This window comes from Mustela erminea, chromosome 1, assembly GCF_009829155.1.
Source record: "Mustela erminea isolate mMusErm1 chromosome 1, mMusErm1.Pri, whole genome shotgun sequence".
In the NCBI taxonomy this organism is placed as follows: Eukaryota; Metazoa; Chordata; class Mammalia; order Carnivora; family Mustelidae; genus Mustela; species Mustela erminea.
In genome coordinates, this window is record NC_045614.1 from 111,381,092 (window position 1) to 111,669,449 (window position 288,358).

The 288,358-nt window shown below is 44.0% G+C and overlaps 2 protein-coding genes and 3 long non-coding RNA genes across 12 annotated transcripts; 2 read left to right on the top strand and 3 right to left on the bottom strand.

Annotated features, from left to right (window-relative positions):
* Positions 1-8,806: 8,806 nt before the first annotated feature.
* Positions 8,807-54,981, bottom strand: LOC116587505. Its single transcript, XR_004284479.1, has 3 exons — positions 54,683-54,981; positions 11,206-11,350; positions 8,807-8,901 (listed from the first exon to the last, which is right to left on the bottom strand). It is a non-coding gene; the product is annotated as an uncharacterized LOC116587505 (long non-coding RNA).
* Positions 31,520-72,052, top strand: LOC116587496. Of its 6 annotated transcripts, none has more exons than XR_004284478.1 (5): positions 31,780-32,104; positions 33,029-33,107; positions 38,851-38,908; positions 39,716-40,077; positions 71,406-72,052. It is a non-coding gene; the product is annotated as an uncharacterized LOC116587496 (long non-coding RNA). The 6 variants fall into 6 exon arrangements; XR_004284474.1 differs by lacking the exon at positions 71,406-72,052 and adding an exon at positions 48,582-50,609; XR_004284470.1 differs by lacking the exon at positions 71,406-72,052 and adding an exon at positions 43,368-48,181.
* An 823-nt stretch (positions 72,053-72,875) lies between these two features.
* On the bottom strand, positions 72,876-191,712 carry ST6GAL1 (ST6 beta-galactoside alpha-2,6-sialyltransferase 1). Of its 2 annotated transcripts, XM_032338086.1 has the most exons (8): positions 191,610-191,712; positions 164,553-164,696; positions 131,919-131,983; positions 101,314-101,932; positions 94,425-94,522; positions 79,717-79,815; positions 78,251-78,425; positions 72,876-75,791 (listed from the first exon to the last, which is right to left on the bottom strand). In XM_032338086.1, exons 4-8 carry the CDS (start codon positions 101,897-101,899, stop codon positions 75,550-75,552), a joined length of 1,200 nt encoding a protein of 399 aa, XP_032193977.1. In that variant the 5' UTR covers positions 101,900-101,932; positions 131,919-131,983; positions 164,553-164,696; positions 191,610-191,712; the 3' UTR covers positions 72,876-75,549. The 2 variants fall into 2 exon arrangements, with proteins under 2 accessions (XP_032193977.1, XP_032193987.1); XM_032338096.1 differs by lacking the exons at positions 131,919-131,983; positions 164,553-164,696; positions 191,610-191,712 and adding an exon at positions 114,497-114,547.
* On the top strand, positions 101,869-107,307 carry LOC116587526. The gene is made up of 3 exons (XR_004284480.1): positions 101,869-101,958; positions 103,705-103,907; positions 106,410-107,307. It is a non-coding gene; the product is annotated as an uncharacterized LOC116587526 (long non-coding RNA).
* Positions 191,713-257,189: 65,477 nt separating the features above from the next.
* Positions 257,190-267,093, bottom strand: ADIPOQ (adiponectin, C1Q and collagen domain containing). Of its 2 annotated transcripts, none has more exons than XM_032338110.1 (3): positions 266,986-267,093; positions 260,627-260,848; positions 257,190-259,491 (listed from the first exon to the last, which is right to left on the bottom strand). In XM_032338110.1, the coding sequence occupies exons 2-3, from the start codon at positions 260,838-260,840 to the stop codon at positions 258,971-258,973; spliced, it is 735 nt and encodes a 244-aa protein (XP_032194001.1). In that variant the 5' UTR covers positions 260,841-260,848; positions 266,986-267,093; the 3' UTR covers positions 257,190-258,970. The 2 variants fall into 2 exon arrangements, with proteins under 2 accessions (XP_032194001.1, XP_032194010.1); XM_032338119.1 differs by lacking the exon at positions 266,986-267,093 and adding an exon at positions 266,089-266,179.
* Between the last annotated feature and the right edge of the window lie 21,265 nt (positions 267,094-288,358).

Sequence of the window (288,358 nt, forward strand, 5' to 3'; positions counted from 1 at the left end):
ATTTTATTAAAACATTTTCTCTAGTTTATTATAAGAAATAGTATATAATACTTACATCATACAATATATGTGTTAATTGACTATGTTATCAGTAATGCTTTTGGTCAACAGTAGTTTATTAGTAGTTAACTTTTGGGAGAGTCAAAGTTATACATGAATTTTGACTGGGCAAGGGGATCAGCAACCTTAACCCCCATGTTGTTCAAGGGCGAACTGTACTTCAAAATTACTCCCTCTGTCTACCTTCTTGCTATCCTATACCTCACATTTACCTATCAAATCTGGTGTCTCTTCCAGACTCAATTCTAAGCTATACCCCCTGCCTCCGCCCCCAGAGAGACTTCCCAAATCTTCCTCTGAGGATGTTTGCCTTCTCAATCTTTTTCTTGATCCTTCATTATTTTGGTCATTATTACTTTGTACCTTGTGTGAAGAACAAATTCATGTCTGATAGTCTGTCTCATTCATCACTGTGGCTAGAGAATGGAGTGTATTGGGTAAATGGTTCTAAAACACCCATTTTTTTTTTTTTTTAAGTAGGCGCCACCCTAAGTGTAGAGCCCGGTGTGGGGTTTGAACTCAAAAGACTAAGATCTGAGCTGAGATCAAGAGTCAGACACTTAACTGACTGAGCCACCCTGGTGCCCCTAAAACACCCATATTATGTCCATCCCCCGATATGATTCCAAATTCCCACCTCAGATTCTCGGCTTTCTATAGATGCTCCCATCGCTCAGCTTGGAATATTAAAAATGTTGATGGTTCACTGGGAATTGCCCTTCACAGTTGACTCCCCAAGGCGAATGACTGGCTGATTCAAGGATCCAAAGTCCTGCCCCCTTGCCTGATTTGGGACAACTATGAAAGGTTATCTCAGTTCCTGAGCTCCCTTTAGGATCAGCTGAACCTCATTTGCAATCATATGGTGGGACAGTATCTTGTCTATCCAATCTTGCCTTCCTCACCTCCCTATAGACCTAGTCCCAAGAGCACTTGCCAGTACACTCTGCATGCAAATCTCTCTCTCTGAGCCTGTTTCCAGGAAACTCAATCTGAGGCACCTTTCGACTCTATGCAGGGTCACTGCTGCCCCACACCTGGTGCATCTCGCCTTCTTTAACAAGCCTCAATAAGTAAACACGGATCCAAGGGAATCTGATGTAAGACCTGAAGTCAAATGCTGCAAGGAAAGGAGTTGCAGGAAGAGCTTCCCCCCACCCCAAAAGGCCCCAAGACTAATAGGATCTGGAACTTCAGACCCCAACAGTCCCTCCCTGACACGGGATAGAGAGCAAGAGGAAGATTTAAAGATGTCCATCATGTCACCCTCAGCAGGAGCTACCTAAACGGAAAAGGATAAGGGGAAATAGGGAGAGTAAGATGTAAAGTGAGGGGGGGCAATCGGAGGGGAAGAAAGAGGACAAAGAGTGTGTAGAATAGTGAAGGACTGAGGAGAGAGGCAAGGGAGCCACAGGAAGAAAGAGTTGGAGAGAAAAGGAAAGAAGCAGATTCTTCTAAAACGGGCTTTTGATTGCTATTGTAACTTCTTCTAAATTTGTACTCATTTTACATCTTTAGAATATTATATAGAATATGGAATATTATAGAATGTCATTTTTTGTGCCTTGTTTTTATAGACCCATTAGGACTGGGCTTATATTTTCCTTTGCCTTAATTTGATTTATTTTCCTGTTTGCTCAAATTTGACAGAAATCCATGAAGGTTCAATGTTTTCCAGCAGACAGGTGGCCTGGATTTCCCTCATTCAGCTCACACCCTGAATAGAGGATATTATCCTGCAGGCATGCATCAGGAGTGACTCATCCAGACTAAGAAGGAATCCTTCACTTCTTCCACGGCTTCCTTGTGAAGACAAGATGAATTTGGACTACCTTACAATCATTCATTAAACAGAGCCACAGTAAAAAGAAGCACAGTTGAAAAAGGCACTGAAACTTACTTTACATTTTTATTGACATCTTTCTAAGAGGAGCCAGATGGAGAATTACATTTTGTAACATGAAACAGAGTATCCTAAACTTCTTTGCTACCATCCCTTCCCACTTAATAACAGCTATTCCTCGAAAAGCTTTTTCTTTCTTTTTCTTTCTCCCAAACCACACAGAACCCCATCCCTTGCTGGCTTTCCTAAGTACCCTCTACCCCCCAAACCTGTTGACTTACTAATTCTCCCCACCCTTTATTTCTGTTGCACAACTAAGGCAAAGGGTAGGAGAGAGGAGCAGGGCAGAGCTGTCTCAGGAAACCGAGCCCTCGAGAGCACTGCCTCCAGCCTCTGATTTTTCTGTCTGGCTGATTTTATATCTTGTACCAGAAGAAATTAGCACAGACTCTTCTTTTATTTTCCTCCCACCTAGGGAACTGCCAAGGCAGTGGATGTGGTGACTTAGAGATGGGAAGTTTGCATGGCCTGGAGAGAGGAATTGGGTAGAGAAGTGTCAAATCCGCTCTCTCGCATTATGACTCACTTTGAGGTAGTTTCACTGGTTGAAGTGAAAAGTTTGTCATTTTAAGCCCCTCCACATCTCACGTAATGATAAATTTCCCAGACATTGGCAAATGGTGTGCTTCACCTCCCTTAATTCCCAGTGCTGTGACAGTTCATGTGTTTTGGCACATTTTGGTAGGCAGTAGGGAGGTGGGACATCAGGGCTGGGTAGACTGATGCTATCATAGACAGCCATATTTGACACGGGGCCTTTGTCTGGCAGCATGCAGGGTAGATTGAAATGAGAAACAGTAGAGTGGCCATCAGAAGGTCAGGGCCACAGTCATTCTAGGTAGGACGCACAGGGATCACAGTGGTTAAGAGCATGCCCTTTGGAATCTAAGACAAGGCTGAAATCAAGGCCGTACCACTTAAGAGGAGTGTAACTTCGGAGCAGTTTGTATCCTCCAAAGCCTTGTTTCCTCATTTGACTGATTTGGGGCTGGGACGAGAGGAATAATGGCTGCTATCTTCCAGGCTACTGATGAGGGTGAATGAGATTAACACAGTAGACCCTTGAACGGTGCAGGGGTTACAAGGATCGATGCCTGCGTAGTCAAAAATCAATATATAACTTTGTGTGCGTGTGTGGTTTTAAATTTTTTTAATTTAATTTTAGTTTTTCAGTGTTCCAGGACACATATAACTCATATAACTTTTGACTCCACTAAAACTTAACTACTAACAGCCTACTATTGATTGGAAGGCTTACCGATAACATTAACAGTCAATTAACACATATTGGGTATGTGACACGTATCCAGTATCCTGACAACAAAGTAAGTAGGAAAAAAGAAGATGTTATAAAGAAAACCATAACAAAGAGAAAATACATTTACAGGACTGTAGTGTATTTATTAGAAAAAAAAAAATCTGTGCTTAAGTGGACCCACACAGTTCAAACCTGTGATGCTCACAGGTCCACTGCATATGGAAGCTTTATATTTGCTTTTAAAACCTTGAACTGAAACCAGTGGTACGTAGAAAAAGGGAGAGCTGTCTTCAGGGTAAATGCCAATATCAGCACAATAATCTGAATCTCAGCTTTGGGCAGAGAGAAAGCAGACTTGACCCAGGTTCCCAGAGGAAGGCAGACAAGCTGCAACAGGTCTGCAACGTCCCCCAGACTGCTGCAGATGAAAGTCTACATCCTCTCTGGGAGAAAGAATCCCAAATTCAGAGGGAAGCAGACTAAGGAGAAGATTGCAAAGCACTGCCTCGGGGAATGGGTTTTCAGTTGGCCCTCAAGGCCATCACGGACCAAGCCCAGAAGGCTGCAACCCTCTGAAAGAGTCCTGGGCGTGGCAGATGTAGTGGCTCCCTGGGCTCCGATCTTGGGTAGCTGACCTCAGTTTCTCCTCTAAGGCAGCCCCAGCCACCAATGCTTTGACAACCCAGCCTCTGCCATACAGCTAATGCATTTGCAGTGTGAAGGGTCAGGCTTTATCTTCTGTTGCTGTTTTCTCTTCTTTTTTGGAAATGGTGCCAGTGATTCATATAGTTTCATTCTAGAAGACCTGGTTTCAAGCATTAGGATGTAAGTGGACATCTGAATAACTCAGCCTTGTCTTTAGCTCTGCTTTAATCAGGAAAAGATATCCCTACATGGTGGGTATGTGGATGGGCTTCCATTTCTACAGAAGTTGGTACACATATATTAATTCATGTAACAGATTTCATACTGACAGCCAACTTGAATCTCAACCCAGTATTATCTGAAAATGCCTTAAGTATTTGTATCACAAAGACTCAATTTCATGGTCCACATGGGACCATCTCTACAGGGCATTATGTTCAAGATGCATACTACAAGAGTCAAATAAGTAATTGAGAAGAATTTTATTCACTTGGTTTTCCCAAAGAAGACAAAAGTGACCAAAGCCACAAGCTACAGCACATTCCTCACATTTCTGTTCCTTCCTCCTACTTCCCTTCAGTGTCCTCTAGCACTTGCCACCCCTCACCTGCTGCCTCTACTTCCCACCGCATTGCCCACCTCCAGACACTGTGGCCTCATTTTGCTCACCTCCCATCCCTCTCATTTTCTCCCTAGGAGGCTCGTCTCTGCTCTAAAATCCTTCTTGACCCATTCTTACAAAAGACTAGAAACTGATCTGGGAGTGACAAGTTTAGGGTGTAAAGGGTGGGAAAAGCATGGGGGAGAGGCAAGGATGACTTTCTCTTTCATGGGACAAGAGAGAAATATATGGATAATCCCAGATTAATATTGACTTTCATGGAGTTCCTGGGTGAATCAATTGGTTAAGTGTCTGTTTTTGGCTCAGGTCACGATCCCAGGGTCTGCTCAGTGGAGAGTCTCTTTCTCCCTCTTCCTCTACTTCTCTCCCTGCTCATGCACTCTCTCTCTCTCTCTCAAATAAATAAATAAAATCTTTTTAAAAATATTAATTTTCACAACAGGGTCATATGTCTATAAATTATATATATATACATATATATTTATTAAAAAATTTATTTTTCAGTGCTCTATAAAGCATTATTAAAATAATGAAAATAAAAATTAATTTATGCCCTGTCTAGAAAAAGAGTTTAAAGTAGCTTTCAGAGATGCACAAAATATAACAATATGTTCTATATTTTTAAATAGCCAAAAATATGTGACAAAAGAATACCTGCATTTCTCTTTGACCCAACAGATCCATGTTTAGAAATCTATGTCTTAAATATAATGGCAAAAATTGAAAATGAAGTGCACAAAAACTATGTATTGCAATGTCATTTGTAGCTACCAAAGATTGAAAACAACATAAATCTCTATTTGTAAGATACTAGATGAATAAAAAATGGAGCATTGCCCAATGGTGGATGTTGAAAAGGGAAGGATTATCTCCATAAACTGAAGCACAGTAATCTCCAGGAAATACTCTTAACTTTAAAAACAGGAAAGAAAAAGAAAAAAACCAAGGGCAGACTGCATATAGAGATTGCTGCCTTTGATCTAAGGATGAGAGATAAATATTTGCATGTAGTGAAAATTGCAACGATAAATAAAAAAAGACCAAAGAAAGTTCTTGCCTATGGAAGAAGGAAGGAACAGAATGGATGAATCATGAAAAGAAAGGCAATAAGAGATTATGGGCATCCAGGTGTCATGCTATAGGAATTGTACAACATTAACTGTGAAATATTTATATCAAAAAAATTAAACCTGAATCTGATCAGGCTTCCAGATAGTTTAGAGGAAGAAATGCAGGTAAGAGGGCATATCTCAAACAGCACCACAAGGATGCTACCAGCAAAATCCAAAATGTGGAAAATTTGAAAATATGAAAAACGAGACACACTTTTCTTTTCCAAACAAATAAATGGCAAAGGAAAAATAAGAGGAGTGGGGACTATTGTAAATTAAAAGAGAATTAAGATCTGCAACCAAATGTGATATGTGGATCTTCTTTGGATACTGGATGACTCAAATAAACTATAAAAAGTCTTATTTATTTATTTTTTTATTTTTATTTTTATTTTTTTGAGAGAGTGAGCATGTGAGCGGGGTCAGGGGAAGAGGGTAGGGGGAGAGAGACAATCTTAAGCAAGTTCCACAACCAGTGCAGAGCTTGACACAGGACTCGATCCCGGGACGCTGAGATCACGACCTGAGCCAAAATCAAGAGTCGGATGCTTAACTGACTGAGCCACCCAGGTGCCCCTAAAAACACATGTTTAATATAACATGGAAATTTTGATTACAGACTGACTTAGCTAATTCTGAGGAATGATCAATAATTTTTTTAGGTGTGGTAATATCATTGTGGATTTTTAAGAGCTTGCCCAGCCAGAGGGGGAGGTAGGTGGGGGATGGGTGAAACAGGTGATGGGGATTAAAGAGTACACCTCTCATGATGAGCACTGAGCAATGTGTAGAACTATTGAAATACTAGATTGTTGAATCACTAGATACCTCATATTAACATAACACTGTATGTTAACTATACTGTAATTAAAATTAAAAAGTCAATAAATAAAAAAGGAGAACTTGTCCAATTTTTTAGAGACACACTCTGAAGTATATAAGGGTGAAACAGCATGATATTTAGGACTTGCTTCAAAATCCCCCAGCCATGAACAACAACAAGAAATAAATAAAATAAAAGGAATCAACGAGCAAATGTAGCAATATCTTGATAACTTTAGTCTGGGGTATAGATACATGGAAGCTTATTGTACTGTTCTCTCCACTTTTATTTTTTTTTTTTAAGTTTATTTATTTATTTATTTGACGGACAGAGATCACAAGTAGGCAGAGAGGCAGGCAGGAAGAGAGAGGAAGGGAAGCAGGCTCCCCGCTGAGCAGAGAGCCCGATGCGGGGTTCGATCCCAGGACCCTGAGACCATGACCTGAGCCGAAGGCAGAGGCTTAACCCACTGAGCCACCCAGGCGCCCCTGTTCTCTCCACTTTTAAGTACATTACCCATTTCATAGTAAACATAATAAATCAGTGAAAACAGAAGGAGAGAGTAAATAAGAGAAAGACTAAGTAGATAGATCTAGAACTAGAGTTTGTGCACAGATGAATCCCATGTGCTCTTACACACATGTTCCCGGAGTAGCCACAGGGTTGGTAGCCACCAGCGTGGAAAAGGAAAGAGGAGTAGCGAAAGGGTTCTCAGCATCTATAGAGCAAAAACAAACAAGACTTTCAGGTACTGCACCATTCCCCATGCCGAGTCCTAAGCAAAACCTCTCCTATGGGTCTTCATTAGAGAGCCACTGAGAGGTGCCCTGAAAAGCATCGTCCTCAACAACACGTTCAAAACAAATCCAGGAAGGCTTCCCTGGGGCCGTGACTGACCTCCCGGGTCTGAACCTCACCATCGAGCTCTCTTAGTTCTGTGAGACTCTGCCCCTCAGAAACACATACAGATCGGCGAGGGAAGCAGTATAGACATATCCCCTGCTCCTTTCCCTCCGTTTGCTCAGAAATGCTCTGGACCCGGAGGTGCTTCCCCGCCAGGAAGTCTTTGCAGAGCCTGTCCTGGTCCTCTGCATGTCCTCTGAATGAATATGCGAGGACTGCCTGATCAGGGACCGCCCCCCTCCCCACAAGGGCTCAGCTGCTCGGTGTGATGTTACAGTGATTTCCAAACTCAGCTCCGTTTGAAGCAGGTTGGACATGCTCCTTACCTCAAGTAACTTGTCCAGCCAGATTGTCTCTCTTTAAAAATAAAATTAAGATCCTCCCTGTCACTACAAAATTCAAATCAAAATGGACACATTTTCACAGAACTTGGGTGGTAAGTTTGGAATCGCCTGATCTGAATTAGAAGCTGAGTGGCACAGCTAAAAGTTACAAAGGACCCTGAGTGACAGGGGGAAGAAATAGTCATCCTTCAGGGTGGCCATAGCAGAAGTATAATAAAAGTCCACGGTGAACAAATCTGGAAAAGCATGCTGTGCCTAAAAAGACTGCAGCAGAGAAAGCAGTGGTTTTCACTCAAAATTACAGCACAATGTGAGAACAATATTTATGTCAGGATGATGCTGGAGAAGGCAGCCAGATCCAAACACGTCACTTCTTGAACATGACCTCCATGCCCACACCATGCCTTTGACTCTTTCAATGTTTCCTTAGATGAGGAAACTGGCGTCCCAACACGTAAAGGGACCAGCCAATGTCACAAAGCCACTCCAAGGCAGAATTGGGAGTCAGACCCTGTTCCCCCAACTGTAAACACAACACCCTGCCTGAAACCAAAACGGTTCTGGAAAGAGAGGGCACGAGAAGCAGTAACATTTTCGTCAGGAGGGGGAGAAAGGCTGTACAAGGCAGAAGAAGAGGCTGAAAGACATCCTATATTCTGCCAACTCCCAAGCTATGAAAAAGCCTCACCAGTATTCCCCATGGATCGGAATCAGGGATGCTCCCAGAGGGAGTAGGAAAAAGGCCAGGGAGAAGAGTAGCACAACGCTACTCCAACCCCCTAAGTTGGACCCAGTGATGTCATCTACCTTGTCCACTTTTTCCCATATCAGTTCTGAATCCACCTGTCATGAACATTCTGCTGGGATGGATAGGCTGCGGCCCCTGAGGGCTTAGTACTTTGCTATATCTTCCACCATAGAATCCATCCAGAACATTCCCATCCTCTAGAGTTGCCTGAAGGCTCTGGCCAGTGTATACCGGGAGACAGACTCCCAGGGGATAATCAGCAGTCTCTGCCACAGTACCTGCGTGAGATCCCAGATCATCCTCTCTCTGATCAGATTTTAGACACAGCTACACATGTATAATTGAGCTACACACTTAGAAATCCCTAGTCTGTTGTATTCATTCAGGGAATTGGGCAAAAAGTCTTCATTATTTCCAGATGCCACTTGTCTGTTACAACCTTGCATGAACTAAATGCAGTTTGGTCATCCTCAATTTCAACACCTAAAAAGAAAATGGCATCTATTTAATGTGACAGTTAACTTTTTGTTAATTATTTAAGTGACAGTTAACTTCCTCTGGTGGTTAACTAACTATCTAAATATTTGGTCAAACGTTACTGAGGAGGTTTCTGTAACACATAACTGACTGAACCAGGCGCCCCTCTGAATGCCATTTGGATGAAAATCTTTAAACATTTCAATAACTACACTGGTCAGCTAAGCCTTATTCCAAAACATATTAAAGCAGATTCTAGGAATAATAATTCAACAATTAAACAAAAAAAAAGTTATATCAAATAGGCAAGACAATGCAGTCAAAGAGAAATTAACAGTGAAAAGATGAAACAAATTTGTAAGGTTATTAAACTTGTATTTTAAAAAGGAGATCGTGCTCAAAATCGCAACCATTGGTATACTCTTCTTTTTTTTGTTTGTTTTTTGTTTGTTTGTTTTTAATTTTTTCAATTTATTTATTTTCAGAAAAACAGTATTCATTATTTTTTCACCACAACCCAGTGCTCCATGCAGTCTGTGCCCTCTATAATACCCACCACCTGGTACCCCACCCTCCCACACCCCTGCCACTTCAAACCCCTCAGATTGTTTTTCAGAGTCCATAGTCTCTTATGATTCACCTCCCCTTCCAATTTACCCCAACTCCTTTCTCCTCTCTAACACCCCTTGTCCTCCATGATATTTGTTATGCTCCACAAATAAGTGAAACCATATGATAATTGACTCTCTCTGAGCCAACCCAGCATTCTGGTTGATACTGGTTAGTACTTCATCTTCTAATGGTGCATGATCTCAGGGGCTTTGTGTTTGTACTTAACTTTTACCCATTTAGATGCAAAACAGATTCCTTTAAAACTTTTCAGTGATTTCCTCTCAGCAAGCCACAGAAGCATTTTTAAAACATTTGGTGGGGGGACCTACCCTTAGCACTTGGCAGATATAAATTCAAAAGCACAGAAGCCCCCTGAAATATTAATCAATCTTTAGTAAGCTCAAATTCCCATAAGCATGGATTGCATTTCTTGAAAACCTTTTAATTGTTTTTACTCACAATTTCTACATCTCCCCTCTCTGTTCTTAATGCTATCTTTCCCAACCAAGTTTCCATTGCATCACCCCTAAGATCCTTCTTGCCGAGGTCATCTGGAGAAGCCCGTGGTCAATTCTCGATTCTCACTTTACTTGGCTTCTCAATAGCATTTTTTGGTAGTTTATTCACTTTCCTTCTTTAACTTCTTTTTTTTTTTTTTTTTTTTGGATTTCTTTATTTGAGAAAGAGAGCCAGCCATGCGTAAGCGAGCACTAGTGAGAGGAGCAGAGGAAGAAGGAGAGAATCTCAGGAGACTCCACACTGAGCTTGGAGCTCTACACGGGGTTCAGTCTCACAATCCTGAGATGACAACCTGAGCCGGAAACCAAGAGTCGGATACTTAACTGACTGTGCCACCCAGCCGCCCCTTTAACTAGTTTTAAAAATAGTTTTCTGAGATGCTAAACCCACTTCCCTTCCACCACACTGGCCATTCCTGCTGTTTCCATTGCTGGCCCCACCTCCTCTTCCAGTCTAAACGATGCGTGTCCCAGAGCCTGGGCCTCAGCCTTCTCTTCTACTCTCACTCCTTGTGCAATCTCTCGTTCAGTTCCATTTCTTCCAGGTTGATTCTCACATAGATACCTCTGGCCCCAATCTCACTTCAAGACTTAGGTACCACTATCCACTGGACACCCCCACTTGGATGTAGGATAAACATCTCAAAGTTCATGCGCCCAGCAGACCCGGAGATGGGCCCCTCCCCTGACAATTCTGACCCCACCCTCCGCTACCTGCTAAGCCCAAACCAGGAGTCCTCCTGGACTCCTATTTCCTTCATTCCACATCCACATCCCCTGGGGGTTCTGTCACCAGAATACAGCCTGAATATGACCACTTCTCACAATCTTCTCCATTTCACCCAATCCAAAGCTATTCCATTTCTGACAGGAATTTTTGCAATAGTTTTCTGTTTTACCACCTTGCTTCTATTTTTGTCCCCTTAGCATCAGTTTTTCTGCCCAGCAGCCAGAGTGATCACTTCAAAATATAAGTTAGATCGTATCACTCAAACTCTCCATTGGATTTCCATCCATCTCAGAGGAGAGTCCGATTTTCTCCTCACACCTACCCTGTCCTACCTATCTCTCCACCTCCCATCTTTCTCCTCTGCTCTCATCATACCGACCTCCTCACTGTGCTTCAAACGCATTAAACTCTTCCACACCTCAACACTACCGCCCTTGCTCTTTCCTTTACCTGTGCTCTTCCCCTGGACCTTCTCAGAGCTTGCTCTAGTACTTCATGCCCATCTTTGCCTGTCACTGGCTTCGAGTGGCTTTCCATGGGCCCGCTCGGCCAATGGCCATTTCCCATTCACTCATCTTCTTTTTAGTACTTCTCCCTAAATGGCAGCATATTACAATAGTTATTTCATCATTTGTTTATGGGATTTGTTTCTTTTTTATAATCTAGTGCCTAGAATAATCTGGGACTCAGCAAACATCAAATAAATAAAAGAACAAAATACCCATTGAAATGAACTTCCCCAGCCTGTTTTCCCAGGAGGACTTGATGTCTGAATAATAATACTGTAGAAGATATTCTTTCAAAAAAACATTCTTTGGGGCCTTCTGAACCTCCCAACCCTATCTTAACAAACCTATCCATACCAAATTCCTTTCTGTCCTCATAACCCAAAACTTAAGTCAGAGCTCACATTGGTGCAGGTAAAAAAAAGAGGATGACTCAGTGGTTTAAGCCGCTGCCTTCAGTTCGGGTCATGATCTCAGGGTCCTGGGATCAGGCCCCCCATCAGGCTCTGTGCTCAGCAGGGAGTCTGCTTCCTCCACTCTTCTCTGCCTGCTTCTGCCTGCTTGTAATCTCTCTCGGTCAAATAAATAAATAAAATATTTAAAACAAGCAAACAAACATAACAAAACAATAACAACAACAACAAAAAACTTCTTCCTCGTTAGAGCTCTTGGCAGCTGAGACGTGTGATCTCCCCACCCCCCAGGTGTAATTTGAGCAGCTGGTCTGATGAAACCCTAGCCGCTTTTTGGAGCCCTTTGTTTCAATTACAAAGAGTAAGAAAAGATACCACGGAAGATGTTGTTATGGTGACAATAAGACACTAGGGGGCAACAAATCCAGCTCTTAATTTTAAAGGCGAAACAGGTGTTCTGACAACTACAATTTGTTGTTCAACAGATAGGATTAATGTCAGCACAGGCATAAGTTGGGTGCTAGGAAGCAGTGAAAACTAATGAACTTGGGCACCTGAGTGGCTCAGTTGGTTAAGCATCTGTCTTCGGCTCAGGTCATGATCCCAGGGTCCTGGGATGGAGCCCCACATTAGGCTCCCTGCTCAGTGGGGAGCCTGCTTCTCCTTCTACTCTCCTCTCCCCCCCAACCCCTTCCCCCCCGCCCCCCGCTCATGCTCTCTTTCACTCTCTCTCACTTTCTCTCTCTCACATGAATAAATTAAAAAAAAAAAAAAACTTTAAAAAAAGAAAATGAATGAAATACAACAGGACACGGATGAATCTTATAAACAGATAGTGAAAGATATAAGACACGGAAGAATATGTATGGTTTGATTCCACGTACTTAACATTCAAAACTAGGCAAAACTAAACTATACTGTTTACAAAGCATACATGGGCGATCCAGTTGTAAAGAAAATCAAGGCAATGATAGTCACAAAAGTAAGACTCCGAGGACAGGAGCCCATGGTCAGAGAGGCCACACTGGTGGCTACTGGTCCAGGTGATAATCTGTTTGGTTTTGGTTTTGCCTTCGTAAGAGTTACACTGGTGCCCAATTCATGACTATTTACTACGGCTTCTTTGAACATATGTTTATATTTCATAGTAAAGGTGTTTTTAAGAAAAGGTAAGAGAAAGAAAGTTAGGAAAGTGAAGGAAAAGAGAGAGATACATAGAGACGGGACAGAAACGTAGAGTCTAAGAGATAAAGTAGCAAAGAGAAGATTGGTTAGCTAGGAAGAGAAGAGATATTCTGAGAAGGAGGATGAAAAAGAAAAAGAGGGAGAAATGAGAAGAAAGAGGAAGAACAGGGAAAGTCCAGAAAGAAATGTTGAAGAAAGACATGTGAGGGAGAAAAGGAAGTAACGAAGGTCAGGAGGAGAGGGAAGAATAGAGAGAGATCAAAGACAAAGGGAAAAACAGAGAGTCAGTGAAGAGGGTTACGGACAGAAAAGGGAAAAGATATAGAGAGTTATGGGGAGGACCACTCCAACAGGAAATCCAGGAGGACAGGAGATATGCAGTCTGGCCTGGTTAGGGCCTGGTGGTGTCCCCGGGGACTTCAGGGAGGTTCCGTCTTGCCCTGGACAGGAACTAGAATACTGTGACGCTCCAGAAAGATGCCAGGAGACCTCGCTGTCAGGAAGAGTTCTTCATCTGTCTCTTAAGGAGCTGCGAAAGGCAGGGCCAGAGCCCAAGAAGGAGTGATGATCTTCCATATCCATCAGAAGTACAGACTCTAGACTTCAAAGTGCCCATCTTACTGGGGACTTTGATGTAAACTCTACCAGGACTTTCTCTTTGCCTATTCTCAGGTTTTGTCTGTAACTTCCCTCCTTCCCTCCCTCAACCCTGCTTATAAGAGTCCTGGGCCTCAGTGAACACATTGGACATACTGCTGATCCTGGAGAGACACCCATGGTCTCCAAGTTGGGATAAGAGGTGAGACAGGCCAGGGCAAATCCCATCCTATTGCTCAGAGAAAAATACTCAAAATTATAGCATGAGTAGGTAAATTGATCAGTTAAGAAGGACCTTCAGTTACCCTCCTCAGCACCTTATCACTACTTGGTTTCTCAGCAACAAAGACTTCTATGGTTTGGAAAAATGCAAGTGTTATCAGGACTTGGAGTCTAAAAATGCCATTTTTACTTATGATCTTATCCTGTCTCCTCTTCTCAGCCAAACCATGTCTTCCCCACACAGGAAATTTAACTAAAGGCACAACTCTGGGGACCCAAATCCCAACTCTGATTTGTTTCAAGAGGCCTTTCTCTTAGAGGAATCTAATTATAATTGTAGTTAAAATTCAAAGCTTGGCTTCAGTCATGAAAGAACAGATTGGCCAAGGAGTGAAAGCATAGGTGCTCCCAGAGGGAGACAGCCCATGTGTTCTCTAGGGCCATCTGGAGCTTTGGGACGAGCCAGAGGAGGACGTGATGTCCTGAGTAGGAACTGGGGCTTCTGGGGGAGCCAGAATTTGGAGCAACTTGAACCCAACTACCATCCGCTGATGCCTGCACATAGGACCTGGGTCTGCCAATGTATCCTGGCCAAGATGCCTTTTGGGGTCCACATAGCACTCCTTCTACTCAAACTTCATAGAAATACAGAAAGGTATGTAAAGATTGAGTCATCATCTGTAACAGCCTGAGCCACAAGAAATGGCATCATTGTCAATGGAGAAGTAGCTTGAAGACTTTTTTTTTTTTCCAGGGGATGGCATGGCTAGGGTGAGATTGAGAAACACCTTGACCAACGACTCAGTTGGGAGAAGGCTGGTCCATAAAGGCTAGAGAAAAGTGAGTTAGGAGCTCTGCCAACATCTGCAAAGCCACCAACTGGAGTGGGGTGGCTGGGCATTAACAATCCCAGGTGAGCTTTACTGAATAACTACATACAGACTGCACTAGGGGCTTTCTGTGCATTATCTCATTCGATCTTATTTTTACACAATAGAGCAGATCCCAGACTTCTATCCATTTCAAGGATAAAGAAGCCAAAGCTTAAAGAGAACTTGACCAGAATTCCATGGCACCAACATGTGACCTGGTCTGACCCTGAAACCCAGGCTTTAAATAACTATAAGATGTTTCCTCTCATGTAATTCCAGTAAAAGCTAAAGAGTTCATGACATGGGCAGAGTTCTGTGCCAGGAGATCTGTGTTTTATGAACTCCCTGACTCAAAAGTACCATGTGACACTGTTCTTGGTTTTCCTATGTGAAACATGGTGTGATGAGAAAACATGTTCTTTAAAATCCCTTCTAGCTCGATTTGTGAAGCTGACCCCTGGAGATTCTTTCAAGGATGATATTACAGGTTTTTGTTTTGCTGTGTTTCTTTTTTAAAGGTTCGCAGTCGATAGCTGATGGTGAACGAGAGAGTGCTGTGAGATCCTGATCACAGATAATTCTCACTTGGGTATTTTCCATTCGGGGCCTGTCAGGGCCAGGATGCAAGGACAGTTAGGAAAGTGTCCTTGGGAAGTTTACCCTCACATCCAACAGTCCCAGATAAAAGCTCCACTCCCTCTGGTGGCATCTCCCTGGTGTCTCAGTCAAAGGGGAAAATGCAGGGACACGATGCACGTCAGGTGATAGAGCCCTTGGAAGCTCTCCAAGCTGGGACTGGCCAAGTCCTCTGAGTGCCCCAAGCCAGCCCCACCTCTCACACATCAGCCCCAGGGCTGTGCACTCCAGGCTAGGAGGCAGCTGGGGGCTCAGGGGGCTTATGGACAAGGCATAGCCTCACCAGGGAACAGCAAGCACTGTGGACTGCTCAAGCCAAGTCATAAGCCCAGAGAACCCCCTTGTACTTCATCCCCCTCTCATTCTGTACATCTGTTTCATTTCAGGGATCTGGACTCTTCCATCCACTAAGACATTCGATTCCAAAGTCTAAAGTCTACTGAGCAGCTTTAAAGTTATCTCCAAAAGAACTTCAGTGCTCCTCTCTCTATCTTTCCCTATCAAAGTAAATCCATCCTGCAAGGCGTACCTCAGATGCCACCTTTTCCAGAAGTTTTCCTTGATTCTCCCAGTCACAATTTCTCTCTCCTCTGACCCCAAGGGTCACTGTACGGTTTTCTCCTGTAGCCTTCATGAAGGGAGGTGTAGCATCCCATGATGCCAGCAGCATGCACAGAGCCTTTGGGGGAAAGCTGGATGAAGGTGCAGACCCAGCCCTTGTGTCATTTATCTGGCCCAGACCTCACCACTGTACCCATCCTAATGGGTTCACAGTAATAATCATAAAACATATTCCCTGGATTAACATGCACCTAACTCAAGAAGCAGATACTCCAGGGAGAGCCCTCAGCTGAGACACGGTCAAATGGAGCACAGGAAAGAGGACACACCCAGCACAGAGCCTCAGCCCAGCCTCAGCAGAGGATGCATTCTGCATGCGGGACACCCACTGGTCATGGGCATAGTCCATTCTCCAGGAGAAGGTGCAGATAAGTGTACTCAGGACCACTGCAGAAGGTGCATACAGGCAGGTTCAAATCTTATTGCCTTCATAAACTCAGACTGAAGAGTTCTTAGAGGCTGCCCTATCAGTGACAGGACCAGGTAAACCAAAGTTCCAGAGCCCCAAGAAGGCATGACTGGGGCAGCTGCCCCTCACAGAATTCATCAATACCATGATACTCATGGGGGTGTCCTGAGCACACGAACAGGACAAGAAGAGAGTGGTCAAGGAAAAGCAGTTTGCTACTGCATATTGACACTGTGGCCTCACCCAGCATGGAGTCCCCACTCTGGACACTCTAGAAAATGACCTTTCTCCCTGGGGATGGGATTCTGACTTCTTTGGCTTCTCTCAGCATTGTGAATATGGTAGCCAAGGTCATGTCTCTGCTAGCCTGGGACCTGTCCACACTGCCCAGAGGGAGCAGTAGGAGGAGAGCCTCCAGGGCAGGTAGAAGCCCCAGCTTCACCAAGCCACAGCCAAAGAGAGGGAAAGATCAATCATAGGGCTTCTCCTCCCAGGTTATGATGACTGGAGGAGAAACAGGGCCACAGCAGGGGAAGGAGTAAGAAAAGAAAATGGGAAGCTTAGAGTGGATGGAGAGGAAGAAAAAATGTAATAGTGACAAATGGGCAGCAGGGAAGAAGGGGAAAGGAAGGGGGAGGGGGAGAGGAGGGAAGAAGGACATAGAAAAGAGGGAGTAAAAAGGAATTTTTAGAAAGAGTTAAGCAGAGACTCAGAGGGAGATGTACAGTGTGAGATAGCAATAAACACAGAGGAAGAGGAAGAGAAGCAAAGGAACAGAGTCAGAGACAAGAACAGCAGGAGAAAACAGAGGAAGGACAACAAAGAGAACAAAGACTGGGCAAGAAAGTCCAAAGGGCAGAACAGCAAAGAGATAGAAACTAGGGAAGCAGAGGTGAGAAGGGCACACAGAGAATGAGAGACAGAGAAACAGAAATAGGAGGAAGGGGAAGGAGAGCCCTGAGATGCAGAGATAGGATGAAGGAGGCAGAGAATAAGGGAAGACAGCATCAAAATGGCCAGAAAGCATGCAGAAGGAAAGGGGAGAAGAGTGGGCGGTGAGAGAGAGCAAACTAGAAAGAGGGGAAAGGGACCAGGAAGAGAAGAGGCTGGGGAAGAGTAACAGCACAGAGAGAAAGAATTAGGGAGGGAGGCAAAATATAGTGAAGAGGACGAGAAACAGAAGAAGGATAAGAAGGGGTAACATAAATTGAAGAAACACAGGACCAAAGAGAAAAGGTTGCGTTAGAAACAGGACACAGGTGCCTAACTGTAATCCTGCCTGTCTCCGTTTTCTCAGTTTTACAAGGGAAAACTCACTTGACTATTTTTTATGACAATTAAATACAATGATGTGTGTAAAGCGCCTGAAGTACTGTAGTCACTTAATGATTTTTGTTGTTGTTGTTTTGCAGATTACAGTTCTGATGCCAACAAAGAGCCAAGTTTCAGAAAAAACTCACCTGGTTTTATAGACGTTTATATCCTTCCCACCGAACATACACCCTGGCACATAGCATGCTTGCTGTGTGTGTTCAAATGAACTGAACAAAGACTATCAGAGAAAGGAAGATGTGAAATTCTTGGAAGCAAAAAAGACATAAGAAAAGAGAAGTGGAGAAAAGAAAGAAACAAAAGCAAGGAAATAAAACTAAGAAGAAGAAAATGGAGGAAGGGATCAATGTAGAGGGAGGAGAAAGAGAAAGCAAAGAATTTTCCTTGGTGACAATTGAGCAACTCAGGCCAGCAGCTGCTACTCAACAGGGAGACTAGCAGCTCCACGGAACTCTCAGGGCATAAGCTGCCAGGTTGAGGCAGGAGGCAACTTTGAGAAGGATCAAAGGGGTGTGTTGTGGACTGAAGAGCTCATAACCATCTATCATCTTTGGGAACTTAATAAAAACCCTCCTGAGCCAAGCCTACCTTCTTCAAGCTTCATCTAATTTCAGCACCTTATTCCTAGGCAATCAACTCTGCTTGTCATAGTCACACCATCATACTACTGGGGCATCAGAGATCTCAGCCCTAACTCCCTTGAGCAGATTGTGAAATACAAGGTTAGTGAATGCTCAGTAACCATCCCATTGGATAGAGAAGTTTCCTTCAAGGTACAGTGCAAGTAGGTTGGATTGATTAATGAATGCGTCAACCAACCAGTCCCTTTCTCACCCTTCCTGCTGTATACCTGTATATCTCTCCTCCCAAGGGAACCCTTGGGAGCCCACTGCCTTGATAAACTAAACGTGGGGTTTGATGTCGGAACCTAGACTTTGAATTCGTAGATATGTGGACAAATGGTGAATGGGCTATACTAGCTCATTAAAAGCAATCAGCATGGAAAATGGGGGGAAGCCTGGACAAAACAACTTGATGACCCAGTGATATCAGTTGGGGAAGGACCATTCCAAATACAACTACTTGTCATGTGTCTTGGGAAATGGGGGTGGAGTGGGAGGTGGAATGAAAATAAAAACATTATTTGCTGAGGCACAGCATCATAGTCACGGTACCCAATGAGCAAATGTAACACACAAAGGAGAGGGGCTCTCTCCCCCATGAAATGTCATAGAGCTTTGGCACCTGAGAGCTTCACTGTGCCATAATTACCAGTCCCAGTGGTAGCTCGGTACCGAGGAGAACAACAGCAATACTCAGTCGGTCAAAGTCGGTCAAACCCCGGAAATGGGGTTCCTGAGAAAAGGCAGTAGTATCCAGAAGACAGCAAGTTTCAAAGGCATCCAGCATGAGGATGGTGTGAGCTGAAGAGTGGCCATGCAGATTCATGAATGTAATGAAATGAACACAACTAGGATGAGTGTCAGCAGAGCTCATGGTTGAAAGATAGAGTAACGCCTCACAGTAAAGAACCAGGACAGAAGCAAGGAAAACACAGCTGCCCTGACAACTCCCAGAGATGACTGTCAGGAAGTGGTTCTCTTATTAAAATGATACCGGAATCCCCAAAATGGCCATGGGGAGGACAACCTACTCTTCGAGAGACACAGTTAGTTGGCCCGTCTATGGTTATCATTCCATGAGATTCACCCTCTGTGTTGATCAGAAGTTAGCAGCCAACTCACAACCGTGAGGAAAAAGCCAAAAACGTCAGGTAGCTGCTTACCCTGATGTGACTGAGCTATGGCTTCCTTTTAGACTTCTGTGAGAAAATTAACTCTGGTTTTTTTATACCAGTGGCGGACTAGTTTATGTTACAATTAAAAACATGATGTATCCACCCTTGAAAATAACTGAAAGGAATTATACCTTAGAACACATAACTGCTACATATACCCTCTCTCAGAGCCCACCAACCCCAACCCATCTCCATGCTTCTTTTTGTTGGGTTCTCTGTTGGCTACTGACCTTATTGGTGTTAGTAGCATCTATTACCCTTCACCCCAAAATACCTCAAGCATAAGACTCCCTATAGTTCAGACCTAAAAGACAGAGAGCTAAAATAAAAGAGAAGTAGACCTACATTCCAGGGATAATTCATTGGGGGAGGGTGGGAATTTGGGGTCTTTTATTCTATAAAAAGGAGAGAGACATACACAACTTCTACCACCCATAGAGAGAGAGCAGTTGAAAACACAGAATTCCAAAGCAGTGAATAAATGATGGTATCAGATAAAGGGATTTTTTTTTTTCCTTGAACAGGAGAATAAGTTCTTTGTCCTGGGGGGGGGAAAAAAAAAAGAACAAAGTTTCAGATATGCAGGCAGGGCATTAAAAAAGTTAGGTTGAAGAGAAAGTTCTAGGAAAAGGGAGGATGGAGGTTTGGGGAGAAGTAATGATGTCTAGAAAGATCTTTGTTGGGGCACCGGGGTGGCTCAGTGGGTTAAAGCCTCTGCCTTCGGCTCCGGTGGTGATCCCAGGGTCCTGGGATCGAGCCCCACGTCGGGCTCTCTGTTCAGCAGGGAGTCTGCTTCCTCTCTCTCTCTCTGCCTGACTCTCAGCATACTTGTGATCTCTATCTGTCAAGTAAATAAATAAAATCTTTAAAAGAAAGAAAGAAAGAAAGAAAGAAAGAAAGAAAGAAAGAAAGAAAGAAAGAAAGAAAGAAAGAAAGATCTTTGTTGGTAATGGAGGAGTAGCTGTTTGGCAAAGGGTGAGGAGGCCACCAGCAGGACTTGCCCCAAGCTTCCATATAATCAAATTAGACTTCTGGTGTGCCATGGCAGCAGTCTGAATACTTGCTTTTATTTCTACTCCCTTCCCACACCAAAGGAAGACAAGACAAAATAACTTTTTAAATATGTAAATCTGTAAGGACAGACAGAATGGGAAGTGAGACTACAGACTTCAGGAGAATTCACTTATTTATTTATTTTTAGATTTTATTTATTTGAGAGGGAGAGAGAGAGCATGCAAGAGCAGGAGGAGAGAGAAGCAGACTTCCCGCTGAGCAGGGAGCCCCACATGAGGCTGGAGATCCCAGGAATCTGGGATCATGACCTGATCCGAAGGCAGACACTTAACTGACTGTGGGAAAGCCCAGAGTTTGAGGAATTGTGAGCATCTGCTGTGTCTGTGGACAGGGCTTCAGAGGCTAGATCTCAAAAGAAATAGCTGAAAGTCTGTTTGAAGAGGGGTTAGAACCCCAGGTTTTTTCTTTCCATTCAAGCAGCCAGATGACCATACAGACAAGAGGTTTGCTTTCAGAAGATGGTATAGTAGGTGGACTTGAATCAGATGGACCAGAAATGGCAAGGAGTAAGAATGAGTCCCTACAGTCCAAACAGGGAGATGACAGAAGAGCCTACTTATTAAAGCGGCTTCAGCCTCTTGGCTTCCAAAACATTGGAAATCAAGATTCTCATTTCCTCCCCACCCAAGCAGGAGATGGGAGAATTTGTCTGTAGGTAAACGGAGTAGCCTACGGACACTGACATGATGGGGTAACCATCCCCCAACCTTAAAAAACGGCTGGGTCTTCTGCGGCCCTTCCGCCCTGCAGTGAAGCCCATCATCCTAGGAGCCCCACCAAGGCATTTCCGATCAGCATGGTAGCGCTCTTTTAAATGTGAAGAGACAGCCAGAGATCACAAGGTATTTCAAGAGAGAATATAATGATAATGTAATACTGGGTGTCAATGGTACTTCAATTTTAAAAAAGAATATAATGCCAAAGACACAAAAGCAGACCAAAGGAAGAAAGAAAAGGAACTCTAAGGAAAGAGAGATAGGGCAGGAGGCAGAAAAAAAAAAAAAAAATGGCCTCAAAACTGTAATTATTGTAGAGGCTGCCTTTAAGCAACAGGCTTGAATCATGGAAACCTATATAGGGTCAAAGAGCCCACAGCGACCACTGAGCTGAATGTACACAGGCCCGGTAAGCTACCCACCACAAAATAGCCATAGACCTCGACTGACCAGTTATGCTACTTACAACTGGGCACAGGTACCAAAAAAGGAAATGTCCTATGTTCTCATACCACCTCACTCCCACTTAACTATAGCCCCCCTCCACTGCCTCCTGGCAGAGGGTCTCTCCTTTGCTGTCCTGCTGGCTGATGCCTTGCAGTGTATTCAAGAAACTTCTACCTCCTTTGCTCTGCCTTGGGTGAATCCTTTCAAAAAAGAGTTCTCAGAAATTTTTAAGCGTCATTAAGAGAAATGAAGATTGAAAGAAAAGAACTGAATGGTGAAGTTGAGATTTCTAAGAAATCAGAACAGTAACAACAAAAAAGCAAAGAGAACATAGAAAAGATAAAGGAATCAGAGGATCAATCCAAAAGATTCAATTTCTTGAGGAACCTCTGTACTGCTTTTCATACCAGCAATAGCTATTTGGTATTTTCACCAACAGTCTGCAAGGTCTCTAATTTCTCACCAATACTTGTCTTTGTTTTCTGGTTTTTTATAACAGCTATCCTGAAAGACTTAAGATAGTACCACATTGCATTTTTTAAAAGATTTCACTTATTTATTTACTTGAGAGACAGAGAGAGAGAGTTTGGAGGGGCAGGGGGAGAGGGAGAAGTAGACTCCCTGCTAAATGTGGAGTCCAGTGCGGGGCTAGATCCCAGGACCCTGAGATCATGACCTGAGCAGAAGGCAGACACTTAACTGACTGAGCCACTCAGGGGCCTCAGTATCACGCTGCATTTTTAATTTGCACTTCCCTGATGATTAATGATGTTAAACTTTTAAAAAAATATATATTTGTTGGCCATCTTATGTTTTCTTTGGCAAAATATCAATTCAAACCCTCGGGCTATTTTTAATCAGAGTATTAAGGGCGTTTTGCTAACTGAACTGTAGTAGTTCCTCATTTATTTTGAAGAGTAACCCCTTAACTCCCATATGGCCCACCCGTCCCACGTCTGAGTCTTTATGCAAAAGAATTGAAATCAGGACCTCAAAGACATATTCGTTCTCCTACGTTCAGTGCCACACTATTCCCAACAGCCAAGAAATGGAAAAGACCTTGAAGTCCACTGGTGGATGAACGAATAAAGGAACGTGGTGTATACACACAATGAAATGCAACTCAGTCTAAAAAGAAGATGGGAAATCTACAATATGTGACAATATGGGTGAACCTTGGGAACATTACGCTAAGTGAAATAAGCCAGTTACGGAAAAATAAATATTACATGATTCCACTTATCCGAAGTATCTAAAATAGTCGAATTCATAGAATCGAAGAGTGAAATGGTGGTTGCCAGGAGCTGCAGAGGGGGAAATGGGGAGTTCCCCATCGGAAGGCATAAAATTTCAGTTAAGCAAGATGAATGAGCTCAAGTGTTTTAATGTTAAGTGTTCTTCCCACAGTAAAATAAATTTAATCCAAGAGAGTCAATATCCGATTAACAAAAGTTCCCGAAAGAGAAAGTTATAAAAAGAAATAATTTCCCAGAACTGAAAAACATGAATTTCTTAATTTAGGTGACCCATCAAATTGTGGTTCATTAACTATAAAAGGAACCACAACAAGACATTATTGTGAAATTTCAGAACAGCTGTAATAAAGAAAAGATAATAAAATTTCCCAGAGATGGGGAAAGGGAGGTTACATACACAACAAGTTCAAGAACCAGATAGGCATCAAATTTCTCCACAATAGCTCCAGAAGCTAGCAGATGGAGTAAGGCCTTCAACATTCTGAGATAAAATTATTTCCAACCTATTCGTCTCTACTAAGCCAATATTCTAATTAAAACGAGGGAAGAATTAGAGATATTTTCAGACATAGAATGCCTCAAAATACCGTTTTCCTCTTCTGCCCTCATTCTTAGCAAGCTGCAGGTGGAGGTGTTTGTTACACCCAAATAAGAGCATAAATCAAGAATAAACAAGAATGTATCAAAGAGGAAGGCCTGAGCACATAGTAAGCAAAGGATCTGACACAGAAGAAAGAGGAAGAGAATTCTTAGTTTGATGACACAGAGAAATCTGTTGCCCTTAGAAGCAGCTGGGGAAGGAATCTGAAGAGGAGAAATCTCTTTGGGACAAGCAGATTGTGGGGCTTTGCTTCATCTGTGGGAATCTAAAGGGTCTTTGTATGGTTTCATTTCAGGTATTTTCAGGAGGTAGGAAATGTTGAAGTCCATTACTGGAAGAGGATTTGGGGTATATCAATTTCCTTTCCAAGGACACAGGATTGGGGGGTGACTCACAAAGGAGATGGGAACTAGGGAGACAACAAAGTTTGAGAGAATATGTATCATGCAGGGAAGAGGAGACCTGGGGAAAAATCATCCTTTATCTCTTTAGCCTACGGCTAGGACTATTTATCTATTAATCTAGGACTATTTATCAGCCAAGAGATAAGTGAAAAAACAACAGGCTTAGCACTGAGATTGATTAAGTTAGAAGGCTCATTGTTAGGACAAAGGTCAAAGAAGAGTCACCATATTAGATATTCAAAAGGCAAAATCCAGTTAAGTTAATTATGGACCCTCCACATTTCTCCCACATTCTGCTATCTCTGTATGCATCAAAACAAGTCTCCAGCAAGTTCTCAGGGCTGGAAGCTGGAAACTGCAATTGACAAAACTCTAGCAAAGTAAGACTTTAGTTAAAAGACCTCCAGCTTGACGATGGAGCTTGGGGTTATCATGTCTTCCTTTTCTTGGAAATCATCCTAAAGCAGCAGCAGAACGAGAAGCAAAAATCAAACTCTTCCTTCAAAGAAACAGAGAGATTGCTGAAACCACTAGTCACAAAACTGGAAAAAGCAGGAAGGATTAGGAAAAGCACTGGAAATGCATGAAGAGTACAGCAGAAAGTGGAAAGGGGGCTACAGAGCTGAGAAAGAGATAATCAAGTTTGTTTTCAAAGGATAAGAGCACACTCTGCAAAACCAAAATCTTTTGTCTGTAACGGGAATACAGTGTGCACACAATGGCAGCTTCCCTGGCCCCAGTTTCGATGTGAAAGGTAGAGGAGGCAAGGTTGAATTACACAGGCAAAAGGTCATTTTACATAAGAGTCTACCCTTGTGGTTGGGGGAGAAGAGAGACTTGTAAAGTGACAAGCCTATAGCAGCCATTTTCCATTACTGGGGAGAATGAAAGCCTGTCAAAACTCACACCTACACACACACACACACACACACACACATGCACACCTCACACCTAAAGCTCAGATTCAAAAGCAAATTTCTGCTCCCTTAAAACACAGGTGTGGCCCCAGCTCCATGTAAGTTTCCTGCAAATATCTGCTTAGGAAAAACTCACCACTGACTCAAAAATGAGGTTACCCATAGGAACTGCAAAAGATCTGTGCAAAGAGCCTATAAAAACAAATGAGGAAAAGAAAAACAGATTCTGGAAAACATTTATCAGGAAAAAAAAATAGTTGCTTTGAACAACTTGAAAATTACTTAATTTTTTAAAATCCTATAAAAGAAGATTTGATTTGCAAAATTGAAAGGACACACCATGATCCAGGACAAAGGAATAGAGACACATACTGTCACAAAGCTACTAAACTTCAAAGACAAAGAATCTTTGGGGAGCTATGCAAAAATGCTAATTTATTTACAAGGGGGAAAAAAAATAAGGCTGACCTCAGATTTCCCCAAGGCAAATTCTCATACCAACAAATAGTGGAGCAATGTTTATAATATCCTCAAGAAGGTAAGCTGTAACCAAGGAATATTTTACTCACTCAAAATGCCGCTCAAGCATAAAGGCAAGAAATGAACATTTTGAATATCTGATGAGCCCTTCTTGTACAAAACACTGGAAGATAAAGTTCTCTCAGCCAAGAGATAAACAAAAAAACAACAGGCTTACCACTGAGATTGAAGTTACTTTGCTGTGGGATAAAGATTAGAGCAAATGGGGGGATTATGGCAACAATGCAGGAAGAAAATGCAGTCATGTCGAAAACCGACCTCTGCGCTTCTGAGCTGAAATTCGTAATGTGAAGACAAAGCTCGGGTATAAAAAAGGAAGATAGCGTGTTACTTCACCAGGCAAAGGAGGCTGCAGCAGCCTAATGCCTCCAGGGCCGCAAGCCCACCTGGGGTAAAAGGCTGAGGGGTTTTCCAGGAAAATGCAGGATCTGAGTGGTTTCAGTAGGAATCTGGTAGCGCTGCCAGCTGAGTCCGCTGTGTCTTCAAAGAGGGTCTTAGGACCAGCACCCACACCCACCATCTAAGTCTCCTAAGTATGTATTGAAGTCAGCGGGATGTCGATATCAATGCCAAGTTCCTGGAACAGAGGATTCTACAGAAAAACAGGTGAAGGGGAAGGAGAAGCTTCAAGAATGAGGAAGAGAAAAATGTGTTCAAAGTCAAGCCTTGATGAAGTAGGAGTGCGTCCATGTTAATTTCCATTCATCTGTATGTTTCTATAGCGGTTTCAGTAATTCTTCCCGTATGGGAAGGACTTATCTTAACAGATTTGAGACAAGAATTTGGAGAATAAGTAGATACTAATGAACATTGACTTCACTCATCCTTTATAGTAAGAGGTCAAAAGGGATCATATCTCTTGATATCGTTAGAAGCTGAGAAATCAAGTAAAAACAATGGAAATTTATTTAGCAATACAAAGGTAAATGCTAAGAAAGATAGCAATTAAAATTGAACAGAGGAGTGAGGGGAAAGAAAATGGAAATGTACTAATTTGTGAGTGCTCACAGTGGGGACTTAATAGATTGTCTAAACAGATAGTTTGATCCTAAGTTATGTTTATAACTGTAATTTTTAGATCAATGATAAATACTTTCCAAAGTATTGGACCACACTTGCACACTCAAAAAATAAGTACAAAACATATTGCATAGTAGGTATTAAAAGATGAAAACGTAAGACAAAATAGTATGACAGAATTAAGCTGCACATATCACTGATAGCCAGTGATGTGCTAACTGATACTGAACAACTGTCCTTGGGAAAACAAATCAAAACACCTTAACTTGTAGCTTTTTTGATTTCCACAATGTGCATGCATACTCCTACTATCACAGATGGGAAAGTCTACATTGTGTGAATGGAGGTCTGGGTCCTTGGATTCCCTAGAAGAAAATTTTCATGGGGATCCACACTGTAATAAAGACAGCCAGAAGGAAAGTAGCAATCACAAAGCAGCTTATTAAAGAGAAAGTATACTCTCAAGGCTGGAAAGCCAGAGATGGGACTGGCCCTAGTCCCAGTCTAGGAACTCTGAGTGAATTGGGCTAAGAGGAGCTCTGGCTAAGGGGAGCTGGGACATACAGTGGGGAAGTCTCTAATGGAAGTTGCTTCCAATCATTTGGGGGATTCTTCCCACTGGTTGGGAGGGGAGTTTTTGACCCTATAAGCTTTGTACCTGAACCATTTTCATGGCAGCTTTTCTCCATGGGGATGGGGCTGTAACCACAACGCAAAGACCTTATAATGAGTCTAGGGGTGACCCTGGGGCAAGAGTGAAAGAGGACGTGCTTTGCACCTGTGACTCTTGACCTGTCAGTGCCAGCGTCTTGGAGCCCCAAGGTCTGGATGTTGTGCACCTGGACTTCTATTGTGTAAGCTATTCCCCACTGTCCTCGCCTCCAGCACAAGCACCTTTCATTCTCGTTGAAGGACTTAAGACTCTGCTTCAGAACATTCCTTCCACTACTCTTATCTAGCCTCTATCTAACCCTCCCACAGCCAGTTTCAAGCTACAGAGCTGCTACCACTTAATGTGGAGTTAGAAACTCATGAGCTGGTGTGAGAGGCTCCAGCACACTGTGGCTGATAGCGATAGATTTCAGTCAACTAAGAAGACTTTCATATGGCATTACAAAGCAGAATCAGCTTAACACCTGTATACAGGAGATCTTAAAAACAAAGGGGTTTGAAACTGAAAGTGAAATGGTGGGAAATGTATACTAGGCAAAGACAAAACAAAACAAAAAAACCAACAGGGAGAGAGATCACTAACATATCATATAAGACGAATTTAAGGAAAACAGTATCAAAGGAGATGTCTCGAAGAGTGCTTTATAATGACAAGGCATACAAATAACAATGAAAAAATAATAATTACAAATATCTGTGCACCGTAACATCACATCAATATCCACAAATAAAAATTGCATGAGTTATATGGAGAAATAGATTAAAAATGCATGAATAAAGGGGTGACTGGGTGGCTCAGTCAGTTAAGCATCCAACTCTTGATTTCAGCTCAGGTCATGATCTCAGAGTTGTGAGATCAAGCCTGGCAGTGGCCTCCTTGCTCAGTGCAGAGTCTGCTTGGGATTCTCTCTTTCCCTCTCCCTCTGCCCCTCCCCTGCTCTCTCTCTTTTTCTCTTAAATAAATAAATCTTTTTTTTTTTTTTTAATGCTATAAAGAACATTCCCCTTTTGGATTATTTCTTCTCCTCCTGTCATTCTTTTTTTTTTTTTTAAGATTTTATTTATTTATTTGACAGACATCACAAGTAGGCAGAGAGGCAGGCACAGAGAGAGGTAGAAGCAGGTTCCCTGCTGAGCAGAGAGCCCAGTGCAGGACCCGATGCGGGGCTCTATCCCAGGACCCTGAGATCCTGACCTGAGCCAAAGGCAGAGGCTTTAACCCACTGAGCCACCCAGGTGCCCCTCTCTTGTTGTTATTCTTAATGCAAAGGGTACTGTATTACTTTTTTCATAGCTAACATACTACTCTCTTAGTAGAATTTAATTTCTAAATCCTCAACTAATTTTGTAGTTTCATCAAGTTTATAATTTTTCCTCTTAAACAAAGCTTTTTAAAAAAAGAAGATAGAAGTTTAGCTGCTGCTGGAGCAATTGCACAGCCATAAACAAAACAAAAATGAATCCTAAGTCTCACACCTTAAGCAAAAATTAGCTCAAACAGGTCGAAAATGTAAAGGAAACCATAAAACTTTTAGAAAAATAAAAGGTAGGAAATCTCCAAGATCTAGGCTGAGCAAAGAGCTTAAGACTTAAAACACCACTCATAAAAGAAAAAATTGGTATTGAACATTAATGAAGTTAAAAACTTTTGCTCTCTGAAAGACTATTAAGAAGATGAAAAGACAGGCTACAGAATGGGAGAAAATATTTATAAAACATGTACTTGACAAAGAACTAGTATTTAGGATATATAAACAAATCTCAACAGAATTAAAATAGGGAGAGTTTGGTAAAAAGACACAAACTTTTAGTTATGAGATGTATAAGGTCTGAGAATCTAAAGTGTAACATGTGTCTCTAGTGTGTTGTATCACTGGCATTTGCTAAGACTGGCACTGAAATGTTCACACACACACAAAAGGTAACTATGTAACAGATGCCTTTATTGCAAGTGGGGAAACTTTCACAATGTATACATATATTAAATCATCACATTGTACACTTTATCTTACAACTTTATTTGTCAATTCTACAATAGTAAAGCTGGCGGGGGGAGGGTGTCCAAGCAGTAAACACACACACACACAAACACACACGCACTACCCCAGAGTCCTATGAAGAGACAATTCACTGAGGAGCATACATGGATTACAAATGAGCACATGAAAAGATGTCCAATGTCATTACGCAACTGGGAAATATTAGCAACTTAAAAACACAATATCACTAAATACCTATGAGAAAACTAAAATAAAAAATAGTGACAATACCAAATGCTGGAGAGAACTTGGAGTAATTGGTTCATTCATAACTTGCTGGTGAGCATACACAATGGTGCAGCCCCTAGAGATCAGTTTGACAGTTTCTGAAAAACTGAACACACAACTGCCATTCAACCCAGCAAATTGCATTTCTGGGCATTTATTCCAGTGAAATGAAGATGCCCAGTCACACAGAAACCTATACACAAAAAAATTTACAGCAATTTTATTCATAAAAGCCCAATACCGGAATCTGCCCAGATGTCCTTCAATAGGTGAATGGTGTAACTGTGGTATACTGTGGTATAGTTTAACTGTGGGATATCCACCATGAAATAATATTCTGCAACACAAAGGCACCAACTACTGATGTAGGAAACAATTAGGCTGAATCTCCAGAGAAGTATGATGAGTAAAAAATGCCAATCTCAAAAGGTTACATACTGAGTGCTTCCATTTATATGCCAATCCTGAAGTGAGAATTTCAAGATTATAGAAATAGAGAACAGTTTAATAGTTATCAGGGATTACAAGGATGGGATAGGGACAGGTGGAAAGTGAGTATACTATTAAGGGCAATGTGGGGGGATTCTTCTGGTCATGGAATGTTCTGTATCTTGGCTATATCAATCTCATTATCCTAGTTATATTATAGTATAGTTTTATAAAATGTGACCTTTGGAGAAAACTGGGTAAATGGCACAGATATCTGCATTATTTCTTATAACTACTCATGAATGTACAATTATCACAAAATCCAAAATTTAATTTTTAAAAATCTGATGAAATTACCCTCAATAATTACCAACAACAGATATGGCAGAGTTGTTCATGTTTGACACACACATTAATTCAAGAAAAACATTTTTTAAAAATCATATTCCAATGTCATTACTTGAATGTCAGGGGCAGTTGGGTAGTAATGTGTAGCACCAATTGTTTGCATTATTCTTCAAGTCACCAAGACTAAAAAAATCACAACCAATGAGCCTTATAGAATCCAGTAATATGAATTTCCTTAAATAATATTTTAAAATCTCACATTAATGAAAAATAAGAGTTTGGATATTATAGTTTAAACACAAAAATCAGATAGTTCTATAAAGAAAAATGTTTTTAAAATATTCACTATTTGAGAGGCACCTGGGTGGCTCAGTCAACTAAGCCCTGAGTCTTGATTTCAGCTCAGGTCATGATCTCAGAGTTCTGGGGTCCAGTGCCACAAAGGGCTCAGTGCTCAGCAGGGAGTCTGCTTGGGATTCGCTCTCCCTCTGCTCCTCCCCTGGCTCACACACTCTCTCTCTCTCTTTAAATTAAATAATTTAAAAATTTTTTTAAGTAAAAAAAAAAGTCACTATTTGAATATGTTTGCTATTTGAAATGACTGGGGAATGCATATTTCCATCAAAGAAGTAAAAGAAAAAAGTAAATACTTTGTAACTGATATATATTTCAAATGCATTTCAAAGTTAAAGTTCTTAAACTGACAACTAACAATGGATATAACAGAGTTAATAATTACTGACAATGGATATATGGAAGAAAATAAAATCAATCTCCCTAACATGAAAGAAATTAAAGTGATCTTTATCAACAAAATTGTACTATGTTAACCCCATTTATGGACATCTTTCAAAATTTACATCTTTGCATGAGTTAAATAACATAGGCTTAAAGATAGATTTGAAAACACACTGACACTGAGTATGATGGTTCTATTTAAAGATCTCTGAGATTAATCCATTTCTGATTAAGTAAAACAGGTAGGTAGGTAAGATAACCTTTTTCCTGTGTCATGATTTAATCAGTGTGAATAGGAAACGTTTCAGATATAATTCAAACTTTTATATCCACTTACTGGGAAAGAAGGTACACTTTTATAGTAGTATCTCCAGCTACATATTTGTTTTGAAACAGATTTCAGTTGCAGCTACTTCAAGGGTGAACTGCTAAGTAACAGATTTGAACTTCCTTTCAATTTAGAACTAAACGTAGATGTTGCATTAATAGGGATCTTATTAATTTATCAATACTGTTTTCAAATAAAGTGAGTCATTTAAAAGTTCAGTTGCGTAAGAAATCTGTGATATTAAATTGACATCTTGACTCCGGGTTGTAAGTAAATTGATAGCGAGGAAGAAACGGAGCAGCTGCGCAGAGCCTAGTGTAGAGCCTCGTGGAGAGGGCGCCCCCTGGAGACCATGGCCGTTCCTCGCTCGTTGGCCCACTGGAGTCTAAGCTAGTCGTCTCCAGCCGGCACCCGCCAAGGAGAGCGAATCTTTTTCTCGTTATCCAACATCCAGCATGACGCCACCCTGCGTGCCAACCGTCACTAGCGTAACGCCACCAGCCAGACTACTAGGAAGAGTAGGGACACGAAAGCCGGCGCAGGTACAAGCCATCCCAGAATCCGACCAAACCCACAGTCCAACCTTGACTCCGCGAGGAGCTTGGCAGCGTACGCGGCCGGAGGCGGGGCTTGTCGTCAGGAGGCGGGGCCTGTCGCCCGGGGCGGGGCCTGTCGCCCGGGGAACCACCCGCCGGCTGCGCACGCTTCCCGGCCGGCGTTTCCGTTGAGCGGCTGTTGGCAGACGCCCTGACCCGTTTCCTCTCTCGGACGTCAGTGGCGAGAAAGGGGTCTTTGAAGCTCCGGGCACCGAGGGCCCTTGAGATAGTGTGGCCGCGGCTAGGCCAGACCAGGTGCAGGGGCGAGCCCCCTGTCGTCCTTTGCGACGCCGCCGCGGGCTTCAGCAACAGTGACTCTGGTTCGAGTTGGTTGCACCGGCCCGGGCGGGCCTCGGGGCCCGGGCCCGACCGGCCGTTGCCCGCCCCAGCCCCCTACAGCTGGAGGTGTGCGTTGCCCCCGTGGGGGAGAGGCGGAAGTGCGGGCGCGGGAGGGGGCGCTGCTGGGCGCGGGTACGCCGAGTCCCCTCCGCTGGCCTTGACCCGGTCCGCCCTCGCAGGGTCAGGGGCCGGAAGCCGGCCGCGGCTCCCACCGACTCCCACCGAGGGAGCTCCCGAATTCCCTCCCCGGCAGCGCCCGTTTGTGGCTTGAAAAGGGGCAAATTGACTCCGAAGCAGCCTCGAAGGGACTCCTGCCCAGGCGTGGAGTCACGTTGCAGGTGGCAATCTGTTGTTACCCCACTTGGGGTCACAGAAGCTTGACCTTAGGAATACCCAGGATACGCAGTGATTTAACCAGCAAAGCCAAGTCTTACCCACTTCCTTGATCCCCTCACTACATCTTTTCCGAAGGCCTCTCACTGGCCTAAAACCTCTTCCGCAGTGAATTCTAGTACACATAACTCTGGAGTCTCCATTAAGGGTCAGGTCCTCAGGGATAGTCTAGGTAATGTCACCATTTCCTTGCTTCCTCCAAGGACAGAAGCCTCAACTGGCACCAGCTTCACAGAGGTCCAACCTGTGCAGTCACACAAGTCTCCGTGCTCAGAAGGAGGGCCTTGCACTTGTTTTAATGCTTTGCGGTCACCGTTCGAAGTTCTTAATTTTTGAACCAAAGGCTCCCTATTCTCTCTTTTTCCACTGGGCCCAGCAAATTATGAACCTGGTACTGGCCCCAACTCTCATCTTTTCCTGAAGGCTGTCTTTGATAAAATTCAAAGATATAAAAATAGCGTTAAAAGGGATTCTCTGGACCACTCAGCTACTAAGACATCAAGAGACAGAGGAGCGATGATTCTATTAACTAAAGAGTTGTTGGAATCATGAGACCTTTCTGATCCAGTGTTCACCCCACCCCTCATTATATTTCAGGGCCTTTGAAGAAATATGCAGAATGTGAAAATGCCAAGCTTCTGAAGGCATTTGGTTCCTTGCCCAAGGATAGAGGCAGGTGAGCAATCAGCTGTATTAATCAGTGCTCTGGGCTAATTTTACAGATGCCCTGGAAGGGCTGGTGCAGGTGTGGTGGGGGGAGGGGAGGGAGGACAGATCAAGAAGGAAACTGAGAGGCTGTATAGCTATGCTGTCCAATACTGTAACCACAAAATACAAGTGGCTACTGTGCACTTAAAATGAGGCAAGTCTAAAATAAGATGTGCTTCACTCATCGTCAGGAAAATGCAGATCAGCACTACAGTAAGATACCACATTGCACCTGTCAGAATGGCTAAAATCAACAACACAAGAAACAGGTGTTGGTGAGGATATGCAGAAAGGTGAACCTTTTGCATTGTTGGTGGGAATGCAAACTGATGCAGTCACTCTAGAAAACAGTATGGAGGTGCCTAAAAAGTTAAAAGTAGAATTACCCTGTGACCCAGCAATTGCACTACTAGGTATCTACCCAAAGAGTATAAAAATCCTAATTCAAAGGGATACATGCACCTCAGTCCTTATAGCAGCATTATCTACAATAGCCAAATTATGTGAACAGCCCAGGTGTCTATCAACTGATGAAGGTATAAGGAAGATGTGAGATACACACACACACACACACACACAAAATATATATTGTATACCACATAATGTATATATGTGGGGTATGTGTGTGTATACACACACACACACACATATATATATGCCAAAAAAAGTATGAAATCTTCACCATTTGCATTGACATGGATGGAGTTAGAGAGTATTAGGCTAAGTGAAGTAAGTCAGAGAAAGATGAATATCGTATGATTTCACTCACATGTGGAATTTAAGAAAAATGAGCAAAGGGGGGCGGGGAAGAGGCAAACCAAGAAACAGACTCTTAACTATAGAGAACAAACCGCTGGTTACCAGAGGGGAGATGCAGAGGATTGGTTAAATAGGTGATGGGATTAAGGAGGACACTTGTGACAAGCACCAGGTAATGTATGGAAGTGTTAAGTCACTATATTATATACCAAAACTAATATTACACCATATATTAACTGAAATTTAAATAAAAACTTAAAAATATCGATGTTAACAAGAGTCTTTATAAAAATAAGAAAAATAAAATAAGATGTACTGTAAAACGTACACCAGATCACAAGATTTTAATGTCTTGTTTTTTAAAGTAAAATATTCTGCTTTTAAATTGATTACACACTGAAATGATATTTTGTATATATTGAGTTGAATAAAATATATTAAAATTAATTTCACTTGTTCATTTTTACTTTTTAATGTGACTACTAGAAATTTTATATATGTAGTTCGCATTATGCTTCTTTTGGAGAGCCCTGTTCTAAAGATTGCAGAGTATTGAAAACTACTTACAATGTTCAGAAAAACTGCTTTTCCCCCAAAAACTCACATTGCCCTTCTCTCCCAGAGAGTACTCCTGCATAGTCTAGAACTACAAAATTATAGTCACTCATACGGGAAAGTCTCAAACTTCTGTTCACTCTTGCCACTAGAACCAATTTGGCAGAACGGTTTCTTTGTCTAGTTTTGTAGACGTAAACTATAGAGAATGGAGAGAAGGGAAGGAAGAAGGAAGCAAGGGAAGGTCACTGCACCAACCTTAGCCCTCAATTATTGTTACAAATTAGGGGATTACAGCAGCCTTGGCCTGACTCTTTTTTGTCAGTCACGCTACCTTTGAAAGTAATAAGCTTTAGTGAAGAAATTGCCTGGTGCACTGGTGTGAAGTATAGATAGGAGCAGAAAATTATCTATATTTAAGCTCTCACTTAAGCAGCCTTCTTCAGTTACGGAAAATACAACATGCTGGGTAGACTCCAGTATCTTCAGTGTTTTGAATGTCTCTTAAAGGTAACGCACCTGGGTGGCTTAGTGGGTTGGGCCTCTGCCTTCAGCTCAGGTCGTGATCTCAGGGTCCTGGGATCAAGCCCTGAGTTGGGCTCTCTGCTCAGCCGGGAGCCTGCTTCCTGTCGCCACCCCCCCCCCCCCACTCCGGTCTGCCTCTCTGCCTGCTTGTGATCTCTGTCTATCTAATAAATAAATAAAATCTTAAAAAAAAAATTAATGTGTTAAGTGAAGAGGTCAGCTCTACATCAGTGTGTGTTGGAAGCTAGTCCTAACCTTAACTGTTCTAGAGCCTCTAGTTCCCTGGAAAGTGGCCCTAATGTGGGAATGTAAGTGGGGCAGGGGTAGGAGGTGAGGACTTGTGCCTTGGAGAGGGGTAACTTGGAATTCTGGACTTGCTGCAGTTTCCAGTAGGCTGAAACTCAAGCATTTCTCCTGGCACCTAATAAGACATTTATCAAAGCTAGGTACACTAAGAAGAGCTAGTCTGATCTTGTCATGATCTTGACCGTAGGTTATGAAGGTATCCTGACCTATAGTCTTTCTTGTTAGAAGTTTTTAAACTACAAATTCAATGTCTTTATTAGACACAGGACTGTTCAGGTTATGTATTTAAGTGAGTCTTAGTCGTTTGTGTCTTAAAAGGAGTTTGTGTATTTCATCTAAGTTTCGAATTTATGGGCATACCGTTGGTTGTAATATTGTCATATTCTTTTAATGGCCAAGATCTGTAGTGATTGCCCCTTTTTCATTTCATCGTTTTGGTATTTTATGTCTTTGTCTCTCTTTTTTTTTTTTATCAATCAAGCTACAATAGTCTGGTACTGTTGACATTTTGGGCTGAATAGTTATTTATTGTACAGTGTTCACCTTTCTAGGATGAGGATGTGTCCAGCACATGCCTGGCCTTTACACCCACTAGATGCCGGTAGCACTGCATCTCTATCCCTCTATCCCTATCTCTGCCCCCACCCCAACTATAACAATCAAGATGTTGCAACATTGTCATATGTCTCCTGAGAGGCAGAATTACCCCTGGTTGAGAACCACTGCTTTAGGCTACCTTTTGGAGCAGTTAAAAAAAAAAAAAAAAATACATCTTTTGTATTTTACTTTCGTTTTAACTATTTCTGGAAATCTTCATTTCCTTCTATAGAAGCAAGTTCTGTTTAGTATCATGTTCTTTGTGTTGAAGGAAGTTGTTTTGACCTTTATTTTTGTACAGATCTATTGATAATAAATTTTCTCGGTTTTGTTTGGGTTTTTTTTTGCTTTTTGTCTGTCTTTTGAAGTCTATTTTTCCATCATATCTGAAAGATATTTTCCCTGGGCACAGTATTCTGCATTAACAGTATTTTTCCTTTAGTGTTTTACAGTTATTACTCCAATGTACTCTGAGTTGCGTAGTTCCTAAGTCAACTGTAATTCTCTGTTTCTGTGTACTGTGTCTTTTTCTCTGTGGCTTCCTCCAAGATTTTCTCTTTAACTTTGACTTTTCAGAAGTTTGAATATATGTTGGGGTTGTATTTTTGGTATTTATTCTGCTTAGGAATCTGAGCTTTTGTTACCTGTGGTTTGGTATATTTTATCATTTTTGGAAGATTGGCCACTCTTCAAATGTTTCTTGTTATTGCTCTCTCTATTTCTTGAATTCCAAATATGCTTTTATTAGACTGTTCGATCTTGTCCTACGACACTTGAATACTTATTTGAGGTTTTTTTCACACTTTTTTCTCTTTGTATTTTAGTTGAGTAATTTTATTATACAGCTTCAGGTTCACGCTTTCCAAGGGCACACTGTATCAAGTGTACTGAGTGGCTTTTTCAAGGTATTCTTCATCTCTGTTACTGTGCTTTTTGTTAGCATTTCCATTTGACATAGTTTTTATCTCTACTGAAATTTTCTACCTGATCATTCCTATTATCCACCTTTAATATGTATGATTAATATATTAATAAATGGTATTTTAAATCCCTCTTATAATTCCAACACTTAGGTTTTCTCTGAACCTCATTCTGTTGATTGATCTCTCTCTCTCTCGACAATGGGTTTTTCTTTTCCTTTTATTTTTTATGTGTCTCATAATTTTCTATCCAATTCTAGGCATCTTGTATAAAACAGTAGACATTAAAATAATGTATGACTCAAATAAGCATGTTTCTTCTGCTGCTAAGTCAGTAATGCGGGGTGTTGAATCAGTCAGTAGTTGAGCTGGGTTTGGGTTTGATTTTTTCACCTTCAGTACACCTCTGGTTTCAGTTTCCTTTGGTGTTACCTTATACTTGTGGTGGGCTAGAATGCTGGAGGGATTTTTTTCAGTATTCCTTTTCTACTCTCAGCTTCGAGCCTTCTTTTTAACCTGCACAAAAAGGGCCTCTCTCCATGCCTTTGCCTTCTCCTCTGCTTGTAACCTGCTCCTTGATAGGTTGGTGGTAGTGGGAGCCAGAGGATCAGTCGTCTTGGTCCAGCCTCTCTTAAGCAGGCCTTATATGTTTAGGCCTTCTAAGTGGGGGCTTCCTCAGCCCTTCAGTCTCCCTGTGACAGACAGAATTCTACCTTGCATCTTTGATGAGTCTTGAGAAGATAAGAGTCTCCTGATTCCTGGAATTTTATTAACATAAGATCTTGGGCCCAAGACTGTTTCCTGTCCCTCTTTACCCAGGGACAGAGTTTCTTTGTCCTCTCTTACTCCTCTTCTTACCCAGTATCAAGGGCCCTTTACCTGAGCCTTGGAGATAACAAAGTCTGCTGCCCCTTTCCCAGGGGTTTGAAGCTATTGTTCATAGGAAGAAGATGGCAGGACTTTTGCACTTTCCACGATTGGGTGCTTTTTCTCCTCCTCCAAGAGAGGCTCTCTCTGACCTCCTGCCTTGTCCCGTTTTTCTCATCAGCACCCAGTGAGAACATGGAGAAGTGGCTATAAATGGAAGCAAGCTTCTTTTTTATCTGAGGCTTTCAGGGCATCCTTGTCCCCTGCTGGCCTTTAGCAGTTTGTTAACAATTCTAGCTGAATTCCTAGCACCTTGATGTCTCTTCTTGATGATGTCTTGAATTCCTAGTTCTTGATGTCTCTTCTTCAGTGCTCACATCCTATCTTCCTGGTAGGACTAGTCTTTTCCTTGGAGCTCAGGTTACTTGCTTGGTCTGTGACCCTTGTTAGGATGTCCAACCATCCCAATTTGTGTGGTACTGAGGAGTTTCCCAGGACTTACAGGACTAAAATGAGGGAAAGTCCAGTTGGTTACCCTAACCTCAGACCTCCAACAGGTTTAAGAAAAGGTTTTCTATAGTTTTCCTAGTTGTTTAGGTAAGAGTGATGTTCATTCTAGGTTTCTACACCCTAGATAGAAGCCAAATTAGTGAAATACACATGTTGGCTATGAACAAAAATGGTTCTTGAGATAGTAAAAAGCTATATTGGGTAAACATCTGTTTTCTTACTAAGGCAGACAGACTTTTGTGAAATCTTCCCTAAAATAGAGAAGAAACAAAATTTTCTGCCCTTCTTTTGTCTGTCAACAGCAGATTTATCTCATTACCTAAATAAACTTCAGCTGAAGAGGTAGATTCTCACCTATTCTTCTTTTAACTGTATTCAACATTCAGCTAGCACCAGATTTGGACTTTACTTCCAGCAAGTGAGCAACTCCTACAGATTTTTTAGTGAAACCAAAAAAAGAAAAAAAGAAAGAAAGAATCTTAATGTCCTTCTGTGGGGGAGAAAGAAGGCCTAATAGAGTAATAGGCTTTCAATAAGAATAGTGACCACCTCTGGGTAAATGTGCTGTAGGTATGTGTACACGTGTGTATATAATTTTGCTATCAACTGCTGGGAACATGCTTGATTTACACTGCCATTGTGCTACATCTGGTCTTGTGGTTTTTATTTCAGATATCAAGGGAGCCTGAGAGTGTTTGTGACCCTTCCAGCCAGCACTAGTGGTAGTAAGGTAGGCAGCCTCAAGGCAATACTTTATATTTTGTGTTCTTTTGAAGGCTCTATCATTTGCTCAGTTATGCCTTGGAGTATCCAAGAGAAATAGTTAAGATGTTCAATGAGCTTGTAGGCTGTATATATGGTATCTTCCTATTAAAATTTTCAATCGTTTGATTAGTGTAAGAAATACAGAACAGAAATCTTAAGACCAGGAGCGTGTATAATCTCAACAGCTGAGGGGTTTATATGGCAGTAGATAAAAGAGCTAAAATGTAGAGTGTTTATCATGTGTCAAGAATTGTCTGAAGAGTTTTACATCTATTAACATATTGAATCCTCATACATAGAAACTTCATAACAATCCAGGGATGCCCGGGTGGCTCAGTCGGTTAAGCGCCTGCCTTCAGCTCAGGTTGTGATCCTAGGGTCCCGGGATTGAGCCCCACATCGGGCTCCCTGATCTGCTTCTCCCTCTCCCTCTGCCAATCCCCCTGCTTGTGGTCTCTTGCTATCTCTTGCAAATAAATAAAATATTTAAAAAAAAAAAAAGAAACTTCATAACAATTCCAGAACATTAGGTGTTATTATCTACATATCACAGATTAGGAAAATGAGGACCAAGGAAGTTTGGTAATGTGCTCAGGTCACACTGAACAAAAGATGACTTAAGCTCATGTAGTCTGTTTCCAGAATTCTTTTAACCACTATGACAAAGGGAAAAAAAAAAAAAAAAGGTAAAGATTTCAACTTTCAGGAGGAAAGTGTGGGAGTTGTATATATGTGAACAAAAAAAGCCTTTCAAATAACATTTTGATTTTAGGTTATACACCAAACAGAGATGTATGGAAAGCGAAAAGAGGACATGCTAAGGAAGAGGACTCAAAAAATGATAAAGTGATGTTTTTGTACTCACTACAAGTCAACATAGTATGAATTACACCAACAAGTGTGGTCAGATATTTGATTTAAAGTTCCTGTACTACCAGATGACCCAGTAATGGTGGAAATGCTGCAAAACAACGTGCAGGACAAGCTCTACTTCTCTCCAGGGGATACTTGGATACTTTCAGTTTCAAAATCGAAGATGACTTAGATGCCACGTGCCCTACAGAGGAAATTGAAGATGAAAAGTTGTATCAGTTCCATTTATGATTCAGCGACTGAGAACAAAACCAGTGAACGGTATGTAAAAGAACTTTGGTTTAAGGGTGACGACATGGACATTAGTAACTCACATGAAGCACAGTGAGATTCACAAATGACTAGAAAATTCCATAGCCCTCCAAAGCAATCCTTGTAATCAGAGGACACCTAGGGAAGCAGGACAGTCAACAGGTACATCCACAACTTCAGAGAAGTCTGTTGGTGGGGACTCTGACTTTGCTGAAAAAGTAGGATGCTTTGGTTTTTTCAAGTCAAGTGATTATTATCAGAAAATATGGTTTATAACTATAGATGGGATGAAATCTTTAACCTTAGAGCAATCACCAAAATCCTCTCTATATATACTGGATGACGTAAATGACTTTAAACAGCTCTTAATAGGCACTCATTTACATGTGAATTTGATATTCTCACAGAGGCAAAAGTAATCCAAGAGTAAGAAGAAAGTACTCAGATTGTATTGAAAGGTATAATCATAAATTCTGTAGGATGTTTTCTTAAAGTTAATTTTGACCAGGGACTAAAATGTTTAGAGTATTGGTAATCTCATCTAACTGATAGCCCTTAGTAAAAGCATGATATATTTGCTTTACTGTAGTACTTATCCTCCAGACAAGTGAAAGAATTTAATATAACAAGCTCAGCTACATTATGATAATCTGGAGTTTTCTACTTAATTGAATGAGGATGTACTTTTGAAGGCATTACTTAAGGCATTGTCAGCAATGAGCAGAAAGGGGAGTACTTTTCTACTAGGATCAGCTCTGCTCCAAAATGGTGGTTATGCTTTTTTTTAATGAGTATTACTTTCTGTATTGAAATGATCCCACAGAAGACTTGGTTTGAGGCTTGGTTAGGGTTAGATAATGGACACAGAGGGCATTGGGTTGGAGTGTTACGTGAATGTGGCTTCTCAGGTCTCCCCAGCTCCTCCCAGGACAGGTGCTGAGGCTGGTGATACTCGGGTTCTGCCTGCCCAGGTTGGAGAATCTTTCCAAGCCTCTTATATCCCCACCTACATTGTCCCCAAATCCCAGTATATTACATGGTTACAAAAACTGCCTTTCACAAGCCAGTTCATCTGGACCTCTAACCTTCAGGATCCAGGAATGATCCTTGGTAAGCTACCAACATTATCTTGCTACATTGTCTACAGTTAACATAATAATGATTAGGCATCTTACATGGTCATATTTTGATGTTGTAAGAAAGAGGAAGCTGTGAGAGGTATATGAATTCAGGTCTGCAATGGTCAGAGTTACAGTGGGAGTTAAGCAAAGCATTTTGGTCAGTTCTTACCACATAAATGGGAAGGTATGTCCGGGTGTTGAAGGTACTTGTGAGGTACTTATGGGCATAACAAAACCCAGCTACATTTTTTTTTCCCCCATGGTCTCAGTAGTTTGCCACACCCGGTTGTGGGAACCATTTGGTTGTTCAGATACCTGTCTGGAATATCACAAGGCCTAGGCCCCTGCTAGTTACCAGAGTCAGAAACTCCACTGTTACCATTGTTTCCTCACAGAGTAATGGTGAGGGCTTGGGTAATAGAGGGTGTTGGTACTATGAATCAAAAATGGAAATTAGTAACTGTTTCTTGAAGTTCACAGAAGTATGTGACCGCTGGAAAAAGTATTTTGTATGAATATAAGAAACCAGTGTGAGAACTTCAAAGTACAGTCTGCACTGGTCAATTTAATTTGGTGCTTCTCAGCCTTTTTTATTTTCATTGTTCCCCTTCCCACAAAGAGATTTTCTATACTTTCTCTTAAAGTGTTCACAGATTTAAGGCCAGTTGATGAATATTACTTTTCCTTGTAGGTGAAGATTAATTAAAAGAGTAGGACGGATCTTACTTACCATTACTATAAGCAGTACTAGGTATTTTATTTTCAAGTTGTATTTGGAGAGAAGCAAGCATCTTTGCCTCTTCGGAGTAGGAAGTTCAGACTGGTAAAAGGTAGTATCTCCTCCCTTTCTTTTAACTTAGGGGAAAAGTTTAAGGTAGTTGTCTATTTTTGCAGGTGTTTTTGGTGACAACTAAGATTATAAGCAGTATCATATCTCTGTGTTTTAAACAACTTTTTAAACAGGGTTTTTAGAAACTTAGACTTAATTTTTCTTGTCTTGAGTTTTAAAGCTATTTAATTTCATGAGCTAATTACATTCGGAACTAAAGTGAAGGAAGTATGTCTTGGAACTTTGCAACCTTTTACACTTTCTACTTTGGGAGTTGATTATAAATGAGGGTCGTGAGATGGAGGTGGATAGGATTTAGTGACATAGCAGTGACATTGGACTTAGATGATTGAATGGAAAAGGACAACCGTTGATCTTGTCATGCGTTAAAATAAAACCTAAAACTTAATGATTACACTGTGTAACCACCACTGAGATCAAGAAAGAGAGGATTTTCAGCCTTCCACATATTGCTTCAAATTATGGCCCATCTCCCCACAGGTAACCACTATTCTGATCTGTAGAGTAATACCTTTGTAGCAGTGCTCCTCATCCGGCATAAGCATCATCTGGGAACTTGTTAGAAATGCAAATTCTTGGGCCCTTCCCAAGTCCTGACATACCCACACATTTTTGTGTGAGGGATGAATATCTATGTGATTAAAGTCTAAAGCAGGGATTCTCAAGCTTTAGTGTGTATGGGAATGACCTGGGTGGCCTACTAAAACAGAGGTTCTGGGGCCTACACCTGGAGTTTTTGATGAGCTCTTTCTGGTTGTCTGCTTTATTCACTGATTCTAATTTTCTTATGTGCCGGGCATGTTTGACTCTGTGCTAGTCATTGCATTTGAAACGTTATTTTGCAGGAATAACTGTGAGGTAACGCAAGCACTTTTCTCCAAAGAATATTTGCATTTACTTCTGCCAGGCGCCTGAGGGCGCTATCAGTTTGCGATTGCCTGGTCAAAGTTTCATTTTTCCTGGCCAACTCAAGGGATTCTTACTATAGTAATGTTTGAATTCTCTAGATCATCCCAGTTCTTGTCCCCTTCTCTCTGAGATCCTGGAATGCAGACCGTTGTAGGGGAAAGCCTCCTGTCAGACTCCCCAACTTGTTTGGACCCAGCATTTTTTCCTTTCTATACCTGGAAAGGCCATGAAAATGGAGGGTCTGGGTTTCTGGGATTAGCTAGTACTCTCAAGGAAAAAGTGGCTTCCAGCTTGTTCACCTCTCTAGATTCTTCTCTTTACTTTTGGCCTAATAATTCCTTACTATTTTGTTATCTCTTTGATGCTTTTGAAAAGATTATTTTAAATATATTTTATCCAGTTTTTTTCGTTGTTTTCAGGTACAGGACTGATGTGAACAACCTGAACCACTTTTACCAGAAGGGAAATCTGGGAAATAAATTATTGATGTGCAGTATTTTTTTTCCAAAATACTGTGGTTTTTCAAAACATTAAAAATGTATGGATATTTATATCCTTAAAAAACTTTTATTTTTAGCTTACAACTTCTCCCATACATGGAATACATAAGATGGTTTTGGTATAAAAACTCACCTTGTGTAAAGATTTCCAGGGTTGCATATTTATGACCTTTAACTACTCCAAAGGGCTCTGTTATTTCTGGGGGGTTCCAAGGAATGCTTCCCGCAACTTGAGAAAGCCTGACAAAATGCAGAGATGGGCCTAGTACAGGATCCATTTTGCAGTTTATGGCACTTTCTGTAAGGTTTATTTTTGTCTGTAGCTTTAACCAGGCTGGACACACCAAATTTAGGAAGTAGAGATGGCTACACTTTTATCCCTAAGGTGGTTTCTGTCTGGGATAGCATGTGGAATGCCCCAAACCTTGTTTACTGTCAAGTTCTAAGCACTTGATAGATGATATTTTAACCACCTCCCTCTCTTCCCCGAAAGTATGTCATATCATCTTTTTTTCCTGTTTGATTCCTATGTCATGTTACTCCCTCGAGTTAGGCAAGATTCTTGAAGAGAAAATACCTCTTCCCATTATTCCGTTGCTGCCAAATCAGAACATGTTCTTTCCAGATAGGAATGAGTCTGTTGTATTTATCTTCAGATGTCTTTTGAGGGGGGTTGGAGATGGACGTACACTAATGGTACACATGTGCATTTGGAAGGTAAACTGGTAGGCTTTCCAGATGTCAGAGGTTGTTAGTAATACGGTGAGACACTTCATGTTGAAAACTCTCACTAATACATAGCAATCCATGTAGGCTAGGCTTGGGGTAGAAATGAACAAACTCTGAGAGCTATTTGTAGAGTCCTTAGGATACTTGACAGTCATTTGATAAATGTCAGGATGGTGAGGGTTAGTTGTGGGGAGCACACAACCTCTCTAAGTTGTGTGTCAGGAGAAATGGCAGAATTTAATCCTGATGGTAGCAAGCATTAGCATATCTCAAATAAAGGCTATAATCTAACTAGTTAGAGCAGAGAATGTGTGAAGGCAGTAAGCACATGCTGCTCCCCAGTACCTTTCTCCACCTTTCTTTCCTCTCCCTGGGATGTGCCCAAAATCTATGCATAGGCTTATGTCACTAATGCAGGATGGGAGTCCCACCATATCAGAGGGACACTGAGTCCCCTCAGTTTGTGTTTTTCTTTTATCAGTTTAGAGGATGATGTCATTGATATATAAATCAGTAAACCTGTATTCTTGCTACTTTGTTGCTGGACCTAAAGTTCATGTTTTGAGTCTAGACTTTCAAACTATACCCCAGGATGTAGGAACTCTCCAGTTCAGAATTACAAATAGTGGGCGTGTGGGTGGGAGGAGGGTGCTTTCCGTATAACACGGGGGCTTTCCAACCATGGGATTTCTTAAGTTACAATACTTAAAAATGACCCAGCACAATCCACCCCTTAGTGGATAACTTTTATGTGGACCAACACATTGATCTCCAGACCAATATGATATCATCATTTATTATTTTCACATAACTCCCCCCTTAAAGATAGAATTAGTGCTGTCACAAATAATAAACTCCCTTATTATAATTCTGACTTTACTAAAAGCTGTGGAGGACTAGGACCACATGAAGCCCACTCAGTTTAACCATTTCCTTGTGGACATAGCTTGCTGAGTCCCATGTGTCCGGGGAGTTGTCTGGGATATATGTATTTTCCCTGTGCAATGGCACATTCTGCTCCTCCCTCCCCAGCCAGAATAGAACCTTAACGGCATGTGGTTGGAGACCACCATAGATCTTATGGCTACAGTTGCTTTAGCGTTACTGTTGGTGTAGCTGCTCATGTATAGCTATATCGCAGACGTTTGAAGTAACCCTGTTAATGTGAACTTTGGAGATTATATACTCAGTTCTGTTCCTGAGCCCAATAGGGATTTGGGAGAGCCATTTAATGGCTCCCAGTTCTGGTCTAGTTAGTTGCAAGTATCATCTCCCCCTGTATTCCTCAGGCCTCAGGCAGTCATTGGCGTACATGTGGTCCTCGTATCCAGTAAGTGGGAGAATTAGGAGTGGGACGTGCACTTTTTGCCAAAACCCAGAGTCTAATTTTTGGCACTTGATATGGATACTATAATATAGGACTGTTACGAACATCCTTGATGTTGTAAGTGCTGATATCTATTCTCTTTAGCTCAGACTCAGAGCAAACACATTTAGATGGGGTTGGGACTATCTATGCCTTAGGACAACTGGAGCCAGGAAGTCTCAGGGTTTGGGAATGGATCATCTCTCTCATGGGTCCAGTTAAATGGTCAGGTACAATCAACCCTGTTCCAACTGTTAGAGATTTGGTAAGTCTAATGTTCCCCATCCCAACATATACTTTCTCTCTTAACTATAGTAGAGCCTTCATTTTTTGTTACTTTTAAGCTTAGTCTTCGCCTAGGCTATCCAAGTTCTGGATTCTGCCTGGCTTTTTCCTCAGTACCATGATTTCCCATCCCTCGATTGTTCTAGAATAAAGTATCTCCAGCAGTTGGGATATGTATTATTCTGTATTTGTAGCCTCTAGACTAAATAGATAACTTGGCATAGAGCCAGATAAGCAAGTTAGTATTTTCCTGAGAAAAGTCAATTACCATGGGTGTTATGAGTCACCTGAGATGTCTAGGGCAATGACTGTGATCATTCCTTCGAGATAAAACTGTAGCCGATGTTTTTTTGTACTCAAATGAGGACTATTGGCTTATTGGCTGTAACGTTCTCTAACTTGGCATTATAGTTAGCCCTTCCATAACTAATATTCAGTGTCCTCGGTGCAGGTAGCAGAGACCTCTTTGAGTTTCTTTCAGAAAGTTTCCCTGCAGAGTTACTTCCAGCTGTAGCAATCTGTGACTGGCATTGAACTGTTGGGCAATGCCTGGTCAGTGCTCCAAGCCAGAGAGTCCCCAGAAGAGAGCACTCTACTCCTCTTCCTCACTGGGAACTAGTACCTGGAATAGTACAGTATGCATCTTTGTATTACTGAACTTCTTTGTCTTACTATGATAAAGTTTTCATTGAGAAGACTTTCAAATAAGGATGACTTCCAGAACGTGGCCAATACAACCACTGTCCTCAATGGGGGAGATGGTAGACTCATTGGTTTGGCAGCAACTCAGTCCAGTTCTTCCCCCTGGATCTTTCCAGGTTTGTTTCTGAAGTGGTTGGAGCCAAGTAGCCAATGGTAGAAATTGTTATAGAGGGAATGGCGGAGTCCTATACAGAGAGTAGAACAGGGTCAGCTAGATGCTTTCTATAGGTCATCAGTCAGTCAACCTAGGATGAACTGTGATAGGTAGTTTAAACTTCTTTTTTGTGTGGGGAGAAAAGGAGAGGATGGGGCAGAGGGATAGTAGTGTATCTTCCCTATTTTTATTATCTGTTCAGTATTTTCAGGCCTGTTATCTCTGTTAGCCTGTAGACTCTTGCAAGGTTCCTTGTGACTTGGTGTTCATGAAACACTTGTGCCTCAACCACACCCTACTCTGTACCCCACCCTCCATACCCACACATCTGCTACTTGCAGATAAAGCCTCCTGTTCCCAAGTGTTCCCAGTAGAGGAAGTGTCCTAATTTGGGGTCATGGGCCTCCCCTCTAAGGACATGTGTCTCAGAACTGTCTGAAGTTTGGATATAGGGTTGAAGGGCAGACAGTATGGTTGACTATTATTTCTCTTGGTATTTCCTTCCCATGACCATTAATAGTTTGCCCATCAATTTGGGCTGTTTTCAACCTGTCTTCATAGCTAGACCAATAAGTCTCTCTACTGGAATCTCTTTTTCCCCCTCTTTTTTACATCCCCTCCCGCATTTTCTTTTGGTTATTTTGGGAGCTGAAATACCAGAAGTCTTCCTAAGCCATCTTTTCCAAAATTGTGCATAGGAAAGACTGCTAGTTATCTACCCATCTATTCTTTCTTCTTTTCTTCTTTATTAACAGAACCCTGATTTGCATGGAGCACATTTGCAATGCGCTCAGCTAAAAAACAAAAATGATGTCCATCTGCTACCAATAAGGATGTGACACAGTTCTTGTCAATGAGGGGTAACTAAATGTGTTGAGAGGGGTTTCTAGTAAAGCTCCTTAAAAGGGGATAACTTCAGGGCATGTGCCTTTTGCTCTTCTTTCCCTCCCCTTCTTCCTCCCTGTATCTTGGAGGAGATGCTCTACACAAAACAGACACCTTGCAACAATATGACCATGTGAGAAGAGCCCAGCGAAGAGCCTGGGTTACATCTGAAAAGGCTGGGTTATTAACAGGGCAGATGGGCACTGTGTGTGAACTCACACTGCATAGTTTGTGCACACCATCGCCTCCGCTGCTGCCTTAGGTTGTGAAAGCATGCCTTTGTCATACAGATCCACATGCTGACATCTCTAACACTGTTTGCGGTAAGATTGTGCTGCTACTGGCTACTCTTACCATCTGAGACTTTTTTTTATACCTACGTCCTTTAAAATTAGCTGTTGGTACCTCTTTGCCCCAAGTTCAAAACTTGATACTTCTTATGAATGGAAGGCCTAAGATCCTCTAGGGGAGTCGTGGTATACAATTTGAAAACAATGGAGTTGACAGCAACTTGGTTAATTTTCACAGATTTTAAAAATTAATATCCACAGAAACTGGCTATTAAAATAGTAGTAATATAAGTGTACCATGAGATGGTTTTACAACACATTAGCCATTTTAAGTGTCTAGATCCATATTTTAAGTTTTGTGGAGGTGAACTACTCTCTTTTTAGATTCCTATTTATTTTCAGCCAGTCATTCCAGCTCTGTATTGTTTTTAAAAGTACAACACTGGAGCAGGTGTAAGACCTACAACTATGGAGGGTTATTGCAACAACTTTTAAGTTCCAAAAAGTTTTGTGTTACTTAATTGTGGTCACAAAATAGAATCTACAAATGTCCCAGTTTACAGAAAGATCATTTCTGTAGGCACATATATATAATATCAAGCTGTGACTGTTTTTTTCCTAGATCACAGGATAGATAATATAGTCTGAGTGTTCTATCTAATTTTTCTGTAATGAGCTGGTATCCACTTTTACATCAGAATAATTTTTTTCAAAATGAAAAGATGTCCTCTTGATGGACATTAAGAAGAGAAACAGCAGAATGTGGCTGAGAAATGCAGAGCATTTGGGAGCAGCAGGACCTGAGGGCTGCCCGCTTCTGCTGCAGAAACACCACAGCTGACAGCCCCAGCTGCTCCAGGCTCGTGAACTACTACGGAGCTGCTCATGGGACCTGAGTGGCCGTGAGCCCTGACTGTGACACCAGAGATGCTCGCTGTCATCTGCCTTTGCTTCTTCACGGTGCCTTGCCCCATCTCATGTCAACATGTCTCTCTGATGCTTAAAAAGTGTGCTTTTATTTATTCAGTAAACACTAGAATTTGGGTTATTCGCCAAACCCCTCAGTAATGCTGGAAACATAACAATGAAACCAAACAGACCTCCATGGAATTAGCGTGTAGTAGGGGGAGAGATGCAAATCAGACCATCCCGATGTATAGAATAGGGAAGTGAAAAGACTATGAAAGAACAGGCTGCTAGGAGGTCGAGTCATTGGACAAGTGGGGAGACCCTCGTTGCCTTGTGCGCTCAGAACTCCCACCCAAGCTGTGAACTGGAGGAGGGGAAAGAGCAGGTATGGGGCAGTTAGGGTGAGGGGAGTTAGTATTCTGGACAGAGGAAACAGCATGCATGAGGATCTCAAGATGCTGTGAACCTTACTGCTCTGGTGAAGAGAGTAAGAGGACAGTGGCTAGAGAAGAGAAAGCAGAGAGAATGGCTAGATGAGTTTGCAGAGGTAAGTAGAGGCCAAATCACACAATTATGTAAATTATGATAGGATTTTATCTTTTTTCCTAAGCAGTCTCACCATTGAAATGTTTTGAGCTGAAAAATCAGGTTAGTTTTCACCCTAGCTGTGGTACTGGAAATGGTTTGGAGGAAGAGACAAGAGAGGGATTGGAAAGAATAATAATCAGGGAAGGGCCGGTCATTTCTATAGCTATTCAAATGAGGCAGTTGCAGAATCTGATGGACAATTTGTAACCTCGACTGACTACTAGTTAGCATTCTCTGCTTTTGAAATGACTGTCCATCTTCTTCACCCTTCCATATGGGTTTCTATGTTTACCACAGATAAACTTTTGGACAGTGGTCATGTCTGAGTTATGAGGTAAAAATCTTTGCTCTTCCCAAAGTACTAAAAGCCACAGTTATGAAAGGACCAAGCAAATAATGGGTGCTTACTACGAGCCAGGCACTGTAGCAGGCCCTGGCATATGGGGAGAGTAAAAAGTCCCTACTGTAGTGGAACTTACTGTACTGAGAGTAAATATTAAGTCTTGCAAGTGTGATTACAAACTGAGATGATCATGTCAACTTGTCTTGTTAACCACTAACAAAAATCTTAAGGTAGCACTCTTCATGGCTCCCAGACCCAGGGCTACCTGGTATAATTGTGCAATTTGAGTGTTGCACAAAGATGCCTGGCTAAGGAAGCTAACAGGGTTGAAAACTGCCAGAATTTCCCTTGGCAACCCAAACAAGGGTTGTGCAAGGCTACAACTGCCTAGAGGAAAGAAAGGTACCTTTTTCTTTGGTACCAAAGTGTCCTAGAGGTCAGCATGCTCTTCCTCTCAGAAGGGAATTCCTTATTCTCAAGATGGAATGGCAGGCTCTTGCTCATAAACGTGTAGCTGCCTTGAGCACAGAAATGCATGTGAGGTGACTGTTATAGCATGAGTGGGTGCCATTCATTGGAAGCTAAGAAAAGAATGGAGTCTAAAGAAGGCTTAGGACATGGGTATTAAGGACGTAATTTTTTAAGAACAGAACCTATATCCGCAGGACTTAGAGCAGTGTTACACACAGCTAAGCCAAATGAGTAAAGACAACCTCGTGGTGGGACAGTGGAGGAAATAACCTGCCTGTGCATCAGGAAGGTGGTTGTGTTCTGTGGACTGTGTACGCATCACACTGGGGAAAGCTGTGGGAAAGGAAAAGGGGTCATCTATAAAATCATGGATTGTTTTCTGTTTGCTGCGCCTGGCTAATTAAACAAAGCTTCACTCCCTTAATATTAACATTTTTGGTCTCAGTTTTGAAATCATAGACTCTCAGCTCATGGGAGTGGTCCTGCTTCTGGGGAGAATCATGCTAGAAGAAACCTGGAAACATAAAGCAAAGGATGAGGAGCCAAGTGTCTTGGACTCCTGGCTCTTCCCAATGGTTGTATGATCTTGGACAGGTGGAGAAAACTTCTCTGAGTCTTCATTGTTTCATCTAAAATTAGGAGGTTGCCTTCATCACTGGGTTATAAGCCTCAAAGGATACTGAGATAAAAATTTGTGAACTGAAAGGTAGTAAAAGCCTCCTTTTTGTCTTGAAATGCCAAGTTTCTAAGTTTTAGATGCCTGCCCCTGAGCTGGGTTGACTGTGTGGATTGGCTGAACCTCTGTGTTGCAGGGGTCCATTTCTGAGGATGGGTCTGGGCTCATCTGGGCTCAAACACTAGAGTGTTTGACTACACTCTAGTATTGATGACTGGAAAAGATTTAGTTTGTCATACAGACCCAAGACAACAGGTAGCTTCCTGATTCAGACAGATTATGTTCTGACCATAGGACATCTGTCTCCTAATGGAATCGTGGTTAGTTGAGATCTTTTCTCCTTTCATGGGGACTATAAAGTCAAGGTCAGGCACCAACACCAATGCTCAGGCACCAACACCACCCTTAACAGATGCATGAGGGAGCCCCCCTCCCCTTGGTTGCTAGCTTGTTGGGCATCACAGCCCACACAGGACTGGTTCACTGCTCCTCAGGCTCAGTCCCTCACTTGTTCTCCCTCTGACAGCTATTTTGAGTTAGTGATGATCATAGAAAACAGTGGAGAAGGTAAGTAAAAGCATCTATATCAGCCCTTTTTTCCTCTCTGTTGGTCATTACTAAAACAATAGCAGCCACAATGAAGTTTAATCCCTCTAACTTCTGACTAGAGCAAGAACCTTAAAAGACTTTTCAGTGCAACTTCCCACATGCCTAGGAAGATTGCTTTCCCCTCTTTCCAAGTTGTTAAGATGGACGTACAATGTACAATCCATGCCCAGCCAAAAAGGATGTTGAGTTCAGTTTGCGTGAGGATATTGCAAAGGTCAACAGCTGGCTAGGTGGTCCAGGTGAGAGGAAACGTGTCCTTCACAATGAACAAGTACAGCAGAAGGCTAATGACGTCACTATGCATGTGGGCATTTATGTAGCAAGGTGGTTATCTCCAGGCCAGGACTGGACCAAAACTGGAAAAAAAAAAAAAAATGCTTGGAAGCAAAGCCAAACCTAAGGAAGATTTCTCAGTGTCTTTGTGAAGACCCACAGGGAGGTTTCTTTGTCTACACCAAATATGGCTTTGATTCTTATGAATGACAGCTTTCTCTATGTTGTGGAGACCTTTTTTTTTTTTTTTCAATTTTTATTTTCAGAAAAACAGTATTCATTATTTTTTCACCACACCCCGTGCTCCCTGCAATCCGTGCCCTCTATAATACCCACCACCTGGTACCCCAACCTCCCACCCCCCCGCCACTTCAAACTCCTCAGATTGTTTTTCAGAGACCTTGATCTAATAACAGATCAAGTTCCTTATTTTCATAGGCTGCTCTGATGCCCAGAGCACACATATGACCGAAAAATACGCAAAAGATGTGAACATATCACACACACACACACACACACACACAATGTAAAAATAGCCCATAAACATAGGAGAAAATACCCAATCTTAGAGAATTGGAGGTTAATATCACAAATACCATTTATCACCTTTCAGATTGGGAAAAATTGCATAGTATAATATTATGCAAAGTTATGAGAAGACTACTAACCCTCATATGTTGTGGATAAAAATGCAAATCAATAAAATCATTGTGGAGGAAATTTAACAGTATTTAACAAAACAACATAATCATTTACCTTTAGATTCAGCAGTTCCACTTCTGGGAATATACCCATTTGTGGGAATCTATACCTCTATCAATATGACCATATGTGTCAGGAAAACATTCACTATGGCATCATTTTGTAATTGCAATACCAAGAACAACCCATCAGCCCAGGAAACTGAAAACAACTGTGATGAATATGCTAAGGGCTCTAAGGGGTAAAATAACATGCAAGAAGAGATGGGCAATGTAAGCCAAGAGATGGAAATCCTAAAAAAGAACCAGAAAGAAATACTTGAAATCAAAAACATTAACAGAAATGAAAAAATGCCTTTGGTGGCCTTATTAGTAGATGGACACAGATGAGGAGGAATCCCTGAGCTTGAGAATATACCAGTAGAAATCTCCCAAAACTGCAGAGCAAAGAGAACAAAAATTGAAAAAAGCAGAATAGAATATCCAAAGACTACGTGATAGTACAAAAGTTGTAACATACTTATAATGGACATGTCAGAAGGGGAAAAGAGGAGAGAAAGAACATATGAAACAATATTGACAGAATTTCCCCCAAATGTCAGGCATTAAGCACAGATCCACAAAGTCTAGAGAACACCAAGTAGGATAATTTTTTAAAAAATACTCTACCCAGGTATATCATTTTAAAATTACAGAAAATCAAAGAAAGAAGCCAGAAGACAATCTATAAAATGTGCAACTTTTCTTGAACTCATTAGATAAGGTTACAGGAAAGCTGGTTATCCTGACTCTAATGAAATAAAGGAGTCTCTAAAAAGGGACCAGACACAAACACTCACTTGTAGAAAAGCCCAGGAAGACTATCGGGTCAAATCACAAGCAAGGAAGAAGAACTCAGCTAACATGTTTACCTAGTTGCTAAAGTCTCAATGTGAATGTGGGGTAATCTGAGAGAGCAGGATCCCAAGGAGCCACAAAAATAAGGGATTTCATACTTGCAGGCTTTTCTTGATGGACCCCCGACAAGGTATTCACAAAGAAGTCTGGTTGGCAGAGCGGAGACTAGAGGAGAAAGCACCCATGTAGTACAAGCCTGCAGGACAGGAGCAGTCTCTGCTGCAGGGAAGGCAGGAAGCCTTGTCTGGACCTGTAGCCACTGGGCCAAAGGCAGCATCCCTGTTACTCCCAGGGGATAGGTGAAGACTGATTATGGCTGGGAGGAGCAGAAAAGCCCTCATGGGCTCAGAGAGACGGAAATTATAATTTCCAAAAGTGTCACATAGAAATAACATAACAGGTAAAATATTACATTTATGGTAAAAATACAGCAACTAGGAATAGAAGAAAGCTATTTCTTCTGTGATAAAGATACAGAAAACCTATAGCATCATACTTAACTGGTGAAAGATGGACTGCTTTGCTGGTAAGTCAAAGTAAGGATGTTTACTCCCCAAACCCCACCCAACATCAAACTGAGTTCAATAAGAAAAAGTGATTTTAGACATATTGAAAAGGAAGAAAAAAACTGTTCCTATTCAGACTCTTAATCTCATAAAACAAACTGAGGGTTGCGGGAGGTGGTGGAAGGATAGGGTGGTGGGGTTATGGACATTGGGGAGGGTCTGTGCTATGGTGAGTGCCGTGAAGTGTGTAAATCTGGCGATTCACAGACCTGTACCCCTGGGGCTAATCATACATTGTATGTTAATTAAAAATTTAAAAAATACTGTTTATATTCATTGATGAACGATTTTCCATATAGAAAACCTCCAAACTCTACAAAACAGATACAGAGACTCATAAATGAAGTTATGAAGCCACAAGATAATATTTTTAAAAAATCTATTGAGCTCTGTATTGTAAAAACCAGTGGTTGGAAATTTAATTTTCTAAAATAGTACCATTTATAATACACTAAACATGAAATCCTTGAGTATAAATCTAACAATATATGTATAGGATTGTATGCGGAAATCTACAAAACAGATGAAAGAATGCAAAGCCCTAAGTAAATGGAGAGATACACTGTGTTCATAGACAGGAGAACTCAATGTTGCCAAAATGGCATTGCTCTCTGAATTGATTTAAAGGCTAAACACAACTGAAATCAGAAACATTATAGGCTTTGTTGCACAAATAGACAAATGGATTGTAAAATTTATATGGAAATGCACAGGACCTAGAATACACAGAACAATTCTGAAAAAGAACAACAATATTGAAGCACTTGTATTTCCTGATTTTGATACTTACTCGGAAGCCACAGTAATTAAGCCACTGTGGGCTCAGTGAAACGACAGACATAGAGAGGGCAGGAATGAGATAGTTTTATTAGTTTATTTTGGAGTTGACAATTTCAGCTTCATCTTTTCAGCTAACTGGTAGATCCTTTCAGTTTGTAGACTGGTGTTTATTTCTTCTGATAGCTAGCGCACATTTTATATTTCCTCGTAAAGACTTCTTTAAGTTTACCCGTGTTGCTTTGCTTATCTTCTGTGTCATCCATTTCCTTCCTGACCCTTTTTACTTTGCTGTCTCGTTGAGTGTCTTGGCTGTTGGCTTGTCTTTCTTTCATGCCACTTCCTAAGTTTACATTTGAGCCTCTTCTGCTTTGGGTGTTGTAGTGGGTCGCATGGTGCCCCCCCGCAACAAAAAAGATATGTCCACTCAAAGACTGTCACTGTGATTTTGCGGGGGAAAGGAGTTTTTGCGATTGTAATTATAGTGTAGATGTTGAGATGAAATCATCCCACATTACCTGGGTGGGCCCTAATTCTAATGGCAAGTGTCGTTAGAAAAGAAGGGGAGCAAACATAGGAAAGAAGAGAATGTGAAGCTGGAGGCAGAGATGACAGTGATGCATGTACAAACCAAAAAGCCCAGGGATGGCTGGCAGCCACTAGAAGCGAGGAGAGAGCCTCCAGAGGAGCCTACCCTACTGACACCAAAATGGCAGACTTCCAGCCTCCAGAACTGTCAGAGAATCAATTTCTGTTGTTTCCAGTCCCCCAGCCTGTGTTGATTCTTTCAGGCAGCCCTAGGAAACTAACACACTTAACTTCTTTTTTTTTTTTTTTTAGATTTTTATTTATTTATTTGATAGCCAGAGAGAGATCACAAGTAGGCAGAGAGGCAGGCAGAGGGAGAGGGGGAAGCAGGCTCCCCGCTGAGCAGAGAGCCCAATGTGGGGCTCGATCCCAGGACCCTGAGATCATGACCTGAGCTGAAGGCAGAGGCTTAAACCACTGAGCCACCCAGGCGCCCCAACACACTTAACTTCTTAAAATAGACTCTTCTTAACTTCTTAAAAAGGGCATCTGGGTGGCCCAGCCATTAAGCATCCGACTCTTGATTTTGGCTCAGGTTTTGACTCAGAGTTTGTGAGATCCAGTCCTGCATCCAGCCCCACATTGAGCTCTGCACTGGGCATGAAGCCTGCTGAAGACTCCCTCTCCCTTTGCCTCTCCCCACCCACTTGGTCTTTCTCAGGAAATAAATAAATAAATAAATAAATTTACTCTTCAATCCTGAGATATATTTCTTTTGTTCTATTTATTTCTTGAGTTCAGGCAACTCTCTTAATTTCTTCCTGTTCTTTGTCCAAATCCATTTTTGCTTTTAATTTCTGATTATAGGCAGTTTTTTAATATTTTGCAATACTTTTGGAGGTTATTTGTTTGTTTATTTATTTATTTTTAAGATTTTATTTATTTATCAGAGAGAGAGAGGGAGAGAGCGAGCACAGGCAGACAGAATGGCAGGCAAAGGCAGAGGCAGAGGGAGAAGCAGGCTCCCTGCCAAGCAAGGAGCCCGATGTGGGACTCGATCCCAGGACGTTGGGATCATGACCTGAGCCGAAGGCAGCTGCTCAACCAACTGAGCCACCCAGGCGTCCCGACTTCTTGAGGTTATTTAGTTCAGTCTAGAATGCTGTCATGCAGTTTTCTTCTACTTCATGGCTGTTTTATGTTGTTTAGATTTGTTTTCTATCTCCCTCAGAATGGTGGAGGATTTTATCCCTTGAGATGTGTTGATTTTCTTTACCTTTAAGTTTGCATAATTTTCTTCAGTTCTTTTTGTGGATTTGGGCTGGTTTACAAGATTCTGAGTTTAATGGTGCCCTCTTCTGTCAATATGTGGCAAAGTACACATTTTCTTAATGTTAGTTTTTGGTGGTTAGGGAGGGATTGTCTCTCTTCCATGTGAAATCCAAGCCTGTGATGTGCGCTGAAAAATATAAAGTTTTATCTTAACGCCCTCACTTTCCAATTCTGTGGTTGAAACGTACTGCCTTCTCAGGAAGAGCTCCCAAAAGCATACAGTGTTCTTACATTACCCTAAGTGTTCACCTCACATTTCCTTATATGGAACGCTTTCTTGGGGTCATCCTCACCTTCCCTCCCCGCTTCCCTCTCTCTTGAAACCACTGTTTTGGTATTTCCCACAAAAACAAGGAAATGTAAACCAAGAAGAAACAAGTTGGGGGGAGCAGAGAGGAACAGAATTCAAAGAGCAGAGAGGAGCACAGGGAGTTCCTAAGAGGAGAATGAAATGAAGTCCCAGGACCATATTATCTAGTGTAGGATTAGAGATTGCCTGGAGAGATTAGCTCTGGAGAGAGAGTTCCCCACAGCCCCCTCAAAACATGAAGGTAGTATCTCATAAGTAAATATATCAAGAAAAGTTTTATAATTCTGTCAGAATTGGGGGATAAACTAGGGTTATTGCAAAAAAAAAAAAAAAAAAAACACTAAGCAAGCAGCAGCAACATAAATGTAGGGTGCCTGGGTTGCTCAGTTGGTTAAGCATCCGACTCTTGATCTCAGCTCCAGTCTTAATCAAGCTTTGCACTGGGTTCCATACTGGGCACGGAGCCCAATTAAAACAAACAAAAAACATTAACTCTGGGATAGGAAGATTTTAAAAGAAAGAAAATGTAACCATGAAATATGGCTTACTTAATAACATTTGTATAGCAAAAAATGCAATTATTGAATATTGATTTAACCAAACATGGTACTAATAGGATTATATCAGGAGTGGGATATAGAAGTGTGTATGGGTGAAGGGTGAGTTGTAAGATAGCTAAGATTTCATCTTCCATTGTAGAAAATAATTTCTAAAACTGAAAAATAAAAACCAGGATCAAGCTTAGGAAGCACTAATGTCACATTCTCCTGCCTCTGTCCTCCATACTAAATATCTTCACTCACATACCCCCACACCTTCTCTACATCACACTGCGCTCTTAAGAGTCCAAAAAGGGCCCATGTTCTTCTGAAAGGCACCCCTGTTTGCTTAAACAAATTTGGGCCCTGAACTCTCCTATTTATAATTTATTACTTTGCTGGTATCTCATATTTTATTTTATTAGAGAGCAGTGATTTGGAACTTGCAGCAAATGCTGAGCCCTCAGAGGAGGAAGGGGAATAATAAACATTTAATAGCTACAAACATCCAAGAGAGGAAGCAGCATCTTACTTACTATACTTACTATACTCATTTGCCTACTTACTATAGGGTGAGGGATGGGAAAGAAAATGGGCTGGCAAGGGCTGGGGACTTGCCTAAGACCGTTCCATATAAGGAAATGTGAGGGACTTGACTAAGACCAAACTGTTTGGCATTCCCCCTTTCCTAGAGGACACCTTCAAACAGACATGGAGAGAAAAGTAAGCAAGAGTAGATGTTCGAGATATTTGTTTTTCTCCAGCTTAACAAGGGTTCTGGAGGAAATTACTAAAGCATTTTAATACAGCTACTGTGTTAATCCAATTCGTTCCTTCAGAGCCTTCTGTGTGCCAGTAACTACTGGCATCCCCACGGAATGCAATGATGATGCCCTTGTTAATACAATAATTGGAGTCACGGGTTTGCTTCCTCTCTGTAAATCTGCTCAAAGTCTGACCTCATCCAGCCACCCCATCTCACTCATGATCTCTTAATTTTCTGAACTCAGGATATTTCTTTCTGGATCACTTTGGAGTAGACAGAAGGAGGCTCTGCCCAGTTGCCCTGAGAGCCCTTCTATCACTGTGGGTCTCCATCCCCCAGCTTCTGCGTGCTTTGCTGTTAAGGGCCAGCACCTGTGACCTTCACAGGCTTTCTCTCCTAGGCAGTGGGGCTGCCCATCCTTACTAAGACCTGGAGGTGCCTGGGTGTCTTACATCTACTTTCAACCCCTTCCCCTCCCCCCTCCCACACACTTTGCTCCTTTGTTAGGAAACAAACAGGTGAAACAAACTGAGGAGTCAGTTACTCCCAGGAGTATCTACAAGTCCGGTTGAAACTGGCAATTCACCAGAAAATGCAACCTTGCTTAACCTCTTCTCCACTCCTCTCCTGCTTCTGCCACTTCCTTCCTAGTTGCTTCCTTAATAAATCACTAGCATCGGAATCCTTGACTCAGGATCTGGTTCTGGGAGAATCCAATTTAAGACAGTTCGTACCAGAAATGGTCCTAGGAAGCAGGCTCTAGGGATGAGATTCTGGAGCTGGTCAGACATTGGCTGGAAGGCAACGACTCCATTGTGGTGATAGGCCCTGACACCCTGCAGCATTGCAGTCACTAAAACTTTCAGCTGGGGTTAACTCAGACGATACACAGTTGGGAGGGAATGTATTGGCTTATTCACTATCGTTGGCATTTGCGAGATAAAAGGTAAATCATAATTACGACTACCACAAAATTTGCTAGCTGGCATCCTTGATATATCAGAAAAGGCTGCCGCCTGCGGCATAGAATTATATACCATTAAAACAAAGACAAAACCAAAACCAGCTCCTAGCATGGTCCTGAGTCCTGATAGACACAGAGGGTCTGATCTTGGGAAATCAAGTAACTCTTGGACCAGAGCTGCCCATCTTGAGCTGAGAGCTGTCAGAATTACCAAGTCGTAATATTGGGCAGGCCCAGCAACAAGTCATTGTGTAACTGGAGTGGTGTATTCTGGATGTTGCTGGAGCTGGTGAAGAGAACACAAATAATCTGTGAGGAAAGCCAGCTCAGTTTTCAATCATTACTTATCCCCAATGCACCAATAACTATCTCTGCTAACAACTACAGTCTCATGGGGGAGTTCCTTTGATCAACCAACAAAACAGAAAAATAACCAGGTCTGACTCACGGATGGATTGAGTATGTTGGTATAAGCCCCGAGTCAGCCGTGGACCATATGTATCCTCACTCATGGTGGCCCAGAAAGACAGTGGTGAGGGGAAATTCGCCAACTGGACCGTTCGGACATTGCATCTGGTCATCTACCTTGCATGGAGGGAGAAGTGGCCTGCAGTGACGATATGTACATGATTCATGGATAGCAATGAATGGCTTGGCTGACTGGTTAGGGACCTAGAAGGAGAAAGATGGGGAAATCAGGAATAAAGTAGCCTGGAGGGGAAGCATACAGATGAACCTATGAGAGTGGGCTCAAACTGCGAGCATCTTTGTACCACATGTTTGGCCCACCAGTAAGCATCCCTGCAGAAGAGGCATATGACAAGCTGGATGGAGACTCTTCCAATGGATGTCAGTTCGCCTCCTTCTTGGCCATATCCATGTTTGTACAATAGGCACATGAACAAAGCAGCCATGAAGGCAGAGATGAAGACACACTGTTTTGGGGCCCCTGGCTGCCTTTCACCCAGGTTGACCCAACTGCTGGCATTGCTGAATGTCTGACCTATCAGAAACAGAAACAACACCAAGTCCAAATACAGTGTTATCCCTCAAGAACAATGAGTCACTTAGTGAAAAGTTGATTACATTGGACCCTGTCCACTCTGAAAACGGAAGCATTTTTCCTGATTGGGTTTGATATATATTCCAGAACGGACTTGCCTTTCCTGCACACAGGCCTCAGTTCACTAGCCAAGGGCCCACAGAGTACCTGATTTACCAGCATGATGTACTGCATAACAGTGCTTTGAATGTGCGTCCATGGGTACAAAACTGTAGGACCCTTTGGTTCTACCACATACCGCATCATCCAGAGGCTGCGGGCCTTCTAGAGTGTTGAGTCAGCCTCTTAAAGGCACACCTAAAGTGGCAGGGGATACCCTGTGACGACTGGAGTCTGCATAATCAATGGGGAAAACATAGGAGTCTGGCAGTCAGCTGGTAGAAGTAGGAAATGACCCCCAGGACCAGCACTCCCACTTGAAGAATGTGTACTTCTTGTTCCAGCAAACTTCGGCTCCGTGGGCCTAAAGGTCCTGATTTCCAGGGAAGGTGTACTTCCACCAGGGGATATATTAAGAATCCCATTGAACTTAAAGCTATGGCTACCATCTGGTTATTGCCAGTAAACCAAAAGATACAGCAATGAGTTGCCATACTCTCAGGGGAATTGACTCCGAGGAGGCAGAACTATGCTTCATAATGAAGGTGCGGAAGAACGTGTTTGGTGTTCAGGTGGCTCACTGAGATATTCCTTGGTACTCCCATGGCCAGGATGAAGTGTGAATGGGGAGCTACAGAGCCATGGCCTGATAAAGGCATGGTAACCAAGAGCTCAGAACCCCCAGGTTGAAGGTCTGGGCCATCTCACCAGCCTAGCCACCTAGACTACAAGAAATGGTAGCCAAGGGCAAGAGGTGAATCAAGAACAGGTAATCCTGCAGAAAAGTGACAGATATTACCTGCAGTTTCAGGACCAACAGCAGCAGTGAGGGATGTGGGTTTTCTCATTAACATGGCTCTCATAAGCTTTCCCCCAGAAACTTTGACCAAGGGTTCCTTTTCCTCCACATCCTTGCCAACCCTTGTTCGTTCTTGTCTTTTTTTTTTTTTTTTAAAGATTTTATTTATTTGTCGGAGACGGAGAGAGAGCGAGCGAGCACAGGCAGACAGAGAGGCAGGCAGAGGCAGAGGGAGAAGCAGGCTCTCTGCCGAGCAAGGAGCCTGATGTGGGACTCGATCCCAGGACCCTGGGATCATGACCTGAGCCGAAGGCAGCTGCTTAACCAACTGAGCCACCCAGGTGTCCCAGTTCTTGTCTTTTTGAAGACAGCTTTTCTAACTTTCTGTGAGGTGATATCTTTTGTGACTTAGATTTGCATTTCCCTGATGATTAGTGATGCTGAGCACTTCTTTATGGGCTTTTTGGCCATTTGGATGTCTTCTTTGGAAAAAAATCTGTTTAGTTCTTTCTCCCTTTGACCCTGTTTTCATGGATTATTCATCTGCTATTGAGTTGGATGGGTTCTTGATATATTTTGGATTTTTAACTCCTTATCAGACACAGGATTTGCAAATATTTTCTCCATTCTGTAGGTTTCCTTTTCACTTTGTTGGTTGTTTCTTTGCTACACAGAAGCTTTTTGGGTCAGTGTAGTTCTACTTGTTTATTTTTAATTTGTTACTTGTGCTTTTAGTGCCATATCCAAAAAATCATTGCCAAGACCAATGTTAAAGAGTCCTATTCATGTGGATTTTTTTCCTATGAGTTTTGTGGTTTCAGTTCTTATGTTTAATTTGAATCTGTGGTCCATTTCAAGTTAACTTTTGTGAGTGGTGGGGCAGGAGTCCAATTTCATTCCTCTATCTATGGTTATCCAGTTTTCTCTGCTCCATTTGTAGGAAACTACCCTTTCCCCCATTGGATATCTTCTAGGCAGCATAATGTTGGTTCTTGCCTTTGCACCCATCCACCACTTGATTGTGATTGAAGAATTCAATCCATTTGTCTTTAGAGTGATTATTGATGGATAAGGACTTACTAATGGCATTGTATTCTTTTCTAGTTGTTTTATAGTTCCCTTGTCCCTTTCCTCACTTCTTGCTGTGTTAATTTGTGAATTAATGATTTTTCCATAGTGGTACACTCTGATTTTCTGCCTTTTATCTTCTGTGATTCCACTGTAGGTTTTTGTTTTGCAGTTCCTGTGAGGAACCACGCTGGCAAATCCGTGTTTGTTTGTTTTCATGTTTTTTCTTTGCCGAACTTACTTTGTTTTTTTTGTATTTTTTTTTTTTATATCATTAAATTGTTTATCTGTGCTCTCTTTCAGCTCTCTGAGCATTTTTAGGACAATTACTTTGAATTCTTGGCCAGACAATTCTCGAAGCTCCATGCTTTGGGACCAGTTACTGGTGGCTTACTGTATGTCTTTAGTGGAGTTGTGCTTTCTTTATTCTTAATGATTCCTGCAGCCCCATGTAGGTGCCTGTGCAGTAGAATAAGCACAGACTTTAGGGACGGCCTTTGGTCAGGGAAGACTTCCACTTGCAGATGGGGGCGTGCTGGAGTCTGCTGTGAGCCCCGGTCTAGTGGTGCAAGGCTCCGGCTGTGGAAGCGTGTGGCAATACCAGGTCCAGGAAAAGGCAGAATGTCCCTTCAGCTCAGGCCACCAGAGTCCCTGGCATTGACAGCTATGTGTCCTTGGTGAGGACTTGGTGGGGCGTGGGGTGGGGTGGGTGTTCATGATGGCTGCAGCAGCTGTTGTGATCTTCAGCAGTTCCCCACTCCGGGTCCAGCAGCTGGGGGCCAGGGCTGGTGGCGTGCACACACTCAGCTTAAGGTGCCTGTGTAACAGCAGGCGCCAGCTGCCTACATACAGATCTAGGGCCGGGGACAGCCACTGGCTCATTGGCGGCTCCCAAGGCCCTGGATGCCGACATGTTTCTGTTGTACAGTCTCCCGTACATGTGTGTATGTGTGCACTTCGGTGGAAGCTGGTAACAGGGGTCAGGCCAGGTTATGCAGATACGCAGATGAAGGCTAGCTACAGGTTAGTAGAGTTGTGCAGGCCAGTGACAGAACACGGGGCCTGATCTGGGCCCGCAAGCAGCCACGGGGTTCCTGGCCACCAGCATGCTCCCCCATGGCTGCACAGTCTCCTTGGGCATGGGCGTCGCGGTAAAGGCTGGTGCTGGCTGGCTGGTAAACGGCATGCAAGGGAACAGCTAGAGCATCTGCCCTGACTGCACACCTAGCAGTGGGGGGGCTCGTGGGGGGGTCAGCTGTGAAGATCTAGGCTGGTGCTCTGCCATGGGCAGGCACAGAGGCCTAGGCTGGCTGCCAGTGTGGTTCCTGGGCTCTGGCAGGGGCAGGGAGGGGGTGGTGATGGAGCATGAGGGACTCAGGCAGCTGGCATCTGTGAACACAAACACCCATATGGCCAAAGTGGGTGAAATGTGCCGGGGTCTGGCAGTGGTACTGGCCATTGGCTCTTTCGTCCGCGGTGAAAGCAGCTGGGGCTATCTGTGGAGCAGGTCACTGCAAGCCACCCTTGCTCCTGCCATGTGGCTGCTGTCCGTAGCCCCCGCTTTCCTTTTTGTCCCTAGCCATTGCTATACAGCTCAGTTTTGCTTTGTCCAGTGGGGTGAAACTGAAGCGGGTCTCATCTGTGGTGCCATGAAAGTCTAGAGAAGCTGGTTGTTCAGCCTGCTTTGCCTTTCCTGACTAGACGGCCGCTTTCTACTTGGGGAGTTCCCGCTTGGCACTGAGCACAGCAGCCGGTGAGGTGGGACAAGGCAGGCAGAACGAAGCTGCCCTCCTTCTCCTGCAGTTACGCTCGGATTGTCTCTGTTCCACTGTGTTGCTAACTTTTCTTCAGTGGACCCCAGAGCTGTTGTTTTTGTTTGTTTGTTTTTCTTTTTCTTTTTTTTCTTTTTCATAGCTAGCTGTCTATTGATCTTTATGTGGGGACAGGAGCTGGGGTCATCATTTTGGTGACATCACTCTCCTTGTCATCATTTTCATTATAACTGTTACTTCATCACATGACACCAGGACTGGGCATTATGTATATAGATCAGGATTTATCAGTTGGATGAATGGGTGGATGGATGGATGGATGGATAGATGGACAGACAGGCGGATGGATGGGGAAAAATTGAAACAAATATTTTTTAGAAGTTCTGAAAGAAGAGGGTGCAAAGAGATAGCTGACAGGATTATTGGGCACTAGATTTAAAGAGTTTGAAAGGACTTTAGGTCTGAACTAGAGGGTCTGTCCTAAGTGAAGATTACTGAGCTGGGCAAGCCTGGAAACGTCAATGCAAGAATAAACTTAGAAAGTGTTTCTACTCTCGAGTGGCCTGGCAGCGCCGGTGTCCTTCCAGCTGTTAAGCATGGAATACTGCTCTGTGGCTTCTGATGGAATTTACCATGGTCTGATAGGAAATAACTCACATGAGTGAAACTGAAGGGAAAAAAGCTGAGATTAGTAACTGCTGGCCAAGTAGAGCAGACAGTGAGATCAGCATGGTCACCCCAGGCCAAACCACTAACTCCCTTCTCTTGGTAAGTAAGCACTGCCTGGAGCATTCGAATCAACTACGGTTGGATTATTTTATTATAAAAGTGACTACTCAGGGTTTCTCTGTGTTTTTACTTTCATCTACAACTCTCAGTTGAATCCTACTTTATTACTCAGTTCCCAGGGCCACACACACTCCGTGTGCAGTATTTTCCAGGAACAGGAGGTTTCCTATTTGGAAAATAGGGATTCATGTAAAGACCTAGCAGACACTTCCCTCTTGATCTCCTTCCACAGAGGTTCGTAGGGGCTCACAGCTTTGTCTCAACATGAGCTGCAGAACTGAAGACTTCCAGCCATTTTCATGTCTGCACCCGAGACTGAGCCTTCCCATTCAACCAGTCACGTCTCCGATAGATGATAGACCTTTGGCAAGTGGGTTTCAGAGTGTCCCAATAAAGAAATTTATGTCACTTTTCCCCACCCGTTTTCAGGATCCTTCAGTCTTTCTTTGGAAAGAGGGAAAAACAGACATCTGACATAGCACAGGGAGAGCCTTGGGCGATGCCAGGGCCTGAGGCTACCATTCGGGCCCTGTTGGTTCAGCTGCGCAGGCCCACCTGTAGGCTGCCCCAGAGCAGAAGCTGAAACACACACACACACACACACACACACACACACCCCTTCTTAGCACAGGACAGACCGGATCTCCTATCTGGAAAGAGTGAGTCACTTCTGTAGCTAAAGCCTTGAAAAATGCAGTTTCTCCAAGCAACCACACTCCTGCTCAGCCTCCACCATCCTGCTGCCCCAGTCCCTTTCATGGCTGACCAGGTATGCACCTGCACACCCTCCACGAAGACCTCTCTGTCAGAGGCCATTCTTGTTTCTCCAAACCTTGCTTCAAGCCCTGACCCTGACCTTTTCACTGAAGCTCCAGCTCCCTCAAATCTCAACCCGAACAGAACAGCGAGGATTTGGTCTGAAGTGCATTTGTCTTCATGGCAGCCAGCACTTTCCTCTTCATGCTTTTCTGTCAACACCGGTGCCAGGCACTAGCCATTCTTGCTGCCTCTGCTTACCACCCTACTCCCTGACACATACCACACTGAGTATTCCATTTCCTGTAGGTATTGCAGGGAATCTGAATCTTCCTCATACTGACACCACAGTCCTCTTGTCCTAACTCCATAACAGAGCACTAGAACAGTCCATGTCCCTTTGCCCTCCTGTTGTGACCCCTTGAACCAGAGCCAGGCCTGATAAGCCTAGAAGGACAGACTGACTGCTCCCCTAGGCCTGGACCTTTGGGAGCAATCTGTATGACTATAAAACAATTCATGGTTTGCCTAGCAAGAGTCCACTTTCAAAATTATGTTTGGCTGGTAGATGTTGGGTCTTCGCTGCTTTAGGGAAAGGGGAACTTGAGTCAAAAGACAAGGACATAGAATGTAATCTTGGGCATTTGAGTTTTCCAGGTCCAGATCTGGGATAAGGGTACTTTAAGGAATTTTTAGGAGAAATTTTAATTATGTGTGCTTTTTGCCTTCTATACTAACTTTTGAACCTTACAACTAGATAGGAATAGGATTCCACTGTGCAGTTTTCGAAAGAAACTTTATTATTTATTAGTAAATAATCTTTATTAGTAAAATTTTATACCAAGGCAATTTGTTTTTCATGAAAACAAAGACATTTTTAGGTATATAAGGACTTTTGTATCCTTGAAACAAGTTTTTGAAGATGTATTGAAACAGAATAATAAAGGGAGCAAACTAAGAGCATCAAGATTGGAGATATTACAGTATAAAATAATTGTTGCTGAGTAATTAATCAATTTAAAATAGAAATGTTCCTCAAAATACATTGTAACTCTGGTTCTTAGACTGAATGATGTCATCAAAAATTGTTCTCTGAACAATAATATTCTGAATCTAAAATCCTAATTTTTAAATTTTTATTTAAATTTGATTAATTAGCATATAATGTATTATTTGTTTCTGAGGTAGAGGTCAATGACTCATCAGTCTTATATAAAACCCAGTGCTCTCTACATCGCATGTCCTCCTTAATACCCCATCCCTTTACCCCCCTACCCTCTAGCAACCCCCAGTTTGTTTCCTATAGTTAAGTCTTTTATGGTTTATCTCCCTCTCTGATTTCATCTTATTTTATTCTTCTCTTCCTTCCCCCATGATATTCTGTTTTGCTTCTTAAATTCTTTATATGAGTGAAATCATATGATAATTGTCTTCCTCTGATTGACTTATTTCACTTAGCATAATACCTTCTAGTTCCATCCAGATCACTGCAAATGGAAGGACTTCATTTTCTGATGGCTGAGCAATATTCCGTAATGTGTGTGTGTGTGTGTGTGTGTGTGTGTGTATACATGTATATATATATGTGTGTGTGTGTATATATATATATAGAGAGAGAGAGATATGTATATATATCTCTCTCTATATATATATATATATGTATATATATATCTCACATCTTCTTTATCTGTTCATCTGTCAGTGGACGTCTCGGCTCTTTCTATAGTTTGGCTATTGTGGACATTGCTGCTATAAACATATAAACATTGGGGAGTAGGTACCCCTTTAGAACACTACAGTTGTATCTTTGGGGTAAATACCTAGTAGTGCAATTGCTGGGCTAAAATTCTTATATTAACAAAGATTAAAGATAGGGAGTAGAGAATAAAAGTTTGTCAAACTTATTTTGTTTATATAGAAATATAAGATCATTCTATTTCTGATTCTGACAAGGAGTAAAATATGGGTTAAAGTGCTTTTGTAAAACTGAGTAGAATGAAACATGGGACATATACTACACAGTATCCAATGTATATTATACAAAGCTCAAAAAGATAAAAAGAGAAAACCAAATAATAAAAGGGGAAAAGAAAAGAAATAGTTGGAAGTATAAAAACAGAATGGAAGAAGGTGACAGTTAAAGATAATAATTATAGTACATTAGAATGAGTTTAAATTAAATTAAAATCTCCCTACTAAAAGGCTGACATTCTGGGGCACCTGGGTTGCTCAATTGACTTCAACTCAGGTCATGATCCCACAGTCATCAGATCAAGCACTGTGTCAGGCTCTGTGGCCAGCAGAGTCTGCCTCAGATTCTCTCTCCCTCTCCTTCCAGCTCATGCTCTTTCTCTTTTTCTCTCTCAAATAAATCTTTAAAAAACAATTAAAAAAAAAAAAGGCCTTACTCTTCACTGTAAACTCATTGCCCCTCCCCCAACTGGCACCATGCTACACTGAATGGGTCCCTCTGGACTTCTGACTTCTCCAGTGGGAAACCGGAGCCCAAGATGGACATCCAGCTCCCCCAGCATTATGGGATGTTTCCCAGAGGCCCACTTGGATTTCACCTCTAGGGCATCACTGGGGGAATCTGCAGGGCTCAACTACCAGGTATCAGAGAGAGAGGAAGAAGGGGACAGAGCCTACCACAGCCAGTGCTCTGGTCTTGATGGGTCTCATTTGTGCTTGCAGCTGCACTCAAGCCGAGATCCCAGCCAGTGGCTCTGCCCATATATCTTCAGACTAAGTTGGTGGCCCTGTTTGGCCAGGGAGCTCAGTTGGCAGTTCTGCCTGATTTGAGTCCCTAGTCAAGGCCACGCTGACTGTAGAACCTGTTCTGTTCTACTGGTGTGGGGAAACAGATGTGCAGTCCCACTCAAGCTCTGAGCACAGCCTCCAGTTCCATCTATCCAGGAAGCCTTGCCTAGGAACTAGGACGACTGTGGAGCTCATCCTCCAACCCTGATTGGGCAGGGAGCCAAGGCAGCCACCCTGTCCAGCTGTTAAGCATAGCCCCTGACCCTGCATATCCAGGGAGCCTGAACAGTGACCCTGAGCAAGCTCAGAGCCCCGCCTGTGGTCCTGCAAAGGCGCGCAGCCCAGCCTACAGCCCCGCCCAGCCTACAGCCCCACCCAGCAGCGGACTCCCGCTTCTGGCCCTGCCTGATTGCTGAACACAGCCCTGCAGCCTTCCACAGGCAGGAAGCCCAGATGGTGACTTGACTTGATCACAGAGTGATAGCGGGCAGCCTAGCCTCATGAAAGAAAACCCGGAGAGCAACTTTGCCTGATCGCAGAGCACATTATCTATCCCCACCCAGCTGCAGGATGTAGCTGGATGCCCCTCCCAACCACAGAATCCGCCCAGCAACCTTGCTTTCACTTGGTTGCTAAGTCCTTGTTGGCTGTTGACAAGAGGCCTCCATTCACAGGACTTTTCCAACTGCTGGACTGTCCTCCTGACATGGTGGCTGGCTTGTCCTAGAGCAAGTGATCCAAAGGAGGGCAAGGTGGGAGCTACCATGTCTTTGTGACCTAACACAGAAGTAATACGCTGTCATTTCCTCAGTACCCTATTGGTAACACAGATCGGCACTATTCCGTGTGGGAAGGGATTTCATAAGGACGCGAATACCAGGAGGCGAGGGCAGTTGGGGGTCATTTTGAAGCCTGGCAATGACCGTCTGCCTTACTGATCCTCCCCCTGCCACATGCAAAATATATTCACCGCTTCCAGATCCTTCTTGCTCCCCCCACCCCACACGTTCATCCCTTTACCGGATCAGTGGAGCGCAGCCAGCAGACTGCCAGATGACAGGGCCTAGTTTCCAGCCCTGACTGATCACAAAGCACAGTCTGAGGCCCTGTCCAGAGTCTTCCTGAACACAGAGTAAAGCCAGCAGAAGCGTCCTCAGGGAAACGGCCGAAGTGATCGCAGAGCCCAGCCAGTGGCACCGCCCCTGACATCAGAGCCCTGTAAGAGAACTGCCTTGGAGGGAAACCAGTCAGCCCCCAGTTAAGCACTCAGATGGCTGCAGCCCTCACACCGGCAGTGTGTGCAGAAAGATTTCCTGTCATTTTAAGCTGCTAACCTTCGAGCCATTTGTTAGATAGCAATATAACTAATAACACACTCTTCATTTTTTAGGTTTTTACTAATTTCTTTGGAGAAACAGAAAGGAATAACAACAATAAACCAGAGAAAGTCATGACATTTTTAGCAATCTTACAGTGCTGCCTTTGGTTATTCCCTGGGCTATCTTTTCTGACTTTCTTAGACTGCTCCAGAAGTTCCTCTAAGATGATTCTGAGAATCTTCCAGTGACAATTTCCTGAGAGAAGACTACCTATCCCACCTACCACCCACCTCAGAATGTAGTCAGAGATGATGTATGCTTGCATGTGCAGTTACTTGGGGGGAAACAATGTGAAGAAACCACATTTCCAAGTCTAAGGAAAATTGTATAAATTACAACATGTTTTTTTGATAGACTATCATGTACCTATTACAAAGCATAATTACAAAGAGACCTTCACTGTCCTGGAGACACTTTTATGATGGATTTTTAAGTTTAGAAAAAGCAGGACATGATCTTACGTGTCTGTGTAATATTTTGTGTGTGTGTGTGTATGTGTATGTTTTTATGGTATTTTAAAATAGAATGGGGAACTGCTAGCAGGGATTATTTTTGGGTGATAGGATGCAGATGACTTTTTCCCTTGTATGCTTTGGACAGTGAATATGTACTACTATTAGAATCAGAAAAAAACTTTAAAGAAAAAAGGGGCAGCCCTGCCCGTCCCTCAAGACTGTCACCCAGTATGACTACCCAAATCCCTGTCAAAATCAATCTTTTTTTCTATAACTTCATGATTGTTCCTTTTCTTGTACAATCCCATCTCTTCTTCTTTGCCGTTTGCGTGGTATCTTTCTCCTACGCTGTTATAAACGCATCCCTAACAACATAAGCGTACCACCTAGGTTTAGTGCTCCAGAAAATAGCCTCACTGGGGATGACACAGGTGGGGCAGGCCCGTTCCCCCAGGCTCTGTGGCTCTTTGTCACTGTCTCCCAGTACCACTCACTGGAGATGCTCCCTGTGGACTCAATGGACGGAAGAGAAGCTCCCCTCCCATTAGAAACTTGTTGTCTGGTCAATCCTGAAAAGGACTGGCTAGTGGCCCAAGTGCATCTGATGGTGGGATTCTGTGGGCACTGGTAAGGCCTTTTCCTCTTTCCTGCAACTGATGTCACGATCCCAGCCCACAGAGATGAATGTTCAGGGCTGGGACAGTGCAAAGTGACCCTGGGGCAATAACACAGCCCCTGTCACATCACCACACATCCTGGAAGGCTGCTCTGGAGGTCACAAGGGAAGAGGAAACCAAGGCCACACTAGAGACCGGGAGCTAGGAATAGATGGGGTGGCAGTTGGGGATACAAAGTGCACTCCTCTCCCCACCCACTCCTGCCTGTAAGACTGATACTGGTGTGGGTGTGGGTGTGGGTGTGGGCTCAGCATGCCATTGGGGTGCCAAGTCTTCTATAAGAAGAAAGGGCCTAAGAGTTGGGCTTTGGTCAGTGAGGAGAGCTACTGGTGAGGGAGATGTGGGGGTGACAGATGAATCTCTCACTTGATGGCCTTTCCCTCTGTGGCCTGGCTCTCTCAAGTGGCTAGTGAGGTAAGGAGGAGCCAGGACCCCATTCTTTCTCCTTCGTGCCCAACATAAACGAAAAAGGAGCAGAATACCTAGAGTCAGAAGCAGGGGAATGGCAGCACGAGGAGGCTGCAGAAGTTTCCCCCCAGCCGCAGAGAGAGGGGCTCAGCCCACCTAACTCACCAGCTGAGAGGACCTCACAGAGAGTTAGGGCCACTGTAAATGTGGCCAGTGCAAATCTCAGTTCCCATACTGACTGGAATCCATTTTTCTGTCACTTCTATTCCAAGTGCCCTTTCCACTGGGATCCAGAAAAAAACCCAGTCTTCGTTGGCAGGGCCTTGCAGCTGAGTTCCAGGGGGCTGACCGCACTCAAGCACTGTCAGAAGGAAACACGGGCATTCCTGTTCGGTTGTGCTTCGCGTTACTGCACTTTGTGGATATGCATTTTTTTAAGAATTGAAAGTTTGTGGCAACCCCGTGTCAAGTCTACTCGGACCTTTTCCAACAGCATTTGCTCGTTTCCTGTCTCTGTGTCACATTTTAGTAATTCTCGCCATATTTCAAAGATTTTCATGGTTATATTTGAATTGCTGCAGTTTCGTGATAAAACCTGAATGGATGAGGAGTTGCTTTTCGTGGAGGAGCAAGGAAAATGGTTGCTTGAGATGGAATCTACTCCTAGTGAAGATGCAGTGAAAATTGTTGAAACGGCAACAAAGCCTTTAGAATATTATGTCAACTTAGTTGTTAAAACAGTGGCAGAGTTTGGAAGGATTGACTCCAAATTGGAAAGAAGTTCTACTGTGGGCAAAATGTATCAAACAAGGCTGCATGCTACAGAGAAGTTGTTGGTGAAAGGAAGTCAATCAATGTGACAAACTTCATCATGGTCTTTTTTTCCCCTCTTGCTTTTTTGAGAGAGTGTGCAAGTGGGGACAGGGAAATCTGAAGCAGACTCTGTGCTGAGCATGAGTGCAGAGCCCAATGCGGGGCTCGATCCCAGGACCCTGAGACGGGAGCCGAAATCAAGAGTCAGATACTTAACCAACTGAGCCACCCAGATGCCCCACATCTGTTGTCTTATATTAAGAAATCGCTGAAGCCACCCCAGCCTTCAGCAACCACCACCCTGAGCAGTCAGCAGCCAGAAACATCCAGGCAAGACCCTTCACTTATGACTCACTGAAAGCTCAGATGATGGGTAGCATTTTTAGCAATAAAATATTTTTTGACTAAGGTATGTACATAGTTTTGTAGACACAATGCTAGCGCACACTGAAACAGACTACAGTGTAGCATAGTGTGGTTTCGGGGGACATGTTTAAGCCATAATGGGAGGTACGCAGTTGACAGAGAAGAGGAATTCTCCCGTCTCTCCTGTTCCTGCTTTTTGGGATTTTTTATCAACACACTTTGGCTGTTCCCTTAGGACATCATTCCCTTAAGGGTTTTAGGCTTTTGGAAACTAAGGTAAAGACCTTCCATCCATTCTGCTTTCTGCCCTACAGCACTCCTTCCCTGAGGTATTGGAAAAACAACTTAGTCATATGAATTTAAGCAAGACCAAAAGTAAGAATCCTCCATCGGTGGCTATCTCAGAGATGCTATCTGCCACATAAGTGACCATTCTTCTTCCTGAAGTATGGAAGAGAAGCTAGTAGGGGAAAATCCGTGGCTTTGGGATTCCTGTTGTGCCTCCTTGGAGATAAAAGTTGAGAAGCAGCAGTCATTCCCTTAGCAAGTAAGGAGAGAGGGAGAAGCTTTTTAAAAACACATTTATTTTAAAATTTTACATCATCTTTGGGTAATTCAGAATTTGATTAGGCATGTTTCAGACACTTCTGAGATCAAGGTCTCCAAACCAAGGTGAATAGCTTATGTGATTGAAGGATTGGGGGACCTCATGATATAGGATAAAGAGATGGCTACTGACAAAGACACGATCCCCTCAGGATGGGGACTTTCCCGCGGCACTCAGTCACCATTTTTAAATTATCTGTCACAAATATGAAACCTCTCACCAGACCAACAATAATAACCTCTGATTTGCATTTTACTAGTTTCCATATAAAGAGAACACAGAATTAAAAGTTCTATAGACCCCAAATCACACTGACATTAATCTGATCCCTTATATTAATAATAAGAATGAAAAGCTAGCATCTACCCAGTGTAGTCTCACACCAATGCCTCTCTCCTGCTGGTGGAACACTCCTTCTTCACACTGTGTATGATTCAAAGATTGCAATGTATGCATCAAATCAGGACCTAAAGCAAGCTGGGAATTCATGGGCTCAGAAAGCTGGAAAAGACTCGTCCACACAGCAGGAGGCAGCCCAAGTGCTCGGCCCATTCCTAAGCAGAAAGGCCAGAGCTGCAAAGAGGGGGAAGGTGGGATGAGGAGGAGAAGGGGGAGGAGGGACACTTCTATACCTCCACTCTCCATTGTGTGGATGGTTTCCTGGGTGCCAGGCAGGGTAGTTGTTGTCTCCCAGTAGGATAGTTAATTCCCTGTTGACAGGACCCCCTCCCTGACCTACCTCAAAGCAAGGTCAGGCCCAGGTGTGAGTTTGGAGCAGGTCCTTAGTAAAGGGAGGAATGGAGGGAAGGAGGGAGGGAGGAAGCCACCAGGTACTGAGCACCTGCTATGTGCCAAGTACAGTACTGGGACAGGTGTTTCATGTAACACAACAGTTGTGAGGTACGCTCACCACCCCTATTTTACAAATGTGGAAACAGAGTCTCAGGACAATTTGCTCATGGCGGCATGGTTAGTATATAGGGGAGTATCAGTTGGAAAACCCAGAGCTTCTCCCTCCAGGGCTCCTGCTACTGCCCCTATAAGCCAAGGGTCTGGCAGTACGTGAGCACTCCAGCTCCCAGACGACTGGTCCAGAGCTCAAGCTTAAGAGGCCCTGAACCCTGGTTCTACAGCATTATTTTGTGACCCTGAGCAAGTCCTTTACCTTCTCCTCCCCAGGGGCCAGACCAGTCCAGTGTGGTTCTCCACTGGAGAAGGAGGTTGCAGTAAAACTACCCAGGAAGCATGTTTGCACCCCACGGTGGGAGGGCCTCTGTCTGGAGACTGTGATATCGCCCCCTTGCTGGAGGGGTGGAGGGCATGGCTGTCTGATAAACCTTGTGAGAATCCGTTACGGTCTCTAAGGTGCTCATTTCTGAGAGCAAGTTTAAATTCTAGGGAACCACATCCCCACTCCCTGAGAGACATTCTGTGAAAGGCCCATGAAGGCGAAAGAAATCATCAGATCAGGATACTTTTAAAGTACAAAATGCTTAAAAGTATTTGAGAGAGGGAAAAAGTCTACTTTAAAGGGGAAAACAAGATGGCAGCCAGGGGTGGGGCATGGGGCGAGCATTAACAGGGAAGCAATGGACACGGTGTGTGACCCCAACTTCAGTGAAGGGTCAGGCCAGGCCGAGTACGGACAAATTGGGTTTTTGGCATCTGGTTTGCCAGGTGTCTCCGATGGGGCTGCCCTGCGACAGGGGAAGCAGCTTCCTCAGAAAATAACTTGAGCCTCAAAGGTGAGGCAGACCTTAGAGAATAAATACGGGCAATAAAGGCAAAAAGGAAAACACAACTCAAATGACTCAAAACATCTGCTGACATGTTCCTCCAGTCCCCTGAAATCTCCACAGCCAAGCTCAGCGAAGCCCCCTACGACCCACAGACACAGCAAATACGTGCCCCCTTGAGCATGTAAGCTCATAACTGGGCAAATCGGCATCGCTGCCACCACCCCCACCCCTTCCCCGTGCACTGAGCACACTGAACCTTCCGTCTCCCTCCCACTGAACTGTGAGCAAACGGAGGATGGAGACTGTGTCCTTCCGTGCCTCTCTTCTCCATACGGAGAGGATGTGGGTTTATCACGATCCTTTGTGCATGAGCACCCAGGCTAAGGACCCACCAAGCCAGCTAGAGTGATAGGAATGCCTCATCTTCCAAGGGCACGAACATCAAGAGCAGCTTTGTTCTGGAGGAATCGAGCATGTTTCCTATGCCTCAGACCAATTCCTGGCTCCCCAGAGCTACCCTGTACCCACACACAATCATAATTTGGGAGAATTTCTTTAACATGTGAAATCAGTGTCTAGGAGCAGATGTTGAGCAACAGAGCGCTGGTTTGTGAGGATAACGTCATTCTGGGGGGGGGAAACAGCTCAGCTTTGGCAGCCCTGGAGGGAAAGGCGGCGTGGAGAGAATGCTAGGTGTGCGGCAGGAGGCTTTGGGCTCGCACACCTCTGCAGCTTCCGGGCAGGCTGGACCTAGCTGCCTGCTGTCGGAACTCCTGTAGCCTGAGGCTCTTGGTGACAGAAGGCCCATCATGCAGGCTGTGATTGTTCGGGAACGTGACCTGCCCGGATGTGGTGGAGAAGGGCGAGGGGACCTGACCCGGGAGTCCAGGCTCAGCAGCGAATTTTCCGGAAGCCAGGCAGTGTAGCTTTTCCCAGCAGGTAAATGTCCTCGTCTGTGCCCTGATTGAGGTGTTTCACCAGATTCTTCTCAAAGAGGAGTGGGTGGTAGGCGCCCATCGTGCAGGCACTGTCGAAGAACTTCTGGTAGTAGTAGCACACATCGGTCTTGCGCTTGGATGGGAGGAACTCGTAAATATCCACCTGGTCACACAATGTCATCATGATGATGATTCCTGAAGAGGAGAGCAGAGGTAAGTTCGACCCAACAATACAACTCCACACCCTGGAGCTCTGCCCCATGAGTCCAGCTACTCAGGAACCCAAATCGGGGGAGAGGCCTATTTGGAGTTTCTATGTATTACTGTGATTCCCAGTCTGAGCTCGGCCAGTAAGCCGGTCCAGCAGGCTGTTCCTCAGGATGCAGGGCTGCTGAGCCCTATGCACCTCTGAATCCCCGGCAGATCAGGGGCTGGTGCATGGCAGCTTCTCCCTAAACACCAGGGGACGGACATGTTCCATCCATCAGTCACTGAGCTAATCAGTGTGAATAAGCTAGATGAAGAGAGAGGACAAGATGACTGGGGGGACAGTACCATCCATGTACATAGAACTTTCTAGCACTTTTATATCCTGTAGGAGCCTCGCAGATGGCGCTGACTGGGAGAGGTGATTCTTAACAGTGCTTAGGAGAAACAGTGTGGGCAGGGAGGCTGTCTTTCCCCAGCTGGGAGGATGGTGGTTGGAACAGGAGCCTGCCTGGTCCGTGTTGATGGGCTCTGCTCATTCTGGCGGGAGACGGGAGTGCAGGGGGTGAGGCCAGGTTGGCGCTCTCAGGGAGGAGGCACAGAACACTCTGCTGGAGACATGACCCCAACAAGAGGCAGGAGACTCTTGCGACACACACACCTGTCCCCACCTGGCTCAATCACTTCTGTAGGACACGTCCCTCTCTTGGCCTCAGTTTCTCCATCTGCCTCTTACCACATAGGCTGTTGCTAGGATACAATAAGATCATGGCTCTCACACCCCTTTCAACCACCATAAATATAGGGGAAGTTTATGATGAAATAGTCCTCACTAAGAGCAAAACTGTAAACTGCTAGCAGCAACTTTGTTCTAGAGGAATCGGATAGGGGAAGAGCCCTCTCTGGCTGCCCCTGGTCCAATGGGGGAGAAAAGACACTTCTGCAACTAAACTGTGAAGGCATGACAGAAGTGGCTTCTGGAAATTTCAGGAGGGAACACTTGCTATGAGGGAAGTCTCATGTAAGCCTCCTGGTGACACTGGGTGGGGCCCAGCAGGGGCCATGGCCATTGGGGATGGGCAAGGAGAGGGGACAGTGGGGTGATGGGAAAGTGTTCCCTGGAATGCTTTTCCCACTATTCCTGCTCCAAAGGGCTCCTGGAAGAGCCCCAAATGCACACATACCAAAGCTGAAGAGAATTGTACAAAGACACTCTACTGAGATGGTCCCCATCCCTTTCTCTAAGGAGTGCTTCTGACAGTAAACACGCAGTTGTTCACGAACTCAGAGGCCATTACCACAGGGCTAGCCTGTGCCACATTCAGAAGAAGGCATCAAACTAAGAGACTCTTAACAAAAGGGAACCCCGGTTGCAGGAGGGGAGGTGTGTGGGGGATGGGCTAGATGGGGGATGGGCATTAAGGAGGACACTTTTGATGAGCACTGGGTGTTGTATGTAAGTGTTGAATCACTAAAGTCTACTTCTGACACCAATATTAAATCATATATTAACGAACTAGAATTGCAATAAAAATTTAAACAAGAATGTAAAATTTAAAAAGGAGGAAGAATGTTTTAAACTCCCTCACCATCCTGAGGGAGTTTGCATCCCAGCAAGAGGGCAGGCTCATCATACAGTGGGGGGGTACGGGGGGCCCTAACCTGCGGGGGGCCCAGAGAAGGGAGCCTCCCTTCCATGTGTCCAAGAAGAAAGCCTGCAGCCAGCATTCAGTACCCTCTGGACTCAGATCCCAGTCCACCTACACCAGCTCCCTCAGCTCCGTTCATGACCCTCCAACCCAGGAAAACTCTGCCTCTCATTCTTCTCTCAGGGCCAGGACTAGGGTACTCACTGGGTTCGACAGATTTTGGAAATTTTGAATAAATTATTATTGACTATTGCTTTGTCTTCAGATGCCAATATGGCTCAGTGTAACATTATCACTGATCCTATCTTTATTTAAAATTTTGGTATTTCATTCAGGATAAAATCTTGCATTAATTACAGTTTTTAAAAAATATTATTTTAATATTATTTAGCTTGTTACTGAATTTTCTGGTGTCCCCTCAAATGGTATACCTGAGACAAGTGCCTCTCTTGCCTCATCTTCCAAATCCCAGCCCTGCTCTTCCCATTTTCCTGCCCCCTCCCCAAGCCAAATCTACCCCTCACCCAGGCCTGGCCCAATGCCGCTCCTCCACTGAGCTCTCTGACAGCACCCCCAGGAGGGGTGCTCTCTCCTGGCTGAACTCCCCCACCAAACACCCTAAAGGAGAAGGATTCTTACTGATCTCTGGAACTTAGCTAGAACTTGGCCCAGTGTAGAAATATAGCAAAAACCTGGCAACTGTTTGGTGAACAAAGGAATGAATGAATGAATGAGATCCCATTCTCTAATCTCTTCTAGAAACAAACATGAGAGGTCTTTCCCCAGATACAGACTCACCAAGCATCCCAGAGGATGGGGGGTTGGGCTGAATCTCCTCTGGGGAGATTTCCTGAATGATGTCCCACAGCTCCCAAGGCATCTGGGGCTTGAGGATGTAAAAAGGCTGGTCAGGATGCAGCTTGCGGTAGCTCTTATAGTTATCAAAGAAGCTGTAGTCAGGGCTCTGGTACCACTGAAAGAGAAGAAAATGGCTTCCTTAAGGAGAGGGAGGTGCCTCGGAGCCCCTTCCTCGGAGTGGATTCCAGACTTCACGTCACAGCTCTCACTTGCTAGCAGAGGGGACCCAGCACACAGCCTATGCTCCCAGGGAATTTTGAACTTGGCGACCCTGGAACAGCTTCAGACTTCGGGATCACAGACCCTGGGAATGCTCAAAGGGGTCCTTGGCACCATCTGATCCCACCTCTCATTTTTTTTTAAAGATTTTGTTTATTTGACAGATCACAAGTAGGCAGAGAGGTAGGCAGAGAGAGAGGAAGGGAAGCAGGCTCCCCGCCTAGCAGAGAGCCTGATGCGGGGCTCGATCCCAAGACTCTGGGATCATGGCCTGAGCCGAAGGCAGAGGCTTTAACTCACTGAGCCACCCAGGCTCTCCCTACCTCTCATTTTCAAAGGGCCGAAAACTGGGGCACAGCTTGCCACAACTGCAGGTTGGGAGGCCCAGTCCTGCCTCAGACACACTTCAGCTCTAAGTGAGATCTGAGCAAAACTGTGGAGGCTGGGGTGGCGAGGGTGCCAGTGATCACCAGAGCCTCTCAGCTCCTGGTGGGTCTGACTTCACGCTCTGTCCTTCCACCATAACGCCAGTCTCCTGCAACAGTGCAGCCATACCAGGGAGAGGCCAGCTGACACACATGACAAACAGCAAGGGTGCCATTTTGGAGAGGCTGGGGAGCCAAGAGGCCTGAGATTCCCATCCTCTTACCAAAAGAGAGCCCTCCGCTTAGAAAACCAAGTTCGGGGACAGGCGACTTCCCCTCTCCACATTCTAGTCTCCTCACCTGTAAAAGGGAAGCAGCCATGCTTCTATCTACTTTCCTTTGTTGTTATGAGTGAAATGGGAAGAATTCTGGAAACCAGAAGTAGGTCAAGCATGATGCTTCTGTCCTAGGAATGAGTAACTACTGTCTATTTCCTGCTGATTTGCTTCAGAAATAACTGTATTAGATGGACACAACCCCACCCTAGACAGTGAGAAATCCCGTCACTGTTACTCCTGAGCCAACGATCAAAGGAGAGAAAAACATGGCCCTGCGGAGCGGAGCACAGAGAGCACTGGTATCAGACAGGAATACTTGCACTGCGAGTCCAGATGAAGTGCTTTCCTCTCGTATGGAAAGAGACAGTCCTCGGCGGGTGGTGGGGGAGCAGGTCAGCCATGACTTTCAAAACCCAGGAACACTCAGGACCATCTATGGACAAACAGAAGACTCATTCCCTATTTCCTGAGGACACCCACTTACCTTTGGGATATCTGAATGGTAAACAGACGGGTCCCACACAATTAGGATTCCCTCATTGTACAGACTGTCTTTGAGGAAGCGCCCTTCAGTGGTGACCAGCTGCAGGAAGAAAGAGACAAATGGTCACCTGGATGTTCACATGTAAATGTCCTGTGGTGATGACTGACAGGTGGCAAGGGCCACCCTAGGCACTTCGGTGTTCCAGGATATGAGCTGTCAGACATTCACCTTAAAAAGCACATGTTGCCCAGGTGGAAACTGAGAGAAACAAATGGCAGAAACCAAATCAAGAACTGCCTGAAAATGAAAGCAAGCATCACAGTCATCGCTCCACACCTCGACCACTCACCATCACAACGTGGAGATGTAATCAGAGTCACTGTATTATCTCAAGAATGACTAGGTACAACCCAGAGAGCAGCAACTTGCCACGAGCTTCTGAGCTACCTTGTCCCCTCATACCTCTCCCAAAGGCACGGAAGCCTGAAGAATATAATCCCACTTCCTCAGTGTATCTTTGAGGCAAGAACTACTGGTGCTGGGCCCACCTTGGCTGGGGATCATGTGGCTGTACTGGGTGCTAAAGAGTCCCCAGGGAGTCACAGAATGCCAGCATGAGTATGGCCATGGGGTGAGTGAGCATTCAGGGACAAACAACAGCAGGCCAAGCCACGGGTGTGAGGTGTGAGGAGAGGGAAGATGTCCCAGACAAAAGAAACAATGTGTGCAAATCCCCAGATGTGAGAATAAGTGGCAGAGACTGCTAGGTGTCACCCAATATGCATTCATTCTTTCTTCCTTAGAAACAAACATTTCTGTTTACCTCAACACATAGCCATCTAAAATAAAGATTATCTGAAATAAAAATTTCCCAGCCTCTCTTACAGCTAAGCCTGGCCATGATAAAATTCTGGCCAAGGGTGTGTAAGCAAGTGTGACTTCCAGGAAGTGACCTTCCTTGTTTATTTCTCCTTCCTGTTGGCTGAAGGTGGACGTGATGACTGGAGCTAAAACAGTCATCTTGGACCATGAGGATGAAGTCATGTGACTGAACGATAAATGCACAAGGTAGGAGGAGCCCAGGTTCCTGACACACTGGAACACCACAGCAGCTCTGGGATGTCCACCCTTGGACTTCTTTCACATGGGATAGAAATACATTTTTCTCTTGTTAACCTTGTGTTGAGGGGTGGGCAGAGTGTTGCTATCACAAACAGCCAAACCTAATTCTACTTAGTACCATGAGGAGCTTGTCTGGGAACTGCAGGTTGTCCAGTGTTACCAATGCCCGGTGATGTGTGCGCACTCAAGAGAATTATAGATAACTGGGATTTTAAAAATGTCTCTTGCTCCTCTCCAGTCATCATCTTAGTATACAAGAAAGAGGCCAGTGGCAGCAAGTTCTGGCACCCTAAGACTTTGCCAACATCTGCGGCTTCACAGAAATCCTGAGAGCTACTTAAGTCTTCTCCTTTCCGTCAATGAAGAACAACAGTGAGAGTGACAGATGCCATCTGACCATGTATATTCCAAGCCAGCTACGTTCATACATGATCTCATCTCATCTTTGCAACCACCCCAGGAGGTGATTATTAATATGCCCATCTTATAAATAAGGAAACCAACTCAGAGATGCTAAGAAACTCACCCAAGCCATACAGCTAGTAAGCAGGGGGTCTGAACTGGAGGTCTCCAGGATCCACACTTTTGACCTACATACTGCACTGCCTCCCAAAAAGCAGGCAGGGTGGGTCAGCCGTGGTGTCAGGAGGACAGGCCAAAGAAAGCAGTTGATGAGGCACATAGACATGTCACGAGAATGTTGCTTCTTGTCTGAGTCATAGCAAGTCACAGCTGGAAGACCCTCGAGGGCTGGACCCAAGTCTGTCATTTTCAGGTAGGTAAACTGAGGTCCAGAGAGAAGAGAGACTTGTCCCAGGCTTCCAAGGGAGCTTGGGACAGAGCCAGAACCAGAGTCTAGAGACTGGCTCCTCCCCAGTGTTCTTTCTTTCCTCATAGGGCTGTATTCATAAACCACAAGGCATCTGAATAAGTGAGCACACAAGCAGGGCCTGAGCCACCCTCGATTCTCAACATACGGGGGTTTGGGGGGAGAAGAGAGGGAGGCGTTCACTCAAGCTACTTGATGAGGCAAATGGCAAAGCATGAAACCAACAAGGGGTGATGGTAAGGGCTAGTTTATCCCAAGGAGGAACAGGAAGTGACCACAGCCAGGACCTATGTGGGGACGGGGAGAAGCTAGCCAGCACCCCTCAAGCTTAAATGGACACAGCTCTGAACTTACCATACTCATTCTGGTGGCCCTTACATGACATGTACAAATTTTCCTCAAACACAAGAGAACCTCAAACTGCTTGGGGAAATGGGGCAGTGCTCTGTGTCTGACTCACTCTGTGGTCTTAGGAAGGCTGTTTCCCCTCTCCAGGCTCAGGTGCCTTATTTCTAGGAAAGGACTGCCCTGCAAGGCCATGTCCAGGCGGCCAGCCATGCCTGGATGGCATCTCTGTCATTTTCCCCAGCTGCAGCACAAGGCACTGGGGAGACATCAAGGTCTTCTCAAATGCCCCTGTGCTTGACCTCGTGCAGAGTCCGACCTGAATTCAGGGATCCCAGGAGCCTCATGATGAGGAAAGTAAGTCACTGCCACAGCAACGGAGCCCCAAGGAACACCTGCCAGGAAAAGGCTACACCAGGGAGATGGGTGGTGCTGTTATAGAAACCTGTTTAAAGTCCTCTCTCCAGTCACAAAGCAACACATGCTCCCTGCAGAAAGTTAGAGGAGACAAGAATACACACATCTATATACATACAAGAATAAGAAAACAACCATCAATCATTGCATTCTTCAGATATCACCTGTATGAATATGTTGGTCTTTTTTCTTCCCAAATCTTTTTTCCCTCAGTTATGGGCTGAACTGTTCCCCCCTTCCCCCACCAAAATTCCTATGTTGAATCTCTAACCCCCTATGTGACTCTTTTGGAGACAGGGCCTTCAGGGAGATCATTAAGGTTAAATGAGGTCACAAGGATGGGTCCCTAATCTGATAAGATTGATATCCTTATAAGAGACTGAAGGTCTCTCCCTCCACACGTCCACAGAGGAAAGACTGTGTGAAGATGCAGCTAGAAGCATCCACAAGCCAGGGAGAGAGCCCTTATCAGAATCCAACCTTGATGGCACCTGATCTTGTACCCCTGGCCTCCAGAATTGTGAGAAAATAAATCTCTGTTGTATAAGCCACCCCATTTGTGGCATTTTGTTACGGCAGGCGTCAGAAACTAATATGCCCTGTGTGTGTGTGTGTGTGTGTGTGTGTGTGTGTGTGTAGACACTGGTAACTATAGGGTCCAGACTTAGCTGCTTTGTTAAACTCACACAACAATCCAAGTCCAAATCTTCTCGTATATCCCTCACAATATTTCCCAGCCCCAAACAGGGCATTAAAGGAAGCTTGGAGAAGTTACATAACTGACCCAGGATCACACAATAGGAAAGGGATGGAGCTAGGCTACAAATCAAGGCCTGTCTGATATCTTCCCACTGTACCAGACAACCTTTGTTCAGAACAGTAAGGGATGAGGAAACAGTCTGTGTTCCAGCTGCCAGACTTGCAGCCTTGCCAGAGTGAAAAAGCTAGTTAGTGCCACAAGAAGACAAACAGAGGGGTGGTCGAGGTCCTGAGTAGATAGGAAAAATGAAGGCCTGACCACGGTAAACCAGACCGGGATAGGAAGCAGTTTCTCTGACAGAGAGAAGGGCACCTCAAGTGGAAAGCCACCACAAACCCCAAATGCCCAAATCAGAGGGGTCTCTGATTCTACCCAGCATCCCAGGAAGTCATCAAAAGAACCAAGAAGTATAAGAAGAAGTAATTTAGGGACACCTGGGTGGCTCAATCAGTTAAGCTTCTGCCTTTGGCTCAGGCCATGATCCCAGGGTCCTGGGATTGAGTCCCGCAACGGGCTCCTTGCTCTGAAGGGAACCTGCTTCTCTCTCTGCCTCTGCGTGCCACTCCACCTGCTTGTGCATGCAATCTCTCTCTCTCACACAAATAAATAAAATCTTTAAAAAGAAGAAGAAGAAAAGGTAGCAGTAGTAGTAATTTGGAAAGTACTTAAATGTCAGAATTAACAGAAGAGGTTATGAGAATAAGCTAGGAAACTGAGCCACCAAGGAGTATTACACAACTCTGACAAAGAAAGAGGAAGAGCTCTATGAGCTGACAGGGAGTGATTTCGAGAAGATACTGGGGGGAAACAGTGTGAAAGAGCTTATAGGCACCCACACCGCCCCCCCACACTATATTCTGTGTGAGAAAACAAGGGGAATTAAGAAAGCATATGTACATCTGTTTGTCTTGACAAACACAAACACAGAAGGACAAATCAGAACACAGTGCAGGTGGCTGCCCACCACGGGTGCTGATGGGACCAGGTGGCAGGAATCTAGGAGGGAGTTAACATTTCTCCGGTTATACGCTCCCAGAGAGTTTTGAATCTGGGGAGCATGTTAATATTCTGTGTGATTTAAAAAGAAGGAGGAAAAGAAAACCCCCAAACTGAAACAAAATGGATACAGCTGAGGTCCAAATGAATTCCCCAAGCTCAGTGAAGAGGAACAGAAGGACGCATCCAGGTAACTCAGGGCTCCATCACGTGGCTGCATCACCTCAGCCTCAGGAAAACAGCAAACCCAGCCTGAGCTCTCTCTGCTCCGTTTGCTGGAGGGAGAGATGTGCAAAGCAATTTTCAAACTCTCTGAGGGCTATCACCCACGTGAGCAAATAAAGAAATGGGTGAAGGTGTTAGAAGCAGGATTCCCACTATGGGAGGAGGGGGAGTGCAAATATAGAATGGGGAAAGGCAAGGGATACCTTATGTGGACAGACCGCACTTGGTCAGGGTCTGTCACTGCCAAAGCAGGCATGTCGGCAGGCACACGCAGGCGTCTATGCAGAGGAATCTATGCGCACACGCAGGTGCATGTATGTATATAGTAAGCATACGGATGCACATGTACCTGAACCGTGTGTGTACGCGTTTACATATGTGTACATGCGTGCTCTGTTTCCTAGCTCTCCCAGCTGTAAGGGCCAAGAAGTGAAGATACCTCAGTAGGAGGCATGAACCACCCAACACCCAGATGTTGGTTTCTAATACCAATTTTACTTAAAAGAGCCAAGACTCCTTGGAGAAAAATGACATATCCCAGAGCTAAGGTAAGTTAGTATGAGGAAATAAAACTTCCCTCCCTATCTCAGTGTTGCTCCAAAAAGCCCTAGACTCCTGAACTCTTCATGTAACGTCAGTATAAACTCTGGAGCTATTTGTCTAGTTAATTGCTCTGCTTGGGTTTAAAACCTAATAAAACTTCTCTTATCTCCCTGAGAAGCTAAATGGTGATAGCCCGAATAGCATCCCTATGTTAATACAGAGATATGCTAAGGGACCGGGAAGACCCGTGCAGGAGGAAAAAGGCCCAGGAATTTACAGACCTCTCTCATTTCACATCAGAGTGTGTTTATATTCTAAAGGGCTGGAGTAAGAAGGGGCCCTTTGAGGGGGGGTAGAGGACAGCCACCTCCTGCCTTTTATAAGCAGTGCATGTGTCGTGGGGGATCACTTACTTTTTGTCCCTTGCCTGTGGGGTATCTGGTTAGTCCTGTAGGATAATTGACCTGACTCTCATTGCATTGCCCTGGGAGTAGGAGCTTGGGAAAAGAGTGACTAGAGTACATTCATTATCTACTGTAAAGTATGAAATAAAAAATCTGTCTCTGATCCAGAACACTGTGTATACCTATATTCCGGATAAAACTAATAAAGAGGAAACATTTAAAACACGACAGATTAGGGCACGCCTGGGTGGCTCAGTTGGTTAAGCGGCTGCCTTCGGCTCAGGTCATGATCCCAGCATCCAGGGATCGAGTCCCACATCGGGCTCCTTGCTTGGCAGGGAGCCTGCTTCTCCCTCCGCCTCTGCCTACCACTCTGCCTGTGCTTGCTCGCTCGCTCTCTCTCTCTGATAAATAAATAAAATCTTAAAAAAAAAAAAAAACACGACAGATTAAAATGAATTGGAATATCTTGTTATGCCAGAAGATACCAGTGTTAACAGAAAAAAAACATGATGAGGGCATGCACGTGGCAGGGAAACAAGAGCCAGCTTCAAGGAGCTCCCACTGGCCAAATCCAAGACAATTTGAATGCCAAAGTAATTCAGAACAGTGATGAATTAGAAACCGTTGTTACCAATAATAAAGAGAGAAAGAAGGGAGGGGAAGGAAGGAGAATATAAGTAGAGGAGAAGGGAGGGCTCTCACTCACAGTAGGATTCTGAGCTCCAACCCAATGCCACAGAGCAGGGAAAGCTATAGTGAGAAGACTACCATTTTGCAACCATCAGAGTAAAGACTGGTTTGGGCAAAAGTGAGCCATGAGTGCTCAATTTAAGAGGGAATTTTGATGAGGAGCAGAATTGTGGTATTGTATTAAAGTGTTTACCCATAGACTATATGGGAAAAAAAATAATTATGAAAGTGGACAAATCAAACAATACCTTATCCAGGTGATCAAAATTAAAATCAGCTGAGGGGCAGACAGACACTGGATCCCTCCTGCTGTGATGATCTTAGAAGGACCTGACACCCCAGCCAGCAATGTATGAACTGAATTTCATATTGATCATTTCATTTTTTTTTTTTAAAGATTTTATTTATTTATTTGACAGAGAGAAATCACAAGTAGATGGAGAGGCTGGCAGAGAGAGAGAGAGGGAAGCAGCTTCCTGCTGAGCAGAGAGCCCGATGTGGGACTCGATCCCAGGACCCTGAGATCATGACCTGAGCCGAAGGCAGCGGCTTAACCCACTGAGCCACCCAGGCGCCCTGAATTTCATATTGAGAAAGCATAGGGCAGAACCCAAATAATGTATTTTTTCAAAAGAGGACTTCATTCTTCAAAAATGTCAGTTCCTTAAAGGATGAAGTAAGACTATGGAAGTATTCCAGATCAAAGGAGACACAACTAAGGGCACACTACTTGATCCTGGACTGGATCTTGGACCTAAAGAAAAAAAAAAAATATGCCATAAAAGATATTATTAGGTCAGTTAGCAAACAGATCTGTCTGGAATTCAGAAAGATTAAAATATGTTATCACCATTAAAAAAAAAAAAAAAAAAACTATGTTATCACCATAAATGTATGAAGTTGATAACTATACTTTGATTGTGTAAGACAACATTGTTGAAAATTCTTAGGATATACAGCTAAGGTGTGTATTAGTCTATTCGGGAGCTACTATAATAAAATGCCAGAAACTGACATTTTTTAAATAGCAGACATTTATTTCTCATAGTTTTGGAGTCTGGGAACTCCAAGATCAAGGCACCAGCATACGTGGCTCCCCAATGAGAGCCCCGCTCCTGGCTTACAGATGGCTGCCTTCTTCATGTCCTCATGAGAGAAAAGTGAGCTCTGGTCTCTTTCTCTTCCCATGAGGGCACTAATCCCATCATAGAGGCTCCACCCTGAGACCTCTTCTATATCTAGTCATTTCCCAAAGGCTCCATTGCCAAATACCACTGCACTGGAGGTTAGGGCTTCAACATGTGAATTCAGAGGAGACACAATGGATCCTCCAAAATCACCCCCTATTCACATGCAAAATAGGTTAATTCCACCCAACCTCCCCAATGTCTCCACTCATTCCAGTGTCAACTCTAAAATCTTAAGTCTTAAGTCTCATGTGAATATTATCTAAATCAGATAAGAGTGAGGCAGTTCATCCTGAGGCAAAACTCTTCTGCAACTGTGGACCTATGAAACCAGAAAATTACGTACTTCCAAAATACAGTGGTGGGATCACATAGGATAGACATTCCCATTACAAAAGGAAAAAATTGGAAGGAAGAAAGAGCTGACAGGTCCAAAGAAAGTCCAAAACCTAGCAAAGTAAATACCACTAGATGTTAAGGCTTGAGAAGATTCCTCTTTGGTTCAGTGCTGTGCCCTATGGACTCACAGGGGCGGCGATCCCACCTATGTGGCTCTGAGCAGCTACCATCAGGCCTATTAAAACCAAGCCCCTCCTCCCATCTTTGAAAATAAGGATGCAGCCTTGACGATTTCTGAATCTCCTTTGGGATCATGCTTTTCTTGTCATGAAGAACAATGCCATTCACAGTCCAAGAGCTCTATAGTCCTGTCCTATAGGACCTAAGAGGCCCACAGCCTTCCTCCACTTCATCCCATATCCATCCCCTTCAGCTCAAGCTGACAGTGTTGACAGTATTTCTGCTGGCGTGTTTGAGTAGGCCCTTGGTTCACACCCTTGCCAATCTCCTTATCAAATGTTTTTGGGGCCACCCCTTCTTTTCCTCTTCAGAACAAGCTTTCTCATTTTTTTTGCCATATAGATAAGCCGAGAATTTTCCAAATCTTTAAGCTCTGTTTCCTTTTTGCTAAACAATTCCTTTTTTATAATTCATTTCTCTCTACTCACACCTCACAAAAGAAGCCAAGCCAGTCCCCTTCAACTTAGGAATCACCTCAGGTAAATCATCCAGTTTCTTTACTCACAAGTTCTACCTCCCACAAAACACTAGAACTCAATTCAGACGAAGTCTTTGTCACTTTAGAACAAGGATCACTCTTTCTCCATTGCTCAAGAACATGTTCCTCATTTCCATCTGAGCCCTCAAAGAAGGGCCTTTATTATCCTTAGTTAGGCCAACATTTTGTTCACAATTATTTACATATTCTCTAAAAAGACAGAAGCTCTTGCTCCAGCTCACTCTACTCTTTTTGAGTCCTCATCAAAATTTCCCTTAGCACCTATATTTCTAGCATGTCCTTCAAGACTCCTCCAGCTTTTACCAATTACCCAGTTTCAAAGCCACTTCACATTGTTAGGTTTTTGTCATAGCAAAACTTCTCCTCTCAGAACCAAAAAGTCTTAGCTCAGGCTGCTACGACAAAATACCATAGACTGGGTGGCTTAAACAACAGACATTTACTTCTTATGGTTCTGGAGGCTGAGAAGTCCAAGGTCAAAGTGCCAGCACATTTGGTTCCTGGTGAGGGTGTTCGTCCTGGCTTGTAGACGGCCGCCTTCCTCACACGGCAGACACATCACAGGGGCCTCACACTCAAGACCTCATCTAAATGTGTTTATCTCCCAAAGACCCCATTTCCAAATACAATCACATTGAAGGTTAGCACTTCAACATACAAACTGGCAGGGGGCAGGGAACATAAACTTTTTACCCATAGTAAGTATTTAGGAATTAACATGCATAATATATACAACTTACTCTCAGATGAAAAAAAAAAAAATTACAAAGAATGAATAGAGCAGATAATACAGCAATGGGGTTAAAAATAGTAAGTACCTCTGGATAAAGAGTATTCAGGCATTCTTTGTAGTAGACATTATTGCAACTTGTTCAAAGTTTCGAAGTATTTCCAAATAAATTCAAAAAAAATTTTTTAAAGAATTTGGAGAAGTTTGGAGGCATCCACTGAGCAAGCAGAAGGTTCTCCAGACTCTACTTCGTTCAAAAAATATTGATTGCACATCTCCTACATAATGGGCACTGGTCCTGGCACTCGGGTTTACGAGTGAACAAAACAGACAAGTGCGCGTCCTCTCAGAGACCAAAGGTCCTGGTGGCAGAACTAGGCTACGAGTGAGATGGGCCATTAGGATGAGGGGAGTGAGAGACATGGATGGGGAAAGTGCCAGCAGAGAGCCAGGGAAGAGCCTGACCCAGCTATGAGGAGGCCTTCATCCTGCCCTGGGCCTGCCATTACCCTCTGCGCATAGTGCAGGCCACCTTCTGTTCCCAGGCCTGGGCCATCTCCTTTGGAAAATGAAATGCCCGACGAGACTCTGGGCTCCACAAGAGTGGGGAGCATGTCTCTGTTTTACTGCTGTTTGGACGGAATTCCAGCTCCCTTCACAGAGACTGGCACAGGGCAGGTGATCAAACAAGAACTTCTGGAATGAATTCATGACTTGTTGATCTTCAAGGTCCTTTTAAGCTCTGTGAATTCCAATACTGCTTGAATCACCACAAAGGATCTCCTATCACATCAGACATCACATCCGATTCTACAGACATTAAAAAGGATAATGAGGGAATATTATAAACAACTTTTTGCCAATAAATCCAATGACTTAGAAAAAGAAATGAATAAATTCCTTGAAAGACACAAACTTCCAAAGTTCAGTCAAGAAGGAATAGGTAACACGAACAGCCCTGAATCTACTAACATAACTGAATTTTTAGCTAAAAAAAACTTCCCACAAGGTAAATTATAGGTCCATGTGGCTTTACTGGCAAACTCTACTAAACATTAAAAAATAAGGGGGGGTTACCAATTCCATACAAACTCTTACAGAAAATTGGCAAACCAACATTGATCCAAATCCCACCTCTATCGTATCCTTTCTGCCGCTCTCTGAGCAACTCACTCTGACTCTTTGAACTTTGGTGTCATCACAGAAAAATGTGGGTTGGTGATCACATCTCACAGCATTGTCCCAAAGGTCAGATGAGATAAGATATCTATGCGCCTCAGACAGAAGAAGTAGGGAATAAGTGGCAGCCACTGCAGTCTCAGGATAAGCCCCGGAGAGTGATCTGAGAAGGTCCCTGCCAAAATCCAATTAGGACACCGTGTTGTCACGCATGGGATGTGAGCTTTCTCTCCTCAACCTGGAAGACAGCTTCTTGGGCAAACCTACCATAGCCTTAAATGAAATCTTTGCAGGATGGAGATTTCCCTCTTCACTTACCACCTGGAAGAGGAGCCTAGGAAGGGGGTACCCTCCCAAACCCAAGAGACACTTCAGGGCTCCTCCATGCGCTCTCTTCTTAATCGCTGCCACCTACCAATTTGGAGGTCATACCCATTCTTTACCCACACTCTCCAGCCCCAAAGTGGCCAGCATGGCCTGGAGTTCCTGCTCTGTTCCTCTGGCTGGTTCCTTCCTCTGCTCTCCTCATGTCAGGCCTTCTTTGCTCAAACCTCCTCTATAGACACGCTTCTCCCTCAGCCTCCTGACAAAAGGCCTCCCTTTCTCTGCACCCTACTTTGCAGCCCTTTCATGCTTCACTACGACCTCTGGCTACACCTTTCTTAGCCTTCTTCCCTTCTGACTCCCCCCCGTGGGGTTTGATTCTCAGCAGGGCTTTGGATCAATCCCTCTTCCCCATCACTCACTTATTGTCCCCTCTTTTCAATATGTTCAGTTTCTTCCTCTATCAGCTGGTTTCTCCCCATTGACTTAAAGAAAATTTTATGGTGGTAAAATATATGTAACAAAATGTACCATTTCCACCATTTTGAAGTGAACAGCTCAGGGACATGAAGTATATTCATGCTGTTATAAAACCATCACTGCCCTCCATCTCCAGAACTTCCTCCTCTACCCAAACTGGAACTCTCTAACCATTAAATAATGATTCCTCGCCTCACCCAGTGCCCAGAAACCACTGTTCTACTCTCTGTCTGTGAATCAGCATGTGACTCTGTCATGCCATACGGCGTGTGCCCTCTTTTGATGGTCTTCCCATTGTCTTCTAAATGTACTCAGTCTCTCCAAACTAAAAAAAAAGAAAGAAAGAAAGGAACAGAAACTGGCCATGGAACCCTCGACTCCCTACAGCACTAGCCCTACTTCTCTTCTGCCCTTCTTGAAAGAACTACCCACAGTGGCCTTCCCCCACACACTCCCGACCCTGTGCTCCAGTGTGGCTTCTGGCTTCACCGCTTTCCCAAATAGCTGCTGCCAAAGGTCACCGATGGCCTCCCTGTTGCCAAAGAGAGAACAGCACTTCTTAGTCCTCACCTCAGTGGGCCTCAGCAGCATCGGGCAGTGCTGACTAACCTCCTCTTTCTGTTACCCAAAGCCCTTGTGTAGAATTCTTGTCTACACCCTGTCTGTCCCTCATGCTCTCCTTCAGCCCGGCTGTTCCACGGCCTCACAGATAAAGATGACTGGCAACTTCTCCCCTCTAGCCCAGAGCTGTCCACTTAACTCCAGCTCTGTTTCATCAGCTGCCCACTTGACACCTCTTCACAGTATCTACGGGGCAGCTCAGATCATATCTGGAACCACAGTTCCTACCCCACCCTCCTCTCTGACCCTTGCCTACAAAACCCAAAATGTCTCCAAGCACTGGTAATCCCAGTGACTCTAGCCGGCCAGTCATGTGGGCCAGAAACCCCAGAATACTGGTGGCCCCTCTCCCTTCACCCCTCGCCACAGACCCACTAACGCCTCTGGACCACACATGCCAAATAGCTCACAAATCCACTCTGTTCTCACGTTCACCCGCACTTCTCCTGTGCAGCAATTGTGAGTATTTCCTTACGAGAGCCTCCTGACTGTGTCTCTCCACGCACACAGGATCACTGAGCAGATGGACACCAGGAACGTTTGCAGACTGCAAGTCTGGTCATGCCGCAGAGATTATCTCCTGACCACAGCGCCAGGACATGGCTCCTCTTTACCCTCAGCCTCCATGCTCACCACACCCCCCACACACACACTCCCCTGCCCCCTCCCACAAGAGGCCTCACTAGGCTGTTGTATCTTCTGGAGAGGTCCTAGCCCTTCTCATCCTCTATGCCTACATGACTGTCTCACCTCATCAAGGCCCCTGATATCCCTGACCAGAGAAAATTTCCCCCTAGGGGTTGTGGGAGCACCTTAATCCTGTCCTTTGTAGTTCTCTGTTACAACTGTCTATCTCTCTGCGTGATGACTGATTGTAGCTGTGGGCGGTGGCCCGTGAAGGGGCCCAGCCCGCTGGGCTCACCACTGTATCCCCCAAACCCATCTGAGTGTCAGCCCACGGGAACATGAGAGCAGCCATCATCCACTGAGGTAAGGCCCAGGTATTCGGTGCTCTGCATGGTCTTCTGGCTCACTCCTCCTAACATGTGCTGTGAAGAAGGTACTGCTATTCTCCCTCTCCATGCATGAACAAACGGTGGCATAAGGAACTTGCGCCTGATCATTTAGCTATTAAGAGGCAGAGCCAGGGTTTCAACCCCAGGCAGGCTGACTGGAGATCTATGTGCCGACTACCACCTTCTACTCAGTGCTGTCCATATTTGTGAAAGGGGGAAAGGGAGGGAGGGAGGGTGGTGAAGGTGGATATTCAAGTAACACTTTACGGGGAAGTAGAGGTTACACTGTAGCACTTTGTGAGGATTTCTCTGGGGCATGAGAAGGAAAAGGAGAAAGTAGGGAAAGCTCCTCCCACCTCCTATGCCTGATTTTCTAGACTTGCCAGAGTCTAAGCAGCCATGAAGCTCCAGCCTCATCTCCCTCTATAGGGCAACACAAATCTGTCCCCACCCCCACACCAGTCAGACCTGTTTGGATGTCTCCCTCATGTCCTATGCATCTCTGTCCTGCCAATACCACTTCTTAGAATGTCTCTCTCTTCCTGTTTCTCCAAATCCTGCCCATATTTCAAAGTCTAACTCTGGTGTCATGTCCTCCAGAGAGTCTCTTGCTAACCAATCTATTTCTTTTAATCTGCCCTTTTCTACTTTATAATAAAAGTAATAGAAAAGCCCCAAATGTAAGATTGGATAATAAATAGGAACTGAAAGCATATAGAGTCGACTCAGTCAGATATTACAGTGACAGAAAATGATATCATCATCAAGGAGTTGAGAAAGAAAAGAAAACAAGATGGCAGCCACCTGCAAAGAAGTTTAAGTTCATCAATCCAAGTTCCTTCATGCAAGGGTTCCTAGGAATATGGGCCTCAGATGGAAATTGGAAGCAGCTTCTTCCCAGCTGGCGAGTTCCTGAGGGCCAAGCAGTGAAACGGAAGTAGAGCCTTGTGGCAGAGGAGGGGAGAAATGAGGGTATCCTGGAATAGTGCTGAAAGGGCACTTACGATCACTCCCAGGATGTGCTCCATGCCCATGGAGTCCTAGGCAGTGTACAGAGCCTGCACATTGACAGAAGAACACCCAAGCTTTACATGTTTATGCAGAAAACAATAAACACGGATGGTCGTGAGTGAGGTGAATGGGTTTGCAGATCTCTCACACTAGTTTTGATACATGTGTCACCCAGTTTTGTTTTGTTTGTTTGTTAAAATCTATTAAAAGAACTTTGTGGCAGGAGTATTTCTCAAGTGCCCATTAGTTTTGAGAATTCAGCATATGCTACCTGGAAATACTTCAGGAACTAATTCTCAAGGGGAATTCATGAGGCAATACGTGAATTCGAATGCCATGTCACATAGCAACATCTGGTTGATGAGGTCTCACAATACTTGCATACTATTTTACAGCTTCTCAAACACACCCACATTCATTGCTTTACTTACTTTTCCAAGCATCCCTCACTCTGATATTCTCTGCCATGTTGTTCCTCATGCAATTTTCTGGGAAAAAACCTGGCAGCTACAAGGACAGCAGAACTCTCCTTTCTTGGGACACTGAACAACTCTGTTAATGCCACCTGATGCCATGGGGGCTATCTCATGAACACATCACCAGGTTGGGTCTTGGACTCCAGGACTCAGCAAAGTCACGGGACTTAATTAACTTAGCAGCTCTGATGTGCCCCCAGCAGGTGGGGTTGACATTAGAGCCCACACTGTGGTCTTTCTCTCACTCTAGATTTGCACAGAAGAAATTTTACCTGAGAGTTCATCAGGCGAATGGTGGTTTTCGTGCCCACGTCTTGTTGGAAACTGGCTGTGGGCGCCCCATTAAACCTCAGGACTGCGTCATGATCATCTATAAACCATAAGGAAACAGAAGAGAGGTGATAAGCACCAGCAACATGCAGAAACAGAGGAAGGTCTGGAGGGAGAGAGGGCAGGAAGAAGGGGAGGAGCAAGAGAATCATACTTCCCATTCTTTATCCCATCAGGACCCCCATCAGAGGGGAAAAAGATCATATTTGTAAGGGGCAATCTGGCACAGTTTGTAGACTGGGCATGACTGCCTGCTTGCCTGGCCACTGCAGAAGCTAACGAGGCTCATATCAAGCACCCCTGAAATCCCTTCCATGACTCCAGCAAGCCTGCGCATGGCAGAGAGGTGATCCGGGCTGGTGTGCTGCCTCACATGGGCTCGCTACCCCAGTCACCAAAGGAGCAACCCAAATATTTTCTTAGTGTAACCAGTAGGTCATACTTCCATCCCTGTCAGAAAAATGCCGCTACCATAAGCTCAGTGTCCCCCGCAAGTGCAAAGTCCCCACAGCCCTCTGAAAAGCTTGCAGCACTCACAAATCAGAGGGATTTACTGTGGGTTCCAAGACAACACCCTGCGTGTGCTGTTAGGAACCTGAGGCCGGAGAAGGGTCACAAGCCTGGGTTGAAAAAAAGTTCACAGATCAAAACTGAATCCCACATTTGTGTATTGAAAAAGAAAAAACTCTTTTGTCAGAAACAAGGTCCTAAATCCAGGCAAGATCAAACAGACCACGTTTTTAAAAATCCATTCACTCCCTGGCTCTAGTTCCCTGTCCCTGTAGCTGTTTCAGCAGAGTTTGGAAGACTTGGAGAAGTTTCTCTCTGTGTCACTGGCCAATCTTCTGGGAGAGAGAACTAAGTTGACTTTTAAGTTCTCTCTCAACCTTCAGCCAGCCTCCTAGGAGCTCATCCCAACCTGACTTGATCAAGCAAGTTTGGGGCTCACCACTGAAATCTGCCCAAGTTTGGGAGGTCAGCCCAATTTTCTGTTGTTCTATTTCCCTCCCTGTGGGAAATTTACTGGCGGTGGTTCTTCATTCACAAAGATGACACCAGAAGGTGGCGGGGTGGAATTTGGCTCAATACAAGATGATTTGGAAAAAAGTACCCACAGAATTAAGGGATGAAAGCCTCCCTCTTTATTTCATTTCTAACATATGTTTTAAACCTCGGGACTCCAGACATATCATCTAGTCACAAAAACAACCCTATCTCAATCCTAGGACAAATTTCATCAAAATGGTTTGAAAGTCACATGGGATGTGCATAGTCCAGACTTTATCAGCTTACAGGGCCAGTACCCTGAACTTCAAAGAGAGCAGAAGGTGCATCTTTACACAACTTAGATTGCAACATGTCAGTCCATATCAGTCACCGGCTTCACAAGTGACCAGCAGTAATCACACCAGAAACGTAGATGTATCAGAAGCCTCACTCGGTCAGCTTCCCTATTTCACAGGTGAGCAAATTATTAATGTGAGTATCCCCGGACCAAAACATGTCAAAGTTAGATGGAGCTGCTGAGAATAAAAGGACTATTTACAACGTTGTAGGCAGGATTTCAAGAAATCAACAAGGAATGGCCAATATCGCAGGGTCAGCTGCAAAAGCGGCCACCACTACTCCTCAAACCTGATTGGCCCAGAAAAGCAGGGGCCCTGAACTGAAGACAGCCACCCATGGGGAGTATCGGCCCTAAGGGGAACATGGCTCCTGCTAAGTAAGGTCCAGCTGGAAAGAAGAAAATACTCCATCCTCTCTTTCCTCCTTCCCTCTGACTTCTCAGCCTTAAGGAAAAGAGAGAGAAAGCAGACCTCAGACAGAGAGTTTGCTTGACAGCGGCTAAACTGTGAGACAAGGGAAAGCAGCAGCTGATGGTATTCTACAAGGAGAGAGCTTGGGGGACACTGACTTCACTCTCCTCCTTCTCAGGTTTGGAGTAGCACGTCTATTGTCTGGTGCCAAATAAAAGCCAAAGGGCCAGGAAGCCCAGCTGACACAGTCACCAAATTCCATCTCCCAGGGCACAGAGTCCAACAGAAAAGGGAGGAAGGAGCTTGGGCTTGGAGGGGTAAATGGAGAACCCCCAGCACAGGAGGCTGACGATCCACCCTTGGTATTGACCATAAGAAAATATAAAGCTTTTATTCATTCAACAAATATGAATTAAGCATCTCCTCCCCATCAGGCATAGGCATAGTTCTACATGCTGGAGACAATGGCCGTTACAAGAAAGAAAAGTGCCTGTTGTCAAAGATCTTGCAATCTACAGCAAGGAAGGAGCCAATAAATACAACCACCTACCCTTGAGATAATGACAAACTGTGACCGATGTTATGGCACAAATAAATCCAGTGATGGGACCGAGACACTGAGGGACTCTCCTTTGGAGACCCTGATGATTCAGGACACGACTTGGGAGCTGAACCCAAAGGAGGGCCGAGCACGGGAAGGGTCCAGGGAAGAACATTCTAGCCGGAGGAGGTAACACTGTCAGGACACCCCAGGGCAGTAGGGACTTGGCTGGAGACAAGTGAATGAGGGGAAGACGAAGAAAAGATGGCACTAAAGAAGCTAACAGGAACCAGTCCACACAGGTTATGGAGGCCAGGTATGAAGTTTGGACTTTATTTTAAGGAAAAAAAAAAAAAAATCAGACAAAGAAGGAAACTTGCAAATAGGCCATTAAGTTGGCCTCACAGAGAAAGAGGAGCACATCCTTGTCGGCCAAATTGTCCTTTGCTGATGATGACTGAAGAGGTCCTGAAATCAAGTGGGCCTCTAGGAAATCACCAGGAGAAATCAAGAGGTCCTGGAGGCCCAGCAAGCAAGCCTTTGCAAGGGGAAGGCTGCAGAAAACGGGGGCCACCACTTTTGATGAACTTAGAATTAGAGGACAGAAAAAGACACAAATTAGAAAATGCAGAAATAAAGGCACTACTATAGGCAGAGGATATGATTCCATGCCTAGACTACACAACAGAATCCGCTCCTTAGTAAATTCATCAGTATACCAAAATCTGCTGCCTGCGGGTATAGTAGTAACTCTAAATAGCTGAAAATTGTTATGAAAGAAATTTTATCACAATTCAGACCAAGGGTTTTGGGTTTTTTTTTTAATATTTTCAAAGTAGTTTAATGAATCATATAATCATACTTGGAAGGCTAAATTCTGGTCCTGGTTAGGAAAAATCAATATAATAGAAATCAGGACTGGGAAATTATGACCTGAAGGCCAAATCTGGCCCAGTCTCCATTTTTGTAAATAAAGTTTTATTGGAACATAGCCAGCCCCATTCACTTATGACGGCCTGTTTGCTTTTGCTTGACAACAGCAGAGCTGAGGAGCTGTGAGAGACACTATATTCCTCAAAACCAAAAATATTTGCTGTCTGGCCCTTCACAGAAAATGTCTGCAAACCCCTGTCATAACCAATCATATTGTTTCCTGATATAAACAATCATATTGTTCCACAAACCAACATGTCTTTCTTCTCAGTCCTCACTCTGCATGAGAACTCCCTCTGCCCCAAACCTCCCCCAACTCCTCTCCCCTTGCCTTCCATCATATGTCCTACACCTGCTTCTCCCTGGTCCTTCTCACTGGCCTTCTGAATGTCTCTGCCTTCCCTGTGCTTTTCCCTGTCTCTTAAATGTACCCTTTCCCTAGGCTTTCTCCTCAGCCCTCTCTCCAGGCCTACAACTGTCACCTCAGCACAAATGATTCCTCTATCTCATCTCCCCCACGCCTGACCCTTCCTGGGAATCAAACACCCAACTGCATAGATAACTACTCAGGGAAATCCACAAATAATTCAGATTCAACACCTCTGAGACAGTACCTGTCCTCCTTCGAAAGCATGCTCCCCTGTGATACGAGATGGCCTGTTTCTAGGCTAGAAACCCTGACTCCTGCCTGTCATTCAAGGTCACTTCTAATTAGACACCAGTTTCTGTCTCTTCTCAAATGAGACCTGTTCTTTCCACCACCACGATCACTGCTCAAACAGGCCTGGCACTTCTCGCCCAGAAGTGGCAGTAATCCCTAATAACAATGACATAGCAGTCCCCATAGGCAATGGGGTTCAGAGAAATGAGAAATCTCTCCAAAACTTAACATGATCCTAACACTTGCTCATTTAAAATTCTTCTAGGACTCTATGTCTTAAAGAATGAAACCCAAAGTCTTGATTGTGACCGGCAACATTCTGTAGGAGCTGACTCCTGCCTCCCTTTCTGGCCTTAGTCCTCCTCAGTCCCTTTCACCCTGCAGGGCCCCAGATCCCAGCCCAACATACTCTGTCCTTTGTCCCCGTGCAGCTTTGCTTCTTGCATTTGCCTCAACTCAGAAGGTGCTTCTCCTTTCCTGTAGGAGAGCAAGTAAGCAAGAATATCACGAGTTTTAACATCACACTCAAAATTTTATTATAATGCTACAACCACTACAGGCACAAGAGCAGAGGGGAAGACTGTGTGGGCCGTGGAGTCAAAGGACCCGGTTTCAAGTCCTAGTCCGCTATTTACCCCTTGTGTAATCTCTGAGCCTCAACACTTAGGTTACCAGTTCAACGGGAACAATAATTGTCCCCACATCACAGGATTCCCGGGAAGACTAAAAAGCAAGGCATGCTGGGAGCACAGCAGGTGCACAGTAATCATGACTCCTGTTGCTTATGTTTTAGAAAAACACTATTGTTTGAAATGAAAACACAAACAAATCTAAGATATCTTATGGGTACAGGTACTAAAAATAATTGAAAACGGCCATGCCCACCTCTGGCTGGTTTGAGGGACTGCTGGAGACACACTCCATCATTACGATCCCTCTGGTAAACAATTCTGCCATGGACAAAAAGAGCCACAAAACTTATCTGCCTTTGGTCTTCTAGCCCCACAGCTGTGGATAGTTCCCCTGAGGCATTTAAGTCATCTGCACAAAAACCCTGTTAGCAGTACAATTTGTAAGAGCAAACAATTTGAAACCATCCAATACACTCAATAGTTCACAAGAAACGGGACAAATTGCAGGTAGAGGGGAAAGGCCATGGGCCTGGCACGCTGCCTGGTACTCCCAGGCCTTCAGCAAAGGGCCTTCCCTGTCTCTTTCCCCTTTGTATTCTAAGCTCTGGCTCTGTGTGGTTGAAAGCTCCATGAATGAATAAAAGAATGAACGAATTCCTTAAAACATTTGTTAGACTAAATGCCCAGGGGAATGCCCGGTTGGAGGGCAGAACACTGGAAGGCCAACGTGCAATGTTTGTTCCGTCTCAAGAGCAAAGTCTCCAGGGAAGTACATCCTTGAAATTATAACTGTAGTCTACAGGAGAAGATTGTTTTACTCTGCATGTAAATCACTCCAAACTTTCATGCAGTGCATCAAGAGTGTAGCTCCAGTTCATAGAAGTACCAGGCTGTGCCTAAAACCTTAACCCATTCCGGCCAGGCCATGGGGGTTGAGTTGACACGAAGAAGAGGATCCAGTAGCACTGGGGATACTGGAAACATGACGATTATAGAGCAAACATCAGGAGGAAGAAGGGAACTTAGTTCCGTTACAGATGAACAAAAGCCAATCACATTGCGCTTCTAGAAAACAAAACGCAAAAGAAACCAAAAAGGCAAAAGCAAAAGTCGGGGCGGGGCCAGTTATCTTGGCAGTCTGGATTAGTGAGCGCTGCCTATTTGGGGAGGCACAAAAGGTGATCTCACCACTTCCTCCTGCTCCAGAGAATCCAATTTGGTTCTACTTTTCTTCCTTTGAGAGCCTGAGCTTGGTTTCAGACCATTTTTCCTGGCAGTCACAGGAAGGGAATAAAACAGGAGACGTATGACCTCACCTGCTCCAGTACCTTCCAGAGCCTGGGAGAAGAGCGAGGCTTCCTGTGCTTTGCTTCCTTTAGCCTGATTGATTTCACAATAATGGAAAACACATTCTCTCAAAATAAGGGAACTAGGGCGCCTTAAGCAAATCCATTGCTTTGTGTTGTACACATATTTACAAACATGGAGAGACTTTCTATCTTTATTAACTGTGAAGAATTTAAAAAAAAAAAAAAAGCAAGTTGTTATATTCTGAACAGTGACTTGTAGCCTTTTTTGGGTCACAGACACCTTTAAGAATAATTGACTGGAAGCTATGGACTTTTTCTCTGGAAAAATGTACAGACTGACTTACCACACACACACACACACACTTTATGCACACCTAGTTCACAGGTATTTGGCACATAGGTTTAGGGATTTGTGAACTCCCTAAAGTTGGCCCACAGTCCCAAAGTTAAGAATTCCTACTCTAATTAATGATCCTCAAACAGAAAGGCTGAAAATTACTCGGGTAGTTTGAAGCCAAGAAAGACAATTAGTCCTCAACTAGCCGTGAAATTACAGTTTCAGAACCTGAAGAGACAGGAGAAATCAGGGCTTCTATAATTTTTAAAAGTCAGTTACAGTGTGGTATGTACTGATAGAGGCAGAACTCATTTTTCCAAGAGTATCTTCTACAGAACAGCACTATTTAAAAAAGAGAATAGCAAAACTGTTCTCACTGATAAAGATACCAAGAGAGCCTGGATAGATCCCCACCCTTTTGGCTGTGGCTATACCTCAGAGGTACCTCATGGTACCTCTGAGTACACAGTAGCTGTACAGCCCCGTGGCTGTACCTCAGAGGTACCCCACGGTACCTCTGAGGCCCACAGAGGTAGAGGCCCGAGAAGCGTGTAGAACCCTGTGGTGCGCCCAGTGTGCTCCTCCCCAGCCCTGACCAAATACCCAGCACCCCCTCCTCCAGCCCCTTGCCCAGAGCAGCCCTAATGCTGCAGAACTCACCTATTTCTCGGCCCAGCTGGGAGGACTTCAGAGATCCAGCTGAGGAGACCACAGCACACCTGCCCCATGGCCCAGCCTTGGTCCTGATGTTCTCCTTGGGCAGGAAACCCTCCCATTCAGAGGTGTTGAAGGGAAAATCTGTGGACTCTACCATGGAGACGTTCACATGATCCCGGAGGTGGCAGTGCAGGGCCTCTGCGCTGAACTTGACACCTGGCCCTGGCCCCTTATAGGACACTTTGTATTTGTTCATATTCAGATAATTCCTCCAGATCTTCTGCAGCCGGGGGATGAGGTTTTTGGAAGAGCTGTCCTTGTTCCACACCTGGAAGGAGGCCTCAGGCTTGGGCTTGGCTGGGCCCCGGGGGATGCTGAGGGCCTGGTTGATCTTGGGGGGGTTCTGGGTGCTGCTTGAAGTTACAGCCTGTTTCTCCAGACCTTTCAACAGCTGGAATTCCTTGATTTGCAGCTTAAGGGAATCATAGTAACTCCCTTTCTTCTTCTCCTTCCACACACAGATGATCGCAAACAGGAGAAAGGCCAGCACGCAGCAGCTGAACTTTTTCTTCAGGTTGGTGTGAATCATAATGAAAGACGTGTTCAGGGCAGCCACTCTGTTCTGAGCAGAAAACAAGCCTAGAAAAGGTAAGATGAGGCAAAACAAAAACAAAAACAAAAAACAAACACAAAAACAACAAAAAAACCCAAAAAACAAAACCGACGTGAACAAAAGCTACAAGTAGTGCCTGGCAAGAGGTGGGGTGATGAGCTGCGCAATGGATTCAGAGTGAGGAGACGCACGTCCAGCCTTGGCTTTACCTCCCACCAGGCCGGCGGCCTGTAACAACCTGAAGTAAATATTCGACCTCAGTTTTGGTTTTGAATGTAGACAGCAGTCCTCAGACACTCCCCTTTTCCTCTCCGAGCCATGAATGCTTCCTGTATTCTCCTGCTATTCCTTTTTACACCCCAACTCTTAGTTTTGTGTTGTCTTGTTCTAGCTCCCTGACTGCACCCTGAGCTCGGTGAGGTCGGGAACTACAGCTTACACAGGCTCCTGGGGCCTTATGCTGTCTGTTCAATGACGGCATGCATGCTTAAAAAAATAGGAGAAAAAAGGAAGGGCAGGATGGCTGGTCTACCTCACAAGAATCCAACCTCCCTAAAATCCTAAAGTGCCCAGCATCCTTTTAAAATTGCCAGACCTGGGGCACCTGGGTGGCTCAGAGGGTTAAAGCCTCTGCCTTCGGCTCGGGTCATGATCCCAGGGTCCTGGGATCGAGCCCCGAATCCAGCTCTCTGCTCTGCAGGGAGCCTGCATCCCTTCCTCTCTCTCTGCCTACTTGTGATCTCTGTCTGTCAAATAAATAAATAAAATCTTTAAAAAAGTAAATAAAATAAAATAAAATTGCCAGATCTCTGTCCACAGACAGCACCACAGACCCATGACACATTTCTCTAAGAAGCTGCAGGGCTGGACTCCTGCTTTGTGAAGAAGACCAGTAGTTAGCTTACAGCACAACACCTGGCTTCAGAGAATGCCCTTCAAGAATGCCCAAAAGAATTTAGGTGGCAGGAAGCTGCCTCAGCTCGTGGTAAAGGAGAGGAAATTTTGGTAAGGCGGCAGACACCAATTAAGGAGATAAAAATAAAGAGGCATCAAGCGTTAAGATGTTACTTCACCTAATTTCACTGTAGACCAGGGCCCGGTCATGTAGAGCTCCAGCCAGCACCATGCACATGATAGCCTGGTAGGAAGGGCACCCCCTGAGCTGTGCAGCGAGGACTGACCATCACTGGCCAGGAAGGTGTTACAGTCTCCATGTCTATAGAAGAGCAGCCCGAGGCTCTGAGAGGTTAAGAGAAGTGCCTAGCATCACAAAGCTAAGTAAAGGCCAGCACTGAAGTTCAAATCCAAGCACACTTGATTCCATAATGCATGTCCTTTTCAACATAAACATGCACAGAACTGCTGAACGTTCTGGCAAATGGATTTTATTACGAAAATAGAGCCTCACAGTTCCCTTTTTTTCTGGATACGGCTCTACTTTGTTTTCCCAGAATTTATTGTGTAATTGAATGGAAGATGGAAGTACTTTGAACTCAAACAATGTCTGTACCTTTTGGAAAACATTAAATTCTTTCCTAAATAACTGGGTTTATTTACCATAATGAGTCTAAGCAGTCACCCCTGGGGTTTTGCGAACCCACTGGGGATCCACAGTTCCTTCCTATGGAGCCTAGGGCTAAGGATATCCAGGACAAGGGATAAAAGTACGGGACTAGGTATTCACAAAACCTGGGTTCCTGCCCATTCTTGGTGACTTTGGACAAGTCACAATCCTGTCTCTACCTAGGTTTTCTGTAGAATCATCTCTCGTGTGCCCACAGAGTGCTAGGAGGACAAGCGGAAATGGTATTTGAACCAGGTCATTGCAAAGGCACAGGAAATGTTCTGAACAGAGACCAGAGAGCAGTCCCTTGGCTGGGGGCCATGAGGAGGCCGAGGGGGACAGGAAGAGATAGATGGCAGAATGGAACACAGGCCATGACTCATCAACCCGAGCTCACGTCCTCATCTGAGACTCTTTAATGTAAGTGACATCAAGACCATTCTTGGAATTCATGGGCAGTACTGAGCAAACCATGCTTCCCACCACCCCAGACTTCAGGAATGGGTGGCTCTGGGGATAACAGGTGCTTGCCTTGAGCTGTGCAAGTGACAGAATGTACCTAGAGGAAGAAAAATTCAAATGTGTGGTCATGAGATAGGGAGAGGGCTTGTGGCAGATCAGAAAACTCAGTAACTCCATTTCCTCACTTGGCACAGCTGATCCCTCAGCTACGAGAGCTAAACAACTCAAGAAGGGAATGGAGCATTGAAGCAGTGCCTTAACGGGGCAGGCACTAAGCTGCAATGTCTAATTTAATATTCACTCTGCCCCTATGGCATCGATATCCACAGACCGACTGGAGAAAATGAAAACACTGAGGCTTAGCAGAGTTACACGGCTTCTCCAAAATGAACAGGTAGTGCCAGAACCCAGATTCCAACCCAGGTCTGTCTGACTCTAAAAGTTCATGGTTTTTGCACTGAAAGACAGGCCTCTGTATTAAAAAGACAGTGAAAAGTCACTGTTGACCAAACAGGACTTGGGAATCAAGGGCTGTACAGGGGCAAGTCAAACGGCCAGACAATCCTAGAAAAACTCCCTTGGGCTTGGGCATGCTGCAGCTCTCCCCTGCAGGCACTGTTTTCCCCTCGGGCAGCCCGTTCAAGGTTATTGGGCTTACAAGAGCCAGAAAAACCCTGTCACGTAAGCACAGCAAATTGTATTGGCTCCATTTATGGTTGGAAAACTGAGGTTTTAGATGCATCGATTTATCATTCATTTATTTAATCTCGAAAGTTGCACGAGTGATTGGGAAGCGGTGCAGCTGAAAGTCGGAGTGAAATGAGACAGGAGGTAGGGAGGCAGGAACTCATTCACGGTCTAGGAGCTAAGGCTCGGAAGGGGATGGTGGTTACCTTCCTGCCAGCACCTACTTAATCTCACACTTATGGTTTATGGACATGGGCAAACCACCTGTCCCCAGCCCTCCCTAAATCAGGACTAAATAAATACATGAAGAAAAGAGCAAAGCTGGAGTCAGACCTTGAGACTCTGTGACTTGTGGCCGGCAGACTCCATTACCCCATTTTTAAATTAAGAATGGACCCTTTTGTATCAACATGGGCAGGACTGGAAGATATTATGCTGAGTGAAATAAGTCAAGCAGAGAGAGTCAATTATCATATGGTTTCACTTATTTGAGGAGCATAAGAAATAACACGGAGGACAGGGGGAGATGGAGAGGAGAAGGGAGTTGAGGGAAGTTGGAGGGGGAGATGAACCAGGAGAGACTATGGACTCTGAAAAACAACCTGAGGTTTTGAAGGGGCAGGGGGTGGGAGGTTGGGGGAGCCTGGTGGTGGGTATTATAGAGGGCACGTATTGCATGGAGCACTGGGTGTGGTGCATAAACAATGAATTCTGTTACACTGAAAAGAAACTAAATTTTTTTAAAAAGTGCTAAAAAAAAAAAAAAAAAAAAGAATGGACCCTTTTGCTGCCCCCACAGTGCATGCTTCCACGTGTCCCTTACCTGCTTTTGGCTAATCCCCCTGGGGCTGTAGGCCCTTCAGGTTTTAAGAACCACTGCTATTCTCCATGGGAGGAATCTTTGCTTTATTGGGTCTGGAGGCCAAGGCTCATTTTGCTTCGGATGATTAAAAAACATCTGCAAAGGCCAAAAAAGAAAAAACAAAAACAAACAAACAAACAAACAAAAAAAAAACAAGAAGTAAGAGCTGGTTTCCAGAAGGGGCAGTGTTAAAGGTTAACAAGGCATCCAGATAGGCCCCTCTCCTAGTCCCCTAGCCTCTAATAGAGCACAATCCAGAAAGTCTGAGAGCTCAGAAAAAGAAACACAGAGAGAAGAGCCCATTATAGGTGCTGTGCTCAGGGTTGTGAATAGCAGAGAAGGCACAGAATTAGATTGATACTAGAAAAGAACATGCTAGAAGGATAAAGCAGGTACAATCTAGGAAGAAAGGATTGTTCAGTCACTGGTTACATAAATAGTAATTTGGAGAGAGAAGATTCAGATCATCCCTAAATACACTCTAGACCATGATTTATTATCAAAGAACACTTCATGATATGTGAAATTTCAGTCAGTATAACACTACCTGGAAAAAATAGGTTGCAAAACTGTATATAATATTCTAATCAAATAAAAAAAAAACTTTCTTTAATATACATGTGAAAAAGAGAAAGGACTAGAAACAAAACAAAATAAGGCAACCTGGGCTGGTAGAATAAGGAATATTTTCATGTTTTACAACATTTTGTGTACTCCAAAATTTCTAAATTTATATGAATTACTCTTAGTGTTGGAAAAAATATTATAAAAATATATAATATACAAAATTATATAAAATTTATTTTTATATAAGTTATAAAAATTATATAAATTATAAAAATATATAATATGTAAAAATATTATAAAAATATAATTTTAGAAAGCTATTAATAGAATTCTATATTTTTCAGCTCTTTCTTCTGACAAAATGCAGAAAAATAATAAAAGAAAACTTTGATAGAGTTGCTGGCATGAAAACCCCCACTTGTCTCCAAGAAAATGCTGTAATTTAAAGGAAAAAAAGAGTCCAGCTGTGCAAAGTGTAAAGAGAGTCAATGCATCTCAAAATAAACAGGCACTCCACATGAATGGACAAATCACAAAATAGAAAACATAATTAACAAGCATATAAATTATGATGAAATTTGAAAGAAACCCAAAAGGGACAACTGGCAAGCTAAGATGCCAGTTTATAGAATTTCCACTATTCAGCAGTTTTCAAAACGATAATACTCATTACTGAACCGGTTGTAATAGAATTGGTGTATTTTGAGGGAGCAGTAGAAATTAACTTAACCTTTTTAGAAAGCAACCAGGTCATAGAATTAAGAGCTTCTGACTCGCAGGAAATAAGACAATAAATAATTGAAAGGAGGAAAAGATAACATATTTTGGTTTCCCTGCACAGAAATGACTCCCTACTTTTCACAGTTGTGGTGAGGTTTGGAAGAGGAACAATGGGATAAAGAATGCGTTTTATAAAGCAATATGTACAGGCAAGAAGAAAAATCATTTTCCATTTGAAAGTGATTTGTAATGGTGAAAATCTAAGGTTAACAACTAAGCTTTTGGCAAAAGGGAAACAGTTAAACTAGGGTACCCGCATCTGCTAGAATATATATACACATCCATATAACGATATTAATTTAAAATATATAAGGTAATACATAATAACAGATAATATATATAAAAAATTGTGTGTGAATTTATATAGCAAAGGGGGAAAATTCTTCAAATACTAAAAATGAAAAAAGTGAAACAGAGAACGTTATCTGTGCATACATCGTTGTGAAGAAATAGCTAGAAAACAGGCACATGATTGAGACCCAAAAACAGTTGAGGAGCAAGCATAATAAAGGAAGCCAAATGGAGAGATGAGAATTCCTCTCATTTCTCAGTTTGACTTCCTTTATTATGCTTATTATGTTAGCAGAGTAATGAAGGCAAAACTCTCAGGGACAGAACTGAAAATACCTTGTGCATCAACTCCATTCCCACTATTGGGCTGATCTCGGAGCCTGTCCTAGGAGATGCAGCATTAACTGAGCTGAGAGGAAGCCACAGCGGCCACAACCAGCTCCTTCCCATGACTCCTGGGAGAGTCCTGAAGTCTCTGAGGCCCCACCCCTTTTCATGTCATGTACGTTGCCTTTGTGGCACAAGTTTGTAATTATGCATGCATTCATATTATTATTCGATTGCCATCAGCCGCCTCTAGTAAAAATGGAAACCCCTTCAGCAGAAACCTCGTCAGCCTTCTTCACTACTATCATCAATGCCTAGATGAGGGTACAGCACGTGGTAAATACTCAGCAAATTATTTGTTGAGTGAATGAAGGGCCACCAGTTCTTAAGGGGTCTGTGCTGCTCTCAGGCATCACTAAGGGAAAAGGTTCTCTCTTGTCACCCTCACGAGGAACACCACGGGCGGCAGCCCACTGTCCTTGAGGGAACACCGCTTGCCTATGCTGGTGTGCTGCCATGCCCCCCAGTAAGTAAGCTGCTGGGGCATGCAACTTTGGTTTGAGTTCAGTGCAGGAACAGCAGAGGAGGGCGGCTAACACTGGTCTTCCTCCCCTAATCATCTGCTCAGAACAACTTGGCCTCCTAGGAGATAACAACCACTCCTGCCCTTGATTTCTAAAAACAACTAGTTGAAACCAAGTAGCACAATCGTTGATGTACATCTATCGTAGGTGATGAGAATCTTCCAGAAAGAGTCACTGCTGGTCAGGAGACTGCTGCCCTGGTGAACTTTGCCCAGCTGCAGAAATCATAAGAGTCCTTGGTCCTCCAAGTAAGAAGCTTTCACAATCATGACCATAACAGCTACCATGTATTCAGAACTAGCTATGCACTCAACACTGATGAACTTTGGGGTTTGAGGGTCAGAGCTCTGGGATTTGACAGATCGGGGCAAGAGTATAAACCATCTCTCACTAGTTACATGACCTTCAGCAAGTTATTCAACCGTCTAAGACTCAGCTTCTTTATCTATAAAATGGGAATAATAATAAAAGAGCCCATCTTGTAGGAGAGTTTAAATAATCCAGTAAGGTAATACACCCAAAGGGATCCCAACAGGGATGGTGACAAAGATTATATGCATAATTTCATTGACTTCTCACCATGCCCTACCCTATGTGTGTCATTACCATCTCAAATTACAAATAGGGAAACTGAAACAGGGAAGAGGAGTGATTTTCTCAGAGTTAATGATGGCACTCCAAGTGCCCTGTGCTCTTCTGCCCTTTGCACCCTGCAAGGTGGTTTCCTTCTGACAAACGGACCATGTCCTACCCTGTTCACATGGGGTCATACCTGCTCAGCCCCCTCACCACCCCCGGCACCAGCTTAAGTGCCCCTGGACTCTGAAAACTTTCTTGACCCCACAGAGTTTGACACTACTCTACTGTACCCATCCTGACTCTCAGGAGCCTATGTGACATTTCTCCATTTGCAGATGGGATAGCCCACCCAGACTGAGGGTTCCTTTAAGCTTTGTTTCTGCCCGCTCCACATCTAGCCAGTTCTGAGCCAGAAGCGGGATGTGCTTGGTCGCGTCTGAATGAAAGAATGAAGCTGGCTCTAATACCACCCTTTCCCATCCCCCACATCCTTCAACCGCTAGATGCAGACTTACTCACCCACACACCACCTCCACTTGCTCGAATCCCCTTGCCAGCACTGCGCTGCAGATGTTCATTTGATCTACGGGATCTACTAAGTGATAGGGAATTTACCACCTGGCAGGGGCACATAGAGCTAGGTGAACAGCTCTGCCTCTTCGAAGGTCTTAAAATGAAAAGAATCACCACCACCACCACCACCACCACCACCACCACCACCCCCCCCCGTAAAAATAAATCCAATGGGTTAAGCACTGAGACACGCTGAGCCTGTGCTCAGTTCTGAGAACCTCACATGCACCAACACATTTCATTCTCACACAACCCAGTGCAGACCACGGCACCTGCTCCCCATCTTGATGAAGTCATTTCCCCTCCACCAGGACACTCTTCTTCATCCCTTGAATATCTTCACAGCTGGTTCACTCTCATCCTCCTCACACTATTTTTCTGCCCTGCCTCTTGGGGCTATCAACAGCTACCTTTGGAATCATTCTAGTTCCCTGGTCTCTCAGTCCTTTGATCTCTTCTACTCCAAAGATGGTGACTTTAGCCACTCATCCCCAAGATCATATCTCTGATCTTATCACTTTCAAAAAGTACTCCACAGTTTTGATTTCAGGCACCACCACCCCCTATCTTTGTAGCTTAGTCCAACCAGTACCGACCTCCAACGATCTTCCTGTGGTTGCTCCTACCACCTTCTCACTGTCTCTCATTTCCTTCCTTCATGTCTTAACTTCCCTTCCTACCCAGCTTCAACTCCATGGTCAGTCATTCATTTGGCCTCTCTCATCACACAATGTTGGATAAACCCCAATCCTGGTCAAATCCAACTCTCTGTCTTCCTCCACACCTGCAGATGTGCAGCTCCGTGGCTAAAGAAAATCACAAAATAATACTTACGGATTTCCCTTCAAGTTCACAATCACTAAGCGCAAGCAGCTCCTTCGTGCTTCCTAGCAATCACATATTACTTTTCTGGTCAATTCACTTGCCGTCTCCTAGAGGACCACTGACTTCCTCCCCATGAAAAGTCCCCTTATCGTCCCTCTCCCTTGATGAACTGCTACTTATTCAAAGAGAAAAAGGAAGCGACCAGAACAGAATTACCACACACACAATGCACCTTTGTACCACAGCTACTCATCTTACTTGAATTTACGCCCAAATGACCTCTTATTGCTACAGATGAATTGGCTGCACCCAATACTTGGAATAACCAACATTTGTTCCACTAGATCCTGTACAGTCTTATCTACTTATGGATATTCTTCTACAAAATCTCCCCTTTTGCTTTTGCATTGTATGTAGATCTCGCAAAGATCATGCTTATCAGCACACACACTGTTTCTCCTATCTTAAACACACACACACTCACCCCTCCCTTGATTACGGCAGCCACCACCTGGCCCTGATCAGTCTTAGCATCTTCACCTAAGCAATATGTGCCTCAGAAAAATTCTCACCTGAAATGCTTAATTGTATATAATCAAGCCTTTATAGATAATCTCAGTTTTTAGAAAACACAGGCAAAAGAAGAATAAGTTGGGGCACCCAGGTGGCTCAGTGGGTTAAAGCCTCTGCCTTCCGCTCAGGTAATCTAGCCCCACATGGAAAACAGTGTGGAGATTCCTCAAGAAATTAAAAATAGAGCTTCCCTATGACCCTGCAATTGCACTCCTGGGTATTTACACCAAGGATACAGATGTCGTGAAAAGAAGGGCCATCTGTACCCCAATGTTTATAGCAGCAATGGCCACGGTCGCCAAACTATGGAAAGAACCAAGATGCCCTTCAACGGACGAATGGATAAGGAAGATGTGGTCCATATACACTATGGAGTATTATGCCTCCATCAGAAAGGATGAATACCCAACTTTTGTAGCAACATGGACGGAACTGGAAGAGATTATGCTGAGTGAAATAAGTCAAGCAGAGAGAGTCAATTATCATATGGTTTCACTTATTTGTGGAGCATAACAAATAGCATGGAGGACATGGGGTGTTAGGAGAAGGGAGTTAGGGGAAATTGGAAGGGGAGGTGAATCATGAGAGACTATGGACTCTGAAAAACAATCTGAGGGGTTTGAAGTGGTGGGGGGGGGTGGGAGGTTGGGGTACCAGGTGGTGGGTATTATAGAGGGCACGGATTGCATGGAGCACTGGGTGTGGTGAAAAATAATCAATACTGTTTTAAAAAAAAAAACAACTTTCTCCGTATCAGCAATAAAGCTGTTTTACTTTCTTATCCAAAAAAAAAAAAAAAAAAAAAATCTAGCCCCGCATGGGGCTCTCTGCTCAGCAGGGAGCCTGCTTCCTCCTCTCTCTCTGCCTGCCTCTCTGTCTACTTGTGATCTCTGTCAAATAAATAAATTAAATCTTAAAAAAAAAAGAAGAAGAAGTTATATGACAGCACAGAGACGTTATTAGACAAATCCAGAAAGCAAGGCATTCTACAGAACAACTGAACTGGGTTCCTTTCCGGGTCAATGGACAGGAAAAACAAATGGCTTCAAAGACAGAAATATCATATGCTATGTGCAGACTTTGCCTGAATTGATTTGAACAAAATACCACTGGGGGCAAATGAGGATATTTGCATATAGATTTGGCATTATATGATAATAAGAAATCATTGTTAATTTTGTTAGGCATAATAATCAGTCTTATTTTATTATGATTACATAATATGGTTATGTTGGTTTTTTTAAAAAGTCCCATGCAGGTAGAGTAGAGATGAAATCTACCTTAGAACACTTCAGCCAAAATACAAATGAAGCAAATATGAAAAAAATGCAATGTCATATGAAAAAAAAAATGTGCTCAAATTAAGCTATGTAAGGAATAAGAATGAGCTGCAGACTCTTTCCAGACAATATCATTTGGGAGTGGGCAGAGTTTGAAAGAGCTTTAAAAGAAGGTATAGGAGACAATTTTTCTGTTTTACTAAAAGAATTCACTGAAAAAAAGATTAAGACTTTATAAGAGTCACAGATTTAACCACGGCACAAGTTCCAAGTAATCTTCATTTCCTTGTCCCTTCTGGGTAGCTTCTTGACCTCATCTCACCTCCCAGCTCCTGCCTCCTTTCCTTTGCAGTAAATCTCCTTGAAAGAACTTTGTGAGGTCAGTGTTTCCAATGTCCACCTTGCCACTGGCACTTGAACGCATCCCAGGAAGCCTTGCCATCTCTGGGAGACTGCTCTCATCTATGTCAACAAAGACCTTCCTGACTCCCGGGCTGCTAAGTAAATGGTCAGGCCTCGGTTTTCACCTTGTTCAGCTCATCAGCTGTGTTTTACCAAGTTAGTCATTTCCTCCTTCTGGCTCCCAGAACCTACATTCTCTCTCCTGGTTTTTCTCCACCAGGTAGCTGAGAAACCAGGTTCAGTCAGTGACTTTCTAAGGAAAGGAACTTCTTAAGAATTTAAAAACAACAACAACACAAAAGCCAGGTGGGGAGAGGGGTATAGACTAAAACACTACACTCCCTTGACCATCTCCTTATCCTCTATTATCCGTGAGGAGAAGCAGCAGTGTACAGAGCACTGACGGTCAGACTGTGAGCACACCGTGATCATCGCGTGACTTGTTGACCTTCAGATTCCCAAATTCTCCCTCAGTCGTTCTGATCAAACAGCCTGGGATGGGCTCAGAGATGGGCATTCAGCAAGCACCCACTCGACGCTGATCTGAGTGGTCCCCCCTGCACACCACGCTCTGGGAAACAGAGGGCAGCCTTCTGCAAAGCGAGATCTACAGTTGGGGCTACTTTGAGAAAGCTTTCTCAAGATCCACAATGAGAACAGTACAGATATCTAATGAAATCATCTTTTATACTAATTTGAAAGAGTGATTTTGTGCCTATCGAATCTAAAAATTGCTTTAAAAATAAGGCTTGTGGGGTACCTGGGTGGCTCAGTGGGTTATGCCTGTACCTTCAGCTCAGGTCATGACCCCAGGGTCCTGGGATCAAGCCCCATGGGCTCTCTGCTCAGCGGGGAGCCTGCTTCCCGCACCCCCTGCCCCATCTCTCTGCCTACTTGTGATCTCTCTGCCTGTCAAATAAATAAATAAATAAATAAATAAATAAATAAATATCTTAAAAAAAAAAAATAAGGCTTGTATTTTCAATGTCCTTCCTTTCACTAGTCCAATAAATCCTTTTCATTGTATTTTAGAAACTACTGATGTGTGACGGGTTGGGGGGGGGCATGATTCTTCATGGACAGTTTGAGAAGCCCTGGCTTTGGAGAAAGAGCTCATGCTCTGTTATCTCAAAAGCGCAGATTCAAATCCTGGCTTTTCTATCTGTCCAATAAAGGAGGATAGTCCAGTTCGCCAACTTGTATAAGCCTGGTGTCTTCATCTTTAAAGGATGGATAATAATACTTTAAAATTTGCCCCTGCAGGGTTGTGGTGACAATTTAACGATAGGCTTTATCATTTGTTGCAGCTAATAATTATTGAGCTTTTACCATGCACTGAGTGCTTTCCATATGGTAAAGCTCCTGTAATTCAGTGAAGCTCATTTAATTCCTGCAGCCACAAATGCTGAGGCCAGGTGTGCTAATAGCCGCTTCCACAGTCCCCAGAGAGTCCCCAAAGGTTGAGGCTGCTGACTCACTCCCAAGACCCTAACCTGAGTTCTATCAGTGGGTGCCAGTGCAGGACCAAAAATTAATAGTTATATCTGACAAGCCACAGTGTTTCTCCTCAGAAACATGTTAAGCAACAGGAAACCAACTTGTAATTAACCAATCTGCAGAGAGGGTGAAAGGAAACTAGGAGAGATTTCACAGGGTGCCTGGGTAGCTGTGTTTGCCCGTGTTTACCTGAGGGCAAGCCCAGCCTCCCAGCTAGTGGTGGGAGGGGGTGGGGAGGGACATCCTGCCCAATTCAAAGCCCTAAAGATAAAGGTGCTTTCATTCCTGCCTGCACCAACTGTTTCAGACCCAGGCTGCATAAAAAGTGTCTCTTAACAGAGATTACATCTTTTCCCAGCCAGGCAGGCACTGATGGAGAAGGCAGGCCTGAGTACATTTCCCTGAGGTTTTCGAAAAGCATGAGAACAGAATTTGGTGGGGGGCACTGGGTTCCCACCACAAACACTGTGTGGTTTCTGACCAGAGCCAGCCGCTCCCCACAGGGAAGGAGAGCTCTGAACTCAGGATGAGCAGAGCCCCGGCAAAGGGAAATCACGGGCCATTTGTATTTGTAGAAATAGTTGCCTTCCCATTTGACAGGTACCTGGCTGAAAGGAGACACTTCACACCCCATCAGCAACCCTCTGGATGCTGCCCACTGCCCCGCACCCCACCAGTGCTCACAGCCCCAACCCCATCCAGCCTCTTGCCCCATCTTACCACACCGTAAACCACAGAGCACTCCACTCGGCCAGTTAGAGTCGAGCCAAGAAAGGAGCAGAAGGGCTTGTAAGGAGGGTTAAATAAGCACTGCGCCCCTCCCAAGCAACAGGCCCACCCCTTCTTCCTTCAACCCACACCCAACAGAGAAAGCAAAGAGCAAATGGGCCTCCCTCCTCCTCAGGAAGTGGGGCTGTTTCACCTCCTCATAATATTTTAAAAAGCATGAAGTTTCCATGACAGAAGTTTTTACACAGACAAATAGGTATAGGGACTAACACAGTCAACCTGTTTGCAGAGCCCAGCTCCAAAGACAACTTGCCAACTTGATCTGTTCCCCTCCCCCTCTTCCTCCCCTGGTGTAACTTAAAGCCAATGCCAGCCCTCAGATCCGACTCCACCACCAGCTCTTCTCCATTGGCCTTCCACGAGAAATGTCCTACTGTCCTAATGTCCTAGGACATCCACTTATGTCACAAAGGAACCTCCCTCACTGGCATCCAGGATGGTATTTGCTATGCGTCACCCTTAGGAAACATGGGACCAGAGGCCCTCCAATAATTTTCTAGGGAGCTTAATTCTCTACAATACAATGCACACCCCCTGGGTTCTGCCAGAGAACTCAGGAGTGTAAATATAGCACCATAGTGCCATTAAAACCCAAACCACGTTCCAATTGTTACCAGTTCTCTCCAAAGTGTTTTTTTACACTAAATGCCTTAAATGAGGATCTAAACATTTTGTGTGGGTGATAAACCACTGTCAACTCTCTTTTAATTTCGAGCCATTCCCCACGCCCTTATTTTCCTTTTTTAGGACATATATTTGTGGGAGAAACAAAGTCACCTGACCCACGGAATGTGCCTGGTACTGAATCTGGCCGAGGACCTCCTTACCGTATTGTTTAATTTACTCCTCTCTGCCCTCTGTTTCCTGTAAACGGAGTGTTAGATTTCAAGTCTTGTTGAGATTTCAGTGGTTTCAAGTTTAATGCTTCTCCCAAGGTTTTTTGTTTTGTTTTGTTTTGGTTTTTGTATGTAGGAGGGTCTAAGTCCTGAGTTGTCCAGGGGACTTCGGGGTAAGGGACATGAGAAGAGAGGCCTGAGCCCCTCCACCTTGCAGCAGTCCCCGAGTCCATGAGAACAACACGCACAAATACTCAGGGAGAGGTTTGCTCATGCTGTTGATACTTAGTGCCTATCGCGATCCATCCGGAGATACGGCCGTGCAGAAATCAGCCAGAAATCCCACACCCCCCAGAACTTGCCTTCCAGGGAGGGGAAACGGCAAAAGAGTAAAATAAAATAAATATGTATGTGACGCTTTGGAAGTAGACAGCTGCCATGTGGAAAATTAAAGCAGGGAAGACGGAACAGGGACAGGAAGGAAAAGAGGGGAGAGGGAAATCTGTGTTAAATTCAATCATCAGAAAGCCTCCCTGGGCAGGAGGCAGATTTCTGAAGGAAGGCGATTCCAGGTGGATGGAACAGCAAAATCATGGGCAGGAGACGGGCCTGACCTGTTCAAGAACAGCACCGAGACCAGGACCAGGGCAGGCGAGAAGAAGGGGGGCAGAAGGTGAGGCTGGGAAGCGTTGGGAACCAAATCACCTAGGATTCTAGCTTTCACTCCGAAGAAGACTTGGCTGACTTTAGTTTGAAAGGGATCCTTCTGGCTGCTGCACTGAGATTCAAGTGCTGTACACAGTAGGTTGCAGAAAGTTTAAAAACGAAGACCGTTCAAAAACTTATTGCAACAATACAGGCGAAAGAGGCCCATGAGCCATCTACTAAGTTCCTTCCTGGGTGCTAGCAATTTAGAGACGTTACCCAACGAAATCCTTCCCAGCACCCTAGGGGGTGGGCATTTAAGAATCCTCTTTTATAAACAAAAAGGAAGCTCCAAGAGTTTAAGCTAATTGCTCGAGATGTCATCACCAATGGTCAAACTAGATGATTCTAATCCCCCAAACTGCTTGTGCTATCCAACATCCATCTCTCTACTCAGGGCCCTTCAAAGGGTTCCTAAGAGTCTGGCTGCTTTCAGCTGCCATGGCTGGTCACGCTCTTGGACCTTCCAGTAACACCTCTTTCCTCTGTCCTAATCACCATCTCCTCAACTCCTCAGTATGCAAACCTCATCCTCCTCTGTATCTCAGAACCTAAATTTTCTGTCCCTAGAGACCCTGACTCCCCACTACCCCCAGAGGGGTACCTCAGCTAACCACAATGCCTCTGAGAAGCAGTCCACTTGTCCTGGCTTCCAGAAGCCTTCACGGTGATGGGCTCCCCTTTCATGACTTTTGTCAGCTGGGCTACCACTTAATCCCATCAGGACACCTCTTTCTGTTTTTCATGTCAAGGATGGCTGGCTGCAGCACCCCTACTGCGATCTTTCCACCAAGATGGAGCTGTGGCTGAAAGTGGCACCCCAGCCCAGGATTATATTTTCCAGGAAGTGAGCATGCGCGCGCGCGAGCACACCCACACACACACCCACACACACACACACACACACACACACAAACATACACACACCCACCCCTGCATCTAGGTAAGAGCAGTGGACTACGAAAGGTGAGCAAAATAGCCAAGTGCAGCTGGCCTTACCCCAACAGAGCTTCTTGGTAGAGACTTCCTGAATTTTTATTTCTACTGGTCTAGGAATATCAACAGAATCCTCAACAGCAGAGGCACCTGCGTGGCCCAGTCATTAGTGTCTGCCTTCGGCTCAGGTCATGATCCCAGGGTCCTGGGATGGAGCCCCGCATTGGGCTCCCTGATCAGTGGGAAGCCTGCTTCTTCCTCTCCCACTCCCCCTGCTTGTGTTCCTTCTCTTGCTGTATATCTCTCTCTCAAATAAATAAATAAAATCCTTAAAAAAAAAAAAAAAAAGAATTCCCAGCAATAGATTTTTCCATCATCCACACAAATCTCTCCTCATCCCAGCACTTCCCCAGCACAGGGAAGCAATAGGAGTGTCCCTTAACACAGTCAAAGCCAGAGGTTCCCAAATTCGTCCACACCAAGTGCCTCTTGTATTTGTTTCCTCCTGTTACGCCTGCCAGGGTTTAGAAGATGCTATCAGCCAAATTTAATTAAGAGCATGAGTTCTTATTTGTTATCAAATGAACAGAGGATACTGCTGCCAATAAGAGATTCTGATCAGCACGAGACTGTCATTGTGATCACGATCAGCTGGTAAAATTCCAGCATGATACAAAGAAACTGGATAATTTCCTTGGCCTGTACAGATTTTTTCTTTCTTTTTTTTCTTTTCTTTTTTTTTTTTTTTAAATAAATGTGCTTCTGCCATCTGGCTTTTTGAAATACTCCAAGCTTCTGATGGATCTCTGGAGACCCTAGGCAAGGAATTCTGGTTTGTATGCCCCAATTCTTATCCTTCCCTAAAATCATAACTTTCTGATCCCAGCTGGCTTCCTGAAAAACAGGTTTTACTGGTTGGCTAGATATGTAGGGTGCTTAAAAAAAACTACCCACAACTGCCCCCCAACTAGGCAGAAGTAAGGCATTCTTATCTGGAACAATCTGGCCCCCAAGTGTGTAAGGCTCCGAGCACAGCATTATAAAGCCAGTGTTTTATTGACTACAGATCAAACAGATACAGGCACCCCGCCCATCTCTCAGGGCTCAGCAGCTGACGCAGGCAGCGGGTACGCCAGAAAGACGCCCCCCTCAGGGACTGAAGAACAGAGTTGTTACAGCCCAGCAGAGTTACTGAGGGGGTCCGGATTTCTCGCTTAAGAGCAGAGGAAGACCAAATGACGACACAGGAGGGAAAGAGTTCTACTGAAAGACCAAAGATGAAGAATTTTCTCTTAAATTCTGATAATGAGGGTCTGATGACCTACATCTTTCTTTAAGGCCAGTTGAACTGTGTCTTTAATAAGAACAAGGACGTCCGCTAGTGTTTTTCTAAACATAATTTTCCCCAGGAATTCCTGGGCCGGAGATCATGCCACGGACTGTTTGTTCCTCCCTTCCATCTTGATTTTTACCTGACCAGACAGAAGGATGTCAGGTCAGAGTTCCTGATATTTCCCAAAGGTCAAAGTCACTGACGGTGAGCTGCCACTTCTTAAGGCCACCAAAGTGTCAAACGTTTACCTTGCTCATCTTAGCAAATTGAGCTCTTTCCTAGGTCCGGCCAGCTGGGCCACCATACAAAGAGAAAAGGGAAGAGAATGCTGAGAGTCTGTCCTCATAGAAGACCCTCCCCCTAGTCCCATAGCCATCAAGGTCAGTGCAGGTGAAAGGAACCACTAGGGCACTCATTACTTCTCTATATTACTTTGGCCTTAACACCACCTAGGAAGCACCTAAAAATAGAGATGCCCAATACTGTCCTCAGTAGCTTCTGATCTAGTTGCTCTAGACCAATAAACAAGGAGCCCTTGAAGAATGGGGAACGTTCGCGGGGGGGGGGGGTGCTCAGGCAGAGTGGGAGGGGCCGTGTTGGCTCAGCCTAGGGTGAACGTGGATGGTGAGTCAACAACAAGGCCTCAAGCATGTGAAGTCCTTGCTTAGCCCAGGCTCCTCCACAACCCGGGGTGTCCACTGCCCCTTCATGGCCCAGAGTTCCTGAGGAGGGAGCAGGGCCTCGGGCTCAGTCTGGGTCTTTGAGAATTTCAGGCCAAAACTGTTGTCAATTCTGGACCATCCTCTCCAAGGGGAGATGTGAACAACTCATGTCTGTTATGGGGTCAGGGGAATCAGGCCTCGCAGAGAAAGTGCTAATTGCCCTTCGCCTCCACGTGCGTCTTTCACCTTTCTCTCCCCTCGGTTGTGAGGGTGAGTCTGGTCACCAGATGACACAGGCAGCAACGTGACTGAAGATTAATCTTGTGGGCATGGAGTGTGCTGCAACCGGCGCCCTCTCAGACAAGGGCTCGCGCTCAACTTGCCCTGTTGGCAAATGGTCCTTCTCCCCCAGAGGGCAAGGGCTGGTTTTCTGAAGTTTTCTATGTTCGCATCCCTCCCTACCACCCATACGCATAGACGGCTTTCTACTGGAACCTAGCTGGTGCTCAGTGGAGCATGCTCACCAGCAGCCGGCCTGGATAGTTTTCTTCAGGGGCCAGATCCACAGATCTCAGCATTCACTAGCTTGTCACACCCTCAACCCTCCCTACTCACCATTTCCCTCCCTTCATTTCAGGGATCCCAGGGCAGACCCATTCCCTGCCCTTCTCCACAGAGGAAGTTTCCTGGTCTCCAGGGAGGAGGCCTCCTCCTGTGTGGACCTGCACCGCACTCCCGACCTAAGTGAGCGTTCTCTTATAGGCTCCTCCCGGTGCTATGGAAGGGTGAAGGTCTTATCCTTCCAACTGGATAGGGCTCTGTGGGGATAGAGTTCACTAACATCCATTCTGCTGTTTCAGCACGGCCAAGCACAAGGTATACAAGTGGTACTCAGTATCAGACTAGGGCCCACTGCTAGGCCTTGTAATATGTATGTTGGGGTGGGGAGGGGGGATGGCTAATTTTTAAATCGTCAATGAACATGAAGCCCCTACTGGCTGTATATCCCTGCAGAGAAAGAGAGAGGGAGAGAAAAGTCACCGTGGCTCCTTCTGGGGGCTTCCTCCATGGCAGGTGCAGAACTAAAACTGTACACAGAAGAGTTCGTTCAACCCTAACTGCCATCCTCTGAGGTTGGCAACATTATTGCTTCCATTTCCCAAAGAAGGAAGCTGAATTTTAAAGATGTTGAAGGGCTTTGACTAGTAAATGGAAGGGCTAAAACTGGAACCCAGCACTGTCTGAATCTGAAGACCATGTTCTTAAAGGCTGGGCTCCAGTGGCCCTCTTGTTTGACCTGTGACTCTCTCGGCCACAGTCATGCCCACCTAACACCGGAAGCAAATGGTTTCAGTTATAAGGAAACCAACAGTATTGAGATCAAAGCCCAGTGCACACTTGGGATGCTAGATACTTGATATGGTGAACTGGATCTTATAACAGCCCCGGATGGTTGCTGGTATTACGGTGGACCTTTGGTATTTACAGAGTCAACATCTGAAATTGTTAACTATTGGAAAACAACCCCAAAGGTCCTAAACATAAAACAGGCTGATCTTGCTCGTGAATGAATATGAAGTATGTGCACAGAAAGTTGGTAGAAGCCAGTCCCTTCATATGTGAGAGGGCTCATCCCCAGACCGCGACCCGGGGTACTGGGAGGTGGAGGGGAATGGGCAGGCTCTGTGTCCTCCAAGCACCAGAAAATGATACAAATAATTCTTTGTGAACTATAGTTCCCAAAGAAATAAGGCTGCTAGTCCTTGTGAAGGAAAGTTTATACTCTATGATGAATGCCTGCTAACGGATTTATTAATGCCTACAGCCCTATTCATGAAATCATGAGCTCATGATTCACGAAATCATAGGAGACAGAAATTGTTTAATTGTTCAATTATGTCTGACTGCATATATGGGGAAATTCTGCACTCTGGTAGCATATGCATGAGTCCTCTGTCAGATGAGAATGAATGTCTCACCTTAGGACTGTTGTCAATAAATGAGAATCTGGTCACAATGCTGAAGAGGAGGTTGATTAAGAATTCTCAAAGATTGGGGCACCTGGGTGGCTCAGTGGGTTAAGCCGCTGCCTTCGGCTCAGGTCATGATCTCGGGGTTCCGGGATCGAGTCCTGCATCGGGCTCTCTGCTCAGCAGGGAGCCTGCTTCCTCCTCTCTCTCTCTCTGCCTGCCTCTCTGCCTACTTGTGATCTCTCTCTGTCAAATAAATAAATAAAATCTTAAAAAAAAAAAAAAAGAATTCTCAAAGATTTCTTGGGATGTCTGGGTGGCTCAGGCGGTTGAGCCTCAGACTCTTAGCTTCAGCTCAAGGCATGATCGAGCCCCGGGTCGCGGACCCCATGCTCAGCACTGAGTCTGCTTGAGATGCCCTCTCCCTCCCTTCCCCTTTGCACAGCCCCCCACCCCGCACTCTCCCTAAATAAATAAATAAATAAAATCCTAAAAAACAAAAAAGAGATTTCTCAAGGATCTCAACAGAACACCCTCACGAATGTCAAGTCTGCTGTTGCAACACTTTATAGAAGGAGTGTGAGGCTGGGGAGTCATGCACCCTGCCCAGTCAATGTCTGGCCCTGAAGCCTGTGAGCTCTCCTTCCTACAGCCCACTGGCAAGTCAGCAAAAAAAGTTGTCAACTGCTGCATGCTGACCCAGTCAACGAATATGACTTAGGAGGGTAGAGGGGAAAGGAGGAGGGCGGGGAAAAGGAAGGGCCACACCTGGGTTCCCCACAATCCTTCCCCCCCACCACCACCGCTAGGCTTGGCAAAGCTGCGAGCTTACCTTCGGACCACATCTATTTGGAACAATCAATTCGACAAAGATGTTGGTAACTCTGAGTGCAGTACTATAGACGCACAGGTAACTGCCACTCCCCTGCACTCACGATGCTAACAGCCTTAAATGCCATGAAAATCAGACAAACAATGACCTAAATACCTAATGCACTATTTACTTTGCATCCCACCGCCCCCACAGGCACAGCTCCAGACAGTGAGCACCTGAATCAGCTAGTTACCTCAATGTTGCCAGGGCCACGGTCAGTGCCTGTGGCTTGGCTTCATGTGCCAAATAAGTGAATATTTTCTTCTTGCAAAAAAGGTGCTTAAGAGTCACAGCCCAGGAGTAGGGGCCCTACATCCAACCTGGGATCAAAGCATCCATGGAGGGGGAAAGCCTGGAGGACAGGAGAGAAACAGCAAGGAGGTGGGCGAGGGGACTCCAAAAGGGAGACTGGGACCTCAGCCCGTGGCACTGTGAGTCACCCCAGATGAGTCCAGTGATTAGGAGGCACACAGTGGAGAGCAGATAAGAAGCTTCAGAGCAGGGGAGGGAAGTGCTGAGCTTGTAGAGACTACCCAGCTCCAGCAGGACGAGACTGCTGCAGCTCACAACACCCCTCCACTCCCTGAAAGGAAGCGGCCAAGAAACTACGAACAGTTGCTGCTTCTGGGCCACCTGCCGCAGGCCACATCTGAGGCCAGATACCTGCCGAATCTTCCAAATAACCCCTCAAGGCAGTGCAGCGCCGAAACCCAGGGTCAGGGAGGCTGCGAGACGTGCCCACGAGCACCCTACTCTTAGGACACAGAGCCAGGATCTCAACTGAGATTTGACCCAAGTCCCACAGGCCAGGAAAACCTGGGTGCAGGCCCCCGTGCAGACAAGACGAGGACCAACCCTGGGATGAGGAAGACACTCAGATGGGACCCGGTTTGAGAGAGCAGAGCAAAATTTCGTGGGAACGCATGCAGCTTTGCAGTCAGAAGAATCTAGACTTGGATCCCAGTCGCATTATTCATCCCTGTGTGATCTCAGGCAAATGTGATATAAGCACGCAGTGTCCTCCTTTGTAAAATGTATGCAAAACCACCTACCTCCGGGGACTGCTGTAAGGGTTGGAAGTAAGGACCATGCTTACTCACTGGTGGCTTGTATACCTGCGCCCAGCAGGAGCAGGGAGGGGGCACGGGAGGCGGCAGCCGGCTTCGCTGCCGTGGGTGGAGGAAGTCTTCATTTTCGAGAGGAGATGGACTTTCTGGGAGTGTCATGAGTCAATATTTGTCTTTGGCTAAATACAGGACCTCGATGTTCACCTCGACAAAGCCGATGTCTGTGGCTTTCAGAATTAACTCCTTCAAATGCTGCGGCACAGCCAAGAGAGGCAGATTTGGACCCTCGGGAAGTCAGAGCCAAGGGGGTGGTTCTAGGAAGGCTGAACTCCTGGAAAACTTGGAAACCAGGTCCCAGGCGAGATCCCTAGCTGTCCACTCAAATCACTGTGTGTCCTTGCAAGTCACGTATCCTCTCGAGCCTCTGTTTGCTCACAAGGAAGGGAGCTAAACGATCCTTACTTCACAGGGCTATCGAAGGAATTTTCCAGCACACAGATGAAACTATTGTTGTTTTAAGTTTCTCTAAGAGCATGATATAACTTCTTCATCTCTATAAAGCCATTGGAAATAAAGCTTGTGGGTAAAGCACCTGCCCATTTCAAAGAGGAAAAAGAAACACTGTTTCAAGAATATCTACTTAAGACGCTGAAGATTTCTCCTTAAAGCATCCTTCAATAAAGCATCCTTCAATTATTACAACTGTTAGAAGAATCCCTTCTCTGTGATCATACGCATGAAAACACAAAGCTATTCAATTCCCTCAGTCTGTCCCCCAGAGACCTCTGCAGACCCCACAGGGGAGGGGAGTCCTGGCAGGAGGAGGGGACTGGAAAGTTCTGCCCCAATTTCCATGGAGCAGGGAGCTCACTGCCTGGACAGGACAGGAAAAACAAATTCTCACAAGAAAGCCTGCTGTCCTTTGTCTGGATTTTTCCTTGATTCAGAAAATAGTCCAAACTCATTTCGCCTGCTAACCTTACCCTTAGGTCTCTTGCAACTGTACTGGGCCCCTAAGAAGAAAACAGGAAGTCAGTGAAGTGGTCCCAGAGTGAAACCAGGGTAGGCAGGGAGCACTGAGGTCTGGGCACCCAACTTTAATTTCAGGAGAAATGCTTCTGTGCCTAGTCAGCTGCATCCCTGCTCTGAGCTGAGTGTTGGGGGGTGTTCGGGGGGTGTTCGGGGAGTGTTCTGGCCTTCTTACTTGGTGTTGAAATAACCCAAAGGGTTCTCACCACCCCCACTTCTCACCAATCAAAAGCTGTAAATGGAGAAAGAATACGTTGGGTTCTCTCTTAGTCTGTGAGCAGATGGGTTATTTAGAGCCACAGTCCTCTTTCCTGTTTCAGCTGTTCTCAACCTTCTAGAAGTAGGGTGTGTGTGTGTGTGTGTGTGTGTAGTAAGAACAAGTCCAATTTAAGGGCTCTGGGCTTAGGTATAGAGAAACAGGGTGAGGAAGATGAAGGGCCAGGAAGGGGGCAGTGAATTGAGGCAAAAACCGCCCCCCACCAACACACACACCTTGGCTGGATTGCCCTGGAAAGATCACGTTCCAGGTCTGAATTCTGCTGCAGAAAACAAGGTGAGTCACAGCCAAACACACCCACCTAAAGTTCACCCCAAGCCTCTAAGCCTAGCACCGCAACATGCATTCCCACTGACCCACATAAATATGATCAGCAGTCAGTCAGAACTCCTGCCTCCTCATTCACCCAGCTCCCAGGATTTCCTGGCTTACGACACTGCCTCCATCTCCCAGCCATAGCTGAAAGACAAAAGAACAAAAGGTACAGAGACAGTGACACAAACAGGAGCAGCAGTTCCCTCAGGGGCCTACCCTGTGCAGGGAGCAGAGAAGTGGGGACACCCAGTTCTGAGCACGGGACAGCGCAGTCCTTTCATCGTATCCTGATACGACATCGTATCCGAGGACGACAGCTACCATCCCCTGGTGGACCACCGCACACCAGGCTGACCCCGGTGAATCTCTGTAACTTCACCCCCACGGAGGCTGGCAGCCTGCTCGAGGCCTTCACTGAAGATATCTGAGACACAGAGAGGCTGAGGGTGTGTAGTCAGTAGCTAAAAAAGGACAGAGGCAGGATTAGAACCCGGGGCTCCCTGGGTCTGTTCTTTCATCTTCAAAGTGAGGAATGCAGAGGTCTTTCTTTCTCTCTACTCTCCTCCCTTGCTCCCTCCCTAAAAAGATGGGAAGCAATTCAGTGTCAGGCTGGGGAACTCAATGTCACCGGAAACCAAAGAAAGACACATGAAAACAGTAAATTAATCTATCAAATTAATAGAGGCTGGAAATGTATATAACAGAAAGCTGACAAGAACACTTTTATACACCTCTTGTATGGAAATTACATACACTATCCCTTCTGAAGGGCGATTTGGCAAAATGTATCAAAGCACCAAAATATCCATTCTCTTTTAACTCAATGGTCACATCTGAAAAAGTTAATAATCAGAGAAGCTGTCAAAGCCAGTAGTTCCATCTCAGCCCACAGGTAACCTGAAACAACCACCATTTACAACAATAGAGGAACACCTAAATGTTATGGAATGTCCACAAAACAGGATATGATGAAATAATTAAAAATCACATCCATGAAGATTTCTTAAAGCTTTTGAATGAATGATTGCATACATAGAGAAAACCACAGAAAGTAGTAAACTGAACTATCAGGTACTCATTACCCAGCATGTGCAATGATTAATTTATGGTCACTTGTTTTTCAGAGTTTGTTTTTAAGATTTACTTATTTATTTGAGAGAGAGAGAGCATGAGCATGAGTTGGGGGAAGGGCAGAGAGAGAAAATCTTCAAGCAGAACCCTGCTGAGCACTGAGCCTGCCACAGAGCTCTAGCTCACCACTAATGAGATCATGACCTGAGCCAAAACCAAGAGTTGGATGCTTAACCGACTGAGCCATCCGGGTGCCCCAATGTATGGCCAATGTTCTATCATCCATATCCAATGAGTCCCCCAGCTTGGGTTTTAAAAACAAATTGTAGACACCATAGCATTGCATCCATAAATATATCAGTATGTATTTCTAAAATATATTCATGTTCAAAACATAAGTTATCAAACCTAATAAAACTTTCAGTAATTAAGGTTTCTAAGCAAAAAGTGTTTATAATACAATGTGAATTGGTAAAGAATATTATAAAACCACATAAACTATAATCTTAGTTGAAAGAAAGTATTGTGTAGGGAGGGGGAGGGAAGAGAAAAAGAAATGTTATTCATAGAGAAAGTAACTTGAAGGAACCATGTCGAAAATATTGCCAGTAATATATAGTTACCCCTGTGTCATGGTCTTAGGATTTTTGTTTACTTTGGTACTTTTGTCTGTAGTTTTACTAACAGCAATCTATGGTGTTAGATACCTATTTATCATTACTCTTATTTTTCTTTCATATATGTTCAAAGTTTCCCACTCACATCATTTTCCTTCAGCATGAAAAACTTCCATTAGCAGTTGAGAGTAGGGCAGCTTGGGGCACCTGGGTGGCTCAGTCGTTAAGCCTCAGCCTTCAGCTCAGGTCATGATCCCAGGGTCCTGGGATCAAGCCCACATCAGGCTCCCTGCTCAGTGGGAAGCCTGCTTCTCCTTCTCCTACTGCCCCTGCTTCTGTTCCCTCTCTCACCATCTCCCTTTCTGTCAAATAAATAAATAAAATCTTTAACAACAACAAAAGAGTAGAGTTACTAGATATGAGGTTTCTTGTTTTTTCCTTCACCTGAGATCTTTATTTTTCCTTCACTTCCAAAGGATATTTTTTTCTGGGTATAAAATTTAGAGTTGACAGGTCTTTTCTTTCAGTATTTCCAAGATGTTATTCCCCTGCCCCTGGCCAACCTGGTTATAAATGAGAAGCCTATAGTTGTTTTAATAGGCTTGCCTATTAAATAGGAAATGTAACTTATTTCCCTAGCTGCTCTCATATTTTTTATCTTTCACGTTCAGCAGTTTGATTATGATGTGGCTGAGTAGTTGTTACTGAGTTTATCCTATTTAGGATTCACTAAGTTTTGGTTTTTTTTTTTAAGATTTATTTATTTATTAGAGAGAGAAAGAGTGCCCACAAGTGAGGGGAGGGGCAGAGGGAGAGAGAAAAACTCAAGCAGACTCCCCACCGAGCACAGAGCCCAATGCAAGTCTTTTTTTTTTTTTTTAGATTTTATTTATTTATTTGACAGAGATCACAAGCAGGCAGAGAGGCAGGCTGGGGGAGGGGAGAGCAGGCTCCTCGCTGAGCAGAAAGCCTGAGGTGGGGCTCGATCCCAAGACCCTGGGATCATGACCTGAACCACGGGAAGAGGCTTTAACCCACTGAGCCACCCAGGCACCCCACCCAATGCAAGTATTGATCCAAAAACCCTGAGATCATGACCTGAGCCAAAATCAAGAGTCAGGCACTTAACTGACTGAGCCACCCAGGTGCCCCACACTGAGATTCTTTAATTTGTAAGTTTATGTCTTTTCCCACATTTGGGACATTTTTAGCCATTCCATCTTCAAATTTTTCTGCACCAATAGGTTTTTTGTTTTGTTTTTGTTTTTGTATTTTTTTCTCCCCACCCGCTGGGCTGGGACTCCAATAACATGAATTTTCAACTTGTTGATGTTGTCCCATGGTATCCTGAGATGCTGTTCATTTTTTCCCAATTAAAAAATGTTTATTTACAAATATAAAATACTGCATAATTTCTATTGATCTATCTTCAAGTTCACGAATTTTTTTTTCCTCTGTCATCTTTTTTCTGTCACTAAGCCCATGCAATGAATTTATTACTTCAGATCTCATCTTTTCAGCTCTAAAATTTCCATCAGGTTATTTTGTATAGTTTCTATTTTTCTGCTGATAAGTTCTATCTTTTCATTCATTTCAAGAGTGAAGAACAGTTATAACAGCTACTGTACATCTGTCTCATAATTCCATCTGAGTCGTCTCAGGGTTAGCACCTATTATGGACTTTTCCCTTGAGTATTATTCAGATTTTCCTGGCTCTTTTTATATTGAGAAAATTTGGATTGTATCCTGGACTTTTGAATAATATGAGACTAAATCCTGCTAAAATTCTCTGGAAAGAAATGTTGATATTTTTATTAATTTAATGGACAATTAACCCACTTAGGTTCAGATTGGAAATTCTGTCTCCCTCTTTTGCAACTGGTAGCTTTGTTGCCAGCTCAGGTTTCAAAGCCTTCACTAGGCTAATTGGGTCTGCCTGTCCCATAGGCAACACAGGGTTCATCTAGGACCTGGGTAGTGTTAATGTCATAGTCAAGCACAGACCTTTGCTGTGCTTCTTTGGGTCTATGCCATGCACACACACACACACACACCTTGGAGCATTCCCATGACTTATATCAGTCTATGCACAGAGTGAGTGGGGCCCTTTTTCCAGCTCTCTCCTCTCAGTGATTTCCTCCCACTCCCTGGTGGCTCCTTTGCCGGGTTCTTCTGGCTGGAAAGATAGGGCTATCTCACTGTTTTAGCCTCCCACACCATTATGCAATTCCATGTGACAAGGACCATTATGGGTCATTGTCCAAGTTTCAGGCCCAGTATCCTATCTGCCTGCTATTACTCTTAGGGCTCTCATGTAGTTACTTCTGCATTCTGTCTAGTTTTTTAATTACAACAGAGGGAGGTTATAGTTGGATTACATCATCTCGGCTGGTACTGCTGCCCTTCCTTCTCAGCAGTTTCTGCTTCTCAAAATTTCACTCATCTCTCCAAAGCTTCATTAAAATATCATTTCCTTCCAAGAAGCCATCCTTCTTTCTCCTAGCTAGGAAAACTCTCCTCTTCCTCTATATTAGGGATGATTCCAATTTGGCAATATTGAGACTCACAGCCAAATCTTTTCATGACCATCTTTGTTCAAAGGTCCAGATGCAAGGACATGGCTGGAATGAAATCAAACCCAACCAAGAAGCCTCATGGCGGTTAGGAGAATAGATTTCACCTAAAACCTAGCTTTGCTAATTGCTGGATGTGTGACTTGAGGCAGGTCACTTAATGCAATGTACCTCAGTTTCTTCATCTATGGAATGGAAATAATTATACCACAGAGAAATATTGTGAAGATTAATTAGGTTAATAGTTAGAAAGCACCTAGAATAATGCCACGTTCTAGGTGTAAGAGATTTTCACTCTCTCACAGGTTCCCATAACTTTGCTCTCTAGATGAGGTAACCCTACCCAGGGAATAAGAAAGAACAGACAGAATGAGCTCTATCTCCACTTCTTACCATGCCCTGAAAGGGACTATAATAATTTCAGTATATGCTCAAAAAAGCAGAATTTGTATATCTGGGTGGATCTTCTAAGAAGGTGCATGGTAGAATGAAAGGATAATTGCCTAATATGGGTTAGGATCTGGCTTCCAGAACTGGGTTTCCTTTGGGTCTGGCTTTTCTGTTCTAATTCATGACTACATAGAGCAGAGACTGGTCTAGCTGCACATGGCGGACAGAGTCAACCTTTGTAAAACACAAATGGAATTGGATCATTTCTTAATGTACCCTCCAGCGCCTTCCTGATACACGCATAATAAAATTTAAATTTTTTAGGCTGTCGTCAGAGTTTTTGTGATTTTTACTGTTACTGTTGTTATCTGTAACCTCATATTCCACCACTCCCTCACAGCTCTCACATTCCAGCTGGACTAAACCAAGGAAGTTCCACCCGTCCTACCTCACCATTTCCCACTCGCACCACTGCTGTCATCCTTGAGCTCAAATACCTCTCCCTACCCTCTTGTCAAATATATTAAATGCCTCCTTTTCTATGTCAACTCCTCAAGGACTTCTGAGAGGTTTTCCCAGACTTTCCAAAGCACTGCCTGGTTTGGCCCTCCCTCCCTTGTGTCCTACAATTTACTATATACCCTGGCAGCACTTCCCAGTAGGTGGTAATCCCTTCTTTTATAGGTCCCTCTCCTTCACTGCACCAGTGTTTATCAAAAACATGTATTTTTACATGAGTTGGTCTCAAAATCAATTCAGAGCATCACTACCAGCTTTTTAAAAATAGAATAAACTGTGTGTGTGTGAGAGAGAGAGAAAGGGAGAGAAAAAGAAAGTTATATTTCTCTGTAGAACTCAAACACACTGATACAGCCTCAATGCATTTTCAGTCAAAATCCCCACTGTTATTTTGTAGAGACTGACAAGCTAAGTCTAATATTTATAAGGAAATTCAAAGACCTAGAAGAGCAAAAGCAATCTTAGAAGAACAAAGTTAAAGAACTTACATTACCAAACTTATTATAAAACCACAGTAATCAAGACAATGTGTTATTGGGGTAAGGACAGACAACTACAACAGGGAAAAACAAACAAACAAAAAAACACACACAAAATCCCTAAACAGGCCCACACATATACAGGAATAACATTTTACAATGCTACCAATGAAATTCAATGGAGAAAGGAAAATCTTCTTAATAAATTGTTCTGAAATATCTGGATATCTATGCAGAGGAAACAAATTGACCTTGAACCTCTACTTCACTTTATCCATATAATTAATTTGAGAAGGATCTTAGAACTGTATGTGAAAGTTCCAATGAAAGTACTTCTAGAAGCAAATATAGGAGAGTATCTTCATGAACTTGGAGCAGACAAGGATGCCTTAGGGCACAAAAGGCACTAAATAACAAAAGGGACAGTAACGGTTAAGAAGAAGTTTATCCCATTTGAAGTCCAATTTATTTGAAAATGGATCTGACAACCAACCTCAGGTCTTAACGTGAAAAAGACTGAAGGGGCCCAGAAACAACCATCTCAGGGCAACATGTACCCAAGATGTTCCAGGGCCTCACACAAGGGTAACAGCGTCATATTTCACCAATAAGGTAGGCTCAGAGTTAAGAAGCATTTAAGAGAACAAGATAAGGTCTTTGGCATTGGAAGAGTGGAGTATCGCTAGGAGATAAGCCTCACTCAGAACGTATGGTGCTACTAAACCATGTAATTCTGATCTGTAATCTACAATAACTCAGGCAAAGAAGAGAACAGGTTGGGTTGGAGTAGACACACTGAGGATATGAAACAGAAGGGAACTGAGAAAGCATCTCGTGGCTTCTCGCCATCCCATTTTTAGAGATGAGAAAACAGGCCCACTGGCACAGAGGAGGCCACATCCCGGGTCTGCAGCAGAGCCAAACCGAAACTCAAATTTCTTGGCTCCTCTCAAATTCTCCTTTTATCACTGTGTCATGCTGCGGACTTCAGTAGCCAGCCAGGCTTTATGAGAGATGTAGGGGATTTGCATTAGTCCTTACATATGAGGATTTGAGGGGCTATCAGTGAAACTCTCAGTACACTGCCCTGCATACAATAGGTGTTCAGTAGAGAATACTGTTGTTATGTTAGATTGGACTTCCCAGATGAGCAGTGATGAAGCAGAAGGCCCCAGAGGCAACATTTCTAGGCAAAGAGTATTTCACACCAAGATTACTCCTATACCTGCCTAATACCCAGTCCTACCAGTTCCTGCTGCTCAAGGAAAGCCAGGGAGGCTCACTCTGGCTCTTCTCTAACTCACAAGTCATGAGGATTGAAGAAGAAAACATTCATACTTTCTGCGATATGCCCAGAGTTCAAACTGGACATGAACATACCATGGAACTAGACTCATGCCAAATCTTTGGCACAGGTCAATGGCACTGATGGGAACTTGCGAGATGTTGAAAGAAAGAGGACATTTAAGGATGAGAAACAGCTGGGATAAAGGAATAAACCCATGCCTCACAAGGTATAATGCCGCAGAAGCAAAGGGAAGTACTGCTCCATTTATTTGTCCTTTGCCTAGGCGGGGAAAATGGTACTTAATCTTCTGCTTACCTTCCTTTGCAAATCCATCTGCCATTGTCATGCACACACCTTCTAGCATCACAGGTGGATTTTCACAAGTTCATCCATTCAGCCAACAAATACTTACGGAGTACTATGCTGTTCTGGCCCAGTGGTAGGTGACATGGATCCAACGGTGACTCAGGCTCAGTGCTAGGTAACAAAGATAACAATGATACAAGGGTGACTACGGCAGGTCTCTGCCTCCGAGGGAGAAAGGCAGGTAAGAAAGAATCACAGTCACCCAGTAGGTGACCATGAGAAGAGTCCAGTCACCGGGTCCCGATGGCTCAGGGAAGATGTCCTGGGGGAGACATCTCAACTCAGACAGGAAGATGAGGAGGAATCAGACAGACAGGAGCAAGGGGTGGGTGGGCCGTGCTCAAGTGCCCCTTTGGTCATTTCTTTGCATTTCCTAAAGATCGTGCCTTTTACCTTTTCATTCAGACAAATTTCATCTGAGCGTAACAAAACACCTGATACCTTCCATAAACCTGATGGTTTCTTTTGATGTCAGCTGGGGGGACAGGCCACTAAATTAGTAAGTCTATGAAGTATCACCCTTTCTTGGTAAAATTAGGTACTTGCTGACCTTCAAAACGAGACTTTATGAAAACCTGGTAAAAGCTTCAGGGACATGAAAAATGTTGCTTTGCTCCTATCTACAATGTAAGACATAAAAAGGCACCATAACAACAAATGTGGTCAAAATGCAGGAGCTCATTACAACAGAACTGCTGCTTAGACCAGTAGAAGGGGATAAAGCTCTCCCTTTTGCAGAGTAGAAAAGAAAAATTAAAACAATGTGTTTCCTTTGGCTTTCTTTATGCAGGGGCTTTCCTGTGCTGAGCTCTATGCTACCCATCATCTCACAAAAACCCCCAAACACCTCTGTGAGGCAGGGGCTATCATCCCATTTTCCTGAAGCAAGAACAGAAAGGTTAAGTGATTTGCCCAAAGCAGGCATCTAGAAAGTGTCGGGTCTGAGATTCAAACCCACCTTTACAAGTTTCTCTGAGCACTAGTTATGTGGCAAGCACTGCTCTTAATATCTCTCAAGGAGGAACATGTTCACTCTCCTGGCAACTGTAGATGAAAAATGAGCCAATGAGAGATTAAATAACGTGCCCACCCCCACACATCTCTCTGCCTCCAAAGCCTGTGACAGATCCACAAGCAATAGGAGGTGCGGAGGGAAATGGGAAGTTCAGCCCTTTTCTGCAGGCTACATCTGGTTCACGGTGGAGCTCCTTGCTCCTTTGGTTCCCCCATGGGAAACTGAGGCTGAATTGTGGGGAGTGTTGTGTCCAGACTTGAAGGTGGTGAGTACTGGGGCTTGGCCCTCACCATCAGTCCACACAGGAAACTGTTTCCCCGACCTGCCTCAAGGAAAGGCCCCCAGTACCTATGGTGGCCTTGCCTGTCCCTCTTTTCAGTGACGTCAGTGGTGTTCCAAGAGGCATATGAGGAAGTCAGTCCACATAAACACTTGGCACGTTTACCCTCATTTTCAACTTCGCAAAACTTTGAGGAAATTTTCATACTCGGTGCTTGTGATTTTGTGGCAAAAAATGGTGAGCTCACCTAACACTTGATGGGAAAGTGGAAATGCGTGTTGTTCACTTTAAACTTCTACAGTGCTGTCTGTTAATTATATCTCAATAAAACTGGTAGGGAAGAGAAAAAAAAAAACAAGCTGTATTTTGAGAAAATGGAAGCAAGACCTCAGAACAACTAATTATTTTAAAATGTTTGTAGCTTTCTGGCCTAGAATACAAAGGCTGGGGTATTTATTATAAAGAAAGAGTTTTAGGGGCACCTGGGTGGTGGTGTAGTTGGTTAAGGGTCTGACTCTTGGTTCCAGCTCAGTGTCATGGGATCAAGCAAACCCTGTGTCAGGCTCCTTGCTTAGCATGAGTCGGCTTGGGATTCTCTCTCTCCCTCTCCCTCTTCCTCTGCCTCTGCCCCTCCCTGCTCGTACTCAAACTCTCTCTCTCAAACAAATAAATAAATGAATAAATAAATTTTTAAAGAAAATTTTAAATTTATAATTATAATTACTATTTATAAACAATTATATTTAATTATATTACATTGAAATATAATTTAATTATATTTCAATGTAATTAAAACAATTCATAAATATATTTACAAATCTTAGTGTTCTGATTTTATAAGCTAATTACAAAAGATAGAAAAGAAACCTAAGCATGAGGTTGCAGGCTAGAACATTAAATTTCTCAATTTTGAAATAATCTCAATGTCCAGCCATAGAAACAGGCAAATTAAATATAGAATTCAGTGATATCCTCAGAGGCCATTCACATACCACACACACTGTAAAGATACAAAAATGTTTATGGTAAAGGGAGACACAATAAACACCATCCATGCTACAATTATAATAAAAACTTTTTTTTCTTTTCCACAATCGGAAAAATGGATGACAGCAAGAGAACACTGTGAAATGAACAGTAATGTGCCAGAATGCCAGGAATTAAGAAGTCTATCGTTACTGCTTTTGCAGTATTTGTGACTAAAACAAGAAAAACAACTTAGAACCCACTCATTCGCCCACAAGGCAGGCACACGGCCCTCCTAACCCAATTTCCCTCCATCACAACTATCGCAGTCTTCCAGGAAAGGCATAAAACTCAGATAAAACACAGAGTCTCCTGCCTTAGCACAGGGAGGGCAAACACATTTGCTTGGCACTTCACGGCCTGGCCGGGGCTGAGTTCTCTCCGAGTTATAACCCGAACCTTCTTGTAACATGCTCGCCGCATACTGAAAGGACTCCCTCGAGTTCTGAGTTCCGCTCTTGCCTTTGAAGACAGCGGCTCCCTCTACTCTCCTTGATCCCTCAGCCACCTCCCCAGAAGCAAGTCTAACAATGGTTTGGAAATGGGCTACCCCAGCTCTGCCCCCAGCCCCCCTTGTCCACCGCACACAATACTATCAACGCCAGCAGCAAGGCAAACCCACAGGGGTAATAACACCACATCAAGGCCATTGCTCATTTCCACCTATTCAATTCCCCCATCCTTCCAGGCTCAGATCAAGCAGCGGGGAGAGGAGGGACAGACCTGGGTCACAACCCAGCTCTCACTTTCCAGCTTTGCGACCCCAGGCAAGTTATATAACCTCTCTGGGCCCATTTCCTCAGCCATTAGGCAGTACTGTGATTGTTGCAATATACGAACTATATAAAACACAATTTCACCTGGCACCGGAGTCACTAGGCGCACGCACTCTGGAGCCCTAGCAGTGTGCCCAAGCCATCCCGAGACGTACCGTATGTGAACTATATGGAAAAACAGAACGGAAGAATGTTGGATTGATAACTTCTATGTCAGTTGCTTAATAAAGTAAATATTTTATAGATACTGGGTTAAAGATATTAAACTTAACCTTCATCTTTTATGTTTACTTTTATAAGGTGATTGTTACCAAATTTAAAATTACACACGTGGCCCACATCTGTGGCTTGCTTTCTATTTCCACTGAACATGCTAACTGTTTGATGTTCATCCTTTCTCTACTTCCCCTCCCCATTCACTGGCCACACAGAGGTTCATGCCCAGCATTACCTAAAGTCATGAATCACATCTGCGATTCAGGCTGAGTCCTTTCTCCTTCCCAGGCTCCAGGTTACCAACCTGAGCCAGGTGACAACGAGTAGAAAGAAGATTAGATTCAGTATCTGAACACTGAGCTCTAGTCCTGCTCTACCCTTACTAGTCAAGGAGCCCTTGGCATGCCATTTCACTCCACGGAGCCACAGTTTTGTCGATTACAAAACCGAGCGTACCGCTAGCAAGTTCGTGGCATGGGAGAGTGCAGGGGGAAGGTGCTCAGCAAACTGTCAAGGACTGTTGAAGTCAGGACCAAGGAGCATAAGTCGCAGGGCAAGGAGGAGGTGGGCGGCCCTGCCTGCCTCCTCTGGAATTCTCTGCCTCCCATTTTGTACCCCTCACTATTTTCCATGTCTCCTGTCTCTAAAAACAAGTCTCCCCAAGAACCCACCTCCCCTTCTCACAAGTCCCCCTATGTGACGAAAGCAGCATGCTACAGACAGACCCCACGAACGGAGTGTGCCCTGTGTTCCAGGCATGAAGCGTGGTGGCGGGATGGGCCTCGCAAGAAACCTGACAATACAACACAGACCGTGCTTGGAATGGAACAATCGAGACGTCTAAGTACACCAGAGACCAAGAGCTGGGTGCCCCTTACCAGGAAGAAGCAGAGAAGCATGGTGGCGGGGAGATGGAGGAAATGGCCAACAGGAAGGACTCTTTCTGACAGGCGCAAATCAGAAGGGGATGAAAGCATGAATGGGCACGGAAAGCTATAGCATTTAATCCAAAGTAAACATCGGCATATGCTGTACAATAGGCTGCCTAACAAGATAAATCTCATAATGAGAGGCCCCCAACTAAGAGGTCCTTCCTGCAGACGGAACACGATGGCCTTTCTGACTGTGCTACTTCAGCTTCTCCCAGGGTACCCCACAGGCCAGTCGGACATATGCCATCTGTTGTTATGAGCTGAACTACCACCTGTGGCAACGGCAAAAACTTCAGCTTTGTGCAGTGAGGCTTACAAGAGCAAAAGCCCCTGTCTCAAAACATCCTGTCGTTGTTTTTAGCCAGAAAATACCTCCTTACCAACTACACTCTATCAATCTCCCCCCAGGGCCAACAAGTGTGAAAAGCACAAATCTTAACTGTCCTGCGGGTGGGAGGGTGGGCTTCTCAATGTGACTTCGGTATTCAAATATTTCAAGAAGCAAAGAATCTCATATGGTCTTATTTTCACTCAAGAATATAAGGACAAGAAATCAGAAGTGGGTGATTTTAAGAGGGACAGTTGAGCAATGAGAGGAGATAAGGCCCATGAGGTGGCGGCATCGGTGGCCTCTGTTTATAAGGACAGCGGAGCCACACCTTACCAATGGCTAGTCACAATATCAGCACCAGGGCCCCAAATCCTTCTCCCTCAGGAAACTATTCCTGCTCCCAAGCCTAGCCCCTTCTAGCACAGTGCTACCCCTGCAGAAATACAGGGCCTTCGAGCACAGCTCTTTAACTAGACCCCTTTATTTTACAAGTCATATCCACCTATTACAATGTAAGGACTGTATTTGGATCCTGATTTGAATAAACAAACTTTTTTTTTTTTTAAGTAATCTCTACACCTATCTAGAGAGGTCGAACTCATGACCCTGAGATGAAGAGTCCCATGCTCTACCTACTGAGCCCACCAGATGCCCCTAAAAAGTCCTTAGGGATCTTTTAAACATATACTAAAACATGGACTTATACAGATAAAACGAAAAAAAAAAAAATAAATAAATAAATAAATAAACAGCTGAATTAGAAGTCAGGTAAAATAAGATCTTATTTTGTGTGGCTAATCATGGGCAATAAATGAGCACTAAATGAAAACTCCTCCTACTTTTAATCGCCCATAAAATGAAACACACAGTCTGCTTACACAACACTGAATGCTCACACACAAGTTCATTCTGTGAACCCAACACAGCAGGGTTATCATTCCGGCCCGGCATAGAGGACAATTTTTTTTTTTCCTCTGGGTAACAGAAGGAGCAATTATTTTGAGTTTAGCTCCATGCAGCACAAGAAAAACAAATACTGGGATCAGACCCTGCACAAAGACGGTCACTCTACAGAGACCGAGGGCACATCAGAGTCACGCCCCCACCCTTGTGCGGGTCTTAGATCCACAGGACTGAACATTGGTCGTGGTTTCAGTTATTCTTTCTTTTTGACCGCCGCCCTTTTTAAAAATGTGCTGAGCGGCTAGAGTTACACTGACATGCTTGTATGCTGCTTCTCTGAGGTTGCATCCAGGGTCAGAGTTGCTATTTAGGAAAAGAAAATAATCACATCTGAACATACAGAAATACAGGGACGGGAAGCAGCATGCCGTGTTCAGGTGACACAGACAATCTTGGGAAAGCAGCCCAGCCACGTCTTCCTTATGTAGGAAGAGCCTCGCACTCCATTACCGTGATGACCATGTCACCATCATCATTGAAAAAAATCACTGAAGCCCTATTCTGTGTTAGGTGCTTTCCATTTTATCTTCAATCTTCTAAAAAACTCTGTGGGTTGTTTTACAGGTGAGGAAGCTGAAGCTCAGAGTGAGTGAGTGACTGTCCAAAGACCACACAGCAAGAAGTGGACAGAACCAAGATTCAAGTCCTGCTCTCAAGCCTAGCCCCTTCTAGCACAGTGTTACCCCTGCAGAAACACAGGGCCCTCGAGCACAGCTCTTTAACTAGACCCCTTTATTTTCTAAAACATTTTAAAAGGAAAAAAGAAAAACAAACAAAATCCTGTTGTCAAACTGAAAAGCAGAGAAAACTGCACCGTGAGTCACGGGATGACTTTTGCACGTTCATGGCAGAATGAACGTGCAGAAGTCATCTGTTTAGTCTCACTTCCAATTTCTCTGGCTGCCATATATCTCCCCTCAGATCCACTCGACGCACTGAAGAGAACGGAACAGAGAGCGACTCTTTTGTTTGTAATGATAGAAATTCAGGTGATCCCAGAATCCACTCCCCCCCTCAAAAAAAAGATGTCCCTTATGACACTTTTTTTTTCTCCTTTAAACTTCAAATTCATTGGGTTGTCATGGCAACTTAATAACCAAGTCAGAGTGGCTATTCATGAAAGTGAACTGACAAAGGACATGCTCTGTCCAAAGGCCAGCCAAGCAGGGACTTAGGCACCCCCCAGGGAGTTTGACCCCAGAACAGATCCCTTTATGAACTTGCTACTGTAATTCTTCATGTAGGAGTTTATCAAGCGCCTACAAAGGAAGATGCCAGTCCCTGGCTAAGGGCTGTGGGGCACAGGGACACTCAAGTCAGAGTCCCAGTCCATACGTAGCTCCAGGCTTCATGGTGTGTGGGTGTGAAGTCAGCCCGCCATCTGCTGTCACAGGAGCCTATGCTTTGCCATCCCCAAGAGATTAGAGAGATGGGTTGTTTGGGAGAGTTTAGTAAAGGATCGGTCTTACAGGTGCTGGCCAACAATTAGAACCATCCAACAGAGAATAACAGTGGACTGTGGGTGCTTTAAGGGCAAGGACCATGTCTAATTTGCCTTTGTGTTTTCACAAAAGTAGGCCCCGAATATTTGTTGTGGGTTTTTCTGATCATGGTCAGGTACTATATTTACAATGTTAAAAGATATTTATGGTTGAAGACTGAAACTGTTCTCAGGTGCCACGTCAGATTCTGAAAGGCTGTTAGAGAACTAGATTTCTGCCCTCAGAATTGATTTGGCCATCTTAGGGGCAGCCAAAGATGACAGAATGATACCCACAAGGCCTCTCAAAGGGTGGGAACCACTGACATCCTAAGAGATAAAGGGAGGTGACTGGGTATTGACCCCTCTAGCTTCTATTGTGAGCAGAGGCCAAGCTCTGTGTCTCAGTGGAACTCATTTCCGCCCATAAACTCAGTGGCCCCCAACCCTGGGAACAGTGGAATCATGAGAGTAAAGGCAGCAAAATGAATACGGACCATTACAGAAGGCACCAGGGCAACTCATACCCCTGACAAGTATGAGATGAGGCCATACTTCCAAGGGACTCTGGTCACAAAAACACATACCTTCACAGGTGAGACCTGGGGAGGCCAGAGGAGATAATCCTAGGTCTCTGTCAGGCCACCCAGGAAGGAGTTGTTGGTGTTCTTTGACCTGATATGTGGGAAGAACCAGTAAGTCTGATGTAAAGAGCATATTGAATATGAGGCAATTTAGTACAGGAGCCAAAGTCTCCCTGACTCCAAGTCTGAGTTAGGAGCCCCTTTCTTGAGCCCCACAACACCCCCTTCACAGTTTCTGTGCCCATCTTCTCTGCTAGGGTGTGACCTTACACCCAAGACTTTTCTACCACACCGCTAAGTCCAGACTGGGACTTAGGCAATGACTTCTGCATACCCTTATTTGCATGAACTGTGAACGAGGTACTTACAGGAGAATCATACTCTACCCAAGAAAAAAATAAAGGCCTGACCTGACTGAAAAGCCAAATCAAAATGAGTCCAGGAGAGGGCAACCAACCAGATCCCACCTGCCTCTCCAATATTATAAACTAACAGTTTCAATGGAAAGGTCTAGATCACATGAAAAAAAGAATTAGTTACCACCAGGTGCACAGGATAGGAGTGTGACGTGGCAATTCATAACAATACTGTGAAACCCTGCCCAGCTATTTGCAGCTGACCTAAAAGCGGGGCAGAGAATGTGGGGAGGCAGGCAACCGTGACAGGCAGTGATGAAGAACTCACTGGGTCAAGTACCTGAGTAAGCTGGTTCCAGATAAAGCCAGGACCTGGTGTGTATAATTGGAATTTTTAGAGGCAATCAGGAAAGACCAAGTTGTGGGAAAGGACTCCAGTGGTTTAAGAGACAGGGACTTGGTTCTTCATTCCAAGTAGCTACTCACAGGTAGTTGAATCCAGGGGTCAGTTTCCTAATGTCAATCCATATATCATTATAGGGGTGCCTGGGTGGCTCAGTGGGTTGGCCAGCTAACTTGATTTCAGCTCAGGTCATGATCTCAGGGCTCTGGGATAGAGCCCCATGTTGGATTCCATATTCGAAGTGGAGTCTGCTTGAGATTCATTCTCTCTCTCTCTCCCTCTCTCTCTCTTTCTCTGACCCCCCCAACACAGAGTCTCTCTCTCTCTCAAATACATAAAAAAGTCTTTAAAAAAAATACATCATCATAAATATCAACACCACTGACTGAACATAAATTATATGTTAGGTGCTGTGCAAGGCAAATTTGTCTCTCTCCAATTATCACAATGATCTCGCAAGGTTAATGCAAGTCACCTACATTTAGAGATGAGTATCTTTACACAAAGGACTAAGCACCATGACCAAGGTCATGCATGCAGCTAGAATAAAGCTGGAATTCAAACCCAACTCCGAAGTCCATGTTTAGAGCACACAGAAGAAAGAACCCCCCTACAAATAAGGGCAGAGAAGAGAAGGTTTTCTGTGAAGAAATAATGTTGGACCTGGAAGGATGTGTAGGATGTGGACAGCTGGAATGGTGCTGAAAGGACATCCGGGAGATCCCAACAGTCCCTGAGATCCTGTGGAGAAGAAACTCAAATTCAAGTGCTCTGAGTCATGCTACCCAATGGGCACTTTGGGATTCTAATTTTTATTCATCACAGAGAAAGTCAAGTATGTACAGGAAGATTTCGGTCATTAGCTCTTCATCAAAAGCTCAAGTGCTCTACACGTCCCCTGCCTATCAAATCACCAGCACTGTTATGAACACAGCATATGGGGCCTAAACATTCTCTGTGCCCTACGACATAGCATTACAGTTAAAAATGATCTCAGTGGGGGCGCCTGGGTGGCTCAGTGGGTTAAGCCTCTGCCTTCAGCTCAGGTCATGATCTTAGGGTCCTGGGATCAAGCCCCGCATCGGGCTCTCTGCCCAGCAGGGAGCCTGCTCCCCACCCCCACCCCCGCCTGCCTCTCTATTTGTGATCTCTGTCAAATAAATAAATAAAATCTTTTTTTTAAAAAATGACCTCAGTGGACAGTCAGGTGGTCAACCTGTCCCCTGATGAATGAACTCCCCCCTCGATAGCAACAAAAAATGGCCAGCCAGCCAGCATCTTCTTTCATACCTGGAATTATGATAATCTCTTCTTCCAAGGCAGCCAAGCCACAAAGAGTGAAATACTAATTCTGGAAAACTTTTTACTTACATTGGGCTTCACTCCTGCACCTCTCACCCTTCACCTGCTCATTCTAATTCTACTCTCTAGAGGAAAGCACGCGTCTGTTCTTTTTTTCTTAGGGACATCCTTTAAGACTTTTACAGTCCCCTAAACCTTCTCTTATTCAGGTTGAAGATTGTCCTTCTTCGAACCATTCCTTCAAAAACATGGTCTCAGCTCTAAACCTTTCCTCTTACCTGCCTCAGGGCCCACTCTCATTTGTCCATATCACCCTGAATAGAACTACACATAGTTTCCAGGTGTGGCCCAACTAGTATAGAACAGGAAACTGACTACACCTCTACAATGCAAATATCAAGAATTTTTGGTTACTTTTAGCAGTCTCATGCTAATGACCCTCGGTTGAGCACCACTGAAATCAAGTTCATTTTCCAAGTCCTCCTCTCCAGCCATACCCAGCTGGTCTCCTTACTTGTGCCATCCGTATTTGGAGCTCACACATGATCCTGTCTGTCCTTGCTTTCTACACTTTGATCCTCTCTTAGCCTGTAAAGCTTATCCAGAACCTTGACCGTGGCACACGCAAAGTGTGCTACCACTAATGATGGCTATAAGTTATCCATAAATCAGCAAGCCCTCTCTCTGTATTCCTCTAAATCACGGGTTAGAGTTGAAGACAAGAACTATCCTCCCGACACCAACTAGCATTTGTTAGTGACGACCATGGAGGGAGTACAGCTGAGCCAATGGAAACACCCTGCAATCCACATCTCCCATCTTGTTCCTGAGAATAGAAACCCTCAGTTACTGAGGATATAAAGATGCTTATTGTTGGATAGAAGATTTCTAAGATAACTATCATCCTAATCAACATGTCTTTTGATATGACTTCACATGTCTGCCCTTGAGGGGATACTTAGGATGGTCTTCAAAATGTAGGTTATGGGACCATACACAAGTTTCATGGCGTAGACCACACAAAAAGCCACTAAACTAAGGTACAAGAAGTTGTGCAGGACTGCCAACTGGGAGAGATACTATCTTTTGTAACAAGACATTATAGATAGAGAGAAGCTAGAGGGCCTTTTAATATGAGCTCCCAATTGAAAAGTCTTAAGCCTTGGAACTCAATGTCTCATGTCCCAGGGTGAGAAGAAGCAGTGGGCTAGATTTATTTAATAATTAATAATTCCCTTAAGTACCATAGTTCTCATTATCAAGTGCTACCGTCTGCTGTGCATGTACATAAGACATTTCAGTTATTGCCTAATGCTGATGGTTCATAATTACACCTTTTGAAAATTTAAATTCTATTTCTCTCTCCCTTGGTTTGTCCCATTCCACAGAAGACAACAAAGACCTCCAGTGGCACTTGAGCAAAATATTTATGGGTTTTCTCAGGGTCCTGGCAATTCATTCAGTCAACTCACCATGCCTTTGGTAAGTATTTCTCAAAATTTTCCTAAGAATAAGACACTGGGCTGGGCACTAGGGACTCAGGCTGACTTCAAGCAGCTACATTTCTTACATTAGTCTCTTTTTAGCCACAGATTTCCATTTTCTTTCCTGGGGCTTATTCCAGCCTCTCTGCCCTTTGTTGGCTGTGAGACCTTGGGTAGGTTATGAAAAATACTGACTTAATGCCCATCAGCTAATAGGATGGAGGTGAGGTGCATATGGGACTAGCATAGCTTCAGGCACATAGGATATTTAATAAACATTAGTGATTATTTTTTTCTTTCACTCTTTCCTATGCAGTCTACCAATCTTTCTCTTTTCAGAGAAGATAGGATTTAAAGAGGAGTCAACTCATTTTCTTCTCTCCCAGGACATCTCTGAACTTTAGGTCATTTGTCACCACTAGGGAATTAACCCAGCATGCTTTGCATGTCACGTTTTGAAAAGGGCAAGGGGGAGAGAAGAAGAAGAAGAAAGGCTTTGGCTCTGGATATATTAAAATCATGGTTCCTTTCCTGACACTCTTCTTTTTATAAAATCCAAAGAAAGCAAACTCGAAATCCCACTCCCAGAGAGGTGGCACAACTTGGTGTGAGACAAAGGTGGTCCAATGCCAGGCTCTGAACAATAGCACACAGATCTTCCTGCCACCCTGGCCAGTCCTTTCGTTCCTCCTATTTCCCAGGAATCCCCATAAGCTTTGGTTTGAGTGTTTGCATTCCCCTTCCCCCCCACACTCAAATTCAATGTTGAAATCTTTTTTTTTTTTTGTAATAAATATTTTTATTTATTTATTTGACAGAGAGAGATCACAAGTAGGCAGAGAGGCAGGCAGAGAGAGGAAGGGAAGCAGGCTCCCTGCTGAGCAGAGAGTCCGATGTGGGGCTCGATCCCAGGACCCTGAGATCATCTTAACCCCTAGTCATGAAGGTATTAGGAGGTGATGAGGTCATGAGGGCGGAGCCTTCAGGAATGGGATTAGGGCTCTTATAACAGAGGCCCCCAGAGAGCTCCGCTCTCAGTGAGAAGGAGGAAGGAGGAAGTGAGCTCTCACTGGAATGTCACCACACTGGCACCTGGATCTCACACTCCCCGCCTCCAAAGCCATGAAGAGTAAGTTTCTGTTGTCTAAGCCGCCCAGTCTGGTATTTTGTTACAGCAGCCTGAACAGACCAAGACACCATCACAGTCTTTACATCCATGTGAAACTGCTCACTAACTTGTCATTCTAGTCATCCAAATGAGTCACCCGAAGATAGACCTCTTAAAAACAGAGCCCCTGTGCAGTAAAGGAACCCAAAGTATAACCAAACACAGCTGCTCAAAGCGCTCAGGAAGGTGGAGTTTCAGGGAGAGAAATGCCAGGAGCCAACAGTCAGTGGGTCAAAAAGTGATCTCCCTACATTAGACATCCTTGTTATTTTGTAGTTGTTGCTGCTGATACAGGGAACGGTCACTGAGGTCTACAGGAGTTCATTCTGTAGTCAATGACTATTTATTGTGGACCTACTGTGCGCCAGGCAGGGTGCTGGGGGGCTGGACTGAGCAGCAGCTCTTTGGCAAGGACAAGTATAATTTGCACTATGTCCTGTCAGTCTGGATGTTATTAGCTTAACTCCACATAAACTATTAGTTTACTCTGTATCACTTCCTCACCCACTCACCCACTCATCCACCCACCCCCCCAAAGAGTGTTTTTTACAGCTAAAAACAAGTCCTGGTACCTCACTGCCCCTAGACAAATCACTTCCTCAAACAGCCACCTAATCTCTCCTTCCTCATAGCAGGGCTTTCTGAGTTACTTACACTTCCCCTCTTTCCACTTGTTCCTCAAATAATTGAACTTGGCGCACATCATTCCCCTGAGACTGCATTTCTAATTGCAAAATCTGAAAGTTCCTCTCCAGCGTGTACCTTGTGAGGCCTCTCCAGGTCTCCTTCAAACCCCTTCCTTCTAAAGTCTAACAAGCATACTTCCCACTTCCTTCCTCCCTTCCCATCTCAGCCTCCTCTGCTGAGCAGCTTCCAGAGCGACCCTGAAATGCTCACATCCCCAGGGGTCCGGCCTCAGCAGGGGCTCTGCTCACTCTCTACCCCCTTCCAGACAATTCCTGCATCCATGGGGCCAGCCCTTCTGGCACCTCCTTCAGATCCAGACCACATCTTTTAAAAACACCTGTACAGAAACTTTGCACTCTACAGTTACTCATTTTCTTAAATGCATGAGCCACTATGTCCTCAGCAAAACTCTTAGTGCCTTAGGACGCAGCAGATAAAGATCATTGCACTTAGAGGGCAGAGTGAAACACCAAAAAAACCCATAAGTGTAATATATTATTTAGTATATGAGAGGATACTAAGTGCTATGGGAAACAAAGCAGAGCAGGGCTTGGGAAGGGGAAGATCGGAAGGCTTGAGGCAAGGCTTGCAGGCTTGAGGCAAGTTTCCATTTTAAAAAGGTCAGAGTAGGTCTCAATGAGAAGAGAACATTCCAGCAAGGAATTACAGGTAGTGAAGGAGTGAGCCCCGCAGTATCTTAGGAAGAGCATTTGAGGCAGAAGTGCATGGGTGTGTTCTGGCCAGAAGACAAGGTACCAGGGGAAGGGGACAGAGGGAGGGGATCCCAGAGGGACAGAGACAACTGGGTGGGTGGGTGGAAGAGATCGGCTAGTGCCTTACAGGTCATGGTAAGGATTGTGGCTGTTATTCTAAGTCAAAGTTAGAAGCACTGTAGGGTCTGGCAAGAAAGCAACCTGATCTGACTCCATGTTGCCAGGCCTGTTCAGGCTGCCACGTGGGGATAGTGAGAGGGGTCAAGGGTAAAAGCAGGCAGACCATCAGGAGATCCCTAGAGAGATCCCAGTGCCAGATGCCCATAGCTTAGAGTGTGGAGGTGCTGAGAAGCAACAGATTTCAGGTGTGCTCTGAAACTCAAGTCTGATGAATTTGATGTGGATGTGAGATAAAGGTCAAGGGTGACTCCAAGGTTTAGGGCTGAAGCAGCTGGAAGGTTGGTGCTGCTCTGAGTAGAAAAGGGGAGAGGAGGGAAGAGCTGAAGTTCAGTTTGGGGTATTGTGGTTTTGAGATCACACCATCAAGTGGAGGGCAAACAGGCAGCCCAAGGTGGAGTCAGAGGGCAGGAGAAAGGTCCAGGCTGGAGGTACAAATTTGGGAGCGATGGGTACTGAGGGCCCTTTGGAGGTGCTGGACCAGTTGGCTGAGTTGTTCTAGGGTGTTTGCTCTGAAGCAAGAGCTCCTGGGTTTAAACCTGACTCTAGAACTTTCTAGCTGTGTGATCTTCAACAAGCTACTCAACTGTTCTGAGCATGTCTCCTCACCTGTAAAATGGAGAAAATGAAAGAACCTACCTCTTCTGGGGCTTTATGGGTGGAAAAATGAGGCAATTCATGTTAACTAACCACCCCCCACCAACACACACACAGTAATCAGCACACAAGATACCTAAGCAATTAAAACCTCTCTCTCACTCCCCCCAGCTCTTACTATCTCCCTAAGCCCAGGATCTTCAACTTCTCCTTCTTTCCTACCCTGTATTCAACCCATTCTTCTCCCCAAGTGCTCCTGGGTCACTTGCTCATCCTGGTACCTCACTGCCCCTAGAACAAGCCTTTAAACATACAAATCAAACTAAATAGGTGTGGGAGGCCGCAATAAGGCTTGAGACGAGGACCAAACCAGGCCCTGACTTGTGCCTCCTTTAAAGTCTGAATAACCTAACAAAAGGTTTAGGACAGGAAAAGTTGAGTAGCACTGAGAAAGGGTCTGTGTTATGTGTTGTGCGCTCGCCTACATGACTTCCCACACGCTTGCTAAACAAATGAGAATAATTCGGTTGGGGGTCAAAAGTTCATTGCTGGTCCTTGCTGCCCTAATACTGCTCATAAATTACTTTCAGGTTTGCTGTATCAATACAGAACAATTGTACTATCATCAGCCGTTTGGTGTCACGAGGTCTGCTTATAGTTAAATGTGAAACTTATGGGAACTTGTGGCTGTTTAACTAGACACAGATGTACTGCTTCTCCTATCACTATATATATGGCCTTAATGCTTTGAATAAACTTAGTACTGTTGGACATCCTCCTCAGTGCTCCCCCTGCCCCCATCTCTTTGTCTCTTAACTTCTTTTCTTCATCCTCTTACCCTCACGTTCGTGGTCGATTTGTCACACCAGCTGTGACAAATAGGAAATAAAGTTCTATTTCTATTCTCAAAACTCTTCTTAAGTCTGTCTCCATCTCTCTCTTCTTGTTATTTCTCACCTGAGCTCCCAGTGAATTTTACTAAACCTCAATTATAGTTCAAATCAAATTCAAATAGTTTTAGTTTGCTTCTGTGTCTCTCATCCCTTAAAACTATAAGCATTTCAACCACTAAGTCATAATTAGCTCCCTATCCCTGGTTCCTTTGGTGCAGGGCACAGGCCATGGTAAGTATCCAACTACCATCAGTCGATCAAATGAAGAAACAATTTTATTGGCTACTATTACCTGCCAAACACTGAAATTAAAATACAATCATCACTATCCCCACAAAAACTATAGTCCCCACCCACGAGGAGTTTTGAGAGAAAAACTTAGACACACCGAGGCAGAAAATAAAACAGCTGAATAAATGCAATGAGACCACTATAAAAGGAGGGCAAGCTGTCTAATGTGACCCTTATTTACATAACTCCAAGAATAAGACACCACCTCTGCTAGATTAGAAATGAAGACAGGAACTATTATAGAAATGGCTGGCTATAGCCAGAAGCCTTCAAAAAGGAAAGATGGGAACAAGGGTTTTAAGCAGAAGGTGGGGAAGTGAAGCCAGCCACGGAGGGCTTCATCAGGGTTCAGAGAGATAACAGAACAAAGGGGCAGTGCATGAGAGCACCCACCTCAAGATGGAGGCCAAAGAAGCTGGTGGAAGAAAAGATGGCCAATAGGCAGTAAAAAAGGGGAATGTGGGGGAAGACCCTCCATCTTAACAGGAATATGCATGAGATATAGAGCCAAAAAGTACAATATGTTCAGGGAAAACAGAGCTTGAACTGGAAAGAGTCCTCAAAGTCCCTCACCTCCCTTGGGGGATTTTTGTTTCTCTAACACATCAGATCTGTGTACCAGAAATGCAGTTTCCTTGTGTTTGGCAGACAGAGATGGGGGCTCCAGTGGTCTCCTTGTTCAAGTTAATCACACAGGTATCCCTTGGTCTCAAGCTCAGGTTGATTCAATGGTGCACAGCTCATGCTCCCTTCCTCCCATCTCATCTTCCAGCTGTCATCACTCATGAGCAGTCAGACTCCTGGTCCCCAACATCCTTGCCCCAGAGCCCAGCAGTGTGCAGACACACACTCCCCAACAACTCTGGCCAGGATGGAGCCTCAAGCAGGGTCATGAGGGACCAGAAATTTCTCTGCTGCCATCACCAAGAAACAGCTAGAGGAAGGTCATGGTTATCCACATTCATAACTGTTGGGTTGACTTCAGACTTGAAAGCAGGGATCAGCCATCCCTTTGATGCACTCTGAATGTTATCTTTGTGCTCCATCTCCAATAAGGGCAACCAATCCCTAACTGACCTCCTCAAGGAGAGAAGCAAACCCTCCTATCATTCCAATGAGACGAAAGGGTATAGGCATAATAAATTCTAATTTGTGAGTCACACAAACATAGGTCTGAAGTCCCAGTCCATTGCTTCCTAACTCTGTCACCTAGGGCAACTCAGCTGAATCTCTGAGTCTCGTTGATTCATCTGTAAAAAGGGACAGAGTTACCTGTACCACAAGGCTGCTGCAAAGATTAGATTTAAAAAGATATATAAAGCACCAACACACAACCAGTGTTCAAAGTGGCAGCTATTATCGTGGCTCTTAGAAATGAAATCATCCGAGACAACTATTCAGTAGGTTTCCATCAGCTTTTAGTGGAGTCTCACAGATGCTCTTGGTGTCTAGGAAAGCCGTTGCTGAGTTTTGGCAACGAGGCTGAGGTTGAAAACAGGATAGAGCTCGAGCTATTCTCCAGGTTCTGAAGGGACAATACTCCCTACGTCCTATAATTTAGATGCCCACAGGATTGACCTTAAGAACTTAAAAACAGAGGCAAGACCCAGACCTATGGAGAAGAGACATACCTCAGTTCACCATCAATCCCTAAAGGAAAGGAAGTATTCTGTGCCCTCGTGGCCGGGGACTGAGCGTCTGGAGACTCTGAGGCTACAGAGGAAACCGCAGTGCAGGTTTCCCTGGGCACAAAGCAGGGAGTGATGGTCCCGCGATACCAATTCATTCTGGCCTCTGCCATCCCTACCTCCCTGCTTTCCCTCTGGGAGTCGGGATCCTTCCTGAATTTGCATAGCTGTTCCACCCCACCTCCATCAGAACATTAATACGACAGAGCCAGGAACAACTCCTCAGTGCATGCATAAACAGCGCAGAGGCTGACTGGGCACCAGGTCCTCAAAGAGCCAACCTCTCGACCAGCGCACTTGACACATGGGGTCACTGGTTGCTTGATCACCATCAATAGGGACCTTTGAAGGCAGCTCATTCCATCTGCAGACGGTTTGGACTTTAGAGGTTTAGAATGTAGACTGACTGATCCAGAATTTACTTCCCTTAACCCCTATCTTTAAGATCTACTTGTAGGCCTAATGAGCTTTTAAGAGATGAAAAGCTTTTCACAGTAATATATCCTTTCCATCCATTCATGTCACAATACTCCCAGCCAACCAGATGCCACACCTTACTGGCAGGAAAGTACAATTCCATGTTTCCTAAACTTGCCAGATCCTAACCTCATCCTGGGTACCTGTTGCAACCTCTGCTTTCCAGCTGTCCCCCCCACAACCCTGGCAAAGCGGGCTTCATCAAAATCTGATACAGAGCCTGGGAATGGCTCCTTCAACAAGAGCTCCAGGTGATTCTTAGGATCGCTCAGATTAGAGACTGATGACGTAGTAAGTAGATCAGGTAGAATCAGGTAATGGGACACCTGGGTCCACTCTATGCCTCTGTCGTTTTCTCACTATGGGACCCTGGGCAGCTTGTGGAGTCTCTCTGAACCTCCGTTAAGGACCTGTGATTTCAGAATGATAACAGCGTATACCTACCTGCAAGATAGGCAAAAGAATAAATTAGATATCTTAGCACACAGTCTTCCCAGAGTGGCGTCATCACTCGTCCTAATAATCCTAAAAAAATCGTAACCCTAATGGACCTAGAGGGTATAACGCTAATTGAAATAAGTCAGTCGGATGAAGACAAATACCATAGATTTTTTTCACTCGTGTGGAATTTAAGAATCAGAACAAATGAACAAAGGAAAAAGAAACAAACCAAGAAACAGAGTCTTAATTACAGGGAACAAATTGATGGTTATCAGGGTGGAGGTTGGTGAAGGGATGGGGGAAGTAGATGATTGGGATTAAGAGTATACCAGTCGTGGGGCGCCTGGGTGGCTCAGTGGGTTAAGCCACTGCCTTCGGCTCAGGTCATGATCTCAGGGTCCTGGGATCGAGTCCCGCATCGGGCTCTCTGCTCGGCAGGGAGCCTGCTTCCTTCTCTCTCTCTCTGCCTGCCTCTCAGTGTACTTGTAATTTCTCTCTGTCAAATAAATAAATAGAATCTTTAAAAAAAAAAAAAAAAAGAGTATACCAGTCGTGGGGCGCCTGGGTGGCTCAGTGGGTTAAAGCCTCTGCCTTCGGCTCAGGTCATGGTCCCGGAGTCCTGGTATCGAGCCCCGCATTGGGCTCTCTGCTCAGTGGGGAGCCTGCTTCCCCCTCTCTCTCTCCCTGCCTCTCTGCCTACTTCTGATCTCTGTCTGTCAAATAAATAAATAAAATCCTAAAAAGAAAAAATTTAAAAGAGTATACCAGTCGTTAAAAAAAATAAATAAAAAAGTACACTGGTCGAGTTGAGGACCAAGACATGTAGAGAACTGTTTAATCACTGTATTGTAAACCTGAACCTAATAACACTGTATGTTAGCAATACTGGAAGTAAAATTTTTAAAAAATTTAAAAATAAAAACAGCCATGCTAGTATTTTTGCTCAGTGCTACACCATTCGCGTTTAAAGTGTCTGAGACCAGGATTTAAATGCAGATCTGACCCTGGGTAAAACATAAATGCCTACAACCAGCAGGAGGAGAAGGAGGAATTAAATGGGCAGGAGGCTTAGGGGCACAGAATGACCTACATATCCCTGTTCCCTATCCTTGGGGGATCATCCAGAATCCCCACTCTTGCTCCAGGTCTGCACCCAGCCCAGCCCTAAGGAGCTCCCCTCCCGGAGGCAGGCTGGGTGTAGAGTTGGAGAGGCTGGCCTGGGGAACAGGGCATGCTATGCTATGCTTCACAACTTCGAAGCTTTGCAAGGTCTTCTCACCCTCTGGGAGAACCCCCTCTTCACTGCAGGGCTTATCTGCAATAGTGCTCTTAGCACAGTACCCAGCTCACAGTCAACTCAGCACCCCAGCACCCCTTAACCCACCACCTCTCGCTGAAGTCCCTCGACCTTGTACTTAAAGTGGAGTTACCTATGACTCACACATTAGCACATAGTTCATTAATGAGCCCCCATTCATTTGTTCACACAAATATGCACTAAGGACAGGTGCTACAGGGTAAACAGGGGCCAGCCCCTGCCCCTGGAGCCTTCAAGGAAGAGAAAGAGCCATAAAATGGTAGATGTAAACCCATGTAAGGTCTTCAGAACTAAAGTCTGGGGTGGTACCAACTCCACTAGGGGAAGCCAGGAAAGGTAATGTTCGTCCTGGGTTCTGAAGGATGAATAGGAGTTTAACAGGCAGAAAAAGGCATACCCAGCAGAGAGAATGGTAATCCGGAGGCTTAGCCATGAAAGCAGGCTCATTGTATCAAGGAATGGTGAGAAGCTATGAGGGGTGAGGGTATAAGGCTGCAGTGATGGGAGATGGGATTCAACAGGATTATCTGCACCAGACCTAAGCGTTTCAAGTCCCAATTGATCCTGAAAGAAACTGGGACTGGTGGAGTTTGGATTTTTTTTTGTTGTTGTTGTTGTTCCTTTTTTAAAATTATTTTTAATAACATATAATGTATTATTTGCCCTGGGGGTACAGGTCTGCGAATCATCAGGCTTACACATTTCACAGCACTCACCATAGCACATCCCTCCCAGTGTGCATAACCCAGCCACCCTCTCCCCGCCCCCCCAAAAACCCTTAGTTTGTGGGATTGAGTCTCTTATGGTTTGTCTCCCTCCCAATCCCATCTTGTTTCATTTTTTCCTTCCCTACCCCCACAACCCCCTGCCCTGCCTCTCAAATCAGTGGAGTTTTTCTAAGCAAGCAAGGGATATTACGATTTTCTCTAAACTCAGCATTGAGTTCCTGGCACTAAAAAGGGCTTCGATAGAGTGTGAAGAGGAGCCATTTCAGTTGAGAGAGGAGAAAGTGCCAGAGGCCATCTTTCCTCACCCCTGGTCTGACCTTCAGTCCCACCAACCACTGACCTGGTGGGTCCTAAACTCTAGTCAAGTCCCCATGGGAACACCAAGCTTCAGAAATTGGATTTCCATGTACAGAATGATGGGAAGAGAGGAAGGTAAGAGACACAGTTGGGACAGACTGCAGGGACAACCTGCAGGTGAGCCGGCGGCGGGCGGGGAGGGGGAGAGATGTCATTTCGTGTCTGGAGGCTCACTGAAAGGAGCCTGACAGACCTGGGTTCAGATCCCACCCTCCACCCCTTACTGCCTGCATGACCTCAGATCATGCACTTGATCTCCCTGAGGCTGTTTCCTCATCCATTAAATGGAGATCAGCCCCACCTCAAAGACTGTTCTGAGGGTTTGTTTCAAGTGAGCAGCACAGTGTCCTGGGCACCTCTAGATATTACTAAACTGTTTAACCGCCTCGCTTTTATCTTGTGGAGGAGGGAGGTGTAGAATGGGTTCCACAGAGCAAAGGATGGAATCAGCGCCCCCCTCTCCCCACTCCCTCAACACACCCTCACCAGACACACGCTGGGCTGCAGCGAATTCCTAGGGGAGGCCCTAATCAGTCCCTTCCAAGTTGCTTTCTGACCTCCTTGACTGTTTGCTGTTTCTGTCAGAGTGGATCGTATTTCCCACCTGAGCCGGCGGGCCCCGGGGGGCTGTGGGCCGTGCTCCTGGGATAGCTCCTCGGGCTCACATGACAAGCTGGCAGGGCACAGCTGTTCCTGGCAAGGACATGAATAATACAGGCCTTTTTCCGCAAACTCTGGCAAACATTCTGACGTGACAAGTGAAAACACTGGGTCCAAATTCTCACCGGGGCTGAGGGCAGAAGAGGCCAAAATAACTTGCCTTTATCAGGGCTAAATCATGGAAGTGAATCAGAGCTCTGCTAGGCGGGTGGGGGGCCGAAGGAAACTACTGGTGATAAATGCCAATAAAGGCAGGGAAACGGGGCAGGGGGGGCGGGGGGGTCAAGCTTCTTGCAGAGCAAACTGACTGTATTGCCTGAATGTGTGTTGGTGGAATGTTCCAGAATCCCAGGGGCACAGAGAAAAGAGCCTACATGACTTGCTGACTGGGGAGTGAATGGGGCCATGGATTTCATCCAGAAATCCCTGCGACCACCCCAGGCAGCCCAGAGACACCTGTGACAGGAGACATACGAACAGCTGGCCCACGACCCTTGCAAGCAGGGTGGGGCTTAACAGGGTTCCGTCTCCTTTGTACTACAGTAGCACCAAATCCAGTGCCTGGTAGCAAGGCTTGGTCAGTCTGAATGACTGAAGAAAGACGTAGTGTGAGAAAGAAAACAGGCTTTGGACACAAGAGCACCTGGGTAACTCTGCAAATATAGGCAAGTGTTTGTTCTCTCTGAGCTTCAGTTTCCTCATCAGGTAAATGGGATTATGACATCTACTCGGAAAGGTTCTTACAGAATTAAAACAATGAATGTAAAAGCCCCTAAAAATAGTGCTTGGTAGGTAGCAGGCACTCAATAAAGGGACTGCTCGGACTACAGTCTTCAAGTATCTTCTGACCCTCAGTATCAATTATTTCTAATTCATATGGAGCAGGGAAGGACATTGGGGGGGAATAAAAAGAGAGTGTAAAACTGAAGATAATGAGCCAAAAGAAAGTATAGGGAGACCTCTAAGGTCACACCTACCTGCCTGTGTGGCCTTGGAAAGTTGTGCATTTCTGTGGGTCTTAGAACCTTATGAGGGTTGGAGCTGATCTGTGCTCTTCAAACTATGCTCCAGGAACCCTAGAAAGTCCGTGGAGACCCCGAGGTGCCTTCTTGGGGGTGGGGAAGAGAGAGACACATAGGCCCTCACACAGCTTCAAGAAGCTTCCCACAGAAGGCTTTCTTCTGAAGAAACTGTTCTACAGTTTCTTCATCCTGCCATCCTGACTCCGTTGAAAGGCATTGCTTTGTCCTAGATCACCAGTGTTCTCCCAAAGACCAGTTCTCTCCAGGAACCTAGTCCAGGACTAGAGTAAGGCAAGGGAGGCACCTGGAGTGCAAAATTTAAGGAGGCCCACACCCTCGGGGTCAGGTGAGTGCAGGGCTGGTGCCTTCTTAAATTCGGCACCTAAGGCACATGGCTTGCCTGGCCACTACCGGCCCTGAGTCCCCAGCCCTTCTTCAGTGTCCATCTTTGGCATTTGGCCCTTCCCTCTCTGGAAATCTCTCACCATCCCCTTCTATGGCACTGCCTCCTGCAGGTAGTGTTCTGCATTCTGGCTCCTCTCCTTCCTCCTGGGCAAGAAGAATGGGATGGAGACGTGGAGGGGAGAAAAGCACAGCCACCAAGGAGAAGACCGTGTGGGGAGGAGCCGGCGGGTCTGGTGTTGAACAAGCTGATTGTGAGGGATTAGTTGAAGTGCAAGAGGCAGGTGGGCAAGGTAGGTTTGGACCCCAAGAGAAGCATCTGGAGCAGGGAGACGTTCTCCTCTCCTCTGATAGAAACTTCTCTCCCCTCCACTTCTTCCTTCCTCACCCCACTGGCCCAGCCAAAGTCAGGTCCACATCCCCTGATACTAGGGCCCTCACAGTAGCCTCTTGCACCGCACCTTCCTCCCATCTCTCTCTACATGCAAGTCTATGCTCCAAGTCCAACTCTGGACAATTAGGCCCCTCCTTGGAGACAAAACGGCATCTTCCATGTTTGTTCCACTAAGCCCAAATTCCTCACCTCCACTCCACCCCAAGTCTCCTAGCAACACTCCACTATATGCAAATGTGCCCTGAAGCTGTAGGGGACCTAATGAACCACTACTCCCTGAATTCACCTGAGCCCCCTGCCCTGACTTTGCTCCTGGTCCTTTCTTCCCTCAGGCACCCTCACTGCTCACCCCAGTTCCACCAGTGGAATCTTTGCACTGTCAACAGCACACCCACTCTCCTCCTTTGCAGGTCCTGCATTCAGGCTTGGCAAAGCCTAGAGCTGTTTGCAGATGTCGGAGAGTACACTTCCCTCTCTCGGCTCCACTAGTATTTTCAATATGTCAATATTGCAAAAGCAAGGCCCTTGTGTTGTCCTCAGTGACGAGCCACAGGGAGGAAAGCAAACACCTGGCCTGCTGAGACCCACGCCTGCAGGCAGGCTACACAGAACAGTGTGTCTTCAGTAGGAAGCTTGCCGACCACAGGAAAACTGCCCTTGCCACCATGTCTCTCCTCCCCTTTGCACCTAGCCCCGCTGTGGGCTCCAGCAGCCACTCTGTAAATACTAATTGAATGAATTAATGAGATCCTCCTGCTGGGAGCACAGAACTAACTCCAGAAAAAGTAATTCCGGAATGATTTCCATACAAAAAATAATTTTCTTGCCTTTTCCATATGATGATGAATGACCCCTCCAACAAGTGATGATGGTGGCACAACCCAGGACATGTGCTAAAAGTCCTTGAATTTACACTTAAAGGAAGTTAATTTCATGACATCTGAATTGTGCCTCAGTAAAGTTGTTTTAAAAACTATGTGATTTCATGGTAGCGTACTACATTCAGCTGAGTAACACCCTGAGTCACAAGCACACTTAACGACAAACAGCCTTAAAAACAAACCAGCCTGTAAGGTGTGGCTCTGAGTTCCGTGTTAGCCCCCATGGGTCAGCAGCAACTGCCAATGGTTGGGTCTGGGGAACCTCCCAGAACAGTGAGGCTTCTGGGGTGGAGAGAACATCAGGGTGGCCAGGCTACGGGTCAGTCAGCAGGACACAGTGTCAAGTGAGCCGATCCTACAGAACATTCCACACGGTACTTTTCAGTGGAACGAGGTTAAAGAATCCGACCCAGATCAGAATCGCTCCCCTGAGGAAGTCTTCCAGCCTCAGACTGCGGCTCTCTCACTCAGTACCCGTGAGCCTCCTCCACAGAAACGCCACAGTTCATGATGTCACACTCAGCTAGGCTATTATTTAACTAATATTTGTCTCTCTGTGTAGCCCATATGCTACGTGAGGTCAAGGAGCCGGCTCTTGGGTTCCCAAGGCCTATTACAGAAGTAAGCACATGGTAGAGGGTCACGAAAGAGCCAACTGAGCTGACTGACCAAGTGAATGGACACTCTTCGCCAACTGAATTAGGACAAGGGACACACACCCATTTTCTTTCAGGGCAGTACCACCATGAAGCTGCATATTTAAGATTGGAAAGGGCCCCATGGAGAGAAGATGAGGGAACCAACATTCTTTAGGGCAATTCACAACAGAGCCCCTCTTCGCCTACAATCTAGACACTAGATATGGTTATTGTCCTGTTTACAGGTGGAAACAGAGGTTTTGCAACCAGAACCCAGATCGGTCAGGCTGGAAAGGCCAAGATCCTTCTCAGTCATCTCTGGGGAGGGGAGTCCCTTCAGAGCCTGCTCAAGGTTAGCAGTGCTCAGACTGGTGGTTGAGAGTCTGGGGGCCAGTGAAGTGGGTGCTTTGCCCAAGGTCAGGGCCTCCACGTCATCCTCCTCCTAACCTCTGCCCACAGTGTGCATGAGCCAGGCCTGGGTGCACAGCAGGATCATGGAACAGAATCATGTCTTCACAAGACTGTGGCGCAGGGCCCGAGCCTCACTCACACCTGGACAGCAGCCCATGCCCAGGGCAGGCCTCCAAGAACGCCCCTTTACCCCTGGGAAAGCACTTGCTAGCGATTCTTTTTCCCACTGCCCATCACCAAGGGCTGACAGCCCAGAGGACACCCAGAGCATGCCCTCCTCTCCCCCACCCTGTTCCCAAGGGAAGATCCTGAGACCCGCAGCTTCCAACAGCAATGTGCATTCCACACAAGGTGCCACCTGTCCTCGCAGGATGGTACAGTACAGTGACAACAACGATAGGCTTGGGTGCCAAGCCATCTGGGTTCAAGTCCCAACTTACCATGTACTCGCTATGAGACCTCGTAGACCCTAGTTTCCTCATTCGTCAAGTTGGGTATTCATAGCACTTAACTCAGGGTTGCTGTGGGCCTTAAATGAGCAACTACGTAGAAAGCACTTGGTGCCTGGCACAGAATAAATGCTATGGAATTGTTAGCGACATGCCCATTTTCCCCAGCACATTAAAGCTGCCTCCCCATTTGTGAGTGAAGGAACGTGAAATGCTGATCACAGGGAAGGCCTGAGGCCATGGCAGATTCCCTTGGCATTTCAGGCCTGCAAACACTGAGAAAATAGCCACCCTGGCCTAATTCCAGAGGTTTTTATATCTCGGCTGCCAATAAATACACATGTTGGCATACTGGTATCAGGGAAGGACAGGATGGGGAGAGAGAACTTACCTCAGAGCACAGTAAAAAAAAATTAATAAATAAATAAAAAATCAACACTCACAGGTCGTTTGCTCATCTGTGGTAAAGGAAAAAAAAAAAAAAAAACCTTCCCTGGAAAAATACACAGCTCTAGAAAATACCACTTTCCTGGAGCCACCCAGAACAATGAAGAAAATCTCCTGGAATTGCTAACTGGGTAAAAGGACAAAAAAGTCAGACTTCAGGGTAGCTCCAGAAATGAGGGACGGGGGTTATCAGCATGAGCTCCTCTTGTTTCTCTAAAAGTACAGGGTCCAGATTCGTATAGCCAGAGGGGAAGGTGCATAAAGAGTCACACAACCAGTGATCAGACAAATGCAAATTAAGATGGCAATGAGACACCACTGCCCTCATATCCGAACAGCTAACATGAAAATACGACCCTACCCAGAGCTGGCAAGGAGGTAGGCAAAGTGGGTCTCTCCCACTCCCACTTCTGGTCGGAATGTTAAATGGTACAGCTGCTCTAAAAAATAATTTGGCAGTTTCGTAAAAAATTAAAACTACGCTCGCCATACAACTCAGCAATTGCACGGCTGGGCATTTATCCTGGAAAAACAAAAATTTACATCTACGCAAAAACCTGTACAAAATTGTTCCGAGCGGTTTTATTTGTAATAGCCAAAAACCGGAAATGACCACAACGTCCTTCAAGAAAGGTCAATAGTGAAACTAGTACATCCATCCCATGAAACACCACTCAGTCACAAAAAAAAGAGCAAACTATTGATACATCCAACCGCCTGGATGGACCGGAAGTGTGTGATGATGACTGAAAGCAAGCCAGTCTCAGAAGGCTGCATGTTGTAGGTCTCTATGTACAGAACATTCTCAAAATGCCAAAATCACAGAGATGCAACCCAGAGGGGAGGGGCTGCAGCGGTGTGACAATGAGAGCATGGCAGGAGGGAGATCTTTCTGGTGATGGTAGAGTCTATCTCCAGATTGTAATAGTGGCTCTGCTAATCCACCCATGTGAGAAAATGACATAGAAACATACACACGTTGTACCAACCTCACATTCCTGGTTTTGCTATTATACTCTAATTATGTAAGATGAAGGCCTTGAAACAAACTGAATGACGGATGCATGGACGTCTCTGTGCTATCTTTGCAAGCTCCAGTGAACTTACGATGGTTTCAAAATAAAACACAATAAATAAGAGGTGCATAGGCTATCAGCAGGGCAGCTGGGATTACAGCCCACATCCTTCTCCAAAATCAGAATCCTCCGATTAGATTACATATAATTTCACATGCAGCAAGATATTTCATACTGCCATGCCTCTGCATGGACAAACTTCAACCCAGATGGCCCTCCCTCCACCTAGCTAACTCTTCATTCTTTTTACAACCCAGTTGGCCTACACCATCACCTCCTAGAAGCTCCCCTGACGTCCTGTGCTAAGATGACTGATCTTCGGGGGCATGCCTGGGTGGCACAGTTGGGTGAGCATCCGCTTCTTGGTTTTGGCTCAGGTTGTGGTCTCATGGTTGTGAGATTGAGTTCAGCATCCGGCTCCATGCAGAGTCTGCCTGGGATTCTCTCCCCTCTGCCTGCCGCCCTGTGAGATTTCTCATGCACGCGTTCTCTCTGTCTCTCTCTCAAATAAATAAATCCTTTTTTTTAAAGACTATTTATCTTTCTTTGTACTTCCCTATACATACTTTCTCAACTGAATTATAATTAAGACTTTATGTGCCATTATCCCTCACCACACGCAAGCCTCGGAATTGGAAAATGTATTTTCAGATTTCTCCGATAAAGGACTTATTTGTAGAATATATAAAGAACCCAACTCAATCATAAGAGGACAAACAAATTTTTTTAAATGAGCATTTAAGGAAATGCAAATAAAATTACAAAATACCACCACAGACCTATTAAAATAGCTAAAAAATTCACAAGACTGACCATACCAAGTGTTGGCAAGGAAATGGAGCAACTGAAACCCTCATGAAAATGGTACAACCACTCTAGAATATCGGGCAGCTTCTTAAAATGTGAAACACACACCCACCATAGGACCCAAGTATTGTACTCTTGGGTGTTGAGTCAGGGAAAAGAATTCCTAGGCCCTCGCAAAAAATTTTTTCACAAATGCTCACATTGGCTTTATTTTAATAGCCAAAAATTGGTAACAACCCACCTGTCTGTTAATAAATAAATGGATAACCAGATAGTGTTATTTCCTTATAGTAGGGTGTTATTCACCAATAAAATAATGAACTATTTATACACACAACATGGATGAATGTCAAATAATTAAAGAGCGTTCTTGTGATGAGTACCAGGTCATGTATGGAAGTGTTGAATCACTGTATTATACATCTGAAATTAATATTACACTTTAGGTTAACCACTGGAATTTAAATAAAAACTTTTTTAAAATAATAAAAACTTTAAAAAATTATGTTGAAAGTAAGAAAAGCAGGTGCTATATTGTGCTTTTACATAAAGTCCTAGAAAATGCAGACCTAACTATAGTGATAGAACGTAGATTAGGCTTTGTCTGGGAATGGGAGGCAGGATGGGAGGAGGAAAGGATACCGTGAAGGAGGAGACTTCGGGGGTAACGGCTGTGTTCATTAACTCGGCTCTAGGGAGAATTCCATGAGTGTATACATATGTCAGAACTCACCAAGCTGTAAAGGTTTCAATATGTTGTCTGTCAATTAGACCTTAATGGAACTGTGTGAGAAAAAAATAATGGGGACGACTCACCAGGCATCTACTTGTGGGAAGAGCATTACATAAACAATTATTAATCTTCACTCAAGGTGGGGGTATTTCAGCCCCCATTTTACGGGTGTGGAAACAGTCAGAAAGGCCAGGTAGGCGTGCAACTATGGTCAAGCGGGGCTCAAACTCAGTTCAAATATCCTCAAAGCTGGGGCACTTTTCTCTGTATTGTGAGGTCTTCCAACAATGGTGAACTTCCAGTGAGAAGCCAGAATGATAGCCCGTGGCTCCACAAGGCGTCTAGGATGTGAACAGAGGAGGGTGAAGGGCTGGCATCATAGACCTGCAGGGATCTGTGGCCTCACTGAGAGGTCACCCTCTCCCTACTGGATTGCCATTGCCACAGATTCCTCCAACGTCCAAACCCAGCCCCACACGGATTTGGGGCCAGACAGGCCAAGGCAGGAAGAGGGCTGGACCTGCCCCTGGGAACATCCTTCCCTGTGCAGCTAGAGCAGCTTGGTGGGAAGGACCCTGGCCAGACACTCAGGAGAGCAGACTCCGGTTCCACTCATATCGTAGATGAGGCCCTTCCCCTTTCTGGGCCTCCTTTTCCTCAGATGGAAGATATGAAGGCCAACTGACCAGCTTTCCAAGGACCTCTTTCAGCCCTGATTCACATTCCGAGTGCCTCCCCTGAAGTGAGCGTTTCCTCCTCCTAAAGTTGATGGGTGCCAGAGAGGAAAAGGATTCTGATTATCTACGAAACTGTCCATGCTGCTTCCCCGTCAACCCTAGCTCCACAAAGACACCTGCCCCACCCAAATCTCTCCCTCTGCCACTCTGCCTCCTCCCCGTAGCCCTACCTCCTCTGCAACAATCTTCCAAAGACCCTGGCCCACCATTTGCTGCTTTGTTCCCTCATTAGCAGGGTAAGCACAGAAAATTCTGTTTTTAGGGGTCTGGGAGCCCGTTAGAATTCTTGGAGGTGATGTAGGACTATGAGCTCATATATGTCATATATAGTCACGATGTAGGAGCGCTCCTCCCCTGTCCCTTGTCATACCTGTACACTCAAGGCCGAGCCAAACTCTCTTTTGCCCCAACAGGCCAGGATATGTGGCTGGGTACACTGTATCTAGGAAGCTGATTAAATCCCTCTTGCCAGAGGAATAATCACTTATCCAAACAGGGAGGAAAACCAAACAGATCCACGTCGACATGTTCCCTTGAGAGGGCCTCTGCTTCCAGATGATTCAGAGACCTGCGGTCAGCAGCACCCCAGCTAACCTCCCAAGGTATCACCTGAGTGAGAGAACTATGCTACAGAACTCTATGGTTACTCCCAGCTCTGACGCTATCTTAGTGTAGACTGAAGAGCCCTCGTGTCTGAGAGGAACAGTGTGGCCTTTTGTGAAGCTCCAAGCACTCCCCCACACCTGTTCACAGAGCGGCAGAGATGGAAGGGCGTACCCCGAGGGAAGGGACACTGCTTATCGGAACTGCATTTGGGAACCGCTGCCCATGTAAGCGCCAACTTGCTGTGAGGAGCACCCACTAATTCTGAGAAGCTGTGAGTAACAGCCCGGCTCAGCTTACATCTCGGTCGCTTGTGGGCTCTGCAGTCTCGGTCAAGTCTCTTCACCTGTGCGAGAGACTCCATTTCCACCTCTGCCTCATGAGAATAGAAAAACCTACCCTGTTAGGTCATTGCAAAGTCGTTCAGTGAGATCCTGAACAGAGCACAAAGCACAGTGCCTAGAGCCATGACTAAGCTTTCCCTACCCTTCCCTGCCCTTCCCCATACACCTAAAAGCCCTCAGAATTAGATCTGCCCAGCTGGTTTCACTGACCTGGAAAAGCAAATCCCTGATGAGGATGGGGTCTTAATTCCAAGCACACCAGGGGGCCCGCTGCATGAAGGAGCTGGGGCTGTGGCAGCAGCTACAAGGATCTGAGAATGGTGGAGGCAGGGCTGGCCCCGGTGACCGGCCCCCCTGTCCCCTTGCTGGTCACATACAAGGGCTCAGTGATTGGGAGGCTTCCTGAGCAATCTCCATTCCACCAGCCTCGTTCTCTGCCTCCCAGGAGCTCCTGCCTTCCCCCTCAGCCTCCAACAGTCACCAGCTGTGTGACCTGGCTTCTTAAAATGAGGGTGTGGGACCAAACCCAAACGGCCCCTCTAGTTCTTTCCCCTTCATAATCTTTCTCAACTACAATTCTACAAGGTGAACTGATATTTACTGATGCCCCCACCTTCTCGCCATCCCCTCCTCTCGGATACATGAAGGGGTTGGTGGGGGGTGGGGGGACATAGGGAGCCCAAAGTCTCTGAAAGTAGAGGGAGAAGGGCAGAGGCTGAGACTTCATTATGCTGATTTAATTAGCTCTCATCTGCCCACAGCAGGACCCTGAAGAAAGAGGCTTTTGTTTACATTTCACATTTGGCAGGAAGGGGTCCTTCTTTTCCTCCCCCCTCTATCCCATCCCCCCCACCCCCCCTACCCCCCGTGGAGTTTAAGAGTCAAAAGCTCTAATTTCAGTCCTGGCTCTCACATCTAGCAGCACAGGGGCTTCCTTTTCACACTTCTTTGACCAACTCCTTGATTTTTCCAGGAAGGAAATATGCCCCAGATGTCTGTCAGTAAAAGGAGAGTTTTTATCTGCCCTTATAAAAGGGTGTCAGTAATTCACAGATTTCCCAAGAAGTGAGGGCCAAGTTGGGGGAGGCGGGGGGAGCCAGCTGACTTCTCTCCACTGATAAACCAAAGGTATACCAAACAACTAAACCCCCTCCCATGGGCAGGGAGCCCATGTCTTCGGGGAAGAAGACCAGAACTCTCCTGTTCATCCATGCAACCAGTGCTCATGGAGAGGCACAGGAGAGGAGGGAGAAGGGTGTACGGGGCAGGGAAGCACTTGCTTCATGCCTCCCAGCCTGTTGGTGGTACAGCAAGCTGGAAATGTGATTCTCCGAAACCAAAAGGCCCTGGTTTGTAGCACTAGCTAATTTCCATGCTGTAAAACTTCCTCACCATGGCCAATTTCCGGCTGTCAACAATGTTTAACAAGCAGTTTGCAAAATTCCTGAATATTTAAAAATCAGCTCTCTGAGAGCCTCCGGACTAGAAGCCAATTCCCCTGGCTCCTAGTTGAGTGTTCTTTCTGCCTCATCTCTGCCTCCTGCCAGGAGGAGTAGATGTGCTATGGGGGCTGAAAGAGGAGCCATCATGAAACCTACCTGAAGGACTGTTAGAGGGGTTGGGTCTCAGCCATGTTTCATTTTCTTCCACGTTTGTTATTTTCCCAAATATCTTATGAGCACATAGTACCTTTGCAATCAGAACATACCTGAGTAATGAGTCATTTTTTAGTGAGCTGAGTGGAATGCTCTGCAATCACCTCCCCACAACATTTGTCATTCTCTCTCCCTTGGGCATGAGAGAGAAAGAGAGAGTTTCCTAAGAGCCCAAATTCCCTGGGAGAACAGAGCAGGTGCACCCAAGTTTAGCCGTTCACCTGAATCTGGTGCAGTCTTACCTGGAAGGCAAATTCATCCTCCCTTTGGAGTTCCAATTTCACCAGCAATCGAAAAAGTACAACTCCCTGTTAAGAGTCCATGAGCCGAGACTCTTAATCTCATGAAACAAACTGAGGGTTGTGTGTGCGGGGATAGGGAGAGGGTGGTGGGGTTATGGACACGGGCGAGGGTATGTGCTATGGTGAGTGCTATGAAGTGTGTAAGCCTGACGATTCACAGACCTGTACCCCTGGGGTAAATAACACATTATATGTTAATTTTTAAAAATATATATTTAAAAGAAAAAAAAAGAGTCAATGAGCCGTGCTCTGAAAAATCAAAGTCTCTTCAGCCATCAGATCACCTTGCCCCCCAACAAGCAGAGGTGGAAGCTGACGGTTGGACTGTACCAGAAACAACTGCTCCTTTTCCTTTGAGCCTTAGAGGAAGAGGTTTCCTCAGAAGAAAAGGCCTTCTACCCTCTTTGCCCCCAACCTGGGATTCAGGTGGTCTTACCTCAGTGCTGGGACAGAGGCCTGGCCTGGCACGGGGGCTGGGGCCCGCTCAAGGAGGCCAGTTCATTTCAGCTAGGCTCCAGGATTTCACTGCTTCTCTCTGGGCTGCTGGCCTCAAAGCTCCACACAGCTGGCTCTACCTTGCCTGCAGAGGGGGAAAAAAAAAAAAAGAAAAAAAAAAAAACCACAGGCACATAAAGAAAAGTTGCAGACAGAGCTCCAGAAGCACGAATGTTAATACATGCAGAAGGGTTAGCACCCTTCCTCCTCCCACACCCCGCCCTGGTCACTCCTGACACTTGGGAGCCCCTTCCGGAAGGACAGCCCCACCTGAAAAGAGCCGGCCGCTTTTCCAGGGCCCAAGCCGCCCATGTGTTGGCCCAGACCTACCCCTTCTGGGGCTGAGCCATTTCCGTGAGCTGTAGGTGAAGCAAAGCAAACTCTACCATGGCCCCTTAATCCTCTGCTACTTGCTGTTCTTACTAAGAAAAGAAAGAAAAGAAAACTACAGTTCTGGCCCCAAGTTTCATGTTTAGATATGGCTTATGGATAGCTGATTTCAATCAACAAATACTGCACCCTTGCCTCATCTCCCTTTGACCGACAGCACAGTGTGTGTAATATTACAAATGTGAATTTGAGTCCTGATTTACTTTGAGAGCATTTTTTAATGGAAACTGAGTTTTCAACCCCGATTATTGTTATAGCTGTCTGGGTGGAGGCCATTCATTTTGAAAGTGACTGTTAGTCTTCCAAGTGTCAAAGAAATTTATGAACAATCTAGAAATGTCAGAAACTCAAGTTAAGTCAACAGAAGGAAAAAAAATACCTATTCTTCTCTCTCCAAGATAACCACAGATAACACACCCTTCCTGGTTTTCTTTGGTGATCTGAAGTTTTTACCAAGATGCACTAAAGCGAAGTAAGCCTGAGCACCATGTCGTCAGCGACCTTTCACAGGGGTCACGGAACCTGCCCCTCCGTGGCCAGACCAGAACTGTCACCCCACCTCTGGGCCGTCACCAATGTTTTTTTGGTAATTACAAATAGTCCTTAAGACTAAATCTTCGGGGAAATCCATGGTTATTTCCTTAAGACCCAGTCAAGGAGTTTCCAAGTGTCTCAGCCTTGGCCTGCTGCCTCCAGGATTTGGGTGCATTATAAACCCCTCCGGGCACTGGCGAGAGGTGCCGGGACCTGGCCTCCTTTCCCTCCCCTCCACCCGGCCCCTCCCTCCCCCACATCCTCCTTCACCACGAGTGTAACATTCGGTGCAAATGAGCAGCCGGTGCAGCACATTCAGCACACTTGTCCTGTTCACGTTCAGGTCAGCCCAAGTGTAAGCCCTGACGATGATTAAACGAGCTCTCCCTAATCAAGCTTGGGCAGGGGATGCGAAGGAAGGAACTGGAAGGGGGAAAGATGAGAAAGCCGTGCGGAACAGAGAGGAGAAGTAACACACAAGTGTGGTGTCTAGGAGGAAGAGACCCTGGGATGTCATGAGAAACAACAGTGCGGCCGTGAGAGTGCAGACACTAAGAGGAAGTCCCACCAGATGAAAGCGAAGATGAAGCGAGCCACTGAGGGTATGGAAATGTCAAGGTCTTGCAACGATTCGGGGCGAGCAGAGCCAAGGACAGAGGCATCAGGTATGCGAGAAAATAAAAAGTCACTAGCATCTTTTGGGTGCTTTGCTGCTGTCTATGGTTGATGCCTACAAAACACCAGGCACCACAGTCATGGTGCAGTGACTGGGGCAGGCGGGGAAGAGATCTCTAGGGGAAATGCAGCTGGGATGGTGACCACCTGGGAACCTGCCCATAACCAGCCTTCCCCAGGGAAGAGGAGCAAGGAAACAGTGCCTGGGAGCAAGGCACTCCCAGGGCTGCGGTACTAAGAGCTGCTGATGCACCTGTCCCTGTAACAGAAGAGAGGCCCCTCCTCTCCATCTCTCTCTAGCTAGGCTTCCTCATCCCTCCTTTGGCTCCAGGCCAAACCTCCGGTGAGACATGAATAGTTCACCACATAATCTGTCTAAACAGACTTCATGGATTTCCGTGGCCCTGTGACCTAGGCAAAGACACTAGGAAGCCAAGCCTCATGCCCCTTCCCAGCTGACCAGCACCCCTGCCACTCCACCCCAGGCACCTTACACTCCAGCCACAGCAACCTGCAGACCACTGAGAGAATGCGAGGTTCCATTTATGCTTTTTAAATCCTTTAGCAGATGGCTTGCAGAGCTCCCAAATTACTCAAATAGGCAAATCATTCTACCTGTCTCCCTGCTACCCAACCCATACTCACACGTGGGGCCTCCCCTGATGGACAAAGGGTGGAACTCGGACTTAAAAGCAACTCATCTAAATAAGGGAGCTGGACCAGATACTTTCAAAATTGCAACTGTGGAGAAAGACTACAATCAGCTAGTGGTGGAGCCTTGAGCTTCAAGGGAGAGTAGCAGGGGTGCTAGAAGAAATGAACGTCAAGCACAAGATCAAGTGATGGGGCCACGGGGCATTGTAGAAAGAGAGGAAGCTGGCCCACAAAGAGCGCAGGGCAGAGGCCCAGGGAAAGGCACACAGGAAACTGTGCACCCCAGGGAGAGCAGATGCTTGGTGATGTTCTAGAAACTGCAAAGCTCATCTGTACTTCCTCTTTTTTTCTTCCTATAAGCATCCCCTGAATCCCTTCCAGAAACCCCTGATGAGCTAGGCTCAGAGCAGCTCTGGGGTCCCAGCTGGCTCCAGCTCACTGAAGTCTTCCAGGGCTGGGACTGAGAGCTTCTCAGCTCTCCCACCATCACCCAGTGCATGGCTTTGGGGTTGGGCTTTGGCCATCCATTGTGGCTGCTCAAAAGCCTGTTTGTTTCTTTTTCTTTCTTTTTTTTTAACTTCCTTCCCAAGTTTATAGCTGGATTTTTGACAGATGAGGCAACTTGATGGGCCAGTCTTGGATTGCAAGTACAACTTGTACTTTGCAGAAACATAAGTAATAAACAATAACAGAGCAATAATTACAGACCGTAGATTTTTTCTATAACACGGTTTTGTTATTAAGTGGCTTGTATTTACTCCGCCTATCACCCCACTGGTGTGACCCACTCAGCTGACCACAGAGGACCCTTGTGTTTCCTTGCCCCTGAGCCACCTATATCCTGGTGAGCTTCCTTGCAGCGTTCATACAGCACCTGCTAAACTGATGGTCCCTGTAATCAGGGTGACTTCTGCTCCCTGACTTCCTTCCAATTCCACCAGGGTCACTGGCTTGACATCCAGCTTTGGCTTCCCCACTTGTCTCCCACAGCCTAACCAGCCGAAGTTGTACTCCAGGCCTTCTGTGTGCTCGGGGCCTGTTGTCTGCCCCATCAATTCTTGCCTTATTCCCTCACCTGACTGCCTCTGGCAGCTCCTAGCTAAGGCCCTCTGGCAGCCCCCGAAGCATCAGAAGAACGTTCTAAGGAAGAAAGCAGATAAATGAGAGGCCGCCTTACTCCCTCACGCTTCATGTAGGTGTTTCCTTCAGATATACAAGGTGTGGGTGCTGATCACAGACCAGACCCAGGACAGACAGTCCACCAAGACCCAAAGAACCCAAAGAAGTTCATAAAATGAGCCAAGCATATACACCAGGAGAATTTCATGGCTCAGCATCCCCTGATATAAGCATCCCCAAACGAGGACCGTTACCAATGGGCTTGGCTTTGAGTCAGAGAATGGGTCAGCCTATCCCAAGCATAGGGCTCAGGCCCCAGGTCCCTGGTTTAAATGAACCATCACCGTAAGGCACACAGGAGCCTTGGGGTAACAGATAGCCCTGTGAACCCTGATTCCATTATTCCACATTATCTGGAATGTGAGCGACTGCTCTGATTGTTTGGATATGGAATCTAAATTGGCTAAGAGCTTTTATCGATGCTTATACATAAAACTTTCCAGGGTCTGGGTCTCTACAATTTGCTGAGCTCTATAGTCAGATCAGAAGAGACTGCACCAAAATACAGTAAGAATTTCTGCTAAAATCAAAAGACTTCCTGCCTTCCCCTATTCTGCCTTCCCTTTCCTTGCGAGCTCTTGTTTCTTCTGGAAGGTTCATCTATAGGGCCCAGACCCAATATTATATAGGGCTTCTGTACCAGACCAAGGGCAAACCACAGTGTTCCTTTATTTTTTTTTTTTAATTTAAATGTTTTTGGCAACTACTGTGTGCCAGGCACTTAATATACTAAATTATTCATTTATTCCTCATACAATCCTATGAGGCAAGGAGTGTTTTCTCCATTTTCAGATGAGGAAAAGGGCTTAAGTAACTAGTCAGGGCCCAAAGCTGGGAATTGACAAGGCCAGAATTCTACATGTTGGCCTGCCTCCCCAAGGCCTTCTTCTGCCAGTGTTAGGACAGAACTCCGCCAAGCTCTCTCAACAAAAGCTAAAATTAAAAAGGAGTTCAACACTGAATACATGGGCTCTGACAAGACAAGAAATGGTGTAAAGAATGTATTTCCAGAGAAACAGAAAAAGGAAGCTCTTCTGCCACCGCCGTATGTAAAACACCCAAAGAGGGGAGCTCCTGCTCATTTCTTTGACTGTGTTGTTAACATGTTGTCGGCGACAATCCTTTGGTTTTGACTCTGCCTATTTTAGCTGCCAGCCTGGATATACACAGAGACATATAAGCCCTTTCCACAGTCAGAGCCATACACATACATGATTCCAGGCCTTGCCCTGGTCCTGCAGACCCCTAAACTCTGCCACCCAAATGCAATGAATTTTAGCTCTTTGATCTAATTCTAGAAGGATCGCCATGTATCTAAATAGTGTACTTACATGGCTTTTTTGGTTGTTGTTCAATGTTAGATATTATTCATTACTTCCTACTATGGAAAACAAGAACTTTTAGCTTGCTTTTACCACCATCCCAAGTACCTCTTCTACTTTTAATATAGTTAAACCGTTTTGTTTTGTTTTGTTTTGTTTTGTTTTGTTTTGTTTTCATTAAGGCAATACTAGATGTTACATGATTATGACCAGACAAATGATTGTTCACAGGCAAGCTCTGGGGTGTGCTATGGGTCACTCCTTTTGTGTATATTCCTTGTCATTTCTGGAGTCCATTCATGTCTCTCTTACTTATCAGCTTCGTCTTCTACATACCTATCACTAATTTAGCCCTCAAGTTTCCAACTTTTTTTTTCCCTTGAAGCTCTCCCTTCTGGAATCTTCTGTCCTCCTACTCCAACCTGAGCAGCTTGCTCTCCAGACTTCAAGGAAGACTCCTATTCTTCCGTCTTAATTTACCTACCCACAATTTTGAAGGAACATATCTCAAGTTACTTCCTCAGAAAGGATATGTGGGAGATACAATAATTGAAGTTTCTTATATCTGAGAATGCCATCATTCTTCCCTCACATCTGATTAATACTTTTTGTGAATATAAATTCTTGGTTGGAAATAAATCCCTCTCGGAACTTTAAAGGTATGGCTCCATTGCCTTCTAGCTTCCAGTGCTGCCACAGAATCAGATTTCTATTCTTCTATGTAATCAGTTTAGGATTTGTTTTTTCCCTCACGTCTTCAAGCTTTGCGTCTGGTTTCTGTGGGTTTTTTCCCACAATGATGTGCTTTGATGTGTGTCTTTTTTCATTCATAGCACTGGGCACGCAAGTGAGTTTTTTCATCTAGAAGCCTATGTTCCTCAGTTCTCAAAATTTTCCTTGTATTATTTCTTTGATAAGTCTTCCCTTCCATTCTATTCTTTTTTCTCTATTCTTTTTTTTTTTTTTGTATGTCCTCCTATTCAGAAGTCGAACTTCTTAGAATGATCCTTTCTTATTTTTCATGCATAGCTCCCTTTTCTTTTGGTTTCTAAAACCAAAACCTGTGTCTAAGACTTCATCAACTTTATATTCCAAACCCCATACTGATTCATTGATTTGTATCATACTTTTAATTTCCAGGGGTTCTTTCTTATTCTCTGAATACTCCTTTTGTGGCACACTGTCTTCATTTTATTACTGTGCTACCTTGTCTTGCCTCCAAGACACCAGTAATCATAATTTTTGTGAAGTTTGCTTCTCTCCCTGCACTGTCTCTATTTCTTGAGAGTCTCTTATCATGTGGTCGTTGTTTGTCTCTTTTTGGTTTCTGTGTTTTATGCTTCAAACTTTTCTCAAATATCTGGTCTTTTTAAATTCAAAAGTGAGACACTAAAGGTTGACCAGAAGCTCCACGTAGGGGCTGGGCCGGTGGCTTACCAGAGGAGGGTTGAGAGTCATCCCACCATTTTATTTAAAGAACTCTAAATATCAATAGCTATAGGCCTTTTCCTTTTCTCTTGGGCTATTATGTTTATGCAGAGAGACCTCTCTAAGCTCATGACTAGGGAAAAGGGGAGATAACCACCCCTAGCTTCCAGTCACTGGTAACCACCACAAAAACAAAGTTGGGGAGAGATGGTTTCACTGTTCAGTATGGAAGCTTTTATTCATTCCCTCTTATAGAAAGGCATCTCACGCATGCCCGTCTCAGGTTGGCCTGCTCTGCCTGATCTTAATCAGGTCTTAAAGTTGAGTTTGTTCCTGGAAAGATCCTCAAGAGGAGTTTTAGTGACCAGGAAAAGAAAAACAAAAAACAGCTTGTTTTCCAGGCAGAGTTTCAAAGGCCAGACCTTTAGGCAAGCATTAACACAGGTTCATAATCACTTATCAGGCACTTATCAGGCATATCTGAGGCCTGCTAAGTGTTGAGATTCGGAATGCTTCATACTGTGGAAAAGCGGTTTGCGCCCCCACTGCCTATGGCCTGACACCTGCAGCCAGTGTGGGCCAGCTGGCGGGCCAGCTCCTCATAATGATACGGATTAATATTTCTGCCGCAGGAAAAATATGTGTTTATACAAAGTAGGTTAAGGATTTATAAATAGCCTCATATGAGTCCAGGACAGGTTTTGCCACCAAACAGGTTAAAAATAAAACTTGGTTTTCACAGATTTTTTTGGATTTGGAAATTGCAGATCAGAGATGGTGTGTGCATGTCGTACATACCTCCTACACCTCTAGTCACACTTGGGGCATTTTCACAGGGATTTTGTCACTCTGTGGGTCTGCCTGCTTGCAGCGAGAGGTGGAAAAATGAGGCAAGCTGGAATGTGGGGGCGTGGGGAGGCCGGGTTCAACAGCGAGAGTGCCTAGCGGCATAGTCGCTTGGGAAGTGTGCGTCCTGGTTCTAGCAAGCTCTGTTACTTTGAAAAAGTTACTTACCCTCCCTGAGGCTTGATGTCCTCATCTATAAATTGTGGGTAATTCCAACGAATTCTGAAGTATTTTCATGAGGGTTAAGTTAAATTCAGCCACCATTTCCAAGGCATTGCTCTGGGTCCTCAGAAAAGAGCTACAAATGACAGAGATAAAGTCCCTGCCCTGGTAGAAACAACGTTTCAGTGAGAAGAGACACAGAGTAAGTACGTCAGATGACCACATAGGCCACTGAAGAACAACAGGCAGGATAAAGGGGAGAGAACCAAGGGGGTGAGGGAGGAGGCTGACGCCAGATTATCCTATACAAGGAGGTCAGAATGACCTTTCAAATAAGACGACGGTTAGTTAGAAACCTGAAGGAAAAGAAGGGGACACGATGAGAGCGTATGAAGGAAGGGTGTTCCAACTGAGTGGAACAGCAGTACAAAGGCTCTGAGGGGGGAAAAAAGTGTTTTATGTTTAAGGGACATGAAGTAAGACAGAATGAAGAGGCAGAAAACTGTAGAGGCTGAAGTCTGTGAGGACCTGAGGACTGAATCATGCAGAGCCTTGTAGACCTTTCTAAGAATTTTGGCTCTGAGTAACATGGAGAGCCCCTGTCAGTTTCTGAACAGAAAAATGACATGCTACTACATCTTTCAACACAATCATTCTAGTTACTGTTTTTGAGGAGACCATAGGAGGAGGAATGCAAATAGAAGGAACAGTTACGACACTCTTCCAGGAAATAAAAGCAGAGATTGAGCTTTCCTGGACCAGCGTGACTTTAGTGGGTCAAACAAGTAGTCAGTTCCTTGATTTACTTTGCAAGTACAGCTGACGTGGTTTGCTGTTGGCCTGGATGCAGTATGAATAAAGGACAGTCAAGAGGACTCCAAGTCTGACGTCTTAGCAACTGGAAAGATGAAGTTTTCGTCTCCTAAAGTGGGGATGGCTGTGTTCTTTCTTTCTTTTTTAAGATTTTATTTATTTATTTGAGAGACAGAATGAGGGAGGGAGAGAGAGCACACGAGCAGGGGCAGAGGGAGACAGAGAAGCAAACTCCCTGTTGAGCAGGGAGCCCGATGCAGGGCTCGATCCCAGGACCCTGGGATCATGCCTTGAGCTAAAGGCAGACGCTTAACTGAATGAGCCACCCAGGCACCCCAGGGATGGTGGTTTTCGAAGGAAAAGCAGTTCAGTGTTGGACCTGCTGTCATTTTAATGTTTATTTGACACCCAAGGAAATATGGTAATTGAATTTAAGAGTATGGTGTTCAGGGAAAGGTATGCAGTGGAGCTATAACTTGAGGGCTGTTGGCTAGGGGACAGAGAAGAGGCCAAGTCCAGGGGCTGCTCCCTGAGGTGCTCCAAAGTGAACAAGTGACTATGAGTCAACAAAAGAAATGGAGAAGCCAGTGACAGAAGAGGAGAACCAAGGGGTGCGCTATTCCAGAAGCCAAGAGAAAACACTTTTTCAAGAGAAATGGAATAGCCAACCATAACAAACTTTACTGATAAATCAAGATAAGGACTGAGGTTTAACCATTGGGATTGACAATATGGAGGTCACCGGTGAACCCGACAGGTGTGCTCTTTGTGGAGTGATAGAGGTGAAGCACTGATTCAACTGGGCTTAAATCAGGAGAGATGAACTACAGGGAGCAAATGATTCTTTCAAGGAACAAAGAAATGAGGCAGCAGCTGGCGGGGTAGATGAGATCGGGGAAGGAAGTGCATGTGCATATGTGTGTGGGTGGGCTTCAGTGGGAGAAAAACAACAGCCACAGATAGACAGATGGGGCGGGCAGATGGGAATGGTCCAGCAGAGAGACAGAAACATTGGAAAGAGAAGGGAATATTGCTGGAGTCCAGTCCTTAATTAAGTAAGGGAACAGGATACAGTGAATGAGTGGAGGGGTTGGTCTTAAAGGAGCAGAAATAACTCCTCATCCGCAGTCACAGGCAGAAAGCAGAATTTATGGGCATACATTTGGTGGTAGAAAGGTGTGAAAGTTCTCTGGCTGCATTTACTTTCTCAGCTAAATGGGAAACAAGGTTCTGACTGAGAGTAAGGAAGGGAGGAGAGGCACCAAAGGTTTGAAGACCGAGAAAGAGGTGTGAACAGTCACCTGGACTAGAGAGAAGGGCAGTGGTTCTCAGCCAAGATTGCCCACTGGAATCAACAGCCGAGCTTTGAAAAAGGGTAGTGAGATCCAGGTCTGCTCCGCGAAGACTTTGAATTCATTCATTCTAGACGGCATTCAGGCAGCAGCCCCTGGTATGATCTCCCCTGGTAATGCTGATGGAAGCCAGAGTTGAGAACCACCAGAGCCACAGTCTGAAGATAACCTGACAATGCCCAAGTCCACTTCAGGATGGTGGTCGCGAATTAGAGCGGGAGCCGTCAGGACAGCCGCCTGCTTCTCTACCGTGGCATTCAGCCGTGGGCCACAGGCGTGGCCTGGACCGTGAGCTGGAGGGAACCAGGGTTACATGAGACCCCGGTAAGGGGCACATCCTAAGAGTCCAGTAAATGGGAGCTGCTGTTTATTTTTATCACCAGCAAAGTGACATAAACTATCCTTGTAGCAAATATCAAATATAATTCTGTTTTTATCTTATCCAAATGATTCACCCGATTTGTATCTACCACAGGGTTTTGAAGTCATTTGCAAATAACTGAAATCACAGATGTCTATCCTGAAATGTTAAGGAGATGTCCTGTGGTTCTTTGTGACACTGAGTGCTACATAGAGGGTCACTGGAATTCACCGGCCACCCCTCACCCCCAGCCTCCCCAAGTCCTAATGTGATAACAACAGTTCTGTGCCAAACTTTGGTGAAGCCTGCACTTTAGGGGTTCCGTATTTGCAACTCCTGTCTGGTGATGTACTACTCCCTCTGGGGAGGTCCACCCTTGATTCTAGCCCTGGGCCTGGAGAGATCTCTGTGGTGACACATGCCATCTCAACACCCCTTCCCCGAGCCACTCTTGGCTAGGACCCTGTCCATGTCTACCCAACTGCTGAAAAAAGACTCTCTCCTGAGCCTCAACTGTGTGAGCTTGAATGCCAGCAGAGGGCAGGAGCCCTGGGGGTTTCCCTGCTGGTCCCCCAGTGTTCCCCATTGTCAACTCCTACCCACCGTTATCAGTGGATTTCATGCCAAATCTCGGTGTGAATGTCCTTCTACCCTACCCAACCTCCCAGGTAAACCCCCCATGGCGATCTCACCGGCTCCTCGGCCCCGCCCCGCCCCTGCCTCTTGTTCCAGCAGCAATTCCTGCGGTTCCCATTCATCTGTGTCCTGATTCTGTACCCACCTCTCCTCCTAAAAAGAGGCTCTTCTGGGGAAAGACTGGACCTCATGGAGCTTCCTATCCACAATGCCTAGCACAGTGTCAGACCCATCAGGCAGCCAAAAACTGAAAATCACTATGACATTAAAAACAACCACCATTTATTATCACTAATTACGTGCTGGGACGAGGTTAGGCACTACACAGGACTCCCACCAATGCCACAAGGCAGCAGTGATTAATACAGATGACAGATGAGACACCGAGGGTCGGAGAAGGTGAGTTCCCGAGTTCATACAGGGAAGTAAGTGGCCAGAAGAAGAACGAGAAGATAAAGAAGAAGTAGAGGCATATGTGGAATTAAACCCGAGTTTATCTGGCAGCAAGCATGTGGTGTTTTTCACATTATAAGGTTTTCTGAGAAAGAGGACCCTGCAAATGGCAATGGGCAAGTCAGGGAGTTGCCTCCCAGCCCGCACTCTGGGCATCACCTGGGCCATCTGGAAGATAAGAGAAGGACTCCTTTTTCATTCATCTCCTCCATACCTGATCTTCCCTCTCCTCCCAATTTATGGGCAGAATAAAATGTTCATTGTGTAGGGCAAAAAAGGAACCGCCACAAGCCCTCTGGCAGGAAGCATCTTCTGAGGATTTATCCCTCACACGCGTCATTAACCATCCCGGCCTCGGCCGGCATCCTCCCAACACCATACAAGTGACAAAGGCTGTCTGCAAACACCATACAAGTGACAAAGTGACAAAGGATAAATGAAGGCCCGACCCAACTGCTTTTGTCAGAGCTTCCTCACTGCCCTGCCTCCCTCTCACCTGGGACAAATCCCTACAATCCTGGTTTCCAACAGGATAAGAAAAAGAAGACAAAATCCTAACCCTGACTCCACCCGCCAGGGGCTCAGCTCCACGGATCAGCCCAGAGAGCATTTCCTATTTCATCTTGCTGCTTGGGCCTCACTTCCAAGCCCAGAAGTGACGGGTGAAAAAGGACTGCCCTGAGTGTTCCCCATCTTGGGCTCCTGCCTCTCCCACTGCGCTCCCACACTTTCACCTTCCCTAGAGAGCACCTGCTCACGCTCGCTGGGGTTGATGGTGCCCTGGTTCGGCGGGCAGAGGGCGAGCCCGGGGAGTCCTGGCCACTGTGCTGGGCCTGGGCTGTGCTGGGAACCCAGTCAGCATCCTGCCATTCAAGGGGCGGCTGTCTAACATAGCTGACTTCGTGGAACACAGGAGTATGGTGTCCGAGATGAAACGTCTTCTCTTTGCTGTAGAGGCCGGCAACTAGAGGGGCCCATCTTGAGCTAATGCGGAGCTCAAATCCTGTGTCAGCATAGCAGAGAGACCAGTAGGATGAAGAAACTGGTTTCTTCAGCGGTTAGGAGTAGCTTGGCTCTCACTAAAACCATCCCATCACCCCACACACAACATACACAACAGGGCTTTCGGACACCCCACTCCCAACCCCGGTGGCATGGTAGGTCCCAGTCCAAACCCTTGAACAATCCCAATCCTTCCTGGGGCACATGTGAGTTGCCTCAGGCCACAATAGCTCAGTCCTGAAGTCTGGCTGCCAGCCCGCACTGATGGATTGTGTTAGAGACCAATTTCTCAAGGACAGTGCCTTACCTTGTTCTCATCAGCACTCCTGAAAAGTAAAGCCTATTCCAGAGGCCCCTGGCCCTGTCCCTCCTATCCCTTTTCCAGACCACAAGCCTCTCGCAGACAGACATGGCAGAGGCCTGGCAGCTCCGGCATTCCTTCCCGTGGCCCGGCATGGCTGGGACACCCTCCTCTGCCCAGGAGAGCTCCCCACGCTGTTCCCAGCGGTCCCAACTCAGCTCTCACCCAGACTTTGCCAGCAACCAGGAAGGCAGGCAGGAGTCCTCTCTCCGCCGGCAATGGGAGAGACCCAGACAGAGGACCTGCCCCCTCCCTGTCCACCGCCTCCTCTCATAATCCCCAGCTGCTTGTCTGAGTCAGGAGACCACAGTTTCTTGCCCGGTGACCAAGCAGTTTGTTGCAAGCCTTCAGGGAGCAGGTCTGTGACTGTGGGAGTTTTTATGGACACCTGTGGATGCTCTAACAGATGTCTGTAAGTTCTCAGAAGGGCAAGGGGCGTGCCAGCAATAACAAACCCTTCTGTGTGGTTCTTTTATTCTTTGTCATCTTTTCACATCTATGAACTCATTTGAACATAAAAACAAATCTGAGAGTAGGCAGCCCCACAATTATTATCCCCTTTTATGGATCAGGAAATTAGGGTTAGGATTAAGTAGCTTGAGGCTATCACAGCTGCAGTCTGGACCACAATTTGGCTCTTATATTTGCCTAAAACTTAGACAGAAAAGAGATTTCTATTTCATAAGTCTCTATGTAGGTAAAATCTATATAAAATTTGGTTATCTAGAAAGTCTACCTATAAAAAATAACTTTTCATATTTATTTGTATTTCTATATTTTATGTTGCCCAAAGGTGGCCACTTCCGGTCTCCTGTGCACCACAAATCACAGCACAGTAGAAAAACCATGGGCTTAGGCGTGCAGGCAGCTCGAGGGGTTCACGCCACAGTCTCCCATTGTGCAACTTTGGGCAAATAAATCTCTCTTAACCTCAAGTTTCCCCTTCTGTACCACAGGGATAATTATGTTCATTCTATAATAGGGCTGTTAGGCAGCCTAGAGATACAGTGCGTCATACCTGGCACACTGGGCACACTTAATGAACAGTGGCTACTCTTTCGTCCATCCTTTGTTCTCCAACCGCCACCAATTACTCAGGGCTACCCCGACCTTCACTGCTCCAAGCTCGTGCTCTGGCTCCCTGCTAGGCCAGGGGGATGCTCTTATCCCATCCCCCACCCACCAGAGCTTTCCCTATTCTTCAGCGTCCGATTCAAACACTATCTCCTTGGTGAAACGTTCCCCTTCATCCTCTGGGCCCTGCCAGCCACTGGTCATTTGGTTTACAGTGTCTCATTCTGCCTAGAGTTCAGTGTTCATGTAATTGACTCACCAAACTTCCCCATGAAAAGACAGTGTCTTGTTCATGCATAGTACCTCCTACCTGCTCTCCACAACCTGAGCATCAGCATTTAACAATACCTTTTTTTTTTTTTTTAAGATTTTATTTATTTGAGGGGTGCCTGGGTGACTCAGTTGTTAAGTGCCTGCCTTGGGTTCAGGTCATGATCCCAGGGTCCTGGGATGGAGCCCCACACTGGGCTCCCTGCTCAGCGGGGAGTCTGCTTCTCCCTCTCCTGCTCCCCCTGCTGTGTTCCCTCTCTTGTTGTGTCTCTCTCTGTCAAATAAATAAACAAAATCAAAAAAAAGAAAAAGAAAAAAAGAAAAAGAAAAGAAAGAAAAAAGATCACATTTATTTGAGAGGAAGAGACAGGGAGGGAGTGTGAGTGGGGGAAGGGGTAGACAGAGAGGGACAAGCAGACTCTGTGCTGAATAGGGAGCCCCACGCAGGGCTCAATCTCAAGACCCTGAGATCACAACCCCTAACTGACTGAGCCACCCAGGTGCCCCAACAATACCTTTGATGCTTAACACAAAATTGTATAGAACCGAAAGCCACCCAATATCCCACCACCCAGAATTTTTTAAAAAAAGAACAGAAAAGAAAAAGATTAATATCATTCTTTGCATGTCTCTACATTTACACGTAGATAGAAGCACGGAGGAGGACAGAATGCATGAAACATGGATGGCTGAAGGAGCTTGAAAAAATAGCTACTTTTTATTTTTACATGATATTTTATTTCCATTCTACCAAAAAGTAAAATTTTTTAAAAAGCTTTACTTCTCATAACCGTTTCTCCAGAAAAGCAGGTATTATTTTCCTTAAAGATCCCTCCCAGTTTAAGAAAAGAATGAGCTGAAAGGCTGGAGCTGTGACTTTTCTCTTTGGACCGACTGAGACAGGGCAAGTTAACACGTCGGCGCTCCCACGGCCCAGCCTTCCCCTCTCCTCACCGTCTTGCTGCTTCTCACATTCCACTCCTTTGCCTTCCTGCCCACCCTGGCTGCACTCTGTCTGAATGGATTCAAGGCTCACCACCCCCTTTCTTTAAAATAAATAATCATTAAAAAGAAAAAAAAAAAGGAGGGGGCTCACCCAATGACCCTTAACATGCCTTCCTAAGTGCACGTGGGATTCACCCTTTCCATCCACAGGTAGGTTTTCCCACAAAGGGCTCCTATGTGCTACACCCCTGAGTTCTCGCACGCATGAGAACTGGCCACCTGCCTTATGCTTGCTGAGTGAGTTACGTCAGTGCAGAAGTCTTCAGTCACGCTGCCTTTCCCTCAGAACCCTGCGAACATTTCTTCGTGTTCTCAAGTTTTCTCCTGCTGCTGACCAAGCCAGAGGCCAAGAGGACTTTTTGCTCTGTGCAGAGACAGATGGCTCCCAATACCCATATTCCTCCTCTTCCTTTTTGTTATAGAACACCTTCCCGAAACTGGAGTTTTCAGTGGGTGCCCAGCTCCCCAGCTGGAGATGTTCTCCCAGCCTCCTTTACACTCAGGTGTGTCCACGCTTGGGCAACAGACTGTGAGAAGAAGTGATGTGTGTCTCTGTGGATGATCCAATTACCGTTCTGAGACATCACCGCCGGAGGACTTTTAGACCTCTGATTTTCTCTGATTCATTTCCTTATCGTTCTTGGCATCCACTGTGATTCTCCTCAAGCCTTCCCTCTCAAACAATTTAGTTTTCATTGTGTGTTGCTTTGTTCCTTCATTAACTTTTCCATAGCGATGTATCTCATTTGTTTCCTTATTCTTCATTTCATTCCATAGTTGGATCATCTTGTCTCTGAGATCTCTATTATTTTTCCAAAAAAACCTTTGTTTGAATGCTTGAATGGATATTGTTTCTCCAACCCAAGAACCAACTCCAAGCCAGAAATTAGCTTGGGAGTTGGGGAGAATAGGCCAATGGAATCCCATTTTTCACTGGCTAGGACAGAATAATTTTACTCATAGGTCATCTGTGAGTCATCCACCTTCCTTATTCTACTCATTCTTAAAGGAACAGCACAAGAGGCCCCTGTTCCATACTCTTCCATCCCAGACTGATTGCTCCTTCTCCAGTCCCCAAGGGTTTATTGGAACTAAACATTCACAGGTAATGCTCAGGCTACTAAGTGAAATTGGAACTTTTGAGAAAGGGCGTGGATCTTCATCTGCCTTTTATACATGGTTAGGCACATAAAGGTTTTCCTTGAAGACTCTGAAGATTTTCTGAATGAAAAGGAGGGCAAATACTCAGAGGTAGCCTTCAACACCAGCCCCACCAGTTCCAATTTCTCTACGTTGGAAAACACCATGATGCCGGTGGAAGGAAAAAGATACAGCAGGATTATTACCCTTAAAAGATCAAAAGAGAAGGAACAAGCACCTTACCAGCAAGCCAGACCTTCCCAACCTGCCTCTGCAGGTACTGTTGTGGGAGCTGATTAGGCCTACATTCAAGTACAAGCACCTCAATTCATTCCCTGGCTGACTTTGAGCAAGTCGCTGGACTTCCTTCAGCCTTTGATTCCTCACCTACTAAATGGAGATAATGGTACAGAGCCCACATAGGGAAGTTATGAAAATTATAGATAATGCCTGAAATGGTGCAGCTCCACCCTCACCACTTTCTGCTTTATGAGCTCCTTTCCAGGATCACCAACCTACTAGTGGTTCCCTCCACAACCAGTAAACCATTTTTCACCCCACAACTTTGCCCCTCAGCCCCTTCTTCAAACGCCCTTTCCCTGGATGTTAAAGGTCACTGCCCTCCAAGACACAGCTTAGGTGCCCCCTACACCAGAAAGTTTTCTCAGACTCGCTATACCATCTTCCCCACTTCATAATATTTATCATACAATATTATAATTAACACCTTCATGTCCTCCTTCAACCAAGCTCCTGAAGAACAGAACTGTGGGAATGTTTGGGTCTCTGTTCCAAAAGTGCACATTGTAGAGGCTACCGCACACATTCGAAGTTTGTTGAATGAACAAAGCAAGAACTCTGAGAAGAGGAAGAGGGTGACACAGGAAGTCTGTCAGTCACTGACCTCCAAGGCCCTGTTCATTACACTGAATGTGTGTGTGTGCGCTATCTACAACATGGGCTCTTTATGTAAATATTCCTAATGTCGCGCACAATGACTAGCACAAAATAGGCACTCAATAAATATTTGGTGAATAAATTACTGTCAAATAAACTTCAAAAGAGAAGAAACTGTTTAAGAACCTAGAACCACAGGTGCACGATAAGGCCTTCACAATGCCTCTGAGTCTCATTTACAAGCTAAAGGCACATGAGGGAGCCAAGCAATGGTAACTGCCACTCTGTGGCCCCACTCACCACCAGCGTGTGTATACCCAGTCATAACCAGATAATGAGTCAGGTGGATCTCCCAGCTTTAAAGGGCAAGCAAAAAGTTTTTTAAAAGGGCAAACCAGGCTTTACACAAACTCTTACCAAAAAGGGGAATAAGCAAATGCTATCCACACATGAATTCTTTCCTTCATATGTTCTCAGGGGAAAGACAGAAAACTTCCATCAGCACCTCTAGGGAGAAATTCAGCCAACCCTCCAGTGAAACTAAGAATCAACCACTTCTCAGACTCAAAAGACATAGAATTCTTAGCAGTGAAATAACCGGTAATGTAACACAGAGAAAAAGCTATCCCCATGCCAGCCTAAGTCCTTAGCAGCAGTGAATCTTTGGGTCAGTCTCTATCTCACTCTGAAGCTCAGTTTTCTCATCTGCAAAATGGAGCTAATGATACCCACACACAGAGTGTGGCTATGAGGACTAGATGAGAGAACATACGCAGTGCCTCATCAGGGCTAGGAGCACAGCAAAAGCCCAGAAAATGGTAAACTTGCTACGTGGCCTAAGGTGGACTAACACTTAAGTCCAAGAGGCTCTTCCTCTTGGGAAAGGGACAAGCATTCAATATGGCGGGTGCTGTCAACTCAAGCCCGGAGGACTTTCAAGAGGTTGCAAAGGGTAGAGTGTTGCTAAATTTAAAGCTGAATGACATGTCAGCTCTGTGCTAGGGAAACCAGAAGATGGATGCAGATTTGGAAAGACTGTAATGAAAAAAAAATTTACAATCATCCTCCTGGGACATGTAGTTCTTTTCTGGTTGCCAGATTTCCTGGTCATCTAAAGTGTATGTGATATATTTATTACTGTGTAAATGATTTATGAATATAAAGTCATGCAGGCTGAAGTCAAGGACAGAACAGGAGGAGGGTTGCCAAGATCCAGGGGAAACAATGGTTAAGCCTCCTTTGAAAGCGTCCATTTTTCCCCACCTTTACAAAGCAGGTGAGAGCTGCTCTGGTTACATCCTCAGTCCTCCGTAACTTGCCCCAAGCCCGCAGTCCTACTTTGCCTTGTTCTGCTTCCCACACCATGGTGGCCATAAATACCCAAGGTTGGAAAGGGCCTTCTTCACAGGCATTTAGGTCAACTGGTCTGCAAAGCAGAAATCTTCTGATGGCAGACAAGTTCACATGCAACGTTGGTTTGAATACTCCCCTGACAGGGAGTTCACTGCCCTGTGACATAGCTTGTTCCATGGTTGGGCAGCTCTGCTGAGTAAGTTCTTCCTAATCTGCCATGCCACTACGTCTCCCCCAACCTATGCTGGTTCTCCCCTCCACAGCAGCCACCCAGTGTGCCTCTGATCCTTTTTCCACATGAAGGAGGTGCCTCTTCCTACCTCCTGCAGGCTAGAAAGCCCAGTTTCCACATTCATCCCATCTCCAATACGGTGGCCTAAACCTCTGTCTTCCAAGTCGCCCATCTCTGGGTGTGCTGCATTTTACCATGATCTATATTAGAGCCAGGGAAACAGAACCCTCCAGATGGGTCTGATCAGGCAGACAGAGCCAAGCAGCACTGGGGCACTTCATCCTCCAAGCCTGATACCAAATACCCCTCCCCTTCCCTTCTCCCTCCTTCATCCCTCTCCCTCCAGGTCTGGACCGCCCCTTAAGCATCTCCTCAGGCCCTGGGAACAAAAACAAACTTGGCAGTACCAGGGTCAGTGCAAGGCGGAGGAGAAGGTATGACGCAGCTCTGTATCTTCCCTTGCAGCCTAGGGCACCCAAGCAGGCAGGCTATCTCCAAAAATAACCCCGTCCAAACAGTCAGCCTCTTAGTAATTTCCAAGGGGCCCTTCATTCCAGCTTTCCAGGGTGTGGTTCTCAGTGTCCCTGTGCCCGTCCGTTCCCTCGCCACCCTTCCCAGAGCTTAATGGATTGGCTTCATTTAGCCACTGACATTTACAACCATTGTTCCACATGTCAAGGATCTAAATACACTTAGAAATATATTTTTATGGAACATTTTTATGGTTAAATAAACATCAAAATATAGAGTGTAATGCAACTATGAGAAAAATATCTGTACATACCAACAGGAAAAGATCTCCAATTTGTATAGTAAAGTGAAGTATAGTAAAGTATAGTAAAGTGAAAAAGGCAGGTTTGTAAAGTGGTAGTTATAATGAAATCTTTTCACGGAGTTTTTGTTTTTTTATTTTTTTTTTAAACTTCTATGTATTTTTTGGAGAGAGAGAGAGGCAGAGATCCTGTGTGAGAGAGCGAGCACGAGCACACGTGGGGGAGTGGCAGGCGGAGGGAGAGGGAGAAGCCGACTCCCCACCGAGCAGGGAGCCCATGCAGGGCTTGATCTCAGGATCATGACCAGAGCCCAAGGCAGCAGCTTAATCGACCGAGAGGCCCAGGTGCCCCTATTTACTGATTTTTTTAAAAAATGTTATCTGCATATAACCATGAATACACACATGAACATATATACCAAAGGGGCTGAAGGACCCACGAAGCACAAAGATAGTCACTTCAGGGAGAAGTGGGATCAGGGAAAATGGCAAAAAAGTGAGGTGGTTCCTTTTTAACCCTGTTTGAATACCGAATCCGATTTCATTTACTACAGTGTATGAAGAAGCCCCCCGACCTTAGGTTTACATTTGCCCCTTTGTCACTGATCACCTCAGAGCTGGAAGGGGCCTGGAGAACTCAGAGTTGGGTCCCTGAGGTGGGGTGCCCAGGGTGGCTTACCTCTTGCCTAACACACAGCTTGCTAGCAACAGCCGGAGACCACAGTCACAGCCCAGGCATAGTGCTGACATAATGGGACCCCCAGAGGATTAAAGAGAGGGCTTCAGCTAAGTTATTAAAACAAATCAACTTCCTTCTTTTGGTTGAGTTAGAAATTCCTGCTTGGATGAAGAGCCAGAGAGAAGAAACCAAGCTCATGGAGTCTGGAGGAAAAGGGGTCTCAGACTCGGGGCCTGTCATACAGGCACAGCTAGATGGCCCTCCCTCCTTGGGGCTTCCTGCCCTCATCGATAAATCAGAGGGAAAGGCTAAGTGAGAGGGGACAAGGCGAGATTCAGGGGTATGGGGTGCTCTGTGGGCCAGGGGCTCATCTGAGCAAGCAGCACAGTCTCAGAACAAGACTGGCAGCAACACTCCCTGAACGCATCCCAGGTGGTGGGGCCGGCATCTGTGACCTTGACTCCATATGGAAACTCTGCCTCTCAGGAAGGGAAGGCTGGAGTCCAGTCTGAGTCGGGTCCACCTAACATCGAGCTGCTTGGGCTATCGCATGGATGACCTCATTCAGTACTTGCTAAACTGTTATAAATGTGCTCAAAAGCATACAACTTGTAATGGGCAGGGGACATTCTGCAAAATTATGGGCTCCTGACTCTAAATACGGGGCTCCTTCCATCCTGTCAGTTTGGGAGGCAGCAAAGCCTTCTCACTTGAGTCGTAAGACTTAAAAAGTTCGCCAGCTGGCACTCTCTCTCTCTCCCTCCGTCACACACACACACACACACACACACACACACAGTCTCATAACAGTGACACCAAAGACAGGGTCCAAGGGCAGGACCACTCAATGTCTCAGATATGCATCATGCTGTTAAGATGTCTGGGATGTGCTTCCAAGTTCTCTGGGCCAGACTGTGGGACTACAGATCAGCTATGAATTTTGATAATTTTTGAAGTGATTACTTAACGGGGGTTCATTAGACTACTCTTCCTACTTCCGCATCTTTGAAATTGTCCTTAAGAAGAGGTTTTTGGGGGTTTAGTCAGTTAAGCATCTGACTCTTGATCTCAGCTCAGGTCTTGATCGGAGGCGTGAGTTCAAACCCCACAGTGGGCTCCACACTGGGCATGGAGCCTGCTTTAAAAAAAAAAGGAAGAAGAGAAGAAGAAGAGAAGGGGAAGAAGAAGAGGAAGAAGGCTTTTTTAATAATGCATCATGCAAGTGGATCACTTCCCTCTCAATCTGTCACCTGGTAGGCTATTTCATTTTAATGAACTCTGCTTTCCTCAGCACAGAAAGCCACACAATGGCCTGCTATCGTGTTAAGAAAGAATATTAGGGCCAAAGTTTCTGCAGATTTTGCAATATTGCAATTATAACAATAATAGCCTTCACTTACTGAGGGTTACCTGTATACCTGTCAAGGTACTAGACCCTTTAGCTCTGTTTCATTTAATACTTACAATGGCCCAGGGAAGTAAGGGCTGTCCATGCTGCCCATTTTATAGAGAAGGAAACTAAAGTTCAATGAGCTTAAACTAGTTTGTCTCTAACCGTGATAAGGATGAGCCAGAATTCAAATCCTTCATCACAAGAAAAAATTCTGCAACTATATATGGTGACAGATTATTTTTTCAAGATTTTTTTTTAATTTATTTGTGAGAAAGAGAGAGAGAGCGCACATGCAGAGGGAGAAGCAGAGGGAGCAGGACAATCAGACTCCACACCCAGCAGAGAGCCTGATGTGGGGTTCCATCTCACAACCCAAAGATCATGACCTGAGCCAAAACCAAAAGTCAGGTGCTTAACCCACTGAGCCACCCAGACACCCCTTAACTAGATATCTTGTGGTGATCATTTCACAATATACACAAATGTCAAATCACTAAGTTGTATACCTGAAACTAATATAATGTAGTATGTCGATCATGGCTCAGTAAAAACAAATCAAATCCTAAATTACTTAGGCTCTTAATTTCTACTGCTCCCACAATACGTAATACTTCAGTACTTTAAGACTTTATATGTAATTGGGACTAAATCTGTAAGGGCTTTTGTTTGTTTTGGTTTTTTTTTTTTTTTTTTAGATTTTATTTATTTATTTGAGAGAGAGAGCACTAGAGGGGGTAGGGCAGAGAGTACTCCCAATGAGTGGGGAGCCTGGCACACGGCTCTTTTGATCCCAGAACCCTGAGATCATGACCTGAGCTGAAGTCAGATGCTTAACCGACTGAGCCACCCAGGCACTCCTACGAAGTTTTTAAATGATCATATTCTTTAAAATGTGACCCAATCATTTTAACCTTAGGATTCTATCCTATGGAAACTAGCTTGGAATATAGACAGAGATGTATTTGCAAATGTTAATCACAGCATCAATTACCATAGGGCATATTAGAAGTGGTTGGGCTATGCCTTATCCCAGAAGACTTCCCAATGCTCATTTCGGGTGCTTGCCCTTCCTCTGTGCTCCCACAGCACCCTGTACCAGTCTCTTGTTCCCCAGTCTCCTCCACTAGACCGCGAGTTTCTTTAAAGCTGAGCTCTTCTCACTCATCTTTGGTTCAGAATGTGCACTCAAATATGTGAGGACTAAATTAGTAAATGACCATGGAGCTGCTTATTTGATATCTACAGAAACAGTTCGAGTTGTTGGAAGTCACGAAAGCAGGACTAGAACCCAAGGTCACACGCTGGGCCCTGCCCCTCCACCTTAGACTTTAAACTTTTTCTCAAATGAAAAATTACATAAAAATAGCTACAGTTCAGGACACCTGGGTGGCTCAGTCCGTTAAGCATCGGACTCTTGGTTTCAGCTCAGGTCACGATCTCAGGGTCTTGAGAGGGAGCTCTGTGTCGGGCTCCCAGCTAGGCCTGGAGTCTGCTTAAGAGACTCACACCCTCTTCCTCTGCCCCTCCACCCGCACGTGTGTGTCGTCTTTCTCTCTCTCTCTTAAAAATAAAAAATAAAAAATAAATGGCTGGAGTTTGAATGGTTGAGACAGTTTGGGCTAGGGGGAGAATGCTGGAGGCTCCTTCCTCTACAGGCCCTTGCTGCAGTATCACTGAAGTGATCAAGTGATCAGATCTCATGGGCCACATGACCTCAGACATGCTGAGCCGCTGATATGGGTGATGAATGAAAGACGCAGCCGCAGACTCAGTGATACTGACTTAAACTATGACATGTTTATCTGAGGGTCAAACAAGAAAGGCAAGAGATAACTGCACATACACCAGGATTTCAACCATTTAGAGAAAACAAATCCATTAAAAAAAATTTTTTTACAAAGCGGGGGATGGGGCACCTGGGTGGCTCAGTGGGTTAAGCCTCTGCCTTCCGCTCAGATCATGATCCCAGGCTCCTGGGATGGAGCCCTGCACGGGGCTCTCTGCTCAGCAGGGAGTCGGCTTTCCTTCCTCTCTCTGTCTGCCTGCCTCTCTGCCTACCTGTGATCTCTGTCTGTCAAGTAAATAAATAAAATATTTTTTTTTAAAAAAGGGGGGAACTGCCAAATGTTAACAGTGGTTACCTTTGAATGATGAAATCTTTTTCTGTTTCTCTACACTTTTTTGTACTTTCCAAATTATTCTCAATAGGCATACTTGATTTTTATTATAGGAACATAAATAAAATTTAAATCACCAAATGGATTCGGAAGGGTACCCTGTACCCTACCCATGACCTTAGTAATGACTTTGAAACTGCGTTGCTTACTACATTATTGTTACAGATAAGACTATAAAAAGTCCATCTATTGGAACCAGAATGCCATCATGTCATTTCAGTATACATGCATACAAGCAAGAAAAAGGTGGTTTTCCCCAATTCAATATTTACTGAGCAAATCACTGATACCGGTCTAAGCAAATGCTCCGTATTCCAATGTTCCAGATTAGTGTGAATTTCATCAGTGAACTATTCCTGTCATTTTTTAATGCAACCACATCCTCACAACAGTAGAGAGCTACATTCTCTTTGAAGCCTTCCCTCTTCCACTGGCTCATTTACTCCCTGCTCTTAGTTTGATTCATGAAGAAAAGGGGAACCCTCCACCCCATGCAGGTTAATACTGAGATAAATTAAATCTATTTTCTGTGGGATTCTGAGGACAATTTCCAAAGGGAGATCCAAATGTGTTCTGAGCAAGGGTGATAGGGCGAACAATGGATCTGCTTCCCTGTAACTCCAGGTCAGCCTGGGACCGCACCCTGAGCCTGCCTGTCCTCAGTGAATATGAGACGAACAAATGGAATCACTTCAGATTGCACAACTTGGGTATGAACGTTATGGTTTTGCATTTTATTTGTTTCTTGGTAGGTTTATTTACCTTAGAATCACATGTACTTCACAACTACCCAAGGCCCCCTCTACAATTTGGCAGACATGCACATATCTTTGCTAACTGGAGAAGGTCTCCTAGTTTGAGCAGAGGGCTTACTCTGTGGGGTTACTGTCCTACCAACACTCTCTACCACTTAAAAAGCTGGTGAGCACCCAAGCCTGCCAAGAGGTCTGAGCAGTCATAAGCATGTCACATGACTTGATACCCAAAACAAATCCAGGAGACACATACCCATCCTTCCCCTCACATTATACAATCATATCCTCAAGGAACACAGGAGAGAAGGGTTGACTCCAACCCACTCCTCTGATTCCAAGGCCTAAGCCTCTTCTATCCCACTAGTACAGCCTGTGCAGAGACTGGGCAGAAAGGACTTTCACTCTACAAGGGAGGAAACTGCAGCCCAGGAAGGTAAGCAGCACGAAAAGCTAAGTGAGGTCTCTGTCTTCTGGCTTCTTGCTGCCTTTTGCTTTATGAGATATTCAGAGCAGCTCCCTACTGGACAAGCAAGCAAGAGACAGGGGAACAGGGAGGCGGTCAGAACAAGGGGAAAGGAAACCATTCAATAAACACTAAAGAAAACTGATCCCTGATGATGACTGTAATACTCCTTACCATAGCGACCACTGGGATCCACGGCTTTGTTTAATAACCAACACCTATTTAAGTCCTTAAGGAATTCATTCTCTGACTTAAAGGGTGTTGTTATAACAACCATCATAACTTTGACTTTACTCTGGGGTATCAACAACAGCCCTTTTACGCAAAAAGAGACACTAAAAGCAGACATCTGACTGCGTGTCCTGGGGCGGGAGATTTCTCCTCTCTGGGCATCAGTTTTCCCATTTGGAAAAGAAAAGGGTCTGACTGGAGGATTTTCGAAGTTCCTTATAAAGTGAGCATCCTGATAAGAAAACTACACTCCAGTAGTCTAGAACCCCTAAGAAAAGAAACAAGTGTAGCCAGGAGATAACAGGGACAGGACAAAACAGCACATTCACTTTGGGGAAACCCGGACCTGAAGTGTTTTTTTGGTTTTCCAACTTTTCCTCTGCCAAATATAAAAATAGGCAGCTACTTCCGCGGAACTCTCAAAAAGAATTTAATTAAATAAAATCAATGAAAACAATGCTTTGTTCTCCCACAAGTGGCTCAGGAGTAGCCCGCTTAGAGACACTTTCTTCCCTGCGGGGCTGATGTCAACAGCCCAATGCTTAGGCCCAAACAAAGGCCTCCTGGCACAGGGATGAGAGGCAAAACATCTAAGTCTCCACAGTTGGCCCTATTCCAATCTGAGGGGAAAGGGGCCGTGAGGAGAGAGAAATAACTAAGCTTAGAAAAAGGCTAGGAGAAGAGTCAAGGATTACTAAATCTATCTTTTCTCAAACGAATAAAGAACTCTTGAAAGGGATAATGGAAGGGTACAGCTTTCAATCTGAATTACTTTCTTTGTTTAACTCTGTTGTGCCTATGGCTGCTGACTTTTACACCAACCCCAGAATCCTGGTTTTGCCTCTGGTCCCTGGCAAGGCCTGGGGGCAGTGTGGGAGTGGGGAGGCCCCTCCTCAAGTGCTTCTTTCCGATTTCACTGGGTTTCAACTGGGACAAGTGGCTGCACCTTTCAGGCCTCCGTTTCCTGCTTGTAAAATAAGAGGATTCACTAGATCCCCTTCTGGATCCTCAGGAGCCATGGTTTAGGGCTGAAAGCCCTCCAATTCTCCCGAGGAACAGTTTTAATTGCACGGGTCCTGGCAGCAGGATGGCTCAGCCGCACACTCTGAGGGCAGCGCCTCCACTCCCGCGCACACCAACCACCCCCTCTCACGATCTGAGGGGCTTGCTTCTGCCCCCACACCATCACCTTTGGGGCCAATCCACCCTCCCACCCACGTCACCACTGCCGGAACAGGTCTGATTAACTAGAATCTGCCAAGCTGAGCAAGGCATATGAAAGCAAAGAAAAGGCAAAACAAACGAGAGTGCTCTCCTAGCTGGACCTCAGAATTTCTCCCAAACTGATAGAACTGAAGATACGACCGTCCCTCCTCAGAACAAGAGGCCTTGGCTAGACTTGCTTGTAAAAACATGTAACAATCCCCAAGCCAAAAGGGGCCAGTGACAACCCGAGCCGGCTAGACGCAAGAGAAGGACCTACAAGGCACAGTGCAAGCAAAAGGCCAAGAAGACCCAGACCGCGCCGGGCGCTGTTTAAATTGGACCGTTCTTTCTGCAGGCTGGGGAGGCGCTCGCGATCTCCCGGCAGGGGCGGTCCCCTGAGTGCAGGGACAATGGTGCGCTAGGCACAGGCTTTTGGGGGAGAACCCACGGACCCTTCATTCAGCCCGGGTCTCTAAGACGTGCGGTGGAAGTGAGGGTCCTGGTCCCATCAAGTAGCGCACCACGGCCGGGGACAGGCTCTTGGCCTGGGGTAAGCTTTCTGTAACTGCTTTCGTGTTTCGTTTCCCCCTTCTGCAGCCTGGCAGTTTGGTGCGACGGCCAAGAGGTACCTTTTCCACGTCTCTGTCGTCCTCCTCCGGCCAGGGGCGCCCCGAGCGCCGCTCCCTCCCCAGCGGCTGGAGACAATGGCCCGAGGCCGCAGGGCGGCCCTTCCAGAGCCCGCGAGGCGCGGGGATTCCGGGGCAGAGCGCACGTGCGTTTGTTTTGGTGCCTGAGCCCCCACCTCCGCCGCAGGCCTCAGTTTCCCGGTCTGCAGATCCGGCCGTGGGGACGCAGGACCCCGGAGTCCGCCAGGCGTCCCACACCTTACCGACCGTACGGGGGAGAAAGCGGGGCTCCCGGGGGGCGCGCGCACGTGGGTTTGTTGTGGGTCCGCAGGCTTGCGGAGCCCTGGGGGAAGCCAGGGCGGTCCCTGGGCCAGAACCAACGCGCAGACAGACACCCCCGCCCAAACGGTGACCGGTCCGCGGGCGAGAAGGCTGAGGCGGCGCCGGCCACCGGCTCCGCGCGCCCCGCCACCCCGCCGCCCTGCCGCCCCGCGCCCCTCCCGCGCCCCTCTGCCCGGGCCCCCGGCCGCGCCGCCGCCCTGCGCACCCCTACTCACTCGCTGCGCGCTCGGCCGCCCGGGCTGTGGCTGCTCCGCCTGCTCCGCGCCTTCACGGGCCGGCAGCCGCTCCCTTTGTTAGCGCCGGGCAGTGCCCCAGGCGTCTTCCCCAGCCCGGCCCTGCCCCGCACTCCCCTCCCCCAGGTGCCGCCCGACTCTGCGCCCTGCCGCCGCAGGGGAGCCCGGCCGCTGGGAGCCCGGCGCCAGATCCCGGCAGGAGGGTCCGCCAGGGACAGTGGGGGACCGGGGCTGAAGGGTGGAGGGGACGGCGAAGGAGGGGAGAAGAGCGCGGCAGAGGGGCGGGGGAAGCGACGGTCTCCGTTATGCAAATAGTCGGGCCGACGGGGTGGGTCCCCAGTCACACGGCGCCCCAAACCCCCTGGCGTGGCCCTCCGGGGGGTCGCTAGTAAGTGGGTCTCGGATGAGTGGTGCCGGGTGAGAGCACCGCGGGATGCTGGGACCCAGCCTCCTGCTGAGGAGGCCAGAAGGAGGAACAGGGGGAGGGGCGACGCGGCTGGGCCGGGGTCCCCAAATCCTGGCTCACCTCCCCAGTCCGCAGGTCCAGTCTCTCGGGCTTTTCAAGCGGGAACTATAAATCCTAGCTCTGCTACCACTGGCTGCGTGACCCTGAGGAAGTCAATTAACCTCTCTGAACTATTCTTATGTAGAATATGAAAACAAATAATCTCCTTCACGGGGTTTGACAAGAACCTCCCAACGGCAGGTGGGGCGCGCACTAAGGGCTTTCAAGCCCGAGCTGTCTGCCCGCTGAGGTGGTGGATGGCGGGGTGGGGCTGGGGGGTGGTGGGGGGAGGGTGCGGGGGTGGGGCGGAGGGGTGCGGGAGGCCTGAGGGGGTTGGTGTAGGGGCGAGGCTCCTTCCATTCACCGAGGCTGATCTGGGACTTCTATGGGGAGGCGAGAGAAAACCGCAGGTTAAGCAAGAAACACAGCTGTATATACTTGGGATACAGGCCCCAAGGACCACTTGGACTGAAAACCATCCTACAGGAGGGCCAGAAGCAGCCTTGGACTGCCAAGCCAGTCCCCAAAGACAAGATGTGACCGCCAATAGCAATAATCATCTCCCGAATGTATTTTGATCACCCACTTGGCACCAGGCTCCCTGCTTAGAGGGAATGGCAGAGTGGAAGGTAGTCTGGGTCCTCTGGGGACACAGTGGGGAGAAACACAACCAGCGCTTGAAGCCCCGACACAGAACTCTGTCTCCAAATCGAGGTGACCACTCCCCACCACCCACTTGAGAAAGGGGAGCTCACATCCTCATCTCAATTCCATCATCCTTCTTCCAAGTACTGCTTCCTCCCTTCCCAGATCCTGGACCCCTCCTGCTACACCTCAGGCCCTTCCCAACTCCTGAGGGAGCATTACTGCTCAGTTCAAAGAGCTCCAGTTGGCTGGGGGGCCAAGCAGAGTGAATTCAAACCTCTCTGACCAACTAGCTGTGTATTGGTTTGAGTTCCTCAACCTCTATGAGTTTCTTTGACCCTCTTTCCTCTTCTGTATGACACTAATGACAGTGTTGTTTTCAGGATTATGTGAAACAATCTCTATGAAGCCCTTAGCTTAGTATCTGGCATATAGAAGGTGCTTGTAACAGTAAAATGTATGTGTGAAAGAGTGGAAGCAGACAAATTCCTAAGACTGTTTCTGGGACAATGCCATATTGAAGATTTCAGACTTTATTCTTGGAAAATTGGAAACTCTTAAAAAATTTCATGCAGGGGCATGGCACATCTCCTTGTGTTTGATACTCATTTTTCTGACAGTTTACTGGAAAATGGATGGCAGGAGCAGAGACTGTGAGCACAGAGCATAGAGACCAGCTTGCAAGCTGCCATCCATGGAGACATAATAGGAACTGAGGCAATGACAGCAGGAATGAAAGAGAGACATGCAAATAATACCTATCATTTGGGGACCAAAAGTGCTTTGCCTTATTCTATTGTCTTTCCTGGTCACAAGATGGCCTTAGCCCCACTGTATGGAGGAGAAAGTTGAAATCACCAAGAAAAATGGAAGAGCAAGAATTTGAGCCCTCTTCCACATTAATGGAAAGCCTTAATCATTTCCTCCCTCCGAATCACTTTTGTGTCAACACTACTTAGGAACCAAGAACAAGGGGACTCAGTCAAAAGAGTATGGGACTCTTGATCTGGGGGTGGTGAGTTCAAGCCCCACGAGTATAGAGCATAGAGATTACTAAAAATAAATAAGTAAATTTTAAAAAACACAAAAATGAAGAACAAGAAACAGAGGAGAGGCTTTTCTAGAAGGTACTCCGGTCTCCATTCCACAGTACTCTTTATAAGGAGAAATACAGCCAAATTTTGGAGAAAACAAAGGAAGACACTTGCTCTGGATTCCTACAGGCCCCCGATGACCAGAGATGATAAGAAAAGCCCAAGAAATTTCTGCGGCGGAGGCAGATGAGTGGGCAGGTAGGGAAGATGTCCAGGGTGAGAGCAGCTGTGGAGCCCTTCCCTTTGGGGACTCCTCCCTCCAGGTTGCAGTTGGGGCTTTCTGACCTGGAAGTGAGAGGCAGGAGGCCTGTCCTCCCCAGCCTGTTGAGGAGGCTTCCCCACGCATTGCCTCTGGGGTCCCTGCCTTGACATCCTATTTTTCTTTGAAGTACAGATATCTAATTTCCCTCTGGAAAATTAGAGCACCCCAGCCCTCATGAACTCGGTGCCTTTCTCGTCATCATTTTAGGCAGTTTACTGGCTAATACAAATAATGCGTTACTTTATAATGTCCGTTTGCAACAATCCACGCACAGACAGTACTTTCACAGTGCTCTTGAATCGGAGGTAGTGTTATTACACAGTCTTGTAGGGAATAAAGGAAAATAAAGGCCATTGAAAATATCCTCCCAAACACTTCTTCCTCATCCCACTCTAGATGTTCACATAGAACCTTCGACAGCCCCCAAGGTTCTTCTCTGCACACCTTCAGCACCCATTGTCCAATGTAAGAGTAGGCTCAGGGTTAAAGAACAGCCCTAGGCTCTGTCGGCACCCCCTAACTTGGGCCTCACTGCTCTCAGCTTCACGGATAAAGATACCTATACACAGCTAAGTCTATGGAACCCAAGTCAGAAAATAGAAATAGAATCACAGCTTCTCTAGGAGAACAACACTAGGGGGCAGACGTTGGACACCAGAGACAGGCCTCATGGGAGGACCACAGCCACAGGACAGGGAACTGGCTGGCTGGACCATGCCTAGTACAGCAAGGAGTACAGCCTCAAGACCTCAGAGTGCGACATGGGTATAGTGTGAGCAGGCATGGTGGGAGAAATGGACATACAGTGTGGGCACAAGTGTCATTCGACTCCGCTTTGCCCAATCAACTTCAGTGTCCAGTCCTAGGAGACACAAGGCGAAACCAAGTCTTAATTCTCAAATCGTTTATGTTTTGGCCAAGTATCTTTGGTTCATAATAGTAATAATTGCCATGTACAGAACATCTCCTGTGTGCAAGGCAATCTATGTGCATGTTCTCTTTTAATCCTCACTTGGAGGAGCGGTTATCATTCTAGAACCCTGGTGTACCTAAGTCCTCTTAGGCTACTCCTCCTGTTCTTGCCTTAAAGCCAATCTTAGCCTGATATTAATGTACGGGAGGCAAGAAGATGGCTACAATCCTATTCCAAGACCATGAAAAAGTGAGAGATCTTTCCTGCAGGTTTCTTAAGGAGACAAAATGGGGTCACATCAAACATCAAGATACAAGTCTTCCTAGATATCTGCTTACAACATCCCTTTCTCTGATGTTCTACTTCTGACCTCACCTTCTCGCATTTCTCCACCTGCCTTCTCAGCCTCCCTCACTCTCTCGTGATGCTCCTCCAGCTCCTTCCCCCCTCCCAAGTCCTTCTTTCTAGAGGTCTCCCTGAACTTGAACTAGCCTCTCTCCATGACAACAAAAGGTGTGAGAAAGAGTGGGAAGCTGCAGAAATAAATAAATAAATAAATATAGACGATGCAGATGAATATAGACTTTTATGAATGGCTTACATATACATTACTCCACTTGAGCCCTTTGCAGACTCACAAAAGCCTGTGAGGTGTGTATGGCTCCTTGTTATCCCCATTTACAGATGGGAAAACTGAGGCTCAGAGGTAAAGCAAGTTGCCTAAAGTCCATCAGTGAGTGTTGAGCCGTGCCCTGAAACCAAGGCCTCTTTCCTTTCTACCACCTCTGGCCCAGGACTGCAAAAGCCTAGAAGGGATCATCAGACTGTCAGTAACACTTCACAGGCGGCAGTCCCCTTGAACTGCCGCCCTGGAGCCCCAGGGCAGGACTCAGAAGCTATGCCCAGGAAATGACATTCACTAGCAATGGAAGGAAGTGCAGAGGCAAAAAGACTCAGAAATCAAAGATGCTTCTAATAAATTCCCTCAAAAAGATCCAGGAAATTGGCTTCTCTCAAGGGACTTCTATCAGTAACCAAAGTGGAAGCTGCCTCTTGTGTATTTATTACCTGAGGATGACCTTCAGAAGGATGTGATAACAGTCAGGCTTTGTGCAAGAGCCTGTGTGAGGCAGTGAAAGGTCTCTGACATTAACAAATGTTTTGGCAGGAAAAGAATCATTATCTGATGCCTGTTGGTGATGTCTCCCAAGCCTGCCTCTGTAGGGTCTCATGTTTTTAAGAAGCTATTATTAATAGTTGTTTTCTAAATTTACAGATCAAGTTTGCTTTAGGAAATTTAGAAAAATCAGAGAGTTTTAAAAAAGCAAGGGGGAAATAGTGTCAGCCCATCAGCCACAGGCAGAATTAACCTTTTGGCCTATTTTCTTCTAGTTATTTGCTATATATTTTTCTGCAACTTCCCATGGTTGAGATCATCATCTATATAAGTGATATCCAGGTTTTCCTCCCCACGGAGAGTATAACATAAGCATTTCCTATATGTATGTCCTAATAAATTTACTCATTCACATCAGCCCTTATTAAATGCAAAGCAAACATTCTTAGTCAAGTTTCTAGTGGTGTGTTGTACCATTTGTTGGCTGTACGAGAGACCACCTAGGGACTAAGAGTACTTACTGGAGTCAGGCTGCCTGGGTTTGAATCCTGATTCTGCCACATCCTAGTTGTGTGACCTCAAACAAGTTAATTAACCACTCTGTCTCCATCTCCCAAACTATAAAATGAGGATAGGAGTATCTACATCGCAAAGTGTTCTAAAGATGAAATGAGTTAATTACATGAAAAGTGCTTAGAATAATAGATGTCATGGTAAGCACTAAGTAGTAGCTATTAGCAATATATGGTATATGTGGTTGCATCATAAATTATTCAACTGTTCTCCTACAGGTAGACATTAAGGTTGCTTTCGATTCTTGCACTATCATAAATAGCCCTATAAACCATTGACTGCATGCTTCAGGGGAGGAAAGGTAGATTGAGACTCTGCTGTGAAAACATTTGAGTGCCAAGATAAGGTATTAAGAATTAAGAAATTCAGGATAAATGACCCAGGAGAAAAACTCACCTTGGAAGGAGATATCCAATCAACTTGAAGAAATGACATTTAATTCTTTTTTTTTTTTTTTTTTTTTTTTTTAATTTATTTTTATTTATTTATTTTTTTTATTTCCAGCATAACAGTATTCATTATTTTTGCACCACACCCCGTGCTCCATGCAATCCGTGCCCTCTATAATACCCACCATTATGACATTTAATTCTATGTGGCAGACATTTGTTGAGCTCCGTGGGCCAGAATGGGTCTAGGCCAAGTCAGGAAATACCAAAAGGAACAGGAGACACCAAGACGAACAAGAGATAGGCCGATCTCTCCAAGACCTTCAGCCAGTTACAAAAATGTCCCAGCTGTTATGTCCAGGACTAAACTTTCACCGTGATGTATTTCTACATTATCACCTCTGTGGACAGGGATTACAAAATGCCTCATTTCAAATGACCAGTACAGCAGAGAGTACAAACTCAGCCAGTCCTCCCTTCATGCCCTCATTGAGCAGGCTAGATCAAGATGCCTTTTTCTTGGGGCACCTGGGTGGCTCAGTTGGTTAAGCATCTGCCTTCAGCTCAGCTCATGATCCCAAGGTCCTGGGATCAAACCCCCCCCCATTGGTCTCTCTGCTCACTGGGGAGCCTGCATCTTCCTCTACCCCTCACCCCACTCATGTGCTCTCTCTCTCTCATTCTCACTCTCTCTCAAATAAATAACATCTTTTTTAAAAATGCCTGTTTCTCAGAAGTGTTGTGACCCCCAGAGATGGCATTCATGAAGCTTTTCATATAGTGTCTGGTACATGGTAAAGGCTCAAAAAACAAAGAACTGAGAGTTACTGAACACTTGCCAAGTGTCAGGCGCTAGGTAAAGTACTTTCCAAACATTCCATCATGGAACACTTGCAGCCACCCGTTAGGTCGAGAGGATCGATTGTATTGTCCATACTTTATAGTTGAGGACACAAAGAAGTAATGACTTCTCCAGGGTCACACAAGGAATCAGCAGTAAAGCTGGATTCTTAACCAAGGCATCTGATGAATTACAGCAAGCCGACAGTCAGGGTTGAATTCTGGTGGGTTAGACATTCAAAGGATCGTGACCTTGCTTACTGGGCTTCACCAGCTTCTCCCCAAAGAACTGATGTTTCTTGAGACAAGGTACACAACACAGAGTGTCCTGGTCTCTGAGTCAGCAGGCCTGAATTCTACCCCCAGCGTTCGCACTTCAGACTGCAGAAATCAGATCAAGTACTTCCCCTTTGCTCGTCTGTGAATTGAGGTCACTTGGACAAATCAGTTGTTTCCCAACCAAATGGATCTTTTAAATCATACGCAGAAATCATTTAAAATATAAATTCTGTTATAGCCAACATTTCAGTGGCTCAGGGGTCAGAGCTTGGGTATCTGTAATTGTTAGCATGGTCCCTAGGCAGTGCTGACAATGGCAGGATTGGAAGATGAGTCTACAAGGTTCACCTAAGGCTCTTTCTAACCTGTCCCAGAGAAGCTCCTCCAACAGGATAAAAAACCACCAGCTGTACTCCATACCCAGAGGAGCCCTCTCTCCCAGCATCACCCTGAGTGAGGGACCCTCAGCCAAGGCCTCAGACATGGCTGCAGCCTCAGTCACATTCTTGGTGACCATCATCACCAATAATTAATGGGCCACCAACAGCTGGACAATACTCTTTGGAAAGAGCCACATTTCCCCATCACTGGCATAGCTCCTAAAGGTCAAGTGTCACCCAGAAAACTGCATGAGCTTTTCAGTCCCTCCTCATGTAGGGTACAACACAAAACCATCGGTGGCTTCCTGGGGGAAAACCGAGAGGACAGTGGCAGCTTCATCCTGCCAGAAGTCAGTGCAGGCATTGGAGATTTTAATTCAACCATAACCAGTTCTGCTAAGGTCCAAGTGTGTCCACAATCAGATAGGCATTTGAGGAGCACTGACAAAGCTCAGGGCAGGAAGTAGCCTCCGAACAATGCCCCATGACCCATTACAGCCTTCCTTTGCTGATAACATAGAGAGCTCAACTGTCAAGTTCAATTAGCAAACAGGTGGTCTATAATGAGAATAAGAGCCTGTACCTCTCAACCAAAATGGCTCAGAGCACGGCAGAGTCATGACCTGAAGGCTTCAGAGTGACTCCATCCAGAAGTGAGAGACACCAGGGCAGACCCACCAAGGCCGAAGATTTATATGTGTCCCTGAGGGTTTGGAAGAGGGGGAGAACAGGCACCTGTGTTAAATATATACCATTGTAGTTAAAGAGTTGTATCAAATCAGCTTGGGGTCCTAGCAAATGAGCTGTAATCTCAGGGAGCAAGGATTCCATCTGTTACCCCTCTTTGGCCAGTTCCTCTGTGAGGCCTTTCTCAAACTCACAGAAAAGATGGAGAGTAGGAGACTCACTTCCCGGCCCAAAACAGAAGCACACTTCCTAAGTCCACATTCAGAGGGAATTAACTATATGGGAGAGATTTTTATTTGTAGAATCTGGGCCTCAGTTGATGGCTGGGTTAAGAAGGAAGGGGCACAGTGCAGATGCTTGATTTTAATCTACCCCCTTTAAAATGTGTTCCTCACTTAACGGGTCCGAAGGTTCTTGGCTATACATCTTTTGGTTGATCTCTATTTTGCAGGTAAATCAACTGAGGCCTAGAGACTCAAATGGCCCGGCAAAGATTACCTAGCTAATAAGTGGCAAAATCTGGACTAGAGCCTACATCTTCTGACTGTTAGAGATGCTAATAAGGGGCCACAGGGCAGCTCAGAAAGTATAGAGAGAACCGGAGACTTGAAAAGCAGAAACTGCTGTGGACCAGCCTCCCATAAGGAGACCCCTGAGAGGAATCAGGCCCTGCTCATTACTTTCTGTCTCCTCAGAATGGTCAGGGATCATTAGGCTGGTTTTCAGCCTGTCTTTTCAAAGGGCTAAGAAAAACATAGAAGGTGATAAATGGAGCTGGTAGAGAACGGCCAGAAGCCTGGCGAAATGTTATTGTTTCTGCTGGGAAGAAGGAAGTCACTCATTTGAGATAGCTTCATGTGAGGCTAGACCTCTGATGGTACATTTCCTTCACCACAGCATTTTTGAGGGGGCCTTACTGCTTCGGAGATCTGATGATCTAGCTAGAAATCCTAATTCTCAGTTATTGATTACTGAGGTGAAATGGAGCATGTCAAGATTAGGATGGGGATATTCCAGAAAGATCTGAGAGATAATGACTTCCTCAAATGACTGCCCGGCCAACTGCACTTATGCCATCCTTAATCCTCACAAAGACCCGGGGTGTGTGCGTCTTTACCAGCATTTACAAAAGAGCTAACCGAGGTTTAAGGGGTTTCAATCATTGGCCAAAGGCCACGTGGCTTGTAACTGGCAGAGCTGGGGATTGAACCAACGCGTGCAAGACTTCAAAGCCACTCTTTAACCATCGTGCTCATCATCAGTTTTTCCTTGGAGATGAGGTAATGTGAGGCTGGCCTGACTCCCCTCCTCATTATCCCTGCCGCTAGCGCTGGCTTGGACTTCAGTTCTCTGAAATGTCCCCTTTGTCTCGCTCTGCTTGCATGAACGCGGCCCCTCCTCTAAAGTCCAATTCAACCCTGAACATCTGCGGGAAGGCTTGAGTCCAAAATCATTTCTTCCTTCTCGAAAGTCTTAGAAACAATTACGGAATTTCCCAGGACTGTATTGTTTTTTCATTCTTTAAATAAACTCCTAAGTGAGTTTGGGTTTTTTAAATACACTTCCAAATAAATACACATTAGATACTAGATAGAAACATTGTTTTATATAAATCAGTCCACAAATCAGGACAAAAATTTCCTTTATCAAATTCAGAGACATGAATTGATTCAGTTCAGGATCTTCTAAGCCATTCCCCAGATTTAGGCCCAGAATCATAGAAGTATGGAAGTGGGGGTCCCTCCTGGCTGAAACAGATTTGCTCCTCTTAATTGACATTTTCCTCTCTGAGCCCCTCCAAGGTCTCTAATAAAATTCCAGAAAGGCCATGCCTCTGAGGTGTCCTCTCCAGGAGCCTGGTGCCACAGCTCGTTCCTTAAATAACAAATGAGACAGGAGCTATCTGTGTGGTAGTGGCATTTAAGCGGGCTTCAGGGTCAAGCAAAGCAGGATGTGACCCCTGCGTTGCTTTTCACTAGCCAGGTGGCTTTGGGAAAGACCCTTAACCCTTCTGAGCCTATGAAATGGGAGCACTATAGCATTTGAAGGATCACAGTAAGGATCAGCAATAATACTATTATGTGCATCCTGTAGGTTCTCAAAAGATGATAGCTATGACGATTATGAGATGTGGCCCCAATCAAAAGGAGGCAAACAACTCGCTTCCCCGGGACCAAGTCAGAAAAAAACATAAATGCTTTTGGTCTTGCCTAAAATACCTCCTTCTTTTCTTCCTTCTCTCTTCTTCTAATCCCTTTAAAAATTAAACATTGTAACCGCAATTACCTACTGTTTGTGTCCTTCTGAAATTCACATGTTGTAAACCTAATACCCCAGGGAATAGTGTTTGGAGATGGGCCTTTGGGAGGTGATGAGGTCCTAAGGCTAACTAACACCTTCAGGAATGGGACTCATGCCCTTATAAAATCTGCCTGAGGAAGCTACCTTGCCCCTTTCCACCTCACGAGGACACAGCAAAAAAGATGACAATGTAAGTCAGGAAGCCTGCCCTTGCTAGACACTGAGGCTGCTGGTGTTTTAACGGTGAACCACTCAGCCTCTAGAACAGTGACAAATATACTTCTGTTCTTTATAAGCCACCCAGCCTCTGGTGTCACTGGAAGTGCAGGTCCCTCCCAGCCTCTGGTTATAACAGCCCGAACAGATTAAGAAGCCTACTTTATGAAATAAACTGCTTTTTAGCTTCAAAAAGAGTGTTGCTCGTATCTGTCCTATTGAAAAAGAAGCAAGATGGAGACAGCATCGTCACGTTTAACCCTCAGATAACAGGCCTTGGACTGGATCAGAGAGCCAGAGGCCAAAGGAAGGTCTTGTACTGGTGACTGCTCCTCACCATCTGAGCAGAAACTAAGGTAATACTGGAGGTTTTACTGCATTCGTTGAACGTCAAAGAGTATCTCCTTTCCTTCATGAGGAAAAGAGCGCTAGACTGGTAGAGAATCCTCTCCTGTGTCGCCCAGGGACAGAGCCCAAAGCAAAATCCGATTTATTTCACTCTCCCTGCCATCAGTTTAAAGGCATTACTGAGTACTCCTTGCACACTATCTCTTAGGAGTGCAAGGCAGCAGGGGCCAAGACCCCAGCCCTGCAAGAGGTCACAGGTGGGAGAAGCAAGAGGCACAGCTATGATGGAATAGCTCAAGACTTTTACGATCTAGAGCGAAGTGCGGCAAACGCCATAGTACAAGAAGTATCCTTGTTTTGTTCACTCCTCCATCCCCAGTCCTTAGAATCATTATAGGGGCTGGAATTGAATCCCAGGGCACCCAAGAAATAGCTGAGCAATCTTGGGCAAGTGACTTAACCTCTCTGTGCCTCAATTTTCCCATAGTAAAGCATGCATAGTACTATAAAGATGAAATGAGAGAATCCATGCAAAGTACTTTAGAAGTGCCAACACGGAGTAAGTACTCAAAGGACATTAACCATAACTATTATTCTAAGTAATTACATTATTAGAGAAGAATTAGTATTTGATGAGGATGTATATACATATATATGCATACTTGATATGCTATCAAATTATATTTGATGAATAAATGAGTGAATGATGGAATGAAATGAATGAATGCAACTGGAATCAGAGAAAGAAGGGATTTTTGCAGGCTGAAGGGCTCAGGGAGGGTGTCCTAGTGGAGGCCAGACCTGAGCCAGGCATTTAAGAAAGTGAAGGAGCTGAGCAAGAAGAAACAGAAAGAAAAGAAAAACATTTACACTTCTAGAAGATCTCTTAGACAAAGACTCAGCATCTAAAGATGTTTATTAAAGTGTTATTTTTTTTTTTTGTAAACTACTGGAAATAACCTAAATAGCCACTGAGGAAATCAAATACAATTTGATGAATCTGTAAAATATATTACTTTTGTAAGGGCCTATTTAGCCAGAGCAGCTTCATCCGGACCCAGCCCCCCCACCTCTTCAGGGAATTTACTTAAAAACAAGTCCCGGAATCTAGTCCTAGGTAACAAAGCCCAAATACAAGGGTGGGTCAGGCCAGGTGGAGGTATTCAATCAGTAGGGGCGCATACTGTCTCCTAGCTACCAAGGAGTATGGGCCCCACCCTTTGGGTACCCTTTGGGCGCCAATTCTGACCAAGGTGATAGGCTAGTTCAAATATCTACTATAGGGTAAACTGTAATTCAATTGGTCACTTATGTGTGACCTAGCAGGACTGTGCAGATTGTGTTACAATCTCATCGGTCACCTGTGCAGGGCCAGGCCCAACCACATGGCCATTGCCCTTAAAAGCTAGTCTGTAAAGGAGAGGTCACCCTCTCTATAAGGGGCAGCCCCGACCGGTCTGTTTGATGGTCGGTTTGATTCTTGATGCTTGGTGCAAAATAAAGCTTTGCTTGTCCTCCGCTTTGTATCAGTCTCGCTCCTTTGACCATGGACCCATTATTGGGGAACCCAACACTTTTAAACCATTAAAATGACATTTTCAAACAATAGTGTATAACAAGTATGTTCAGATTATAAGAGTCAAAAAAAAACCACCACACATTATATATAATCTCAAATAAGTAAAAATACTATTTGCATATGAAAAGAAAGGAAATCATCAAAATGTTGAAGGAAGGAATATGGATAATTTTGTTTCTTTAAATATTTCCTAGTTTTTTAAACTGCCTCCCGTGGGTGTGTACTATTTTAGTAATTGTGTTTAGTTTTAGTTATGGTAAAATACAAAATTTGCCATTTTAGCCATTTTTACATGTCCAGTTCAATTAATAATATTTTTTGGAGTCTTGTATTTTTCTCAGGTGAGCAAGATTCCCAGGCCTGGACTTTGCTCACACTGCCATCCTGTCAGAGTGGCCCCCCCAGATGCTGAACGGAAACATAGCCACAGCTCATGCCCGAACACCCCAACCAACGCTGTTGCCCTGGAAAACACCATTATGCTTTTGGAGCATGTAACTGCCTGCTGAGGGTTGGCACTTTGGCCCTCCCATGTGGAGAATTATTCCTCCCTGAAGTCAGGGTGTTAACAGGCTTGTCATGTCTGGACAATGAGCGGCCTCCCCCGTCCCCAGGCCTCTTCATTTTATCTCTGATACTGCTCCACACAAATGCAACTTTCTGCCATATCCTCCAGTGCTCACACAAATGGAACAGCAAGTGCAGAAGGGCGGGGGAGAGTTTCCCCCTCAGGCTCCAGAATCCCAAAAAGTTTCCCTGTGCCTTCTGGAAAGTATACAAAGTGAGGATGTAGAACCTCTTCACCTACTTCTGAAGGCTTGGCCTCGTGCTGTAGCTTGCATAATGAATCACCTCATGAGTTAGAACACCTTGTGAAATAGAAGCCTGGCCAGAGGGAAGAGCTACCTGGCCTCAGGCCTGTGTGTCTGCTACGTGCCCACATCTAAGGGGAAAATGCTCATCTTGAGTCACTCCTCAGTTTTCCTACAATTCCACCACTTCTTATTATCATTCTCTTCCTCTTCTGTTTTATGAGTCTAATTCATTTATTCATTGATCATTATTTACTTTTTCCATGTACCAAGGACTATGTTAGGGATGAAATACTGCCACCAAAGATAACGGCAATAATCTTTATTGCCAAGCACTGTGCTGAAAAGCTTTACCTGCACTATCCCATCTAACCGTTAAAACAACTCCACAAAGCTATACCCCATTTTACAGGTTACAGGACTCAAGCTCAGGGAGAATTAGACACTTGCACAGAAGCACTTCCGGGTAAAGGTGGTAAAATAACTCTAAAAATTAGAACATTTCTCTTTGCCAATATTTAACACACACACACACACATACACACACACACCCAAAAAAAAAAAAAAAAAAAAAAAAAAAAAAAAAAAAACCACCAGCAAAAGTAAAAACAACAGAACAGCAAATGAAATTATCAGTAATTTCTACTAATAAACACCTACCAGACCATGCTGTCCCACAGATAATAGCTATATACTCTGAATAAAATATGAATAACAACAACCTAAAGGCACAAGAGAACAAACAGAAGCAAACAGAATCTGGAGGGGAGTCAAGTCTTAGAAGAATGTCATGGCAAGGCATGTAGTTTTCAGCCTGCATAAAGGCTGAAGTCAGCACCATGTGGGGTGGCTAAAACTTAAATTTTAAAAAGTCTACAGTCCTTCTGTCCTAAAGAACCAGAGGACAGAATATGCTAGAAAGCAAGAAGGAAGGGGAAATGGGGGAAAGGAATGATCCAAAGAGAGAGCCCCAAATTCTGTATGTAAATAGTGACCAAGTTTCTGTCAGACCCCAAACCAATCAAGCATAAGACAGACTCAAAGTAACCAAGCCAAAGACAGGGGAGATGAGCTGAGTTGAGTTGTACCCCAAAGGACAGCTTTGAAGTTTGTATCTACCTAAGTTTATTTGCTTCTTAAACAAACAAACAAACAAAAAATCAACTCTCTCAGAGAACTACAAAAAGACATAGAATCTCTATAACATCAAATTCCTAATTCCTAAGACAGAATTCAAAACGAGTCAACATACAAAGAACCAGGGACTATATAACTCAGGCTGAAAAGACAATCAACTGATACCAACCTCACTGTGATCCAGATGTTGCAGTTAGATAAAGATTGCCAGGCAGCTGTTAAATTATGTTCAGTGGGAGATAGTCCAAGATGGCGGAGGAGTTGACCTGAATTTTGTCTGGTCCCAGGAATTCTGCTAGATAGCTACCAAATCATTCTGAACACCTGCAAATTCAACTGGAGAGCTAAGAAAAGAATAGCTACGACTCTACAAATAGGAAATTTTGACCACTTTCTGTAAGAATGACAAGACAGAAAAACTCATCTCGAAAAAGAGAACAAGAAGGAAGTACTGACTGCCAGGGACATAACTGGTATAGATACAAATAAGACATCAGAATTAGAGTTCAGAATAATAATTACAAAGTTACTAGCTGGGCTCAAAAAAAAGCATCGAAACACTAGAGAAAATTAAAGACCTGGAGAAATTAAAGAACTAAAATCTACTCAAGATGAAATTTAAAAAGCTATTAATGAGGTACAGTAAGAAATGGAGGCTCTTACTGCTAGGATGAATGAGGCAGACGAGAGAATTAGTGATATAGAAGACCAAATGATGGAGAATAAAGAGCTGAGAAAAAGAGAGATAAACAGCTATTGAATCACAGCCGAATTCGAGAGATATGTGACACCATAAAGTGAAACAATATTAGAATAGTTGGGATCCCAGAAGAAGAAGAACGGGGGAAGGGGGGGAGGCAGAAGATGTATTGGAATAACTTATAGCAGAGAACTTCCCTAATTTGGGGAAGAAAATAGGCATTCAACCCCAGGAGGCACAGAGAGTCACCTTCAAATTCAATAAAAATAAGTCAACACCTTGACATATAATAGTGAAACTTGCGAATCTCAGAAACAAAGAGAAAATCCTGAAAGCAGCTTGGGACAAGTGGTCTGTAACCTACAACAGTAGCAAAATTAGACTGGCAACAGACCTATCATAGAGACCTCGCACACCAGAAAGGACTGGCATGATATATTCAGGGTGCTACCAAAACTTAAACAGGAAGAAATAGAAACCTTGAACAAAATAATAATCGGCAAGGAGATTGAAACAGTCATCAAAAGTCTCCCAACAAACTAGAGCCCAGGGCCAGAGAGCTTCCCAGGGGAATTCTACCAAACATTTAAAGAAGAATTAATACCTATTCTTCTGAAGCTATTTCATAAAATAGAAATGGAAGGAAAACTTCCAAACTCTTCCTATGAGGCCAGCATTACAGTGATTTCAAAACCAGAAAAAGATCCCACCAAAAAGGAGAATTACAGACCAATATCCTTGACGAACACGGATGCAAAAACTCTCACCAAAATACTAGCCAGTAGGATCCGACAGTACATTAAAAGGATTATTCGCCACAACCAAGTGGGATTTATTCCTGGGCTGCAAGGGAAGTTCAACATCCGCAAATCAATCAATGTGATACAATACATTAATAAAAGAAAGGACAAGAACCATATGATCCTCTCAATAGATGCAAAAAAAAATTTTTTTGACAAAGTACAGCATCCTTTCTTGATGAAAACTCTTCACAGTGTAGGGATAGAGGGCACATACCTCAATATCATAAAAGCCATCTATGAAGAGCCCATATGAATATTACTCTCAATGAGCAAAACTGAGAACTTTTGCCCTAAGGTCAGGAAGACAGCAAGGGTGTCCACTATTGCCAATGTTATTCACATTAGTACTAGAAGTCTTAGCCTCAGCAATCAGGAAACAAAAAGAAATAAAAGGCATCCAAATCAGCAAAGAAGTCAAACTCTCACTCTTCACAGATGACATGATACTCTACTCAGAAAACTATAGAACACTCATGAAAGAAATTGAGGAAGACACTAAAAAATGGAAAAATGTTCTGTGCTCATAGATGGGAAGAACAAATATTGTTAAAATGTCTATGCTTCCTAGAGCAATCTGTACATTCAATGCAATCCCTATCAAAATACCATCAACTTTTTTCACATAGCTGGAACAAATAATCCTAAAATTTTTATGGAACCAGAAAAGACTCCAAATAGCCAAAGGAATGTTGAAAACCAAAGTTGGAGGCATCATAATTCCAGACTTTAAGCTCTATTACAAAGCTGAAATCATCAAGGCAGTATGGTACTGGCATAAAAACAGAAACATAAATCAATGGAACAGAATAGAGAACCCAGAAATGGACCCTCAACTCTATGGTCAACTAAACTTGTATAAAGCAGGAAAAAATATCTAGTGGGAAAAGGGCAGTCTTTTCAACAAATAGTGTTGGGAAAATTTGACAGCCACATGCAGAAGAACGAAACTGGACCATTTTATTACACAATACACAAAAATAGACTAAAATGGATGAAAGACCTAAGTGTGAGTCAGGAGTCCATCAGAATCCTAGAGGAGAATACAAGCAGCATCCTCTGTGACCTCAGCCACAGAAACTTCTTACTAGACACAGCTCCAGAGGCAAGGGAAACAAAGGCATAAATGAACTATTGGGACTTCATCAAAACAAAAAGCTTTTGCACAGCAGAGGAAAGAGTTGTTAAAACCAAAAGACAACCAACAAATGGGAGAAGATACTTGCAAATGTCTTATCAGATTAAGGGCTAGTATCCAAAATTTATAAAGAACTTATCAAACTCAGCACCTAAAGAACAAATAATCGAATCAAGAAATGGGCAGAAGACAGAAACAGACATTTCTCCAAAGAAGACATCAAATTGGCCAACAGACACTGAAAAAATGCTCCACATCACTTGACATCAGGGAAATACAAATCAAAACCACAATGAGATACCACCTCACACCTGTCAGAATGGCTAAAATTAACCAGTCAGGAAATGACAGGTGTTGCCGAGGATGCAGAGAAAGGGGAACCCTCTTACACTTTTGGTAGGAATGCAAACTGGTACAGCCATTCTGGAAACAGGTTCCTCCATATTTAAAAATAGAGCTACCCTGTGACCCAAAGATTCAAATGTAGTGATTCAAAGAAGCACCTGCACCCAAGTGTTTATAATAGTAGCAACGTCCACAATAGCCGAACTATGGAAAGAATCCAGATGTCCATGAACAGATGAATGGATAAAAAAGATGTGGTATATACATATATAATGTAGCCATCAAAAAAATGAAATCTTGCCATGTGTAACCACATGGATGGAACTAGAGGGTATTATTATGCTAACAAAATAAGTCAGTCAGAGAAAGACAATTATCATATGATCTTACTGAAATGTGGAATTTAAGAAACAAAAGAGAGGATCATAAACTTTATGCCATGAATGTTGAAAAGAAGGAACAAAGGAAGAAAGAAACAAAGAGTTCTGACATGGTGCCACGTGCATCATAATCTCATCCTTCCTGCCCGAGAAGCTGTATGAAGGAAAACGGGTGAAATGGCAAAATCCTGGTAACATTCAGGAACTGCCCCACCCTTGCTCCCATTTGGAGAGAATGTGACTGAGCAAATGAGAAGGCAACTAGAGAGAAATCACAAGGAAACACTTGAGAGCAGAAGCCCTTGCCCTTTACAGCAGGACCATGAGGAAGTGAGAAAGGGCACCCAGGGCAGGACAATTTCCGGATCACTGAGCTAGGCTGGCGGCACGCCCACAGGAATGATATATACACCCAGCAGAGTGGCAACTGGATATTTTACTGGGTCTCAGAAAAACACCAGTCCCCGGTCCCCTACCAGGTCTGCATGCAACCCCAACCACTCCCCATTTCCTAAAACTACAGAAAAGTAGATAGCAGGCAACCAGCCGCAGCCCACAGGCTGTAGTTCTGAGGGGGAGGCAATGGAGTTTTAAATAACACAGGAAGGGTGTCAAGAAGTCACCCGTATTTTATATCAAACCGAATACTCCATGTTAGTCACAGGCTAAATAAAAAAGATACAGGACAGAAACTCAGAAAGTATTCCATACAGAGAAAAAAATCAACCCAGTCTGGATGAAAACCTAGCCTAAACCAACCAAACAACAGAATACTCTGTGGATTCATCACTCTTCAGACATACATATCCTGGGGGCGCCTGGGTGGCTCAGTCGTTAAGTGGCTTCTGCTCATGTCGTGATCCCAGAGTCCTGGGATAGAGACTCAGCAGGAAGTCTGCCTTTCCATCTCCCACTCACCCTGCTTGTGTTCCCTTCCTCACTGTGTCTCTCTGTCAAATAAATAAAATCTTAAAAAGAAAAAAAAATATATTCTAATAAAGATATGACTTTATTTTTTAAGGGTTGCTTGATTTGTTTGTTTATGTATTTATTTGTTTATTTATTTATTTACTTATTTATTTATTTATTTGAGCGAGAGAGCCATGGAAGGGGCAGAGGGAGAGGCGGCAAGAATCTCAAGCAGATTCCCCTACTGAGTATGGAGCCCAACCCAGGGCTTGACCTCACGTCCCTGAGATCAGGACCTGAGCCAAAACCAAGAGTCAGTCAGAGGCTTAACTGACTGAGCCACCCAGGCACTCCCAGAATAGGACTTTAACAAAGGAAGAACATAAAGACAAAAGGATTAAATAACGGTGGGAGATTAAAAGAGAGATTACAGTGCTTAAGAGACAAAGCATGTAGCCAAATCGCATTCGGATCTAATAAATCACTTTGATAAATAAACTTGGAACAGAAGAGATACAGCTGTATGTCAAATTATTTTGGTGGACAGAAGCCGAGATAATCATAATGAATACTGAGGGAAAGGACATGAAATGTAAAGCAACGAAAGAACAGATAAGAAAGACAATCTAACATAAAAATCCCTGATATCTTGAAAGTGAAATGTTGCAATAATTAGGAAAGAAACTGTAATATAGAAAAATGTGATGAAGAAAAATTTCTCCAAAGCATAAGAATTAAGCCTTTTAATCAAAAAGATATGCTGTTTTCCAATAATATTGACAGAAAAAAGAGATGTTTAGATATATGCTTGTTAACTTAAGTTGAAAGATTAGAAAAAAAGAAAAAGAAAAAGAATTCTTCAGCCATCCAGAGGAAAAAAAAATAATCACCTAGAAGGGTGAAAAATCAGATTTTCCACTGCAATGTTCAATGAAAGAGGACAGTGGAGTAATGTCTGCAAAGTTCCCAGGGGAAGAAGTGACCCCAACATTACAGCCCATCAAAATGCCATTCAAGTATAAATGCAAAAGGACTACATTCTCAAATATACAGGAACTCAAGGAATAGAGCATGCATGCACGAGCCCTTCTTGAACACACAAGCTCTCCCTGGTCAAGAGTTGACTCGGCATAAAACAACTGTGAAATAAAAATGTGGGGGCAAAAACCCTGGTGGTGCGCATGAGATCCATTTAAATATAAAGACAAAGTTAAATAACAGAGAAGTGATGGAACAGAAGGGTTGTAAGCTTTACAAAGAAATAATACTGACAAGCAAAAACTGATAGGAGGGGAGAAAGAGATGGGAAGAATTGCCATGGTGCTAGTCTCCTATCTTCTAGCAAGCCATCAGCTGGTGAGATCTAAAATCAAAATATGACAGTTTTAGAAGTATAATGACTCCAACTTTTAATGGTGTTTATCATCGTTTTGCCTCCTCATCTTAGTACAGGAGCCAGATAGCAAGTAGTAATAGCAAACATTTACTGATGTTTACCATAGGCTTATTGCCACTAAGCTCTTTAGAGATTAATTTATTTAATCCTGTCTGTAGCCTCATAAAGTACAGTCTAATACTAGCCTCATTTTATAAAAGAGGAAATAAAACACAAAGAGGTCAGCTAACCACCCAAAGCTAACAAGTCATGGAATCAGAATTCAAACCCCAACATTCTGGCTCCTCAGCCCGCGTACTTAGTGCTCAGGGAGCATGTGAAGTGGCAAGATGAGAGCTCGACATGCTCTAGCTTCTATTTGTTTAAATAAACTGCGTGCATCCAAGCACACAGCGCCTGTGTGGGTCAGTACACAGCTGGATGGGCGCAGGCGAGGGTCCTGCTCTCAGAGGGGTTTAAAGGAACTATCCATATCCCAATATCCCATCTGGTAAAGAATCATTTATCTTAATTTCCGCAATCCCTTGAATTTCACTAGTTTGTTGTTGTTGTGTTTTTCTTCCAAACAATAGAATATGTAGTATCATCCTCTGGCTAGAATTTTTGGTTTATTGATGTATTGCCCTAACATTCCAATCCACTTGGAATTTTTTTTTTTTAAGATCTTATTTATTTACTTATTTGACAGACAGAGATCACATGTAGGCAGAGAGGTAGGCAGAGAGAGGGGGGAAGCAGGTTCCCTGCTGAGCAGAAAGTCTGATGTGGGGCTTGATCCCAGGACCTTGAGATCATGACCTGAGGCGAAGGCAGAGGCTTTACCCCACTGAGCCACCCAGGTACCCCCACTTGGAAATATTTCTAATCATGTTTACAAATAATAATTTTATTTCTGAATGGTGGGGTTTAGGGGTCATTTATCACTTTCTCACTTGCACTTTTTTGTATAACATATACCACCCCGGTAAAAACAAAGATTTTTGAGAAAAGAAAATGAGAAACTTGTTTATGTTCACATAACTTGAAGCTGTGAAACGAACTCAAGTCTCAAACACTATAAGAACCATGCAGTTAGCGCCTGGGTGGCTCAGCTGGTTAAGCGCCTGCCTTTGGCTCAGGTCATGATCCCAGGGTCTTGCTCTCTGCTAGCGAGAAGCTTGCTTCTTCTCCCTCTCCCTTTGCCCTGCCTCCCCCTGCTTGTGCTCTCTCATTCTCTCTCTCTAATAAATAGATAAAACCTTTTAAAAAAAAGAAAGAACATGCACTTACCTACTTTGTTCTCCTACACCCTGGGTGGGGTTAAAGAACTCCAAGTCTTAATGTGTATAATAACTGCTTGCTAGAAATTATGGTTCTTTTAAAGTTCCGGACATCAGGTCCAGCAAATATAAGTAGGAAATAAGTGTTTGTGATTATAATAGTCATTATTATTATTCACTGATACTATAGTATGTTATTAGAAATGTTATAATAGAACTAAGTACATGATGACATGGAAACCTAGAGGAGAAAATCCTGCTAATTCAAAAAGGTAGTGAAAGAAGGCTTCCCGGAAAAGAGGAGAGAAGTTGACATTTAAAGAGTAGGGCTTAGCCAGGTAAGAGGGGAGAATAGTAGGGCATTTCAGGCAAGACAAAGCATGATGGATTAAAATAACTGGTGTGGTTGGATTGAATGTTATGCAGAAACGCAGCTGGGGAAGAGGTGGTAAAGGTAAGTCACTGGTAGATCTGAGATTACCTCCTGTGCCATGCTATGCGAAGGAGTTGACCCTTTAAAGTCAATGAGGTATTATGCCTCCATCAGAAAGGATGAATACCCAACTTTTGTATCAACATGGATGGGACTGGAAGAGATTATGCTGAGTGAAATAAGTCAAGCAGAGAGAGTCAATTATCATATGGTTTCACTTAGTTGTGGAGCATAAGGAATAATACGGAGGATATGGGGAGATGGAGAGGAGAAGAGGGAAATTGGAGGGGGAGATGAACCATGAGAGACTGTGGACTCTGAGGAACTAGCTGAGGGTTTGGGAGGGGAGGGAGGTGGGAGGTTGGGTGAGCCTGGTGATGGGTATTATGGAGGGAACGTATTGCATGAGCACTGGGTGTGGTGCATAAACAGTGAATTCTGGAACGCTGAAAATAAATTTTAAAAATAAATTTTTTAAAAATAAATACATAAATAAATTTCACCTTTCTGGATATTCAAATAGATAAAAATAAAAAATAAAGTCAATGGGGGCCCACCAAAGGGTTTGTTTGAAACAGCAGAGTGCCCCAGGAACATATGCTTTTCTGAGAGCCCCTGGCTGCTATGTGGATAACTGGCTGGAAGGAACAATTCTGGAGATGGAAAACCGGTTATGGTTGTTGCAACTGTCCCTGTAAGAAATGATGGGCCCCTAAGGCAGAGACAGAGTCTCAATGGAGAGCTTATTGGGACGATGGTTCTCAAAATGTGCTCCATAGACTACTAGGGTCCCTGAAACTCTTTCAGGTGGGCTGCAAGGTCAAAAATATTTTTGCAGTAATACAAAGGCAGTATTTGGCTTGTTCACTGTTGACATTTGCAAGAGCAACAGTGCAACAGTGCAAGAGCAATGATGGGTAACACCACTGCTGCCTTAGCACAATGAAAAAGACACTAAATCCCCCAATAGTCTTGCACTCTTAACTTCATCCATTCATAGGGGGGAAAAAAGTCAATTCCTCGGCAAAATGTCCTCAATGAAGGAATAACAATGATTAATTGCATTAAATCTCGGCCTCGAGTACACCCCTTTTTAATCCTCTGTATGATGCATTAGGAGGGACTACTTAAAGCATCTCAGTCACAGAGAAAAATACAATTGTTGTCTCAAAGAAAACCACATTTGCAAGTGAGTTATGAGCTACACTGACCACTTTTTTTATGGAACACCATTTTCGCCTAAGGGGGGAATAAGAAAGAGCTGATTAATTAAAATTATTCATCCTGGAATATTTAAGAAATATTTTCTTTAAAAATGAACAAATTGAATCTATCACTTGAAGGGAAAAAACTTCTTCTTGGTTTTATTGTATTTGTTACTAGTTGTATTTGTTACCAGTAATGAAATTTGAGTTTTTAGGCAAACAGTAGAATGGGGAGTAGGTGGTGCCTGGCTGGCTCAATCAGTAGAGCATGTGACTCTTGATCTCAGGGTTGTGAGTTCGAGCCCCAGTTTAAGTGTAGAGATTACTTAAAATTAAATCTTTTTAAAAAAGACTTTATTTATTTATTTATTTGACACAGAGAGAGAGATCGCAAGTAGGCAGACAGGCTGGCAGAGAGAGAAGGGGAAGCAGGCTCCCTGCTGAGCAGTGAGCCTGATATGGGGCTTGATCCCAGGACCTTGAGATCATGACCTGAAGGCAGAGGCTTAACCCACTGAGCCACCCAGGCACCCCTAAAAATAAAATCTTCATAAAAATTAGAATTTGCGGGGGTGCCTGGGTGGCACAGCTGGTTAAAACATCCGACTCTTTGTTTCTACTCAGGTCATGATCTTAGGGTTGTGAGATCAAGCCCCATGTCTGGCTCTGCACTCTCCACAGAGTCTGCTTGAGATTCTCTCCCTGTCCCTCTATCCCTTTCTCTCTGCTTCTCTCCCCTGGGCACTCTCTCTCTCTCAAAATAAATAAATCTTCTAAAAATTAAAAAAATTAAAAAAAATTTTTAAAAAAGGAATTGGATAACTTTTGCCCAGGGGTGTACTCATCATTTTCTTTTTAAGGTCTACACCCAATATGGGACTCAATCTCACAACCCTGAGATCAAGAGTCACATGCTCTATTAGCTGAGCCAGCCAGGTGCCCCCGTATTTACCAGTTCTTAAAGATTTTTCCAATGAGGTGATAGCTATTAGTTGAATTGTTTCCCCCCAAAATCATGTTGAAGTCCTAATGCTTGCTAGCTGTAAATGTGTCTTTATTTGGAAACAGGCTCTTTGCACATGTAATCAATTTAAGAGATCACAGCAGATTAGAGTGGGCCCTAGCTCCAATCACTGGTGTTCTTATAAGGAAAAGGAGTCTTGCATACACAAACACAAACACACACAGGAATGGGGCCATGTAAAGATGGGGTAGACACTGAGGTCAAGTTGAGTCAAGAAATGTCAAGGATTGCTCACAACTACCCAAAGCTGGGAGATAGGCATGAAAGAGACTCTCCCTCCTGCCTTAAGAAAAAAACCAACCCTGTCCAAACCTTAACTTCAGACCTCTAACCTCCAGAAATAGGAGAGAATAATTTTCTGTCATTCTAAGCCATGCGGTGGGTGGCACTTTATTACAACAACCCTAGGAAGCCACTACAGTGATGGTAACACCACATGTGGGTATTTGATACTGTAGAGGAAAGTGTGTCAGCATTTGAAAAATGTGCATAAAGCAGTGAACCAGTATTTCCAAAAGCCCTTTATAATATTATAAAATCATGCCTGTAAGAGAGCTATTCAAAGTGTAAAGTAGACTGATACATTGTAATATAACACAGTACAAAGAGTTCAGTGTGAGGTCTCAGAATTCACATCACAGTTGACCTTTAAGAAACTATCACTGGTACTTTGATGTAGTATCAAAGGAAAAGACCTACAATTAGTTGAAAAGTCTGCTTAAACCCCTCTCCCTCTTCCAGCTACTTATCAGTCTAAGGCTGGATTATTTCCATAGCGTTCAACCAAATAATATATTGCAACAGATCAAATTCAGAAACGGATATGCTAATCCACCTGTCTTCTATTAAGTCAGTCATTAAAGAGATCTGCAAAAAGATGTAAAACAATGCAACTCTTCTCTCTCTCTCTCTCTCGCTCTCTCTCTCTCTCTCTGTTTTGCTTTGGAAATGGATTTTCATAAAATATTTTATTCATGTTAATATGTGAGGGGTCTATTATTATTTTAAATGAATATTTCATCATTTTTCTTTTAATTTCTAATAGCATAAACATCTTTAAATATAGCTCATAGAGATAGAAGCTTTGGGGGATCATTGATGATTTTTAAGAGTCTACAAGAGGGGTGCCTGGGTGGCTCAGTCAGTTAAGCATCTGCCCTCAGCTCAGGTCATGATTCTAGGGTTCTGGGATGAAGCACCTTGTTGGGCTTCCTGCTCAATGAGGAGTCACTTGTCCACAAACCGAAGCAGGTTCACACCCTGAATCTTCCAATACCTTGATCCGGGATTTCCTAGCCTCAGAATGATGAAAAATAAACATCTGCTGTTTAAGCCACCCAGTCTATGACATTTTGTTATAGCAACATGAACAGAGACCTAAATAAGGCATCGACAAGCCACTTAACTTCTCTGCTACTTAACTTCTGTAAAAGCAATAGTATATACCTTAAAGAGTTGTTTACAAAGACAGCTTAGGTTAAAACACATCAAGAGTTTAAAATTCGGCCTGCCAGATGGAACATACTTAACCAATCGCTGCGACCCTGAGACAGAAAGGACGGGAAAATGACAGGGTCGGTGGTCCATCAAAGTCCATAGGCTGGGGGGACAGAGCAGAGGTGGCTCCAGCCCCATATCCCTACTCTATTCTGGAAGTGCTTCAGAGGCAGCAGGTGGTCTAGCCTGAGGTTAAGGAGGGTGGCAAAATTCTAAAATAGAATTCAGCAGGACATAAGCACAAAATCGTTTTCTTCTTCAATCCCTGTCTTCAACCACGGTCTTTCAAATCCTCCTTTCTGGTTTATTACAAAGTGGTTTAAAACTTCAAACTCACCTCTACAGGCTGGAGCCGAGATTGTCACAATAGGCAGCGCTTCCAATGACGGGCGGCCAGGAGGAAGCGGGAGAAGAGGAAATGCCGCTCTCCCTGACCCACCAGGGTCTTAATCCTCTCCTCGGTGGCAGCTGCCTCTCTGGTTAATACTGGCTGGCTGGCCCAGTGTCCTCTGTGTGACAGATGGCCAAGGGCTGGGTCAGTCATAGGCTCCCGTGAGAACTCTTCTGAGGGACCCCAGATGGGAGCTCGCTCAATTCCTCCACACACCCCCACCCCTGCTGCCCCCACCCAGAGCCTGCCCCTCTGATGGGTGACCTGGCCCCACACTCAGCCCTCCAAGGCCAGGTGCCAGCAAGCTGTGTCCACTTGACCTTCACCATCATGAGCAGAATGCTCTGCTGTTTGCCTTTGAGGATCCCCAACCCCCTTCTCCCCATGCCCTCCCTCCTCCTCAGGCTTGGGCAAGAGTGTGGTGATCACTGGAGCGGTGGGTCTGGTTCTGTCACCTCTCAGCTAGCTCCAGGGGAGCTCTTTACAAGGGGAGGGTGCTACAGCCTGCTGTTTTCAGTTGTGGGCCCCGGAGCCTGAAGCAACAGGAAGCCCCCTCAGCCGGTGAGAGGTGTGGGCTGAGCTCAGAGTTATATACTAGATGTGCCCAGAGAGGCAAACCTGGCCAGACCTCAGGGCACGGCTAACTCACATGACTGTCATGCCGAGGTCGATGAAGAGCCTTTGAAGGGTTTTATGCAAGGGACTAGTGTGATCAGATCTAGGTTTCAGAGCAACCCGTCTGGTGGGAGTTGAGAAATTAGGAGCCTACAAAATGAATACGGAGAGAGAAGGCAAGCCTGTGCGCTCAGAATGATGGTAAGAGGAGTAACCCTTACAGAGTAAAGCTGTAGGAGGGACAGGCATTGGGGGATCAGGGCACTGCTGGCATGTCTGGGCTCTTCTCCCCCACTTAGAAAACCCCTTCTGGATGCCTGGGTGGCTCAATGGGTTGAGCCTCTGACTTCATCTCGGGTCATGATCCCAGGGTCCTGGGATCGAGCCCCAAACTGGGCTCTCTGTTCGGCGGGGAGCCTACTTCCCCCTCTCTGCCTACTTCTTTGCATACTTGTGATCTCTGCCTGTTAAATAAATAAAAAATAAAATCTTAAAAAAAAAAAAAATAGAACACTCCTTCTTCCAAGAAGCGCACTAAAGCCAACAGTGGGCTCCCCTGATCATGAACCTTCTTCCTTGTGTCTATAGCTGGGCCTACCCCTTGTCCTCTGACCCTTAATCACAACTTGGGTTTTCTGGTGGACACTCTACTGGAGTTGGATGGTGGGCTATGTTTATTGGGGATTAATATCTATAAAAGGAAGACAGAGGAGGGCAGGACCTGGCCCAGGAACAAGGAGAACCCCATGCAAAATCTCCATGAACCTGGTGGGTAGCTCTGCAGTGAGGACTTCATTGGGCCTCAGATGGGGCACGGAGGTCCCTCATTTCACACAGTCCCTCGTCACAGGCTGCACAGGAAGGGTGTGACCACCCATGAGGCCACTGTGCAGCCAAGGCAGAGTCTGACAGAGCTGACTGGTCCCTACAGCTGGATGGCCAGGATTCCCTTGGAGTGGGTGTAGACAGTGGGTCTGCGTGATGATCGCCTGTCACTCCCCACCCATCCCCCCCACCCCAGCTTTGGGGCTTCAGGACTTTTGGTCAGGCCTGCCCCTTCCAGTCTGCCCCTCCCACCTCGGCAGGATTGGATAGCCCAGGAAGTTTGCCAGCAAGGCTTTGGAGAAGGAAATAGGAAGAACGTGAAGTTTTGGAAATGCTATTTATCTGTAATTGTAGCCCTAGGCACCCATAATTAGTAAAGCAAATTTACTTATAAAGAAATAGCATAGCAATTCCCTGGTAAGAGACATTTTGGGGTTTTTTTTTTTTTTTTTTTTGCTGTGCAAAATCATATCTGACTCCCACCCTCACCTGAATTAGTCTAAAATCAGGAGTGCTGACCATCAAGAAGACAGGAGCTTCTGGAGCCTTGGACACACCCTGGCTCATGTGGGTTTGGGGCTAACACTGACCAGGTGTGCCCTTGCCCAGGAGAACTCGCATTAAACTAGAGGCTGGGTTGGAGGAGTCATTTGTATGATTACCCGCAAGTCCATTTGAGGTCATTTTAAGAATCCAGAGACTGTCCATGTTGCTACAAAAGTTGGGTATTCATCCTTTCTGATGGAGGCATAATACTCCATAGTGTATATGGACCACATCTTCCTTATCCATTCGTCCGTTGAAGGGCATCTTGGTTCTTTCCACAGTCTGGCGACCGTGGCCATTGCTGCTATAAACATTGGGTAGCAACACGGACAGGACTGGAAGAGATTATGCTGAGTGAAATAAGTCAAACAGAGAGAGTCAATCATCATATGGTTTCACTTACTTGTAGAGCATAACAAATAACATGGAGGACAGGAGGTGGAGAGGAGAAGGGAGTTGAGGGAAATTGGAAGGGGAGGTGAACCATGAGAGACTATGGACTCTGAAAAACAACCTGAGGGTTTTGAAAGGGCGGGGGGGTGGGAGGTTGGGGGAATCAGGTGGTGGGTATTAGGGAGGGCATGGATTGCATGGAGCACTGGATGTGGTGCAAAAACAATGAATACTGTTACGCTGAAAAGAAATAAATAATTAAAAAAAGAAAAGAAAAGAATCCAGAGACTGGCACATTGCTGGGTACCTAGCAGTAGCCCAAAAAATGTTTGTTGAAGGAACCTTCTTCACGAATCTGATTCTACCACGAAACATAACTGGCATAAACATGGCTCTCAGTCAACCATTCTGCTGCCCTCACTCATTAAATTCCTAATAAAGGGGAAAGCAGATTTTATTTTTAGGAAGATGGATAGGCAGCCAGTTGGTGACTGAGAGAGGACGAGAGAAGAACAGAAAGATAGCTTTCGAGAAAGATATGTTTCCAGAAAGATAGCTTCTGATCTCACTTTATGACAGAAAGTCTTGCATGAAATCTCTGGGGCTCTTGTTCAATTGTGGATAACCCTGAGTGAGCAACTTACCATTTGTAAATGTACAAGATGAGCACACTCTTTATGCCTAAATTACCAGGTGTCATAAGCATTGAGGTAATCGGTGAAGTGCCTCCCCATCCTGTCACTTGAAATGAGGTGACTCTGGTGGTTCATCAGAACAGACATTTGTGTTTCTCCAAAGAGGAGGAATGGCAGAAAAGAAGGGCCAATGAAGTTTGGAACAGAGAGGTCCTTTCCTCAGGCACAAAAGAAAGGCACGTGGACACCAGTCATTTATTCAGTCACTCATTTAAGATAGTTTTTTTTTATTTTTATTTATTTATTTGACAGAGATTGAGAGACAGAGATCACAGGTAGGCAGGTGGGGGGCAGTGAGCAGGCTCCCACTGAGCAGAGAGCCCAATGTGGGTCTCGATCCCGGGACCCCGAGCCGAAGGCAGAGGCTTACCCCACTGAGCGACCCAGGTGCCCCTCATTTAAGATAACTTATTGAGTGCCTACTGTGTACCAGGACTGATTCTAGATGGTTGGGATCCATTTGTGAACAAGACAGGCTAAGGTTTTTGCCCTTATGGAGCTTACGTTCATTCTAGTGGAGAAGGCAGATAATTCAAACACACAGTATATGAGGAGATGATGAATGTTATAGAAAAAAAGGAAGGGCAAAAAGAGAGCAGGAAGGGAAATCAGGACTGAGGGAATGATGTGGGGTAGAGAGAAGGAGAGAGGTGTGAAGGTAAATACAGTGGCCAAGATAGGTGGGGTATGGGAGGAAGTAAGCCAGAGCAAAATCTTGCAGGTGAGGACCACGGGAGGCGTGGGGGGGAGCAGTCCTGTAGCTATAGCAGAGCATGGAGGCTTCCAGAATAGGATCTCCAGGGACAGCAGGGGACCAGGGCGGCTAGGCCAGTGAGCAAGCGGCAGAGAGCACAGAGGGGCCACTTTGAAGGATGAGACACAGATCACACTGTCTTTGTAGCCGCTCTCGGGACTTTGCTTTTGCTCTGAGTGAAACGGGAGCCTTTGCTGGGTTTTGAACAGAAGAGTGACATTATCTAACTGTAAAGGGGTTATGCCAGCTGTGATGGGACACCCATAAGAAGAATTTCTACCACCGCCCTATAGAGTTGATGTAAAGGAATTTTCAAGGAATCTGTTCCCAGACAGATAGGTACTTAGTTTATGTGGGACAAGTCCCAGCAGGTGCTGGCTGGCATTGCTCAAAGCAAGTGCTTTTTTCTGTTAGAGAAACTCAAAAGGAGACAGAGCCAGACTTTTCAGGCTTATTTTCATGCATGCACTGTTCATCTTCAGCAAAGAAAAGAAGAAATGTTCAAAATGCAGACAAAAAACCAAGATTTGGAGGCAAACTTTTCCCTTTATTTTTACCTAATCAAATTTTAAAATAGGAACTACCTACATAGGCTGCTTACCAAGTTACAAAGGATGGAAGTGTGTCTTTTCCTTTACCTGTTGTCTGTCCAGAATTCCCCTCCCATGGAAGCAAACATGATGGCCATCGGCAGCATAGCCTCCTAAAGGTACATACAAGAGGACGCGTGCACCTCATTGTGAGGGACTGAATTGTGTCACACGCTCCAAATTCATATGCCAAAGTCCCAATCCCCAGTACCTCAGAAGATGATTGCATTTGGAAGTGGGATCTTTAAGAGGTAATTAAGGTTAAATGAGGTCATGAGGGAGAGCCCTTATATAATAAAACTGATGTCTTTATAAGAACAGGAGATTAGGATACAGACGGGCAGGAGGAAAGACCAGGAGAAAACAAAGTGGGGAGGTGCCTGTCTGCAAGCCAAGGAGAAAAGTCTCAGAAGAAACCCGGGACAACTTGATCTTACAGTAGAAGCCCCCAAACATTTCTATTGTTTAAGGTAGTCTATGGTACTCTGTTACCATAGCCCTAGCAAATTAATACACCTCTGTATATCTTGGGGAGATATATATCTATATCTGTATCTGTATCTATACCTATACCTATATCTATGACTGAATTTTCTCCCCAAAATTCACATGTTGAAATCTAACCCCAAAGGTGATGGTATTACGAGGAGGTGGGGCCTTTGGCAGGTGATTAGGTCAAAAAGGGTGGAGCCCTGGTGAGTGGGATTAGTATCCTTATAAGAAGAGACCAGAGAGCAAGCTCACCCTCTGCCAGCTGTGTGAGAGCACAATGAGAAGTCAGCAGTCTGCAACCTGGAAGAGCGTTACCACCAGAACCTGACCGTGCCGGCACCCGGTTCTCAGACTTCCAGCTTCCAGAGCTGCAAGCAGTTCATTTCTGTTTCTGTAAGCCTCCCAGTCTGCAGTGCTCCGTTAGAGCAGCCCGAATTGACTAAACTATGTATCTTTTTTCCCACAGTTTTAACGGATTATAGATACTGTTAGGCACTTGGCTTTTATTTCATTTTAAACTGCATCTTAGGGACACCTGGGCGGCTCAGTCAGTTGAGCATCCAACTCTTGATTTCGGCCCAGGTCATGATCTTGGGGTTGTGGAATAGAGCCCCACATTGGGCTGCGTGCTCAGCACAGACTCCGCTTGGGATTTTTCGCCCTCATTTCCCCTCTGACCAACCCCCTGCCCCCACTTGTGTGCGTGCGTGCGTGCACTGTCTCTCTAAATAAATAAAATATTTTTTTAAAAATGTAAAACTGCATCTTAGGGATCACTCCAGGCCAGTATACATGGAGCTGCTTTATTCTTTTTAAAGACTCCAGAGTTTTCCAGCACATGGATTTTTTTTTTTTTTTAAGTAGGCTCTACTTCCCATGTGGGGTTTGAACTCTCAACTCTGAGATCAAGAGTCACATACTCAAGGAAACAGTCAACAAAACAAAGAGGCCACCCACGGAATGGGAGAAAATACTCACAAATGGCAGTACAGACAAAAGGCTGATATCCAGGATCTATAAAGAACTCCTCAAACTCAACACACACAAAACAGATAATCATGTCAAAAAATGGGCAGAAGACACGAACAGACATTTCTCCAATGAAGACATACAAATGGCTAACAGACACATGAAAAAATGTTTATCATCACTAGCCATCAGGGAGATTCAAATCAAAACCACATTGAGATACCACCTTACACCAGTTAGAATGGCCAAAATCAACAAGACAGGAAACAACAAGTGTTGGAGAGGATGTGGAGAAAGGGGAACCCTCTTACACTATGGGCGGGAATGCAAGTTGGTGCAGCCATTTTGGAAAACAGTGTGGAGATTCCTTAAGAAATTAAAAATAGAACTTCCCTATGACCCTGCAATTACACTACTGGGTATTTACCCCAAAGATACAGATTCTTAGAAGTAGATATAGATTCTTAGAAGTAGAACCACTTGGCTGAAAAATAAATGGATTTAAAATTTTGGCAGATATTACCGAATCATCTTCCAAAAAATACAAATGTACCCTCCAGTCAGCAAAAGTTTCTGTTTCTCCATAACATTGCCCATATGAGGTGTCATAAAACTGCTTTCACCCAGTATAATGGGTGAAAAATAGTATCTTATACTTACTATAGAAAAATTTAAGTGACTTTTCACATGTTTAGATATTTTATTGAACTTTAGAATTGAAATTTTCAGCATTTTTCTTCTCCCACCCTGCATGGAGGTCTGGGCACCATAACCACTAACCTGGCCCCACATGTTTGTTTCTCTGTGGTATTTCAAATCCTATTTTCCTGTAGCACTTACCATTCTCATCACCCCAGGACACATCACTGAGGATGCTCAACATCACCGTGGTTGTTGCTGGACACCCACAATCTAGCTCAGTGAGATGATACATAAGCACATATTTATAATTCTGTAGCTACCTGGAGGAACCCAGGAGGGCTTCAAAGTGGAGGTGATCCTTGAAGTACTTAGAAAAGTTGGCCATGTAAGAAGCCGTTCTAGGCAAATAAAAAGGTATATGATTTAAAACACTGCATGCTTGGAACTTAAAGTAGTCTAGTAGGACATCCACCACAGGGAAAGGAAGAATGTGGTTAGACAGCCTCCTCTCCCTTGTACAGGTTTGTTAAGTGGGGATAACCACACCTGCTGCGGTTTAGAGTTGAGGTTGCTTGTTGGTATCCACAGGTGCCTCTAATTCCATGCCACTCCACTTTCCTTTCCGGGGTTCCTTTCTCCAAGCAACATGCTCTCATGATTTTAAAATATCTGTGTTGTTTTTTATGATTATAGTACATTTTTAATTTTTTTAAAAGATTTTATTTATTTATTTGAGAGAGAGACAGTGAGAGAGAGCATGAGCGAGGAGAAGGTCAGAGGGAGAAGCAGACTCCCCATGGAGCTGGGAGCCCGATGCAGGACTCAATCCTGGGACTCCGGGATCATGACCTGAGCCAAAGGCAGTCATCCAACCAACTGAGCCACCCAGGCATCCCTGATTATAGTACATTTTTTTAAAAATTTTTGAAGAACAAAAATACTAACTCTCAGAAGTTTTATGAGAAATCTTTTTTAAGGTCTCCCTAAATACAGACTCACACACACACGCACACCTCACACACACATATAATGTGTATTTCATGTAAGTTATATAATATTTTTCATTAAATGATTATGGAAATTTTTTATGCCAGTGAACATAGAACGACATTATTCTGATTACTGCCTACATGGTATTTTATTCTGTTAGAGCTACCAGAATTCAATGACTAATTCTCTTTTATGGGCACGTGGGCTATTCTATAAACTTTGCTACAGTGAGCAACCTTATCTCTTTATGTACATCAAGATTATTGTATTTTTGATGTAATGATATTTTTTGCTTGATCTGTTGGCTGTTGGACTGACCTCAGGCTAACCAGGTCTTCTCAGGAAAGGACAATTTCTGGTCATTGTCCAAACTCGTTTGCCTCCCTCCTTTCTGGAATAATTTTCAATTTGAGAAACTTATTCTTCATGGTATGCTCATCCCCAAATCTCCCAGTTTGTCTTGTGCAGACTGGACAGCACCTCCCTCTCAGTGGGTAAAAACTGGGTGGCTCAGTGGGTTAGGGCCTCTACCTTTGGCTCGGGTCATGATCCCGGGATCCTGGGATTGAGCCCCGGATCAGGCTCTCTGCTCTGTGGGGAGCCTGCTTCCTCCTCTCTCTCTCTGCTTGCCGCTCTGCCTACTTGTGATCTGTCAAATAAATAAATAAATAAAATCTTTTTTAAAAATGCGGATATTGCTAAGAAGATCATAGCTAATGTTTTCTGCCCTCTCTGAGTTTTTATGAAGTTAGGATCTGAAAGATTTCCCTTTGCTCTTTCTTTGAAGTGTCAATCTTTCGTCTTGAGACCCCCAAAGGCTGCAGGCTTCCCTCTAGGTTTGGTGTATATTATAAAAGTGTCCCTTTCATCTGCTATGCCACATGACTGACTGCAGTGTGTCCATGAGGTTAATCTGCTGTCCTGTAGATTTATGTCATTGTAAAAATTTATACTGTTTCATCTAATCATTAAGGATATTGAGTCTACTCAATGTCATCCATAACTGACATTTTGCCAAGTATCAAGATCTACCCCTGTCTATCCTACTGTAAGTCCCTATAAGTCACCCCACCAATCTGAATCTCAGCTTCCTCTTTTGTAAAAGAAGGAGGCTGGGCAAGAATTTCTTTCAAGTCCTTACTGCACTTAAGGCTATACTGATGAATGGAGGAAGCCAAATGAACGAATGAACATACTACTGGAGGGCAATCCTCTTGTGATTTAACTGGAAATCAGAGCAACAACTTGTGACCTCAGCAACAGCTTCGGACCACTGTGGCAGGGATGTTCCAAGGCTATCTTGAGTGATCATGACGATAATCACAGTAGATGGGAGCTCCCAGGAGATAGATATTGAAGAGGTCAGAGGTAGTGAGGGAAGGGGAGCCTCAGACTATTCACAAGGAGGAAATTTTACCCTGAGTCCTGTCTCCGGTTACATCTGTGAGGTTTCAGGTTCCCCTGACTCTTCTCTTCAGGATATCCTGTCCTCAGATCACCCTGTCCATATCTGAACTGTCAGTCTCTTTCCATCCTTCTCCCTAATCAGCGGACTTCCCCATCTTGATTGGGCTAGAGTTCACCTTGAACTTCATATACAGCAAAGACATAAATAGAAGTATTAACAGTCCCAGAGAGGAACCGGGCCATGTCAGTGCCTGACGAGAAGAGGCACTGTCACAGTCCTAGGGGGGAAACAGCATGACAGTGGGTGTTGGTACTAATGTTCCCATATCTCGTACTATAGCCATTCATAGCCCAACGAAGACTTCAGGAGGGAGTGCTTAGGAAAAAGTGATAAATTACCAAAAGGTATAGGATTCTGATTCTCACAACATCTGATTCTCAAGTTTTCAAGTACAGCCATCTTCCTCAAAGTTTCAATCACTTCAACAAAGCTCCTAAGAGTCATTTCTGACCTACGAGGAACAAAAGGTATTTTCTGCCTTGGCTTGATTCCCTGCACTCTGGAGACCCTTCCGTCCACGCTCACTGCCTGCCTTTCCCACTGGACCGGCTCTCCCACCCTGGAAACTTGGCTGTCATTTGTTGTATCGTGTCCCTTGCAGACCTGATGGTTGTTCCAGTTAGCCAATGCGGTATAACAGAGTGCCCCAAAACTTAGTGTTATGGGGCATTCTATTAAGGTCACAGGTCCTGCTGTGTCATGAGTTTAAGACGCCCCACAGTGTCTAGGGCCTCGGCTGAGCTGATGCCGACATCTGGGGGCGACTCAAATGGCTGAGCACTGCAATAGCTCGGATTGGAGGGTGCACTTGCAGTACGGTTCCTCAGCTCCTGTGTCTGGCCACTGGGCTGGGAGAGCTGGAAAGCTGGGCTCAGCAGGGACTACCCACCAGAAGGCCTAAACCTGGCTTCACCAGCATGGCAGGACCACGTCAGACTTCAAAAGATACTTGGTTCCACCAATTCCTAAACCCATTGGGTGTTTCGGAGCACACAGTTAAATGCTCCTTTGCATTCTCCCTGCCAGCTTAAGAGTAAATGTTCCAGTCCAATAAATCGGTTACCATTCTTTGTATGCTTTATAGATTTTGTTGCTTACTGTCCACACTCCTATTTGTTCTTGTGCAAACATGGCTTTAAAAAAATTTTGCTTTGTTTTAGTGGGATTTGGAGAAAGAGCTGAGATAGATATATGTGTTAATCCCACCATCTTTTTTTTTTTTTTTAGATTTTATTTATCTTTTTGACAGAGAGAGACACAGTGAGAGAGGGAACACAAGCCAGGGGAGTGGGAGAGGGAGAAGCAGACTTCCCACTGAGCAGGGAGCCTGATGGGGGGCTTGATCCCAGAACCTGGGATCATGACCTGAGCCAAAGGCAGACACTTAACGACTGAGCTACCCAGGCACCCAATCTCACCATCTTTAATAAAAAGTACTGCATGTTTTCTCCTAAAACGTGTATGTGTGTCTGTGTGTGTGTGTAATGATTGTGAGATCATTAGATCTCACAATGGCATTAGACGATTCAGTATCACTGTTTTATACTACTCTATTGTTTGACTATACAACACTTTATTTATCCATTCTTTTTAAAGGAACATTTGGATCATTCCAAATTTTGCTCTTACAAAACAATACTACTATGAAAAGCCTTGCATATGTCTCTTTGTGCACTGGTATGAGAATTTCTCCTAAGAAAGAGATAAAAAAGGAAAAGAATTTGGTTTATAAATTATCAGTGTCTTCAGCTTTACTAGATAATGCCAACTTGATTTCTAAAGTGGTTGAATCAACATATACTCCCATCAGCAGTGAGTAAGAGATCTAGGGGTTTTGTACTCCCACTAAACTTTGGCAATACCAGACTTTTAAGTTTTTGCCAATATAGTGGGATTTGAATGGTTTCTTACCCCCAAAGGAACACTGGATCATCAGAGATCTTTAGCACATACTAAAACCATTGCTTGTAAATTGCAAAAAGAAAAATGCATCTTTACAATGGAGAGATCTGGCTGTTGCTACCTTAGCTGAGTGACCAAATTTGGCATCACTAACAGTGGTACCATCTGATATCGTGAGTCCTGTGATATGATGCAGTATTAAATATATAGGTTTATCTACAAATAGTTTTTGCCAGAGATACTAACCTGAATCTAATCAAGCGTTTGGCAAAGTTGCCATGTCACAAGAAGTAAAAGCAATTGAATGACAAGGGAAAGGATACCATGAGGAAATAGACAAATCCAGAATATAGGACTCTCCCTATCTGACTGGGTGCCTTTAGCAAGTCAATATCATGGAGGAGGAAGAAAATAGCTTTTGACTAAGTGAGACTAAAACAACATAACAAAACATACACCTTGATTAAATCTTAACTGGGACAAAAGACTATAAAAGAAATTTGGGGATAAACTTTGGAACACTTGGGAAAATTTGAAATTTGACTAAATTAAAAAATGATATTAATGAATTTTTGTTAATTTACTCAGGTAAAATAAATATAATAAATATTAATAAATTTAATAATCAAAATAATATAATTATAAATTTAAGCTTATTCTAGGGTGTTTATGTAGCTAAAATTTACCATATTTGCTTTAATAATGGTTAAACCTTGATAATGCACAGAGGATATACAGGGGATGATTACACTGTTCTTTACATTTTGTGTGTGTCTGAAATTTTAAATGTTATAATTTAAGAAAAACATAGGAGCGCCTGGGTGGCTCAGTTGGTTAAGTGGCTGCCTTTGGCTCAGATCATGATCCCAGGGTCCTGGGATCAAGCCCTGCGTTGAGCTCCCCGCTCAGCAGGGAGTCTGCGTCTCCCTCTCCCTCCACATGCTGCTCTGTCTAGTTGTGCTCCCTCTTTCTCTAACTCTCTGCCAAATAAATAAATAAATAAAATCTTCTAAAAATTTAAGAAACATATACCTTGTTGTATTTTTTTTATTGTGGTAAAATATATATAACTTAGAAGTGACCATTTTAATCATTTTTTTTAATCCTTTATTTATTTGACAGAGATCACAAGTAGGCAGAGAGGCAGGCAGAGAGAGAGGAGGAAGCAGGCTCCCTGCCGAGCAGAGAGCCTGATGTGGGGCTCGATCCCAGGACCCTGGGACCATAATCTGAGCCGAAGGCAGAGGCTCAACCCACTGAGCCACCAGGTGCCCCCATTTTAATCATTTTTAAGAGTACAGATATGTGGCATTAAGTACATTCACAGTGTTTACTGAAGTATAACCTTTTTAATTAAGTTTGCTGGGGTAAAACTTACATGCAACCAAATGCACACATTTTAAGCATATGAGGGAGTGAACTTTGAAAAGTGTGTCCTCCCATGCAGCAACCACTACATCAAAATACAGACTGTCCGTGGGGGCCTTTGCCGTCCATCCTCCCTTGCCACCACCTGATTTGATTTCTACCGTTACAAAATAGTTCTGCCTGACGTATACCTTCCTATAAATGGAATCCTACAGTATTTACAATTCCGGTCAACATTACATTCACTAGACATAACACGTTTTAGGTCAAGCGATGCTGTCGCAAATAACGAGAAATTTATTCCTTTTAAGTCGGAGTGGTAGTCTATTGCGTGACTGAACATACAACAGTGTGGTTATCCTTTCATCTGTAGTGGACAATTCGGGTTATTTTCAGTTTGTGGCTATTAGGAATTACAGTTAAACCAGAAATGAACACTGGATGTGTTGGTCTCGGTTTCTGGATAGTGGTGTTCTTTGCTAGAAAAACCTGAGGTACTTTCCCGAGCCCACATTACCTGTAGCGAGCCTCCACAGATCTCTCTCCAACCAGGGCCAGTGTTGTGGCCGGACCAGCCCCTGTGGTTCTTCTTGCACGACATACTTGAGCAGAACCCCTCAGGGAATTCTAGGAAACAAGATTTACTACTCACAGGTCCTAGACGATACACAGCACACCCAAAGTCTACACAGCAAGGAAACTGGGTGGCAGCTGGGGTGGGGGTTGGAGAGAGAGAGAGAGAGAGAGAATAGGCCTGGGGTCTGCCTTTATTAAGGTCCCAGGGTAGGGATGTCTAGAATTTCAATGGTTCATGCTTTATTGGCTAATTTAAAGCATAGAGGGGAACTAGGGTATAGGAAGGGAGAAATGGGGTCACTCAAATGGTCAGTTACTTAGTTTCTCCAGGGCTTTCTGAAGAGAGGACTTCATGGGTGGGGCCAGTGCGAATTTTTATCTGGTTGTTTCGCTAGTAGTTGTGTCATACGGCTGTTGATGCGTTTATTCAAGATGGAGGATTTTGAAACGGAGGCCATGGCCATCAAAAGCTTAATGTCAGGCACCTAAACTAAAATTGAAAAGCATAACATCAGAGACTGACATGACAACGTTCCCATACAACTCTTTGTAGCTCTTTTCCTTTTCTCTGGGGTGTAATGTAAATGTACGTTTATTTTTTTTTTTTTTTTAAGAGACTACTGAACTGCTTTTCTATAGTGGTCATAGCACGTTATAGTCTTAACAACAAAATCAGAGTGTTCCACTTGCTCAATATTCTCAGCAATACTGAGATACTGGCATTGTCATACTGCTTCATTTTAGCCATTCTGGTGCTTATGAAGTGGGCATTCTTCATGATTTTAATTTATTATTACTTTTTTTTAAAGAGGCAGAGAGAGGGATGGGGGAGAGAAAAAGGGAGAGGAAAGAGAGAATCTTAAGCAGGCTCCATGCCCAGAGCAGAGACCTATGTGGGGGTCAACGTGGGGCTACATCCCATGACCCTGAGATCATGACCTGAGCCGAAATCAAAAGTTGGATGCTCAACTGACTGAGCCTCCCAGGCTCCCCCATGTTTTTAACTTCTATTCTTCCGTTATTAATGATGTTGAGAATATTTTCATGAGCTTACTGCACATTCATATATCTTTGTGGAGTATCTGTTCATATTTTGTCCCTTCTAAAATAATAAGGTTATCTGTCTTATTATTGAGTTGTGAGGATTCTAACGTGTATGTAGATTCTCTATTCTAATCTATGAATCTATATGACTATCCTGTCAGTGCACACTGTCTTGATTTCTATAGCCAAATAATAAGTTTTGAAACCAAATAGTATAAATCTCCAACTTTTTATATCAATATATAAGATATATTATATATTAATATATAAAATATATATTTTATATATATTTATGTAATATATATATTTATATATCAAGTAGTATAAAACTTCAACCAAAATCGTTTTGGTTATTCTAGGCCTTTTGCATTTCCAAATACATTTTGGAACCAGCTTGTCAAATTCTACAAAAAGGCCCGATGAGATTTCAGTGGAGACTGAATTGAGTCTATAGATCAGTTCAGGAAGAACTGCTGCCTTAACTGTATTGAAATTGCCAATCTATGAGCGTGATGTATCTCGCCATTTACTTAGATTTTTAAAAATTTACCAACATGTTTTGTCATTTTAAAGATTTATTTGTTTATTTTAGAAAGAGAGTGCACATATGTGTCCACATGCACAAATTGGAGGAGGGCCAGTGGGAGGGAATCTTTCAAGCAGCCTCCCTGCTGAGCAGGGTCCAACACAGGGCTTGAACACATGACCCATGGCATCATGACCTGAGCTGAAACCAAGAGTCAGATACTTAATCCACTGAGCTACCCGAGCGCTCCAACATGTTTTATAATATTAAACATAGAAGCTCCAAATATTTTAATGTTATTACAAATTGTATTTAAAGTGGCATTTCATTGTGGTTTTAGTTTTAACTTCCTAGAATACTAATAAGAATAGTTCTCTTTTCTGGGGCGCCTGGGTGGCTCAGTCATTAAGCATCTGCCTTTGGCTCAGGTCATGGTCCCAGAGTCCTGAGATGGAGCCCTGAATCCAGCTCCCTACTCAGCGGGAAGCCTGCTTCTCCCTCTCCTGCTTCTTCCTCTCCCACTCTCCCTGCTTGTGTTCCTTCTCTCAATGTCTCTCTCTGAGTCAAATAAATAGATAAAATCTTAAAAAAAATAAAGAATTATCTTTTCATGTATTAACCAATTATGTATTCTCTTGTACTTTTGTTCATTTTTTGTAGGACTATTTTTTAATTCTTTATATTTTCTGAATACTAATTCTTTGTCATTGGTAATATGTGGTATAAATAAGTTCTTCCAATTTATGGCTTGTCCCTTTCACTTTCTCTAGGCACATTTTCTGATTAATAGAAGATTTAATATTACTCTAATAAGATTAAAATATGTTTCTTCATTTTTTATGCCTTTTGAGTCTTGTTTATAAATCCCTTCTTATCCATTTTTTTCTAAAAATTTAAAGTTTTCTCTTTCATATTTAAGTCTTTAACTTATTGTTAGAACACATTAATGCATCTGATGCAAGGAAGAGATTCAATTTCATGGTATTTAAAATCTATAGAACCAACTATCCCAGCATCAGTTATTGAATTACCCATTATTTTCCCATTGATCTGTGAAGCAGCCTTCATTATGAATAAGATTTTCATATATGCATGGGTTCATATCTGATTCCATTTCTCTGTCCATTCCTGAATTAAAACACATTGTCTTAATTACTCTTGCTTTATAATAAGTCTTATTATCTGGAAGGACCAATTCTCTAACCATGTTCTTTTTTCAGACAATCTTGACTCTTCGCAGCCCTTTGCTCTTCTATAGCAATGTTAGAATCCTCCAGTCAGGTTCCATGAAAACCTTTCTGGGATTGAAATCGCATTGACTCTGTAGATCAATTTGAGAATTTTTTAAATAATTTTTTTATAATTTTTATTTTTATAATACTGTCTCTCTGTGCATGAACCATGTCATATTTTGAATCTCATTTTTTTATTTCTATCAAGCAACTCAATGTCAGGCCCATCCATTGTTGAGTGGATTATTAAAGAGTAGGGGTAATCCGGCTCTCTGCTCAGCGGGGAGCCTGCTTCCTCCTCTCTCTCTCTGCCTGCCTCTCTGCCTACTTGTAATCTCTCTCTGTCAAATAAATAAATAAAAAATCTTTAAAAAAAAAAAAAAACCTGGTGATTCACAGACCTGTACCCCTGGGGATAAAAATATATGTTTATAAAAAATAAAAAATTAAAAAAAAAATCTTAAAAAAAAAAAAAAAGAGTAGGGGTAAATCTACCTACAATCTCTGATTGGTCTTCACCCCTGTGTTGCTACCTGCCAGTCTTTCTTGCAGTGCAGCATCTCCAGGATTCCTCAACAAGGGCACAGTAGCTCAGTGAACAGATGGAGAGCATGAAGAAAGGGTAGGTATTTCCAGATCATGCCCACGGGAGCTTGTTGCAAAACAGTATTTCTGGTGCCCATGGCAAGCCAGCCTTTGTGCATTCCCTCTGTAATAATCCTGTCTCAGCAAGCAAGACCAATGCTGTTACTGTTACAACTTAAACAAAGCAAAGATTTTCCGTTGTATTTAATATTCAGGAAAACTACCAGAATCACTTTTGTTTCCCCTGTTAGAAGAAGGTGGCCAAGTAAAGTGTTCATCTGAACTCCATGGCAGGTTGAGTTCTGATTGGTTTTAATACAAGGCTCTAAGAAAGGATTAGTAAAATTATTCCACAGCATTTTACTTCGATGAATATAGTTTGAATTCATCATCAGTTTTTGTACTAGACCAAGAGCTGTGACATAATAATATAAACAATGTAACAAAAGCAGTCAAAAGAAACAAAAAAGAGGTTTTTTTGCATATAATAAAAATAAGCTATCAAATCTATGATCACTTAAGAGAAGGTTCTTCCCCTAATAACATTATTATTGGCTCAGGAAAAATTACCACAGCATAAAGGAGGCAAGAGAAATATATTCCCTTTCAAGCATTTCTAGCCTTCAACCTTAGAGATAAGCCCTACACTGATTAGAAGCTGCTGGACCTTCTTCAGTGAGAAACATTTATTTCTCACTTAATCCTTTTACATTGAAGAAGAGGGGCTCAAGGGGCGTCAGGGTGGCTCAGTCAGTTAAGCCTCTGCCTTCAGTTTGGGTCATGATCTCTGGGTCCTGGGATGGAGACCTGCCTTGGGCTCCCTGCTGAGCAGGGAGTCTGTTTCTCCCTATTCCTCTGCCCCCAACACATGCTCTCTCTTTCTCTCTCTCTCTCAAATAAATAAAATCTTAAAAAGAAGAAGAAGAAGAAAGAGGAGGAGGAAAAAGAAGAGGAAGAGGAGAAGAGGAAGAAGCGCTTAAATGCTGTTTTTCCACGAGTTATATAAAGAAACTTTCATGGAGAGATTTGGGTGCCTTGGTGCCTTCTATCACTGCAGACAGTCTTGTGGGAGGGGAACGGGTAGCAGGCTGAGGACCCCTGACATTCCACCTTCTGATTCCTGAACTTCTCATAACCCAAACAAATTCTAGGACTTCAAATTCTCTCTTCATGGCAGCCTTACGAATTTCTCCTGCTTGATTTCGTGTTTGAGTTCAGGAGGATTTTGCTCAGAAACAGGAAATCATTAAGCAAGTGCTGACTTCGAGGGAAAACAGGGATATAAAAAGGATGTTTACCCAGTAGAGGAGGAAACCAGGCTCAGTGATTAACTGACAAAGGGAAGTGGTATGTCTGGTTAATATGGCCAACTGACTCCACTATAAATACTTCCTATTCCTTTCTGAGAAACCAAAAATGACATGAAAGTTGACTTGGTTAGACTAAAAAGCAAATCAGAAATCTCATCATAATTGAAGAACCAGGCTCCTATCAACTCTGATCAACTCTTAAAAGCTCTTCACAAACAGGATACCTGTGAGGTTGAGAAGATATTTTCATAAGACTCATATAAATTCCAAATACTTCACCTCCTGCTACCCATAATTCATCCCTCAATATATAGGCAGCCTCGTGTTAAAATAACTCATAGTACATTATGGAAATGTAAGATGATGGAATAAATTCATTGAAGGTAGTAATTCTCAACACGGAGATAACATCCAAAGAGTCCCTGCAGTGAAACATTTCATAGGAGGAAGTAGGCTTCTGTTAATGTCCAGTGGTGAAGAAGGTCACACATGAGTTTCCCTACTGAACTCATATACACACCACTTTCTCAAGGACACAGCCTTAGTATGATAGGATAGAGATGTGTGTAAATCCTATATCTGCTCCCTGTGAGCAGGGGCTGAGACACCCACCTAAGACACCCACACTTCTCCTACCTGGCCATCATACACGCCAAATGAATGAAACAGCAAAAACTAGGCTATGATTATATCCTAAATTTATAATTCTAATGTAGAAATATCTCTAGAATGGGCTCTTTCCGCCTCAATTCAATCACTACTGCTTTTCTCTTCACTTGCTGGGACTCCTAACGGGGAGCCTCTAATCTGGTCTTTCAACAGCAATTATGCCAGCAAGTGACCTTAATACAGTGTCAGTCTGATTGTATTACGCTCCTGCTTAAAAGATTTTTCTTGGCTTCGCATCACCAAAGATGAAGTCTGAACACTTTCTACCCTACTAGTCTCTTCCTGAGCTTGCCATACCCAACTTCCTCTTTGGTCTTTTCTCTTACATATGTTTCTTTCCAGTCACATTGAATTTCTCACCTTACCTTTTCTGCCTATTTATGCTGTTTTGACTTTGTATCTGCTCTTTACTCCTTTTGGAATGTCCTCCCTTGCTCCTCAGTTTAGTAAATTCCTTCTCATTTTTTTAAGATCTAGTTTAAATATTATCCTAAAGCACCTCCTTTCTTTTTTTTTTTAATTTTTTATTTTTTTATAAACATATATTTTTATCTCCAGGGGTACAGGTCTGTGAATCACCAGGTTTACACACTTTACAGCACTCACCATAGCACATACCCTCCCCAATGTCCATAATCCCACCCCCTTCTCCCAACCCCCCTCCCCCCAGCAACCCTCAGTTTGTTTTGTGAGATTAAGAGTCACTTATGGTTTGTCTCCCTCCCAATTCCATCTTGTTTCATTGATTCGTCTCCTACCCACTTAAGCCCCCATGTTGCATCACCACTTCCTCATATCAGGGAGATCATATGATAGTTGTCTTTCTCTGCTTGACTTATTTCGCTAAGCATGATACGCTCTAGTTCCATCCATGTTGTCGCAAATGGCAAGATTTCATTTCTTTTGATGGCTGCATAGTATTCCATTGTGTATATATACCACATCTTCTTGATCCATTCATCTGTTGATGGACATCTAGGTTCTTTCCATAGTTTGGCTATTGTGGACATTGCTGCTATAAACATTCGGGTGCACGTGCCCCTTTGGATCACTACGTTTGTATCTTTAGGGTAAATACCCAGTAGTGCAATTGCTGGGTCATAGGGTAGTTCTATTTTCAACATTTTGAGGAACCTCCATGCTGTTTTCCAGAGTGGCTGCACCAGCTTGCATTCCCACCAACAGTGTAGGAGGGTTCCCCTTTCTCCGCATCCTCGCCAGCATCTGTCATTTCCTGACTTGTTGATTTTAGCCGTTCTGACTGGTGTGAGGTGATATCTCATTGTGGTTTTGATTTGTATTTCCCTGATGCCGAGTGATATGGAGCACTTTTTCATGTGTCTGTTGGCCATCTGGATGTCTTCTTTGCAGAAATGTCTGTTCATGTCCTCTGCCCATTTCTTGATTGGATTATTTGTTCTTTGGGTGTTGAGTTTGCTAAGTTCTTTATAGATTCTGGACACTAGTCCTTTATCTGATATGTCGTTTGGAAATATCTTCTCCCATTCTGTCAGTTGTCTTTTGGTTTTGTTAACTGTTTCCTTTGCTGTGCAAAAGCTTTTGATCTTGATGAAATCCCAATAGTTCATTTTTGCCCTTGCTTCCCTTGTCTTTGGCGTTGTTCCTAGGAAGATGTTGCTGCGGCTGAGGTCGAAGAGGTTGCTGCCTGTGTTCTCCTCAAGGATTTTGATGGATTCCTTTCGCACATTGAGGTCCTTCATCCATTTTGAGTCTATTTTTGTGTGTGGTGTAAGGAAATGGTCCAATTTCATTTTTCTGCATGTGGCTGTCCAATTTTCCCAGCACCATTTATTGAAGAGGCTGTCTTTTTTCCATTGGACATTCTTTCCTGCTTTGTCGAAGATTAGTTGACCATAGAGTTGAGGGTCTATTTCTGGGCTCTCTATTCTGTTCCATTGATCTATGTGTCTGTTTTTGTGCCAGTACCATGCTGTCTTGATGATGACAGCTTTGTAATAGAGCTTGAAGTCTGGAATTGTGATGCCACCAACTTTGGCTTTCTTTTTCAATATCCCTTTGGCTATTCGAGGTCTTTTCTGGTTCCATATAAATTTTAGAATTATTTGTTCCATTTCTTTGAAAAAGATGGATGGTACTTTGATAGGAATTGCATTAAATGTGTAGATTGCTTTAGGTAGCATAGACATTTTCACAATATTTATTCTTCCAATCCAGGAGCATGGAACATTTTTCCATTTCTTTGTGTCTTCCTCAATTTCTTTCTTGAGTACTTTATAGTTCTCTGAGTATAGATTCTGTGCCTCTTTGGTTAGGTTTATGCCTAGGTATCTTATGGTTTTGGGTGCAATTGTAAATGGGATTGACTCCTTAATTTCTCTTTCTTCTGTCTTGTTGTTGGTGTAGAGAAATGCAACTGATTTCTGAAGCACCTCCTTTCTTAACTTTCAACCACATTTTATAATTTTTTATGGAAACAATTATTATGATAAAGGGAAATTATGAGTTTAAATGTCTGTCTTCCCTCTAGGTAAACGTTGTCCAGTAGAACTTTCTGGATGAGAGTAATGTTCTTTTGTGTTGTCCAATAAAGTATGTGTAACTATTGGGTACTTGAAATGTGGTTAGTGTGACAGAAGAATCAAATTATTTTATTTACATTAATTTGAATTTAACTTTAAAAAGCCACATGTGGCCAGTGGCTTCAAAACTGGATAACACAGTTCTACTCGCCCACCACAGATCCTGTGTAATAGTAGGTGATCGATACGTTTTTGTTGAACGGCTAAATGGATGGATGGAAACAATATAAATGTTTTACATTTACAGGCCATCTCATAATTATACATGCCTCAGAATCTAGCCTGAAAGAATAGAAGGTTTCCCAAATGTATCTTGGAGGCATCTGAAAGGGAGAGAATTCATTTCAGAGCCCAGTGAAATTGAGATATTTAATTTAATTATATAATTCAAGAAACAGGAAATGTTACCATATTACTCCCCAAAACCATACATGAAATATTTTAAAGATCACTTCTTGGCAGGATAAACCCTCTTACCAATTTATGAAAAACTTGAAACTGAGAGTTTGAATGAAAAACCTTGACCTCAGATGGGCTCTTCAACAATTACATGTTTATTTCCAGGACTGCAACCAGGAACTAGTGTGCTCTGTCTTGAGAAAGCATGGATAGAGAACTGAGTTTATCGGACAGTTGACAGTGGAGGTGGGAAGATGATTTCTAAAGGATAAGAAATGCGAGCAACAAGAATAAATGATCCCAGACTTTTCATAACACCATAAATCTTAACAAAACAAAGGTTTATTTCTTGCACATGTCACAGTCTGATGTAAGTTGAAGAGCTCTCTAAGGAGGCTCTCCTCCGAAGGTGGCTTGGGCAAGCAGGGTCCTCTCATCCTGTGACTCCCATGATTCGTTATTAACATTTGGCTTCCCCTCTCCCCATGGAAGGAGAGTCCAGTGTGTGGGAAGGGGCAACAGACACTTCATTACTTCAGCCTGGAAGGGATACCCTGCCTCTGCTCCTTTGCCCGGACCTAGTCATGGGGCCAACCTAGCAACAAGAATACAAAGAATACAAAGGAAATAACAGGGCCTTTCAGTCCTCTCTGTCACAGTGCTTTAGGCAATAGCCAAATCTACTAGAACTACCCTTAACCACCCTTTCTAAGAACTTTGAATATAGGGTGCCCGGGTGGCTCAGTTGGTCAAGCAACTGCCTTCGGCTCAGGTCATGATCCCAGAGTACCAGGATTGAGTCCCACATTGGGCTCCCAGCTCCCAGCTCCATGGGGAGTCTGCTTCTCCCTCTGACCTTCTCCCCTCTCATGCTCTCTCTCACAATCTCTCTCTCAAATAAATAAATAAAATCTTAAAAACAAAAGAATTTTGAATATACACAAAATAGTTGCCATCATTTGCTATATTAAATGCAAAATACCTATCTTTATAAAATGCAAAATACCTATCTTTATAATACTAACCCTCAGGGGAGAAACTCACATTAAGAAAGACAAGTGAGGGCGCCTGGGTGGCTCAGTGGGTTAAGCCGCTGCCTTCGGCTCAGGTCATGATTTCAGGGTCCTGGGATCGAGCCCCGCATCGAGCTCTCTGCTCAGCAGGGAGCCTGCTTCCTCCTCTCTCTCTCTCTCTCTGCCTGCCTCTCTGCCTACTTGTGATCTCTCTCTGTCAAATAAATAAAATCTTTAAAAAAAAAAAAGAAAGAAAAAACAAGTGAACAGCAAAGGAAATGACAGGTTCACATGTTCGCTGTGGGGACCATCATTCCCTACACATTTTGAAGCCATCTCTCTCAAAAAGTGCAGATTTTTTTTGTGTGTGAGACTTCTCCATCATAGGAAAAGATGGGGTATAATGATATGCTCTTTTGTTAAATAGGGGAAATGGACAAATCATCTGATCTTTGACCCGGTTGCTACTTATGAGTATCTTAAACCTCTGTTATACCTGAGTTCCACTCAATGCGCCTTCTCTTTTATAACTGAAGACAGGGAGCAAGCTCTGCCTGAGCTGCGTCACGATTTCCAGTTCCAGAGAAAACACTGCCTTGTTGAAAGCAGTTTGGCATGAGGACATTTGCAGCATTGTATTATTCCTCACAGAATTCCCCGTCATGAAATTATTCTCTGAGGGAAAGTTTTCCAGGGTGGGAAAGCAACTCAATAGAACTTTTCTTCATTTGAATACCAGAAGTCATGCTTCCTTGTTTTGTGGCTGGGATTTTATCATGAGTAAGGAAGACAGTAAGATCTTTGTCTTCAGGATTCGGATGTAATGTATTCCTGTTTACCAAAATAAATGTGCTTGCCAAGGAATCAAGACTGTGAACCAGATAAGATCTTACTGGGAATACGTCAAGAGGAATGCGTGAATCTGAGAAAAAAACGGCTACTTTAATTTCTTTTTATTTTTTTTTTTTTTTCTACTTCAACTCTTAACTGAGCCCTGACTCGACCTTTGCTAGACCTCCACCAGTCAACACCTGTGTGTACACACGACCAGAATATTAAGGAAGTTTTCTACAAATTCAAGTTACAGAAAACAGTTACACTTTCATAAGCCTGGGTTTTACAGTTTACTCTGTTAATAACATTGTCCAAACTCATCTGTGAATCTGGGAGGCCTTCTCCTCATCTCCATCCTCCAGCTGTCATTAATACTCAGCCAAACAGCCCCGCATGGAGATTTCCAAGTTTTTTGGGCTCTGACACCATTCCCCAAAATAGCCAATAGTCAGGCATTTTGCCCTGTCTATATACACATCTGCCAACATGTCTCATTTCTGGGTATAAACATTATTGTAACAAATCACTGTGACACCCCACTGTGAACTAAAATTTTGTGTCCCCTCACCAAATTTCATTTATTATTGAAGCCTAACGACTAATGTGTTGGTATTTGGAGGTGAGGCCTTTGTGACGTGGTTGGGTAGAGCCCTAGTGAATGGGATCAGTGCCCTTATAAGAAGAGACCCAAGGGACATGATCACTCTCTCTCCACCAAGTCAGACCCAGCCAGAAGATGGCCATCAGCAAACCAGGGAGAAAGTTCTTGCCAGTCCTGGACTGTGTTGGCACCCTGGTCTTAGAATTCCCTGCTTCCAGAACTGGGAAATAAATGTCTATTGTGTTAGTCACCCAGTCTATGATATTCTATTATAATAGCCCAGACGGACTAAGGAACATCCATATAATGGAAGATTATGCATCCATATAAAAATCACATTTATGGGGGCACCTGGGTGGCTCAGTCAGTTAAGTGACCTACTCTTAATTTTGGCTCAGGTCATGACCTCAGAGTGGTGAGATCAAACCCCACTCAGTGCGGAGCCCTGCTTAAGATTCTCTCCTTCTCTCTCTGCCCCTTCCTCCATGCTCTGGTGGTCTCTAAAATAATAATAATAATAATAATAATAATAATAATAATAATAAAATTTCACATTTACAAACTATATTTTATGACATTCAATTTATCTGAGAAAGCAGGGCAAATGCTGGATATTCTTTATGGTCCTAATTTTTTTTTTTTTTACAAATATGCTGTGTACCCCAACTTTCCAATTCTTCCTATCTCTTTTAAGGGTCTGTTCCTTCCATAAAAAATACTGGAAAAGCAAAGGTTCTGTCTTAGGTCACGCCAGGTGACCCTTGCGTGAGTGGAGCAGCTCGGCAGCTTCTCCCAGCTTTTCCAGACCACCTGTTCCCCACCAGACTCTACGGAATACTAGCCCCACAATTCACTCCCTCCTCTCCACAAAATAAGTGGTTGCTGTGAGGCAAGCCTCACCTTATTTGATTGCCCTATTCCTTTCTTGTCCCCAACCCTTCCACAAAAGTCTATGATAAAGGGCTCAGAAAAACTAAGGAAATTACAACATTGTAAGAAGAGCAAACCTAAAAAAATGCTCAGAGTATGGCTTTTGCCAAAGTCCAAAAAAAGCCCCCAAAGTTAATCCCAGCACAGGAATCCCTTGCAGGAATAACTCATTCTTAGCCTGCCTCCCTTGTCCTGGGATCGAGCCCCGCATCGAGCTCTCTGCTCAGCAGGGAGCCTGCTTCCTCCTCTCTCTCTCTCTCTCTGCCTGCCTCTCTGCCTACTTGTGATCTCTCTCTGTGCTTGCCAAGGAATCAAGACTGTGAACCAGATAAGATCTTACTGGGAATAAGAAGTTCGTCCTTCTTTCAAATGCCTCTTTCTCTGCTGTAAAAATTATGCATTTTGGAAAATGCCACCGCCTAAACAAAGATTCATTCCACCCTGAGATCCATTTACCAGAAACCATATATGAGAGCAAAGTCAAGGAACTCAGAGTTCTCAAACTGTGAGGCAGTGTGTAAGGCAACCAAACAACTAGTATGTTAGCTAAGGTGTTTTATACACACTGGGAGGCACTATTATTTCAGGAGTGATTATTGACTTGTTTACCAAACCCTTCTTGAGTGCCGCCAGAATTCCTAGAATTCAACTTACGCAATAAATCAAAAAATGTTGAGAACACAGATCTGGGGTGGTGTTAAGCTTCTTTGTCATTTTAATGTGCATTTTTTTTATTACTAGATTTGCTGACCTTCTATTCAGAGGGACCAAGAATAGTATAAAGAGAATCGGCTAACTTTTCGACACACTTGGTTAAATTTCTTGAGAACAATGCCCACAATTCTTTCAGTATCTGAGCAAGTGAACCAATGAAAACTCAACCTGTTCTTAGGAAAGATTATAAAAGCTAACTAGCATAAAAGCTAAAAACTAACATTCATAATAGCTAACATTCATTCCTCTAATGCAGTGTTTTATTTTAATTGCAATATAGCTGACATATAACATTATATTAGTTTCCTGTGCACAGCATGATTTGCTATATGTATTTGTAGCCTAAGCTGTTTCAATGTTAAAAATGCTTTAAACAGAATTATTTTACCTCCAAACTGTATTCTAAAATATTCTGACAATTTTTGTTTAAATTATAATTTGGAGGGGTACCTGGGTGGCTCAGTGGGTTAAGCCTCTGCCTTTTGCTCAGGTCATGATCTCAGAGTCCTGGGATGGAGGCCAGCATTGGGCTCTCTGCTCAGCAGGGAAGACTGCTTCCCCCACCCCCCCCCCCCCCGCCTGCCTATTTGTGATCTCTCTCTCTCAGTCAGATAAATAAATAAATTCTAATAAATAAATAAATAAATAAATAAATAAATCTATTGGGGCACCTGGGTGGCTCAGAGGGTTAAAGCCTCTGCCTTCGGCTCAGGTCATGATCTCAGGGTTCTGGGATGGAGCTCCACATCAAGTTCTCTGCTCAGCAGGGAGACTGCTTCCCTTCCTCTCTGCCTACCTCTCTGCCCACTGGTGGTCTCTGTCCTGTAAAATAAATAAATAAAATCTTTTTTAAAAAAAGAAAGCTTTAAAAAAAATTATAATTTGGAGGTTACCTGTGACACTCTACCTTGTTCCCCAATACAGGAACTTAAGATATACATATGCAAAAGAACTGATAGAATCAAATGTTTATTGTAACAGTCTCCAGGAACTGGAGTTATGATTTTTTTTGTTGTTGTTGTTAAACTATTTTGTACTTCCCAATTGTTTTGCAATGAAAATTCATTATCTTTGTAATCAGAAAAAAATCCAAATATATTATTAAATGTTTTGGCCACTGATAAATGACCAGCAACTTACATAAAAGCAGGTGCCTTTATATTTCATTAACAAAGAAATACCAAATGTATAATAACACTACTAACTTTTTAAAGTCTGCTGGTTCATAAAATTGAAAGAAAAAAGAGCCCAAAATTTATAAGTTGGTGCTGTAACTGATAATTCTCCAGTATCATTAAATTCTGGGGTTGCATCTCCAACCAGGCCAGAGTAATGGAGTTTGGAATTATCCCTCCACCACAAGCAAGTAGACAACTGGAGGAAACATAGGAAAAATGAATTTTGGATATTGGACAACAGGTAGTATGCTTATGATCCTTGAGAAAATGGGAGGGAAATGAGGTAAGCCCTCCACTTGCCCAACCGTTCCACCTAGGGACAATATCCAAGCTGTGGGACGGATGAGGGCATGCAAACTAGCCTGAGGAGAGGGAGTTTGGAGTTCTGGAAGGCTGAGGAGGCTGAATTTATGGGTAGTAATTCCTGAAAGGATAATAATGCAAGAAAGAATTCCAGAAATTTGAATAAGGATCCCTTTTAATATTTCACTAAAAACCAGTCTGCACATGGTACGGTGAAATCCTACAACATTAAAAGAATGACCTCTAGAGAAAGAAAACCAAAAATTCACTGGATCCTAGAAAGATCCAGGAACTGTTCAAATCCCCACTACTCCAGGTAGAGGGGCAACACAGGGCCTTTGCAAGAGACTCTAGAAGGTCCAGGCTTAAGAGTGGGGGTAAATTAACTTTACAATATAGGTTATTCTAGACCCTCCCTGGAAGATGAATCCAGAAATAATTTAACTGCATAATGAAAACAAACAAAAACAAAACACACACACACAAAAACACATACACACACAAACTGTTCTTTAAAGACATACGACAAAAGCCAAAGCACAATGATCTAAAATATACAATGTCCAGAATTCAACCAAGCATTGCTAGGTCTGTGAAGAAGAAGGAAAACATGACTCCTAACCAGAAGAAAAGTTACTCAACATAAAATGATGCAGACATGCTGGAGACGGTGGAGCAAGAGGACAGACAAGGCCATGGAAAAGTTATTATAAATATGCTTCACATTCTCAATGATATTTAAAAAAACAACATAATGAGATCAGAAATGCAAAATATAAAAAACAAATGAACATCTAGAAATTGGAAAATACAATAGCTGAAATGAAAACTTGGTTGTAGGTACTTTGGCCATAAGCATCTTTGCCATAGACATTACTACAAGACTTTTCATCACATAACCAGTTGGCCATAAGGCAATTTTGCAGTAAAAGATAAACATTAACTGGTTGACAGTTTGCATATTATTAAGTAAAAGAAGCCAATCTGAGAAGACTACCTACTACTGTATGATTCCAACTATATGGCATTCTAGAAATTGTGAAATTATGGAGAAGAGTAGAAAGACCAGCGATTGCCAGGATTTGGAGTCAGGGGATGAGCAGGTGGAGCACAAAGAATTTTTAGGGCGGTGAAAACACTCCATGGGATACTATAGTTAATATATACCAAATGTTACATTTTTTAAAAGAACAGGAACAAATATTATTATACATTTGTCCAAACCCATAGAATGTGCAACACCAAGGGTGAGCCCTAACATAAACTATGAACCTGCATAATAATGTTGTATCCATGTGGGTACATCAGTTGTAACAAATGTACCACTCTGCCAGAGGATGTTAATAATTTTGTGGTGGGGAGACCATGAGAATTCTCTGCACCTTCCTCTCGATTTTTTTTTTTTTTTTTAATGAGCAAAAGATTTGAGCAGGAACTTCACAAAGGAGTATGTAGAAATACTCATTAGAGCACATTTAAAAATTTTTAACCAATCTCATTTGTCATCAGGGAAATATACATCAAAATCAACATGAAATCTCACTTCACATACACTAAAATAACTAACAGTTAAACAGACTGAAAATAATAAGTGTTGGCAAGAATGGGAAGCATCTGGAACTCTCATAGGCTGCCAGCGGAAATATAAAATAGTACTGTTACTTTGGAAAAGAGTTTGACAGCTTCTTTAAAAGTTAAATTTTCCTCTTACCATTTGGCCCGTGAATTCTACTTCGAGGTATTTACTCAAGAAAAATAGCAACATATGCCCCCCAAAAGAGCTATACAAACTGCTCAGAGCTGATTTTTTTCATAATAGCCAAATACTGGGAAAACCCCAAATGTCCATCAATGGCTAAACAAATTGTGCTCCATCCATACAATGGAATATCATGGAGCCATGAAAAACAAACTACCAATGCATGAGGCAACATGAGTGATTGGGGTTGGGTAAGACCGTCCTAAGTCTTAACCTCACCCCTGCTTATTTACCTACGAAGCCTTCAGCTACTGTGTTCCCATGAGAATAGTTCCCTTTATAAGAAAATGTTATGTGGGAAGACTTGTGAGTGGGATGGTCCCCAAATTCTCATCAGAGTTTCTAACACTTTGCTGCTGGATAGAAGCCAGTTCTCATGTCCTTGATGGTTTTATTTACTTGAGTTCTTTTTTTGGTTTTGGTTTTGGGGGTCTTTCGAGGGATGGGACAGCATTTTTAACTCAAAATTTGATTTTCTTTTTGTTTTTCTTTTTTTAAGATTTTATTTATTCATTTTACAGAGGCAGCAAGGAAGGGAATATAAACTGGAGGAGTGGGGGAGGAAGAAACAGGTCTCCCGCTGAGCAGGGAGCCCGATGCTGGGCTCAGTCCCAGGACTCTGAGATCACAACCTAAGCCGAAGGCAGATGCTTAATGAATGAGCAACCCAGACGCCCTGAAACTTGATTTTCTATATCATAACTAGGGACTTAATATACATTGTTTCTCCAATAGTATGAACTTTACTTCAAAATAGCTTTTCACTTCATTGCTAGGCTTGGTGCTTCCAGTAATTGATAACCGTGTATCACCTTCAATTATAAGAATTATTTCTTTTTCTTTTAATTCATTCATTTAGTTTCTAAATGAAATGACACACTCTTAGCAGTCAAATCTGAATAATGCTGAGGGTTTTTTTTTTTTTTTCTCCTTTCTTGGTGAAGGGTTGGGGAGAGGTGAGTGGATGGTGGTAGTTTGCTCTTAAAAATAAGGTTTGGGAGGCAATGGGGTGGCTCAGGTGTTGAGCACCTGCCTTTGGCACAGGTCATGATCTCTAGGTCCTGGGATTGAACCCCACATCGGGTTTCCAGCTCAGTGGGGAGCCTGGTTCTCCCTCTCCCTCTGCCTACCCCCCTGCTTGTGCTGTCTCTCTCTCTCTCTCAAATGAATAAATAAAATCTTTAAAAAAAAAAATAATAAGGTCTGGGAGGCTCTCCTGGGTGGCTCAGTCAGTTGGGCATCCAGCTGTTGATGTTGGTTCTGGTCATGATTTGGGTCCTGGGATCCAGCTCTGTGCTCATCAGGGAGTCTGCCTGAGGACTCTCTCTCTCCCTGTCCCTCTGCCCCTCCCCCTTCTTATTCTCTCTCACTCTCTCTCTCTCACTCAAAAATAAATAAAACTTTTTAAAAAAATAATAAAGTTTAGGCCCCTGGGTGGCTCAGTCATTTAAGTATCTGACTTCTGATTTTGGCTCAGGTCATGATCTTGGGGTTGTGAGATAGAGCCCTGCCTTAGGCTCTGCGCTGGGCGTGGAGCCTGCTTAAGATTCTCCCTCTGCCTCTGCCCCTCTACCACCCTGAACTCTAAAAACTAAAATTAAAAAGGAAAAAATAAGGTTTGTTTTTTTCCATTTATATGTGATACTTGCTTATTGTAGAATATTGTTGTATTTTCCTCTTTCCCCTCATTTTAGAAGCATTCTTTCCTGCAAATCTCCCATCAAAAGTGATTCAGGAGGGACTAACTCCATGCAAGCATTTCCCCCCACTCCTCCAGTACTAGCAACAGAAATGGGCGTGTGCTTCTTAGAACGAGGGGCCATGTGACCTAACAAGGGTAATCACACACTGCAGGGCTTTTTGTTTTTGCCTTAACTGAAATAAGTTGGCACACAATGTTTCATTGGTTTGGGATGTCAGGCGTAGTGATTCTGTAACACTCCATTATTCTATGGTCACTACAAGTTCAGCTCCCATCTGTCACCATACAACAGTACTACAATACCATCGACTCTATTCCCTACGCTGTGCCTTTCCTCCCACAATTTATTCATTCCATAACTGGAAGGCTCTCCCTCCTGTTCCCTTTCCCTCATTTTGCCCATCACCCCTTCCCTCTGGCAACCACCAGTTTGTGCTCAGGAGAGTATGACATACAGACATCAGAAGAGTCTTCCATTCTGGAATACAGAGCTATGAGAATGACAGAAGACAACATCTTTTTCAGCCATCGTCTCTGGTCTCACAGAAGAAGCCATCTGTATCAAGGAAAAACATTACTGACACACTGAAAGCCACAGGGAAGAGATGAAATGAGAGGACAATTAGACTCATCACCATGTCATTGGGGCCCCTGGATCCAGGCTGAAGCGTGCTCTACCCCTGGGATTTTTGGTTACGCAACTGATAAATGTTTATTTTTGCTCCTACTGGCTGGTGTTGGACTTCTGTTACTTGTAACAGAGAGTCAACAATAAAACAGAAAAGTATAAAAGGGGAAAAGAGGTACTGTTAATTCCACCATCAAAAAACTACTGGATTTTTGTAGTATTTTTGTGCATTTTGATGCCAATCATTTTCTCGGCATACCTATAATCATATACCACAATTCTATATCCTTTTCAAAAAAAACTTAACATAATTATGAACACATTTCTTGAGTAATTCAAAATTATTTTCAAATATCACTGTTCATGGAAATCTCATCATGCAACCTAACCTACGTTATTGGATAATCCTTCCATTATTGGATACTGAACTTCCAATTATTGGATACTGAACTTCTTTCCAATTTTTCTCCATTATGAATTATACTACAATATATATCTTTGCACCCAGAGATTTTTTTCCTACATTTGGGATTATTTCCTTCATATATAATCTCAGGAATTCAATTACCATGCAAAACATACGAACATTTTTAATGTCCATGATAAAATGTGACAACTTTATATCCAAAGTGTTGTATAATTAATAACCTCAGCAAAAGTGTACGAAATGCCCAATTGATGATGACATTAAATATTCCCACTTAAAACGATTTTTCATTAGTTGTATGGTTGAAAATGACACGGCATAACTTTGTTGTTTTAATTTGTATTTATTAGAGAGAAATGCATTTGCATAAAATTATTAGTCATTTGTTTTTTTCCTTTTCGTTGCTTGTCTCTTCTTGTCCCTACCCACATGTTTACGGGGGATGTTGTGTTTTTCTTACCAATTTGACCTCTCTTTCTCTCTCTTTTTTTTTTAAGTGTATTTATTTACTTATTTTTAAGTAATCTCTACTCTCAACATGGGCTTGAACTCACATCCCAGAGATTAAGAGTCAAGTGCTCTGCTGACTGAGCCAGCCAGGCACCCCTGTTCCTCTCATTTTAAACTCAAGTGTCTTCTCTCTCCCACTTAGAGTCTTGGCAGTCACTTTTACACACTTTTAGAGAATTTTTAATAGTTTTACTTTCTACTTTAAGTTCATTTAACTATCTAATCTATGTGCAATCTTTTTCAAGCATATATGAGGGGAAGCCTATGATTTTTCTTTTGTTCTAAACAACTGAAATACATAAAGCTTCTTTATGCATATCTTAGGGTCTAATTCTGGTCAACCTTATCTTCCATTAGTCTGTCTCCTCTTATGCCTGGAATATCCTACTTTAATTGCTGTGTTTTTGTAACGTGCTTCAACAACTAGTAAGGCTAGCTGCCATTCCCACTTGTAAGTTTTTATTTTTAAAATTTTATTCTCATATCCTCTCATCTGCTCTTTCAAGTGACTACCACAAAAGGAAAAAACTAACACCTCTGAAAATTCACCATCAGCAACAAAATAAGAAAAGGAGTAAAACTACAAGTCAGAAACTTCAAAATGTGGCTACTGAAGAAAGAAATGAGAGATTCTGTCAGAGCAAGGCCTGGCTTCTAATCCCACTGCAGCCTCCTACCCACCATGACGGGCCTGAGGAGAGAAGACGATGGACGAATTCCTGAGCGTTCTCACTAATACTGCCTAACCCAGAGGAAAGCAGACTCAGAGGTAAGCAAGCAGTCCAAGAAAACACACATCAGAGTAAAGGCCCCAACTTCAGCTCTCAGTGGACGCAGGAAAAGCCCCAGGAAACTCTCAGGTATTCTACCACGAGGACGGGATGCATGGCCAATGTGATAGATTAATACCTGGTACCAGATATTTAACATGATCTCAGAAGAGAGACTAAAACCCAGGTTACTCAACAAAGGCTGCACACAGCCCCAGCAGAGTGTTCTTCCTACCCTCTCTGCGCTCAGTCTTAGAAGAGCAGATAGAACTCGAGACGTTAGCCCCACCCTGGAGTCCGAAGGGGAGACATGCATGTGGGGGATGGAAGTCATGGAGAACTCATCCTCACCGTTTCAGGGAGAGCTGGAGGTCTGGAAATGGCTGCCCACATTCAACACAAACAAGCTGATTAGTCAGATAGTAATCAAGCACATGCCAAAGAGGAGCCAAGAAACCAGGCTGGGAGAAAAAAACAGAAGCCAAGCAAAAATTTAAAACAACAACAACAACAACAACAACAAAAAACTTCCTGGGTCACTAGGGTGGCTCAGTCAGTTAAGTGTCTGCCTTTGGCTCAGGTCATGATCTCAGGGTCCTGAGATGGAGCCCTGCCTCGGTCCTTGCTCAGCGGAGTCTGGTTCTCCATCTGCCTCTGCCCCCTCCACCACATCCCCGCTTATGCTGTCTCCCCTCCACATACAAATAAATCAATAAAATCTTAAAAAAATAAATACTTCCCAAGTGTGTGTGTTCAATGGAAGACAGTGATGAAAACATGAATAAAATAAGAGAGAGTAAAAAAAAAAAAATAAGAGGGAGCTCAACAACAAGAGGATAAAGCAACAGAACTTTCACAACATTGTTAAGTACAAAGAGAAAAAGTAGTTGTCCTTGTTTTGCACCCAATTTTGATAAGGACATATTTGGTGTGCATTGTTTATTATAATGCGAGGCACTATTTAGAATATGTTATTCTTTATCATGCTAAGGAAATGGCATTCTATTTCTAATTCACAAAATGCTTCAGTAACAAATGGTTGAACACTGACTCAACCTATTTCAACTGGCATAAACAAGCTATTTTGCAAGGTCCTTTTTTTTCTTGTACCACACTTACAAAGAACTTCAGTGCAGTCCTCAGAACTTGTCCATATGAATGATGAGTGAGACATTTCATCATATTTCCTTTTAACAACCAGACTTTCTGTCATGCAGCAAATTTAATGACTCATTTTACAAAGACAAGTTTTTCCACTATTAGTATTTACAGGATTGCTAACATAGAGCTGCAGGTTGTATAAATGCCCCATCCTCCCAATGTCTTAAAACTAGAAAGAAGAAAAAGCTGGTGAAATTGGGGTTCATTCGTTCTACAAACGTAAGCTTTGGAGTCAGGCAGCTCTGAGAACAAATTCTGGCTCTGCAATTCACTAGTCGTGGCTTTGAACCACAACTTAGCTTCTCTAAGCACTGGGACAGCTGGGTCTATGATATTTAATTTACAGAGTGTTGCAAGAATTAAATAAAAAAATGCGTTTCAAGCAGGTACCCCAAGATGATTATTTATACTGTTATCGTTGCTATTTTTTTTTTGAAAAAAATTATGTGCCTGACACATCTTAGATAATAAATATTTATTGAATGAATAAAAGATCTCTATAAAAAATTCAGAGATGAAGTAGAAAGTCTATGCCCACAAGAGATTTGCCAGTGAGGAAATTAATTGCAAATAAAATAAATATAGATAAAACTGAGTTCTAGGTTTGATTTCATGAGGCCTAGCAACTTCTTTTTTTTTTTTTTTCCTGAAAAAAAAATTATTTTAAATTCTAATCTAGTGACCTAATTCTGTTACCTTGTTCCTAAGTATTCTTCTTAACTAGATCTCAGCCTGGTTCCTGAGCACATTCACAAACTAATTCCTGACCCTGTGTACTCTTTGGGAGAAAATAACAGAAATCAACTTAAGCTAGCTGAAGGTAAAGAAGAAATTGTACAAAAATCTAGGAACTGCTCTCTCATGGGACACATAGGCAGGGATATAGCTGAGTGTCAAGAAGGAATGGAATTTAAAAAAAGGAAAGCTTTTGGGAACTAGAATTATCTCCCTCTCCCCCTCCTTCCAACTTTCAGTTCTGTTTCTCTCCGACTGTTTCTTTCTCCAAGGTGAGCCTCTTCTCTCTCTAGACTGCTGGCAGAAGATGGTCACCTATGAGTCTTGAATCTGCATGTTTTGCCTCCGTCCTAATTCATATTCCTGGAGGCACTCTGGTTTGCCTGGCTTAGAGTAAGCACCTGCCCTCTTCCATTCAATGGCCTCTAGGAGAAAGGGATCAGAACGGACCACAGAATGGACTACCTTCACTGCTTGAAGTGAAGACCCGGGGGAGGCCCACCTTGCACGGAAAAATGGCTTCAGCGTCCATGACACCCAGCCCCTACCACACACTGACCTTTAACTTGTCACAGCCCTAATCTTAACCACAAACTGAGCTGCACATTAATAATCTTGGCCCAGGAATTCCACTTACACTGACATTGTGAAGCACACATAAATGAGAAAGTGAAGAGATCTTGCTTCACTTCCTTTTGAGAAAATGTGGTTTTTACATAGTAAATTTTATTTGAAATCATGTTTACTCACTGTAAAAACACCTGAGTAAAAACTAAAAGATAAAAGGAAAAAATCTAGTTCTTTCTAAACATTCTTAAAAACCTGGATATTTCCAAACATCCCTAAGTAAAACGCTGTATATAGAATAAGATTTCTGAATTTGGAGGTAAATATTTCTGCTTTGGTCCCTGCTGGTGGGGTCAGGCTAACTTCTTTAGTCTCTGCACAGCTTGGAATGCATCATCATCTACCACTCAGTAAAAGTCAGAGGTTGGGATTACAATCAAAATCTTGCTTGGCCCAGCGTCCCTTGGTCAAGGAGTTTTTGGTACCCTCCATGTTCTCTCTTTAACAAGGGTCTATCTCAAGATTGGACTTATTTTTTTTTGAACTCTATCAACTTCAGGGTAAATTCTGTACCTTCTTGGGGTTCCTGTAATCTCCTTCTCCTTTTCCTTCTTCAGGAGTATCACAGGACACAAGCTGTCCAGTGCCAGGTAAGTTGCAATGAGCCAACAATAGTCTATCTTTTGCACTGATTGCAACCAAAATTTCTAGACAAAATGCAAAAAACAAATATCTAAAATATCCCAATTGTACACATGCATGGCAGACCCAAAGAAGTGCAGCAAAGGCTTCAAGAGTTCAAGAGTTTGTCCTAAGCAAAACTCAGAGCTGTGTATATGACAGATAGACCCAAATACCATAGCAAATGTTTGAAAACTGAACTGACATCAGAATCCCCACTCCCAAAAGGTGAGGTACAACTTGCAGCCTGGATCTAAGCCAACTGGTTGCCCACTAACACAAGAATTCAATATTCTTTAGAGGATTTTTAACAGAATCCAGAATCTCCTAACGTAGTATTCAAGATGTTCTGGGTAGAATTCAAAATTACTGAATGCACAAAGAATAAGAAAAGTCTGACCAGTACTCAGGAGAAAAGGTAATCAACAGATGGCCCCAACTGGAATTACCAGACACAGACTTGATAACACCCAATATAACCATGAGGTAAAGATGAACATTCTTGAGAAAAATAAGAGGACAAAGTTCTTAGCAGAGAAACAAAAGCAATTTTTTTAGCTAAATGGAAAATTTTAAACTAGGAGATACAATATCTGAAATTCACTGTTCTACCAGATGTGGTCAATAGCAGAATGGAGATGAAAGAGGAAAGAAAACCTGAAGATAAGGCAACTGGGTGGCTCAGTGGATTAAGCTGCTGCCTTCAGCTCAGGTCATGATCTCAGGGTCCTGGGATTGAGCCCCACATCGGGCTCTCTGCTCAGCGGGGAGCCTGCTTTTCCCCCTTTCTCTCTGCCTCCCTCTCTGCCTACTTGTGATCTCTGTCTGTCAAATAAATAAATAAAATCCTTTTTTAAAAAAAAGAAAGAAAAGAAAACCTGAAGATAGGTGAAGAGAAATTATACAGGGGCACCTGGGTGGCTCAGTTGGTTACAACTCTGTCTTCAGCTCAGGTCATAATCCCAGGGTCCTGGGATCGAGCCTTGCATCCGGTTCCCTGTTTGGTGGGGACCCTGCTTCTCCCTCTACCTCTCCCTCTGCATGCTTGCTATTTCTCTATTTCTCTGTCTGTCAAATAAATAAAAGAGAGAGAGAAATTATACAATAAAAAGAACAGAAAGAAAAAGATTGAAAAAAATTAATGTAACCTTAGGTGCTTGTCGATCTAACATTCATATTGAAACCTCAGAAAAAGAGAGAGATTGAGTCAGAATATGTATTTGATGAAATAATGACAGAAAAATTCCATATTTGGTGAAATGTATCTATTTAATTTCAAGAAACTCAGTGAATCCTATTAGGTTAAGTTAAAAAAAAAATACCCAGATATATCATAATTAAACTGGAAAAACCAAAGGTAAAGAAAATGTCTTACCATGAGAAACTATGGACTCTGAAAAACAATCTGAGGGTTTTGAAGGGGCGGGGGGTGGGAGGTCGGGGTACCAGCTAGTGGGTATTATAGAGGGCACGGATTGCATGGAGCACTGGGTATGGTGCAAAAATAATGAACACTGTTATGCTGAAAATAAAAAAATAAATTAAAAGGAAAAGAAAAAAAAAGCACATGGAAACAAATGATGACACATTACACATAAGGGAAACCATGACTACTTCTTATCAGAAGCCCTGAAGACAATGAGAGAATACCTTTAAAGTGCTAGAAGAAAAATTAATAAATAAATTATCATTAAAAGTACTGGAAGGACGCCTGGCTGGCTCAGTTGGTAGAGCGTGCGACTCTTGATCTCGAGGTTCAAGCCCCACGTTGGGTGTAGAGATTACTTCAACATAAGAAGTTCTATAAGGAAGGGTGCCTGGGTGGCTCTGTGGGTTAAAGCCTCTGCCTTCAGCTCAGGTCATGATCCCAGAGACCTGGGATCAAGCCCCTCATCGGGCTCTCTGCTCAGTGGGGAGCCTACTTCCTCCTCTCTGTCTCTCTCTCTCTCTCTGCCTGCCTCTCTGCCTACTCATGATCTCTGTCTGTCAGATAAATAAATAAACTCTTAAAAAAAAAAAAAAGAAGAAGAAGAAGAAGTGCTAGAAGGAAAGAACTGTCAACTCGAAATTCTATAGCCAACAAAAACATCCTTAAAGAATGTAGGCAGAATAAAGATATTCTCAGATGAGGGAAAACTAAGAGAATTTATCACTTACAGACTTGTTCTAAAAGAAATGGATAAGAAAGTTCTTTGGGATGAGGGAAGAAAGAACAAAAGAAATAATGAATATCTAGATAAATAGAGTATTGGGATCCTCTTAAATTCTTTAAAATACATTGAATGCAAAAATTATAACACTGTAATATTTCTTTTTTTTTTTAGAGAGATTTTATTTATTTATTTGACAGAGTAGGCAGAGAAGCAGGCAGAGAGATAGGAGGAAGCAGGCTCCTTGCTGAGCAGAGAGCCCGATGCGGGGCTTGATCCCAGGACCCTGGGATCATGACCGGAGCCGAAGGCAGAGGCTTTAACCCACTGAGCCACCCAGGTGTCCCTAACATTATAATATTTCAATGGAATATATACACTGACCACAACATAGAGGGATCACGACACAGAACCCTATTTGATTATAATGCTTGTATTACCCTTACTTGAAGTGGTAAAATATTAATTCTAAATATACTGTGAAAAGTTAGACATATACATTGTAATTCTTAGAGCAACTACTAAACAATACCAAGACATAGCAAAAAATTCAATAAATAAATTAAGATAACTATTTCATAATAGTCAAATAATAAGAAGTTAGGGAAGAGAATAAAATAGCATATAACACATATAATAAACAAAGTACATGTTAGTCAACTATGTTGTTGTTAAGGCTTTTGGTCAACAGTAGACAAGTTTTTGGAAAGTCAAAAGTTATGCACAGATTTTTTACTATATGGAGGGTTGGTGCCCTGAAATCCCACATTTCTCAAGAGTCAACGGTATAGAAAGAGTTAAAGCAACATGATAGGAAAAGATAAACCATGCGAACAGTAATCAAAAGAAAACTAGAGTGCCTATATTACTTTCAAACAAAGTAGACTTCAGAATAGGGCAAATTACTGGAGAAAAAGAGAGACATTATATAATGATAAAAGAATAAATTTGCTGAGAAGGCATAGTTATTAAATGAGTATGTACTTAATTAAAGGGCTCCAAAATACAGGAAGCAAAAGCTGGCAGAACTGAAGAAAAATTTAAAAATGCATAATTATATTTGAAGATGTGATGGGACCATGATGATATCATGGGACCATTAATCCTAAAATCTTGACCACAATTCCTCTCAAGAGGGGCTACGCAGATTGGCTCTCTCTGTTTCCACAAAGAATTGGCCCTGCTCCAGAGAGCTTAAAGTGAGTGACTCCATGTTCAGAGCTGTGAAGAGGCAACCCTACCCAGATGTAGGACTGCGAATATGCCCAGACATCAGCTACTTGTTGAAATTTTAGAGAAAACCAGTAGTAATCTTCCAGCAATATCTCTGAGAAACCTAAGAAAATTCACACAGAACAGTAAGAGTTGATGGTGGACAGGTGTTTTCGCATTCATCATCCACTCTCCCACTTCTGGTTACTGTGTCCAGTTTTGTATTAGAGAAAATGCCCTTTCTCCAGCTTGAGCCATAATCATCTCAAGTCAGTAAGTACAGTCTGTCCTTCTGACCAAAGTGATTGGTCAGAGATGGGCATACAACCTATCGAGAGCCAATGAGATGCAAGGATATATTTGCTGAGACTTCTGGAAAAAGGAGTTCCATGGGAACCACCAGAAAAGAGGATGTGATGGGAGGATACCAGAGCTGGCAAGGTGCCCGTCCACTTGATATCATGACAAGAAGCCTAGCGGTATACGGTGTGGAGCCCAAGTGGTCAGCCTACACAGCTGAAGGCAGACTGGAAGGAAGGAGAGAAAAGGGTCTTTGATATCCTTTAAGCCTCTGGTTCAAGACTTAACTAATGAGGGAATAGCTGCTCTGGTAGCTTCCATCATGCAAGGGAATTCTATTTTTTTCCCCCTCTCAAGTGGGGCTGGGTTTTCTGTCATTAATAACAGAGTTCTTTTTTTTTTTTTAAGATTTTATTTATTCATTTGACAGAGAGAGAAATCACAAGTAGGCAGAGAGGCAGAGAGAGAAAAGGGGGGGAAGCAGGCTCCCTGCTGAGCAGAGAGCCTGATATGGGACTCGATCCCAGGACCCTGAGATCATGACCTGAGCCGAAGGCAGAAGCTTAACCCACTGAGCCACCCAGGTGCCCCATTCATAACAGAGTTCTAATATGCAATTTACTCCTTCGATCCTCTCTAAACCCCATGTCTTTCCCCAAAAATGAAAACAAAAGGCATGTGATTTAAGTGCTTCTACTTTTAATGCTAAACAGTATCTTTACTTGTAGAAAATGATGATGCGCAAATGTTGTAAAAGATAAAGCTTGGTATGTAGAAATAACAACTACTTAATGATGAGCAAGACACATACAAAAGAGAGTCATTCAGAATTCAAACTGAGAGCAAAAGGAAAAAGTTTCCCATTTCTGTTTATACAGAATGATATTAACTCTGCTTTTGCTAAAAACTTTGAAAAGTGTTACTCAAGCTATTGTCTCCTGGGAGGATATTTACCACCATCAGCCACCTACACTTCTGTTTGTTTGGGGTTTGTTTGGGTTTTTTTACAAATATGTGACAACTAAAAATTGTATATATTCAGGTGTACAATGTGATGGCTTGCTGTAGATAAACATGGTGAAATATTCACCACAATCAAGCTAGCTCACATATCCATCACCTCAGATAGTTCTTTTCTTTTCTTCTTCTTCTTTTTAGTTCTTAAAGCACAAGAACAGATCCAGAAGGCCCAGGTATTTCCAGGCCCTGTTGTGTACTCAAGGAAAGAAGGGTTTCCAAATTCCTTTGTGGGTTTTGCACTGCAGGCTCAAGCTACCTCCTTCAGGGAAAATTCTTTAAGCATTCTGGAAAGCACAGTCATCCCAAACCTCAGTGGAAAAGATTCCAACTATCCAGTGGAACCAGGATTAGGTGCTTATATTCAGGGAGTTCTAAAATGAAAAATGTGTTTGTAGATAAGGATTAGTTAAATGAAGAAACTGACTGGAGTTAATTCTGGCTAGAGATGAGATTCAAGAGATTGTTCTTCATGAGGCATTTATCAAGGATCTGCCAAGGGATTCATGTGTGAAGGAAACACAGTCCTTTCTAGGCAGTTGTCCCTGGCCTGGTATAAGGCTGTCTTTCATACCCAGCACTCTCATCCACTGTAATATGTAGAGAGGCACAGCGTGTGGGGAAGGTTTGCAGGAAAGAGCTATCATAACAGAGAAGCTTCCTGATTAGGTGGTTTTGAGGAACAGGGAGGATTTGAGCATGAGGACATGGAGGTAGATTTCTGAGCTGGAGAGAAGAACATGAAGAAAGACACAGAGAAGCAGAAGTACACAGTAATTAGTGGTCCAGCTGGGATGGACCTAGTCACAGAATCACCTCTGAGACAGCTCTACTGGGGAAAAGCTTAACTCTTCATGAAGACCTCTCAGAGGCCTTCAGTTGAGCTGGGTGATAGACCCCGTACCAACACTCCCAAGAGGCCATGTACTCCTAAAAAGGGGCAGGGTTTAGTGGAGAAGGTCTACAGACCTGGGTTTGCCTTCAAATTCTGCCACTTAATATCTGTGTGAGTTTAGGCATTCACTTAACTCTCTCAGGCTGAGGACCCAAGTGTAAAATGAGGTGAATAATATCTTCCCTGTGAATCCCCCAGGATTGGCATGAACATGAGGAAAACTAGTGGACACAGAATAGCACTGTCAAATACTTTCTGGTAGTTTGCTACCTCACCATACATGTGAAGCACCCCAAGAAATGTTATTAAACTTTCATTACTACTACATAACAGACCTTTGAGGCCAGGGACAACATCTTCTTCAGGACAGGAAACATAGTATATGATTTTTTTTGAAAAGGTACTTGATGAATGCATCAATAAATGAACAAATAATGTTCAGAGCCCTCCAACTAGATAACAAAATTAGTCTCTTAACTTCATCAAAATCTATGGGCTGTACTTTCACTTTGGGGTTATTTGGGCTGTTGGAGTCTCTAAGTTAGTTGTGATCAGTTGGTGTCATGGTAGAGAAGGAAGCCTGTAAAGGTAGAGTCATGGACATTATCTGCATAGACCCCATAAGAGTTCCCATCCCCATACACCTGGAGCCAGACTTGGTCTCCCACTTCCAGATGGAGGAGCACAGAGCCAGAGGCCTGGTCCACATTATTCTCCTGGTACTGGTCATAGGTGAAGAGCATCGCCTTGTCCTTCTTGTAGAGGCTAACTTTGACATCCTTCAAGTAGACTGTGATGTGGTAGGAGAAGTAGTAGAGCCCAGGAATGTTGCAGTGGAATTTGCCAGTGGTGCCGTCATAGTGGTTTTGCAGATTGTAGAAGATTTTGGTAAAGCGAATGGGAACATTGGGGACAGTGACCCGGCTCTCCAGTCCCACACTGAATGCTGACCGGTGTACATAGGCACTTTCTCCAGGTTCTCCTTTCCTGCCTGGAGTTCCTGGAAAGCCTCGGGGACCTTCAACCCCGGTTACTCCGGTTTCACCAGTGTCACCCTTAGGACCAATGAGACCTAGAAAATGAGAAAACCTCAGTGACCATAAGGAACAGAACTCCTGCCTTGGTTAGTTCTAACCTAAAACACTGCCACTATGGTCCTTACCCACAACCTGCCTGACTTTCAGAGCAAGGAACCAAAGGGAGCTCCCAAAGAGGTGAGTTATACCTTCTCCTTCTACAACCCCCAGCAGGCTTCCATAAATTCATCTCCAACCTTATATCTTATAAGTCTCCATCGGACCCTCCATCCTGCCAACCCTTTATAACCCTTTTCAACCATACTCTTGCTCTTCGGTCCCCTCTGTCCGGGATGCCCTCCCTCCTTTTTTTCTGTCTATCCATTCTTCAAGGCCTGACTCAAGCCCTCCTCTTCTTAAAGTCTTCATTGTTAATCCAGACCTTCTCTGAGAGCATTTTCTCTCTGTTCCATACCTTGGACACTTGCCCACATTCAGTTAGGCATATTTGGAAGAGACATTCTTGTAGTGATCCTTAACAGCCTTGTGCTTTAGACGTATCTTCTTCACTACACCAAGAGTTCCCCAGGAGCAGGACTGTGAGCCATGAGGATGTGTTGAGTATGACCATCACTGGGTGGAATGGGAATTAAGTGGAAATGACGGGAAATACGAATGTGAAGGGACCGGGAAGAATGATGGATGAGGCGGGGTGGGAAAGGGTACAGGCAAAGTGATGTGGATAGAACAGAACCAAAGGTACTGGTTTTACAGGTACGACCTATCCTCACGACCAGAAGGCCAACACAAAATTCACTTCAGGCTGCTTATGGGTCACAGAAAAAAAAAAAAAAAGCTTCCTTCCTGTGTCTAGGCCTTTGTCAACAGCTAATGTCTTTGTATAGTTCCAGAAGCCCTCCTCTACCCAGGAGAAGTCTACGATGGAGGAAGCCAAAAACCTTGTTCTTTTTTTTTTTTTTTTTTTTAAGATTTTATTTATTTTATTTGACAGGCAGAGATTACAAGTAGGCAGAGAGGCAGGCAGAGCGAGAGAGGGAGAAGCAGGCTCCCCGCTGAGCAGAGAGCCCGATGCGGGGCTCAATCCCAGGACCCTGGGATCATGACCTGAGCTGAAGGCAGAGACTTTAACCCACTGAGCCACCCAGGTGCCCCCAAAAACCTTTTTCTTACCTGGATCTCCTTTCTCACCCTTTTCACCAGGAGTGCCATCTCTGCCATCACGGCCTGGGGTCCCATTGTGGCCAGGATGCCCTGGGATACCTGCCACCCAGCCTGTGCAGGCCCCCTTGGGTGGGGGAAGCAGGACTCCAGGCCCTTCTGTCACGGAGTTCTGGCCATGTGTAGGCAGGACCAGAAGCAGTAGAACAGCTCGTGGCAACAGCATCCTGACCCCTGGAACCCAGATACACTTAGTCAGCCATGCAAGCAGCCCCACACAGCTCAGTCTGTCTGTACCTACACAGGACCTGGGCCACCTCAGCAGCATCCACTTCTGAGACCTGCTCTCTCAACGCTCACCTCTTCTAGAAGACTTGTCTATTTCCACCCACCTTGATCTCTTTCCACCTTCCAATTTGCAATATTTAGCATTATTCTTTGTGTGTAATCTCCTTAATCTCATGAAGCTCATTCTAAGTTAAACACAGTTCACATGTACTTTTTTACTCCAAAGACTCACTATTTTTCATCAGTGTGTTTGTTTTTCAGAGTTACACAAAGCCTCTAGAATTGGGTTTGGCTTCAGGTTACAGCTTCTCTGTGAGGGATGCAGGAAAGCCTCTGATTGGCAATTTTACCCCCAAGATGTGCATGGTGTCTAGAATCCCGCCTCTATGTCCCATCACCTGGGCTCTATAGTGCCCTCTCAATGGGACAAAACCAACTCACCATTCATTCACTCATTCATCCACTCATTTATTCATATATGTTCATCTGTCATATATATATAGATGTAGAATACACACACATACACACACATGTATTCAATAACATTAGTAACATAAATACTTTGGAAACTACAGAAAACAAAAGGATACCCAGTCCCAAGACTTTCTCTGTTTATTTTTAAACAAAATGAAAAACACACTTTGCATAGAAATTTTATTCCCCTATTTTTGCTTTGTCACTTTCTAGTTCTCATAATCATCATTTTAAATGTGTGTGTGCTAATTCATCAAGTGGACTGTCAAAATATACTTAACCATCTCTATTTTGTTGAACTTTTAGCTTAGTTCCACTTTAAAGTACTATTTTAAAATCCATAATTAATATCCTTAGTCATATAGCTTATCCCCAAATTATATTCCATTATGACTATTCCCAGAAGTAAAATTACTGGGCCAAATGTATGAACATTTTTAAGTTCTGGATGTGTATTTCCAAACTGTAGTTTATTACACTGTTACTAGGTCTAGTTTGTTACTAATCTGTTAGTTACAGTGTTATACTGTTACTAGTTTGTTACTAGAAGTGTGTTTGTAAGTGTGTAAGGACCCTATTAGCTACTCCCTCCAGCAAAATTTTTGCTGTTGTTAGTTTAGTGAACAAAAGAAATGACACCTTGCTACGTTGATCAACAGTGAGTTGTACACTTTACTAAAGGCCTATTTCCTAACTTAATTTCTTCATGATACATCCATTAGTGGTTTTGTCACTTAATTTATTAGATACACAATGTACTTTTGAATCAATTTGTGTGAGCTCTTTATGCGGACATTTTATTATCTATGCCATGACTATTTTCTCTGGTGATTATTCTGTAGATTATTCTTTTGTTTACCCTAACTTTTTAAAAAATGTTTTATTTATTTATGAGATAGGTAGAGAGAGGGAGAGCAGAGAGCAGGAAGATGGGGAGAGGGATAGAGGGAGAGGCAGAAGCAAATGCCCCACTGAGCAGGGACCCTGCCACACAGGGCTCGATCCACGGACCCTGGGATCATGACCTGAGCCGAAGGCAGACACTTAACCCACTGAGCCCTACAGGCGCCCCAGTTTACCCTGATTTTTAAGTGACAGAAGTTTTAGTTTTTCTAGTCAACTCTGTTGATATTTTTCTTTGCTTCTAAGTTTTAAACAGTTCCTAGCCCTTCTAGGTCTTGGCAAATATTCTATTTTGTTTGATATATTTTAAGTTTCACTCTTTAATTCATCTTCAATATTTTGTTTTGGTGGAAACTGTGCTCTAAAATACTCAAATGATTTCTCTAGCTGTTTAAAGACACCTTTAGTTAATCTCTCCCTTCCATTGCACTTCTGCATCCTTTAGGAAATACCAAGTTTTAACAGGATCTTGTAAGTAAAGTGAGAATTGAGAATGAGATAGACTGATAGAAGAAGGGGCAGAGAGACAGGACACAGAGCAACAGGCACTGCCTGTTGGTGGTGGTGACTTTCTGGCCGAGGTGCCTCTTACCATCTACATGTACCTTTGTCGCCCTCTACTGGATTTCAAGGGTTCAGGCGGGTGACGTCAACAGGTGGGGGAAATGAGACACAGTCTTAGGCCTGGCTTGTTCCGAAATAAGAAAGAGGTGAGTTAGATTAGAAACCAAGAAGGAGAGGGGCGCCTGGGTGGCTCAGTGGGTTAAGCCGCTGCCTTCGGCTCAGGTCATGATCTCAGAGTCCTGGGATCGAGTCCCGCATCGGGCTCTCTGCTGAGCGGAGAGCCTGCTTCTCTCTCTCTCTCTGGCTGTCTCTCCATCTACTTGTGATTTCTCTCTGTCAAATTAATAAATAAAATCTTAAAAAAAAAAAAACAAAAAAAAACCAAGAAGGAGAAACCAGCCAAGCCCCTTTCATATTTAGGAAAAATACTTGTTCTGAGGCTTTTAAGACTTTATATGCATTCAAAGTTTCTCACTATTTGTCACGTTGCTCCTGTTTCCGAGGGTTAGCATTCCAAGTCCCAAGAAGACCTCTGAGAGGTATGCTCGCTTTCTCCCCAAATGAGGAGAGGGCAGAATCTATGAGCCTATGCTCTTTTCCACAGGGAGATAGGAAGAGAGTCCAGAACATAAGAACTGGTGGGGACAGCTACAGAGGGACCCCAAAATAGAAGGAGATTGGGAGCTTTCTCCAAACTGTTGGGGGAAGTGAGAAGTCAAAAAGTCTCTGGAGTTCTGTGGTTCCTCCTCCTCTTTTGAAAGTCGAGATTCCTTTCTCCCAGGCCAAGGGAAGGCATTCTGTCCTCAGAACTTTGGTATGATGGATGGATTTCTCCACTGACAGGGACAACGAGTCTGGGTTCCCAGACAGCGGCATGGGGTGGAGGTACTGAGCAGAGGGGTGAGGGGAAGATGGGCGCACAATCCTCAGACGTTTCTGATGCTGAGAACAGATTCTGATTGCGGAAGAAAACTGTCTTCTAACCTAGTTTTGGGTGGAGCCCGACTGATCCCAGAACTCCGGGATCATGGCCTGAGCTGAGAGCAGATGCTTAATCATCTGCTCTGCGCCTCCGCTTAGGCGCCCAGTCCTAGAGCTTTTTAATGTAAAAGAGCTGGAAATCAAATTCTGGTCTTCCAAAGTCCAAAAATGGGCTCTTTAAGGCATAGTTCAGAGGAGGGGGGAAAAAGCATCAGGATCACATATCTGTCTTTTCATGTTCCACTCCATGGGATGGAGGCCATAAGAGAAAGTAGCTGGAGAAGCCCTCCAGATCATGAAGCAGGTGCCCTGGCTTCTAGTCTAGGCTCTGCCACGAACACGCTAGGTGACTTACGTGTCTCCACCTCATCTCCCAGATCTCCTGCCCTTTGCCTGCAAATGTGATTATTAATATTAACCCTCAGCTCACCCATTTCACGATCTTATTGAGAGAATCAAATGAGTAAAAGTCACACATGTGAGTGAAGAGAAGGGAAATGAGCGAATATTTAGGGACCACCTGTGACAGATCCCCACTCTATATCCACCTGCCTTTCATCTCATTGCACCCCTACTACTCCAGCAGGTGGGACCCAGCTCCCACAAGAGGAATCCCAGGACCAGAGCCGGTTAGTAACTTCCACCCAACTAGAACAAGGAAAAGCATGCAGAGGCACAATTTAAAATCCAAAGCCCAAGTTCTTTGTACTGAACTGTCTTTCATGATACACCGGGTATAGGCATGGATTTGTTCATTTTTAAAAATCATATGAGGGGAAGCCCACGATGTCCTCTGAATCCTAAAGGACTGTATTATGATCTCTCATTTTCATGTGTTAAAATATATAAGAAATTTCACTTTGACCTGCTGGAATTTCAGAAACAACAGCAGAATCTTGCGAAATGCAAGATGGGGTCTCCTTTGGGACTGGCAAGAAACAGAGCATTAGGTGGGGGAAAGGCCACTAAATCTGGTGCCAATGCTTCCAGCAGGAAAGGGCACTAAAGCACAGATCACTAAGTCCCTAAGAGCCAGAATGGACCCCGAAATTATCTCAACCCTGTCCTGCCTTTACAAATGGAAGGTAAAGGAGAAGGAAGAAGATGTGTTTATTAGATCCTCGTGGAGGCCAGCTCCCACACTGGGAGATTTTACCCATTATTTATTTCATCTATTACTTATTTTAATCTTTATAAGAACTCCATGAAGCAAGGACTATAATCCCAACATTAGAGATGGGGAAAGAGAGAGATTAAGGACATGACCCCTGAGCCATTCCTGTTCTGACTTCCAACCCGGTGAGCTTCCCATCACGTTACATGGCCTCTAAAAAGCCTCATACTCCACTTCCTAACCTGTTAAATGTGATCGCACAAGATGAGGGATGTGAGAACACTGAAACTGGCAAGGGAATGTTGGAGTAGAAATTGCATAAGGTACCTTCAAATGCTTATTTCATAAATGTCCCCCATAGTCCTGCTCTTGCTTCCACTATAGAGAAGAATCCGAGACTTGAAGAGAACAAAGTGCTGGTTTAAGATCATGCGACTCTTAGAAATGTTGAGTGGGCTGGGAAGGGAAGAAAAAAAAGAAAGAAAGAAAGAAACAGATCGTGCAACTCTTGTATGGGTTCTATGAAACTGCCATTTTTAAAGGTTAAAAATGGTAGAATATTGGCAGTTTCACATGGTTCAACCTAATGATGAATGACAGAATCAGGAATCAACTCAATTCTGTCTGGCTTTCAGGATGATTATCTGAAAACCTTCACCCAACCCTAAGAAAGCTGTCAGCATCCCCATGCCCAACACACACACACACACACACACACACACACACACACGCGCGCACGCGCGCACGTACATGCTTCAAATCTCAAGGAACTAGTAAAACAGAACATCCCTCCAATGCATTTTTTAGGATCAGTCTCTCTTCGTGTGAAAAAATTCTTATTGAAAATTCTACTCTCCAAAGCTTCGACCTCCTGACCTCAGCCAAGTGGGGCCATTAATTTCCTGTTTTGACAAAGAGTTGGTGGAAAGTTTGTCCCCACACCCACCTCAGAAAGACAAGGAGCAAGTCCTGCGTCTCTCTTTATAGCTCCTCAGGAACTAAGGGAGGGAGGCAGCAAGGACTACCAGTTGAACTGTTTGTGCTTTCTCTGCTTCAGGAACAAAGCTGACCCCTCCCTCGTGCTCCTTGGGGCACATTCTACCAGCACAAAGGGCTCCCAGGCTTCCACACTTTCTCCGGAGGAGCTCACCTTTCCGCTAATGGGGGGAGTCACCAGGAGTGAGGTGGCTGCATCCCCTATGAAGCTTGATCTGAAAACCAGAACCTCTCTAGAATGGGGAACCACACCCACTGACACAGGAGTGCTGGGCTGATCTCTAAAATCCTTCCCACTCTGACCTCTGCCTCTACACTGAAAACAACCGGATGCCTCAGGCTCAGCGTTCACCGGGGTGAGCAAGACAGAGCAGACCCACTGGTTTCTGACAGAAAATGTTGTCTAAAAATAAGATTTTTATAAGTTTTCAGTATATCCCAAGCTAACTTGATCTCATTTGAATATCTCAATCATCCTGTGACATATCCTCACATCAGTGCAGATATCCCTGTATTTACAGATTCCTTCAGATCTTTGTATCTCACTAACTCCACCCAGTGTCTAGCCTTATCGAATCTGCTCGATCAATATTTGCTGAGAGGAATCCAGTGGTGGAGCTGGGTTCCAGACTCAGCCTGAGGTTAGAGCTCAGGCTGTCCCCCAGCTGCCTTTCCCTATGCTTCTTTCTTTGCCTACCTGGTCAAGCTAGAAGTGAATTATTTCCTTCTCTTCTTACTTAATTGAACTCTATTCAGCCATCTTTCCCTCCTCATCGATCCCAACCTTTTCTCTGCGTAAGTTGGGCAAAATTCAAGATGCCCCAGGCATTTTGATCAGAGGAACAGCTCCTTTTCTCTTTGAGCTGTGGAAGAATCAAGGAAGAAGCCTGAGGTCTCTCTACATCCACCAGGGCTGCTCTGGCCAGAGTTTTGCCTGTACCCATCTGTACCAGCTATGACAAGAGAACCTGTGTAAACCCCAGCCAGAGGCTCCATTGCAAGACAGCCACTCCCACCCCCCAGCATGGGACTGTAATCAACTTGTTCTTACCCTCAAGTGTAGAATCAGACCCACAAAGTGCAGTCAGGATGGAAATGAGATGATCCAGCCTCAGCAGCCTGATACACAGGGGGACAGGCCATCCCCACCCCACACTTGTCCCTTCCTATTGGCCAGCCCTAACCCTGTGAGAGCCAGAGGCCAGTGGGAAGGCACCCTGTCCCTGGCAACCGCTTCAGGTCTCCACTCTGGAGAACCCGCTGCAACCCCCCTTGGGCTTGGGAAGCCAAGTGGGTCCTCAGTCACAGCATCCGCATTCCCTTGGCTTTTAGGTTTGCATCCTACAACAGCAAGAGAAGATGGGGCAAGGGTGAAGCCCAGAAAAAGGAAAACAAGCCATTTCTGCATCTGAGGGAGAAGGTTCCTCCTGTGAAATGAATTGTCCAGTGGTGCAGGAGACCCCCCTTTCCCTCACAGATCTGCTGTCATAAGTCAGGAATACTGATGACGACCACCACTGGGCTCCTGCTCGCTATGCATGACAAAGCATGAGACTGTGTGGTCCAGACAGACTTCAGAAAGGGGAATAGTCAGAGGAGTGGCAATAAAACAAGAACTAGAACACATCCTCCACACTCTGGCCTGGACCCCAAATTTGAGGAGGACTTTGTGTGTTATTCTGAAAACGAAGGTGAAAGGAAGTTCCTGGGGGGATGTGGGGCAGAGCCAGAGTAAGACCTTTAGAGCCCCTGCATTCCAAAAAGTTATGAAGCACCCAACCCTATGTGATTCAAACTCAACATAACAGAAAATGTCCATAAAATGTGATACTAGAACACCATCTCTCAAGGTTTTTCTGATTCCAAAATCCTGAATAAGGTTTTGAAAACTAACATTTTGTGGGTATGTGAGCCCTCATTTTGTCAGTCCCTTAAGCATATTGCCTACTCTACCTAATGGGGAACCCAACTCTGGCCTGGAGCTGCCACCCACGTAGGTGTTCCTAGAAACCTGAGGTTTGAAATGGCAATTTTCATCACCTTGGGCTTTTTCTTGGCAAACCCATGTTCTGTTTTTGAAACACAGGATCAGAGCTGGTTCCTTCAAGCCACAAATTCTGAGGCATTAAATCATGACCCCAGCAAGAGCTCAAGATCCCAGCAACAACTTCCATAAGACATTCAGAAACAGAATGTTCTCAGGCAGAGGCTGGGCAAGTGTGTGTCTGCCCCCAAACATGCTGACCATGCGGAGTCCAGAAGTCCAGAGCAACGTAAAGTAAAAGTCTTGTCTAAGGCCTTGGCCTTCAGGTAACATGCAGACTTTCTAGAGAAGTCACATTAGGCCTTTGAGATTGGAGTCATGAATCCCTTACCTAGGGCCCAAGGGGCCAGGGAAAATAAGACTTAATATAGTTTACCAGGTAAGCTATATTTTTGTGTGGTATATATGTGTTGTATCCCCTGGCCCCTAGAATATGATCTCGTATAAGCTGGGCAATAAAAAATGTTGAATCAATAAATAGGTAAGTGATCATATTTAATCTCCCCTTGAAGATAGCTACAGCTGTCTTCTATTTTACAAATAAAGCATCTGGAGTTCAGTGAGGCTCAGTGACTTGTCCAAGGCCCAAATCTAAGATACAAACCCAGATCTGACTACAAACCTAGTTTACTTTTTAATACCTCATGTCTCTCACTTCTCCTGATGGAGTAGGAGACCCTAAGATTCATGTTTGCACTTCAGCGTAGCTTTGGGGTTGGTCAAAAAAAAAGATATTTTCTCCTGACTTTATGGCAACGCAGCTGATTACAGCTGGCTTTAACTGTTGTGCAAGGTGGAATGACTTTAGCCCCCAAAACACACCAAGACTGGGCTGAGTCTGGTTGTCAGCCAGCAACATTGTGAAAGCCTGGCATTTTGAGACCTCAGAGAAATCTGCCATCTGCCACAAAGGTCACTGTTTGGAAAGAGGCAATTCTGTGGCATATTGGCTTGGAGACTATCACTCAAGAGCACTAAGCCAGGAATTCCTTGAAGCTCGTCTTTTTTCCCAGGACAGAGCTGTTACTACCTAGAGTGAAATATTCAAATAAATGTGATCATTTCCTCCAGGGTATGACAGCTGCAGTTCAGTCCCCTGTGAGCTGGGTAATTGGGGTATTAAACCAGCAGGCCACATGGCTAAGTGTCCCGTAGGTCTGGCTAAATAGTGTCATATATTTTTGCTTAATTGTGATTTTTAAAAACATAATCTTAATTGAAATAATGAAGCATAATCACTAGGTTTTGAAAAATAATCCAAAATATTAGAGCGAGACAGCAGAGTAAGGACACCCTACAGCCCCCAAATCCCTACAAATGACAAGAAAGGAAAACATTCTTGGTTGTAAAAGCAAAAAGACTTAGCTACAATTGCACTTTATCCAAGGCAACCTCAGATACTAATTTAAGTCTCTCTTTTGCCACTCATACTTTGGACTACCAGTAAGGCACTTCCATTGGCAAGGAGGCCAGTTCTGATAAGGAATGCTAGTTTCCTATCTTTGAGAACCTGTGCGTGGGACCAAACCTGGTAACAAATGCTGTTTTAGTCAAAGGATTTCCCACAATAATTTTGGAATTGCTGGAGAAGCACAGGAAAGGAGATGGTGTTGCCCAGAGATGAAGAACCACCTCTATCACCCGGCCATATCCTGTAAGCCTACACTCAGTGTCTGTACTGCTAGAGGTTTCACAGATGTACTGAACAGCCCCCAGGGATGCTGACACTGCCAGGGACACGGCCAGAAACACAGGAGCTTCTCCCTTTTACCCCTTTCGATCTTATCCAACCATCTGCCCTCTGCAGAATCTCACTGGGGCTCATCCAGCAAGGGAGTCTGGGATATGTCATTTCAGACACGCAGCTTCAGGGATAAAGGCAATTACTTAAAAGTGGATATGGAGCTAAGTACCAATAGACATAATCTGACACAGGTCACATCTTCAAGAAATAGAAGAACTTACACCCAAGGAAACAAAGCTAGTAGCAGCAAAAGGGGGCAGAACTTAAGAATAATTGTTATAGTTGGAGAGATGACAGGAAATGGAATACATAAAAATAATTCATGAATATTCTGCCTTGGTAGGAGGTGAAAATAATTTTCTCTTCCTTAAGTCACCAAGATTATGGTGATTTGTTACGGCACCTCTAGGAAACTAATACGGGAAGTAGAGCTAGAGAAAGAGTTTTCACAGATGACACCAAAGACATGATTCATTAAAGAAAACAATGGAAATTGAGATTCTACCAAAATTAAAATGTTTGCTCTGTGAAAAACCCTGTTAAGAGGGAAAAAAAGCAAGGTACAAACTGAAACAAAATATTTGCAAACCATATATCTGACAAAGGATTTGAATCTAGATTGAATAAGAAATCTCAAAACTAAACCAAAAAAATCCAATTAGAAAATGGGCAAGAGACATGAAAAAATATTTCATAAAACAAGATACATGGATGGCAAATAAGCTCTTGTAAAGATGTTCAACATTATTAGCTACTAGGGAAGAGCAAATTGAAAGCACCAATGAGATATCCCTAATACAACTAGGATGACTAAACTCAACAATAGTAAGAAATACTATAATGGTGGATAGGTATTATCCATTTGTAAAAACTCATAGAATGTACAACACAAAGAGTGAACTCCAATATAAACTATGGACTTTGGGTGATTTTTTGTTTTTTAAAGATGAGAAAAATAAAGAGCACAAAGTTTTTTAAAGATCAAAAAATAGTGAGAATACTAACTTTGGGAAAGGACATGATGAAAATGGGTCAATCATAACCTGCCAATAGAAATGGAAAATGGTACAGACACTCTGGAAAATAGTTTAGCAGTTTCTTAAAAAATTAAACAGCAGTCACTCCTGTGCGTTCATCCCCCCAAAATACCTATACCTAAAAATTTGACTGTCCCTGAAACATATACATCTTTGCTTATTTGTGTGAGTAAATTTTTAGAACAAATGTGTAGATGTGGAGTTGCAGGATTAAGAAGTATGCACATCTTAACTTCTGATCTCTGTAAACTGACTTCCAAAAATTCAATAGTGATTTATACTCCCAATATGGTATGAGTACCTGTTTCCTATACCATTTACGAATATCGGATATTGTCAAACATTTAAAATATTTTATTTTCCAGGGGTGCCTGTGTGGCTCAGTCGGTTAAGCGTCTAACTCTCGATTTTGTCTCAGGTGATAACCTTAGGGTTGTGAGACCAAACCCCACGTCCAGCTCCTCACAGGGAATGGAGGCTGCTTAATATATTCTCTCTCTTGGGGCACCTGGGTGGCTCAGTTGGTTAAAGCATCTGCTTTTGGCTCAGGTCATGATCTCAGGGTCCTGGGATTGAGCCCCAAGTTGGGCTCTGAGAAGGGAGCCTGCTTCTCCCTCTCTCCTGCCCCTGTTCATGCACACTCTCTCTCTCTCTCTCTCTCTCTCAAATAAATATATAAATAAATAAAATCTTAAAAAAAGAAACACACACTAAAAAAAAAAGATATTCTCTCTCTGTCTCATTCTCTCTCCCTCACTGAAACATAAAAAGTTAATATGTGACATTCCAAACAAATAAATATTTGACACCCTAATAGATTTTTAGAATTATCTTAATTTATATCTCTGATTATGTGTAAGGATATATTTTTACATATTTATTGGTTGTTTGTATTTCTTTTACTGTGTATTATTTGTGTTGTGTTCAACTCATGTGTTTATTTCCTCTGTCTATTTTTTCCTAGTAAGTTATTTTTATTAGCTTTTGAAAGGTTCTTGTATATCAAGGAAATTAGTCCTTGTTATATGTCTTGAAAATGTATTTATCTTTTGCCTTTAAAAAATATGTTATACAAAAACTTTTGCTTCCTGTTTAACCTAATTTTTAACATTTTCAATTTGGTTTCTGGATTTTGTGTTTTGCCTAAAGATTCCTCTCATTCCAAAGTTATTCTTTGAAATATGGTGTGGTGGGCACCTGGGTGGCTCAAGTGGGTTAAGCCGCTGCCTTCGGCTCAGGTCATGATCTCAGGATCCTGGGATCGAGTCCCGCATCGGGCTCTCTGCTCAGCAGGGAGCCTGCTTCCTCCTCTCTCTCTCTCTCTCTGCCTGCCTCTCTGCCTACTTGTAATCTCTGTCTGTCAAATAAAATAAATAAAATCTTTAAAAAAATAATAAAAAATAAAATAAAATATGGTGTGGTTTTTTTGCTAGAATGTTCATGATTTCTTTTCTTTTAATTCACTATTTGACCAACCTGTAATTACTTTGTCAAATGAACAAAGACCACCTATACACTTCAGAACACTTAAGATCTAATTTCAGCAACTTCCAATTAGAGGCTGTTTAGACAAAACTTATAATTCTAAGGGAGTTACTACTATCATCTTTTATTCCAGTAGAGACTGGAAAAGGGTTGAAAGGACAGTGACCTCTATATAATGAAAGGAGGAACTCTTGAGACAGTCTTTGATAAGAATGTCTTAAGGTGGGGTTTTCTGGTTCTCATAGGGTGGGATTTTTGGAAGCAAGAAAAGTGTTATGTTTGGCTTTCAAATAGATTTGTCAGTCTTTGACAGGTCCCTACCAACTGGTACGTAAGTGGAGGCTCTCCAGGCTGGATAGGGTCATCTGGGCTTTCCAGCTTCAACCAGAAGAAAATATGGTCCTCAGCTTTAGAGTAAGCAGTTCCTCATGTTTTATATGTTCTATATTAATACATATAATGTGTATATATAACATATATTAAATATATATGTTATAAATATATAATTATTAATATATAATATATAAATTTATTTATAAATGTATTATATATGTTAATATAAATATATTATATATTATAATTTAATATATAAAAGAGAATATATATATAAAAAACACATTTTTGTGTATATACATATTTTTTGGTGAACCCAACACCCATCTTAATGCATATTTTTTCCCTTCTAATTTTAAATGTCTTTTTCTTTTTTTTTTTTTTTTTAATATTTTATTTATTTATTTGACAGACAGAGATCACAAGTAGGCAGAGAGGCAGGCAGAGAGAGAGGAGGAAGCAGGCTCCCCGCTGAGCAGAGAGCCTGATGTGGGGCTCGATCCCAGGACCCTGGGATCATGACCTGAGCCGAAAGCAGAGGCTTTAACCCACTGAGCCACCCAGGCGCCCCTTAAATGTCTTTTTCATACGTTCACTTTTCAAATGCATTGGGGGTCTATTTCAGGACTCTCTACTCTGCTCATTGTATGCTTTTATTCATCAGGAATATGTATCCTCTTCACTACTGAAAGCAGCATGTTGCAAAGCTGTAAGATACAATCATCAAAGTCATATCTGAAAGTTTATTCATTTATAATCCTGATACTAGACTAAATATGTGTTTAGTGTTATAAAACACTGTGTTTTATAAAATTCTCCATCCTTGTACTCTGATGTGGAGCCTGGCATACATGAGGACTCCATATATGTAGGCTGAGCACAGAAATGTTGGTATGGCATTGAGAACAGTGAACCAAGAGTTAGAAGACCTGGACTCTGCTCCCTCCTCCCCTGCAGGCTGTCTGGGAGACCAAGATACATATTAATGGACTGGTAGCAGATGGATAAGATGACCAGAGAACTATAATTCCTATGCCTACCTGAAGCTAGGAGTTACCACATGGCAAAGTTTTCACCTACAGAATATGAGATAAGGTGATGTGTGCTACCTTCAGGCTGAGTCTTAAAATACTGCACATGTGATCCCTCAATTTCTTCTCTACCTATGAACTGGAAGACGATAATGCCTGTGACCCAGTTTTTTGAGGGGCGGGCTTGGGGATTGGTTGTTTTTCATAGAACTACCTGTTTCTTTCTTATTCTGGGCTTATTGAGGAATGATTGACAAATATAATTGTATGTATGTAAAGTGCACAGTGCTGTGATTTGGTATACATACACTTTGTGAAATGATTATGAAGACCAAATTAATTAATACCTTCATCACCTGACATAATTTTTTTCTCTGTGTGTGTGTGTGTGTGTGTGTGTGTGTCAAGATGCTTAAGATCTATTCTCAGCAATTTCCAAGTATACAGTACATATTATTAATGATAGGTCTGTGACCCAGTTTTTTTTTTCTTTTTAAGATTTTATTTATTTATTTGACAGACAGAGATCACAAGTAGGCAGAGAGGCGGGCAGAGAGAGAGAGGAGGAAGCGGGCTCCCTGCTGAGCAGAGAGCCCGATCCGGGACTCGATCCCAGGACCCTGGGATCATGACCTGAGCCGAAGGCAGCGGCTTAACCCACTGAGCCACCCAGGCGCCCTGTGACCCAGTTTTGATCACACAGACAAGAATGATGAGGGGGATGGTGTGAAACCCACATGAAAGAAGCCAGGAGACCCTGAGTGACTGTGTGGAGCAGAGCCGGCTTCCTACTTACCCTGCACTATTCCATGAGACAGAAATAAATGTATTGTTTGGTTCACTGTATTTTGGGGGCTCCCTGTTGCAACAGCTTACTAACCCACATGGCATATGGTATTCCATAAAGACAAGAGTACCGCAGTCAAATAGTTTGGGAAATGAAGAGGTTAATAAAAGTATGCAGGTTTCCTTCCTATAGGAATTCTCTGAACCTGGCTACATGTCTTCTTTTTTCCTGTATTGCAACTAGAGGGAGAAAAGTGCTGATCTCTTGTATTCTCTCCCTGGATCTGAAAAACACATCTGAAAAATGCTGACTTTGATTATTTCTATTTTCCCTAAATATTGCATAACACTCAGTGAGTGTTTCATATGCATTCAGAATACCACCAAACTTGACAGAATCCAGGCTGCCTTTAGTCCAACCACTCTAGGCAGGGCATGCTGTCTTGAGGAGACAAAAGGCAATATTACAAAACAGAGAATAATTCTCCCAAAAGGTATAGGATGTTTTTATCTCATTATGCTGTATTCTTTCTCATTTAAACAGATGGAAAGAGGACAAATTTACCCAGAGAAGAGCCATTCTTTTTTTTTTTTCTTTTAAAGGGCTTAAAAAATGTTCTTTAATCACAAGTCACTCAGTAACTATTTCCTGAGTGGTTACTGGATGCACAACCCCAGAGAAGAAAATACAGTGTCTACTGGCCAGGGTGGACGTTCAGAGGAGCATCAGCAATGATGACTGGTCCTGACATGGTTCCTCTGGGCATCCACTATGATGCAAGTTTTGGGTAGAGGCTTCCCACGTGAGGCCTATGGGGTTTGGGTATTTTGCACTCTGCCAGTACCACCAAGTGTGGTTGGTTTGGTAAATTTAAAAATTGACTGATGTCCAAAAACTGAGGAAGCTTTGGGCTGTTCCTATAGTGGACACAAAGCTAGTCAATAGTCAAGTGTTGAAGAAGAGCCAAGTGATGTGTTTTCTGATGATTCTGATAGAAGCCAGAGATTCTTCTGTCCAGCTCCGGGTCTTACATATTCTCACTGAGAAACGTATATGGTGATTGATAAGACGACCAGAGAGCCAAAGCAGAGAAGTATGCTGAGAAACATACTCAAGACTGACTGAATGAATGTTTCCATAAAAAAAGTGTGAAAATATGCCATCATAGGTTGGGACGGACTCTACTTTCTTTTAACTGGGTAGACCTGTCCAGTGCTCCTCAAACAGCAAAGAGCTCTCTGTGCTTTTAAAAATCCCAATCTGTTAATTCATAGGTTTGGGCTTATTGTAAAGCAGGTTCCCCACTTTGGGAAGGCATCCCCACAAACTTTCAAGAGGTGTGGCTTGCAGTTGTAGGTTATGATTGGTTCACCAAGAGCTCAGTTCCCACCGTGCTGGTCAGAAGAACTCCCCTAGAAGGCCCCACAGGGGCTCTCCTCTGGTCCTGTCTGCCTCCTCTACAGCTGGCCTCACCGGCACCTCACAGCTGGCTGGTCTCAACCCTCCTCCTTCCCCACCGATGTTTAAGAACTGGGAATCAAAAGATAAAAGAAGGAGGGACTCATCTCCGAGGATAAGTGGGGAGGAGTGAATGGACCAAGGATAAAGCCAGAAATGAGCTAAAGAATTCCGAAATGACAAGTCAGAGAACCTTCTAGGCTGTGATTGGAACAGTAAGACCAAGAAGAGCATTGACTCTTGAGGTTGCTTCCTACTCCCTTGCAGACCGGCTGTGTGGACCAAATGAGGTCCTATCAGTTAAGAACCAGCACCAGCCCTAACATTAGTGCCTTTCTGAGCCCTGTGGCCCAATGGCCTTTGTCAAATGCATCTTCCCTGCCATGGCTCCTCCATGCCTCTGTGCCTATGCACAACCAGGATGTCCTTCTCCTCTACCTGCTCCAGGAGACCCAGCTCAGATGTCATACCATCCCTGACTACATTAGGAAGTCAGTGTTCGTCAGCAGGGTTCCATGCCCCCACAGTATTTGTTACACTGTGTTGTGATGATGTTTCCACATCTGTCTCCCCCAACTGTACTGAGAGCTTCTCACTCATCTTTATGCCTTCCTGGTCTCTCCTGATGCCAGCACCTTCCTGAGGACAGAGGTGCTCAGAAAATAGGAGTTTACTGAAATGAACAAATACATACATAAATAAATGTTCTCATGGTCCAAATGGAACAATGTAGGTTAAAAATAATCAAGTAGAAGGAAATAAGACTCCCTATGGATTTGGGAAGATCTTTATTTTGTTGTGCAAATTAAAACCATTGCAGTCTACCAAATTGAAACATACTCTATCTCCCGAGAAAGGTTTTTTGTCATTTGGACAGGGAATGGGCAAAGAGAGTGTAGCCTCACAACACAGCTTAACTGTAATAGAGAGTCTGGCTCCATTTTTGATGTTTGACCACTGACAACTTTCGAACTCTACCTTTCTCTTTCCCTTTTGTTTCACATCCGGGCAAGCTGGGAAGAAAGTGTGTACACTCCTTCCCTTCCCTTGGTACTGGAAGGGAAGTTTGAACCACAAAAATCCCAGCCTGTACAGGGAAACCTTTCTCTGGCCCCACCCCAGCCACAATAAAAACCAAAGCCACTCACTTTTCCCTTCACTCAAGTCATTTTAGACAAGCTTGGATACTTGCCCCTGCTCTTCCCACAAAGCCTCATCATGAGCGTAATAGACCTTTTCATATCCTTTTGATTCATGTGTGGTATCATCATCAGTTTGGATATCAAAAAAAAAATTTTTTTTTTTTTGCAGGGGTTTGGGATGGCAGTTGATCTTGTCCTCCACAGGACAACCTCAGACACTAATTTTCTGAAAATTTTTGGAGTGTACTCTGTACCTAAGAATAAAGCTATTTTGTCATTGGGAAAGGGGGTGGGAGAAAGTGTAACTTTCTGAGAATTTTCAAAGAACACTCTGCTGGACAATCGTGCCAAAAGACACTTCCCTGTCTTCCTTAGCTTCTGCCCGGTTTTGGCCATGTACCCAAAGGGCTTCTTTATGAACAAAGTGAGACACTTAATTTCGTTTTCTTGATTTGGAAGTGATTTTCTTGAGTCTTATGGAAGACACTCCTCAGATATTTGTTGATCCATTCCATTCCAGAAACAAATCAGAGAACTGAAAACCCAGTTAGATTCTACACTGGGTTAAAAGTTAAAATCAAATCAACCCTAACAATCCCAAAATTAAATCCAGAACTAAAACTTAATAATTCCGGAGGCCAGTGTGCTGGTTATTAGCCATGATTTCTCAGCTTTCAGCCCACCTTTCTAATCTCTGCTTTGTGGCCTGGGACCACTCACCTCCTTTGCCAGCTGTTCCCGTCAGGCTTGGCCAGTAGAGCAGACTGACCAGAGGACGGAAGGGGCGAGAAGGACCTCTGTGCACCTGAGTTCCTGTCAGCATCCGCCTAGTAACTGGCTGGTTCCAGTAGCTGCTGTTGGCCATCTTCCCAACACTTTGGTAACCAGCCTCATCACCACCACCACTACCACCACCACCTCACCCCCCCACCCCCCCACCCCCGGCCACCAGGCCACCCCACCCAGCCACTTCAAAGACATCAGCACCAGCTGGCAGCTCAAAGACAAACTTCCAGCTCCTGCAACACCTGTCCTGTGGGGCAGCACTTCCTCAGAGGGCTAACCCCAGCTATGCAGGGCCACCTTCAACCTCTTCCTTTTGCTCTGTCAGCCCTTGGGCTGGTAGCTGCTTCTTGCAGGTAAAATCTGCATGGCACTCCAATATCTTTTTGTTTGTTCTGACTAAACTTTGTTCTCTAGTAGCTGAGCAACAATTCTTTGCATTGAATTCTTTCCATTACAATCAGTATGGTGTTTCCATCAATGATTGGACCCTGACCATGATTTAAAACTAAGCCATTTTTAAAAAATAAATGAACTTCAAAACTAAATAAGAAAAAACAAGGAAGAGAAAATTTTAATTAAAAGGAAGAAAACAATTGACAATAGATAGCTCTGAAGATAACTCAAAACTAAATATGACAAAAATTTCAGAAAATAAGAAAATAAAAAATTCGTCTGAAAATTCAAAAAATAACTAAAAATTAACTCAGAAACCAAATGAATGTAAAAATATGTAGCTAAAAAAAAAAAACACCTAAAAAAGTCACACTGAAAATAGGTCAAAATAACTCAAAATTACAGTAACTGAAGAGAGTGACTAGGAAAAATAATCCAAACACTGAGCCTAAACCTAAGTGTTACGTAATAATTCTAAAAGGGAATTCAAAAATAACTGAAGATAAGTAACTGAAAACGAACTTTCAAAATAAACTAAAAACTCCAGTTACATAACTGGAAAACTAGCTCAACATAAATGAAAATAACTAATAAAACTAAAAAGTAACTCACTCTAAAATTAATTCTAAAACTAAATCTAAACGTAAATTTCTCAGAAGTCAACAGGGACCCAACCCTCCCTGAAACTGAGCAGCCCCCACGCTGAGGACACTGTGGCGTTTTGGAGCTGACAGTCCGCGTGCACCGCTCTCCCCACGCAGACCCCCGCCGCGCCGGGCTCCGTAGAGACCTCTGGGGTGTGGCCTCCGCCGGCCTTAGTACCGAGTCCCAGGGCTCGCGCAGGCGCGTGACAGCCTCGAGGCTCTCCGGCCTCTGTACCGAGTCCCCGCGCAGGCGCGTGTGGAGCGAGCCCACGAAGTTGCGGGTCTCTCTGCCCACCGCCCGGAGGTTGCGCAGGCGCGTGGGGGAGCCTCTCCCAGGTTCCATGTGGCTCATACCGGGAGGGTGGGCATACCCTGCAAGCCGTGGACCCTTTCTCAGTCTTCTGGAAGGTGGTCCTGGCCCTTCCCCCGCGCTAGGGTGACAGATTCGGAGGGTCCGAGGCCCGTTGGCTGCTTTCTGTGTAAGGGTGGGCCGGGCCCCCAGCGGCCGCCGCAGCCTGTGAGCGGAACGAAGGCGGTCTGGGGGCCTCGGCCAAGCGGGGAGCCGGGGGGTCTGGTGCCAGTGTCAGTTCTCCGGGGAGGGGGTCCTCGGGCATCCTTCCCTCGCCCGCACTGCTTATGCCCGTAAGCTAGCTGTCTCCCCGACCGCAGGGGCGAGCAAGCCAGTGGACCCTGGCTTAGTTTTGTTTGTTGTCCTGAAATTCAACAAGAGTCAGGGGAGCAGTGGCCAACCAGTTCGCTTACTGTTCTTTCCTCTTTCACACTCACATGTCCTTATGGCCACCCGTGAATGGAAGGGCTTAGTGTCCAGGAACCGTAGCCTCAGTGTCCCAGACAAACCGTGGGGGAGAGGGGGCAGGGACCCCAGAACCACCGGCTGGGAGGGCAAGCGTTGGGCCTGCCCCGAGGTCTTCAGTGGCCATGGAGAACTCAGGGCTGGGGGGCGATGCTGCAACTGAGAGACCTGACAGCAAGTTCCAGCCACTCCGCAGTTCAGTGGCACCTGGGGTAAAATGACGAGCAGGCTCAGGTGGAGGCTTTCGCCTTTACTGTGGGCCCAGCCAGAGGGGAAGGGGACCTTCAGCCAGGCACAGGCCTGGCGCAAGAGGACCTCACACACATTTGGCCACAGGTTGACTGCATTATTTCAAGGTCATCTGGGCCTTTTCCTGCCTTCAGGGAGGATCTGTCTTGAGCCTGGAAAGAGAAAATGATCTTGCCTGTGCTTCAGGACCCGGATGCCACCTCCCTGCTGGGGACCGTCAGTACATGTGGCCTTCTTGCTGGCAATTCCATGGGTGAGGGAGGGGACCCCCACTTCAGGGCAGTGTTTTCCTAGTGTCTTAAAATAAGATATAAAGTTTACATCTTGACCCAGTGCATATGCAAACACAGATACACATATTAAAACAAATTTTACACAAAACATTACCCTGAGAGATAGGAATGAGCTTGGCTTGATGAACACTGAATAAGTATGGAACTGTTGGATCACTATATTGTACACCTGAGACCAATACAGCATCGCATGTTAACTACGCTGGAATTAAAATTTTAAAGATTAAATTTAAGTTTTAAAAAACACATTACCCTCAGTATGAGTAATGCCCTTCAATAGTTTGAATATTGTAATTTTATTTTTTTAATGCTGGTCTACACCCACTAAATTGACTTTTTGACGTACTAATGGGTTACAACCCACAGTTTCAAGAGCTCTCTTCTAGCGCAGGACAGAGGGAGAAAGGAAAGAAGGAGAACCCAAAGGAAAATGGTAGGGATACAGGAAAGGTGGAACAGAAGAAGACAAGGACAGAGTGCAGGAAAGTGTTTTGTGGGAGGTCACACAGGTGCCTGCCATGACGTCCCTTCCGGGTCATCTTCTCTAACATACACTACCATCCCACTCCATGCCCTTAGGGCTATCTTTTCCATAAGACCCTGGGCTACTTTTGTCCTTTAGCAAGAACAAAAGTTTTTTCACTCAGGAAGTCCCACAGCTCCCAGTAGAGGAATTCTTAAATCAGGCACAACCTTAGAAAACAGGCCTTAGTCCCCGAAGGGGTCAACCAGTCAGTGATTATGTGGCACAGTCAGGATTTGCCCAGTGGCGCACAAGCATCAGTTTTTCTTCTAAACTGAAGATAATACTTATTTCAGAGTTAGTGAGAGGGTAGTGGTATGTACCTCAAGAACGTTTATGGACCTGGCACATCACAGAAGCTCAATAAATAGCACCTGCTAATATTATTGTTAGTAGCAATAAAAGATTTAAAAAAATAGTCTCTGAACAGAACTGGCCACTTCAGGTATGCTTCTGTCACTAACTTTTTGGGGAAATTTGGCTGCCAGTGTCTTCATCCAAGACAAAATGGAAATCCTCATAGACACATAAGGACATGACCTTAGAAATAAGAACAGAAGAGATAGGTGCAAACATAAATCGGCAAAAAACTAATCCAAGCACATAGACCTTAACAAATGTTCATCTTGGCTCTAGCAGCACTTTAAGTTGGTGTGCATTTTTGAAAAATTAATGGAATCGTTTTATTTCCCCAGTGATTACAGTCAGTGTGTTGGGGAAGACATAACACTAACAGGCTCTATCTACTTCTAGTCTATGGGCCAAACTAAATGCAAAGAGTACTGTGTAGAAGTGGATAATATAAATGGGAAAGGTTGACCATAAAAAGTCATGATGATATGAACTCAAGAGCATTCTCTCTTCCAACAATCTGCAAAATACAATTTGTAAAGATAAACATTTTAGGGACTTCAGTTTTAGTGCTTAATGTTTAGAATACTGGGTTATTTTAGCTCACAAAAGTTAAACGAACCTATTAATAAGCAAATTCAGTAGAGACTTTGAATTACACTAATCAGAAAATACTTTTTTGGTAAACTACAGACATTGACAAAATCCTAAGATCAATGATCTTGCTCTAAATTTCTCCTTTCCCTTCTTGTCCACTAGATGGCGGACTGGAACCACCCTGGATCCTGCTAATTCCTTGGCATTTCTTCCTGCACAGACTTGATTTGATTTTGATTTGATTTAATTTATTTTTTAAAAGATTTTTATTTATTTATTTGACAGGGAGAGCAAGAGAGCACAAGCAGTGCGGGAGCAGCAGAGGGAGAGGGAGAAGCAGGCTCCCCACTGAGCAGGGATCCTGATGAGGGGCTCCATCCCAGGACCCTGGGATCATGACCTGAGCTGAAGGCAGATGCTTAACCGACTGAGCCACCCAGGTGCCCCCTGCACAGATTTTAAATAGTCAAACTATTTTTGTTTTGGTTCCTTCCAGATGTCATTCTTATCTCAAGCCAAAAGTAAACTTTGTGAAAATTTAGGACAATTTCTAGCATATACACAGTTATTTTGACTGAGTCAGAGGTTGTTAGGATATTCCGCAAAGTTTTGCTCTGTGAACTAGAGTTTAAACTTATACATTCAGACTTGTATAGCTCTGAAGTATGTTTTTCCTTCTCGAACCAATCTAAAGCAGAGGAATCAGAGTTACTAATAAGCATCAAAAGAGAACTGGTATCTTTTTTATAAAAATAAAAATGCCAAGAAAATCAGTAATCAACACGAAGTCTCAAAATATTTTTTATTTCTTTTAACTGTGCATGCAATTTTTGCATGCTTCATGATAAAGCTTCTTTCCAGCTGAAAGAAAAAAAATCACTCAAAAATTAAGCCAATTTTAATTTATTTTAACACACACACATACACATTTAAGTAAGCAAGTATTGGGGTGCCTGGGTGGCTCAGTCAGTTAAGCGTCTGTCTTCAGCTCAGGTCATGATCCCAGGGTCCTGGAATCTAGGCCAACATCGAGCTTCCTGTTCACTGGGGAGCCTGCTTCTCCCTCTGCGCCCCTCTCCTGCTCTCTCTCGTTATCTCCTTCTGTCTCAAATAAATAAAATCTTTTAAAAAATAAGTATGCAGATATTAAGGAGTAAGTCCACCACACATATAAAACACTATATCTACTTAAATGTATATAAATGTATGTTTTGATCTTTTTTTTCTCTCATATATTCAGGAAGTGTTTCTGTAGTCCTGGCTCATTTAGCCCTGGTGCCCTCTCCTACTTAAGCACCTACGATGCTATGTTCCCTGTGTGCCTTGATTCTGGGTCCATCCCAGTTGTGACAGCTAGCTCTGTTAATACAGAGATAAGCAATATCAGTGAGCCCACCATTCTCCACTCTCCCACCTGTGCACCAAGAGAATAGAAATAAGCCCAAACTATATACGTTGGTGGAGAAACACACATCTCCAGAACATTATTTTTTCAGAGAATAACACCAGGTCTCAACTCCAGTGGCTCCCCACTGCCTACACCAGCATAAAAACCAAACTCCTCAGCCTGATATTTGAGGCTACCTCTCTCCTTCTCATTCTCATTTCCTTCCACTCCATCCATGAACCTCTCAAGCAAGACTCCAAATCACCACTGAAAATGCATATTTAGAAGCAGTTCAGTAATTTTCAAAGGTTCCCCAGTCTACTTTTAATTACCCATGCAACTGGCATGAGTTGTCCAGCTGCTACAAGGGGCCTGCAGCCTTCAATTCCTGGCCTCATGCTCAGATGTGTGCCAAAATTGAGTCTTTGCCTTGTATCCTGCACACTGTGCAGCCCCTCCAAAACTGCCTGCCACCATAGCCCTTCCCCGGTGGGCCTCATCTCCCCCCAGTCCAAATCATCGGTGGTCTGGCTGCAAAAGAAGTTGTCCCAAACCACAGCACCTGCCTCCCTCCTTGATTTATCAGTGCTACTGTGTTCCTCCCATCAGGCTACACTCTACTCTTCCCTGCCCAAACCCAGTTTGGCTACACTCTACTCTTCCCTGCCCAAACTCCCTCTGGTACAAGGCTCGTTCCATCTGCCTGTCTCCAGAGGCCCTATCTCTACATCCTCAGTGGCTGCCAGTGTCCTCCTTGTCATCAGGTCCCTGTACGCCTTGTCCAGAGCGTACAGAGTTGTGCTCAACAATCCCAAGTGTTAAAGGTGGTATAGGAATGAATTGGAATGATAATCTGGTATGTGTCAGAACTTTGTAAAATGCTGAACATATATAAGGTCTTGATACTCCTGATCCTGAAACTACCCTCCCCCTTTGCCTAATGCTTCTGAGTCTACATTCTGTCCTGGAAATCTCATCTCCTCTCAGGGACCGACCAAGGCCTTACTATTCACACACACACAGGGCACTGTGTGGCCTCTATGAATTTCTAGAGCCCTTGCTGTTGGCATTGCTCTCAGTGACATCTCATCAGACCCGTCTTGGTGAGCCAGACTCAGGAGACCTGATTCTGTTGCCAAAAAGTTGTATAAACTTGACCCTCTGTTTGCTAGTCTGTAAAAGGAAGGGGTTAAACAACACCTCTGGGCCTTTCTGTTCTGAGGTTTTCCCTGTGTGGACTTTTTTCCTTCTTATTTAAACTTTGTTTTTTTGTTTGTTTGTTTGTTTGTTTATTTGTTTTGTTTTTTTAAGAGATGGAGGGAAAGAGAGAAAGAGAGGGAGAGGCAGAGGGAGAGGGAAAGAGAGAATCTTAAGTAGGCTCCACGCCCAGTACAAAGGTCCATCTCACAACCCTGAGATCACTACCTGAGCCAAAATCAAGAGTTCAATGCTTAACCGACTGACCGGGGCATCCCTAAACTTTAAGCTTTTAATTTCCATCACAACTTAGAGCATACTGCCAGGCTCACAGAGGCCCTATAAATGTATTTCTGGATTGGTAACTGAGTAACAGGTTTGTTCTACTGATAAGGTAAAGTGATTTTTTTCACTTTCTTTAAAAGTTTATTTTTTCATTATATTATTGTTTCCATCATCTATTTCACTTCCCCACCCACCTCCCCTTTAGTAACCATAGATTTGCAGTCTATCGTTAAGAGTCCATTTCTTGGTTTGTCTTTTTCTGTTTTGTTTCTTAAATTCCACATATGAGTGAAATCATACAGTATTTATCTTCTTCTGACTTATTTTGCCTAGCATTATACTCTCTGGATCTATCCATGATGTTGCAAATGGCAAGATTTCATTCTTTTTTACAGCTGAATAATATTCCATTTTAGACATACACCACATCTTTTTTATCCATTCACCTATCGATAAATACTTGGGCTGCTTCCAAGTTTGGCTATTGTAAATAATGTTGCTGTAAACATAGGGATGCATGTACCCTTTGAATTAGTGTTTTTGCATTTTTTTGGATAAATACCCAGTAGTATGATTACTGGATTGTAGGGTAGTTCCATTTTTAATTTTTTGAGGAACCTCCATGCCGTTTTCCGGTTTACATTCCCACCAACAATGCACAAGGGTTCCTTTCTCTCCACATTCTTGCCAACAGGTGATGTTTCTTGTGTTTTTTATTTTATCCATTCTGACAGATGTGAGGTAATATCTCATTGTGGTTTTGACTTGCATTTCCCTGCTCAGGGGTGATGCTGAGCAACTTTTCATGCATCTGTTGACCATCCGTATGTCTTTGGAGAAATGTCTGTTCATGTCTTCTGCCCACTTTTTTGTTTTGAGGGTGTTGAGTTTTATCAGTTCTTATATATTTCACTTTGGACACTCTTCTAAGTTTATGCTTTCTTTTCCCATCTCATAACAACTGGATTGTTTCCTGGAATACATTTAGTTAGAATAGTAAAGCATAGCCAAAGGCCAGTGACCAAAACCTCTATATTCTATAAATGCAGATTCCCAGGTACCAAACCTAGAGATTCTGACTCAGTAGGTTGGGTGGAAATCTGCGCTTGTGACAAGCCCCTCAAGTGACTCTGAAGCTATAGCCCTGAGCTACCCTTTGAGAAACATTACTCCAAGAAGTAAGGATTTATAGGACAATGCAGAGAGTAAAGATCTGGTAGCAGCATGTGATGTTTTCTTTCTTTGTGGAGAGAGATTGGGTGGTCTCCTTGAGAGATGGAGCCTAGAAGGAGGGGAGTACCCACCACTGGTTTATTCTGTGGCAGGTTGAAACTTCCGCAGCACAGGAACTAGAACAGCTCATGCTCTTGAACTCACACGTAACCTCCATGACTACTCCATTCATGACCTTATTGTGCCAACACAAGGGTAGCCAAGGCCAGAGCCTGGCTGAGGATAACTAGAAGAGCCGTTCTGTTTGGTTGATGAATGCCTGTCCTATGGGAGATGATTTCTGCTGGACATTAACATAGGTTACAAAGATGTTCACACTCCATTCCCGCTATCTTGGTCCACTAGTCACACGCCTCTTTCAAACATACCTTTATCCCCACTCTCCCAATGTTTTCAAGCCCCTGACCAATTGGTCAAGCTACTCATGATTGCCCAGAAGCCTCTGTGCATGCTTGCCTTGGGCCATTTCTCTTTCTTCACAAAGTAGATGACTTGATGTACTGCCTGATTCCATTCTTAGGAGGATACTCTTGACTGCAATCCCTGAGGGCCCCCTAAGTGAGCATGCACTACAGTAGCTGTTCATTTTTGTCTCACGCCTATCTACCAACTGATCTGTCCATGAACCAAACAGCATTTTTCCTCCTGTCAACTAGTCATAGGAGCCCTCCATGTCATCTGTGGAGGGCTGACTCCAGGATGACCCCATGATCACCACCTCCGGGTGTTCACTGTCTTGGGTAATCCCCTTCCCTTCAGTGTAGGCAAGTCCTGTGACTTGCTTCTATCAGTGGACTATGGCAAAGATGATGGGGTGTACATGTGTATGTGTACTTGATACAGAATATAAGATTGTAACACCCACTTTGCAAGGACACTCCCTGTGCCTGTTTGCTGTGAAGAAGTGGCCATGTTATGAGCTACTACATGGAAAGGGATGTGTGACAAGGAGCTGAAGGGGGCCTCCAGCTAAGAGCCAACAAGAAGATAAACCCCTCATTGTGGCAGTCTGCAAGGAAGTGGATTCTAATAATAACCACATGGGGCTGGAAGTGAATCTGTCCCCAGCTGGTGCTCAGACGATGTCACAGTCTTGATTACAATGCTCAGATAAAATCAATGCCTTGATTACAGCTTTGTGAAAACCCAAAGAGAAGGACCCAGTTAAGTTATGCCCCAGGTGCTGACCCACAAAAACTGTGAAATAATATGTGTTGTCTGAAGTTGCTAAATTTGTAGGAATACTGTTATTCAGCAGTAGAAAAACTAATACACAGCCAGAAATGTGAGCTGAAGGAGAGGCCCTGGTACAGCATGGTATGTGACGTGGGAGCCTGGGCCACTTAATCATGCAGGTCCCTGTGCATTGCTGTTCCCAGGCTTACCACTTCCATTTTGTGATGGAATGCTGGTAGTTCCTCTCAACCTTGGTGAATTTGACAGAACCCAGCTCCTGGTGGGTAAATCTGGACATCTGGTCATTTAATGTCCCCTAGTTAGGTACTTAATCTATACCAGGGCTCAGTAGCACATGGGGATCTCTTCTCCAAATGATTGTCTGCCACAGATGGCACAGATCTATATCAAGACCCCGAGGCTTTATGTCGTGCTTCTACTCTTCTCCACATGACATCTTTTCTCACTAATACCAGCGAGTCTACCTGGTCGTACAGCCCATTGATCACACTGCTCATATCTCTGTGATGCTTGCACGTTAGCCCGGATCTGCTGGCAATTTTCCTTGCCACTAAGTCAATAAGGGAGAGCAGTACTTCTAAATATGAAATATGCTGCCCCCAGAAACCAAAAGGACTGCCAGGCATTGTGCTTTTTTCTTAGTCATGTGAGATAATAATTTGTCCTAATTTGCTGGGAATGGGAGAGTATGTCCCAGCTTGCACCAAACCACTGGATCCCTAAGAATGTCCCTGATGTGGTGATCCCTTGAATCATTGAGCCTTTTTTCTGTCCTCTGGCTTGCATGTCTTACCTAATCCTCCACTATATCTGCCATTTCTTGTTCACCTGATCATTAATATAATACATGAATGCGATTTTTTGCAAAATTTCCAGATGGTCCAGGTCCTTAAGTATATGTTCTAGGAAAGGGCAGATTTAACATGGCTCAAAGGGAACACCGTGAATGTATACTTGTCCTGTCCTATGTGAATGTGAACTACTCTGATCATCGAGGATTGAAAATAATATATTTATGAGATTGATGTCCATATAACTTTGTGTCCAAGGCCATTTTAATGCGGTCTAGCAAAGATACCATATCCGGCTCATAGCTGCAGTTAGGCGACTACTATTTGGTTGAGTTTATGGTGACCCACTGTTATCCCCCAGAATACACTTAGTATTTGTAGAAGACATACTGTGTTAATGGAATTGGCCTATGATGATGACCACCATTCCTGTCTACTTCAGGTATTTCACGGTAGCACTAATATCTGCCATATGCCTCCTAATTGTGGTGTTTTTTATTTACTCTCTTGCCTGGGAGGTGTAGAATGGTTTCACAGGACTCTACTTGACATTCTCCACTGGATAGCCCTTACCCCACAAGCCAAGGAACCAATGTGTGTTCTGCCAATACCTGAGCATGGCC

What these genes read in the sequence shown, in the direction of transcription:
- ST6GAL1 (XM_032338086.1), bottom strand. Translation starts at nt 101,899, where the DNA reads ATGATTCACACCAACCTGAAGAAAAAGTTCAGCTGCTGCGTGCTGGCC. An exon ending in TTCGCCTGATGAACTCTCAG is followed by an intron (nt 79,816 to 94,424) that starts GTAAAATTTCTT and finishes TTCTTCCTGCAG; the next exon opens with CTGGTCACCACTGAAGGGCG. An exon ending in ACCATTCAGATATCCCAAAG is followed by an intron (nt 78,426 to 79,716) that starts GTAAGTGGGTGT and finishes CTTCTCTTTCAG; the next exon opens with TGGTACCAGAGCCCTGACTA.
- ADIPOQ (XM_032338110.1), bottom strand. Translation starts at nt 260,840, where the DNA reads ATGCTGTTGCCACGAGCTGTTCTACTGCTTCTGGTCCTGCCTACACAT. An exon ending in GGGTGAGAAAGGAGATCCAG is followed by an intron (nt 259,492 to 260,626) that starts GTAAGAAAAAGG and finishes CTCATTTTCTAG; the next exon opens with GTCTCATTGGTCCTAAGGGT.